Source organism: Hevea brasiliensis, chromosome 6, assembly GCF_030052815.1.
Source record: "Hevea brasiliensis isolate MT/VB/25A 57/8 chromosome 6, ASM3005281v1, whole genome shotgun sequence".
In the NCBI taxonomy this organism is placed as follows: domain Eukaryota; kingdom Viridiplantae; phylum Streptophyta; class Magnoliopsida; order Malpighiales; family Euphorbiaceae; genus Hevea; species Hevea brasiliensis.
In genome coordinates this window covers 359,702-640,280 of record NC_079498.1, presented here as the reverse complement: position 1 = coordinate 640,280, position 280,579 = coordinate 359,702, and the positions used below count along the sequence as shown (strand labels likewise).

General features: G+C 34.2%; 36 protein-coding genes, 3 long non-coding RNA genes and 2 pseudogenes across 67 annotated transcripts; 27 read left to right on the top strand and 14 right to left on the bottom strand.

Moving 5' to 3' along the window:
- The first annotated feature begins 26,048 nt into the window (after positions 1-26,048).
- LOC110637602 (uncharacterized) lies at positions 26,049-39,914 on the top strand. Of its 3 annotated transcripts, none has more exons than XM_058148122.1 (3): positions 26,049-35,840; positions 36,177-36,256; positions 39,719-39,914. In XM_058148122.1, the coding sequence occupies exon 1, from the start codon at positions 32,277-32,279 to the stop codon at positions 33,192-33,194; it is 918 nt and encodes a 305-aa protein (XP_058004105.1). In that variant the 5' UTR covers positions 26,049-32,276; the 3' UTR covers positions 33,195-35,840; positions 36,177-36,256; positions 39,719-39,914. The 3 variants fall into 3 exon arrangements, with proteins under 3 accessions (XP_058004105.1, XP_058004104.1, XP_058004103.1); XM_058148121.1 differs by having other exon boundaries at positions 37,256-39,914; XM_058148120.1 differs by having other exon boundaries at positions 36,177-39,914.
- A 3,617-nt stretch (positions 39,915-43,531) lies between these two features.
- Positions 43,532-45,006, bottom strand: LOC110637641 (CEN-like protein 2). The gene is made up of 4 exons (XM_021787868.2): positions 44,676-45,006; positions 44,489-44,550; positions 44,114-44,154; positions 43,532-44,010 (listed from the first exon to the last, which is right to left on the bottom strand). The coding sequence occupies exons 1-4, from the start codon at positions 44,874-44,876 to the stop codon at positions 43,793-43,795; spliced, it is 522 nt and encodes a 173-aa protein (XP_021643560.2). The 5' UTR covers positions 44,877-45,006; the 3' UTR covers positions 43,532-43,792.
- A 2,679-nt stretch (positions 45,007-47,685) lies between these two features.
- On the bottom strand, positions 47,686-57,642 carry LOC131180722 (uncharacterized). 2 transcript variants are annotated; one of them, XR_009149338.1, is made up of 3 exons: positions 57,330-57,504; positions 56,540-56,692; positions 47,686-47,941 (listed from the first exon to the last, which is right to left on the bottom strand). It is a non-coding gene; the product is annotated as an uncharacterized LOC131180722 (long non-coding RNA). The 2 variants fall into 2 exon arrangements; XR_009149337.1 differs by lacking the exon at positions 47,686-47,941 and having other exon boundaries at positions 56,425-56,692; positions 57,330-57,642.
- On the top strand, positions 52,728-55,224 carry LOC110637648 (uncharacterized). 4 transcript variants are annotated; one of them, XM_058148116.1, is made up of 5 exons: positions 52,728-53,057; positions 53,152-53,393; positions 53,950-54,161; positions 54,252-54,513; positions 54,767-55,224. In XM_058148116.1, exons 2-5 carry the CDS (start codon positions 53,154-53,156, stop codon positions 55,088-55,090), a joined length of 1,038 nt encoding a protein of 345 aa, XP_058004099.1. In that variant the 5' UTR covers positions 52,728-53,057; positions 53,152-53,153; the 3' UTR covers positions 55,091-55,224. The 4 variants fall into 4 exon arrangements, with proteins under 4 accessions (XP_058004099.1, XP_058004101.1, XP_021643573.1 ...); XM_058148118.1 differs by having other exon boundaries at positions 52,729-53,053; positions 53,211-53,393; XM_021787881.2 differs by having other exon boundaries at positions 52,729-53,053.
- A 280-nt stretch (positions 57,643-57,922) lies between the features above and the next one.
- Positions 57,923-60,415, top strand: LOC110637647 (ABSCISIC ACID-INSENSITIVE 5-like protein 1). Its single transcript, XM_021787880.2, has 5 exons — positions 57,923-58,060; positions 58,647-59,594; positions 59,806-59,877; positions 59,989-60,018; positions 60,117-60,415. The coding sequence occupies exons 2-5, from the start codon at positions 58,692-58,694 to the stop codon at positions 60,201-60,203; spliced, it is 1,092 nt and encodes a 363-aa protein (XP_021643572.1). The 5' UTR covers positions 57,923-58,060; positions 58,647-58,691; the 3' UTR covers positions 60,204-60,415.
- A 1,247-nt stretch (positions 60,416-61,662) lies between these two features.
- LOC110637593 (uncharacterized) lies at positions 61,663-72,023 on the top strand. 8 transcript variants are annotated; one of them, XM_058148114.1, is made up of 18 exons: positions 61,663-61,817; positions 62,385-62,495; positions 62,598-62,908; positions 63,457-63,694; positions 64,398-64,675; positions 65,436-65,603; positions 65,769-65,899; positions 65,978-66,506; positions 66,627-66,721; positions 67,240-67,302; positions 67,389-67,477; positions 67,575-67,640; positions 67,868-68,497; positions 68,600-68,671; positions 68,868-68,938; positions 69,025-69,082; positions 70,665-70,932; positions 71,166-72,023. In XM_058148114.1, exons 3-18 carry the CDS (start codon positions 62,634-62,636, stop codon positions 71,768-71,770), a joined length of 3,636 nt encoding a protein of 1,211 aa, XP_058004097.1. In that variant the 5' UTR covers positions 61,663-61,817; positions 62,385-62,495; positions 62,598-62,633; the 3' UTR covers positions 71,771-72,023. The 8 variants fall into 8 exon arrangements, with proteins under 8 accessions (XP_058004097.1, XP_058004096.1, XP_021643464.2 ...); XM_058148113.1 differs by lacking the exon at positions 62,385-62,495 and having other exon boundaries at positions 63,457-63,700; XM_021787772.2 differs by having other exon boundaries at positions 63,457-63,700; positions 65,769-66,506.
- A 2,524-nt stretch (positions 72,024-74,547) lies between these two features.
- Positions 74,548-81,373, bottom strand: LOC110637597 (transcription factor TGA9). 3 transcript variants are annotated; one of them, XM_021787786.2, is made up of 13 exons: positions 81,066-81,373; positions 80,582-80,739; positions 80,338-80,426; positions 79,907-79,980; positions 79,348-79,602; positions 78,443-78,481; positions 78,232-78,291; positions 78,017-78,094; positions 77,859-77,907; positions 76,843-77,114; positions 76,046-76,267; positions 75,042-75,184; positions 74,548-74,860 (listed from the first exon to the last, which is right to left on the bottom strand). In XM_021787786.2, the coding sequence occupies exons 2-13, from the start codon at positions 80,689-80,691 to the stop codon at positions 74,773-74,775; spliced, it is 1,479 nt and encodes a 492-aa protein (XP_021643478.2). In that variant the 5' UTR covers positions 80,692-80,739; positions 81,066-81,373; the 3' UTR covers positions 74,548-74,772. The 3 variants fall into 3 exon arrangements, with proteins under 3 accessions (XP_021643478.2, XP_021643477.2, XP_021643479.2); XM_021787785.2 differs by having other exon boundaries at positions 80,888-81,371; XM_021787787.2 differs by having other exon boundaries at positions 79,910-79,980; positions 80,888-81,364.
- A 3,496-nt stretch (positions 81,374-84,869) lies between these two features.
- Positions 84,870-87,376, bottom strand: LOC110637652 (F-box/LRR-repeat protein At1g67190). Its single transcript, XM_021787884.2, has 2 exons — positions 87,110-87,376; positions 84,870-86,754 (listed from the first exon to the last, which is right to left on the bottom strand). Exon 2 carries the CDS (start codon positions 86,325-86,327, stop codon positions 85,068-85,070), a length of 1,260 nt encoding a protein of 419 aa, XP_021643576.2. The 5' UTR covers positions 86,328-86,754; positions 87,110-87,376; the 3' UTR covers positions 84,870-85,067.
- A 12,016-nt stretch (positions 87,377-99,392) lies between these two features.
- On the top strand, positions 99,393-102,578 carry LOC110663165 (cell division protein FtsZ homolog 2-2, chloroplastic-like). Its single transcript, XM_058149236.1, has 7 exons — positions 99,393-99,513; positions 99,818-99,870; positions 99,957-100,047; positions 101,093-101,232; positions 101,842-101,910; positions 101,987-102,050; positions 102,568-102,578. Exons 1-7 carry the CDS (start codon positions 99,393-99,395, stop codon positions 102,576-102,578), a joined length of 549 nt encoding a protein of 182 aa, XP_058005219.1.
- LOC110663143 (60S ribosomal protein L10a-2) lies at positions 100,727-110,203 on the top strand. 3 transcript variants are annotated; one of them, XM_058148111.1, is made up of 6 exons: positions 100,727-100,739; positions 107,661-107,708; positions 108,196-108,415; positions 109,265-109,430; positions 109,572-109,777; positions 109,992-110,203. In XM_058148111.1, the coding sequence occupies exons 2-6, from the start codon at positions 107,704-107,706 to the stop codon at positions 110,043-110,045; spliced, it is 651 nt and encodes a 216-aa protein (XP_058004094.1). In that variant the 5' UTR covers positions 100,727-100,739; positions 107,661-107,703; the 3' UTR covers positions 110,046-110,203. The 3 variants fall into 3 exon arrangements, with proteins under 3 accessions (XP_058004094.1, XP_021678083.1, XP_058004093.1); XM_021822391.2 differs by lacking the exon at positions 100,727-100,739 and adding an exon at positions 107,450-107,566 and having other exon boundaries at positions 107,664-107,708; XM_058148110.1 differs by lacking the exon at positions 100,727-100,739 and having other exon boundaries at positions 107,562-107,708.
- Positions 102,847-103,604, top strand: LOC110663146 (uncharacterized). Its single transcript, XM_021822392.2, has one exon. The coding sequence runs from the start codon at positions 102,933-102,935 to the stop codon at positions 103,419-103,421; it is 489 nt and encodes a 162-aa protein (XP_021678084.2). The 5' UTR covers positions 102,847-102,932; the 3' UTR covers positions 103,422-103,604.
- A 9,237-nt stretch (positions 110,204-119,440) lies between the features above and the next one.
- Positions 119,441-122,538, top strand: LOC110663142 (ferredoxin, root R-B2). 2 transcript variants are annotated; one of them, XM_021822389.2, is made up of 2 exons: positions 119,441-119,646; positions 121,870-122,538. In XM_021822389.2, the coding sequence occupies exon 2, from the start codon at positions 121,878-121,880 to the stop codon at positions 122,328-122,330; it is 453 nt and encodes a 150-aa protein (XP_021678081.1). In that variant the 5' UTR covers positions 119,441-119,646; positions 121,870-121,877; the 3' UTR covers positions 122,331-122,538. The 2 variants fall into 2 exon arrangements, with proteins under 2 accessions (XP_021678081.1, XP_021678082.1); XM_021822390.2 differs by lacking the exon at positions 119,441-119,646 and adding an exon at positions 119,675-120,796.
- A 14,516-nt stretch (positions 122,539-137,054) lies between these two features.
- LOC110663139 (glucan endo-1,3-beta-glucosidase 14) lies at positions 137,055-141,156 on the top strand. 2 transcript variants are annotated; one of them, XR_009149336.1, is made up of 4 exons: positions 137,055-137,392; positions 137,853-138,880; positions 138,981-139,137; positions 140,866-141,156. XR_009149336.1 is itself a non-coding variant. In XM_058148109.1 (3 exons), the coding sequence occupies exons 1-3, from the start codon at positions 137,338-137,340 to the stop codon at positions 139,035-139,037; spliced, it is 1,140 nt and encodes a 379-aa protein (XP_058004092.1). In that variant the 5' UTR covers positions 137,068-137,337; the 3' UTR covers positions 139,038-139,258. The 2 variants fall into 2 exon arrangements, 1 of the variants encoding a protein (XP_058004092.1); XM_058148109.1 differs by lacking the exon at positions 140,866-141,156 and having other exon boundaries at positions 137,068-137,392; positions 138,981-139,258.
- A 719-nt stretch (positions 141,157-141,875) lies between these two features.
- On the top strand, positions 141,876-145,036 carry LOC110663141 (DNA polymerase II subunit B4). The gene is made up of 3 exons (XM_021822387.2): positions 141,876-142,334; positions 142,454-142,572; positions 144,445-145,036. The coding sequence occupies exons 1-3, from the start codon at positions 142,150-142,152 to the stop codon at positions 144,651-144,653; spliced, it is 513 nt and encodes a 170-aa protein (XP_021678079.1). The 5' UTR covers positions 141,876-142,149; the 3' UTR covers positions 144,654-145,036.
- A 146-nt stretch (positions 145,037-145,182) lies between these two features.
- Positions 145,183-157,829, top strand: LOC110663138 (receptor protein kinase CLAVATA1-like). Its single transcript, XM_058148108.1, has 2 exons — positions 145,183-147,800; positions 157,773-157,829. The coding sequence occupies exon 1, from the start codon at positions 145,594-145,596 to the stop codon at positions 147,553-147,555; it is 1,962 nt and encodes a 653-aa protein (XP_058004091.1). The 5' UTR covers positions 145,183-145,593; the 3' UTR covers positions 147,556-147,800; positions 157,773-157,829.
- A 350-nt stretch (positions 157,830-158,179) lies between these two features.
- LOC110663137 (protein transport protein SEC23 D) lies at positions 158,180-166,082 on the bottom strand. The gene is made up of 14 exons (XM_058148107.1): positions 165,516-166,082; positions 165,193-165,258; positions 164,247-164,300; positions 163,959-164,131; positions 163,530-163,716; positions 163,239-163,384; positions 163,006-163,160; positions 162,652-162,733; positions 162,460-162,575; positions 161,304-161,402; positions 160,974-161,097; positions 159,911-160,188; positions 159,097-159,311; positions 158,180-158,989 (listed from the first exon to the last, which is right to left on the bottom strand). Exons 1-14 carry the CDS (start codon positions 165,841-165,843, stop codon positions 158,778-158,780), a joined length of 2,235 nt encoding a protein of 744 aa, XP_058004090.1. The 5' UTR covers positions 165,844-166,082; the 3' UTR covers positions 158,180-158,777.
- Positions 166,083-167,346: 1,264 nt separating this feature from the next.
- On the bottom strand, positions 167,347-169,415 carry LOC110663136 (40S ribosomal protein S25-4). The gene is made up of 4 exons (XM_021822381.2): positions 169,267-169,415; positions 169,099-169,173; positions 168,858-168,992; positions 167,347-167,698 (listed from the first exon to the last, which is right to left on the bottom strand). Exons 1-4 carry the CDS (start codon positions 169,267-169,269, stop codon positions 167,585-167,587), a joined length of 327 nt encoding a protein of 108 aa, XP_021678073.1. The 5' UTR covers positions 169,270-169,415; the 3' UTR covers positions 167,347-167,584.
- Positions 169,416-172,257: 2,842 nt separating this feature from the next.
- LOC110663135 (rho GTPase-activating protein 1) lies at positions 172,258-178,004 on the top strand. Its single transcript, XM_021822380.2, has 5 exons — positions 172,258-173,292; positions 174,593-174,713; positions 174,909-175,028; positions 176,634-176,864; positions 177,121-178,004. The coding sequence occupies exons 1-5, from the start codon at positions 172,841-172,843 to the stop codon at positions 177,718-177,720; spliced, it is 1,524 nt and encodes a 507-aa protein (XP_021678072.2). The 5' UTR covers positions 172,258-172,840; the 3' UTR covers positions 177,721-178,004.
- Positions 178,005-179,489: 1,485 nt separating this feature from the next.
- On the top strand, positions 179,490-180,920 carry LOC110663134 (protein FANTASTIC FOUR 3). Its single transcript, XM_021822379.2, has 2 exons — positions 179,490-180,014; positions 180,108-180,920. Exons 1-2 carry the CDS (start codon positions 179,876-179,878, stop codon positions 180,716-180,718), a joined length of 750 nt encoding a protein of 249 aa, XP_021678071.2. The 5' UTR covers positions 179,490-179,875; the 3' UTR covers positions 180,719-180,920.
- Positions 180,921-182,854: 1,934 nt separating this feature from the next.
- Positions 182,855-192,496, bottom strand: LOC110663133 (N-carbamoylputrescine amidase). Its single transcript, XM_058148105.1, is given in 9 exon segments — positions 182,855-183,208; positions 183,307-183,403; positions 183,980-184,146; positions 184,387-184,420; positions 184,528-184,577; positions 184,651-184,799; positions 185,268-185,359; positions 191,865-191,913; positions 192,251-192,496. Coding segments are annotated over 9 exon segments (906 nt in total). The 5' UTR covers positions 192,343-192,496; the 3' UTR covers positions 182,855-183,032.
- A 909-nt stretch (positions 192,497-193,405) lies between these two features.
- On the top strand, positions 193,406-196,489 carry LOC110663131 (WD-40 repeat-containing protein MSI1). Of its 2 annotated transcripts, none has more exons than XM_021822368.2 (6): positions 193,406-193,947; positions 194,039-194,365; positions 194,537-194,689; positions 195,486-195,610; positions 195,774-195,869; positions 195,979-196,489. In XM_021822368.2, exons 1-6 carry the CDS (start codon positions 193,603-193,605, stop codon positions 196,205-196,207), a joined length of 1,275 nt encoding a protein of 424 aa, XP_021678060.1. In that variant the 5' UTR covers positions 193,406-193,602; the 3' UTR covers positions 196,208-196,489. The 2 variants fall into 2 exon arrangements, 1 of the variants encoding a protein (XP_021678060.1); XR_009149335.1 differs by having other exon boundaries at positions 193,443-193,947; positions 195,689-195,869; positions 195,979-196,124.
- Positions 196,490-196,802: 313 nt separating this feature from the next.
- LOC110663132 (uncharacterized) lies at positions 196,803-197,996 on the bottom strand. The gene has a single exon (XM_021822370.2). The coding sequence runs from the start codon at positions 197,665-197,667 to the stop codon at positions 196,984-196,986; it is 684 nt and encodes a 227-aa protein (XP_021678062.2). The 5' UTR covers positions 197,668-197,996; the 3' UTR covers positions 196,803-196,983.
- A 431-nt stretch (positions 197,997-198,427) lies between these two features.
- On the top strand, positions 198,428-201,358 carry LOC110663129 (probable calcium-binding protein CML48). 2 transcript variants are annotated; one of them, XM_021822366.2, is made up of 5 exons: positions 198,428-199,210; positions 199,640-199,686; positions 200,427-200,602; positions 200,697-200,715; positions 200,886-201,358. In XM_021822366.2, exons 1-5 carry the CDS (start codon positions 198,811-198,813, stop codon positions 200,994-200,996), a joined length of 753 nt encoding a protein of 250 aa, XP_021678058.2. In that variant the 5' UTR covers positions 198,428-198,810; the 3' UTR covers positions 200,997-201,358. The 2 variants fall into 2 exon arrangements, with proteins under 2 accessions (XP_021678058.2, XP_058004086.1); XM_058148103.1 differs by lacking the exon at positions 200,697-200,715 and having other exon boundaries at positions 198,433-199,210.
- Positions 201,359-201,741: 383 nt separating this feature from the next.
- LOC110663130 (uncharacterized) lies at positions 201,742-203,537 on the bottom strand. The gene is made up of 2 exons (XM_058148104.1): positions 203,306-203,537; positions 201,742-202,223 (listed from the first exon to the last, which is right to left on the bottom strand). Exons 1-2 carry the CDS (start codon positions 203,412-203,414, stop codon positions 201,967-201,969), a joined length of 366 nt encoding a protein of 121 aa, XP_058004087.1. The 5' UTR covers positions 203,415-203,537; the 3' UTR covers positions 201,742-201,966.
- A 1,071-nt stretch (positions 203,538-204,608) lies between these two features.
- On the bottom strand, positions 204,609-206,965 carry LOC110663089 (uncharacterized). The gene is made up of 2 exons (XM_021822301.2): positions 206,661-206,965; positions 204,609-205,689 (listed from the first exon to the last, which is right to left on the bottom strand). The coding sequence occupies exons 1-2, from the start codon at positions 206,746-206,748 to the stop codon at positions 205,424-205,426; spliced, it is 354 nt and encodes a 117-aa protein (XP_021677993.2). The 5' UTR covers positions 206,749-206,965; the 3' UTR covers positions 204,609-205,423.
- Positions 206,966-213,758: 6,793 nt separating this feature from the next.
- On the top strand, positions 213,759-215,029 carry LOC131180941 (peroxidase 60-like). The gene is made up of 4 exons (XM_058149260.1): positions 213,759-213,974; positions 214,088-214,267; positions 214,363-214,522; positions 214,602-215,029. The coding sequence occupies exons 1-4, from the start codon at positions 213,759-213,761 to the stop codon at positions 215,027-215,029; spliced, it is 984 nt and encodes a 327-aa protein (XP_058005243.1).
- A 381-nt stretch (positions 215,030-215,410) lies between these two features.
- LOC110663127 (putative germin-like protein 9-2) lies at positions 215,411-216,462 on the bottom strand (annotated as a pseudogene).
- Positions 216,463-216,467: 5 nt separating this feature from the next.
- On the top strand, positions 216,468-217,417 carry LOC110663126 (germin-like protein 9-3). The gene has a single exon (XM_021822364.2). It carries the CDS (start codon positions 216,528-216,530, stop codon positions 217,230-217,232), a length of 705 nt encoding a protein of 234 aa, XP_021678056.2. The 5' UTR covers positions 216,468-216,527; the 3' UTR covers positions 217,233-217,417.
- A 225-nt stretch (positions 217,418-217,642) lies between these two features.
- LOC110663128 (40S ribosomal protein S14B-like) lies at positions 217,643-220,703 on the bottom strand (annotated as a pseudogene).
- A 1,276-nt stretch (positions 220,704-221,979) lies between these two features.
- On the top strand, positions 221,980-225,179 carry LOC110663125 (protein S40-7). The gene is made up of 2 exons (XM_021822363.2): positions 221,980-222,782; positions 224,990-225,179. Exons 1-2 carry the CDS (start codon positions 222,084-222,086, stop codon positions 225,017-225,019), a joined length of 729 nt encoding a protein of 242 aa, XP_021678055.2. The 5' UTR covers positions 221,980-222,083; the 3' UTR covers positions 225,020-225,179.
- Positions 225,180-228,578: 3,399 nt separating this feature from the next.
- LOC110663124 (uncharacterized) lies at positions 228,579-230,075 on the top strand. Its single transcript, XM_021822362.2, has 2 exons — positions 228,579-229,096; positions 229,607-230,075. The coding sequence occupies exons 1-2, from the start codon at positions 228,967-228,969 to the stop codon at positions 229,987-229,989; spliced, it is 513 nt and encodes a 170-aa protein (XP_021678054.2). The 5' UTR covers positions 228,579-228,966; the 3' UTR covers positions 229,990-230,075.
- Positions 230,076-233,847: 3,772 nt separating this feature from the next.
- Positions 233,848-239,022, bottom strand: LOC110663123 (uncharacterized). 4 transcript variants are annotated; one of them, XR_009149334.1, is made up of 5 exons: positions 238,898-239,022; positions 235,963-236,461; positions 235,793-235,881; positions 235,066-235,486; positions 233,848-234,874 (listed from the first exon to the last, which is right to left on the bottom strand). It is a non-coding gene; the product is annotated as an uncharacterized LOC110663123 (long non-coding RNA). The 4 variants fall into 4 exon arrangements; XR_009149332.1 differs by having other exon boundaries at positions 235,250-235,486; XR_009149333.1 differs by lacking the exon at positions 235,066-235,486 and having other exon boundaries at positions 233,848-233,958; positions 234,054-234,874; positions 238,898-239,017.
- On the top strand, positions 234,367-235,702 carry LOC110663122 (NAC domain-containing protein 90). The gene is made up of 3 exons (XM_021822361.2): positions 234,367-234,544; positions 234,668-234,960; positions 235,072-235,702. Exons 1-3 carry the CDS (start codon positions 234,367-234,369, stop codon positions 235,372-235,374), a joined length of 774 nt encoding a protein of 257 aa, XP_021678053.1. The 3' UTR covers positions 235,375-235,702.
- Positions 239,023-241,582: 2,560 nt separating the features above from the next.
- On the top strand, positions 241,583-243,335 carry LOC110663121 (transcription factor SRM1). Its single transcript, XM_021822359.2, has 2 exons — positions 241,583-242,017; positions 242,782-243,335. Exons 1-2 carry the CDS (start codon positions 241,662-241,664, stop codon positions 243,059-243,061), a joined length of 636 nt encoding a protein of 211 aa, XP_021678051.2. The 5' UTR covers positions 241,583-241,661; the 3' UTR covers positions 243,062-243,335.
- Positions 243,336-244,151: 816 nt separating this feature from the next.
- LOC110663120 (vesicle-associated membrane protein 714) lies at positions 244,152-253,070 on the top strand. Of its 2 annotated transcripts, XR_009149330.1 has the most exons (5): positions 244,152-244,693; positions 248,962-249,152; positions 249,909-250,072; positions 252,547-252,771; positions 252,823-253,070. XR_009149330.1 is itself a non-coding variant. In XM_021822358.2 (4 exons), exons 1-4 carry the CDS (start codon positions 244,477-244,479, stop codon positions 252,635-252,637), a joined length of 663 nt encoding a protein of 220 aa, XP_021678050.2. In that variant the 5' UTR covers positions 244,152-244,476; the 3' UTR covers positions 252,638-253,070. The 2 variants fall into 2 exon arrangements, 1 of the variants encoding a protein (XP_021678050.2); XM_021822358.2 differs by having other exon boundaries at positions 252,547-253,070.
- Positions 253,071-253,782: 712 nt separating this feature from the next.
- LOC110663117 (capsanthin/capsorubin synthase, chromoplastic) lies at positions 253,783-255,824 on the top strand. Its single transcript, XM_021822355.2, has one exon. It carries the CDS (start codon positions 254,247-254,249, stop codon positions 255,741-255,743), a length of 1,497 nt encoding a protein of 498 aa, XP_021678047.2. The 5' UTR covers positions 253,783-254,246; the 3' UTR covers positions 255,744-255,824.
- Positions 255,825-256,609: 785 nt separating this feature from the next.
- Positions 256,610-261,210, top strand: LOC110663118 (mitochondrial fission protein ELM1). The gene is made up of 10 exons (XM_021822356.2): positions 256,610-256,857; positions 256,934-257,172; positions 258,248-258,344; positions 258,802-258,951; positions 259,060-259,186; positions 259,472-259,584; positions 259,672-259,735; positions 259,821-259,914; positions 260,017-260,125; positions 260,715-261,210. The coding sequence occupies exons 1-10, from the start codon at positions 256,675-256,677 to the stop codon at positions 260,814-260,816; spliced, it is 1,278 nt and encodes a 425-aa protein (XP_021678048.2). The 5' UTR covers positions 256,610-256,674; the 3' UTR covers positions 260,817-261,210.
- A 56-nt stretch (positions 261,211-261,266) lies between these two features.
- LOC110663119 (casparian strip membrane protein 3) lies at positions 261,267-262,792 on the top strand. The gene is made up of 3 exons (XM_021822357.2): positions 261,267-262,174; positions 262,254-262,377; positions 262,455-262,792. The coding sequence occupies exons 1-3, from the start codon at positions 261,885-261,887 to the stop codon at positions 262,665-262,667; spliced, it is 627 nt and encodes a 208-aa protein (XP_021678049.2). The 5' UTR covers positions 261,267-261,884; the 3' UTR covers positions 262,668-262,792.
- A 373-nt stretch (positions 262,793-263,165) lies between these two features.
- LOC131180720 (uncharacterized) lies at positions 263,166-264,429 on the bottom strand. 2 transcript variants are annotated; one of them, XR_009149328.1, is made up of 2 exons: positions 264,410-264,429; positions 263,166-263,347 (listed from the first exon to the last, which is right to left on the bottom strand). It is a non-coding gene; the product is annotated as an uncharacterized LOC131180720 (long non-coding RNA). The 2 variants fall into 2 exon arrangements; XR_009149329.1 differs by lacking the exon at positions 264,410-264,429 and adding an exon at positions 263,917-263,928.
- Positions 264,430-266,341: 1,912 nt separating this feature from the next.
- Positions 266,342-272,066, top strand: LOC110663116 (OVARIAN TUMOR DOMAIN-containing deubiquitinating enzyme 6). Of its 3 annotated transcripts, XM_021822353.2 has the most exons (10): positions 266,342-266,554; positions 267,201-267,241; positions 267,326-268,207; positions 268,691-268,852; positions 269,690-269,767; positions 270,325-270,403; positions 270,497-270,642; positions 271,156-271,221; positions 271,324-271,498; positions 271,681-272,066. In XM_021822353.2, the coding sequence occupies exons 3-10, from the start codon at positions 267,530-267,532 to the stop codon at positions 271,884-271,886; spliced, it is 1,590 nt and encodes a 529-aa protein (XP_021678045.2). In that variant the 5' UTR covers positions 266,342-266,554; positions 267,201-267,241; positions 267,326-267,529; the 3' UTR covers positions 271,887-272,066. The 3 variants fall into 3 exon arrangements, with proteins under 3 accessions (XP_021678045.2, XP_021678046.2, XP_021678044.2); XM_021822354.2 differs by lacking the exon at positions 267,201-267,241; XM_021822352.2 differs by having other exon boundaries at positions 267,201-268,207.
- An 810-nt stretch (positions 272,067-272,876) lies between these two features.
- Positions 272,877-278,303, top strand: LOC110663164 (mRNA-decapping enzyme-like protein; the record flags this gene model as incomplete). The annotated part of the gene is made up of 8 exons (XM_058149235.1): positions 272,877-273,044; positions 273,125-273,165; positions 273,263-273,312; positions 274,324-274,468; positions 275,553-275,607; positions 276,026-276,154; positions 276,889-277,362; positions 277,852-278,303. Coding segments are annotated over 8 exons (1,119 nt in total), but the record flags the coding sequence as incomplete, so codon positions are not given.
- Between the last annotated feature and the right edge of the window lie 2,276 nt (positions 278,304-280,579).

The window sequence follows — 280,579 nt, the reverse complement described above, 5'->3', positions numbered from 1 at the left end:
GTGCTAAGGCTAAATCTAGAGTTTTGCCACAAGATTTGTATACACTTTTACCTACCCCTAGTGATCCTTGGGTTCATTTGTCTATGGATTTTGTGTTAGGATTACCTAGGTCTAAACAAGGTCATGATTCAATTTTTGTTCCTGTTGATAGGTTTTCAAAAATGACACATTTTATTCCATGTCATAAAACTGATGATGCTACAAATGTTGTAAATTTATTCTTTAGAGATATTATTAGATTGTATGGCATATCTAAGAGTTTAGTTAGTGATAGGGATATTAAATTCCTTAGTCATTTTTGGAAGGTTTTATGGGGAAAATTGGACACCAAATTATCATTTTCCACCACTAGTCACCCACAAACCGATTGTCAAACTAAAGTAGTAAATATGACACTAACTACTCTTTTGTGTGCTGTGGTTAAGCAAAATTTGAAGTTATGGGAAGATTGCATTCCACTTGTTGAATTTGCAAACAACAGAAATATGCATTATTCTACTGGCTATTCTCCATTTGAAATTGTATGTGGTTTCAATCCTTTAACTCCTTTGGATCTTTTACCTTTGCCTGTGAACAAGCTTGCTAGTTTAGATGGAAAAAGAAAAGCAGAATTGGTGAAGAAAATCCATGAACAAGCCAAGCTTTAAATTGAAAAGAACAATGAAAAATATGCTAGTCAAGCCAATAAAGGAAGGAAGAAAGTTACATTTCAATCTGGAGATTGGGTATGGGTTCACTTGCACAAAGAGAGGTTTCCCTCTCAAAGGAAATCAAAATTACAACCAATATGTGATGGACCTTTCCAAGTGCTGACCAAAATTAATGATAATGCCTACAAAATAAACTTGCTTACTGAGCATAATGTCAGTGCCACCTTTAATGTTGTTGATTTATCTCCTTGTGTTGATGCAGGAACATATTCGAGGACAAATCCTTTTGAAGAGGAGGGGAATGATGAGAATCAAGCTACATCCACGCTAAAGGATTTCATCTAAGGTCCAATTACTAGAGCTAGAGCTAAATCACTTCAGAATTTAATTTGTGAAATCTTAAGGAGCAAGGATTATAAGCTGGAATGACATGAAGAAAATTATAAATGATTAAATTTAGTGAAAATTAAGCTTGAAAGTGACTAGGTGTCATGTGGAGCATTAAGTTATATGGAATAACCTGTGGACATGCATGTACCAGATCCAACTCATGTACATGCATCTGTTCCACGCACATGAAGAGTGAAATATGCTACTGGCACATTTTTTGAAGGAATATTCCTTACTGTTACAACCACCTCTCTTTTGGACTTAAATACCCTTATTGCTGCTGTATTAAATTTGCTTTTTGTTGGAAGTTTTTAGTCTTTTTGTAGATTAATTTTTATTTGGACTTAAAGCTCATTGCAGCTGTTACTAAAGTAGGGATATTTTTATCTTTAGATTTGGGGCCGAGAGGCTATAAATACAAGTGTAATGAGAGAGGTGGAGGACACACTTTGAATATTAATGAAAGATTGTTTCTGTTCCATTAGTGAGTAAATTGGCTATTGCCTTTATTCTTGTGAAGTTCATTAACTTGCTGAGATTTCTATCTTGCAAGGTTTAATGTGCATAATATTATTGGTTTATTCATTCTCCATATAAATTAGGTCAAGAATCTCATTTCTGATATTTTCTTTGAATTACACAGCAATCTAATTGTGCTGGTTTAAAGAATCAAATTCATATATCTTAATTTGGTGCTTTCTATATTGTTTCTTTAATTCTTGAATGTGGATTTTCAAGTTACCAATTACTTAAGAGTTCACATGAATTCATTTGTGTATGTGATATGTGGCTAAAGGTTGTGATTTGCTTTGATTAATCACATTGGCTTTTATTTAAAAGAATTACTTTTTAATTATCTCTTTTTCATTTAAACATTCTTGGCAAAAAATCATTGGGGACTACAAGGCTAGGTACCTGTTTATATGATGAACAGTCATGTCAAGAGAAGAGTGGATTGCCATGCATTTTCTGGGCCCATAGCAAGCATGGACACAGAGCATGATTAGCCACAACAGAAGATTTGGGAGAAGTGGAAGAAGAAGGACTAAAAGGTTTAGTTGGATTGCTTAATTTCAATATCACAAAGAAATAAAAGGACAGACCAAACTTTTACCTTAATTTCAAGATTATAAAGCCTAGAATTGATTTTTTTTTTTTTAATATGAGGGCCCTATTTATTCTTCAGAAGATATTTTTTAAAAAATATTTTTCATATTTTTTAACATTTGAAAATAAGAATTTATTTTTTATTTTATAAATTTTGATAATCTTGTAAAAATACTATAACATTGATATATAGACACACACATATCATTAATTTAATATTACAACTAAATAACAGAAAATATTCACAAAATAAATAAAGTGAAAAGAATTTAGCATTGCAATATCATTAACTTTTGGAATAGAGTTAGACACTATTCATTTGAAAATCTCGGCAAAACTTGCTGCAGTTTCACTGAATGTTTACACTGCCTCTATTTTGTAATGTATTGCAGACCGTCCAGATAATGCTGAACTGCCATCACTGCCCACTGACATATGCATGTCCTTCAAGCCCTACACTACCAACTATATGGAATCCTTTCAGTTTCAGAGACCTCTAAATAATTTAAGTCGGTACCTTAACCTATAATGGACAAAAATGCACAAGATGATCTTCTTGTTCATGTTTGTTATTTACATTAAAAATCCTTTAGAGAAAGAGCCCCACGAAAGTGTCAATGAAAGAAAATGCCTCAAATCTTTGAATAAACATGTAGAAAAGAAGACCCCACATTGCCAAAATTATGCTAAATCATTGTGGAAATTTACTTTGGAATTATAAGGTATGCCGACAATGGAGATATCTTAAGCGGATTTTCAGGGGATGAAACAAAGGGCATAGCTTGCCCTTTCTCTCTTTTTTAACCTTTTCTTTATGTACCTTATGCGCACTGTCTATGATTCTTTCTACCACCAAAGCCCATCCCTTTCCTTTATTTTTCCCTTTGATTTCCAACGTATCTATTTTTATACACTCTTTTTCCCCCTTTCATACATTAATCATGCATTGCAAAAGCTTGTTTCTTGGACCTTATATAGTCAAGCCATACATACACACGCCTATAGATATGTTTAATTCAATGGTCGCATGCATGCGGTCCATGGTTAGCAATCCAATATTAATAATTGACTGCTAATAGTTGAAGGATTAAAAGTATTACTTAAAAACTTTTGAGCGTCAATTTAGATGATAAGAGAAATTCATTCAGCTTAAAAGGTTTTAGATTTGAATTTCGTCAATAATCTCTTTATGTGATAGCATATTTATGTTCAATTAGTCTCATTCATGAAATTATCCTATGTTTTGACTCCAATAAGCTACGATGGGATATATACTTTCATATGTATGTAGGGATAAATAGCACAAAATTCCCTGTCGTAATCAGTATATCTATTTATCAAAAAAAAATTTTATTAATTAAAAATCATATTTTTATTAAGGGGATTTGTTTAGATCACAGACAGAATAGGACCATAGGAACTTATTAGGCAAGTGGCTTTTCCCTTTTCTAATTTTTGAAAAAAGAAAAGAATAAAAGGTACACAAAAAGCTAATCCTTAGAAACGCATCTACAAAATTTCTCATTCATCTCATCTAGATTCTGTTTGAAAATATTAACTGATTTAGTAGTTGTTAGTTATTTTAGTATTTATGGACTGTTTTATTAACCATTATTGTTTATATAGTGTTAAAATAAAAGTGTTCGATAAAAATAATTGTTGAACTAACTGTTAAATATAAAAATAATGATATAATCTTATTAACTTTAGTCAAAATGTACCCTCAACTTCTAAAAATTAAGAGGGTAGTTTTTCATGAATCACTCCCTCAATCTCTAAATATTAGTATAAAAACTATACTACTGAACAATATAAATAAGAGAGATAATATATCAAAATACTAAATACTACCTTAAAAACTGTTGCCGAATAAAATCTTAATAAAATTACATTTTAAAGAAAAAAATTCATCGATTTTAAAAAACTTACTAAATCTCATATTGATGAAAGTATGAGCTATTTTTTTTTTCCTAATAATAAGGAAGAATCCGTTTTTCAATAATAAATATGCTTTTTTTTATATTTTTCTCATTTTATATAATTTTTTTTGGAGTATATTTCCTTAGTGATTGTCTTATTTCCTTTTACTAATATTGTTTTTACTCTTATCAAACAAACTTGATTTTTCAAAAGATAACAATATATAAAATCTATTAAAAAAGAGAGAAAAAAATTTCTACGTAATGAAAAATTTTTGTCTAAATTTAATTTATTATAAATTTAAAATATAAATATATAAAATTTATATATTTAATATATAAACCTCATAATATATATATTATATTTTAAATAATAATAAATCAAACCTAAACAAAAATTTCCCGTAATCCCAAATCGGGGGAACCAACCAGATTAGCTAGTCGATCTGCAACTATACTAACTTTCTCTATAACAATGATGAATCCACAGCTGCCAAGATCTCTGCACAAGTTGCCAACATCAAGTAATTAGACCCCACAATTTGCAGAGACCATGTCCACAGGAATCTTATGTAATATATTAAGATTAGATTATAATTTTTCAATATCAAAATTATTATTAATTGAAAATGTAGTATGGTTATGGATTGAATGGTAGTTTCTTTTATTAAAATAAATAAATAAATAAATAAAAATAGTCAAAAGTGTCACCTATGTGCAATTACGCCTATCTAAATTAGGTTTTTTAACAATATAAATTAATAATGTCAATCTTTGCCTAAAACCCTTCTTTTTCAAAATAACATTAAAAATTATTGCCTGCATGCCTAGCCACAAAAAAGGTTTCCAAATTATGAATATTATTTCCCATCTTTTTATGTCCTCTTATAGCCCTACTTTTCTTTTTTTTTTTTTTCAAAAAATCAAATTTTCGATGAAAAGCTATGATCAAATTTTGAAATCAATCTGGCATTTTTTTTTAAAGAAATATATTAATCATGGTTTTGAAATTTAGTTTGATCCAGTCGGTTGGACCGTAAAATCTGTGAACTAGCCCTTTAAATGGTTCGATTCATCCTTAAAACCAGTGTAGCATCAAAACCAACAAAAATTCAACAACTCGACGAGATACTCGGCCATCCGTTTAACTCGTTGCAAATTTAACGGTTCGGACGAGTCTTTATTAATTTTTTATTCACTTAATTTGATAAAAATGATTTTATTTCAGAAAATTTTTGTTATTAAATTTTATATTTCTTGTAATGTATATCATTTAATTAATAATTTAATCATATGATAATCAAATAACAAAATATAATTAGAGGAAGAACTTTTAGCATATATATATACATAGAGAGAGAGAGAGATAGAGAGAGAGAATTCCTTACAATTGAAGTTACATGAATGAAAGTTTCAGTAAATTGAAATCCACAAATGAAAGAAAAAGTAGAAAGAAAAATGATTGGGACTTTGGGTGCATTGGAATGGGTTAATTTGTGCACTTTTGGGGTGATTTGGTAGCTAACACTAAGCACTAATCATCATCCTACAAGGCTAGGGAAAGATCTCTAATCTATTTTTGATCCATATAGGCTACAAAAGTTATATTGAAGCTTTTATTATTATTATTATTATTATTATTATTATTATTAAGATGCCCAATGACAAAGAGTAAAGAATAATAATAATTTCACAAGAAAGAAAAAAAAAATCCTTTCAATTTTTAAAAAATAATTTTATTGTTAAAAATTTTATATATTATATGATAATTATTAAATTAATTAATAAATTTTAATTTAATAATATTAAAATCATTTTAAGTATATTATAAATTTATTAATGTAAATCTCAAGTAAAATTTTTTTATTAGGGAATTGGGAATCCGAAAATGTCTATTAAATAAATAATATATTTTGAATCATTTGATAAATCAAGTTAAGTAATTAAAATTTAATTTAAAAAAAAATCTAGCGTGAGATTTGGATTTATTAGAGTGACCGTGATCATAAAATGGGTTGCATTCATGGGGCCGAAATTGTGGAAAATATGAATTTTTCTGCTCTATAATTTGACTTGACTTCATTTGTCCTCTTATTTTCAACTTAGAAATCATTGCTTTTTTCAAAAAAAAAAAATGGAGGACTTCCTATTATATTTGCTTATGGTCTTTATGCTGGATTTAATATAAAAAAAATAAAAAAAATTAAAAAAAAAGGAAATTTCTGGAATGAGTATGAGGTGAATGCAATGAGTTAGCTTGGTCATAGATGTTTAGCAATTAGTTCTATAATATCATCATTTCTTGATCTTAAAAGTCCTGAATTGGGTCTTATTATACCAAAATTGATCACAATTTTCCATTACTTGACAAGGGTCCCTTATCAGTAAGCTATTGAAAATAAAATATATCACTTTAAATATGTTAATTATTTTAATTATAAAAATTTTAAAACAAAATTAAAATTTTTTAATAAAATTTTAAATGATATCTAAAAAAATTAATATCATAATTTCAAACACTTGATATTATTGTTGGAGTTGCTGCTCGAAAAAATACCTTTTAAATATATTAATTAGAAAGTATAAAAAATATAATTTAAAATTAAATTTAATAAATTTTAGTTATCAAAATATTAAAATAACTTAACGGTTTTCTAAATTATCTTTTTAATAGTATTAAAATTTTTTTAATTATTTTTAATTTTTTAATTTCAATGCTAAACAAGTACTTGACTCTGTGTCAATCAAATAACTTAGACCCAATAATATTTACATGCTCAACTTTCTATATAGATCTAATTCCAAAGTTAGAGGGTCCAACACAAAGTTTGTAGAGGTCACAAATGTAGAATTTGAAAAATCAATTCTCATTTTCCATAAGAACTTGTCCAATTTTATGGCCTTCAGGGATGTTGCTTTGAAGCTTGCCTGCTTCAACAATGAATTGGATTGACCAAACCCACCCAATTTTTAGATTTGATTCATAATGTTTTATCATTTAAAATATTCCTTTTATATTTATAACAAAAGTATTTTTAAATTAATTTTCTCACATTAAAATTAAATTTAACCAAACAATTTAAGAACAAATTCCCTCATATCAATTTAATATATTCACAATAAATAATTTTAAAATGTAATATGATTTAATTTTTAGTTTGACCCTAATATACATTTCTCTTTATATATTTTTTATTTTTTATTTTCTCTTCATGACTTGATATTTTCACTTAAATTCAAGAATTGCATGATTCATATGGATGTAATGCTGACATCAAAATCAGAGAGCCATTTTTGTTTCAAAGGTGGAGAGTATACAAATTACTCACCATGTTTAAGTCCAATAGTCATGGGATCTTATGACACTCACTCTAGAAACTACATTAATTTTATGGTCAATCTGGTAGAAATTTTTACATTAATTAAATATAAATAAAATAGCTGCCTGCCCCAGTTGACTTGACTTAGGTCTCCCTCTCCCTCTTCCAAATTAATTGCAGTTTCTCAATGGAAGTGTGCCAAACTTGGAAGTGTGATTTCAACCTGGAGAATTAGACTGTTGAAAGAGTTTTGTTGTCTCACTTTGTGTCTTCACCTCACCATTTATTCTTTCATTTCAATCTAACAATTAATACCTAATTTTATTAAAAAAAATATTAAGAAAAAAAAAAAACTTAACATAATTCATCTAAGCTGAAACTCAATTTTCGGAACTCTCATTATACTCAATCCGAGATAAAATATACTAAAATGGAAGATTATATAAACATAAAAATTTATGTATTTTAAATTATTTTCAAGTGGGTATAAATTATTAATTTTTTTGAGATTATTTTGATCTTTAATTAATTCATATTCTTGATATGGAAATGGTAAAGTTTGGCAGGAGGATTCAACGTCTGCCAAGAATAGAGGGGTAAACCTCTAACACATGTTGCTTGGTCTGCAGTTTACACCTCTTTAAAGTCTAAATGGCATGGACTTTGAAATTAAATGTGTATAATCAAAATAGGAAAAAGATAGAAATATGTGATTTTCTTCAAAATCCCCATCATTACCTGTTTGATTATTGCTTAACTGCCAACTTGGAAATTAATAAACTGTCATCTCCTTATAAAATTGGGTATTGCTTAGAGCTTAGTTTGGTATTGTGATTATAACGTTAAAATTTTAGTATTGAAGATATATTACTCACGTGATAGATTTAAGTTTATATTTTATTTTTTTATTTTTTTATTAAAATATTTTTTTAAATTTTAATTATTTATTTATTTATACTTTAATTTTGGATTTAATTTTTTGAGAAAATGAAATAAAAATTAATATAATAATTAATTATCAGGCGTATGCGTTGGAAACGGGAGTGATGGTTAAAGACAAGAAAATATTAGGCTTAATGGATTGAGAAAGTAAGAAAATTAGAATTTATTGACTCTGTCGAGAAATAGATGATGTAAAGGTGACATACTAAAATATTAATTATTCATAATTTTTTATTTAATAATATTTACATCGTTTTTAAAATTATAAAATTTTAAATTAAATTTATAATAAAGTTAAACGAAAAAATTAACTTTTTTCTTAAAGATAATATGACAAATTTTATTGATTGGATCAATTCATTGAGTCACACAATTTAATGAAAATTAACTTTGTAGTATGATTTTTAACGAATCAATTTTTTGTTTGGGTTGATTATAAATTTAAACAAATTCAATATTTAGTTCACTCGCTAATTAAATTAATTACTTATTAAATTAACTTATTAGAAGTGCACATTATTTAACTATAGTTGAATTTTTTAATTAAATTTAATTTTCTTTCAATTTTAATTTAATATAATTAATCAAATACACACCCTTAAACCTGCCAGCTTTTTTTTTTTTTCCCTTTCCTCGTAAGAGCCGATGCCAATTTAGTTACACTTGACAGAAGATGGCCCATTGGGTCTTGTGTTATATGGGGCAAAAGGCCCAAATCTCCAGTGTGTTGTTGGAAATTTCTAAACCCAAAGTATAAACTCAAAACCTAGAGGCTTTCTACAGTCCAGTGACTCATTTTGAACTAATTTTAAAATATAATTATTATGTGTACAATAACTATATTATTATCATTTATTATGGTGAGTTTTATATAGGTCCTATTATAATTAATGATCAGAGTAAGTATATTCACTCGACATACAATGGTTGTACAGATTGATTTTTACGAATACTCGATCCGACCGAACCTAATAAGATGGATTTAGATATTATTCAATTGGGTTTGATACGGATTTAAGTTTGAAAAATAATATCCGTAACAGATTTGGGTTTTACATGTTAAATATCCGTTACCCAAAACTAGTTATATAAATACTTAATTAAATATAAAATATATATTTTTTATAATATTATTTATAAATTTTTATATATTTTATTTTATATAAAATGAAATTTAAATATTTTATGAAATTATTAAATTTTTAAAATATAAATTATCAATCAAAATAATTTTTTTATGCAAAATATTAATTAAATATATAAAATTAAATATGTTCAGATTTTTTTTGGTAATAATAATAGGATTTGTGATAGGTTCAAGTAATTGAAAATAAATTTTAATCGGGTTTTGTACGGGTTTAAGTTTTGATAATATTAATTGGGTTTGGATATGATGATTTTCGCGGCCACCCTACTCGTTACCATCCCTACTCACTCTGACGTCAAGTGTTAATAAAACGAGCATCCATTTCAAAAATTTATTTTTCTTTATTATTATTTTTATAATTCCTTACGTCAATTTCTTTTTTATTATTATCAAACAGTGTAATTAAATGTATAATGTAATCGCAATTACATTATAATTTTAGTTACACCTACTAAACATGGCGTAAATTCATTAGTAAACAAATTTAACTTTGATTAATTAATCTATATATATATATAAAGCAGAGTGGTATTCCCTGTCACATAAGATTATAAAATCATTATATTTACACCATGTGAAAATATTTAAAATAGTCAAAATTTCTCCTATACTAAGTGGCAATGCCAAATGACAATATTAAATTGAATTTATAGCTAGTAATTTTTTTCTTTACTTCATTTGTCAATTTTATTGATAGCAATTTTTTCTCATTATTTAATTTTTAAGTAATAATCCAAATTTAACTTTTTACTGCATAAATACACATAAAAAAAATATTAAATATGTCTAAATATACATATTTTCTCTTTTTTTATCAATATAAAAGTTCAATTTCTTGAGTACAAGAAATTAAGGGAATAATATTCTATTCTCTGTGATTCAAATTCTATCATTTGTGAATTGTAGTGATTCTTCAAACTTGAAGTGAGACAAAAAAGTCACTGCAGGCTATGTGTCTTCATTTGGAGGTTGTACCACAAACATATTATTAGATCAATAATACAATCTCAAATTAACAAATCAAATACTAGAAATATCCATTATAAGATTCACATCAACAAATAAAATATGTCTCCCATAGTATTAAAAATAAATAAATAAATAAATAAATACAGTTTTTATTTAACTAATATTAAAATAGAATGATCATGTTCTTGCAAAAAGATAAGCCCAAAAAAACAATCTTCTTAGTAAGGAAAGTTTTCCATATTCTTTGAAAATAAAGTTGAAATATTTTTCTTTTTAAATAAATTAAGTAGAAAATCAACAATCTCAAGAAGAAACAGAGCACAGAACCGAGTGTAACCACGTCAAATGAAAAAAAAAACATAGCAAAATTACCATAAAGAGTGGCAGAAGAAGTGGAAATCCAGAAAAAATTACAAGGGGGATTATCATTTTAAAGCAAAACACTAATAAAATGAAGGAGAAGAAGAAAAGAATGGTAATTACAAAAAAAATTATGCCTTGGAGACTTAATTTTTTCAGTATTTTTTTAAAGAGTTAAAATATATAATTATTATATAACTTTTAAATTTAAATATCTTTTTTTTAAATAAAAGATCAACATTAAATTTTATTTATATTTCCTAAATAGTTTTAATTAAATTTAATTTTCTTTAAAATATTTGTTCTAAATTAAAACCAAAATCAATGATATTTGAATATTTATGAGAAATTAATAATTGAATTTTTTTTAAAGATGTCTAATTATTCAAGGTTATTTTAAAAAAATATTAAAATTAAATTTTATCTATATTTTCTAGATAGTTGTAATATATAATTATTATATCTTCTAATTTTCTAAATATAATTCTTAATTAATATGATCTTCCAAATTAAAATAATGAAAAATTATTAATGACTATAATTAGGTTTAATTTTCTTTAAAATATCTGTTTAAAATTGAAACTAAGAATCATGAGATATTTGAATTTTTTTTAGAAATTAATGATAAAAATTTTCATTAGGTGTAATTTCCTTTAAAATATATGTTTTAAATTAAAATAAGGAATCATGGGATATTTGAATTCTTGTGAGAAATTAATGATTAAAATTTTAAAGGTAATTAATCTTCAATTTAAAAAAAAAAAGGTCAACATTAAATTTTATTTATATTTTCTAAATAATTTTAATTAAATTTAATTTTCTTTAAATTATTTACTCTAAATTATGACCAAGATTCTTGGCAATCAATATCTATATATACCCCATAATTAGGTTTAATTTTCTTTAAAATATATGTTTAAAATTAGAATTAAAAATAAGGAGATATTTAAAATTTTTTTATAAATTAATGATAAAAATTTTCATTAAATTTAATTTCCTTTAAAATATATACTCTAAATTAAAATCATGAACCAATGGATATATTTTTAATTATATATTAACTGATATATATATATATATATATAATGAATTATGAAAAAATGAAATGAAATAAAAATTTATTTTCATAGTTATGGCAAATAGAAAATTTATATCAATATTTAATTTTCATTTTTTTTATATTTTTTATAGTATATTAATAAATAATTAATATTATTACTTTGGTTAATATTAATTATGTTATATTATTTTATTATCATTTAGAAAAATTAATTAATGATATAATTTTTTTAAATTATGATTAAGTTATTAATTCTCTAATTATGTGTATATAAGTTACAAATTATTTACTTAGTTATTACTTTAATATTGTAATAAGTAGCTATTATTATTATTATTATTATTATTATTATTATTATTATTATTATTTAGAAACCTCAATTTAATTAGATATAGGAAAAACTCTTTATTTTATATATATATAGAGGTTATATTTAATAATTATATTAATTAATGTAATTAATTATTACCATTACCATTACTATTAATTATTTTTACTATTATCATTATTATCACAATTTTTATGGTTAACTAATTAAAAATATTAGAAATGTTTTAATAATTTTATAAATTTCTCATTTAATGATTCTTAAATTTTTAATTATTTCATTTAATTATAAAAATTTAATAATTATATATTTTAAAATTAATAAAATAATTTAAAATTATGCTATAAAAGTAGTCACATGGAGGTTGTTTAGATTTTATAAAACAAATTCAAGAAAAGATAGGATTTTAAATTTATCGTATTTATAGCAAGTAGCAATTTTTAATTAAATTTATTGATAATAATTCTTTTATAGTTCTTAAACAGTTGTAATATATAATTATTATATAATTTTATTTTTAAATACGATTCTTAATTATTTTAATATTCTAAATTTAAATAATAGAAAAATTATTCATTACTAAATATAATTGTCATTCGTTACAAATTTCTTGCATTTTAATTTAAAAAGTCAATGACAGTTATTTAAAGGAAAGTGAAATATTTTTGAATACATTTACTGTAATTAAATTTAATATTTAATTACTAATAATTTGACAACTCAAGACATTTAATTTTAAAATTCAACTAATATTATAATGATTATCAAATTATTACTACAACTAAAATTTTAATTTCCTTTAAAATATATGCTCTAAATTAGAATAAAGTATTTTTAAATTTTTGTGAGAAATTAATGATTAAATTTTTTTTAAACATGTCGAATTATTAAAGGTAATATGTCATGACCCAACCTATGCGCCGGATCGGCACTAGGACCTGGGCCAGCCTAAAGCCCCTGAGGTCCGTAGTAAGCCTAACTATTCACTTAACCCAACTCTAAGGCCCATTTGGGCCCAATTTGAAAATCAAACCATAAAATGGACCTTTCAGTTTTGACTCACTAAACACAATAAATACTCAATTGGGGAGCTCAGCTCACCCTCTACATACTCATCAGCATAAAAATAAATGGGAGCTCAAATGTAACACCCCGAAATTTTAATTTTTATGAGCATTTTGGTATTTTAATTTTATTTAAATTTTAGGAATTTTTTTGAGATTTTTCGGATTTTAAAAATCGAGTTCGATTTTCCGAAAATATAAACTTTGATGATTTTAAAAATTAATTTAAAGACCACGTGGCAAAACTAAAAATATATTTGGAGTCATTTTGAATTTTTGAATTTTTGGACCTCGTTTAAAATTCAAAATTTTATATTCGAATCTTTTCCTTCTTCCTTTTTCTTTCCCAGCGCGCGTCCCTCTCCTTTTCTCTCTCGTTTCTCTCTCCTCCGCCACCAATTGAGCCGAGGTTTTGGCTAGCCCCATTTTCAGCGCGCGCGCGCGTCGCGAGTCGGAATCGGCAAAGGTAAACAGAACCTTATTTTTCGTAATTTTCTAGTGCTTAAATAGGATTAAAAATCCATAAAATATTCGTGGTAGCTTAGAAAATTACGATTCTTTTGCAATAGCTTAGTAATATTGCTAAGGATCGCGGGCAAAGTTTTATAATTTTTAGAGCTTGTTTGGGCGTTTTGCAAAAATGATCAATAATAAGGACTAAATTGAAATTTTGCGTATTGTGATGGATGATTGATTTGATGGGCGGGAGGTGTGTGATATGATTGAGCTGATATATGGATTGTGAATATAGAAGTGCGTTTTTAGCCCTTTGGGGTTGGGTAGGTCCTAGGTATAGGGGACTGGATTTAATTACGACTTAGGGCGTAATTGGTCTTTTCTTTGTTTGTATTGAGTCAGTTGTATTAAATAAATGTAATATGATTGTCGTGAGGCCTTCTTCCTCCGCGCCCGCCACGGTAATTTGTCGTCAAGTTTGTGAGTAAAATATTAATTTTAATTGTAATTTCGATATTATTATATGTTCACATGTCCATGCATCACTTATATGCATATATTTATGTAGTTAAACTCTAGGCACGAATTATGTTGCATTCATAAGCGTTAATGTGCCATGAATGTTGTTGTGGTAATTTGGATGTCGTGCGTTGGCGTGCGTGTGATGTGGTGTGGACTATGGATACGGCTTGAGTAAGATCCTTCGAGGGTAGTCACGGCTTGAGTAATTGACTGGGACCCTCGATTTGGTTATTAAGTGGAAGTCAGAGCTTGAGTAATGGTTGGATTTAAGAGAATATGTTATGATTGATACGTGTGAGTGCTCCAAATTAACTTTTTGATGTTTTGATTTGAAAATGATGTTGATGTTGCTTGTCACTCTTCTGGGTGCATTAGTTCTAGATTGTTATAGAGTTTATGGTTAAAATTGATATTTTACTCTTCAATATTTTTGGAGGATTTTATTTTGGTTAACTGCTTTTCTCCTCGCAGTCAATTATTACTGTTTGTATAAACTTGTTAAATCTTAGAATTTCGCATGTGTTAGAAATGTTATTTGATTTGGGTCGTAAACTAAATTATTATTTTGGGACTGTAAACTTAATATGCTATGCATGTTTGATGGATTGGATGAGATTTATTATTATGTTGATGAGTATGTGGAGGGTGAGCTCCTCAATTGACTATATATTGTGTTTACAGTCGGGTGAGTCGAAAACTCCCGTTGGTAAGTCCATTTTATGGCGGACTCTATCCGTTTGTTTTCTTGATATTGGGCCCAAATGGGCCTTAGAGTTGGGTTAATGAGCAGTTTACACTACGGGCCCTCGGGGCTTTAGGCTAGCCTCCCATAGGTTGGGTCGTGACAAATGTTCTTAGGGAATGTTGTCTTAAGTGTTGGTAAAAGTCTAATTGGAGTATCATGCGGAAAAATAGGGTCCATATTCGTCTTGCATTGTCGTCTTTGCTTCTAGTTTCTTCACATATTGTGTGTAAATATGAGTCTATAAGTGTGCAATGTGCGATTTTGAATTTTATGGGCTAATCTTGCTGAATTTCGGAAAATGCGTCGCACAGATGGCGCTGCCAGGAGGCGGGGTAGGAGGGAGGCTGCTCAAGTAGAAGGTCCCATGGACCCCATGAGAACCATCGACATGATGGCGCAGATATGGTCCACCCTCCGATCATAAATTTTAAGAAGTTGGTGCACGGTACTTATGATGTGGGGACGATGCATATCGGTTTGGATTTTTCGCAGAGGCGAGGAATAGAATTCTGATTGGTGATAGAAGATTGATAAAGTGATGTCATGGGGCCCTAGACAATGGATGAATGACTACGTGTTACCCGGATGGAGGGATTGACATGTGGAACTTTTATCAATTGGTTTGTGAGAGATCGAAGCAGTGGGCCTTTGAGGCCCAAGACGAATATGCAGTGCAGTAGATGAATATGCTGAATTTACGGAATTGAGCATATATGCCCAAACTATGAAGGTGAAGAGGTTCCTAAAGCCATGATGTCGGATCAGTCTTTTGATGTGGTGGTTGATGAGGGCAGATGATTGAGATTAGCTATCATGTTTGGATGGGGAGAGGAAAGAAAAAGCGAGGCGAGAGGTTCCTCGGTGTCCCTTCCATGGGTACTCGCGGTGGTGGGGGGGGTAATTACAGAGGAAAGGGTAGGAGCAAGAGAAGTGGTTAGATCCTCCTTGGCACCTTGTGCAGTGTGGAAGAGGACATTCAGACCTTGTTTGATGGGATGGTCACTTGAATGCCCCATGTTTAGCGAGCCACAGGAGTCACAGGGTTACATTGCAAATGTTCGCATTTGTATCCGGTACTTCCAACATACAAGGGGCGTGGATTTGCGCCACTCGGGGGAGTCAAGCCTCGTTTTTTCTACGACCCACGGGATGCTCAAGCTTCAAATGCAGCGGTATTCTTTCTTATGAGGCTCGTGTTTTGATAGATCACTCATTTGTCTCCCTGTGTTTGCCATGAGGTTGGGTAGAAACCCTACAACCTTAGAATGCCCTTTGCGTAGCTACCCCACTTAGTGACAACATAGATGTAGATATGGTTTTCCGGGTAGCCGGGTAGTAGTGGATGGAAAGATCCTCACTTGGTTCCTCTACTGGATTTCGATGTAATCTTGGGGATGGATTGGTTGGCAACTCACTATGCGAACAAAAGGTGTATTTCCACATACGGTGTGGAAGAGTTTAGCTTTGATGGTGACGGAGCGTGGCTCAGTATAATTTAGTGTCGACAATTAGTGCTAGAAAAATGTTGAGGCGTGGATGCCAAGGGTATTTGGCATTGGTGAGAGATACATCATGGGAAATGTTCCCTGTATCGGAGAATTTATGGATGTCTTCCTGCAGGAGCTTTGCCACGGGAAGGAAATAGAGTTTTGTATTGATGTTGTGTGGTACAAACCCCATATCCATGCCACCTTACAGGATGGCACAGTAAGTGAAAGAGTGAAGGAGCAACTACAGGAGCTTTTGGACAAGGGTTTCATACGTCCGAGCACTTCACGGGTGCTCTGTTCTATTTGTGAGAAAGAAGGATGGGTCATTGAGGTTGTGCATTGACTAGGCAATTTGAACAAGGTGTGATGAAGAACAAGTATCCACTTCCTCGGATCGATGATCTGTTTGATGAGCTAGATTCTTTTCCAAGATAGACTGCGATTTGAGAATCGGGAATGAGGCGTGTCACAAGATATGGTCATTATGAGTTCTTGGTGATGTCTTTTGGACTCACTAATGCACCTTTATGGACTTGATGAGCCAGGTGTTCAAGCCATTTTGTCATCGTATTCATAGATGACATGTATACTCTCGGGCGAGGAAGAACACGTGTGGCACTTGAGGATGGTGTTGCAAGCGTTGAGGAGCACCGGCTATATGCTAAATTTTCAAAATGTGAATTTTGGCTAGAAAGCATCTCATTCTTGGGACACGTGGTTTCTAGTGGCGGCATTCAAGTGGATCCCAAGAAATTACTATAGGCGTTTTGTACAAGATTTCTCGGATAGCGGCTCCTAACTAAGTTGACCGGAAGAATGTTCCATTCATTTGATGACTATGAGGTGAGTTTCGAAGAGGGAGTGTCTAAACACCGCCCTGTGTTGACACTACTGTGAGTGGTGAAGGATACCGCCTCGAGTTGGCCTAGGGTGTGTTTTGATGCAGAATGAAAAAGTAGTGGCTTATGCTTCAAGTGAAGAGGCATGAACTACCCCACCCATGATTTGGAAATGGCGTAATCTTTGCACTTAAAATCTGGAGACACTACTGTATGGTGAAGTGTGCGAGATATACACCACAAAAGTTTGAAGTACATCTTCCACAGAGGATTTAAACTTGAGACAGAGGAGATGGATGGAGCTTTTGAAAGACTATGATTGCACCATGATGCCTTGCGAGGAAAATCTTCGCGGATTTGGCGCACATCAAGAGAGAAGAGACCATTGATTGTTGATGGATCAAGGTTTAATCCTAGATCTTGGATGAGGGTATTGTTGGCTCACTTTTGGTGAGGCCGGACTTGAGGGAGAGTTAGAGTTTCAGACCAACGAAGATTATAGAGGTGAAGGTGGTGAGTTTGGATTTGCCAATGATGGCGCCCTAGTACAAGGTTCTAGGATATGTGTGCCCGATGTAGACAACCTCGGGAATGAAATCATGCGAGAGGCACACTATATTCCACCAAGATGTACCATGATGTGAAGGATAGCTATTGGTGGAATGGCATGAAGAGAGACATATGGACTTTGTGTCCAAGTGAAGGTGAAGTTTGAACAGAATGGAAGTGGGAAATGATCACTATGGATTTTGTTAGGTTGCCTCTGCATCACGCGAGGATATGATTCGATATGGGTAATTGTCACTTCTTACGTAAAGACTACATAAGAAATAGTCGATTGCATGGAGTTCTTCCATAATATCGAGCAGAGCCCGATTCACTTCCGGTTTTGGAGAAAGTTGCGGAGGCACTTGGCACCTGATTGAACGGACAATCCAAACGGAAGACATGCTCGCATGAGTGTCTTGGATTTTGGAGGTCAATGGGATGAGCGGCTAGCTTTGGTGGAGTTTGCCTACAACATAGGGATGGCACATGAAGCATTATATGGAAGAAAGTGTAGGTCTCCTGTTGGGGCGAGAAATGGGAAGCGAAGGTGCATGATGTAGCACAGTGGTACACTTTGAGTAGTTCCTAAGAGTTATACGCAGACGGAGGATGTGGAGTTCTGCGAAGGCGACTATGTATTCTGAAGGTTTCTCCAATGAAGGGAGTCATGAGATTTGGAAAGAAGGGCAAGTTGGCACCTCGGTATATTGGACCTTTGAGGTTCTTGATAGAGTTGGAGCGATTGGAGCTACCACCCAACCTTTCTCACATTCATCCCGTGTTTCACATCTCCATGCTCGGAAATACATTCCGATCCTTCTCATGGATGTGATAGAGATAAAGAGAACTTGACATTTGAGGAGCAACTTTGTAGCCATAGTGGACTACCAAGTAAGGCGGCTAAGATCAATATGGTTAAGGTTTTGTGGAGTCGATCGGTGGAAGAGTGCAATATCATTCAATGTATAATCATGTGTTTTATTTGTGTAAAAATTCAGGGCGAATTTTACGTAAGGAAGAATGTAACACGAAATTTTAATTTTTATGAGCATTTTGGTATTTTAATTTTATTTAAATTTTAGGAATTTTTGAGATTTTCAGATTTTAAAAATCGGGTTCGATTTAGAAAATATAAACTTTGATGATTTTTAAAAATTAATTTAAAGACCACGTGGCAAAACTAAAAATATATTTGGAGTCTACGTATTTTTGAGTTTTTTGAAATTTTTGAATTTTGGACCTCGTTTTCGAGACGATAGAGAGTAAAATTCAAAATTTTATATTTCGAATCGATCGGCCGGAGCCGGGGACGGATCGGGGTCGAATCGGACCGGCCCCTTTCCTTCTTCCTTTTGAACCTTGTTTTCGTAATTTTTAGTGCTTAAATAGGATTAAAAATCCATAAAATATTCGTGGTAGCTTAGAAAATTACGATTCTTTTGCAATAGCTTAGTAATATTGCTAAGGATCAAAGTTTTATAATTTTTAGAGCTTGTTGTAAAAATGATCAATAATAAGGACTAAATTGAAATTTTGCGTATTGTGATGGATGATTGATTTGATGTGATATGATTTGATATATGGATTGTGAATATAGAAGTGCGTTTTGGTCTTTTCTTTGTTTGTATTGAGTGATTGTATTAAATAAATGTAATATGATTGTCGTGACCTTCTTAATTTGTCGTCAAGTTTGTGAGTAAAATATTAATTTTAATTGTAATTTCGATATTATTATATATTCATGCCCATGCATCACTTATATGCATATATTTATGTAGTTAAACTCTGGGCACGAATTATGTTGCATTCATAATGTTAATGTGCCATGAATGTTGTTGTGGTAATTTGGAGAGTGTCGCGCGCGTTGGCGTGCGTGTGATGTGGTGTGGACTATGGATGGGACCCTCGATTTGGTTATTAAGTGGAAGTCGGCAATTCGGGTTGAATTTAAGAGAGGTATATAGGGATCGCTCCCATATGTTATGATTGATACTACGGGTGTGTGAGTGCTCCAAATTACCTTTTTGATGTTATGATGTGAAAATGTTGTTGATGTTGCATTTCACTCCATTAGTTCTAGATAGTTATAGAGATTATGGTTAAAATTGATATTTTACTCCGAGTGAGACGCTCACTCTGTTTAATATTTTTAGGATTTTATTTTGGTTAACTGCTTTTCTCAGTCAATTATTCTGTTTGTATAAACTTGTTAAATCTTAGAATTTCATGTGTTAGAAATGTTATTTGATTTGGAAACTAAATTATTATTTTGGGAAAACTTAATATGCTATGCATGTTTGATGGATTGGATGAGGCCGAGCTCCCATTTATTATTATGTTGATGAGTATGTGGAAGGTGGTGAGCTCCCAATTGACTATATATTGTGTTTCAGTGGGTGAGTCGAAAACTCCCGTTGGTAAGTCCATTTATGGCGGACTCTGTCCGTTTGTTTTCTTGATTTTGGGCCCTATTGGGCCTTAGAGTTGGGTTTATGTAGAGTTAGGCTTACTACGGGCCTCGGGGCTTTGTGACAAGCTCCTCATCACATCCATCAAACATGCATAGAATTTTAAGTTTACAGGTCCAAAATAATAATTTAGTTTACAGACCCAAATAAAATAAACATTTCTAACACATGCGGAAATTCTAAGATTTAACAAGTTTATACAACCATTAATAATCGACCTGCGAGGGAGAAAGCAGATTAACCTCAAAAATATCCTCCTGTGGAAAAATATTGAGAATAAAATATCAATTTTAACCATAATCTCTATAACTATCTAAAACTAATAAGTGAAATGCAACATCAACAATTTCACATTATAACAGCAAAAGATAATTTGGAGCACTCACACACCCAATAATATCAATCATAATATATGGTCTCTTAAATCAAGAACTCAATAAACCAAATCGGTGAAGAACTCAAGCCGTGACTACCGACCAGGTCCCAGCGAAGATCTCAAGCGTGTTTACCCGCCTATCCATAGTCCACACCACATCACACTGCTCCAAATTACCACAACAACATCAATGGCACTTTAACAGATATGAATGCAACATAAATCGTGCCTAAATTTTAACTACATAGACATATACATATAAGTGATGCATGGGCATGCTTGAACATATAATAATATTGAAATTACAATTAAAATTAATATTTTACTCACAGACTTGACAACGGGAAGAAGGAATTACATTACAATTATTTAATATAATTGACTCAATACAAATCAAGAAAAGACCAAATCTCTATACCTAGGACCTACCACACTTCTATATTCACAACCCATATATCCACAACTCAATCTCATCACACAGCCCCTCCTGGGCCCATCAAATCAATCATCCATCACAATATGTAAAATTTCAATTTAGTCCTTATAATTAATCATTTTTACAAAAACTACCCAAACAAGCTCTAAAAATTCTAAAACTTTTCCCCACGGTCCTTAGCAATATTACTAGGCTATTGCAAAAAGAATCATAATTTTCTAAACTACTACGAATATTTTATGGATTTTTAATCCTATTCAAGCACTAGAAAATTACAAAAAAGCAAGGTTCAAGTTTACCTTTCCGATTCGCCGACTTCGACAATGGGGGTAGCCAAAACCTCGATCAGACCTTGAAATTCACGAATTTTCGCGAATTGAGGATACCTACATGAAGCCCACAACACGGGGGTTAGTACATAAATTTTTCAGAATTTTCTAAGCTCATTTAATGCTCGGAAAAACACTGCGAAGTTTCGTGGGACCCACTGAAAAATGATGTCGGAAAATTTTGAAATTTATATCTTTGCGAAGCTCTCGACGAGTGGAGCGCTCTGGTACTCTCGGTTTTCTCGTGGGATTCACGGTTTACGAGAAATCTAGCCCGAAAGTCAAAATGGGCTAAAACTTCCCGGGCAAAATTGGACAAACCGCTCAATGGATTTCGGTGTTCTTGGTGTCTATGGAAAGCTCTCGATGAGTAAATAAGTTTAGATATAAGACTTGGTCCGATTGGTGGCCGGATCGGCCGAATTTTGGCTGGGAAGTCAAATGTTCATGTGGGGAAGGGGTGGGGGTGAGGTGGCGGGAGGTGGGGAGGTGAGAGAAAACGGGAGAAAGAGAGAAGGAGGAGGAGACGCGCGCGGGAGAAAAAGAAGAAGGAGAGGGAGCCGGTCCGATTTGACCGGTTCGATCCGGTCCTGTTCGATTTGGCCGGTTTGATTCGGAATACAAAATTTTAAATTTTTTACTCTGCCTCGGAATAAAAAACGAGGTCAAAAAATTTCGAAAAAATTTCAGAAAACTCAGAAAAATTCGTAGACTCCAAATATATTTTTAGTTTTGCCACGTGGTCTTTAAATAAATTTTTAAAAATCATCAAAGTTTATATTTTCGGAAAATCGAACCCGATTTTTAAAATCCGAAAAATCTCAAATAATTTCTTAAAATTTAATAAAATTAAAATATCAATAATACTCATAAAATAATAAAATTTAAAATTTTGGGGTGTTACATAATACCTATCCATTAATTTTTAATTTTTAAAAGAGAAAAGTCCATATTAAGTATTTTCTGTATTTTTTAAATATATGTAATATAATTACTAAATATAATTATCACATGTTATTATGTTCATAATTTTTAATTTAAAAAGTCAATTACAGTAAAATCAAGACTCATATTTACTTTGAAGAAAAATTAATATTTAAAAGTTTTTTCTCTTCCTTTTATGCATTTAATAAATTTTAATTTACTTTATTTTTATTATTTTAAAATATTTTATTATTATTATATATGAAGAATAATTTATGACCATTAAAAAAAATTTATGGCTATTAAATTCATTGATTTAAGAGCAATTATTAATTTATTTAATTAAAATTTATTACTAATATTTTAGAATTTTAATATTTTAAATAGTAATATTAAAATTTTTTTAATTAAAAAATAATATATATATATATATATATTACCGTACATGTCTCTAGTATAATATAATTATTGGCTATATTCAAATGTATTGTCCATCCAACTTTTAAAGAAACCTAATTATTATAAATATTATAAACTTTATCACAATTTCTCGATTTTTATTTTTTGTAAAAATTAGCTAAAGGTTGTATCATTTCTTTTAATATAATAATCTTAATTATGCTTTTTTTTATTTCTAATATAATTAAATTGGTATGATTTGTAATTTAAATTTAATATTTCTTATTGTTATTTTGTTTTAAATTTATTTTTATCTATTTTATAATTAAACTATATTTTATTTGTATTCCCATCTAATAACAAATAATTATTAAATTTATTAATATTTTAAAAATAATTGATAAATTAAAAAAAATTATATTCAACATAAAAAATTGTGTAAAGCCACACGTATGCACATGTAACACATATGCTTATAAAACCATTTTATTAAAAATTAAAACTCATAATATTAAATTATTTTTAAAAATAATAAAATTTTAATTTTAATACATATTAAATATATATATTAAAAAATAAATTAATTATTATTTAAAAATTAAAATTTCAATTACTTTTAACTTAATAATATTATGATTATCTCAAAATTTTAAAATTTAATCTTAAGAATTTTTGTAATTAAACCCTTAAGAAAATATTACCAAATAATTATGTCTTTCTCAAACACTTTAATTATCAAATTGAGTGACAAATATTAAAATTAATAATTATTTTATATATAATAGAAATTTTAGTTTAAAAAAATTATCACAAATTATATAAACTTTTAGATTTTAAACATTTAATTATTGAGCTATTAACTTAAATATCAACACGAAAATGGAGTATTTAGATCAATATATTGTTTTGAAAAAAAAAAAATAAACACAAAAAAAAAATGTTTACATGCACGTGAGTCACGTGCCAAAGATAAACGATATGAAATGCGCGGCAGGTGAGTATTCCCATAACTGCCACCGTTTCCACTTTCTCTTACAGTGCTTCCATACTTGCAGGAGTGATGGAGGTAACCGCCACCCTCAACACCTCAGGCTTCCCTCGACCTTCTAGCACTGCCGTAACGGCCCTCTTCTCTGGTGTTTCCCTCGTCTCTACTCTCAACAAATCTCCATTAGTTGCTCGCGCAGTTGAAAGATACGATACGGTTTTCTGCTATATCCTTATTATTTCCTGAAAGTGAAAAAAGCGAGAAAATTTTTGCTTAAAAAGGAAGCAATGTAATGTAATAATCTGTGTTTACTGGGACATTTCGATGAAGTAAAAACTACGATGCAATCAATTTAGCGAATGGAACGAATTTCACAAGAACACTGTTAGATCTTGCTGCATCCAATCAACTTCCTTCCTCTAGGTAAAGAGATATAGTTTTTTAGTTCTTCATTAGTATTCTGCAAATTTGTTGATACCTATGTTTCTTCTTTTTTTTTTTTTTTTTTCCCCCTGTATAATTGTTACCATTCTAATTTTGTAAATTTAAATTTATGCAGAGCTAATTAGTGCTGTGGCTTTAGGAATGGCATGTCCAAATCTTGGCTGTCTTGCCCGCGATTATTCTTTATCAAAATTTAGTAAATCTGGAATTTTCTTTATTTCATGTGAGATTTTATTTGTGTGTTACCATGGATGATTTTGTTTTATTTTAGTTGTTTAAGATTTTCTTTGTTTCTTTCATAAATTTGTAGGGTTAAAGTTGCAGGTTAAAGAAATTGGAGAAATCACAGAAGCTCGAGTTGAGTGCTACATTGCTAGATGTTAGGTGTAGAGGGGTGTGTTAACTGTTAAGCCATGCAACTTAACTCAACTAAGTCTTTATCCTATAAATTCAGGGTCGGTTATATGGATTCGCTTTCTACACTCTAAACGATTTTAGGTTAAATCACGATTTTGGGTTAAATCCTCAGAAATGACTTCTAGGTCACTAGGTCATGTTGTACTACTCTCCTCTAAGTCAATTTAGGTCTATTCTTTTTTTTCTTTCTATCCTTTAACCTAATGTGCTCTCCTTGTCTAACTGGAGTCTTCGTATTTCTACGCTTCACATGACCAAACCACCTCAATCTCCCTTCTCTCAACTTATCTTCAATTGGCACCACTACTACCTTTTCTCTAATACTCTCATTACGGACTTTATCTAGTCTAGTATGGCCACTCATCCATCTTAACATTCTCATCTCTGCAACTCTTATCTTAGACGCACACGACTCTTTTAGTGCCCAACACTCACTACCATAAAACATAGCCGGTCGTATGGCTGTACGGTAAAATTTTCCTTTCAACTTATTGGGAATCTTACGATCACATAAAACTCCAGTGGCACGTCTCCACTTCAACCATCCGGCTTTAATCCTATGACTAACATCCTCCTCACATCCCCCATCTACTTGAAGGACTGAGCCTAGATATTTAAAGTGATTACTTTGGGACAGTACCACTCCATTCAAACTAACTCCTTCCCTATCACCAGTTTGGCCTTCACTGAACTTACAATGCATGTATTCTGTATTCGTTCTACTTAACTTAAAACTCTTTGACTCTAAAGCACTTCTCCAAAGCTCTAGCTTTCTATTGACTCATTCTCGTGTCTCATCTATCAGAACAATATCATCCGCAAACATCATGCACCAAGGAATACTCTCTTGTATATGTTTCGTCAATTCATCTAAAACTAATATAAAAAGGTAAGGGCTTATGGCTGATCCTTGGTGTAATCCAATTGAGATCGGAAAATCTCTTGTGTCCCCTCCCATCGTGCGCACAATAGTAGTTGCTCCTTCATACATATCTTTCAACACTTGTATGTACCTAATCTCTAAGTGCCTTTTGGGGTGAGTTAGGCCAATCAATTTGATCAACAGCTTGGCCCGTGACAATATTTGGGCTAGTATGAACCCAATTTCTTTATCTTCCTAGTCCCTTTCTCAGGTTTCCATCTTGCCAATTTTGTGCAAGTAGTGAGGTTGTATTAATTTATTCTCTTCCTAGGAAGTTGCTCTTTTTCTCCTGACTTACCATAATACACACTTGTTTAATTGGAAATTCTCTTTTGTAGCTTTTCACAGCCTCCTTTCATACAGATACACCTCACTATTTCTGGATTAGATATAAATACTGCCTTCTATCATTCATATATATATATATATATATATATATATATACTCCTCTGTTTCATATTTTTCTATTCCTTACAATAGTATGCTAATGGTGGCTTGATGCCATATGTTCCTTTTAGGATCTCAAGGCTTTTAGCTGATGGTCTTGGTGTATCCATTCCAACTGGATAGCTATTTTGGAGTCTAATTTCACTCTTCTTGTTCCTTTGGTTTTGGGAAAGGTTCCTTCCTCATCTTTGCTCATATTAACAATCCTCATTTTGTACACATTCTTAATAATACTGACTTATATACTAGGGATGAAATAGTTCTACTGACGGGTTTTTAGTGGATTATGAGTCTATTCTTGTTGATGATTAACAATAAATGTACCCTTAAGTTTTGGGAATAACAACTCAGCCTCTATCTCTCTCTCTCTACTAAATTGCATAAGATGATATGTATTAAGGTTTTTTTCTTCCCTTTTCTTTAATTATTTACATTACTTACCCTAGTGGTTAGAACATCATATTTATTTAGTTAAGTTCTTGTATCTACATTAGAATGACAACATGATTCTAGCTCACCCTGTTTAAGTTAATTTATTCTAACAAAAATATATTTTTTTTTGACCTTTTACTTCATCTCTTTGAAGCATTTTCATTTGTAATTTTGGTATTATTAAGTTTTTGTCAAGAAAATTAGAAATTTGTCAAACAGAGGCATGAAAGTTTAGACGAATGATATTTTATTAAACTTTTTCTGAAGGTTTAAGTTCCAAAACTGTTTAGGTTTTCCAGACTGTTAAGAGTTCCATTATCCCACATCTAAAGTATAGAACAAGTTCAATGGGCTTATAAGGGTCAAAGCTAACTAGACTAATTGGTTAGGTCTAAACTTTTAGCAATGGTCAGTCCAAGCCTAAGTATGCCCATTTCACATTTTATGACTCTTGTCTAGGTCCATTCATTCACCTCTGAGTTCTAATATCCCACATCTAAAGTATACAACAAGTTCAATGGGCTTATAAGGGTCAAGTCTAATTAAGCTGATTGGTTAGGTCTAACCTTTTAGCAATGGTTGGTCTAAGCCCAAGTAAGCCCATCTCACGCTTCATCGACTTTAGCTTCTGGCCTACTTATTCATTTTTTGCCTGTTCATTCTCAATTCAGTAATTCAGACTCCTAAAAAGTGGTTCAATAGGGGCATTAGTGTTTATTTGATTATTTTTATCAAACTACACTCAATTTGACTTCAAAACTCATAAGCAATGTATTCAGAAGTAACTAATATTGTTGAAACTTCTAAAGGAGATGGAGATGGAAGTATTTTGACCAACGTATTGATATTACTTACATACATGATTCCAAGCATTCTGTAACAACCAAGCTATTACTGTAGCTATGGTATAAACTGGATCTTCTCTTCTGTGATTGGCTGAGATAAGCATTATAGCTAAAAGGCCCTTAATTTTCCGTTATTTTAAGACAAATTGTCATAAAAAATTGACTAGACAATACATGCAGGGGAACCCTGCAGAAAGCAATTAAGAAATAAGGTACATTTCCCAATTTTTAATTGTTCTTCCTTTTGTTTTTCTTTTTTAAATATTTTTTGGATTATAGTTGTCGCAAGGGGTTTTGCGGTCGCCTGGACGAAAGCTCTTCACTGAAGTGGGAAAAGTGAGGAGTCGCCACTTTAATTTTGAGGGGAATTAAAGGAAACCATTTGTGAAAATAAATTAAAAGAAACCACTTCGAAAACAGAGATTCTAGGTTCGGGGTCCATATACGGGAGGGGAAGGTGTTAGGCACCCCGCCTCGTTCCTCAATGAGGGTAAACAGATTTAATGTTATGCTCTTCTATAAATTAAAAGGGTAATTAGGGGATTGGGATAATGATGATGTTAATCCTTTGTGCAAGATGAAGGAATGTTTGATATTTCACTTATTTTGGGCTGCCCAGGAACACAAGTTCGTGAGATGGCCCTTTGGTGAATAAGTGTTTGAGGGAGGTTGTCTTGTGTATTGTGGTCATGTCATTTAGTTTGAATTTTATTAAGAGAGCTCGGGCAGGGAACTTCTCCCAATCTCTAGATATATTTTATTAAGAGTTTTGAGTGGGAAATTTCGGATAAGAACTCTACTCCGATTTTCCCGTTTTAATTTAGGTGAGAATTAGGTAAGATTTCTTCCCCGATCTCTTAGGTTGTACGGTTTAAAATTTGATGGAGGATCTCGGATAAGAACTCTCCTCCGATCTCCGCTTTTATTTGACTGAGGATCAGGTAAGAACTCTCTCCCGACCTCTTTAGTTCAAAAATTTAAATGAAGGATCTCGGATAAGAACTCTCCTCCGATCTCCGTGTTTTTTATTTGAATGAGGATTGGGTAAGAGCTCTCCCCCGACCTCTTAAAGTATTCGGTTTGAAATTTTTAATGAAGGATCTCGGATAAGAACTCTCCTCCGATCTCCGTTTTTGTTCGAATGAGGATCGGGTAAGAACTCTCCCCTGACCTCTTAAAGTATTCAGTTTGAAATTTGAATGAAGGATTTCGGATAAAAACTCTCCTCCGATCTCCGTTTTTATTCGAATGAGGATCGGGTAAGAACTCTCCCCCGACCTCTTAAAGTATTCGGTTTGAAATTTTAATGAAGGATCTCGGATAAAAACTCTCCTCCGATCTCCATTTTGTTCGAATGAGGATCGGGTAAGAACTCTCCCCCTACCTCTTAAAGTATTCGGTTTAAGACCGAGCTTTTCACCGATCTCGTATACGACTCTCTTGTCCGAACTCTTTGGCTGGCTACATCTGATTTCTTTCGGTTACTAGTCTGGGATCCTACCTCAGTTCTCGCTTTATTATGTTATTCCCTAGACTCGCTTAGTAACCCGACCTCATGACTTTTCCCCTAATTTCCTATTCATTTTTCGATTATTTTATTTATTTCAAAAGACACTATCACATTAGGATATTGCTACCAACTCTTTGCTAAATTACCTAGAAGTTACTCGCAACCAGCACATCTATATTCGAAGGAAACAAAAACTAAGAACAAATAAATAACGTGAACTGGAGAATAGAAAAAGTAAACTCAAGAGAGTAATTATCGGCCTAAAGGATTCGCATGGAGATTTTTGGTATAACTGAACTTAATGAGAATTTTGAGAATAAAGGCAGAGAACGTAAAATGAGAGCATTCGGAAAGGTGACAGTCTAGATACTTACCTGTATGAGGTTGAGGTTATCAAACTGACTTTGAAGATCACAAATATTGCTATGTTGACGGCTGGTGGTTCCGGGACCAATGCTTACTTTGAGATTGCGAGAACCGGGTTGAAATGCAGTTAAGTTGAAGCTACAGCTACCTAGTCAGAATGAAGTCAAGCTGAGAGAAGAACGAGTAGATGATGGGGCGATGAAGACTGAACGGAAATGGTATGGCAGAGTGACGAACAAACTGAAAATGAAGGATTTCAGGGTTCGGAAACTCTATCAATGGAGACACTCTAGAAAACTAGTTTCTGAAGTTTCTCAATTTTTATGCAAGCTTAGAATGGCAAAGCAGCAAGACTGAATTAAATTTCAGAGCCTTTCCACTATAATCACCCCCTTTTTTGTCCGTCCCCTCTACAGTATTGCATGCAGGTATTTATAGGGAACGGGTGCTACTAATGAAGGGTCAGGATCTCCCCTTGGGGAGACGGAAGGTTTGGATTTAAAAGGACATAATCCGATGTCTGAGAATTAAAGAGAATCAAAATGGATGGCTAGGATCCCATCCAGAATATCCGTCCTTTTTCTTCCTAATCCAACGGTTCAGGATCCTTCCTTACAAGATGGATCCGAGGGCTGGGAATAAAAGGCGCCGGACCTGTCGTCTGTTTTTGATCCAAGGGCTCCGAGTTTGTCCTTGCAAGTATGATCAACGGTGAGGATTGTGATGTACAGAACTGTCATAACTGTTTTTGGCGTCTGTCAGCAATGTGGGCGATTCTGCAAATGAGGCGTGCGGTGAAGATTTGATCACGCCTGCAACGCTTTAACTACCTCGGCTCTGATTATATAGAGAGTTATTGGAAGTCGTCTCATTCTCTTCTTGCTTTCCGATCTCCTATTCCGTCCGATCTCTCTATTATAGCTCCTTTTCCGATCTCTCATATCGGGCCCCTCTCCCGATCTCTTCCATTCTAGAACCTTCCCTTCTGACTGATCTGTCTCAGTCAAAGCATTTAATTCTTTACCGATGCATCCGCTTCGGTTTCCGTAAGTAATAAATGCTCAGGCTCCCTATATATACGGCTCAGCAGGGAATCTCTCCCACATTACATTTCTCCTTTTTCCATTTCTCACTTCTCCTGTTCTAGTTTCCCGGCAATATTTTTGATCTTTTTCCGACTGTTCTCTTTGCTCTCCGACTGAAAATTTATGATCCCGGTGATCGGAGAATCATGAGAACCACATCTAATAACAATGAGAGAACCGGACTAATTTACTGATTAAGATCGAAAATGTCGATCGTACCGATCTCGAATCAGTCTACCGATATAATCGGTGAACTGATTTCGGGCGAGAGGACTACTAATTTCCCTTTTAAAATCGGTGACCGCCTCTTGAAGTTCATTTGGCTCCTCACCACATCGGGCGTCTCGACTGCAGCTCGGTTCTGGTCGATGACATCGACGATGACTCCGCTTACCATCATGAGAGTCATAGTCACTCCATCTGAGCTGCACATCTATCCGGTGCCTATGGCTGGCTTTCTGATCAAACACATCTTTTGATTCAGCCACAAGACTAGGCTTTGACATAGGTCCTTACTAGGTAGGATGTAGTGCCGATCTTTAGAGATCGCCCAAATGATGTAATCTGGCCTTTAAAGGTTCTTAATGATGTAATCCGATCTCTTGAGATCGCCCAAATGATGTAATTTTATTTGACCTTTTGGAAATGAAATGAAATTTTTTTTGACAGTTATCATTTAATTATTGCCTTGATTAATTTCCGATCTCTGATGTGCATATCCGATCTGGTTCCTAACTAAATCACCCTTAGCCGATCTGTAACTCTGAACATCCGCCTTAATCCGACGATCTTAGCCAGCCGATCTCCTTTTATTTTATTTATGGTGTTTCTGGAATCTTCCTGCGACGTGTCAGGAAAGCGGGTGGATTCCGCTAACCGATGCGTCGCTTGGGACACTGTGAGCATTGAATGCTCAGACGGGTATAAATAGGGGAAGGGTCAGTCAGTTGCTCCCTTATGTCATTTTCAGCACTTTGTGAGCGATTCCAAAATTCTCTCGTTTCTTCAAGTTTTTTCCAACGCCGATCACATTCCGGTAAGGGTTTTGATCTTTCTCTTAGTTAAACTTCTTTCATTTCTTTGAAAATGAGCGGCGCCGAGGGTCAGAGAGCGGCAAGCCCTCCTTCCGTCCATGTCTCGTGGTCATCGGATGAAGTCGAGGTGATTAGGTCGAGTGGGCGCCCTGAGCCTCCTACGACCTCTGTTTTAGCCGTGGTCAAGCGGCACAATCAAGACAAACATATTCCTCTGGGAGAGAAAATCTTCCCGTGGATGAGTTGCCGTCAATCTTCCAAGAAACCGATCTGCAGTCGATTAGTCAAGAGTACAACCTTCGGACCAACTCATACGAGCTTATCAGATGTCATGGCGATCTTCGAGCCGATCACTTCTTTGAAGAAAATGATGCGATCATGATATATGAAGAGCAATTAAAAGCCGGGCTCCGGTTTCCTCTTGACAACTTCTTCAAAGACGTTCTGAAGTTCCACCACGTATGTATAGTTCAAGTACATCCGAATTCATGGCGAATTCTGGTGGCTTTCAGAGGCTTATGCCGAGCCAAGAAGCTCGAGCTTACAGCAAAAGTTTTTGCCGAGCTGCATAGACTTACTCGTTCAAAGGACGACGAGTATTGGTTCTTCCAAGCCAAACCACACTGTGGGCTTTTTACCGATCTCCCCTCCTCACTGAAAAATTGAAAGAATCGCTTCTTTATATTAAGGAGCAAGATTCCGAACGGTTTTGAGGGTTTCCCACGCAGCTGGCAGCATCTGGGCCCATCAATTCCAAAGAGGATCGCCCTGAGCAGGGACGAGGGTGCCATGGTAATGGAATTAAAGGATCAGGCGGCCACTCAAAAGTATTCGTGCCTATATGCTGTTATGGCCGAACTGAGATGGTGGCTGATGCGGATGATCGCCAATGAAAACTATGAACTGCAGCTCTCTGACCTCGGACCCGGGACCGGTATAACCTAAATCTTTAGTCTCCCAGTTTAGGTAATCTCACTAACTGTTTTTCTGTGCAGAAATGGCTGGAGGCGAAGGCGCAAAGGAGAGCCGCAAGCGGAAAAGAGAAGTCTCCCGGAAGGTACGAGAAATGAAGATCGCCGCGGCATCACAGACGCCAAGGCGGGATTCGGGAGAAGTGCCGGGAGACTCGTCCCGACCTTCGAGGCAACCGGTCTCAGAAGTAGAAGTAGCTCCTTCTCCCCCTCGACAAGAAGAGCCACCACCTCCACCTGTTCCTTCTAGTGCGGAAGGTGGGCCTTCCCAACCTACTGTGAGGACCCTGTCTCGAGGTGCCCAGGTCCTTATTCATTCCTTAGAGAGGAACCGATCAGTTCGGGAGAATCCGGGCTTGGCCAAGGTTCTGGGAGCTTCCATCTGCCTCCAGGAGGATCGGAACAGGCTGATCCCGAGTAGCATTGACGATCTCCTGGCCCAGACGATGAGTTTAAGTGTAGAGAGCCTGGTGAACCAGCATATAATCAGGGAAAAGGCTCGTCTTCTGAGGCAAGAAATTCTAAAAGCGGTCCAGGACGCAGCTTCTGCCCAAGCCCAACTTTCATCTGCCCATGACTACATTGCTGAAATCGAAGGTCGGATGAAATCCTATGAGGATAAGTTGGCCGATCAGGCTCGTGAACTTGGGGAAGCTCGGGCGCTCCGAACTGCTGACGTTGCTCGCCTTACCGAAGAGATCAGAGCGAAAGAAGAAGAGGCTGTGACGAGGGAAGCTGGTGCCTATGTGAATGCCCACAGCGATCTTCTGGCTGAGCTTAAGAGGCGTTACCCCGGGGAAGACTTTTCGTGGATGGTGGATCTGGCTCCTCAAGACGAAGAGGAGAGCGAGGAGAAAACCGAGAGAGAGAGAGAGAGACTGAGCGAAATGTCAATGTACCTGGAGAACAGGCTGGGGGTGACCCTCCAGCCGAATGACTTGTAACCTTTATTTTGATATGAAATGAAATCCCTTTTGTTCAATTTCTTGATGAGATCGGAAAGTATCCAAATTGTATGAGTGCTTGATTGTTTGAACGTATTAGGACATCAAACTTAACAGCGATTATTAATCTAAGTATAAGAGGTTGGAAGAACATTGTAACCATGAGATCGGCCTAAGCCGAGACCAAACACCGGATAGAACTTTAGATTATTAAAATTGGAAACTTGATTTGAACACTTAAGATCGGAAACACCATTAAGTCGGACTGAAACCACAATATTTATAAAGGAGAGATCGGAAATAAGATTGGATGGCACAGAGACCTGACATTAGTTTGATCTCCATTGACGAGAGATCGGAAATGAAATTGGACGGCATGGAGACTTGATATTGGTGTGATCTCCTTTGTTGGGAGATCGGAAATCATTCGACTAGATGCGGGATCGGTTTATTTCCTAATCAAGTTACTTGTAACCGAAGAATGTCAGTTAGGCGTCGATTTTCAAATTTCATTGACTTCGGTGAACGGCCAAAATATGGTGTCGACAATAGTGATGTTGAAAAAGTTCCAGTAAGACACTGTTGGATATTACCATTTCATCATTGTTATTTGTGTCTTGTTTCTTTCACAGTTTGCAAGATTTTTATGTGCTTTTTCATTCACAGGTAGTCTGGAACTGCTTCAAGGGTAATGATTTCAGTAATCCATTTTCATTTGCTGTGGATAATTAGTTGGATTCTTTTCTTTGCTCCCTTATAAGTATGCATTTCATATTTAACTCAAGAACATATGCCATCTTCCTCGCTAGAAAAAAATAAAAATAAAAAGAACAAAAGATTTCCATATACTCTTTTAGATAATGAACTGAAGCTGCATCTGCTGCATTCGTCTTCTGAATTTTAAGTGAAAGTTTATTTTTTTGAAAGAATAATGAATTTTTGATATTTATTTGATGCGGCATGATCCTATATATATATATATATATATATATATATATATATATATATATATGTTCAGGAAAAAAATGAAATAATTATCATTCTTTAGGCACTTCAAATGTGTCTATTTGATTAAAACTGTCCTATAGGTTTGGCAACGTATGTTGATAAAAATCACGGACTTTACTAAGTATGTTATCCTTCCATGGTTCTTCACATACTAATAGTTGAAAGAAAATGCATTAGCTTTTTCATCATCTTTGTTTGGGTAATTTCAATTGCAGAATGTATATTACCCTATTAAATTTAATATGTTAGTTGAGATTAGATAACAATACATCAGACCTCATATTGTTTAGTCTTGGCAACTGTAAGTTAAGCTCATTGAATAGCTTGGATTATATATAATATGTGTTGCAGGTAGCTTGTACTTTTGGGACTCATATTGGTATTATAATTTAATTTATGTTAAAAAAATAGTACTGCATGTTTATGGTTGAATTTCTTGCTAGACTAAATTAAAGGATACTCTTAACTTCTTTATTTTTTTCAAATTTGTTCTGATAATTATTTGTTTTCTTCATTGTTCTGGACCCCATGGATGTAAGTAAATCTAGACCTTTGCTTTCAATGGTTAAGCCACATGTGTTCATTGAAGCTGATGGGATGGGAATGTAAGTCACACTATTACCATGTGAACTTTTGTTCTATGTAGTTTTTAATGTGCCTTGCTTTCACCAAAATTTCTCAATCAAATTTATTAAATTTTCTATAGTGTATGCAACTTCCATGGTTAGCCTTTGGGAAGATGGCATTTCACAATTCTGATCAGTTCCGTGTTCCACAATAATGTGCTTCTCTGCATTTATGCTTATACTGTACACTCTGATTTCATTAACCTTTGGCATAGCCTAAAACACTCTCCAACTAATGTTTGTTTTTGTTCAGAGACGTTTTAATGACATTATACTCTGGAGAAGGGAAAATAAAACTGTCTAGGTCCTTGCACTATAAGAATGGAAGTCTACTTGTCAGGCTAAATAAACAATCAGAGTGACAAATATCTTTTACCATTCAATTGAGTTGTATGCTTGTCATATCAGTAGGGTAAAGAGTGACTTAAGATGTGAGAATCATTGGGAATGTACCAGCAAAATAAAATCTTGAAGTTACAAAGTTGGTGCATTTAATTTAAGGACTCATCTCATGGAGTGGCAAAGTCCATAATGGAAAGAGACATGAAAATATATGCAAAAAATGGAGAAACACAGTGCTGCAATGACAATACTATTTATGCCAGATGTCAAATAGACTTCCTGTGCAAAGGATAGTATTTTTGAGTGAATTTATTACCTTGTACCAGTGTCCATACACTTTGCGGACACAACAATGTGCTTGGGAAGCTGATGCTTTTGCTGATTTTGTGGTTTTGCTAAGTTCTCTTCTTTGTCGTACCCATATTCTTTGTATTATTGCAGACAGAAAGGAACTATTTTCTATCAAGTTGCTTTCCATTGCCAAAAATTTCTCTACTAAGTCCATTCTTAAATATTGAATCTATCTTCTTTTATTTTCAGATTCATTCATCTCACTTTACTGGATTTTAACATCATTAATCTAAAAAACTTATCAACTATATTTGGTGGCAAAGAGTCAGTTTTTGCAAAGAATGAGAATGCCTGAACTCTTTCAATTGTTTGTAGTCAGGTTAGTGTTCCCTTCCACCTAGCAAAATGCATTTTTGTTTTTTTTAACTGGTGCTGAATTTTAGATGGTCTTATCATGTAAAGCATTTCATCATTAAAATAGTAATTTTCTTTTATCTGGTGCAAAATTTTTTTTCCAGTAATGTAATAAGGAAGAAATGGAAACACAGTGCATTATAATGTTTATAAAGTGGATCAGTTGTGCCATGCTATATTTTGCCTCTTCAAACCTGGACATCAGCATCTGCCACATTTATGTTAATGGCTGCATTCAACAAGAGTAACATTTTTGTTCGAATTTGTCTGGTTTTGCATAAAGTTTTGCACATTGTTGTAGCTGTAGCAGAACAACTGAGTGGTGCACTGTGTCAATCTGGACTCTCAGTTCTTCCTTGTGTTGCAGCACATGTTAACCAGGTTTCTCGTTCAATCCTTGTTTTCTTCATTTTTATTGTTGTTTTCCATTTTCAGTTTTGGTTTCTTAGTTTTCCACAATTACAGTATTAGCTTGCATTATGTTATTGGAGTATATCATCATTGACTCATTTCTAGTGAACTTTTGGGTTTGAAAGGACAAGTTACACAATCAAATTAAGAAATTTTGAAGAATGCCACTAATAGTTGAGAAACATCTTCTGTACTGAAAAAATATTCTTGTATAATTTACGGTTACTATAGCTTAGCCATGCAACTGTATTGAAGGATACATAACAAGTGATAACTGATGCCATCAATATGGTTAGTCATAATGGCCAATGGATATAGTAATTAGCAAAAATTGTCAATTTTGCTTCTTATCATTTAGATAGGAAGAAAAATACAATGATTGTAGAATTTAGCTTCAATGACTAGCAAAGTTCTGTTGCATAACAACAATAAAACAAGAAGAAATGCATCTAGCGTATTAAGTGACAATAACAAATGGAAAGGAATCAGAACTGCATCCGATAAGCTAAAATCAACCTATAAATTAAGGATATCATGCTTACCCAAATAGATACAGTTGATGGTTTCCTTGTAAATTATTGTCTGGTGGACCTAAATACTAGCCACTTAATTATGGATTATTGTGAGTACAACACATTATCCAAAAGTTGCACTTGCAAAAGTCAAGCTAATTAATACAGAAGCTCTTGAGAATTTTTCTTTGGGCTGAAATTCAGGGTATAGGACATCTCTCCCAACCCAAATAATGGGCTCTGTAGTTGATGCAGAATATATTCCTAAAGATTTTAGGTAGACCTAGGTTTTTCATTATTAGATAATTTTTGTTATGAAAAATTTATGAGATCAATAAAATTTTGAGAATTAGTTTTCTTTCCCAAGGATTGGTCCTTATTTTGTTCGTTATTCTTGTTTGTTCTACATCAGTAGTTCTTTATGGTGTCTACCTTAACCAGACTATCACTTAATTAGGTTATTTTGTTGAGATTAAGGCTCCTGGCTATTTGAAGAGAACTGCTGTAGATCAAAGCTGCATATAAAGAGAAGGCTTTCATGTGTGTAGTACAGAATATTCAACATCACCTCATGCCATTTGGAATGGTTTTTATTATGATCTATAAGTTTAAAGGAATATAACTAATGTTGGGAAATTTTATATGGTTAATATAATTAATGTGTCTAGGAGAATTTTGGAAAAAATTTATGCTTCTTTCCTGTGTTATTAAAGTTGACGAAAGGCAACCACCGAGCGTGGTTGCTTGGTGGTTAACCTAGTGAGACCGTCCTATCCCACCCCGGTTTTGACTTCCCGCACCAGCATTTGAAGACTAAATATTGTCTCTGCTTTGGAATGCACTAGGAGTCGGCAGCGGATTGTCCAGTGATTCATCTCACGGGGTGCCACCTCGAGTTCGGTGGTAGGTCCCTCCTTTGGGGAGGGTTAAATTGAGGACACAAACTGGTGACCCCGGGAAGGGCCTAAGGGGGCAATGACCGTTATATCCGAAGAGCCCTCATTTTTTGCTCTTAAAAAAAAAAAAAAAAAAAAAAAGTCGACGAAAGGCGTCGGACGAGGAGCCGGGCGAGGCGAGGTGAGTCCCTGGCAACTCGCCTGGCCGAGGCTACGCGGCTGAGAAGAGGCGATCAACCCCAGAGCTTAAAGGCGACAGGTGATAGGGCGTTGAGGCGCCACCCCAGACAAACTAACTGTAATTTTAGGTTTTGTTTTTAAAATTTTTTCTGAATGGCATAAAAAAGAAAACTTAAAGTATCAGTCTTACTGGCCCCAACAGAGAAAGATTGCAAGGAGAACATAGCAGTCACCAACCAGCACCGGGAATATCGTCCTCTCTCTCTCTCTCTCTCTCTCTCTCTCTTTGTCGCTCTCTCTCTCTCTCATCTTCACATTCTTTCCCCTCAGTCTCCTCTGCTATTCTTCTACTCTCTTCTCCTCTCACTCTCATGCTGCGCTGCAGCCTGAAAACTGGGATCCACTTTTTTTTTTTTTAATTTTTTCTTCTTTTGTCTGCTCCTTCCCTTATTTTGTTCTGTTCACGCCTTCATGGCATGGCTTCACACTGCTCTACCTAGCAGTCCAAGCGTCCAACACTTTTTTTTTTTAATTTTTTTGTTAAATTTATTTAATATTTAGTGTAATGTGTTTTTGTTATTAAATGGGTATTGTGTGATATGATTTTATTAAATGGGTATTGTGATTCTGATTATTTTTATTAAATGGGTATTGATGCTCTTGATTTGTAAATTGTAATCGAGCAAATTATTGAAAAAAATATGTTATTTAATAATTTGATTTTTTATTTGCTTGAACTGGGAATTTGAGGTAGCAATAATAATTGTTGCTTTAATTAATTAATTTGTAATTTTCTTCTGTATGTTGCATTATTGCTAGTATTGTAAATGATGGGTATTGATGCTCTTGATATGAAAATTGTAATTGAGCAAATTATTGAAAAAAATGTTGTTTAATACTTTAATTTCTTTTTCTTTTATATTAACATCTCTTATTATTATTTGTATTATTGTTTATGCTATGAATTTTAATTTTACAACCTTACTTTTATCTTTTATTTAAGCTAGAAAGATATGCATAATTTTCAATTTCTCTTATCTTACATATAGACATGAACTTAATGCAAATAATGTGTTTTTTTTTCTTTTTAATATGTATTTTTTTTACTTATCAAACTGGTTAAAAGTATGAATTTCTATATTACAAGTACATATATATATATATATATAATTTAGGCAATTTAGACTATAGCGCCTTGTTTTAAAAAGGTCTCGCCTCGCTTTTCGCCTCTTGCCTAAGGCCATAGGGTTCCCCGTCGCCTCTTGCCTTGATAACATTGCTTTCCTCATAGTTTTCAATCTTAGGAATCCTCTCAGCTTTATATGGTAGTCTTACCTGCTTTTTTATCATTTTTATTTTCTTTACTTCTTCCCTTTTCAGTGATAAAGGGTAGAGGTGTTTTTTTACCAGAAATAAGACTACAAGATACATCTTAATCATGTTAATTACAACTGATCGCTGGCCAAAGCCAAAATACATTTGCAAACGCAAAGTAAACAATGAAATTTAACAGTTCAGACTAACAATGGTGCGAGTTGAACTTGGGATCTCTTAATCGCAGGGCCTCAATCTTGTATAATTTTACTAATAGATCAAAGCCTCATTTGGCATAAGAATTTTACTAGGTGTAGTGACTCGCTACAATGAACTGTTGGAGTGAGTTAATTTTTATATGTTTCATTCACTTTTTACATTTTTGTTATTCCCTTTCTATATTTGTTACTTTAACAAAATTTTCATCTGTTTCATTCACATTCTTTATTTATCCATTTACTTTCTGTCATTACAACACTGTTCCCTTTAGTGACTCATTACACCAAGTATTTTTGCATGATATATTGAAGACCACATAGGATTGTACGATTCCAGTTGATGAGGAATAAAGAAGCCTGATGACTCAAGGAGGATAAGTTAAATGTTGATTAAAAACTTCAAGTTTAGTAGTGGAACATGTGTTAGCTATAATTATATTCCTTATATATAATCATGTTTGCTTCCTTTGTGGCACGAGGTTATAAAAAACTAGTCCTAGTTCTTCAAGATATAATTAATTCATCTCTTGAAAGTGGCCACAAAAATTGTGAGAGCATCTTTGACATCTGAAAGAAAGATGTGATAAAAAGTTGTAGAAATTTCGTAGAGTTTTGAAGGTGGGTCCAAATTCCAAAGACATCGAGTGAAGCAGCTGAGAATGGTCCCAAGTTCCAGCCAGTTATATGTTACTGACTGATTGTACTCTTTACCTATTTCTAGACACATGCATTATGCCTATTTTCCCAGGGCTGGAAGCATCGAGTCAAAAAGACTGTTGCAAAGGCAGGCATAAGTCTGTTAAAGGGATACATGTTGCAGCAAAATAAAGAAGGTAGGGTGCCCCCCTTAGAACATCCTAATATACACTTTCGATAGTTAGATGGTTGGGATTCAAAAGACCAATAATGTTTTGCTTGGAATGAGTTGCCTGCCTATACTAGGAAGTTGGATAGGCCACCAAGTTGAGGAACTGCGGTTGCTCACAGCTGGTCTTGATTCTTGCAGTGTTCAATATACACATGCACTATAAGGATTCAGGATGCTACTTGAATGCAGCACTAGATTTTGGAGGGATTCCAATCATCTCAATACGTTAGTGTCAAGTTGAATGGAACTTGTGCAGGTAACAAAAGGGTGGCACCAATCGTGGAGCTCTAGGGACTAGAGGGGGCCATTCCTCCATAGATTTTATGATGGCTCCTCCAGATTAATTTTATTTATGATTTTTTTTTAATTGTTCTAGAAATACTTTTGTTATATATATATATATATATATGATAATTTTTAACAAAAGGTGGTTACATTTATATGTATGCTATATGATTAATAATTTTTTTTATGTGTGTACACATATTGTTCTTTTAACTTTATTTTTGTATCTCTTAAAATTTAATATCTAACTCCATCACTGATAGGGTCGTAAATGAATCAAGTTGCGCATGAGCTGTTTAAGGCTCGACTCAATAAAAGTTCATTTTGGCTTGAGTATTTTTCAAGTGAGTCGAGCTCAAGCTTATTTTTTAAATTTGTTTAATAAATGAGTCAAACTTGAGTTTATTGATATTCGGCTTGTTAAAACTCACGAATTTGCTTATTAAATAGATTTGCGAACTAGCTCATGAACAAGCTCGTTTAATTAAAATTAAGCCTAATAAAAATACATAATTTTGATCTAATAATATTAAATTTAAAACTCATTACAACTATAAATGAGTCAAGCTGTTTATGAGTTGTTTGAGGTGTAACTTGATAAATGTTTGTGTGCGCTGTATTAAAAATTTAAGTTGTTAGCAGAACACTTCAAAGTGTAACAATCTAAGTGCTATGAATCAAAGGGATTTGAGTAAAATATTAGCCCACCAAATTATCTTACTCGGTGCGAAGCTCAAGCTCAAAAAAAAATTTACAAGCTAAAGTTAAGTTTTTTAAAGTCTAGTTTTAGTCAATTGGTCTACAATCTAATCACTGGTGACTTCGGTAGATACCTATTGGTTTGATAGGCATTATATATAGTTAATATTGAGATTATGGGCTTGTTCAACTATAAATGCATATTATTCTCTTTTTTAGGGCTGTTCCACCATCTGCCTTCTCATAATATTTTAGGAAAATATTTGGTTGGCTGTTTGGCAGCTTTAGAAACTTGTGGGCGGCTATCATTTTATGGGGAAAGTTAAGGGTACGACCCATATGGTGGTTTCTTCCGCTGAACTTGTATCTTGTGTTTGTTTGGATACAAATATCTTTTGCCTGTATATCCTTTGTACTTTCCCTTACCAAATAAACAAACTCACAAATTCTATCTATCGATTATTAATTGGTCAACTTAATTTGATTCAGTGATTAAAGGCATATCACCGAGATAAAGATATCAAGATGAAAAATTTATGTGTTATCATGTTTGATCACATTTGTTGCCACGTCTTACTAGAATCTAACAGATGTGATTAGTCCAATTATTTTGTTTCATGTTCTTCCATATCAATAATTTGATTGTGCTATGCGCTAATAGACCTATCATGTGTCAAGAGAATGTATTACAATTAAATATCCCACACTAATATAACATTTGGACTACACTTTCCATTAACTTAAAGCTTTTGACTTACACTCAATGTATATATATATATATATATATATATATATATATATATATATAAGCAAAAGGTTCAATTTCGTATTATAAGTTTAATTTAGTTCATTTTGAAATTTTTGTCCAAATTAATTTAAAATTTTTAATTTAAATTTAATTTAGCATAAAAATTAAATTTTATAGACTGAATTTATTAATTTAAATGAAAATAAAAATTTAATTTCTTAATTTTTGGACTAAGGATGTGTTTAATAAAAAATAAAAAAAATCAAAAGTAAATTTTATCCTTATAAGTTTTAATATTTAAAGAAGGTAATTATTAACTTAGACCTCCGAAGTTAACATTATCCTAAGAATGTATAAATATTAATGAAGTAAAAAGTTAATCTGTATTTAAATAATATTATGAGGGTTAAAAGTTACAAGGGTAGCAATTACTCCTTGTTAATATCGTACCAAACACTTCATAAGTTTCGTTATTTTTGGACTAAATTAAATTTAAATTAAAACTCATGAAGCTAATTTAAATAAAAAAGTTAAATTAATTAAATTTATTCTAAATTTCGATTGTATTTATTCTAAATTTCTAATTAACAAACTCAAAGAGTCCGGTATTGTTATTTATCGTCACTACCTCCTCCTGTCAGAATTGGATAATTTGTGTGCCTTTTGCCTTCATTGGATGTGGTAGCCTCAAGGTCCCTCTTCGAAATCGAACACTAGTTCTCTGTTACCTATCACCACCGTAGTAAGCCTCTATCCTACTATCGAAAGTTGATAGGGCAGAAATTTGAATGATGCATCACCGGCATGATGGTTGTGCCATCCGTTGAGTTATCATGAATCATTAAAGCAACGAGTAGAGCCTACGCAGACCTTTTATTTAATAAATGCATCCCTTCCAAAAGTCGGAGTTTGTTGCACATATTAATTCCAAAATTATTAAGGTTAGCCGAGTAGCAGATAATTAATATTTAAATATAAATTCAGATGATATGAATATTTTATTAACAAAATAAAACTTTTAAATATAATTATTTTAAATTAATGGTAATTTTGACAAAAAGACTATTCTATTAATGAAAATAAATATGAGAAATTAAATTATTTTATTTAAAAAGGAAAGAATACTAATAAGATTATCTCTAATTGATAATCACTGTCTTTTTATAATTAAATTTATTTTTAAAATAATTTTTATTAGAGAATTTCAATTTCACCCATAATTTAATTTAGGGTAAAATTTTTTACTTTTTGATACTTTAGGATAAGTTTGTTAATCAAATTGATACCATATGATTAGCACCATTAGTTAATGTATTAACACTGTTAATGATAAGTTGATGTGATAATTATGTGATTAAAAAAATAATTTAAAGCTACAGTAAACTATTTTCATCGAAATAAATAAACTTCATATTTTTATATTTTAAATAAAATATAATATTTTTGTTTAATTATTTTTTCATTATTTCTTCACTTATTTTATTGATATTTTGAGTTTTTAATACCCATTTTATTGAAATATACGAGGAAGAAGTCCATTGTTAGGACACTATAATTTTAGGATCAAAGGTACAAAACAAACATGGATATCCCAAACTTATTCTAGCTAAATTAACAACTTCTTCTCATTAAGATCCAAATACACTTGATAATTGATACCTACGTACACAATATAATAATAATAATAGATCAATTGGTGCGACTGATACGACAGACGTAGCTAGGGGCTCCATTATTGCAACCGTTTTTTATTTTCTTTCTTCTCTTTTCTGCGTACTTTTCCTGATCAGCGTCTCCTTGCAGCTGTTTCCCTCTGAGCATTAAAGAACACAGCTGCCACAGGCAGGCCTAGTCCATTTTCTTCTGCAAATTTTCTTGTGTTAAACTTATCCCTTGAGCTTGGTGTGGACACCGTTTGCCTTCTTTCCTGCTTGAACAGAAGGAACACAAACCTATGGATTCCTATGTTTGGCCTTGGCATCTCGTAGCTCACCATTTCTCTTCCTGTATAATTTATTTTAATTTTCATTTTCAGATAAAACCCCGTTAACAGATTAGAAGAAAAGTTCATATATTTTTTATCAATTCTCTTTCTCGGGGGGCTTACCAAATGTGGCATCTGTGGTGCCCGGGATGTCTGTCACTATCCTGTAACGAGGTCAAATCAAGTTTAAACCATGAGTACATATACATATTATTGCTAACTATGTATGTGCATAGATGTTTTTTTTTTCCCTATGCTTGTACTTCGAGTTTTGTGAAAATCCGGAAATGATTAAATCAGTTCTTTTTGCTATATTTGTACTATATTCTTCTTCTTCTTCTTCTTCCTTTTTTTTTTTTTTTTCTCCATACCAAAATCCAAAATTATCAAATACCCTTTTCAAATAGGATACAAGAACTGAGGTTGGTTTATTAAATCTTTCATTTCTCTCTTCTGCTCTGAACTGTAAATGAAGGATTTTGTAGAATTATACTATACCAGTGCAAGTGCTCCCTCAGGTATGGATCACTGGGACCAGGTGCATCTGGGTCTGTCATGACCTGCAATTAATAATATTGATGAAAGTGATAAAGTAAAGTTTCATGTGTGTGTAAAGAAGAGAAAACTTAGCTTACATGGCTATGTATAGAAGAAGAAGAAGAAGAAGAAGAAGAAGAAGAAATACCAGAGTGAAAAAGGATCTCATATCACCTCCCTGGACCTCAACCTTAGGTTTCTGAGTTACAGCAGAAGGGAAAAGCTCATGGCCATTATAAACCTGCTTGTTACAGTTATAAGTCACTGTCATTTTCACAGTTGGGCTGAAATAATCAATTACATCTCCAATAACCCCCCCAACCACCAGAGGGTCTGAAGTCTTGGCCATGAGAGATTAGAAAAATATTATAGAGAGAGAGAGAGTAGATGTAGATAAGCTAAATTTGCTTGTGTTTTTGGCTCTTGTGGACAATCTTTCTTGTAAGGCAATGAGGGTGGAAGCAGACCCCCATATTTATACTGTTGGTTTGGCCAGTATAGGATCCATGGAAGCTCAGGAATGGTGGGGTTACCTATATAATTAATTACTGGTGTTTTTTTTTTTTTTTTGAAGTCTCTTGTTGTTTAAAGTAAGGTTTAGTGAAAATTCCAGCATGAGAATATTCTTTACTTTGCTGTGACCTTGTGAGGTGTTTTCTTTTATAACATTTCACCATTTTGTGAAATGAAAAATATGTTTTCTTTGCAGTTTGCACATTATTTATTGTCATTCATCTTCTTCCTCTCATATTCCTCTTAATTTTGTTTTATTTTATAATAATAATAATAATAATAATAATAATAATAATAATAATAATAATAATAATAATAATAATAATAATAATAATAATAAATTGGGTTGTATCTCTAATGTCTTTATATGTCGAGAAGAAGATAATGTAGAATCGTTTGGTGTGATTTTTCCGGGGAGCCATCAAGTAGAAATAGACTCTTTTTTTGTTGAAATGTCAACCATATATATATGTTCTTTAAATACTTCCATTGTAAATTTCTGACATCTTTTCAATTTCTTTTTCATTATTTTGTTTGCTTCTATTTGTTATTCAAATATGGAAAGGATCTCTCTCTCTCATTTTTAATCTCTTGAGTTCTATTTTTATCCATAATACATTGTTCATAAATTAAAGTTAATGAGCATTTATGATTAAGGTTTTGTTTGACAATAACTTTTAGTGTTTAATTTTTCAACCCTAGTTAAAAAACTAATTATCTTATTTATATTACTTAATGACATAATATTTACACTAGTGTTTAAAAATTGGATGAACGCTTTTATTAGGGTCAACAAGATGATACCTAACTAATCTAATAGTTATTTTCATCAAACATTTCTGTTTTAAATTATTATATGAAAACTAATCACTAACAGTTAATATCTAACCGTTAACAACAGCTAACAGCTGCTAAAACCTTTTCTGACGACAACTACTAAAACCTTGTCTAATAATAACTTTTAAGATAGTATTTACTATTTTGATTATGGTCAAAATACTAACTCTTGTTCATATTATTCGGTGGCATAGTATTTATACTAGTATTAAGGTTGAAAAAGTGGTTCATAAAAATTTTTCCCTCCTAATTTTTAGAAGTTGAGAGAGTATTTTAATTAGAGTTAATAAGATTATATTACTACTTTTATATTTGACAGCTAATTTAACAACTATTTAATCAATCTTCCACTTTAACAGCTATATAAATAATTAATCACTAACAGTCAATAACTAACAATTAATAGTTAGTAATAATATAGCTAAAAAATATCTAAAATAGCTAATAACTATTAGAGTAGCTAATATTACCGAATAGAGTCTAAGAGAAAATAAAAAAATTAAGCAAGTATTAATGTGCACATTTGCAAGTTTGAATATACTTTGATTATTGGGTTCTAGTATTAATTCTCAATGCCAAAAAATAAAGATTGACCGAAATCAGATTCATTTTGCACAATATCAAGAGACATGATATGATTTAGGTTAAAAAAAATCTATAATAAGAAATAATTGGTTAAAATTTTTTTATATGGTGAAAATTTAAATTTATTTAAAAAAAATGAGATATATGCAACCTATAATAATAATAATAATAATAATAATAATAATAATAATAATAATCAGAAATAATGCAAATTAACCTGATGATAGGGTTGAACTGCTTGACCTAACCATTTGTCAGGTCAAGTTAAATGGGAATAAAGCAAAATGAATGGAAGTGCTCCATGATTTGACAATGTGGCTACGTGTATGTGCATGACAATTAAATCACTAAACCAATAAGCCAAAAGAGTGAATTGTACTAATGTTGGAACATAAATAAATTAAAACCTAAATAAAAAAAAAATAGTGAATACCCACATCAAGAGAATGTCTGTTTGGGTTAATTTCAGATTAACATTAATAAATTATATTATATTACTAGTAAACTTTAATTTAATAGTATTAAAATTATGATAAAATTATGAGATTTTCAACTCAAAATTAATTATATTAAAAAAATTGATTATATTACATAGATATCAATTTAATCAGCCAAAGATATATAAATAATAGTAAATCTTGCAAAATTATAACTATTTATTTTTACTTTTTTTATTTTTAAAATAATAAAAAAAAATAAGAAGAAATTCTTGAGAAGGATGTTGTTAGAACCTTTCCAAATATTGCAATTCACTTAGGAACATACTTCATTTGGAAATATATAAATATATATGTTCACTTTCTTTTAAAAGGGATTTTGGGGTATAAAGCAGACTCCACCATAAATCCCACAATGAAAGAATGCTTGTGCTTTGTGTCATTTCATGTAAAAAGAGATTCAATTTGAGTCATGACTTGTATTCTAAAATTGGCAAATCAAAAAACAGGGTTGCTATAACTGGAAGTTCAGGAATTCCTTTCTTTTTCTTCTTCTTCTTCTTCTTCTTCTTCAATTCTTCCACTCTGAATTCCCTCTTCTTGAACAGCAAATATATGCATCTCTTTCTCTTTTTTCAAATTTTTTTTTAACAAAGATTAGTGGGAGCTTTTCCCATAGCTCCACCTGTGTGTTGGAGATATGAGTATAATTCATTCATTATTAATCTTTGAGGAATAATAAGCTTAATTATTGTTATTACTACTACAAGATGCCAAGACTTATCATTTTGGAATAAACGGAAAACAAATTTAGATTTAATAAAGACTCATAATTTGCATTAAAAAATGTAATTAATTAAACATGGAAATGATGTAATTAATGTATTGAAAGAAGAAATTAAATCGTCAGCGATTATTGAACGGTGAGAGAAAGCCATGGCTTTGGGCTTTCAGGGAATATTTTAAAATTGTACACATGAAAGCTTTTCTTATTCCTTCCTGTGCAATAGTACTTTGAAGCTCATGCATTGCTTTCTGCGCCCTGCAAGAACAAGAAACTTCTATATTTATCACTTTAATTAATTGCATGCCATGAAAAACCAGGTCAACCAAACCTTTCTTTTATATTGTACTTTTAAAGTAAATTTTGAGTTGATTCTTAAAAAAGATATTATTGAGAAGTACAATCATAAATTATGAAAAAATTAATTTTATATAAACTGTAAGACAGACGTAAAGTGATACTTAGTCACAAAGATCGAATTCTTTTATATATATTCATCTCATTTTGTGTTTATACATTAAACTCTCCATTGAGAAACAAATTTTTTCATGATAAATCTCACAATAAATAATTCAAATTCTAAAAGCATAACCATTGTTTTGCGCTTAGAAGCAAATTGAAAACCTCCCCTATGACTTGCTTTCTTGGTTCCAGGCTATGGTTAAGGGTTGAAGGCTTTTAGAATTTTTCATTACTCTAATAGTCTCTGTAGAATCGAGCACTTACCATAATGTCAAAAATTTGAATTGTTAGTAAAGATGCAACTCCAATTCAGTAGTTCAACTACTATGAACTGAAGTGATCTAAATATGATACTGATCTACTGATTTATCTCTGGCCAATGCCAACAGTCTCATTTATGTTTTCAGATCCATCAACACAAAAAATAGATATTATTAACAAGTAGAACCTCTATGACCATGGGATTCGTTATTTATTTTTCTATTGAGAATTCCAATAAACAAACATCTACTTCCATTGAAAATTTTCTCTTATTGGTGGCCCAATTTGGCCTAGGTTATATTTAGGTCCATTATAGTTGCTGCCCAGTTCACATTGTTGGGTCTAGTGGCATCTGCACACTTGTGATTCAACCGCTGAATTATGGGCTAATTACAATAACTCAATCTCACACTAGACGCTAGATGATCATAAGATAATTAGAAATGACAAGGTTTTGTTTGTAATTACAGAACAAGGTAAGGCAGTAAGGAGTCCATGAATTCACTTCATAGTTATATGATTGTGCATTTTGGGAAATGGGAATTTGATCCGATGGAGCTAAAGAATCCACTTCTTGACAATGAGGCTTGTGTTTGCCCGTGGGAAGGTCATGAAGACAAGCTGGTGCCATTTGAATTGGAGAGGTATGTTACTGATGGTGGTCATTTGATGATTCATGAGAAGGGCTTTTGTGAGTTTATATTCTGGGAACTTTGCTTGGAGAGGATGTTGATTCATAACTTTCACATCAGTTCCAAAAAAAACCTGAATTTTGCATAGAGATAAGGATTTTTTTTTTTTACAATTTTTATGTTATTACAATAAAATGATATTGTAATATACTTTTATATATTAAATTAAATTCATAATTTTTTATATATAGGCAAAATAAATAACATATTTTTTAGAGCCTTTATTAGGTGTGCCTGACCCAACCATGCCTAAGAAATTGCTCCTTTTTATGTGAAAGATTATTAAGTACACTTAAGTATACATGCATCATTTTTCACAATTACGTGAGACTCACTTTTTATATTATAAGAGAGAAAGAGAAATCATTACTTTGTGTGCACTGTAAATATTCTATAATCTTCCTTTTTATGTCTTTCTTGAGGTCACTAATTAGAAGACATCATTAAAAAAAAATAATATTTAAAAAGAAAAAATTATTTTTTATTTTCTAAACTTTATAATCTTATGAAAATATAAAAATACTTATATATATATATATATATATATATATATATATATATATATATATATATATATATATATATGAAATAAACATATACCATTAATTTTATATTATAATTAAATAATAAAAAATATTTTTTATAAAAAATATTTTTCATATATAAATTATTTTCAGTGAAACAAATGGAGTCTTAATATATATCCTTATTTTATCTACCCTTGAAAATACATTTAGAATAATATATAGTATAATATATGTGCTCAAATTAATTTGATAAAATTTAATATTTAAAAAAAATCTTAATAAAAAACCATGCCATAAAATGAAAGACTTTAAATTAAATCATAAGAATCGTTTCGATTCAATTTAATTAAGTTTTAATTTCAATTCAATTCGAATTATATCGAATTTAAGATTAAGGGGGAAGAGAGATTGAAATTCATTATTCTCCAAGACGATTTCGATTTGATTTAGACCCATGAACAGTTGACAAACTTCAATCTCATATTTAATAAAATCTTATATTTTGATTTGATTCCAAGCCAGGCTTACATAAACGCTAAGCACGCTCACACTCGAGAATAGGGCAGAGTGAAGCACGTGAAATAGAGGGAGAGAAGAAAGATTGTCGCGAGGACAACGAGGCTGACAAGGTCATGTGGACATGTCTTCTTAAACTCTTCTCCTACATCCTCTAATTGCAATCAAGTTGACGTATAACAAACTTCGCTAAAATCCTTTTTTATCTGTACTTCATTTATTTTATAAAAAATAATTTATATATAAAAAATATATTTTTATTATTTAATTATAATATTAAATTAATAATATTTATTTATATTTTATATATATAAACAATTCATATTTTAATAAAATTATCAAAATTTAACAAATAATTTCACTTTTTCATTTTTTTTAAAAATGATTTAACTTTTTCATTTATTAGAGTGTCTAAATACTGAAAAATATAAAAAATATTTTATGCAAAATATAAAAATGAATATTTAGAGTTGTGTGAGTATTAAGTATTGACACATAAACAATGATAAAAATTAAAAGTTGTTTTATGATATAAAAATAGCCAAACACATAAATTATTATATATTTATTTTAGTTTAATTAAAAAGTCTACTTGCACTGGCAGCCTTTGTTTTAACATTTTAAACACCTTTTTTCCAAAAAATAAAAAACATATTAAATACCTCGATTTTTTATTTTTAATATTTATTAAATATAAATTTATCTAAAAGTAATGAGGGCAAGGGCGGAATTACACAAGGCTTGGCCCCAAAATTTTCAATAAAAAACTTAAATTCTAATGTATTTTTTTTCAAATTACTGTTTACTTCTAATATTTTTAATATTTTTTCTTTGGTCTCTGCACTTTTTATATACGTTTGTTCATATTTTTTATATTATTTGATTTTAACGTCTTAATATTTTATAATTTTATTTTAATTTATATATTTTTATCAAGATTTTATTTAATTTTTATTTTTGACTTTCAAAGACAAGTGTTATTATTTCCACTCCGAAAGAGGAAATAACATGATGAAAAAAAAAAGATATAATTATTTTATATTATAATAATAAAATATTAAATATTTAATTATGAATTCCAATTTTATTTTTTAATAATATTTAAAATAATATTTTTTAAAAGTCAATATTACCCACCAACATAAAAAGAGTTGAAACATATTTTTACATGATTCTATATACAGTAATTCAGTAAAAGGTATAATTTATATAATTGCTTATGGCACATATATTTCCATGATAAGTTATGTGAATGGTAAAAAATCTTTCAGTTTCATTTTCTAAAATTAAAAGATTTCAGAAAAAATAAATTATTTTTTCTAAATATATCTATTATATACTGAATATTTATTTCTTAATTGTGTTATCAATTTCATGAAAAACTCTCAAAATTTTGAGAATTTAAAATGAATTTTAATTCCTTAAATCTGCCCACCCTCAAGATAGCAATTAGCCCATGCCCAGTTGCACACAATTGCCAAGAATAGTCCTGGCATCATAATTAATAATTCACATTTATGTCCTATTAGGTAATAATTTTTAAAATAATATTTAATATTTTAATTATAGTTAAAATATTTTTTTTTTATTTTGTGATATAAAGTTTATATATTTTGTGATATAAAGTTTATAGTATTATTTAAAGGTTGAAGGTTTATGAAAAGCTAATATAACAATTATTTTTATTAAACACTTTTGCTTTAAATCATTATAAATTTATTTAGCATTGTTGTTGAAATTACTGTTAAAAAAATTATTTTTTTAAATTTATTAATTAGAGAGTATTAAAAAATAATTTAAAATTAAATTTAATAAATTTTAGTTATAAGAACACTAAAATAATAAAATAATTTTTAAATAATAAACTAAACCGAGTTAATTCGATTTAATCGGTTTAGTTTTAAAATTCAATCGATTCGATTCGATTTATAAATTTTGATAATTTCATTTAATCGGTTCGGTTCGATTATTTTCATAAAAAATAAAAAAAAATCCAACGGAACCGAAATTACTAATATACATATGTTGAAAATATAAAATTTTACAAAATTCAATTTGATCGATTTAAAATCGAACCGATATTTATCGGTTTGGTTCGATTTAATTTTCTCTTAATAATTGATTTAGTTCAGTTTTTAAAATTTTTTATTTTCATTTTCGATTTTATCGGTTCGAAACAAAACTGACTATTTGCACACCCCTAAAATAAATACTATATAAACAATTAACCACAACATTAACAACTAATAAATAATGAAATAGTTGATAACTATTAAACTAATATTGCCAATCTTCTATATATAAATATAATAAATTCACAAGACTTATTTCTTATATCAAGCAATTAATTCAGTAATAAACATAATAAATTTACAATCATTAGATAGCCTTTAATAATTTACTTTTCAGAATGTATTTGCCTGAACTGTCTAACCAGCGAAGCAAGCTGGTACTCGTTGGCCACCTATGACCATTTGACCAAGATGCTATTAACTTTTTCTTTTTTTATTTCATTTTTTTTTATTTTTACTATTACAAATACTGTTTTAATATGTTAATTAAATATTAAAATTAAATTTAATATATTTTAATTATAATACTATCTTGAAATACTTATGCATTGAAGGAAAATCCAATTTGAAGCATAGGCATATCTCTCATCCTCACAATTCACCAGCAATAGAAAGCTATGGTCAGTAAGGGGCCAAATTAAGGGGAAAAAAGGGAGTCCTCATGTGGGGTATGCAAGCTAGATACAGACTCATAGTTCGAAGAGATCAAAATTGCTGCTTTTGGCTCTCTGCTGATATCTCAGCCTCTAAGGGTCAAAACACATCAGAAAACGGAAATCAAACATCACCTGAACCACTGGATTCCTCTAACTCAGTATAACATTCTTAAGGGTCAGTCAGGTGGGTGAGTTCAAACTCTTCCATTCCCTTCTTTTTGGGATATTCATGTTACTACAGAATAGATCTCTCTATCTATCTATCTATCTATCTTTCTTTAGGGATGGTTTCAAGAACGGCAGTTGTCTTGATGATTGGTCTTCTGGGAATGGTTTATCAGGCCACACAGCTTCGTCCTCCTCAGAGGGATAGTCCTCCTGGGAATTCACCAAGAGTCAGACTCAGTGATGGAAGATATCTGGCTTACAGGGAGAAAGGAGTCCCCAAGAACAAATCTAAGTACAAGATCATTATTGTTCATGGCTTTGGAAGCTCAAAAGAAATGAACTTTCTGGCACCTCAAGTACAAACATTAATCTCCCTTCTCTAGCTATCCTTCCTCACATTGATCTGAAATTTTAGGCATTTTCATCTGTGATTGCATCTAACTAAAGCATGGGGGACCAAGAAAACGTGACCTGGGAAAGAGATATTGCTCAAAAAAAAAAAAAATTTTATGAAAAGGCTATTTGAATTGATAGACATTGCTCGACGACTCTGCATACACAATTCCATATTTACCGAACTATATACTAACTCAATACAACAAGAGTCATTTCAATTTTCAACACAATATAGTTTTTTTTTCTTTGTTGGGTGATAAAAAATTTGTTTATTGGATTTCTAGAGATGCTTTTAGTGAAATAGATGTGTAGCAAAAGCTAGGGAATTTATTTTAATCACTCACATGGGCACAGATTGGATTCTATTATATCAAATATCTTCTAAAAATCCTACTCTGATATGAATGTTCTTTTACCAGAAAATTTTGGTACTCCTTCCAGTTCATGAAGAATTAACTACTGGTTTGAAATTGTAAATGTATAAATAAAATGAATTTCACAGTACTTTGTTGTCAGGAACTGGTAGAGGAGCTGGGAATATATTTTCTGCTGTTTGATCGAGCTGGGTATGGAGAAAGTGATCCAAACCCAAGGCGAACTGTAAAAAGTGAAGCACTTGACATTGAAGAACTTGCTGAGCAGCTGCAGATAGGATCCAAGTTTTACGTGATAGGAGTCTCAATGGGATCATACCCCATCTGGAGTTGCCTCAAATACATACCACACAGGCAAATCAGTAAAAGAATTCTAGCTGCATACCTTTTGCACTTGAATTTTGTCATAAGATTTTGGTACTTACCTCAAAAGTATTTGTGCAGGTTAGCAGGTGCAACACTGATAGTTCCAGTAGTCAATTATAGGTGGCCTTCTCTTCCTCAAAATTTGATAAGAGAAGACTATAGAAGGAAACTTGTCCAGTTGGCACTGTGGTTTTCAAACTATGCCCCTGTTCTACTACACTGGTGGGTTACTCAGCAATGGATCCCTTCAACTTCTGTCCTAGAAAAGAACCCACTATTCTTTAGCCCTCAAGATATAGAAATCTTGAAGAAGATACCAGGATTCCCAATGTTAAGCAAGGTAACTACATGCTTCATATGCATGAAAAGAAGGAAAAGGTGGGTTTGGGGGATGGGGGGGGGGGGGGGGGGGGAGAAAGGGTTTGGGGTGCGGTGGGTGGTGGTGGGTGTGGTGGGGTGGTGTAAGGGGAGGAGAGGGAGAGAAGGAAGGGCTATTTGGTACTACTAAAATTAATAAGTAAAATGATGAAGTTTATTCTACTCAGTTATAGTTTTACATGTCAAAGTATGATAGTTTTTGTTTCCACAAACAGGATAGATTACGGCAACAAGATGTCTTTGATACTCTCCGTCGTGATTTTATAACGGGTTTTGGAGATTGGGACTTTGATCCAATTCAGCTAAGAAATCCATTTCCTCAAAATGAAAGCTCTGTTCACATCTGGCAAGGTTATGAAGATAAGGTAGTGCCATTTCAACTTCAAAGATATATTTCGGGGAAGCTACCATGGATTCAATATCATGAAGTTCCTCATGGTGGACATCTAATTGTGCATTATAGCGGTTTGTGTGAGGCTGTTTTGAGAGCACTTTTGCTTGGAGAAGAACCTCTTAAATTAGAACAAGTGCGTCCATAATTGCTTCTTAATTTGTCAAACATTTCATTATTCAAAAAGTTTTTCATGTAAGTAGATTGAATTTTAGAGACTATAAACACATGTCACATTACATTTATCATTTGAAAGGCTGAAGTGGATATAATTCTTTCTTTTTTGTGTGTGCATAGATACAGAAATTTTTACCTTTAACCACCTGTATGCATAAATCTGGTTTTTGTATGTGGGGTGGGGAGTAGGGACACATAAACAATGCGGATGGAAGAATTTAAACCAGTAGCTTACTTTCCTTTTCTCTGTAATGAGTTTGAACTAATAAGTAGGAATTTTGCAAGACTAGGTGGAAGCTACATCTTGCAACTTATAAGTTGAAGGGCAGAAATTAACAGGTTCATATAATATAGGCTTTGCTTTAAGATGCATCTGAAATTGACCGATCGTTCAAGTAACAGCTAATCGGTGTACTAACTATCAAGGAAACATGAGAAGGTAGAAATTGCAGAAAAATGATGAAGTATAAAAGGAAATTGTCAGAGCAGCACATTGCATTCTATGCGCAACACTAAATCTACATTGCACTTTATGTGCAACACAGGAAGGAGGGGGGCAGCAGCTACTTGGTTTTGAAACCTCCTAACCTACAATTCAATTAACTTAAATAAGAGTAGTTCTATCTCTTCATGTATGACAAGTTTCTTCCCCTAATCTGACACCAAACTCTCCATCTTAACAGTTGGGATATAGGAAGTCAGGCACACTGCCAATATTCATCACATAGTTTCAGAATTAGATTTATTATGTTAATCCAATAAGCATATGTTAACTAACAAAGATTTAAAAAAAAAAAAAAGTTTTCCGCAGTACTAGTAACAATATTAGGTATACCAATCAGAAAAGTTTCATAGATGCTAATGTTAGCGCATAGAAATATTATAAGGAAATGACTTTTCAGTATCATATACACAATAATCTTTCTAAATCCTGTTCCAATAGCAATGAGCCACCAAAAAAGAAAAAAAATTGTGAAGCAAAAGTTAAAGACAAGGCAAAATGCTTATGGAGCATAGATGGACCAATCGTGGCATTGTTCAATTTAGCTCTCATTGGGCTCACAGTTTTTGTCCCTTAAGAAAAGGCCCTTGAAGAATGGGGAGGGGATGGCGGCGATTTTGTTGGGTGGGTGTGTGTGTGGAGGGGGTTGGGTGTCGTGGTGGGGTGTGGGTGGTGGTGTTATGTGGTAACGGATCTAATTGATATGAGAATCTGAGGTCACAAGTACATAATATATTCATATATCGATGTATCAATGATAATGAAGCAAAATTGCGTTCTCGTCTAGGTAACAACACTACACATGAATTTTAATCTTCACCACTTCATTACGGCGACCATACAATAGCAAGCAAATGAATATCTCCGAGCAAACATGTTCTAAAATAACAATTTAATAATGCTTGGTTTTGTAGGTACCTGATTTAAAGTTGAGACATGCCCGCAAAAGTTCAGAACTAATGGTTGTTGCTTCTCATATGCAGAATTTTGATGAACTGAGCCAATTGTGACTTCTTGGAAGAAGGGTTAATCCACTCTGTTGACCTATCAATAACATAGAAGTCTCGGAAGCTTCAAGAAAAAAGAAGAAACAGAAAAAGAAAAAAAAATGTCATATACATTGGTGTTCACAAGAATGACACCAGTTAAGATGGTTTGCTGGCTTTAGCCAAGGATTGGTAGGGTTCACGTTTAAGCACCAAAGTGAATGCAATGTGATTTCACCAGCAGGGCAGCATCCATTTTCTCAATGTCAATTTTTCAAATTCACCAAGAGCAAGTTTAACAAGGACCTCTAGGATAGGTAGCCTTGAACCTTGTCACCCTAGAATCATGACAGCATACTTTAAAAGACAAAAAACATATGCTATCCTAACTGGGTATAACCACCTAGGCACCTGGGCTACCACTCGGGATATTGTCTAGCAAACCCACAACTTTTGTCTAGGCAATTTGTCAATTACCTTGCAGACCAAAGACAAGTTTGACAAGGATATCAAACATCAAACAATTTCACAGTATACAATGAAACATGCAGACATAATATCATAGAAATATAAATGTCCTTTTCCGAAGGGACCAAGTGGATTAAACACCACCTAATTACAATATAATATGCATATAATCTGTGTTTGCAAAACAAGCCAAATATATAAAATACGAAAGGATAGAACAGTGATAGCAAATATAAGATTATTGTTAATCTTACCCAGCAGATAGGCAAAGCCAGTAGATTTCTATAATCTCACTCAGAAGTTTACCTGTAAACTAGTCTAGCAAGCTTTATGCTAGTGTGCAATTGGGACAATAAATAAAAAGTTTTCTATAATGTCTGTCCAAAAAAGAAATATAATGTCCATTTGGCAAGTGAAAGAGGTGGCAGTTACTGAAATAAGTGCATGCTTGCAAGGTGTCAAATCCTTATCAATAACTGTAGGCTCCATAAGAAATCTTACTATATGTAATTAAATACATCACATCTTCTTTTGCACACGAGTGCAATTACTAATATATAATATATTAGATTTTTAGCTTATCAGATTTCTAAATGTAAAAAAAAAAAATATATGGGTTAATTATGAATAATAACAAGGAAAAATGGGTATGAGATTGACCATTGCAAAATTGAAAATTGAGTGAAAAAAATTGAAGAAATTGAGAACTTAGAAGAAGCCTGCAAATGCAAAGAAAAAGATGGTATTTTTTCAAGGCAGAAAAAGGGAGGCAAGTGGCAGAAACGTGTCAAAAGAACTGAACAGAAAGGTAGGGACCACATTTGCCATGTATTAAGGGTGTGGCCATGGCAGTTACAGACTCCTACAAATTTATACTCTATTTTTCATTCTTTTCATTGCTTTAATTTGCTTTGCTCTGTTTTTGCTTCCTTTTTATCCATCCCATCTCTCTCTCTGCTCTAACACTCTTCTTCACTTCCATCAGGTGATTTCTCTCCAAATGTTCTCTTTCAATTCCATTTTTCTTCTTTCTTCTCTTTCTTTATTTTTGAGTGTGTTTAGTTTCAGTGATCATAGATGCATGCAAGTTCTTGAATAGTTAAAACACCCCTTTTTTTCTTTAATTTTAATTTTTGGCAGCAATTAATCTCTCTAGTACATTCCCATGTTTCAATTTTTTTTTTTTTAATTTTTGTTGTTGAAGTTTTGGAGATTTTTCGTTTCTATATAATAAAGCCAATAATGGTGGACCTTGTTTGGATTGGATCCTCTGACCATATGCTCTGTAGGCCCCAACACCATTTTGTTTTCAAAATTATTTATTTTGAAGTTGGCCATTGGCTTTAAAAAAAATTATTATATGCATGTGACTGTTTGGAAATAAATTTGCAGAATTTTTTTTATAATTTTTTAATATGTCTTTGAGACTTTTGATGAGTTCATATAGAAGTGTGAAAGATTTCAGCTGTTTGTCTGGGTAGGCTGACAAATTGGGTTAAATGGGTTTGGCCTAGGAGAAAAAGAATCCGAAATGTGACTGATAAGGCTTCAATTTTTGCTGTTGATTTCAGGGATTAACTGACAAAGCCATCTGTTACTGTACTCATCACACAAGAATGGTACTTTCTGAATCAGATAGAATTGCTTATGGTAGTGATGGTGCCAAATCAGATTCACCACATCCTCCTCAAATACAAGATCAAGATTCATTGAAGGAAACCTCATCATTTTCTCCATTAGCAGCAGCAGGACAGAATTCTCTCCTGTCACTTACTCTCAATGAAATTCAACACAAGAGTGGCAAGAGTTTTGGTTCCATGAACATGGATGAATTTCTTGCTAACTTATGGAGTGTTGATGAAAATCAAGATTCTTCACAACCAAACCAACACCAACCCACCAAAGATAATTCTAATGGCACAAAAAACCAACACTCATTGGTTCGACAAGGCTCCTTCTCTATTCCTGCTCCTTTCTGCAATAAAACTGTGGATGAGGTATGGTTTGAGATCCAAAAAGATCGTCCCCAGAATCAAAAACCTACCAATATTGGTCCCCATGAACCCCCTCAACGACAACAAACCCTTGGAGAAATGACCCTTGAAGATTTCTTGATAAAAGCTGGGATAGTTCAAGAAGCACCAGGGTCAGGGTCGAGGTCGACCTCCCAGCAAAAAATGCCAACACCACCTAGTATTCAAAACATAAGCTCAAGTTTGGACGCAAGTTTCGGAATGGGGCAAGTGATCGGAATAGGATTTTCCGCACACCAAGCTATTGGAAACAATTTCTCTGCTGCAAATAGTTTCTCACCATACCAAATGTTTCCACAAACCAAAGGGTATAGCATGGCAGAAGTTCCAAATAGTGCTAAAAATGAGCAAGGCCATTTCGACTTGAGTGCGCAGCAAAACAAGAAAAGGATAATTGATGGTCCACCGGAGGTGGTAGTCGAGCGGAGGCAACGCAGGATGATAAAGAACAGAGAGTCTGCAGCACGATCTCGGGCTAGGAAGCAGGTTCTCCACATATATATAATGCAGCATTTTTATGTATAAATCGATGGCTAAAATGCATCTTATAAGAAAAATAAAATGAGGACGAACTAGCACAGCTTAGTTTTAACTGATAGGTCCTAGGTTGGAGGATTTTCTTGGTGTGTGCATAAGCTGACTCAGTATTCTCTTGAAAATATATGGTTTGAATACTATGAAATCTCTTGTGATGCAGGCATATACGGTGGAGTTGGAGCTAGAGTTGAATCAACTTAAAGAAGAGAATGCTAAGCTAAAGCAACTCGTGGTAAAAACTTATTTTCAATCTTGTCTTCATTTGCTCTCAAGTTATATGGATATGGGCAATGATAATATATAAATATTGTTTTTTTTTTCTTTCAAATTTAACATGAAACAGGAGGAAATTGAGCAGAATCGAAAGGAAGAGGTAACTCATAATAATCACTACTTAAAATTTGTGTGTCTAATATATTCTATATTCTCCAAGTTGATTATATGATGATATTTTCTTTGTGACAATGGCAGGTTATGAGAAGGAAACCGGCAATAATGCCACAAAAGAAGGGTGAGAAATTGAGGAGCATAAGGAGGACTGTTAGCCTTACTTGGTGAATGAGAAGAGGAGATAAAAATGATGATAATTGTAGCTTGGCAACGGCATGTGAATATTTACATTGTCATATATATATATATATATATATATATATATATATATATATATATATTATAATTAAGTAAGGATACAATAAGTGAATTATGAGTATATGTAAACTTTTCTTTTAATTTTAGAAAATAAAGTACTATTATAAAGTGTTTAATCTTTATGGATTTGTTGGCATTTATGTTGGTTAAAAATAATTAAAAATTTTGTGGAAAAAAATGAGCCAGGCATTTTTGAGATTTGAGATTTCACATCGATTATGAAATGTATATAAATATGAATTATATAAAAAACAAAATAGTGTGTTATTTTATTTTCAATAAAAGTATTATTCAAAATTAATTTAAAATGATATTTAGTATATATATATATATATATATATATATATATATATATATATATATATATATTTATATTTTAACTTTTCAACATCAACTTCAAACAAGAGGTTTTAATATTGTATTCTATCCTAATAATATGCAATATAAGTAAAGTTTGGAATATTTATCAAAGAAATTCTACATATTTATATATAAACCTATTCATTTTATGATAAAGAAATAATATAATAAAATTGTAAATAAATGAAAATAATTAACCTAAAATAGCTGTGATATTTAATTATAGTCTTAATAAGAGCTGATTTTATCAATTTCTTTTTTTTATTCTATCAATTTTTTTAATTTTTTATCAATTGATAATTGATTTCAATTTATTTTTATTTAGATTATATTATTTTTTAATATTTATTTATATATTTTGAATTTTTTAAAAAATTATGAATTATAATTTTTTTTTGTTTTTAAATTAATTTTTTAATCTATAAATTATTTATAATTAATTATAAAAAATAGTAGATAAATATATAAAATTATAAGAAAATTAAATTAATTATAAAATTCATGATAAAAAAATGTATATATAATAAAAATAATTATATTTTAAAAAAAAATTATTTTAAATTTTTATATATTATATAATAAATTAATAATTATACATTTATTTTAATAATAAATAATACAATATATAATTTTATTAAGAGTACGACCACTGTATATTAATACGAGTTTATATAAAAATAAGTTTATAATGATTAAATTAAATATTTATATTTTAATTTATACACTTTATATATTTTTTAATTAATTATGTGATAAAAATATTTAATTTATTAATTATTAAATTTATTATGATATAAGCTCAAATTTTAAATTTTATTAATCATTTTATAAATTTAACATCAATGCTAACTATGAGTTAGGATTGCATGGCTAGAAAGACCAGTATAAGTCAAAATTAATTAAAAATAATGTATAGGCCAATGGGAAGTAAAACGCAAAAGATGATGGCGTTTTGAGTATATACGTAGAGAATCTATGCATATACAGATAGATTACACACATGCTTGCACAACACCGAATCCCTCTCTCCCGCTTTTTACATTGCACCATAATTTACATTTATATTTCCTTCTCATATGATCTCTCTCTGAAAAAAAAATAAAAATAAAAATAGTTTCGTAGGCAGGTAAGGTTTGATCTGCTCTTGGTCTCGTTGAATCTGAGGTAATTTTCGTTTCCTCTCTATCGATTTCGTCTTTTAGGGTTCAATTTGACTTCAATTTCACCTTATTCAAGCTAAATTAGCTAAGGTTCTCGATTTCCCCTAGGGTTTTCTAGTTTTTTTGGAGCTTGTCCTATTTTTTTTTTTGAAAATTTTCGTGTTATTATCTTCTCTTACTCCCTGCTAGGCTCAAATCAATGGAAGTTTTAATTTTTTATTTTTATTATTAATTTTTTTTTTGGCGTCGAGGCAATTAAAGGGAGGGGAAAATTTTTTGTGTTAAGGTGGAATTGGAAAATAAGAAGTTACATTTGTTTCATTGAGATTATTGTTTATGATAAAGTAGTTATAGCTGTTGGATTATTCATATTTTGAAGCTGAATGTCTAATGGTAGAATTTTCCTGTTTGGTTTCCGAGGAAATAGGATACAAGAAGGGGAATATATTGAGCATAGTTTACTTTTGTTATTAATGTTGTCTAAGAAAAAGTTAAACTAACTTGAGCCAAGCCAAATGGTTGTTTTCTAGGCTCCTTTGGTATCTGCTAAGGTAATTTTCTGTTTCCCCAGAAAGATATGGAAGAACAATGGGAGAGGAATGAAAGTTGTTAATGTTTCTGGAGTGAATCAAACAAGTTGACCAACTCTTTTTTTCCTCCTTTGGGACCTTGATTATCTAGAGTATTTCTTCCAAATTTCTACAGTCTGTATGAGGGGGCATAGCCCCTTTTTTTTTTTCAAGAGGCATTGCTAATTTTAGTGGTCTTGGGGTGCTTGTAGCAGGTTTTGGCTACATGAAAAAAGGAGACTGAGAGCATAATGTTAAGTTCAGGGAATAATTTAAGCCGGGGAAGTGCTACAATGTCATCAGATGTTCCACCCTTGACACATTGCTTGACTTTGGAGCCAATTGCATTAGGCAATCAGAAATATACTCGTTCTGGAGAGGTTAGGAGGGTCTTGGGTGTCCCTCTTGGAAGTGCATCAGAGGACCATTCCTTTGGAGTTGCTTATCCCAAGCCTCCACCTCCAGTGGCAACAGAAGAACTAAAACATTTCAAAGAAAGTGTACAAGATGCTTCTAAAAAGGCCAGGTAATTTTCATCATGTTGCAACAACCTCCCTTCCTCTTGTATTGGTAGTCCATTCCATTTCTATTTCTGATTCAGGCATGCTTCTCTTTAGGATTGAATTATAATAACTCGGAAATTTTATTAAGTTTGAATTCCACTAGGGGATTGGATTTTTCCCCCAAGAGAAAGAGCTACCCCTGTTTTGTTGTCATCCAATTGAACAAAAAATGTGCAATGGCTGTGCATCACATATGAGATTGATTGTCACAGGATAATAATGATTACTTAGGATTTTATTGCCTGTGTTTCATGAATAAATGAAATGGTGTAAAGCTTTCTTGTTCTTCTACACATGTTCTCTCTACGCTGAAATTTCTGCATTTCTAATTTAAAGAACCTTCATAATCACCTGCAGGCCATTGCAATTTTGTTGTTGTCTTTGTGTGAATTGTCCATGTTTTGCTTCTGATTTTGGAGCTAAATTCATAGTTGTAATACCCATTTGCTGTTGCACTCACAAAATTTTTGTCTAGTTGTATGTTGATGAAGCTGTCATGTATTTCTATCAGGGATAGAGCGAAAATGTTGCGTGATTCCTTATTCAAATTGGATAAGTATAGGGAAGCCTTAAGCTCAAAGAAGCGACAGAGGAGTGAACTTTCATTAAATGAGAGGTCAAATGGAGCAAATGCAGTAAAGATGGGGAGTCAGATTCATAGAAATTCTCATGACATTATGACTCAGAGATTGGAAGACAGGGCCAAGAACGTTGGGCTGAATAAGCGTGTTCGTACATCAGTGGCTGATGTGCGGGTTTGTACTTTTAAGTATTAATTGATATCTGATGTGTGTGTGTGTGTGTGTGTGTGTGTGTGTGTGTTTGTGTGTATAATTTTGCTGCTCTGAATCTGATAGTCTGATCTTGTGTTTCTAAAGATACTTTATGGGCTGACATTATATGCAAAGTGGAGTCTATTTCTTATTTTCCTGGTTTGCTAATCTTCTCTAATAGCTATAGATTTACAAGGAGAAAACTTTCTTTTAATTTTATTATTACCCACTTTAAAGTTGAGTAGGTATAATATCTTTAGTTATTGGTATCAAAGAAGCGGTTTCTTCTTATTATTATAAATGATTATTTGTGTAGTCCCCACGAGCATGCAAAACTAGGACATTTTATGTTTTGTGTCTTGTTGATTTCAGACTAGAAAGTTGATTACAGAACCAAAAGTTAGTTTCAAGTGTAGATACTTCATGGATTGACCTACTGCACTCCTGCTCCAAGTGAGAGAAGGGACTATTTATGGTCTTTATGCTGCATTGCTTGCTTTGTTCCATTTCTTTCCTTTTTCTTTCTCCTTCGTTTTCTTGACGGGGAAACAAGGCCTTTGAACCCTGACTATTGTACTGTGGGATAATCCATGGCCTGCTTTTATCTCTATTAATCATACATATTTTATCTTCAACTTTTTAATTGTCATTATTGTTTTGTATCCTTTGATGCAACCAGTCAGATGGTAGGTCCAGCACTCCCTCAAGGCAGCAGATGATCATGGAAAAGGGTGGAGATATGCTCCAGGATGCCAGTGGGGTTACTGTTAAGTTTGAAGAAAAGATCCAAAGATTACCTGCTGGAGGTGAAGGATGGGATACAAAAAATAAAAAGAAGCGTTCTGTTGGATTGGTAGGTAGTAGAGTTATAAATGGTGACCGAGATCTAAAACGATCTATGCATCCAAAGATTAGTGCGGACTCTAAGTTGCGATCTTGTGATGCTCAGAGTTTCAGGTTAGTAAATGTCATATGATTTATACATTGCTGAGTACTTACATGCCCAATTTCAGTATTTTGACTACTTTCAGTTTATTCTGTTGAAGTATTGGGGACAAAACCATTCTTACTTGCATAATCTACATTTTTTTAATGTATGATGAATGTGAAACTGACATAAGCTGTGAATGCTGATAAGTGCGGTCAAGCTTATTTAAGCAAGCAACTTTCTCTCAAAAGCTGGGCCTTGCTGCTCTTTCATTTGCATGGTGGAAGTGTGATGCAATATGTTTAACCACTTTTATGTTACCTGATACTATTTATTGTTTTTGGGGGAGGGTAATATTAAGCAGCAGATCACTGAGATCTTAGCTTGTTTTCTAAGAAAGTATTGGTAGTACTTGATGTCCTCTCTTCTTAGTTTTAAATTAGTTTCAGAAAAATATTATTAATCATACATTCTGAGACTAAGTTACTGACCTTTTGATCACTCTGAGAGAAAGTTTGGTTCTTTGGTTGTGAATTATATAGACTGTTTTAATTTGTTCTTAATTAACTAGGAGGAAAAACCTTATTTGTGCATCCTTAGCTGTGATTTATCAGTTTGTCATTGCCATTTATTCTCTCCTTCATTATGTTCAGTCTGATATCCAGCTTCAGTCATTTTTAATTGTTCAGCTATTGGTTGAAATTGTTCAGTTGTTTCCCATAATTATGCCAAAAAAAAAAAAAAGAGGTATGAATTTTCTTATGTTAATGGAACTCTTGGGCATATCAGATCAAAATCTTCACCGGGTGTTGGTGGAATCAACAAGTTGGATACTACTTTAGAGCCTAGTGGTTCAGACACCAGTACAGTAATCAGGAATGAAATGGATACTGGAACTCTTTCAAGAGATCGTTTGGCCCTTTTAGAGCAGAAAGTTGTGACAAAAGGAAGCAATAAGTATGTATTTTCATCTTGAAACTGTAATTTATCCTCTGTAGTAGAGATGCATAACCATGACATCATGAAAAAGCTGTGAAGTTTTGATCTTGTTTCATCAGTGCATTGTGTTCTCTTTTGGGTGGTTATAATTTTGTTTTTTGGGTGTGTGGTGCTGTTTATCAGGCCAAATATTCATGAAGATAATTTAGCAAGCGGTCCTAATACAATGATAAAAGCAAAGGTTTCTAGGGGACCACGTACCATGGTGTTAGACTCATCACTCAAAGTTCATTCCTCTTCAACATCTCTTCAAGGTGCGGAACAGCCTACAAGTTCAAATAAAGTTGCAGTGCCCGGTTTGGTAAATAATCATAAGCGTCAAATGTCTGCAGGCTCATCTTCCATGGCTCAGTGGGTTGGTCAGAGGCCACATAAAAACTCACGTACGAGGAGGGCAAATGTAGTTGCTCCTGTTTCAAACCATGTTGAGATTCAGATATCATCTCAGGCCAATGATTTTACTGCCAGAACTTCCATTGGAATCAATGGATCAATAGTTGCTAGCAGCATAGACAATAGTACTCCCAAGTTTAAAAGGGAAATTGACAGTGTTCCATCTCCATTTGGGTTTTCTGAAAGTGAAGAATCAGGTGCTGGGGAGAATAAAACAAAAGATAAAGGAATAGATAATGGTGAGGTTGCTCTGACTGCACCTCATAAAGTTGGTGCTTTTCTGTTGCCTGCTCAGAAGAATAAATTACGTACTAGTGAGATTGGGGATGGTGTGAGGAGACAAGGAAGGAGCGGAAGAGGTTCATCATTAACAAGGCCTGCTGTTCATACTGTGAGAGACAAATTAGAGAATCTACCAACAACAAAGCCACTTCAGAGTGTGAAACTCACTTCTGATAAGAATAAAAGGTCTTTCCCATCAATACTCCCCTTCCTCTAATTGAAGAGTTGGTCATATTTTTATCCATACTTCTTTTAGTTGTGTTCCAATTCGAAATATTGAAGCATTTTCATTTTCCATGAAATCAGCAAAACTGGTCGTCCTCCTTCAAAAAAGTTGAAAGAGCGGAAGTCTTTAGCTCGTGTTGGGCCATTGGTTAATAGTGGATCTTTAGATTTCACAGGTAATATTAATTGTTCAATGAAATTGTAACATCAATTTGGAGTCTGCAGTTTTAACTTTATGGTATCATATAAACCTCCCCAGAATTTTGTTTTTGGAATGAGCATTGTAAATCTCAATGTTATATTGCAAGATAGACAGTATCAACAACTCTTCCCTGATGAACAAACTGTTTCTTGTTGGGATGAGATGACTACTTTTATTGTATGCATATATTACATGGCTGTCAGTGTTATTGTATCATCATTTTTTATTATTATTGCAGATTTTACTTTTATTCTGTTTCAGAGGTGCTTGGAGGTCTTCCAAATGTTAGAGAGGGGTAGTTGTATGCATATATTACATCACCATCAGTGTTATTGTATCATCATTTTTATTTTTATTTTTGCAGATATTATTTTGTAGCTCTGCATATATGCATTGAATTTGTATCATCTGAATAAAGTATAATACATGTACAGATTCTTGATTTAATCTTAGCAGCTAGATTTCCTGATTCACATAGGCATATTTTTACAGGAGAATCTGATGATGATCATGAAGAGCTATTTGTGGCTGCCAATTCTGCTCGGAACGCAAGCAGTATACATCTTGACCTTTTTTAACCTTATTCTCCTGATAAGTGAGCTTTATCTATTTCATAATTCAATACATGCTTGCTTTTGTAGACCGTGCGTGCTGTGGTCCATTTTGGAAGAAAATGGAATCTATTTTTGCTTCTGTCAGCTCAGAGGACATGTCCTACTTAAAGCAACAGGTGCTTTGGCTAGGCAGATAGATTTGAGGTTTATGAACTTTTATGTGTCATGGACTTACAATTTCTTCTTGTTTCTACTTCTTCGCTGTTAAATCAGCTAAGTTTTGCAGAGGAGCTTGATGAGAGTTTGTCTCAGATGCTTGGTGGTGAATATAATTTTTTGGTAATGGATTAATGTTCATTCTTTTTTTTTTTTAAAAAAAAAGAAAAAAAAGAAATTCCCCTAAGCCTTTTAAATTTGCTTTTTAGGGGTAAACATGGTTCAGACTCCAATTGATTCGAGTCTGCTGACCTTTTAGTACAGAAAATCAGTTTTCAATCTCATGTAAAGTTAAATGATATTTAACATTTTAAAGGGACATTGGTTAATTCTGAACTTCATTTTCTTAGGGTGTTGTTGTGCATAAAGGAATGTCTGATTATTCCGGTGAAAGACAAGGTAATGACTCTAACCAAGAATCAGTCAAGAAAGCTTCCTTATGTGGAGAGATTGGCACAGGAAGATTGGAAAAGGGTGCTCCACTATACCAGAGAGTTCTTTCTGCTTTGATTGAAGAAGATGAAAGTGAAGAATTTTACTTCCATAGTGAAGGGAAGAATATGCCACTTCACTATGCCAGTGACGATTCTCATTGTGGTTCATGTAATCTGATTGATATTGAACCCAAAGATAGGGACAGGATGGAATCTGAAGTCGAGTCAAAAGTGAATTTTCTGACCCAGAAGAATTGTTTCTTGGACAGAATTTCATGTGATAAGAGTGTTGCATCTAACGCAATTAGGAACCAAAGCATGCCAAATTCTTTGCATAACAATGAACAGTGGCCAGGAGATGATGACTTTTCACATTTGGATATTGTACATGCCAGTGAAACATGTTCAAATGATATGGGCCAATTGCAGACAAGGGAATTAAATACAACTGGCTTCTCTTCTTCTGATCTCAAATATCAGCTGATGTGTCTTGATGATAGGGTTCTGCTGGAGCTACAGAGTATTGGTATTTGTCCAGAGACATTGGTATGCTTCTATTTTGCACATCAGTTATGTTATCAAGTCATATTAATAGTTTATTCTGTCTTTAGTTTTGTTACATTTTTGTATGTTTCTTTGGCCTTTCAGCCTGATCTGGCAGAGGGAGAGGAAGTGATTAATCAAGATATAATGGGACTTGAGGAAGGGCTGTGCCAACAGGTTGTGTGCCACAAATGCTTCTTTTTGCTTGAGCTATTGAAGATTAAATTACAAGAGTTTTTGTAGATTTTCTTTATGAAATTCTTTTTGTAAATGTTTTGTTCTTTTATATCACTTTGAATTTTTTTTTTTTTTTTTCCTTTTCAAACTCCTTTTGATCTTTGGTAACATCTTTTATGACACCTTGGACTGACAGATTGGGAGAAAGAAAAGGAAATTAGGGAAAATTGATAAGGCTGTTCAGAAAGGGAAAGAAGTGGAAAAGAGGTTAGTTTCATCGTCATTGGGATTTGTTAATGATGTGAAATTAATGAAATGTTATGTGGACTAAAATAACATGGTTTTATTTGCAGGAACATGGAGCAGGTTGCAATGGACCAACTTATTGAGATGGCTTATAAAAAACGAGTGGTAGTTGTTTTATTCCCTCATTCAGTCATTGTTTATTTGAGTCAATTCCTAAGCAATTAAATGCGATAGTTTTCAGTGAATTTATAGCATGTAGAGTTGATGTCGCACCAGAAAGAACAAAGGCAATAAAAGGAACAAATCCTTAAGAAAAGGCTTTAAGTCTCAATTGAATTATGCTCAAATAATAATAATACTAGAAACCCTAGGTCCTATTTATAGAATTAGGAATCCCAATCACATTAGAATTTTAGAACCTAATTCAATTCTAATTAGTAATAAGATAAACTAGGAAATAATAGACTTAATAAGAATAAAATTCCTAAATAATGTAACTCTTAAATTTCCTAATTTTACAATGAAAATAATTCCTTAATTGTATAAGGATCTTCATCTTCTCATGCTGCATTGAGAGTTCAATTTTGTTCTTGATCACATTAGAAAACATTCAATTTGGATGGAAAATCAATATTTAGCCAACAAAAACATACATTTATGAACCGTCCTTCATTTCTAGGGAAAAGAAAAAAAATAAAACAATTTCTTATGCATACACACTTTCAAATGACTATTATTAGGGGTATAGTTGTGCAAGTTAGGTGTTCTATAGAATTAAATGTGCAACCTTTTTGTACCTCTTTTTTGCCCTTCCTGTGCACCTCCTATGTACTGAATTGAATGGTTTTTGTTCTTATCATTTTTTTCAGTTTATAAAAAACCCTTTGGGTCTACAAGAAAAATGAATTTTTTGGTAAAATTTAGGTTTATGGGCATGCATACCTCATGCACATGATGCACATGCTAACATATTTTCATGTTAGATGCCTAAATTATATGAGATTAATCTTTTCAGGATATAGCCATGCATGTAGGTTAAATTCTTAGGTGAATGTGATTCTTCATAACCATAGTCCTAAAATGAAAGAAATGTGTAATCCATCTGTACATCTTTGTCATTTTTGTATATCTTCAATGCAATAATTTGAGTTACTTTCCACTTTTTAGTGTATCTCATTCCACATCTGATTAAATGGAAGGATTTTGGCTCATCTATTTACTCAATTTATTTTAGTTATTAGAAAAGAAAAAAATGCTGTCTCAGTTACTTTTTGTTTTATTGGTAATTAGTTTGCATAAAATTACATCATGTGGAGATTGGTCTGAAAAGGCATAAAATATATGAACGTGCATGTGTGTTTCAGAGATAGCGTCCAATGTAAAGCACACGCCTCAATAGAAAGAGAGAAGAGAGTCTGAAATAGTTAGAAAATGTAGAAAGGACCAGAAATCAAATTATTGAATTATTTCATTACTACAGGCATTGGTGGTTCAAAAAGGTGTAAAACTTGGGTAGTGTGCATGCGTACATGTTTTTGTTTATGTGAGTGATTGATCAATGTAAATTTCATACCTCAATGGAAAGAGAGAAGAGTCTGACATAGTTAGAGAATTTAGAAAGGATCATAATACAAATGATTGTATTGTTTCCTTGCTATTACATTACTGTTTTAAAAGGTGTGGGTAGCTAGGTCTTCTATCATTAATTATATACCATTTTATTTTTCTATCATATGAAATTATATAGGCTTGCCGTGGGAATAATTCCTCAAAAAGTGCGGTCCGCAAAGTTTCAAGACAAGTTGCACTGGCTTTTATCAAGCGCACTCTTGCTAGATGTAGAAAATTTGAAGACACAGGCAGCGGTTGCTTTAGTGAGCCTGCATTACAGGAGGTCATTTTCGCTACACCACCAAGCAACAATGATGCAAAATCTGTTGATTGTGTTGGTTCAGGAACTGCAAGTAACACATGTAATGAAGTTTCTAACCATCATGCTGAAGCCCGAGGCTCAGGTACTAATTTACTAGTTTATCATTTTGATCTATGATACGGGCTCATTGTAGATGGTCTGAGCTCAAGGAGCATTATTCTTCTAATCAAATAGATATTTTTAGTATAATAAAATAAAATTTTACTGTATTGTGTAAATTTTATGCTAGTTTTATTTTTCCTCAAAGAAAAGAGATGCGGCATCTATGTGCTAACAACAGAATATGATTGGTTGTTTTCTCTTTTGTTGCCACAGGTGCTGTTTCTAGTGCTTTGGAGAGAGATGATTCACATGGTGATTACATTTATAGAGGTAGAAAGAGGGAAGTGCTTATTGATGATGTTATCGGCAGTGCTTCCTCAAGGGTTACGTCAACTCTTGATAGTGCTGGGCTTGGTGGAGTAAAGGGTAAGAGAAGTGACAGAGAGAGGGATCAAAACAAGGATAATATAAGAGGTAATTCTGTTTCTGGAACTAGTCGTGCATCATTGGATGGCTTCAAAAGTGAACGCAAAACAAAATCAAAGCCCAAGCAAAAGATTAATCATTTGTCAACATCTGGAAATGGACCTCGTGGATCTGGCCATTCAGTGGTTAATGCTAGCAATAAAATGGACACAGAAGTCGGGTCACTGTCTCGTGGTAACATCCCTCAGGATGCTTCTAAAGAAGCAGGTGGACCCGTCGATTTTGCAAACTTGCAGCTAAACGAATTAGATACAATTGGACTAGATGTATCCAATGACCTTGGTGGGCCACAAGATCTCTGTTCATGGTTGAATTTTGATGATGATGGCTTGCAAGACCATGATTCTATAGGTCTTGCAATACCAATGGATGACCTTAGAGAGGTGATATGATAATGTGGAGAAATTTGCTTTCTTCGTTTTTGGTTAAGCAAGGATTCAAGGATCATTGAGATCAGAGCTAGTCTAGCTACCCACCAAAGAATGAGAATGTAACGTTTGTTGATTTTTCTGTATATTATAAGTAGGTAATTGGCACTTGATTATTTGTACAAACTGAAGAACAGTGCTTCCAATATGTATGTTTTCATTTTCACTCACGAGAGGTGTAGGATGTTTAAATACATATATCTTTGCTCTCATTAAATTTGCTTGCTCAAGAATCATACTGCATGTTTCTGAAACAATTGATTTGAAAATATAATATTGAAAAACATTATCCTGCAGGAATATATGCCGGTAAGCATGTCTTGATCATTTTCATTTCATATTGAATTGCATACTTGATTTTAAAATTGCTGATACTGAACCCTAGTAATAATAAAGCAAGCATTGTTTAGCATTGCAAATTTATACCAGACCTCACCATGGGGTTTCTGCAGGACCAGTCAATTTGTGCCCAAAATAGATACTTGCGTATCTCAGAAGAGGTGTCGAAGGATAAATGACTAACAAGAGAAGAGGTGTCGAAGGATAAATGACTAACAAGAGAAGAGGTGTCGAAGGATAAATGACTAACAAGAGAAGCCGCTTGTTGCATTTATATGAACCAGCTTGGTTGGGTTCAGCTGCCTAACGATAAATAATGTGAAAGCATTACTAAATCTAATTGTCAACTTTCAATAACTTTTTCTGCCCTATTATTTGGAACTCTCTCTCTTCACCATTGCTTTTTTGGTTGGTAGTTATGATCAAATATATTTTCAAATCAGTTTTTTCACATTAAAATTATATTCTCAGCTCAATTTTCCATATCAATTTAATACCTTCAAAAATAAATAATTTTAAAGTATTTTTAACAAAGCCAAATCTTAGTTAATAAATAAAAAAAAAAAACTCTTATTTATACCAATTAAATTAATATTGTTGGATTCCCTTCATCACCAAAATCTCATTTGTTGCATTTATGCATTCTCACTATATATAAATAAAGAGTCGAAACTTTCATTAATTTATAGAGAGTTGAAATTCTCAATTTTTATATTATAAGATAAATATTTAATTACCTAGTTAATAAAATGAAATATATTAATTCATTTGAAATCTAGTGAGATTATATAAATTAATTAGAGGAGTGACTATGACTTGGTTAGGGCATATGATATAAAATGAGGTGTGATGATAAAAAGTAATGAAGAAAGTAGCATCAGTTATTATATAATTGAAAACCTAATCCAGAAATGAGACGTATGCATTAAAGGTAGATAATAAGGTCATGTTGTAGCCTACCTTTATATATAATCTAATTGGTTTTTAAATTAAAGCCACCCAGATAATGACTTTCTTTTTTTTTCAATTTTCCATCCTTTTATAAAGTTTTTGTGTAATTAATCCAAAAGCTATGATCATACATAAAAGATTAACCAATTCATTAACGAATCCAACACTGAAGTTTTAAGTAATTAATTTAGCTGCAGGACCACGATGGCTACTGCTCCATGTCCTTTAAATTCTTCTAATCAAACATATTATCTTTATGCAAAATAAAACTTAATTAATTCATATATATAATTCGTGTCCTTCTCCATTAAAATTTATGATTTTAAGAGTAATCTATTTTCGTCACTAATTAATATGTGTATGTGTTTTATTTTTAATTAAAAACAAAGGTAAAACGTGAAAGAAAAATTGGTGTGTACGAATCTGTGATAAAAAACCGAGGTAGATTCATTTATCAATGGGCGGATCTTTTAAGATCTCATATTGGTTGTGGTGGAGTGTATGTAAATGTGGATTATATGGAACAAGAATTTCGTTAGAATTCATTCTAGTTGTGTCCGTTATCACTACTGTCTGGTGTGTATATATTTTTTAAGTTTAATATATTACTAAAATATATTAATTAAAAAATATTAAAAATTAATTTATAGTTAAATTTTATTTATGTTAGTAACAAATATTTTTTAAAATTATTTTTAATAATATTTGAAAAAAATATATATTTTTATTTATTATCCTCGTCAACGGTAAGCTGTACATGTACACGTACACACAAGAACAAACCCAACGACATGCATGTTCTCTAACACATGTAACACGAATTGTCTTTAATGAAGACACGTGCAGTACGCGTGCTCTCTTCTGCCGCTTCAACACCACCAACTCACCCTTCTACTACGTCTTCTAATTTTTTGTTTTCAACCATGCAGACAAAATTAATCAAATAATATTGTCTAAACAATAATATATATTTAGGATTTATTTATTTTTAATTAAAAATGGATTTTTTTTCTTCATTTTTAATTAAAAATAAAGAAATTATAATTAAATTTAAATCTCCCCACGTCTTTATATATCCAGCATAGAATAATCGATGGATCTGCAAGTTGATCCTCCCATTATATATTGGCTTTGGCTTCTTCTTCTTCCTTCTCTGTATTGTTTAAATCATCCATGAGCTGCAACCAACTTTTCTCTCTCTTCTATCTCCTCTTTTATATATATATATATATATATATATATATATATATATATATATATATATATATATATATATATATATATATATACTCTTCAAGAGGAGAAATGGAGTGAGCTTTATATTATTATATATGAATATTAATATAAATATTTAGTTTTATTAATCTTGGCTTTTGCATCACTAAAGAGTCAATTATATGGCTCATTCTTTTTCAGTTGTCTTTCTTGCTTTAATGGAAGCTTCCTCCTCATGCACATATAAGGTTGATTTACATTTACAAGGATAACATAAGTAATCATGTTAAAGATAATAAAAAATAATAATAATAATAAATCCTATCTCTCCTCTAAAAGTAGCTCAAATTAATAAACCTATAACAACAGCACACCATTGATTTATCAGAAGAACACATGAATTTTTAAGCACTAAATATATCAGGCAGCTGTCATCTTCTTCTTCTTCTTCTTCTTCTTCTTCAAATGTTTGAGAAATGATTTTGTGGTGGTTGAACCATTTGTAGATCAGTCGTTGCTTGGCATGTATTCTCCTCCCCCATCAAAGACCTAACAAAACAAAATAAAATTTATGCACTCTCGCAACCGATGGATCATTATCATGGAATAAGTAACAGATGCTCACTTTACCTCACACTGATATTGCGAGCTTTTAAATAATTTTATGTTTCTAATAAATTTATTAAAAAATTTAAAAAAGTTATTGATTTTTTTGCTTCAAAAATCTTACTCTCGAGGAAGAGATGCCCAGAGGGAGCTTAATGCTCGTAACCGGCCATAATACTCTCCGATCACTAGAAAACACCGAGCAGCCTGCCTTACAGTCAATATCCGGCGCAATTGGTGAAGGGTTTGTTGTCTCAAATTATCAGCCTACATTCAAAATAAATAGATATAATTTATAAATTATGAATTTTACGAATGAAAATTAACTCATGATATCAGTTTTTTTTTTTTTTAAATAATGAATTTGTCTTATATATGTACAGAAATGGACAATTCCATTAATCTTACATGAAGAACAAAAAATTAAATACTTAATTTATTCTTAATTTATTTGACAATAGATTAAATAATGAATTGGGAGTTTCTTAATTTGAATTTAAAAATGTAGTTGAAAGGTGTAGCTAGGGTTTTTATTTCAACAAACATCATTTTCTAACCACCTTTTGATAGCAACCTTTTAGATGGAAAAACTACATCAAAACCCTAGCAACCAACATTGTAAAATAGACTTAGCAGCAGCAAATTAATTAACCATATATATATATATATATATATATATATATATATATATATGATCATTAGTGATCAGAATAAATGTTTATCTAAGGGGATCATCCACCGTACACGTGGCAAACATGTAGAGGAGATGATCAATCTCTCTCTCTCTCTATATATATATAGATGTCTGCAAGTTGACCAGAAAAATGAGATGGTGACTTCTTGAAATATAGAATTTGATTATCAAATGCAAGACTACAGATAATGTTGACAAGATCATAAAGCAGACACCTGCACCAATATATAGCTCTAGCTTAAAGCATGATATTTAGGACTTAATTAAGAAATTAATCAACGAGTTTAATTAGATAAGTCATAATTAATCATGAAATTTTAGTTTTCAATATATCATTTTCAGGGAGCACTAATCAAACTTGGCTGTTAAAACAATTCTCAACAACTGATTAAGTAAAATCAAACTTGGATGAGATGCAATGATGTATTAATTACCTGGCGAACGAAACCTTCAAGATTGGCAAGCTTCCCCAAAGCTACTGCCATTTGCTGCATGCCATCGATTACTGGACCAGTAGCAATGGTGTCAATTAGAGACTGTTGGAGCTGCTCCAAGCCCTGGGAGAGAGCCTCTTCTGCTTGCTGTGAGGAATGCTGGAGGCTGTAAATTCCCATTAGTTGCTGTTGTGTTAATGGGTCTAACTGAGATGTTAACATCTGCATAATGACAAGGGGTGGAAAAAAGAGTAAAGAAATGGGTTAAACTTAGAACTAAGATGGAAATTTAGTTGTTATTAGGGGTATTTTAGCCATTCTTGATTTGCATGTATGTTACACTTTTTGGGCCAACTTGAATCATTGCATATTATGATATAAGAAAAGTATATATACCTGAAATGGGCATTGCCATTTGCCACCATTTCTTTTTCCTTTTTTCCAATCCATCAAAAGGACTCGCCTTTAGGGCACATTTAATTGTCTAATGATCACTTTTAAATGGATAATGTCCCCTTTTAGAGGGAATATTTCATCTCCTAAGAGAAATTATGTCTTTTTACTGAGAGTTACCATGATGGCCCAACCCAGTTTCTCCATTTTGTTTCTTTAATTTCCAATTTTCTTATGAAAACCCACTAGGAAGATTAAATTTTCACAAAAAAAATACCATCTCCATAATTTTTAAATTTAAATTCATTCCAAATCTAATAATCAGGCTCCAATATATAAAATTTGAACCTGACATAAGTCTTAAAAATAATGTAATGTGAAGAAATGCATTAGGAAATCCAAACCTTGATGAGCTCTGATGGCCTAAAACCACCCATCCAGAGGAAGCAACGCTCAGCAGGAGTAGACCACATTCCGGTAATCAGGTGAAACACATCAGATTTAGCTGCCACTCCTTTCAACCGGAAAATTTCATCATAATGTGAAATGTATCTATCTACTATAACCCTTAGGTCACCATCTGATAAATGTGCTTGCAATCCTGTTCTAAGCTCTGACATGTGCCTGTGGTCATCCTCTAACCATCTTGCATACTCCATATCAAATATTGCAGCTCCTATAATAATAATAATGATAATTAACAGTTTCAATGGAAGATACCTTAAGGAAAAAAAAAATGGAAAGGAAACTAATTCCTGGTGAATAACATGGTGGACCAATCTGTGATTACAGTATTAAACATAAAGCAGTCTTTTAAAGGGTTAAAACCAAAGAGAAAAGCTTCATGTTTGGAAAAGGCCAAGCAATATTTCTTGGGATAATATTATATATATGCACTCTTCATCTTCTTTAAAGAACTGTTTGGATTAAAAAATTCCAGGAAGAGTTTGATCAAATTGAGAAAACCCTGCCAAATGGATCATTGAGATTGCAATATATTCTCAAATTTAGACTGGAAGAAAACCCGTTGATTTGAAAAACTTGTATTTACATGTGGGACAATACTCAGCTACCAATCAGCCAATTGAAAATTCAGAACAGAAGCATATTTTAGCGAAACAAAATTTCATAATTTCTTATGCAAAATTTTCTGGACAACTGAACTTTCAAAGAATATTTTTTTCTTGGTCTTATGTGACTATTTTAATCTAAAATTTTTTAAATTAGGATAATTAATATTTGGATTAAGCTAAATCCCCAAGACAATCAGTAGCTGCCAACCTTACTTCAGTATGAAATTTGCCAGAGGATTACCACTGAGGTAAAAGTTCAGGACTGTAAATTCTCACGTTTAAGTTTTAATTGGATCCAAATTAAAAAAAAAAAAAAAAAAAAAAAAAAAAAATCCCAGTGGACTCACCAGAGCTCATATTGCCACCAGCACCACCACAGCCACCTAAGAACAACCCCTGCAAAAGCAAACCAGAAAATTTTTTTCCTTACTTAAAAAATGTAATTACCAGATTTTGGAAATTATTAAAATTAGTTAACAATAAAATGTGTACATAATTTTAAAACCTGCTGGCGGGCTCTTTGGAGGTCTTGCTCTAATTGGGTGAGCTTTATTCTACTGGATTCTAGCTGTTGCACATAAGCCTGGTTTTGAAATATATAAAAAGACACATTAATGATGGGTTGTTGCATTAATTTCTAACACCTATAAATGTATATATAATTACATGCACATATAAACATTTAATTAGGCCTCCGAGTTGGTGGAAAATGACCCATACCTTCTTTCTAAGCCGGCTCTTCCTTGCAGCTTCTCTGTTTTGAGCTAAACGTCTCAATGTCTGAAACCAAAATGAAAAGAAAGAAACTTTGATCTCCAAACAATTAAAAATATACATATAAAATCAAGAATGAAGGAGAGAAACTGAGAAGTTTAACCAAGGGAGAGGAAGGTTGGGGTTGGGGGGGTGGGGGGATGTGTTTTAGTAGTACCTTTGCATCAAGCTGTTTCTCTGATGTTGAACCCTTCCTCTGCAACATTACAGAATCCAGTAAAATAAATGAGAAAAATAGAAGAGAAAGAATAAGAAAATGCAGTTGCAAGAGTAGGAAAGTCGGTCAACAAAATGAGAGAATCTCAGTTTAGTGGCTGTGAAACTTGAGAAGAAAATATTTGAAAAAATGTTAACTTAGCAATAACAACTAAAGACTAACGAGGGGAGGAAAAAGAAAGAACGAAAGAAACAAAATTCATTTCTTATAGTAATGTAGAGCTTAGAAAGCAGTATTTTTTTGGAGATACTAGGACTAACAACAAAACATAAGTATTTAATGGATCTCACAGAATTTGTGGGAAGCAATTCTGGTATCTGGTGCTGATGTGGGTTCTGTTCTTGGAAATGATAATCATCAACACGAAATGGGTTAGCAAACGCATCATTATCTGCCATTTGTTGTGATGTTGGGTTTTCCTAATTTCCAAAAACTGATTTTTTGAAGGCTATATAAACAACATGCTCAACTGCGAGTTATAGGGATTGTGTGAAGTGGGTCCTTGCTATTGTAAAAAAACAGTAGGTTACTACTGTGAAGATTCTCACTTTGGCCTTTTATACGTACTACACCTCCCCACCTCTAGCTCTCTGATTTCATGTCAGACATTGGACAGAAAATCCTTCAGGAATCAGAGAAACTCTGCCATCTTTGATTTTCTGGGGTTGTTGGGATCTGTGCTCTTGTATTTTGGAGAGATTCTAAGAGAGAGAAGAAAACAGTAATAATAACAAAAAAGAAACTAACTTTTTCCTCAGTTTTGGGATTTGGAGAGAGAAAGGGAGGGCGGGTGGGGGTGGAGAGTTAGGACACTAATTATAAGGAGAAACTGTAGTTAAAAGGACCTTTTCTTGAGGTGGTTTGGCAGGGGATGTATTCAGTTCTGAGGGTCCTCCTGTTCTTGAGGTATCACTTGCCATCTCTATTTGTTGCTGGTGCTGTTGAAGCTGTAGATGCTTCTGATCAAAAGACTGATGATCTGAAGAAGATGCCTTCTTGCTGATAGGAGATTCTGGGTCCAGCTGGGCCTCAGCCTTGCTTGAAAGAGTGTTCACTGCTGATCCTGAGTCGCTACTCTCACCTCCTGACTTTGAACTTCCCTGGTTTAATTAAGAAAACAGAAGCAAACCCCACCAGAAATATTCAAATGAGTACCAAGAAATGTTTCAAAAAGAATAATTAATCACAGTGGTAAACTAAGTTTGGCAAATGGGCACCCAAGAACCATAAGAAAAGTGACTTTCCAATCGAGGAAATAAAGAAATTTTTCATGAGAAAAAAAAATGAGTGGAAAGTGGAGAAGCTCTTGAGTTTTGAACTTTGAAGCTTTGTGTATCTATCCAGTACACGTATCAAAAGACAAAAGACATAGTCAAACATGGAGAAAGCAAGCCAAGAAACTACTACTCTTGGTGTTTGCTGGAATCTTATTGGCCATGGGGGGAACATTTCCAGAGTAGCTGCAGGTCTGAATAAAGCTGCAAGAATCATCAAAAGCAAAATCTCAGAGGATCACCACAAAAATAAAGAACTCTGTTAGACATTTTCAAAATTTGCCACCTAATCCCCTCTTTCTCTGCAGTTATATGGAGAGGGTCAGAAAATCATGCTAAGGAGGTCAGATTACTATGTTTGTAGCCTCACACCATTCAAGCCTCTTGCCCCAGAATGATTACTGTGTTGGAAATGGTAACCCCTCTACTGTACCCCTCAATAGACATATTCAAACCCCTAGCTCTCTCTCTCTCTCTCTCTCTCTCTCTCTGCTTGTTGAAGAGTTGGTTATACTTATCAAACGTCACAAAAGGAGAAATGAGAGAGAAAGAAAGGCATACGTGCTTTGGCTTCATCACTCCTAATCTTAACTCCTTGCAGAACTGCTTCTTCCAGCTCTCCAAAATCAAAAGAAGATCCTTCTTGATTACTGAGAGACAAAATTCATCAATAATCCCATGTAAGTCATCAACAAAACATTGTTTTTAGAAGAAAAAGAGCAATCAAAATTATAAACATATAAGATACTTTTAGTATCTTGAATTATGCACTTCTGGAACAAAATTAAGAAGTTGAGAAGCGTACAAGAAACTGGTAGATGGAGTGTTGATTCCATGAATAGCTGCATAAGGGAGATGGTGATTAGAAGGACCTGAGTCTGATAAACCAGTCTCTCCAACCCCGTGGCTCGCCATGCAAGACTCTCTTTTAGACCATTCCCATCTCTCTCTCCAACAGTGTAACTGAAACACAAAAGGGAGAGGTGGCGAAAATGAAGACAAGGAAAACCACAAATATAAGAGTCTATATTACTATTACTCCAGAAAGAAACAGAGGAAGTAGGCCATAAACTGTTTTCGATTTTAGTACCAAGAAATCACATATGTTTACCTCAGTTTGCTTTTCAATTCTAAAGGAACTATGGAAGCTGTACTAGGAGCAAAATCCAACTCAGAGAGAGAGAGAGAGAGAGAGAGAGAGAGAGAGAGAGGATCAAAGCTTTCTTGTCAAAGTATATCTAAGTTGCACAAGAGGAAGAAGTCTTTTTCTCAGATATATCTCTACTCACTTGGCAACTTCTGATCTTTCATGGGTGTCTCTATCTCTTGCTTTTCCTTTCCTTACCTCTCTCCTTCTGTGTGAAGAAAACCAACCTGATTTGATTTTAGGCTCTTTTTTCTCCTTTTTGTTTTTGGGTTTTGCTTTTTATTAACCTCTGTCTCTGATTCCAGTAAATATTTATCAGTTTTTGAAGTTCTTTCATCCCCTACAGTACGCACACCAAAATCTTGTCCTTGCAGGGCCTGTCTCATGCCCTCTGGGTTGTGTGGGGCTTTTCCAAAAATAAATAAATAAAATCAAAGTTAAATCCAAAAAAAAATTATAATAAGAAAAGAAAAGAAATAGAGGGTGGGGTCTTTGCAAGGAACCCGCTGGAATCACTGACTCCTACTCCTACTCCACTCTTCTCTCTCCTCTAACCGCCTGTTCTTTCCCATTGGTCCTTTTAATGGGGCTCCTCAGGGATTCAAGTACTTGCAGAAGGAAAAAGATAAAATTTTATTAAATACCCAATAAATTCAACATTGAATATTATAATATGAGACAAGGTTTTCTTTCGCATATGATGGTAAAAGCAGGAAAAAAAAAGAAAAGTTCCAGGGGGTGTTTTCTTGATCTTTTTATGCCTCTAAAAGCAAGAATTTAGTTTACTTTTGACACCTCAAAGGCCAGAAAGGGTGAGATAGAGAGAGATAGACAGAGGGTTTTTTTTTTTTCCTTTAAAAAAACCATTACTTTAAATTATTTTAGAGCTATGCATTACTTTAAATTATTTGAGAGTCATGCTATACCATTTCAACCAAAACAATAGAATAATGATCTCCCCTAGCAAAACCCACTTGTATATATTAATCCAGTGCAGTTTAAAAGGAATATATATATATATTAATCCAAGCTCTTGAGATGGATTTGTTTGGTATTATCCCTTTGTTGATGGGTCAACATCCATTCCCTGTCATCACCTAAAACCATGCCACATTAAGATTCTTTTCCTTTTCTAGAAATAGAAATTTGTTTCTCTAAGATGTTTGAGGCCACAGGATGATTGCAGAAGGGATTTTATTTTGTCATTAGGGTCTTAATCTCTACATTAGGTAAGGCTTTCTTGTTGTCAATGCCCCAAAACTATATATATGACCCATCCTTAAACTGCCCTTAAGTTATGAAAAGTCTAATCCGAAAAGAAGTCAAGAAATTTAAAATTCTTTGAATAGCTTTGAGCACCATTATTGATGATTATATAACTTGAGTATATGTATGAGAAGAAAGGGGGAGATATGGACCCATGATCTCTCTTTTTTCATTAAAAAAAGGTGGAAGAAAATATTTTATGTTATGCTCATCTACTTTGTAGGTAATATGCCCTTCTACTAATTATTCCTTAATTATACCAATGATTGGTCTAAAAAGGGAGGTTTAGCTCATAGAGAGAAGTAGCATTCATAGATTAGGTAAATATGCACTTCAATTTTAAAGCCTTAAAATTTAAATTCCTTTGTTCCCAATAAACCTTACAACATGTTCTTAATTCATAAGGAAGATTATAAGATGCTTATAGATTATAGATTCCATGGATCTTGCATTCTCTCAATCTGTACTTATTTATAAGTTTCTTTGCTTCTATGCTAGTAGAAAGGTGATTGGTCTAGATCAAATCCAAGTATTAATTATAACCTTTTGAAGATTTGGTATAACTAGATTGAGGAATTGCTTGTCAATTAAGCATATATGGAAGTATGACATAGACATTGTTAGTATTAGCTTAAATTATATCAACTTGCAATCTTATTCTAGTTTTATATCATTACTGCAGTTGCGTGAACTAACTTTGCAAGATTGCGCCCCCCCCACCCCCCCTCCCCACAGTTTCTCATTATTGACTCAATCCAAAAATTTAACAAAAATAAAAAAAGTTTTCTATGTATAAATGCGGTTTTGACCTTCCACTGACATGAAAAATCACACTTGCCAATGATTATTAATGGGACTCATAACACATGCACAACAGGAAAACCATGATTAATTATACTTCTATTAAGATAATCTCATTCAAGTTTCTTGTTTAAAACATGCTAAACAACAATACACTCAATAAATAATAATAAAATATTAAATCATTTATCAACCATACTCTCTGATTCCTGCATTATTTCTTACCAGAAGTATTATTGAACCCAAAATAAAAAAGATTTTGTTTGCATATATGGGATGTATTGGACATTTGCAGTCTAAACACCAAAAGAGCCTACAATGGTCCCCTCAAACTGTATGATAGAAATTGTAAATCCCAATACATAGCAGAAATTCCAATCACACCAATTAAAGCATCTTCTATAATTGTTAAAACAAATAGCTTCCATCACTCCAGGTTTACCCTCAACATCCCATTTTCAGGGCCTAATTCTTCCAAATCAATAACCAACAATCATCAGAAGCAGAATAGGTCCCAATCCCAAATGATAACTTAGCACGCATTTGGTAGTTAGAATTGGTAGAATATTTTTTCCAAGGCCAGCTATACAAGGGAGTAGGTGTTGGCCATTTTAATTGTTTGCACAAAATGTTCATGCACACAGTTAGATTTCTTTCATGGTCAGGTTTAAAAAGGTTGACTTTATTCATTCATGGAGAGTTCGGGGCACTTGTTTGACTATCTCCAAAGTGCACTCCTGTTCAAGTTCCAAGGTCTAATCAGGAACTTTTGTTTGTCAACTTTCTTTAGAACAGCATATGCAGTGAAAAGCCAGTACCTGAAGGGGTCTTCTCTTCCAGCTTTACAAACTAAACAATTATCCAAAACAGAACAATAATAGAAGTTAATAGCATATAGCAGTAGCCTCCAGAAAAAGGGAATAAATTATTAACCAGCAAATCCATATAGTTATAAGGGATGATCCTGTTTCTGTAACAACAGTTGATAAGAGTACTGCAACTTTAAAAATATCCTCATGCTATGGAAAGAAGCGACTAGCAAGCTAATTTCTGATATCCACAATAAATGTGATCTATGCAATCGAATAAAGATCGAACAAATGTGGATGTGCATGAATCTGGACAAGTTCCTGTGTAATTTTCTCTCCTAAAAGAAAATATTTTTGAAATTAAATTTAAACTACAAACATAAGCTTTGTAAAACAAATTCAGTAGTTCCTCCCATTAAAATTGCATCCAATGTCTGGGCTTCAGTCCTAACAACCCCCATGCATCTTCAGGCCATAACATTGAGTAGGAATTTCCAAAAATAAATAAATTATCCTAGACTGATCGAGAAATAAAAGTGTGTGCAGGATTAGGGGAATGACATAACCTGAGAACAACAATTCAGAAAGCAAAGAACTCAATGAATGCAAAGTAGATTGCATTATTTCGCTCCAATCAAAACAATTGTCGACTCTGCATCCTTGAGGAAGTCGACAATTGTTTTTATTTTCAAGAGTTGACTCTGCATCCTTTCAAAAAGGGTCGACTCTGCATCCATGTTGCAAGATTAAGAACTCTCTCAACTATTTTATTTTCTTCTTATAGTGGCATAAAACCAATGCATATGAAAAACAGTAACCAAATTCAGCAAGGACAACATAAAAGAAAATTTTTTTGACAACCGTCACATTCAAACATCTGGGAACACCAATGATAATCAAAGGCGTGGAATCCAAAAGGACAAGCAAAATCAGAGGTTAAAGAAAACCATTCTACAATGTCTGCATGTGCTTGCACATGCAAATGTGTGTGAATGAGAGAGAGAGAGAGAGAGAGCAAGATCTTTAATGGAGGAAAAAAGAAGCAGTTTGTCCACAGAAATTGAGCAGAATAACAATAAAGTTAACAGAGAATATGTTCCTTTTTCTGAAGTAATATTTCAATGACAAAAGAAGACTTCAAAGATCATTTACAGAGCATGGAAAATGATACTCAAGCTCTAAATGCTGTAAATGTTACCTGAATATGTGCTAATACAACTGATATTTGAACCAAAAATTGAACATTGACCAAATTAATCACAAAATTTCTATTCATACACAAACTGCACATCTACATTCATATATCTCCTCATCAGCTGAACTATGGATGAGGTGAAATTAGCCAACATCTGGCATTCTTCTTGACTTTTGGCCTCTGAAACAACTCCATGAATTACCAACTTCCTAAGATGTGGGCAACGTTTTAGGAGCCCCTCAACCCAATGCGAGAAGAGATCACTAATTACAGTCCATCCAAGCTCCAAGACAACCACATTCACCAAATTCGAAGATCCTTGCAAACTGTAGTGAAGCACCCCATCACTTAAGTCATAACTTAATGACAGATGGCTAAGTTGTGGAAAACAAACAGCAATAGTTTCCAAATCCACAATCCCATCCTCATCATCAAATACCACATCCCAAAGGCGAAGCCTCCTCAACTTTGATGATTTTGAGATCAGTTGGTAGAACTTTGGCCAGATAATAGTGAAGTTGCTGACATCTACAATCTCAAGATTTTCAATTGTTTCACCAATATCAAGATGTATAACACTAACATCATCGATCTTGAAATGCTTCAAAGTTCTCTTTCCAATGAGTTCAAATAGCTCAAGGGCACAATCCTTCAAATGCAAATGCTCGATGCTATCTGCCTCCAGAATAAACTTGTCCAAACTAATTGCTTCCACATAAACACTCTTTAGTGTAGGACTACTGAGTTCAACAGTCACCTGTGCATCAGACATTGCAATCTCTGGATTGATAAGTTCCAATATCTCAATCTTTGGGCAGGCAGAGAGCAAAAGACTGAGATCCAGTGCTGAGATGCTGACATAACTCAAAGAAAGGGATTTCAAACAAGGGAACCTCTGGAAATTTGGTTCAACCCCTGTTATGGAGTTATGGGACAGTTCCAACATTTCCAGCTTCTGCCTCCCACAAATCTCAAGAATATTAACATTTGGAGTAGTCCGAACATTATAGAACAACCGGCGTAAAGTTTCTCTCGTATACATGAGCCAAGCAATAACTGTTGAAGCCGAGAACTTATCAACATCATCCATCAAAATTGACAGGCCTTGCAACCCAGTGGTTTGAAAAATAGTTTGCGTTATCAATATTTCCAGCCGACTAGTTGCTAGATCGTGATAGACTGGCCAATCATGGGAATTGAATGAAAGAGTGTGAAGGTGTTTGCGGCAAGCTTCTCGCCACTTTTGACATGTTGCAGATGCTATCACCACATCTCGGGCACCTCCCAGCCGAGATAATATGTTACCAATGACTTCAACAGGAAGGTGCTCCATTGCCCCGAGAAAACCAATTCAGAGTACCAAATCCAGAATTATAGCTTCCCACCAAAATTATCAATAAATTGAAGATGCTCAATTTCTAAAATATACACCATCAAATCCTTTAATGATTTTTTTAATATCTACATTCACCACATGCAGCTTCTTACCCAGCAAACACAAAAGTTTGTTCCAATCTGTGAACACTAGAGCTACTCAACACAGAGAAATAGCCCACTGGCAGTTTCGCACCAGCTAAAAATTTAAGAAATGTCAAGCAACAAAAACACAAGAGAGGGGGATGATGGCTGAAATTTCAATATGTTTAAATTTTAGTACAGTGGCATCATAACAGATAGAGAATTCGATCCCTTGAAGAAGATTGTGCCTCCAAGAACGAAGAGAAATTTACTTCAGTGTACTCTGAGAAGCCACAGTGCATCTACAAATATGATAGACGACAAACTCAAATTTCAATATGAATGAATCAACCGATTGCCTTTATTTTAACCAGAACAGCAAATCCATTTACAAAATCTTAAGAAAAAACAAGCAAGAATATGCATAAAGATTCGAATTTTAACAATCTAACAATACTGCATACAAGTAAGAAATCTATCAACAAAACCCATAAAAAAAAAAAAAAAAAAACTCTCATTCTAGCATCTACAATCTCGTGACAACTCAAGTCTCAATTTACATTACATTGTGAAAATCAAATAAATAACTACACGATGAGATTCAATCAATTGCAGCCGACAACAAAAAAACAACAACAAAGGCGTCAAAGATCTTACCAATCAAAAGGAAACGGGAGATTTTTATTTAAGAATAATGAGTCAAGAAGAGCCCTTGTTCCAAGAAACAGAGATATACAGAGAGATCAGCGACCCAAGAGAGAGAGGGGGGTGATTACTACGAAGAAGAAGAACCCATAAGACAAATGAAAATGGATGTTATGCTATTGGGGAAACAGTGATCATTTTAACATTTTCCGATGCGTTTGAACGAATTCAATTGGATAGTCTGGTTTTGGTATAACATACCCAACCAATAGTAGTATTCATATCCTCCTTCGCTTTTATTGTATAATATTACAATTAAAAATTAAATCATATATTTATTTCTAATTATATTATTGTAATATTAAAATTTTTTTATGAAACATAATAAGAAATACCAATAACTGAAATCATTTTTAAATATGTGCAATTTTGAATTTAGTATCAATAAATATTTATTGAATAAAAATAATAAAAGTAATTTTTTATCAATGAAAAAAATATTATATTTTTGCAATTTTTATCGTATAAAATAAATATTAAAAATTATAATAATACTAATAATATATATTTTTTTTAAATTGATTAAAAATATACACATTAATAATTATAAATTATTAGATACTCTCGATGCATGTACACTATAACGACTCGAATTCTGAGTCAGACCAGTACTAGGATTTGAGTCAGCATAATGCCCTCGATCATCTGAGAAAAAATAGTTAAACATGAATGAGCATTTGACTCATAGAATAAAATATTAATTTTAATATAATTTTTATAACTATTTAAATCTAATACATTCTTATATATGAACTGTAATATATACACATTTTTAATCAATTCCAAATAATATTTGCATAAAAGATAGTTTGGAACACTCACACACCCGTGTATCACATCAAAGTATATATGAATATAGGAGCTGATTCATTATATAGCTCTCTTAATTTCAACACCTACCAGTGAGATCAACTTGAGCCAGACTTTCTCTTAATAATCCAAATACAGGGGTCAGCGAGATCAACTCAAAGCCATACTAACTCCGACTTATTCACATTTAAGGATCGGGTCCCAGTGAGTCAAGCTCCAGCTACAACTACTCATCCTTGCCATATTCATAATCACACCACACGCACGCTAACACACGCGTACAGTTCCAAATTATCCTAAGGTGACATCTACAATTATTTTATCAAATAAATATGCAATACAAGGCGTGCTCATGGGCAGGCCTTGAATATATAATAATATTAAAATTATAAATAAAATTATTATCTACTCATCGATCAATCAGAGATTACTGTGGTGGTTGGACGGAAAAGGAGGGCTAACTCTGATCATGTAAATAATTATATGCATAATTTTATTAGTATTAACACAAAATAAGAATTTTAAAGACTCAAGGATATCCTATTTTAAGTCAAAAATCCGATAGAGTTTTCCATGTACGTAGGACCTACCAAACCTGCAAAGCAACTCAAACAACACTTTTAAATCCAAAGGTCTTAGGCCCACATCACAACAACATCATACGACCCCTCCTGGGCCCGCAAAATCAGACAATTCTCAAGTAACTATACAATTTAGTTATAAGGCTTAAAACTAACATTTTGTAAAAAGCATCTAAGCCAACTTCAAAAATTCTATAAATTTGTCTCGCAGTCCTTAATAATGCTATAATACTATTGCAAAATGAATTACAATTTTCTAGCTATCTAGGAATATTTTATACTTTTTTATTCTAAATCCAGCATTAGGTAAAAAAAGTAATTTGGAGTTTGAGTTTACCTATGCTAATTCTGATACTTGGAATGAGTCAGGGGAGTCTGAAAATAATGGAAAGCATTGTAATATTGATACACTTCCGAAGTGGGTCTAGTAGCTCGTCTGTCTAACCCGAAAATACAGTACTAGTCGCCGATGGAATTTTTGCAAAATATGAATACCTACGTGAAGCCCACATCATTAAATAGACTTATTAAAGACCCAAAAAATCATTGCAAAGTTTGTGGGACCCACTAGATTTTCAGTGTCAGAAAAATTCGAAATTAGTGTCATTGCAAAGCTCTCGCTGAGTGGAGCATGCTGGTGGTCTCAGAATCTCTGTGAGGTTTACGATTTTGGAGAAATCTAGCCCAAAAGTCGAAATGGACTAAAAATTTCTTGGCTTGATTCACACAAACCGCTCAATGAAAATTGGTGAAATAGGTGCCTATGAAAAACTCTCGAAGAGTAGGACACAAAGGAAACAGGATCCGGTTTGGTTGATGGCCGGAATTGGCTTGGAAAGATAAAAAGTCACGTGAGAAAGGAAGAGAGTTTTGGGGCATTTTCTTGCTGACTAGAGGGGCGACGCTGGTGGGGATGGGTAGCCAAAGGTGTGCTGGTGTGTGGGGGAAGGCGGGGAATAGTCGGCCGGAGGTGGGGAAGGGAGGAGAGAGAAAAGAAGAAGAGAGAGGGTGGGGGAAGAGTGATGCGTGGGAGAAGGGAGGAGGGAGGAAAAAAAGATCGATCTGATTCGATCAGTCTGATTCGATCCGATTTGATTTGATCGAAAATTAATTTTTTACTCTACCTTAAGACCCAAAACGAATTCTAAAAATTTCAAAAAAAATTACAGAAAACTTAAAAAAATTTGTGGAGTCCAAATATATTTTTAAACTTGCCATGTAATTTTTAAATTAATATTTAAAATTTGATAAAATTAATTATCTCGAAAAATAAAAACTCAAATTTGAAAATCTAAAAAATTCAAATTAATTACTATAATATTTAATTTATTAAAATATTATAATTTACATATAAAATAATTATTTAAAAATTTAAAATATTATATACATATTCACTTATAGAATTATAAATTTCATACTCTTAAATTTAAAAAATAATTGATTTTTTATAAGTGACCAGTGCTACACATTTTCGTGTAGCTGAGTACCCCCTATAATTTGCCTATCAATGAGTGCCTAATCCAAAAGACCATGGAGTAAAACTATAATTTTATTTAATTATAATTTCAATTAGGATGGGATTATGATTTCATTTAACAGCTTGATGAGGGGATTTTAGAATGATTTGGTGCTTGCAATGCCAGTGTCATCATGTGAGTCACCTTCTCCAAGTGGATGAAGCATGCTGTAGATAAAAGGTTAAAAAAAAAAAAAAAAAGAGTAGGGTGGGGTTAAGAGCTTTAGTATTTAATAATTTTTTTTAAATTATCAACTAATTTAAATATTGTTTTTAAAATTTATATTTCCGATAAGGATGATAAAATATATTGTTTTGCTTTTAAAATAATTTTGGATTTTTATAAATAATTTACTGGATTTCTTTAGTTTTTATATAAATTAAATTTAAATTATATACACAAATTTCATTTATTTTTTTAAATATTAAATATAGAAAATGCTGCATGTCAAACGTTCATTAAATCAAATGACAGTCATCTGAGTTTTTAATTTTAATTTAATAAAAATATAATCAGTTGGGATACTAACTATCTCCTATTACTTAGAATTCTTTTTTTATACACGATGATAACTAAGGTTCCATAAAATAATTTATATATAAAAAATATTTTTTAAAAAAATATTTTCATTCATTGTTTGGCTATAATGCTAAATTAATAATATTTATTTATTTTATATATATGTATATAAGTGTATTTACATTTTAATAAAATTATCAAAATTTAAAAAATAAAAAATAAATTTCTTTTTTGAAAAATAAAAGTCATTTTTTTTAAAATGACTTAGTTTTTTCCTTAATTAAAAAAATATTTTTCATTGATAAATTTTCCTGAGTGCTCTATGTAACACCCCGAATTTTTTAATATAATTATTTTATATGTAAATATCAATATTTTATTTTATTAAATATTTTAGGAATTTATTTAAAATTTTCTGAATTTTTATAAATCATTTCAAAAAAATAAACTTTTTTGATTTTTAAAAATTAATTTAAAGACCACGTGGTAAAATTAGAAATGTATTTTGACTCCATAAATTTTTTTGAGTTTTTCAAAAATTTTTTGAAATTTTTGAGCCTCATTTTTTATCCCATGAAAGAGTAAAAATACAATTTTGGGTATTCTGAATTGAATCGGCCGATTCGAACTGAACTAAATCAGATCGATTGAATCAGACAGATCGAATCAGACCGGTCTTCTTTTTCTCCTTCCCCCTTCTCCCACGTCACGTGACCTATCTCCCTTTCCCTCTCATTTTCTCTCTCCTCTCTTCTCTCCTCGTCGGCTGGCCGTTGCCCCTCCCTCCCTATCTTGTCGATGCACCTCTAGCTCCCCTCCCTACCTCTGGCAATAGCTCCAGTGGCCAAAAAAACGTGCTTGAAACTCCCTCCACATGCAACGTGCCCATTCAGCTTCTCGGTCATTGTAACACCCCTATGTTCGGTAGTGCGTTATACTGTTCCGATGACAGTGTTTGTCTGGACAGCTAGGATGCTTGGAATTATATTTAAATATTAGTGTGGAGATATAAGATAGTGAAATATAATAGAGAAAAATACAAGAAAAAAAATAAAGAAAAAAAAATGAAAAAGAGAAAATGGAACTAAGCTAAACGGACAAAACCGTACCAATGGGTGACTGCACCGGGAAAGCTGTTGCCGACCCCAGGACCGCAGGGAACCCTCGGAATTAAATTTCAGGACATAAGTAAACAATAAACATAATTGACACTAAAAATATCAAAGAAAAAATAATCAATTAGTACAAAGAAAAATGAAAAATCGAGAAACAGATAAAAATCGGTGTTACCAAAAAATCGAGAATATAACCCCAAGTGGGGCATTTTGGTCATTTGACACTTAGAGTTGACTTTTGACCTCAATGTCCATTAAAAATAAGTGGTATTACACTTTGAAAATGTCATGAAAAATAAAAATGTGGTACATTATTTAAATAGTGAAAGAAATGAGGTAAATGTGCAAATTATAGAACTTTAACTAATTAAATCATTAATTTATGGTTAGTGCTCCACTAAGTAGGATTAGTGGACATATAAAACCAAGTGAATAGCATGCAAATTCACTTTCTTCCTCATTTTTTTCACTTTGCCGAATTGCTTTCTCAAGTTCTTCCATGGCCAAATGTTCTTCCAAGCTTCCTCCATGGCCATTCATGCATAAGTTCAAATCTACCATGATTCAAGCCATATTTCTTCAACTCCCTTCATTAAAAGTGGTCTTCACACCATGGGCAGTATGTGGGCAGCAAAAAAGAGAGGAAATTCCATGGATTTGTGAAGCTCAAGTTGAGGTTAGTGCTTAATCTTTCCATTTACCTTCACTAATCCTTGTGTTGACCTTTGGGTAAGTTGAATTGCTAAGAAAAATTGAGGAAATGATGTGTATTGTGAACCTTAGTTTTGGCAGCCATGAAAATGCATGGTTAGTGACTTATTCTTATATGTATTTGATGGGAATTAAGGTTGATTCACTCAAATAGAAGTGGTAGTAGGTTAATGTCCAAGTATATGCATGTTAGTGCTTGAATTAAGGGTTTGAAATGGGACCTTAATGCTTTGGAAAACTGCCATGTTTGGCAGCCTATAATATCATGAATTTGTGTGTGTGAATATGATGGTGTTGAATTGTGGGCAGTTTGTATAATTGCCATAGAAGTGTATGTGTAAAATAAGTGTTGATGTACATTGAATTTGGGTGGATGTGAATGTTGGACTTTAATGGTGAATTGTGTGCAATAAGCACTTGAGTGTTCTGCCCAATATATTTGCTGGAATTGTGTTTAGTATTTGTAGAAGTGCTATGAATAAATAATGAAGTCTTGAGGAGGAGGAAGAATGTCAAATTGGAAGTGTAATTATCTTGTGCAGGTTGTGTATATTGGCAGCACCTAAATTAGGTCATAAGTGCAAAACTGTGAACCCAATTGGTATGAGGCCAATGAGGGGGTGAAACTAGACACCAAATAGGTCAACTTTCGTGTAGAAATATTACCAAAATTCTACCTAGAACCTGACCTTAAAAATGATCAAATCCAGATTAGTGACTTGAAAGCCTGAAAATTGACCATTTGGGTAGCAGTTAGTGTTTTGACAATAACTTACTCAAAACAGGTCCAAATGACCTAAAATTTTTACCATGAATAGTTTAGACATAGATCTACAATTATTATGAAGACACCAAAGCCCAGAAATGGCCAGAACTAAGCCAAATAGTTTACACAAATTCAGGTACCAAAACTGGCCGAACCAAAAGTGACCTAAAAATGACCTAAACTTACCATTTTAGTGCATTATGTCCAGCATTGGTAAATTGACCATATCTTGGTCTACACAACTCAGAATGACTTGAAATTTTGCCTCGCGTGTAATAAGACATAGACCTACAAGTTTGTAGTTTGGATCGAAACCTGAAAACTGAGGGAACTAGGTCATCCAGCTAGGTCAAAATAGTATACAGAAATCCAATAAATTACAATAAAATGCAATACACTTGAAAATAAATTTGGTAATATATACCAACACTAAAGGGCTATAAAATGTGACATATTGGTAACATTGGAATTGACTCACTTAGAGTGCATCAAGGGTTAACATTATAAGTTGACTAATGAAATGAATTGAAGGGAATAGTACCAAGAAAATTTAAATATTGGATTTTATGGTTGGAAACAAATTCATTGAGTACTAAAACACTTTAAATTGTGTGTTTCAGTTGATAAGGATATTGAGAAGCATAAAAAACATTAAATCAAAGCCTAGGAGCGACTCAAATCAGGTTTGTGCAACTAGTTTTTAACTGATTTTGTTCTGAATATTTCATATGATTAAATGATATATTTTTCTTATGTGTTATGTTTAGCAAGCATTGGATTTAATTCAATGATTATTGAAATTGTTATAGTATGTATGAATTTAGCTTTGTGAAATGGTATTTTCACAAGTATTAAGCATTGTTGTGAATTGAATAAATTATGTTTTGAAAAATTGTGATAAAACATGTTTTGAATTGTGATGGGCAATTTGCATGGAAAAATGCAAATTTATGATTTGAATTGTGATGAGCATAAAAATTATTAGATATTAGAATTGACTTTGAATCGAATTATATTGTGATTTATGCTCACTAAAAGGATTGTGATATTGTTTTATATCTCACTATAAATGCTTGACTAGGTTATTACCCGTCTCTCTCATTTGTTAGAAGACAATGAAGTTAGTTGTGTTTTGATTACCATGGTATGTGCACAGGCTTAGATTCTCCTCTTATTAGAGGTTAGATCTAAGTTTTATGTTATGGCCCTTTCGGAAAATTCATTATTGTGATGCGTACTGTGCACGATTATTCGACCTCCCCGATCATAGGGAGTTAGAATCAGATTCGACCTCCCCGATCATAGGGAGTTAGAATCACCCCGAAGATGGCCCTTTTGGATTAGTCTTGTATAGTTAGTGAGATAAGGAATGGTTTTCGAGATAAAGAATGGTTTTCGAGATAAAGAATGGTTTTTGAATAGTAAAGAATTGTGATTTCATATGATTTATGTATAATTGGCTTTTGAGGAATTAATCTTTATTTCTAATAAATTGTTGGAATTACCTTAAATGGTTAGTTATGATTCGATAAATTGAATTTCGTGATTAAAATCATTTTATACAAATGATTTATATTATTGGCAATGAAAATATTTTGATTTTTGGAATTTGATGAGTATCCAGATTTCTAAATTATTTACTGTAACTTTTGTTAAGGTATATTGTACTATGTTTTAAATTATAGTTGTGCACCACTGAGTTCACCACTCAGCGATAGTTTTGTATGCTGTCGCAAGTGAAAAGAGTACAGAGCAATTGAGTAAGCTTCTTTAAAGAGACATTCAGATCAGCTCCAAGTATACCCATGTACATAGGTTTTGATGTATGTGTGTAATAATATGTATGTAAATTATTTGAGCAGTTATATAAAAACTCTTGTAAAATATTTTGGTATGTAATTAAATGTAAATTATTATAAATGTAAATTTGAGATTTCATTTACTTGAATAGTTTTGTAATATTAATTTTGAGTCTTGTAATCAATGAAAATTTTCTTTTATGATGAGATTGGTTTGAAAATGAATTGATTTGATTATTGAGACTTGAAGTGTAAGTTGAAATAAAGTTATTGGAGTTGTATTTGAGAAAACATATTGGGAGTGTCTTCCTTTTCAGGTTTGAAGAACTGTTTTCTCAAAATACAGCCGGCACTTTGCCGAAATTTTGAAAAAAAAAATTTTATAATACCAAATTTTAATCGATGATTCAAATTTCATGAAAATTATTTTAAAATCCATTGTAGTATATCTAATGGGTTATCGGTAGGTGAAGTACGGTAACTCATTAGGTGTACTACGGGATCATGTTACATCTTACGGGGGAGTAGGGTGTGACAGTCATAATCTGATCGATCCTGCCGCCAATTGAATTGGGTCTTGTCCCAAACACCTTCTACTCCCCGAGAGTTTTCCATAGACATCAAGAACACCAATTTTCATTAAGCGGTTTGTCTAATTTTTGCCCGAAAAGTTTTAACCTATTTCTATTTTTGGGCTAAATTTCTCCCAAACCGAGAACCTCACGAGAATTCTAAGAGTACCGGCATGCTCTACACGGCGAGAGATTTGTGGCAATATAAATTTCAAAATTTTTTGACACTAAAATTTTTATGAGTCCCATGAACTTCGTAGTGATTTTTCGATTTTTAAATGAGTTTAAATAATTTTGTAAATATTTTATTCTAACCCTTGGTGTTGTAGGCTTCACGTAGGTACTTTCGTTTCGTAGAAATTCGACCGTCACTTAGATCTACAATTTTGGACTAGACAGACAAGCTGCCAGAACTGTTTCAGAGCTGAATTGGAATTGTGGTCCTTCTCACAATTTGCAGACGCTCCGGATGCGTTCCAAGCGTCAATAAGCATCAGAATTGACATAGATAAACTCGAACTCCTATTTTTTCAATTTCATTGTGCCAGGTTTAGAATAAAAATCCATAAAATATTTGTGGATAGTTAAAAAATTATAATTCTTTTTGTATTAGCTTTGTAATATTGCTAAGGACTGTAGGGCAAAATTTTAAAAATTTTAGAGCTCGTTTGAATAATTTTTAATAAAATATTAGTTATAGGGATTAAAATATAATTTTCTAAATTTGTGAGTATTGACTATTTTGGAGGACTTAGGAGGGGCCATATGATATTAATGAGATGTGATTGTGGGAATTTGAGATTTAGAAGTGTTATTTAGATCTTTTTGCAGGTTTGGTAAGTTTTAGGTATATGCAAAACTCTGTTGAATTTTCGGCAAAACTTAGGATTGTCCCTTGATTTTTTAAAAATTTTGTTTTAAGTAAATATCGATAAAATTTTTTATATAAAGTTTAGGTGAGCCGGGTCAGCTTTCCTCTTCCGCCTAGCCGCCGCAGTAACCTTTGGTTAATTTGTGAGTAGATATTGATTTTATTTATAATTTCAATATTATTATATATATTCAAGGCATGCTCATGCATCACTTATACATATATATATGTAGTAAAAATTAGACAAGCCTTTTATTGCATTTGTTATTGATAATATTGCTGTAATTGTTATTTTATAGCGATCTAGAGCTGTGTGTGTGAGTTGGTGTGTATGTGGTGTGTATATAGATATGGGTAAGATGGGTAGACGCGGCTGGAGCTTGACTCGTTGAAACCTGATCCTTATTATGGTTAAGTAGGGGTAGGCACAGCTTTGTGTTAATCTCGCTGGCCTCTGCATTTTGATATTAAGAGAAAGTTCGGCTTTGAGTTGATCTCACTGGCAGAGGTTGAAACTAAGAGAGCTGTATAGGGGATCAGCTCCCATATATATGTAAGTATGGATGTGATACATGGGTGTGTAAGTGCTCCAAATTGCCTTTAATGTGATTATGACTTGATTTCTTGGAAATGTGTGAAGATGATGCATTTCACTCTTAGGATGTACTAGACTTAGATAGTTATTAAAATTGTAAGTAAAATTAATATCTTACTCTATAAGTTGAACACTTACTCCTGTTCACCCTATTTTTTTAGGTTACATGAGAGCTTATTCTTATGTTTAACCTGCTTTCTTCCTTGCAGGTCCATAAATTTTTATTCCCATATTTTGTATTATTCAATTTGAATTCTAGATCTTCACATGTGTAAAACCATTTTATTTAGCTTGGGACTGTAAGATTAATTATTTTAGGGTTATAAATTTATTAATCTATGTATGTGTAAATGTGTTGATGAATGACTTGTTGGATGAGGGAGTTGGACTCCCATTTGATTTTATATTGAATTGTAGATGATTATAAAGGTAAGCTGAGCTCCCCAAATGGTTTTATTTTGAGATTAGAGGTCAAATGTATTGAGAACTCCCCGTTGAATGGTCCATGTTATGGTCAGACTCTGTCTTGTTAATTTCTTGAAATTGGGTTCAAAATATGAGTTTCATGGATGGGTTAGAGATTAATTGGGTTTACTACGGGCTTTGAGAGTCTTATACTGACTCTAGTCCTAGTGCTGGTTTGGCCCATAATTTGGGTCGTGACACTCGAAACACCAAAAAATGGGGAAAATATTTTCTAAAAAAATATTGTTTATAAAATAAATGAAGCCTAAGTCTTAATATTAAATTATTTGATATCAATTACGTGAATTCTTTTTTATCATTCAACCATGTTTAAAATTAATTCTGTATATCTAAAAAAAAATAATTCTATATTAATATTCAAGAATTATAAATCTTCTATAATTAATTTCTTCTATGTCATTTTAGTCTATCATTTTCCTTTTTCTTTTTATTACTAATACTAATTTATTATATTTCCTTACAAAAGCATTTAATTCTTTATGTTAAACATAATCAAATCATCTTAAACAACACTATTTTATTTTATCTTTATAATTTTTCTTGTCTAAACTCGATCCACTATAAACCAAAGTATAGTTGGATCCACTTATTACATAAGGTTAGGTGTCTTCTATGGTTATTTGGTTCTATACAAAATATAATTATTTTGTTACAAAAAATAAGATAATTTCACATAAATTTATAACTTATCTCATGAGTTTTTTTGTAAAATAATTATTTTTTCCGTAAAGTAGTTAATTACTAAAATTTTATTAACATAACAAAAAAAAAGTTTTTTCATGTAAAAAAACACATATAATATTTTTTAAAAATCTAATAAACAATATTTAATAATTCTACACTTGTTCCTATAATTTTTTAATAAAAATTTGCCATACATAATTTATCTCTTAGATTTTTTTTAAATAATATTACATGTGCTTTTTTATTTGAAGAAACTTTATTTTTTTTATTAAGTTAATAAAATTTGTGCAATTAATTAATTTACGAAAAAAAAATCATTTTATGAAAAATCTAATAAGATGTTATAAATTTATGTGAAATTATCTTATTTTTTGTGCTAAAATAATTATACTTTATATCGAAGCAAGTACCCATAGAATTTACTTGAAGGTTAGTATAAAGAAAAAGATCAAATAAGCCCATGTAAGCTAAATACTTGGAAAAAGAGGCTAAATAAATCAAAATCAAGTTTTTGAGTAAATAAGCATTTGTACTTTCTAATTAAGACCAATTAAGTTCATACCTAATAAAATATTATTTTTTTAATAATAAAATATTATTTTTTGGTTTTGAACTAATAAATTATTAAAAATAATAATTTAATATTAAATAATTTTTGTTCACCATATTTTTCGATTTCTTTTTTTTAATTTTATTTTAGTTAAAATTAATGAATAATTATAATATTTAAAATTAGAAAAATAATATTTTATTATTAAAAAATAGTATTTTATCAAGTGTTGATTTATTTGTATAGGTTAATTAGTTTAAAATTTAATTTTAAACTTATTTGATTCAAAATACAAAAGTTTATTTAATCTTTTTTTGATTTATATAATCATTTATATATATTTATTATTCTAATATTAGATATTTATTTTAATATTTACATTTTTATCATGCTCAATCTCTTATAAATATGTTGTATTTTAGAGGTTCAACATTCTTTTACATGTATCAAAGCTGGTCTTCCGTAGAACTTACCTTGAATTTTAGGTCACACATCACCTACTGCACTCTTCATTCCTTTCATCTTATTTTGATGTTATGAGTTATATTACTTTATCATTTGGATGATAATATAACCCTAATTTGTGCATTTTGGTTTCTAAATCACTCTACTGCTGCTTAATTATAACCTGAAGAAATGGAACTTTGGCTCAAGGAAAGATGATATTTAAGGCTAATGTACCGGTGGGACTCCACTCCAGTGATTGCAGGGATTTCAAAGTCCTTGGGAATCTTGAATGTGGGTATCGTTACCACCCCCATTCTCTTCTGAGGGTCAAAGGCAAGTTTTTCAAGCTCAGGAAGGAATTGCAGCTATGTGAAACAATGTTGACACATTGATTGTTATCCCTAATAACAAGTGGCTGGCCGTGGTTTCACAACCCACCCCTGTAACAGAGGCATTTAACTTGGCTGATGATATACTTTGACTAGGTGTTTGTGGTATCTTTAGCATTATTATGGTATGAATTACTAATGTGATTTTCATTTTTTGATATTGACTAAAGGGAATTGTTAAGTTTTCTGTTGGATTCGCTCTTATGTTTATTTCATATTAGTTTTATTACTTGTATGCCTAATGTTAGTTCATAGTTGCATGCATCTTATTATCGTATTATGTATGGATACAAGCAAGCTTGTAACTGCTGCGCAAAGAGACAGTTGGAGATGTGATAACTTTTACCTTAAATCCAATTTTGAGCATGTACACATCAGAAATCATAGGTCCCGGGTCTGGTTAATGTTGATTTTGCTGATGTATTAGCTATCATGAAAAAAGCAAGCTCTTTTCTTATGGGAATAGGAACTGCAACTGGTAAGTTTGAAAATCTGAATGATGCAGCCGAAGAGAAAGAGCTTTGTCATTAATCTCACACGTAACGTATAGGTTTTGCAATTTAAGTTTCTTAATTCCTAGTGTAGCAACTGCTAAGAGTACTTTTATCTCTTAATTAGTAAAGGCTTTTTTAATAACTGATTTTATAAAGTAGTTAGAATTCTTAGTTTATTTGTGCAGTATTCTTTTTGGAATGGTAAATAACTTGCAGGAACCCGGGCATCTCTATCTTCTCTTTGTCCTCTATAATATTCTTCTTTTTCAACTCTTGTTATTCTTTCCTAGTATGACAGCTAGTCTGCTACTTCTTATTTTAAGTGTTTATTTCAACATCCTTGATTCTAAGGCCCTAATTCCACCAAAAGCTGATTGACTCTGAACAAATCTACAACAAAATTCCACCTTTCCTGTAATGTAGCTTATATATTTATATCAACAAGGTTTTCCCGCATGAGTTGGTACCAGAAATTAAGATCTGGGAAAGTTGACAGATAATTGTAAGAAAATGGTCTTTTCTAATTTACTTGATCTTAACGTACACATATCACCCACAATTTAAACTAGTTGAAAAACTAACCCAATGAATTCTTATGTTACATAAATCCTCTTCCAATCATTATTAAGGTTTCATTTGGTAAACTTCTTGTTTTGCTTTTGTTGCTTTATTTGCTTGTTGGTATTGTACTTTATAATGGAGAAAAGTAAAATAAGAAAGAAAAGCCAGAAAAAAGGAAACATAAAAAGAACCACTGGAGCCTAAGGAAATCAGTCCCTTATACAAACATAAGTCGTTATTTTTCTGAAATGACCTAAATATTCTCGTCCCTCATTGACATTGTCACAGTACTGATGTTATCCCAGTTTTGGAATTGCTCAGTCTGTCAAAAGTTTTCACAGCACTTGTTTCTTCGACAAAGCAATGTCTGATTTTCAGACCATTTCTGTCCATCTTTTGCTATTCGTCCAGACTGATTAATGCATGTTGTTGACATGTTTTAACTTTCTAATATGTTTTGATTGGAAGGGAAGAGCAAGGCAAGAGATGCAGCATTGAATGCCATCCAATCACTTTTGTTAGACATTGGCTTTGAACAAGCTACTGGGATTGTCTGGAAAATAACTGGTGGGAGCAGTTTAGCTTTGTTTGAGTTGAGCCTTCCAACTGTGGTATCACTGTCAAACCCAAACCCATTGGCATGTTATGTGTGCACAAATCTTATGCTGCACCATAGGTAGCAGTTAAGGTGAAAAAGGCCATGGGAATTCAGAACAATATTGCTTGAATCTTACATTCAAGTCCTTTAAGAGTGCAAGGGAGTTTAACTGTAAGTTTCTGGGTTCAACTAGTCCCTTAAACTCAACTGTTGAGAGGAAATATGTACCTAAAAGATATTATATATCTGATCCCACACCTTTAGCACATAGGTAGACAACTTTTCTATATAGTTTGTAAGTTCAGCTGAGTAATTGTTAATTGAGGAAGTATTACTGCAATTCTTTTGGCTATTCAGGATCCAAGTTCTGCTGAGGGACTCGGGTGAGTAGACTTTGTGACGGTAACACATGAAAATTGAATAAGTACTTGTAAAGCATGACATGCTCTTTGCTAAGCTAAACAAATTGAAGTTGTGTGTGTAAATTATAAGTACAACATTTGAAATTGCTGTATGAAGGAATTAAAATCTCTTTGCTAAGCTACAGTTTGGAATTTGATCATTTTACTTCTTACCCTTCTTCGTAGTAGCTTAATCACTTAGAAAATTAAAATTGTAGTCTCCCTTAAAGGTAAGCATAACTCTGATTGCTACTGGATTCAATTGCCAAGATGAAAGTGAAGGGAAGGTATGCAAACTTTCTCCATCCATTTCTTGATGTTTAATTATGTGTTCTTGTATCCTTTTGTTTTGGGAATATGCAGGGGGCTCAACATGGTCTTGGTGACGCTTCTGTTCGAATCAACAGAGACATCTCAAATGCTAATGGTAGTTTGAAAGTAGAGGGATCTCTTGTTATATACTTCATATCATATTACATTTATAACTCATTAGATCTCTCTAAATTTTTTTAAAAAAAAAAAAAAAAAAACAAATGAGGAAAAAAAAAAAATCTCCCAAGTACTGGTTAATTATGGTGATAAGAACCAAGAAGCAATAATTAAGAAACCAAAGCTTAAAAGAGTTGGGTGGTGGACAAGACAGAATTTAGAAAGAAAAAGACTCTTAAAATGTAAAGAAACTGTATGAAAAGCATGGCTTACAAAAATCTAGACGAAGAATTAAAGAAACTGGGCCACCATACGAGAAGGCTGATGGACTGGAAGGGAAATTCCAAATCTCTTTAAAAAAAAAAATTAAAGAAATTAATTTCTAAAGCCTTTTAATAAATTAATTTTTTTATTAATATTAAAAATATCGTAAAAAATCTCAATAACCCCTTTTGTTATAGTAATTGTTTTATTGTGAAATGTGGATTCTTATTTGATTTATTATATTCTTTTAGTTGAAGCATAGTTCAAATACTAAGGTAATTTAAAATATTCATTCTTGAATTGAGATCAAAATTAAATCAAATTAAAATTGAATTGAATCAAAATTAAAAAACTCTCAGTCTAATTTTAATTACTCTAAATCTATAAACCAAAATTGACTTGGACCGAACCGACGGCAAATACTATCCTAAAATCTGAGTTGATGAGAAATAAACCACACAATAACAAGCTTGAGACGTAGGAATGTCACAAACCATACAACCATCAACTCTTATGACGTGTATTATTACTTCCCCATTCATTCTCATGCTTTCTTTCCCCACACAATAATTCTTTCAAAAACCCTTTTTCTACCTTTCTTCGTTCTCATTCAAACATGGACAAAACCCATCTCTCATCTAACAATGATGAATCCACCACCTGCACAAGCAAAACCAAATCCAGCTGCCGGATTCTTGCATCTCCCGCGAAAATAAACGTGGGTTGTAGGCCTCATCATGAGAATTCACTCAGGTTACAAGAGTTGTTATCCAAGAATGAACCTGATGAATTGCAAGCTCAAACTTTGTCTCCACCTTGCTCATTTTCATCTCCTAGTCCTAGACAACATGTTATTGATACCAACGACAAGGAGAAGGATGGCGGGCGAGAAAGATTGAAGAGGCATCGAGAAGAGGTGGCTGGAAAGGTTATGATACCAGATGCATGGAATCAGGAGAATTTTCTTATGGATTGGATTGATTATTCTTCCTTTGATAAGTTGTTGGCTGCTAATGGAATTGCATCAGCTCGTGAAGCACTTATGGCTCAGGGACGTAGAGGTAGAGCCAGCTCTCAAAGACTCAGGATAGAAAGTAGGTGTTGAATTTAATAATTAGTTTCAATTTTCATCTTTCTTGTTTGAGATACAGTATTATGAAGAACAAGATCTCTAGCCTCATGTTTTCAGTCTTTAAATCATGCATGAAATCTTGAATTTCAGAGCTCATGGTTGCAGATAAATAAAAGTGGAAGCATGTGATAACCCAATAGCCTTTTCTTTTTGCTATATTGCTTATCCACAGGATTGAATTAATTTACTATATTATATCATGTATATATTAGAAAGGAATTAAAGAACTCATTCAAGCAAATACATTTTGCCCTGTAGCTGGATCTGAACTTTATTTGATTCATTAAAACTTTCAAAATAGCATCCCATTTGGTGAATTATGTATAGGCATCAAGAACATGATCACCATGGTGCTCAAACCCTCATATGCTTATCTGCAGTCTCTTCAGAATTCAGCCTTGATCCTCCTCCATATCTGCAAATATTCAAGAGTATATATGAATAAATCCTCTCAAAAACTTCACAAACATATATATCCTTTTATTTATCCTGAAAATTAAATTAATTATGTAAATTAGACATCTACTGGAATATATAATATGTTTCATAGTACATCCATATATATTATTTATTTCTTATCTTTAGTCCTTCAATTCATTAGGGAAAAGCGGAAAAGTTGATGATGCTACATATGAAAAAATTTGGAAATTTTGCAAGAGATATGATAGTTTCTATTTTTTAGTACCTATTTTTTTATTCCATAAAGAAATTAAGTGATGAATTATCAGTAATTTGACTAATCGCTTCATCTGGGTATCCTCTTCTGTCAATTCTTTCACTTTATGTTCCAGAAAATTTGTCCTCTCCTGCAAAGCCAAACAAAAAAAAGCAGGGATTTCTAAGGGAATTTAAGCTCCGTTCGGAATTGTTTGATTTTTTTCCTTTTTTTTTTTTAAAAAAAACTTTTAAATACTGTTGAAAAAGATTTAGAAATTTTTAAATTTTTTTTTTTATTTACAGCAGTTCAAGTAACAATGTTAAACAGGAATAACTTAATCTTGTTCTTCCATTAATATATATGTAATTTTCTATATCTGTAAATTGCACACAGAAAAGTACTAATATACCATTTTCTTCTCTGAGATGTAGCAGCAGATGCTTTACTTTTAATCTTTTGGCTCTCATTTCTTCTGTCATCTTCTTCAAAGCCTTCAGCAATTCTTTTTCTCCCTCCAAGACACTTGCATCTTTGCTGCCAAATATCAAGATCCTGTTGGGTTTGTTTTGACCAGCAAGATGATGAAGTGCTTGGGGAGAGATTTTATTTTGCAGACTATACCATATATAATTTGCATGATTAACCGTATTTAACAATGTGTCAACTCAAGCTTCTTCAAGATTAATTATACACCATGAGAATCATCTCCTCACTTCATATATGTTTATGTTAATATATAGGTAGTAATTTAATAATTAATTGTTTCTCTCTTCATATAAAATATAAAAAAATTAGTTCCATATATAACCAGAAACTCTTATCTTAACATAAGTTATTATACAATTAATGACTAATTTTAAACCTAAATGTGACCAATTGGCCCACATCTTTTGCCTGAAGAGAAATGAATTCCAGCTGAGCTCACACTTGTCCATGTCAGTCTCTTCCAATCCAATCTTCAACAACCCCACTCAAACCAAACTTAAAAATTAGAGGAAAAAAAAAAGAAAGTGAAAAATATATTATTTCAAAATCTGTCTTCATGAGAACTGAACCACACAAAATTGGCATCTTCATCAACCATGAGACGTAGAGATGTCCTATACCATACAATTCAATTCTTCTCATTCCCTTTACTTACCCCTTTTACCAATCCACTTCTAAGGGCAGGTTAGAATCATCACATTCAACCAACTTTGATATCACTTGTTAGAAATGTAAAAATCTCAAAATATCTTTTAAAATTTTTTTTAATAAGTTTTATAAAAGAACTTAATCTTAAAATTAGCATCACATTTAACTAATACTCAAAAAGTAATAGACTTTAGGTACATCTATTTCATAGAAAATAACTTAAATATGAAAAATGTTCTACATTTCATTGTTTGGCTATAATATAAAATTAATGATTTATGTTTATATTATGTATATATAAGTATTTTTATATTTTAATAAAATTATTAAATTTTAAAAAATAAAAAATAACTTAATTTTTCTTTTAATTAGAAAAATATTTTCTATTGACTTTTTTTTATGAGTGTCCAAATGCTAAAAAAGCTAAAAATATTTCCAAAAAAAAAAAAAATAGCCTTAAAGTGAAAACTTTTACACTTTGAATATCTGAGTTAAAGTTGTAATCTTTTTTCTGCACCATTAATGAAGCAGGAAGATGGAGAGTAAGATTTAACAAAGGGATGATATAAACCACAAAAGTTCTAGCGTATGGGATTCCCCCATCAGATTCCTGCATTTTCCTTAGAAACCAACAACTGATCAATAGTTATTTGGCTCCTATAGCGAACCAGTTAATGAAGCCAACGGTACTGAAACGACTGGTGGATTGTTTCATAATGATTCTGAACGTGAAAGATATTAAAGAAGCTTCGACAAGATTAAGGATTGGATTGATTGTTCTTTGTTGAACAAGGTATGAACCCCTGATGGAATTGCGTGATCAGCTTGTGAAGCACTTGCTGCTGAGGGACAAAAAAACAACTTCTCAACTTCTTCAATTATTCCATTTCAATATATAGCAGAAAGAACTTCCTGTTTCTATAAATTTTATTGTAGATACAGGAAAAGAAAAGGTGTTCTGAGTTATGATCATCTTGCAGTCAGTAAGATCACATGAACCACATTCAAAAGTGAGAGATATTTCAGCACCAGACTCTGAGCTATGTCAGTATTAGAACTGCTAGTGATGCTGCATTGCTGCTAGCTTCTTCTTCTTCTCCTTTTTTTTTTTCTTTTTTTTTTTTTTTTTTATATAAATTTGGCTCAACTTGATGGATTCGAATTAGGTTTCACACTATACTGAATATATTCTATTTTTTTAGAAAATAAAAATAGAACTCTCATCAAATAGAAATAAAATATAAAATTTAAATTAAAAATTTTCATATCACTATAATTTTATATAAAAAATTTAAGATAAATTATTTATCTAAAATATAATAATAATTATCTTAATTTAAAAAATTTAATTATATTAATAGAACATTTGATTTCTCTAGGGATGACAATTTTAGATACGACCTGTGAATACGATAAAAAAATATAGGGTTTGGATTAAGTTTATTCGTGTTCGTATTGAATTCGTGTCGACTCATTTATGACACGAGTATAATTGTGTCGTGTCACGGATTAACCTGCTAATTCGAATTGACACATTTATAACACAGTTTAATATTGTCAGGTGTTGATCCTATGAACTCTGTTAAATGGATTAAGTGTATCAAACCATATTAAATGGATTATTTCATATTAAATGAGCGTATCATATTGAAAACACCTAATATAATTCAATATTAATCATGTCGTGTCATGTAATCCATATAATAGAAGGGTCGTATCCGTATTTTAGTTTTTTACACGATTTATTAATCGTGTCATATCAATCTTAATCGTGTTCGTATCACATGTTGACACAACACGAATACGATCTATCAATTCGAATTGTCACCCCCAAATTTCTCGAACTTTATTTTTTAGCATCTTAATTTAAACTTTAAAATCGTCTGATGGATTCTAATTTTGAGTTTATTGTAGCAAATTTGGAGTTAACTCGAACCATAATCTAGTCTGACATAATTGATACAGGTGCATAGGTGGACACCATTATATTGTTAAAAAATTACTTTGGATATATACATCAAAGATTATTTATAAAAACGTTTCCTTTTATATAAAATAATAATAATAATAATAATAATAATAATAATAATAATAATAATTGTGGAGACAATTATAAAAATTTCAAAGGCTAAAATGAAGAAAAGCCCATGAAGAAGAAACCAGAAATGCAAATGGGTTCAAATTGTAATTGGGAATTGGCCCAACCCATCACAGATCGAGGTAGCTAGGGTTGATCAACAGCTTAACACACTAACACTTATCTTTGATAAATCCCTATCCTTAGCCGCATTCTTCCTTGTAGCTAGGGCTTTCTTCATTTGCTCAGGTTGGCACAGCCTCTCTTCTCATAATCTATGTCTCCTTGCTACCCTTAAATCTGTCTCTTTTTTATTCCTCACCGATTTGTTTGGTTTTGTTCACAGGAAAGAAACCTGTAGGATCCTTTCTTGAAAGCTTCCAATCATGAGGTAATGGGAAGATCTCAGCTCCTTTATTGCTTATCATCTCTTTTTTACTATGTTCGCAGTTTTAAGATTGCGTGTTTAGTATCTATCGCATCTTCATTGACACCTGAGGCGAAAAAATGGGGTGGCGTCTTTAATCTTCACTGCTAATGGAATGGATTTGTTCAGTGTAATGGGATCTATGATATTTTTATCATTTTATTGGAAACTTCAGTATTGATTATTCTACGTTTGTATCCAAATGGAAGTAGGGTGTTGCTATTTAGGCCAATTACTGATTAGCTGTCGTTTTCTAGATATTCAAACGCTCTCTGACGCAAATATTTGTTTGTGTGTGGAATGATTTATGGTATATGATGTGGTCTGTAGAAGCAAAATTGATGGTTTGCATTTGTTTGTGTTTTCTATTTGGAAGTTTATGGCTTGAGACTGCTATCGTGTTTGGTTCATGTTGTATTTTTTGCTCAATATTGGGATATTTCTCCTGCAGTAAGCTCCAGAGTGAGGCATTGAGAGAGGCCATTTCTACTATTATGACTGCATCCAAAGAGAAGAAGCGGAACTTCACTGAGACAATTGAGCTCCAAATTGGGCTCAAGAATTACGATCCCCAGAAGGATAAGCGTTTCAGTGGCTCGGTGAAGCTGCCACATATTCCCCGGCCCAAAATGAAAATTTGCATGCTTGGTGATGCTCAGCATGTTGAGGAGGTATTTTGCCATTACATTTCATTAATGTTTAAAGTTCTCATTGGCGTGGTTTTGGGTGTTGCAAGTCTTTAACAGATCATATGATCTTTTTAGTGTCAAATTTCTGCATCAGTGATATGCTATTGTTAACTGTTGGAAGGTAGTTTTATGCTATACAAATAGCATGGAAATTTAAATGTTGCTACTTTCTGGGAGTATTTAGCACAGTGCTTTTGTTGTTGGGATAATGTAACAGATGAATTCTTCTCGATACACCTAATGTTTTAAGCTGTTAATGGAAAAATTCTCTCTTTAATTCCTATCCCTGCTCACTCACTTCTGTATTGAACGCTTTGCCATTCATATTTGATTTTTTTTTTTACTTTTTTTTATTCTCTATCTAACATTAGATGTGTCAATTTTTTTTTGTGCAGCCCTACACGGTTGTTAATTTCTTTTGTTTTTCCTTTTTATCAATGATCAGTAATTGATATTAGATTGTCGTTCAATTTTTTTAGGTTACTGGGTGAATTTTCGGGCCAGAAGTTCTGTGATAATGTCCATCAATTGTTGTTATAGTCATTTCATAACCCTCTCTTTGTCATTTGTTGCATGTTTTTGTGAGATTTCATAACCCACTCTTTTGTCATTATGTATCCTAACTAGACATCTTGTGCGCAATGCTTATTTGGATTTGCTTGTTCTATACTCTTATTTTATGGATGTTTCTCTCTTTCTTTTTCTTTAGTCAAGTATGGGAGTGTTATGGGGATGGGAGTGTTATGGGGTTGTGAAAGTGGATGTGTTTTCTCAGTTGAGGTTATAGTGATATGCATTTTTTTTTAATAAGTAGAATTTTTTTTGGCGCAGGCAGAGGGAATAGGTTTGCAGTGGATGGATGTGGAAGCATTGAAGAAACTAAACAAGAACAAGAAATTGGTCAAGAAACTCGCCAAGCAGTACCATGCGTTTTTGGCTTCAGAATCTGTCATCAAGCAGATTCCTCGTCTTCTGGGCCCTGGTCTCAACAAGGCAGGCAAGTTTCTTGAGATTAGATCGTTTTTGTTCTTAACTGCTGGCCTTAATTGTGGATGTGTAGAAATGTTGATTGGCCATTTGGATTTGAAACATATGTTATATTTTCTTATATTTTGCTCTGATTTTTCTGTCATTGCAGGGAAGTTCCCTACCCTTGTCACCCACCAAGAGTCCCTAGAGTCTAAAGTGAATGAAACAAAAGCAACAGTGAAGTTCCAGTTGAAGAAAGTGCTTTGCATGGGAGTGGCTGTTGGGAACTGTGCTATGGAGGAGAAGCAGGTGTTCCAAAATGTGCAAATGAGTGTCAATTTCCTAGTTTCTTTGTTGAAGAAAAACTGGCAGAATGTGAGTGCTAATGACTCTTTTAGCTTTTTCTTTGCTTTGTTGGCTAAATACCAGTTGCATGATCTACATTGGTTATTTTTTTCTTCTCCCTTTTCAGTCCATTGTATTATCACAAAGTACAAACTTTTCTTGTCGTCAATAGTATAGGTTCTATCATGTGTTATATATATATTTTTTTGAGAAAAAAATATTAATTTTTTTTCTTGGATATCAGGTTAAGTGCCTACACCTCAAGACTACCATGGGGGCGCCACAACGCATCTTTTAAGGAGGTCTTTAGTTTTAATTTTGAAGATGTGTACCAGAGATCTAATTAAAGAAGTATTTTTGCTTGAATGGTCAATTTTTCATATTATATTTCTGTTTTGTTTTGTTTTATTGAAATTGCTAGTAATGATATAATTTTCAACTTGCTTAGAGCTTTTATTGGTAGGTTGTGAACTTCATTTCCTTTGATTGCATTAAAACATTCAATGGTAGCTGAAAAATGTTATTGGTCAATTAGTGATAGTCTCAACTGTGGTTGATGGCACATCATCAGTCTTAGAGGTCTTCAGTTCCTATAGCTGCAAAAGAAAAGGCATTATGGTTAGGGATCTTTAGTTTCCTCTAAGTGGATGTGGAAATTTTGTTTTGATGTGTTTTGTTTTCATACTTTAGCAACTTAGGTTCTCTTTCATGCAAAGGACCAAAAATAGGATTTCTAGGGTACCATATAAGCACTACTATATGATAAAATTGTTACTGTAAAGTCAAGAAAGGCTCAGTAGAAATCTAATTCACGACTTTGGTGGCCTGATGAAAGCCAGAGTAGATGTTTTTGAACCTCTTTTAGCTTGTTTAGATAATGTGTGTGTGCGCGTGGGTTTATAGGCTAAGGTTTCTTTCGGTTAGTAATTGCCTAGGTGTGAGTGTTGGTATAGTAAACTCCTATACTATAGTAACTCCTACACTCCCGTGTGTGCGTGTGTTTGTCTTTACTGCAATAAAAATAGATAACTAGCAAGATCAAATGATAATAATAGAAATTGTACTTTCCGAGCGGGTTGCACTTACTATGAAATCTCAATTGCTTGTATCTCACAATCAGCACTGCCAAAGCCAGCAATCGTAAGTGCTCAATTGTTGTGGAAAACATGGAGTTTACAGAAAAACAAAATATTCATGTTTCCTCCAGGCCTTGTCAAGGAGCCGTAAGAGCAACAAGTGATACGGTGGTTAATGGTGAACAACTAAAAAAAAAGTAGTATAGTAACTACGCCTGCAACTAAAATGAGAAAACGGGGGCAGAGTGAGTGGAATCAACCCACAGACGTTCTCGGATGCTTAGTTGTTGGAACTGCTTTTCCGTCTGAAAATTTCAAATCTCTTCACCGATAAACAGTCAGTTGACCCTTTTATTCGGTCTATGGATGAAAATACACGAGGGGCATTCCTTCGTGCTTAATCAACCTGCTCCATCTCTACTGTTCTTTTACAGCCTATGTACTTGTTTTTCACTCTATCCGTTTTTCTGATTCTAAGAATAATTCTTCCCAACAGCCCACCAGCTTAGCTGTTGATAAATTGTTTAGTGCCTGGTGGACTATCAAGGATTTTGCATAAGTAGGTACCAATCTAGCACATATCATAATACTTCATCCCATAAGCCTTCTCTTTATGTTTTTTCCAAGCTGCATGCATACGACCTTGCAACAAATCCTACATTAAACCTGTGGAAGAACTCAATTCTTGCCATGCCAGTACCACTACGGACTGCAATTGCATTGTCTGGTTGCCTTCCAATGGCCTCGGGAACAGAATTGTAAGCATGGCTTCAGCATTTCTATATGCTCTCCTCACTTATAGGGTCCTACTTGTCTATTATGGAATTGACATGGCTGATCTTTTCTGGGAGCCAATTGCTCTGAAATCAGAAATATATACGGTTATGGGTATCTGCTAAAGAGCTACAATGTGAACAGTTCAGCCATGTTGCAGCAGCCTGCTTTCTGCCTCTTTATCTAGCTCATGACTATGAGGATCATGAAAAGCTTTTTTACTTGGATCAAAATCAAGGTTTTTTCGGAGTGCCTTGGTTAATTCTGAAATCAGACCAGTATTCTGTCCCTTCTCTTTTCTCAATTCCAACTTTCAAGAAAGTGCTAAGTAGATTGTTCCCTAACAAAGAGACTATTTTCCACCACTTGGGCATGTAACACCCATAATTTTTAAATTTATTATTTTATGGGTAATTATTTATATTTTATTTTATTTAAATTTTAAAAAATTATTTGAAATTTTTCGGATTTTAGAAATCAGATTCGATTTTCCAAAAATATAAAACTTTGATGATTTTTAAAAATTAATTTAAAACCATATGGCAAAACTAAAAATATATTTGAATTATACGAATTTTTCTGAGTTTTCTAGAATTTTTTCGAAATTTTTGAGTCTCGTTTTCAGTTCCAAGATAGTAAAAATTTAAATTTTTATATCATGAATTGGACCGGCCGAATCAAATCGGACCGATCAAATCGATCGAATCGAACTGATCGGACCGGTCAAATCGGACCGGTCCACTTCCCTTTTCTTCTTCTCTTTCGCGCGTTCCCAACAGCCCCTCCTTCTCTCCTCGTTTTCTCTCTCTTCCCTCTGCCCCTCGCTAGCCAGCCGCCACCCAGCCCTCCCCCACGGCACACCTCCCCAGCCCCTCCCCACCGCCGGGCCCCAGTCTTTGGGGGTAGACACTGCTTGAGAGACACTCGCTGGCAGAGGTTAGATTAAGAGGGCTGTATAGGGGTTCAGCTCCCATATATGTATTGCTTGACAGTGTTGGGTGTGTGAGTGCTCCAAATTGCCTTTTTGCTGTTATGATATGAAAATTATGACGATATTACATTTCACTCCATAAGGTGCATTAGCTTTAGATAGTTATAGAGATTATGATTAAAATTAGTATTTTACTCTCTGAGTCAACGTTCACTCCTGTTCATCTATTTTTTCAGGCTGCAGAATGATTATTTGTTGTGGCTAATCTGCTCTTCTTCTTCGCAGGTCCATTAATAGTATTTAATATATTTTGTACAATTGAGTTAAATTTTAGACTCTGCATGTGTTAGAAACACTTATTTTTATTTTGGGCCTGTATTATAAAAGTTATGTTGGACTTGTAAAATTATTAACTATATGCATGATGGGATTGGATGAGGGAGCTGAGCTCCCATTTGAGTTATTCCATTTTGATTATGTGAAGGGTGAGCTGAGCTACCCAATTTATTATATATTGTGTTTACAAGTCGGGCGAGTCAAAAACTCCCTGTTGAATGGTCTATTTTATGGACAGACTCTATCTGGTTGAATTCTTGAAATTGGTCCCAAATGGGCCTTAGAGTTGGGTTGAGGAATAGTTAGACTTACTACAGGCCTCGGGGGCTTTAGGCAGGTCTAGGTCCTAGTGTCAATCCGGCCCATAGGTTGGGTCGTGACAAATGTGGTATCAGAGTTTAGGCTCTAGATTCATGGGAAATAATATACTTGGGAGTGTAAAAGGAGTATTGTTAGGATGTTACATGCGGAGTATAGGATTCTGTTTCGTCTTTTTCTGTAATTTTTTATTTCTAGATTCTGCGTTATACCCCGAGTAATATAAGAGTGCCTTAGTTGGTGTCTTGATTTTCGTGGAGTACATAGAAATGTGAAATAGAGTTAGCAGACATGTTGAGGTCTGCCATGATGATACGTACTCTAAGAAATGTTATGTTTTTGGTCAGTATGGGTTTAAGTGGTGTGCCTATCTAGTGCCAGACACGAGTACATAAAGGTGAGTTATAAAGGTGAGGGTACCATTGCTGGCAGTCGTTAGTGGATGACCAAGTCAGAGTAAATTTATGATAATAGTAGATTCGAGAGAGATAAGAAATTAGGAGACCAAACCTGCTAGACAGAGTCAGAGTTTCCTAGCACAGAGACCAGTAATTGATGAAGATCATAGGAAGAGTACAGCAGGGTGAAGGTGGTGAGTTTGGATTTGCCAATGATGGCACCCTTATTCAAGGTTCCAGGATATGTGTGCCCAACGTGGATAATATCAGAAATGAAATCATGCGAGAGGCACATTATACACTGTATAATGTTCACCCAGGCTTTACTAAGATGTACCATGATGTAAAAGATAGCTACTGGTATAATGGCATGAAGAGAGACATAGCAGACTTTGTGTCCAAGTGCTTGACTTGTCAAAAGGTAAAGTTTGAACACCAGAGGCCGTCAGGGAAGCTGCAAGAGCTGCCTATCCCAGAATGGAAGTGAGAAATGATCACTGTGGATTTTGTAACTGGGTTGCCTCGTACCACGCAGGGATATGATTCGATATGGGTAATTGTAGATCGCCTGACCAAATCAGCTCATTTCTTGCCTGTGAAAATTACATATTCTGTTGCACAGTACGCTAGGCTCTATGTTCGAGAAATAGTCAGATTGCATGGAGTTCCTGCTTCCATAATATCTGACAGAGGGCCTCAGGCACTTGGCACACAGTTAAACTTCAGTACTGCCTTCCACCCTCAGACAGACGAGTAGTCCAAAAGGACAATCCAAACACTGGAAGACATGCTTCACATGTGTGTTTTGAATTTTGGAGGTCAATGGGATGATCAGCTACCCTTGGTAGAGTTTGCCTATAACAACAGTTATCATTCCAGCATAGGGATGGCACCCTATGAGGCGCTATATGGCAGAAAGTGTAGGTCTCCTCTGTGTTGAACGGAAATGGGAAAAGCGAAGGTGCATGATGTAGACCTAGTGCAGTACACTTCAGAGGTTCCTTTAATCGGGGAACGATTAAAAACAGCTTTCAGTAGGCAGAAGAGTTATGCAGATCCCGGACGGAGGGATGTAAAGTTTGCAGTAGGTGATTACGTATTCCTGAAGGTTTCTCCAATGAAGGAAGTCATGAGATTTGAAAAGAAGGGCAAGTTGGCACCTCGATATATTGGACCTTTTGAGGTTACTGATAAAATTGGAGCAGTTGCCTATCAGTTGGAGTTTCCACCCAACCTTTCTCATGTTCATCATGTATTTCATATCTCCATGCTCAGGAAATACATACCTGATCCTTCTCATGTGCTACAGCCGGATATAGTAGAGCTGAAGGAAGACTTGACGTTTGAGGAGCAACCTGTAGCCATAGTGGACTACCAAGTAAGGCAGTTAAGATCAAAATAGATCCCTATGGTTAAGATTTTGTGGAGGAGCCAGTCAATGGAAGAGTACATCTGGGAATCAGAGCGGGGCGTGCATAGCAAGTACCCTTATTTATTTAATGTATAATTCTAATTTTTTATTCTGCCTTGTGTAAAATTCGATGATAAAATTTCTATAAGGGGAGAAGAATGTAACACCCCTAATTTTTAAATTTATTATTTTATGGGTAATTATTTATATTTTGTTTTATTTAAATTTTGAGAAATTATTTTAAATTTTTCAGATTTTAGAAATCAGGTTTGATTTTTCAAAAATATAAAACTTTGATGATTTTTAAAAATTAATTTAAAGACCACGTGGCAAAACTAAAAATATATTTGGACTTTACGAATTTTTTTGAGTTTTCTAGAATTTTTTTGAAATTTTTGGGCCCCGTTTTAGGTCACAAGACAGAGTAAAAATTTAAATTTTTGTATTCTGAATCAGATCGATCGAATCGAACCTGATCGGATCGGACCGATCGAATCAGACCGGCTCACTTCCCTTTTCTTCTTCTCTTCCGCGCGTTCCCGACAGCCCCTCCTTCTCTCCTCATTTTCTCTCTCTTCCCTCCGCCCCTCGCCACCCAGCCGCCACCCAGCCCTCCCCCACAGTCCAGCGCACCTCCCCCGCCCCTCCCTGCCGTTAGCCGACACGCTAGGCCGCAGGAAAAGTCACGCAAAACCTCCCCTTCGCGCAGCGCGCCATTTCACCTTCCCAGGCCTATTCTAGCCAATCTGGCCACTAATGGTCTTATGCGAAAATCCATTTACACCTCGAGAGCTTTCCATAGACATTAAGAATGCCAAAATCCATCGAGCGGTTTACCCAATTTTTGCCTGGAAAGTTTTAACCCATTTCGATTTTTGGACTAAATTTCTCTCAAACTGTGAACCCTACGAGAAAACCGAGAGTACCAGAGTGCTTCACTCATCAAGAGTTTAGCGGCAATACTAGTTTCAAAATTTCCCGACATCGTTTTTCGGTGGTTCCCGCGAAACTTCGTAGTGTTTTTTCGAGTACTAAATGAGTTTAGAAAATTTCATAAAAATTATGTACTAACCCCCGTGTTGTGAGCTTCGTGTAGGTACCTTCAGTTCGCTGAAATTTAACGGTTGCCCAGGTCTATAAATTTCAAGCTGGGCAGACAGGTGATCGAAAAAGTCTTAGAATTGGGCCAAGATTTAGGCTACCGCACCATTGTCAGATGTCCCGAACGTGTTCCCGGGGTTAGAATCGGCATAGGTAAACCCGAACCTTACTTTTTCTTAATTATCTAGTGCTTGAATTCGATTAAAAATCTATAAAATATTCGTGGTAGCTTAGAAAATTATAATTCCTTTTGCATTAGCTTAATAATATTGCTAAGGACCACGGGGCAAAGTTTTAGAATTTTTAGAGCTCATTTGGGTAGTTTTTGCAAAAGGGTTAATTATAAGGACTAAACTGTAATTTTTCATATTTTGATTTTTGACTGTTTGGATGGGCCCAGGAGGGGCTATATGGTGTGATTGAGTTGTGGATGTGTGATTTGTGGATATAGAAGTGCGTTTTGAGCACTTTTGCAGGTTGGGTACGTCCTACGTATAGGGGAAACTCTTCCGGATTTTCGGTACAACTTAGGATATCTTTGGTATTTTCTTAGTTTGTATTGAGTCAAATGTATTAAATAATTATAATAAAATTGTCAAGTGAGCTAGGACAGCTTTTCTCCTCTGCCCAGCCGCCACAGTGACATCAATTTAAGTTTTTAAGTAAAATATTAATTTTAATTATAATTTCGATATTATTATATGTTTAAGCATGCCCATGCATCACTTATAAGTATATATCTATATAGTTAAATACTAGGCATGAAGTATATTGCATTTTTAAACTGATGAAGTATTATAGATGTTGTTTACGGTAATTTAGAGTAGTGTGCGTGTGGTGTGTGGTGTGAGATATGGACAGGACGGGTAGACACAGCTTGAGAGACACTCGCTGAGACCCGGTCCTTCAAGATAGATACGACTCGAGAGACACTCGCTGGGACCTCGCATTTGGTTTATTAAGCGAAAGTCCGACTTGAGAGACACTCGCTGGCAGATGTTGAATTAAGAGGGCTGTATAAGAGATCAGCTCCCATATATGTATTGTTTGACAGTGTTGGGTGTGTGAGTGCTCCAAATTGCCTTTTTACTGTTATGATATGAATTGTATGAAAAATTTGTGAGGATGTTGCATATCACTCTATAAAGTGCATTAGCTTTAGATAGCTATAGAGATTATGATTGAAATTGGTATTTTATTCTCTGAGTCGAACGCTCACTCTTGTTCATTTATTTTTTCAGGCTACAGGAGGATTATTTATTGTGGCTAACCTGCTCTTCTTCCTTGTGGGTCCATTAATAGTATTTAATGTATTTTGTACAATTGAGTTAAATTTTAGACTCCGCATGTGTTAGAAGCACTTATTTTTGTTTTGGGTCTGTATTATAAAAGTTATGTTGAACCTGTAAAATTATTAACTATATGTATGATGGGATTGGATGAGGGAGCTGAGCTCCCATTTGAGTTATGACATTTTAATTATATGGAGGGTGAGCTGAGCTCCCCAATTTATTGTATAGGGCGAGTCAAAAACTCCTCATTGAATGGTCCATTTTATGGTCGGATTCTATCCGGTTGAATTCTTAAAATTGGGTCAAAATGGGCATTCGAGTTGGGTTGAAAAATAGTTAGACTTACTACGGAACTCGGAGGCTTTAGGCTACCTCAGGTCCTAGTGCCAGTCTAGTTCATAAGTTGGGTCGTAACATTTTTCACCCATAAAATCAAGCATGGGAACTTATCACTAGGTTCTAACAGGCCTATTTGGCCAAAGCAGATGAGAGAATTGGTCTGCAGATAAGACTATTTTATCCTGAATCAAGTCCAATTCACCTTGTTCTGAAGCAAATCCTATGCTGTACTCACAAGGAAAACCTACTACCCCAACTAGAAGAGACTCAATCAACAGCTTTGTAATGCAGACGTCAAAATCTCAACTAATTAAAGTGTTTAAATTGCTGGATTTTTCTTTCTTTAATCGGTTAGAATATCTAGTTTGCCAAACTTGGTTTCAGAATGAAGTTTGCCAGGAGTCAGGACCAACGGGCACAACTCCACCTAAGAATTCTTTGATGGGTTTAAGAAAGAGTTCTCCCCTGAGAATCAACAAAATGAATGTCTCAGATCATTGGCTTTGTCAAAGATAATCACCAAAAGCACCCAAAAGGTAACTTTCCTTTGGCTTCCAATTCTTTTACTCTTAAATATTGTTCACAGGCACATTTTCATATGCGTTTCTTCGTGGGTTCTTTCTGGTTTTTTGTGGTTGAGCTTCTATATGACTTACCATTCAGAAATTACCATGAATTATGTGCAACTCAGAGCATTACTGGGATTCTCCCCCCTTTCCCCTTTCCCCTTTCCTTTCTTTTAACTATTTTCTTTGTTTGTCTATAGAATGATCAGATACGTTACTATAATTGAGCAACATATATCATTATATATGAATGTGAAGATGAATATTCGCGTGTATCACACATGGAATGGTGGCGAAAGATCACATGAACAAGCAAATTGTAAAATATAAGTGGTCAAGGACGCCTGCTTTGAGGCTTACGCATTCTGACTTCGTTGGTGACCCTTAAGTCCATTTTGGGGTGCTTCACATTTCATATTTTATTGGATAAAATGAATACTTTTATCAAGAAAAAGATAAATTATTATTTAGTGATCTGATTACACTAAAATTAATAATTTGATTTTCATATTTTTAAAAAATATAAGTTTTAATTTTTAATATTTAATTTTATTAATTATTTGATCACATCATATATTTTTATTAATTTAACCATTAACTGATGAATTAAAAGATTATCGATGAAAAATAAAAATAATAATAATAAAAATTTAAAAACAAAAATATTTATTATAATAAAAATTTAAGCATGAAAGTATTTATTATTAATGATAAAAGCTGAGAAAAATAAATTGAGAGACGAATGTAAGATGCAAGTAATTAATTTTGTTATAATATAAATATTAAACAATAATTTTGAAAAAATATATTAATATATTATAGAATAATTCTTAAAATAAATATATAAAGCATTAGTTTATATTAGATATACCAAACTTTCTTTGTTGGTATTGGTCAAACATCACAACCTCCCTTCCAAGGGTCAAAGTCCAAATGCTAACAGTCACCTTCCATCCCATCTATGATGTCATATTTCAGCAATTTTTTTCTTTTATTAATATTTTAATATTATTAAATTAAATTTTATATTTTTTTCAATATTTTACTAAATAAAATTTAACTTCAAAAATAATTTTAATATTAATTATATTATTTTGCATAACAAATTTTATAAAGCTGAGACCTTAAATGAATAAAGAAATGGAGGTTTTTGGCCCTTAGCGTAGGGGCATCTTTCTGAGCCAGGCCGCCTCTGCCTTTTAAAAGATTCCAAAAGGCACCAGATCTTTCGCTCTCGATAGACTTCCCTTCTCTTCTTAGCTATAAATTCTTACCCACTTCCTTTTTTCCGCTTGCCAACTTTATAATCCTTACTGCCCCTCTCAACTTTTTCACCACTTTGATCCTCTCCTGTTCTGTAAGCTCTCCCCTCCCTATTTCTTCTCTTTAAGTATGTTTGTGTGTATTCATATCCGTTTATGTGTTTGGATTGATGGGTAGATGTGAGATCTCTTTTTCTTGATCAATTCTATGTTGGTTGCTTTCTAAGTTTTTTTGTTATATTTTGTAGTTTTGTTTGTTTATTTTATGTGTGAAAGTTCAAATTGTTTGTTTGTTGGTTGATGTTTATGTGAGGTGTTTTTCACGAGTGGGGCTTCAGACTTACCCATATCTTGTTTTGTCGACTGGAGACAAAAGATTGAATCATTTTGCAGTATATAGTTCATTTATTTATTTATTTATTTTTGAAAGCGGAAAATGTTCTCTTTTTTTTCCCCTTAAGTCTTATTTGAAGAAAAAAAAGGGTTTCTAATTCTCACTCATTGATTGGAACTCATAGTTGCATCAAGTCATTGATGCTAATGCTGAGCTACTATAGCTGTAGTTCAGTTCTTCATTTTCCTTTCTTCAAATTTTGGAAGGGCCTAATGACAAAGGGGGGAAATTTTCCTAATATTTGCATGGTTTTTTAATTTCCTTTTTTTTAAAACAATTTTGGCCAATTTAGTGAGGCAGAACGGAGATGTGTGCACAAAAACTACAGTAATCCCTCATCCTCCTCCCCCCCCACCTATCTTAAATGGCAAAAGAAGAATTATGAAAATCAAACTAATCCTGATATTAGTGGCTACTGAAGTCCACGTTGTTTTCATTTGCACAATCTTTTCTACATATAAATGCCATTGCCTAATTACATTCCCACCGAATTTAGGTGGAAGGGTGGAGAATTAATTAATTGTGTTTCATGCACACATTTTTAACATTGGTTGTGTCATGCGATGGAGAATAGTCAAAGGTGCAAGGTGACCATTTGTTTGTTTGGTTTGGCCCCATGTGAAATTTGCATTGACAAATGGTGTGAAGTGTTAACGTTTGTCGAGTAAATAAACTTTATTATCAATTGGAAATGTTGAGTTTCTTTTTCAGATTCACTCTCTTGAGCGCAAGATTTCGCATCTTGTTGTAATGTTGTGATGGGCAAGAGATAAGCTTTTGGTCGAATATGAGATCTTAATAGACAGACGAAGCATGAACGTCTGTCGAAAAAAAAGAAAAAAAGAACAGGGGTAAATGCCGAGTCCAAAATAAATATGTCATTTTTATTCAGGAACAGGCATGTGAGTTCAGTTGCTGCACATCTGTCAAGTTTATACTGCTTCCTCCTAACATAGCACTTGTTTACCAATTTTGCCCTTTTGTGGAGATATTTGGTGTTTTGATCCTATTATTCTACTTCTTTAAAGTTCTGCACAAGTTGCACACATATTTAAGTGGGGAATTTCCTGATTTCAGTCTACAGCATTCTATTAATATCCTTTCAGTTTGATTCTTATTCATCTAGGATTTTCTTATGCCAAATTTCGTCGGTAATAGATTGTCAAGAACTGTATATGAAGCCTGTTTCATTTAATAATTAAGAGTCATTGACATACATGTTTGTAATCTCTTCTACTTTCTTTGTCTTGGCAAGAATGCTAAACTTGAAGATTTCTTCCTTGCCATCCCTTTTTATGCTATGGAGCTTCAAGTGAAGAGCAGATATCCCTTAGCTTTGCCTCTTCTCACAATGCTTCAAACATGAATTGCTGTAATCTTGTACAAATGGAGCTCCATTTTGTTGTGAATGTTTGTAAGGCATACAATGTCACAACTTACATGTGACTTAAGAACTGTGCTTGAGGTTATTTTGGGAGTTGGAGGGAGCTACGGGCCAGTTTTTCACCTACTCTCTTAGAGCCCTTCTTCTCCTCCTCATTTTGCCGTGTCACTTATGTTGGAATGCTGATTATGATTTGTTTTTTTTTATGATTATGAGAGCTAATTCTGACTGTACAGATGGGATTGGTTGATTATTATTGATATTTTGATTTATTTAAAGTTAGTATGTACAAGTTCATGATCATTTGCGAGCTCGTCATAAGAGGGCTGTTGTTTCCTATGGAAGCTTGATATGGTGATGTTTCAGTTTATGTGAAAACAAATCCCTTAGCCAGCACTATTATTTTCTTTATTGCTTGATTTGACTTAAGATGTTAAATGTGTTGTACCTTTAAATGACTGGAAGCTGAAAAACCTATCAAATTCTTGCCTTGTGGCGAGCACCAATGGAACCAGCTGACATTTGCTTTTTTGGATTCAGGGGTAAAGATGGCAACTGTGACTGTTCCCTCTCAATGCATGGTCAAAATTGCACCCAAAAATCAGTTTGCTAGCACCATTATCAAGAGTCCATCTTCACTTGGATCAGTAAGGAGCATCTCCAAGTCATTTGGCTTGAAATGCTCCCAAAATTTCAAAGCATCAATGGCGGTGTACAAAATTAAGCTGATTGGGCCAGAAGGCGAAGAGAATGAATTTGAAGCCAGCGATGATACATACATCCTAGATGCGGCTGAGAGTGCTGGAGTTGAGCTACCCTATTCTTGCAGGGCTGGGGCTTGCTCTACTTGTGCCGGGAAGATGGTGTCAGGCTCAGTTGATCAATCTGATGGTTCCTTCCTGGATGAGAATCAAATGGAGGGGGGTTATCTGCTGACTTGTGTTTCATACCCAACTTCAGATTGTGTGATTCACACTCACAAGGAGAGTGAACTTTGCTGAGTACTGTTTGTCATAATTCAGTAGGCCATGACACTTATGTAAACCTGCTAAGGATTCATATGATGGTGAAGGTTCCTTTGGACCTTTGGTACTCTTTAAGTTCTTTTTTATAATCAGTCAGTTGGTGATGTTCACCCATCCAGTTTGTACTGGTAATTCTGTTGCCTAATTTTATTAACTTTCATGAAATGTGATCATTTTCAAACTATCAGACTAGTTCCTGGATTGATGAAGAAAAAATTCAAATATATGAAAATAGAGAAGCAATGACACAAATGCTATACATGAATAGTTACATTGGAATAAAGATCAATTTGCTGAAGTTGTTACTTATAAGCAGAGTTCAAGTACATTCAAATTTAAATTTTGAGTAAAAAACTTAACTACATTCAAATTGAAATTAATGCTTCAAGTTGAGTCATTACATATTTGAGAAGTTTTTCAGAATTATTAAACAATAAAATAATCAAACGCAGCCGACCTTTAATTATAAGAAATGGAAACAATATTCCTTTTTCTTTTTTACAAGAAAGTGCTTCTTCATATATGGTGGGACTTGCAGGTTTAAATTTGTAGCTTTCTTGAAAAGGCATAGGTGGACAATAATATTTTGAACAAGGAAGACGTCCATATTCCATAGGAAGATAAGAGTACTTCTTTTGGTTGTCCACTGAGAAGATCAAATGGGCAAAATATGAAAGAAAGTGCATTCTCTTGAAAGAAAGGACAGCTTTACGGGTCAATATCTGCCAAACCAAAAGGTCAAGCCAGAATAATAAACTTTGGAATAATATATTTGTGTGTATTCAGGGTTACCAACAAGTTTAAGCCTTACATTTTAGATTTTTTTTTTCAGCACATTGAGCTATTGTGCTTTTTTCCATTCTTGAAGCTCATTTCTCTCTTAAAAAAAAAAAAAACTAATTTACATCTATTTTTTCCATGCTAATTTGTTTTTAACCAAATTATGAAAATAAACTTAATACAATATGATAAAATTAGCTCACAACACCATATACTCAACTCAACTCAACTCAACTATGTCTTTATCCCAAAAAATTTGGGGTCAGTTATATGGATTCGCTTTCTCCATTCTAAACGATTTTGGGTTAAATCCTCAGAAATGTGTAATGCTTCTAGATCATGTTGTACTACTCTCCTCCAAGTCGATTTAGGTCTACCCATTTTTTTCTTTCTATCCTCTAACCTAATGTGCTCTACTTGTCTAACTAGAGCCTCCGTATATCTACTTTTCACATGACCAAACAATCTCAATCTCCCTTCTCTCAACTTATCTTCAATTGGCACCACTCCTGCCTTTTCTCTAATACTCTCATTACGGACTTTATCTAGTCTAGTATGGCCACTCATCTACCTTAATATTCTCATCTTTGCAACTCTTATCTTAGACGCATACGACTCTTGCAGTGCCCAACACTCACTACCATATAACATAGCTAGTCGTATGGCTGTACGGTAAAATTTTCCTTTCAACTTATTGGGAATCTTGCGATCACATAAAACTCCCATAGCATGTCTTCACTTCAACCATCCGGCTTTAATCCTATGACTAACATCCTCCTCACATCCTGTAACACCCCAAAATTTTAAATTTTATGAGCATTTTTTGTATTTTAATTTTATTTAAATTTTAGGAATTTTTTTGAGATTTTTCGGATTTTAAAAATCGGGTTCGATTTTTCGAAAATATAAACTTTGATGATTTTTAAAAATTAATTTAAAGACCACGTGGTAAAACTAAAAATATATTTGGAGTCTACGTATTTTTCTGAGTTTTCTGGAATTTTTTTCGAAATTTTTGGACCTCGTTTTCGGTCCCGAGGCAGAGTAAAAATTCAAAATTTTGTATTTTGAATCGAACCGACAGAATCGAACCGGACCGGATCGGACCGGTCGAATCGGACCTGTCTTCTTCTCTTTTTCTTCCTCCCGCGCGCGACGTTCCCTCTCCCTTTTCTCTCTCTTTTCTCTCTCCTCCCGTCACGGCCACCTCCTCCCACCCCACCCAGGCCACGCCACCACCACCCCACCCGGCCGCCCGAATACGGAAACCACGTGCGAATCCCCTCCCTCACGCGCGCGGCGTTTCGGATTCTCCGGCCAAAATCCGGCCGATCCGGCCACCAATTGGACCGGGTCTTGTGTCTAAAATCATCTACTCGACGAGAGCTTTCCATAGACACCAAGAACGCCGAAATCCATCGAGCGGTTTGTCCGATTTTTGCTCGGGAAGATTTTAGCCCATTTCGACTTTTGGGCTAGATTTCTCAAAAATCGTGAATCCCACGAGAAAACCGAGGGTACCAGCACTCTCCACTCGTCGAGAGCTTCGCGGCGACATAAATTTTAAATTTTTCCAACACCGTTTTTCGGTGGGTCCCACGGAACTTCGTAGTGTTTTTCCGAGCATTTAATGAGCTTAGAAAATTCTGAAAAATTTATGTACTAACTCCCGTGTTATGGGCTTCGTGTAGGTATCCTCGATTCGCGGAAATTCGACAGTTGACTGGGTCTGTGAAATTCCTACGCATGCACTGCTACGAAAAGTCTCGAATTGGACCGAGGTTTTGGCTAGCCCCATTGTCGACGACGTCGAGCGCGTCCCCGAAGTCGGAATCGGCAAAGGTAAACCCGAACCTTGCTTTTTCGTAATTTTCTAGTGCTTAAATAGGATTAAAAATCCATAAAATATTCGTGATAGCTTAGAAAATTATGATTCTTTTTGCAATAGCCTAGTAATATTGCTAAGGACCGCGGGGCAAAGTTTTAGAATTTTTAGAACTTGTTTGGGCAGTTTTTGCAAAAATGATCAATTATAAGGACTAAATTGAAATTTTACATATTGTGATGGATAATTGATTTGATGGGCCCAGGAGGGGCTGTGTGATGTGATTGAGTTGTGGATATATGGATTATGAGTATAGAAGTGTATTTTGAGCCCTTTTGCAGGTTGGGTAGGTCCTAGGTATAGGGGAGACTCTGCCAGATTTTCGGCACGACTTAGGACGTATTGGTCTTTTTCTTTGTTTGTATTGAGTCAGATTGTATTAAATAATTGTAATATAATTGTCAGGTGAGCCGGGACAGCCTTCTTCCTTCGCCCAGCCGCCACAGTGATTGTCGTCAAGTCTGTGAGTAAAATATTAATTTTAATTGTAATTTCGATATTATTATATGTTCAGCATGCCCATGCATCACTTATATGCATATATATTTATGTAGTTAAACTCTAGGCACGATTTATGTTGCATTCATAACTGTTAAAGTGCCATGAATGTTGTTGCGGTAATTTGGAGCAGTGTGCGTGCGTTGGCATGCGTGTGATGTGGTATGGACTATGGATAGGACGGGTAGTCACGGCTTGAGTTCTTCGCTGGGACCCGATCCTTCGAGGGGTAGTCACGGCTTGAGTTCTTCGCTGGGACCCTCGATTTGGTTATTAAGTGGAAGTCCGAGCTGAGTTCTTCGCACTGAGTTGGATTTAAGAGAGCTGTATAGGGGATCAGCTCCCATATATTATGATTGATGTTACAGGGTGCGTGAGTGCTCCAAATTACCTTTTTGATGTTATGATGTGAAAATGTTGTTGCTGTTGCATTTCACTCCACAGGTTGCATTAGTACTAGATAGTTATAGAGATTATGGTTAAAATTGATATTTTACTCTCTGAGTCGAACGCTCACTCCTGTTCAAAAATTTTTACAGGCCACAGGAGGATATTTTTGAGGTTAACCTGCTTTCTCCCTCGCAGGTCAATTACTAATGTTTGTATAAACTGGTTAAATCTTAGAATTTCCGCATGTGTTAGAAATGTTTATTTGATTTGGGACCTGTAAACTTAATATGCTATGCATGTTTGATGGATTGGATGAGGGAGCTGAGCTCCCATTTATTTTTATGTTGATGAGTATGTGGAGGGTGAGCTGAGCTCCCCAATTGAATATATATTGTGTTTACAGGTCGGGTGAGTCGAAAACTCCCCGTTGGAAAGTCCATTTTATGGCCGGACTCTGTCCATTTGTTTTCTTGAATTTGGGCCCAAATGGGCCTTAGAGTTGGGTTAATGAACAGTTAGGCTTACTACGGGCCTCGGGGGCTTTAGGCTGGCCCAGGTCCTAGTGCCGGTCCGGCCCATAGGTTGGGTCGTGACAAATGTGGTATCAGAGCTTAGGCTCCAGATTCTTAGGGAATGTTTGTCTAAAGTATTGGGAAGAGTTTACTAGGAGTCACATGCGGAAAATAGGATCCACATTCGTCTTGCATTGTCTTCTTTGCTTCTAGTCTCTGCTTCATATATTGTGTGTAAATATGAGTCTATAGAGCTGTGTAATGTGCAATTTTGAATTTTGTGGGCTAATGCTGCTGAATTTCAGGAAAATACCTAGAAGCAGGAGAGCTGCCATTGCACCAGAACCAGATGTGCCTGACGAGGTGTCGGCACAGGATGAGGCGCCTGCCCCGAGGAGGCAGGGTAGGAGGCCTAGAGTTGCTCAAGTAGAAGAGCACCGCCACGATTCGAGATCGATCTTTTGGCACAGGTCCCATGGACCCCATGGCGACTACTCTAGCTGGTTGCAGAGAACCATCGATATGATGGCGCAAAGATATGGTCCACCCTCCACAAAGCGAGCCCACCGCACCAAGAGGTGAACCTTACAAACAAATCATAAATTTCACGACGTTGGTGCCTGGTACTTATTATGTGTCAGACTATGCATATCGATTTTTGGATTTCTGCAGACAGCGAGCAGTGCGATTGGTGATAGAAGACTAATAGAGTGTATACAGCATGTCATGGGGCCTATGCCTAGACAATGGATGAATGACTACGTGTTACCTCGGATGGAGGGTTTGTCGTGGGCTCAGTTTGTGGAACTGTTCATTAATCGGTTTGTGCCAGAAAGCTTCAGAGATCAGAAACAGTGGGCCTTTGAGGCCTTAAGACAGAATGGCAGGTCTGTAGATGAATATGCTACAGAATTTCTGGAATTGAGCAGATATACCCCTACAGCAGTAGCTACAGAAACTATGAAAGTGAAGAGGTTCCTAAAGGGGCTTGACAGGAGGTATGCAAACCTGGCCATGATGTCTGATCAGTCTTTTAACGTGGTAGTTGATCGAGCCAGACAGATAGAGATTAGCTATGCTGTGGATGACAGCGGAAGAGCAAAGAAAAACAGAGCAGAGGGTTCTACCGGTGTTCCCCAAATGGGTACTCCGGATAGTGGTGGCCAGAGTAATTACAGAGGAAAGAGTAGGAACAAGAGAAGTGGTTTTAGACACAAACCACAAGGATTCAGACTAGGGTACGGATCCAGCAGTGGTCACAGTTCAGGGTACAGCAGTTCTGGGTCTGGTTCAGGATCCTCCTTGGCACCTTGTGCACAGTGTGGAAGAGGACATTCAGGACCTTGTTTGATGGGTTCAGGAGTATGCTTCAGGTGTGGCCAACCAGGTCACTTTGCTAGGGAATGCCCCGTGTTCAGCGAGCCAGAGATGGGGTCACAGGGTTCTGTTGCAAATGTTCCTCGCCAGTTGTATCCGGGTACTTCCAACATGGCAGGCAGTCAATTCAGTGGCCAACAGGGCCGAGGACAAGGGGGACGTGGATTTGGAGGCAGATCAGGAGGTAGAAGTCGATCGTGGTTACGCCACTCGGGGTAGAAGTCGCTCGGGTTTTCACCGACCCACCGGGATGCTCAAGCTTCAAATGCGCGGTGGCGGTATTCTTCCAGTCCTGTTCTTATGAGGCTCGTGTTTTGATAGATCCGGGTGCTACGCACTCATTTGTCTCCCCTGTGTTTGCCATGAGGTTGGGTAGAAACCCTACAACTTTAGAGTGCCCTTTGTCAGTAGCTACCCCACTTAGCGACAACATAGATGTAGATATGATTTTTCTGGGTAGCCCAGTAGTAGTGGATGGAAAGATCCTCCCAGCAGACTTGGTTCCTTTACCAGTAATGGATTTCGATGTAATCTTGGGGATGGATTGGTTGGCAACTCACTATGCCACCTTAGACTGCAGGAACAAAAAGGTGTATTTCCACATACCTGGTGTAGAAGAGTTTAGCTTTAATGGTGACAGGAGCGTGGCTCCATATAATTTGGTGTCAGCAATTAATGCCAGAAAAATGTTGAGACGTGGATGCCAAGGGTATTTGGTATTGGTGAGAGATACATCTGTAGAAGGTGTCAGCATGGAAAATGTTCTTGTTGTCAGAGAATTCATGGATGTCTTCCCTGAAGAGCTTCCAGGGTTGCCACCAGAAAGGGGAATAGAGTTCTGCATTGATGTTGTTCCGGGTATAAACCCCATATCAATGCCACCTTACAGGATGGCACCAGCAGAATTGAAAGAGCTAAATGAGCAACTACAGGAGCTTTTGGACAAGGGTTTTGTACGTCCGAGCACTTCACCTTGGGGCGCTCCTGTTCTATTTGTGAGAAATAAGGATGGGTCATTGAGGTTGTGTATCGACTACAGACAGCTGAACAAGGTGACTGTGAAAAACAAGTATCCACTTCCTCGGATCGACGATCTGTTTGATCAGCTCCAAGGGGCTAGATTCTTTTCCAAAATAGACCTGCGATCAGGCTACCATCAGTTGAGAATCAGGAATGAGGACGTGTCCAAAACGGCATTCAGGACAAGATATGGTCATTATGAGTTCTTGGTGATGTCTTTTGGACTCACTAATGCACCAGCAGCCTTCATGGACTTGATGAACAGGGTGTTCAAGCCGTTTTTGGACTGTTTTGTCATCGTATTCATAGATGACATTTTGGTATACTCTCGAACCAAGGAAGAACACGTGTGGCACTTGAGGATGGTGTTGCAGACGTTGAGGGAGCACCAGCTATATGCCAAATTTTCAAAATGTGAATTTTGGCTAGAAAGCATCTCATTCTTGGGACACGTGGTTTCTAGTGACGGCATTCAAGTGGATCCCAAGAAAATTGAAGCTGTAACTGATTGGCTTAGGCCTACAACAGTCACTGAGGTGCGAAGTTTTCTGGGTTTAGCTGGCTACTATAGGCGTTTTGTATAAAATTTCTCCAGGATAGCGGCTCCCCTAACTAAGTTGACCAGGAAGAATGTTCCATTCATTTGGACAGATGACTGTGAGGTGAGTTTCCAGAAGCTCAAGGAGTGTCTAACCACTGCCCCTGTGTTGACACTACCTGTGAGTGGTGAAGGATACACCGTGTATTGTAACGCCTCAAGAGTTGGCCTAGGGTGTGTTTTGATGCAGAATGGAAAGGTAGTGGCTTATGCTTCAAGGCAGCTGAAGAGGCATGAGCAGAACTACCCCACCCATGATTTGGAAATGGCGGCTGTAGTCTTTGCACTTAAAATCTGGATACACTACCTGTATGGTGAAGTGTGCGAGATATACACCGACCACAAGAGTTTAAAGTACATCTTCCAACAAAGGGATTTAAACTTGAGACAGAGGAGATGGATGGAGCTTCTGAAAGACTATGATTGCACCATCCAGTACCACCCTGGGAAGGCCAATGTTGTAGCAGATGCTTTGAGCATAAAATCTTCTGGCAGTTTGGCGCACATTTCAGTAGAGAAGAGACCATTGATTCAGGAGGTACATGAGTTGATGGATCAAGGTTTAATCCTAGATCTTTCAGATGAGGGGGTATTGTTGGCTCACTTTTGGTGAGGCGGACTTGAGGGACAGAGTTAGAGTTTCCCAAAGATAGAGACCAACAATTGATGAAGATCATAGAAAGAGTACAGCAAGGTGAAGGTGGTGAGTTTGGATTTGCCAATGATGGCGCCCTAGTGCAAGGTTCTAGGATATGTGTGCCCGATGTGGACAACCTCAGGAATGAAATCATGCAAGAGGCACACTATACACTGTACAGTGTCCACCCAGGCTCCACCAAGATGTACCATGATGTGAAAGGTAGCTATTGGTGGAATGGCATGAAGAGAGACATAGCAGACTTTGTGTCCAAGTGCTTGACTTGTCAGAAGGTGAAGTTTGAACACCAGAGACCATCAGGGAAGCTGCAAGAGCTCCCTATCCCATAATGGAAGTGAGAAATGATCACTATGGATTTTGTGACTGGGTTACCTCGTACCACGCGAGGATATGATTCGATATGGGTAATTGTAGACCGCTTGACCAAATCAGCTCACTTCTTACATGTGAAGACTACATATTCGTGGGCACGATGCCCGCTCTACATTCGAGAAATAGTCGATTGCATGGAGTTCCGCCCATAATATCCGACAGAGGGCCCCGATTCACTTCTCGATTTTGGAGAAAGTTGCAGAGGCACTTGGCACACGCTTGAACTTCGATGCGGCTTTCCACCCTCGCATGCAGACGACGGTCAGAAAGGACAATCCAAACATCGAAGACATGCTTCGCATGAGTGTCTTGGATTTTGGAGGTCAATGGGATGAGCGGCTAGCTTTGGTGGAGTTTGCCTACAACAACGATTTACCATTCCAAAGATAGGGATGGCACCCTATGAGGCACTATATGGAAGAAAGTGTAGGTCTCCTCTGTGTTGGACAGAAATAGGGAAGCGAAGGTGCATGATGTAGACCTAGTGCAAGACACTTGAGGTAGTTCCTTTAATCGTGGAACGGCGAGGCGGCTTTCGATGAAGAGAGTAAGAGTTATGCAGACCCAGACGGAGGATGTGGAGTTTGCGATGGCGACTATGTATTCTGAAGGTTTCTCCAATGAAGGGAGTCATGAGATTTGGAAAGAAGGGCAAGTTGGCACCTCGGTATATTGGACCTTTTGAGGTTCTTGATAAAGTTGGAGCGATTGCCTCTGGTTGGAGCTACCACCCAACCTTTCTCACGTTCATCCGTGTTTCACATCTCCATGCTCAGAAATACATTCCAGATCCTTCTCATGTACTACAAATGGATGTGATAGAGCTAAAGAGAACTTGACATTTGAGGAGCACTGTAGCCATAGTGGACTACCAAGTGAGACAGTGAGATCCAAGCAGATCCCTATGGTTAAGGTTTTATGGAGGAGTCAATCGGTGGAAGAGTGCACTGGAGTCGAACGGGACATGCGTAGCAAGTACCCTTATCCATTCAACGTGTAATCCTGCTATTACGCCTTGTGTAAAATTCGAGGACGAATTTTTACGTAGGGGAAGAATGTAACACCCCAAAATTTTAAATTTTATGAGCATTTTTGGTATTTTAATTTTATTTAAATTTTAGGAATTTTTTTGAGATTTTTCGAATTTTAAAAATCGGGTTCGATTTTCCGAAAATATAAACTTTGATGATTTTTAAAAATTAATTTAAAGACCACGTGGCAAAACTAAAAATATATTTGGAGTCTACGTATTTTTCTGAGTTTTCTGGAATTTTTTTCAGAATTTTTGGACCTCGTTTTCGGTCCCGAGACAGAGTAAAAATTCAAAATTTTGTATTCTGAATCGAACCGGCCGAATCGAACCAGACCGGATCGGACCGGTCGAATCGGACCTGTCTTCTTCTCTTTTTCTTCCTCCCGCGCGCGACGTTCCCTCTCCCTTTTCTCTCTCTTTTCTCTCTCCTCCCTCCCGGCCGCCGACCACCTCCCCACACCCAGTAGGCCGCGCGCCACCCTGCCACCCAGCCACCGGCCGCCCGAGCAGCCGGAAACGCTGAATCCCCTCCCTCACCCGCGCGGTGTTTCGGCTTCTCAGGCCAAAATTCGGCCGATCCGGCCACCAATTGGACCGGGTCTTGTGTCTAAAATCATCTACTCGACGAGAGCTTTCCATAGACACCAAGAACGCTGAAATCCATCGAGTGGTTTGTCCGATTTTTGATCAGGAAGGTTTTATCCCATTTCGACTTTTGGGCTAGATTTCTCGAAAACTGTGAATCCCACGAGAAAACCGAGGGTACCAGCACGCTCCACTTGTCGAGAGCTTCGCGGCGACATAAATTTCAAATTTTTTCGACACCGTTTTTCGGTGGGTCCCACGGAACTTCGTAGTGTTTTTTCGAGCATTTAATGAGCTTAGAAAATTCTGAAAAATTTATGTACTAACCCCCGTGTTATGGGCTTCGTGTAGGTATCCTCGATTCGCGGAAATTCAACGATTGGACCTGTCGTGAAATTCAGGCGCATGCACTACATCGAAAAGTCTCCGAATTGGACTGAGGTTTTGGCTAGCCCCCCATTGTCAGACGTCCCGAGCGCGTCCCTGAAGTCGGAATCGGCAAAGGTAAACCCGAACCTTGCTTTTTCGTAATTTTCTAGTGCTTAAATAGGATTAAAAATCCATAAAATATTCGTGATAGCTTAGAAAATTATGATACTTTTTGCAATAGCCTAGTAATATTGCTAAGGACCGCGGGGCAAAGTTTTAGAATTTTTAGAACTTGTTTGGGCAGTTTTTGCAAAAATAATCAATTATAAGGACTAAATTGAAATTTTACATATTGTGATGGATGATTGATTTGATGGGCCCAGGAGGGGCTGTGTGATGTGATTGAGTTGTGGATATATGGATTGTGAGTATAGAAGTGTATTTTGAGCCCTTTTGCAGGTTGGGTAGGTCCTAGGTATAGGGGAGACTCTGCCGGATTTTCGGCACGACTTAGGACGTATTGGTCTTTTTCTTTGTTTGTATTGAGTCAGATTGTATTAAATAATTATAATATAATTGTCAGGTGAGCCGGGACAACCTTCTTCCTCCGCCCAGCCGCCACAGTGATTGTTGTCAAGTCTGTGAGTAAAATATTAATTTTAATTGTAATTTCGATATTATTATATGTTCAGCATGCCCATGCATCACTTATATGCATATATATTTATGTAGTTAAACTCTAGACACGATTTATGTTGCATTCATAACTGTTAAAGTGCCATGAATGTTGTTGCGGTAATTTGGAGCAGTGTGCGTGCGTTGGCGTGCGTGTGATGTGGTATGGACTATGGATAGGACGGGTAGTCACGGCTTGAGTTCTTCGCTGGGACCCGATCCTTCGAGGGGTAGTCACGGCTTGAGTTCTTCGCTGGGACCCTCGATTTGGTTATTAAGTGGAAGTCCGAGCTGAGTTCTTCGCTGGCACCAGGTTGGATTTAAGAGAGCTGTATAGGGGATCAGCTCCCATATATTATGATTGATGTTACAGGGTGCGTGAGTGCTCCAAATTACCTTTTTGATGTTATGATGTGAAAATATTGTTGCTGTTGCATTTCACTCCACAGGTTGCATTAGTACTAGATAGTTATAGAGATTATGGTTAAAATTGATATTTTACTCTCTGAGTCGAACGCTCACTCCTGTTCAAAAATTTTTACAGGCCACAGGAGGATATTTTTGAGGTTAACCTGCTTTCTCCCTCACAGGTCAATTACTAATGTTTGTATAAGCTGGTTAAATCTTAGAATTTCTGCATGTGTTAGAAATGTTTATTTGATTTGGGACCTGTAAACTTAATATGCTATGCATGTTTGATGGATTGGATGAGGGAGCTAAGCTCCCATTTATTTTTATGTTGATGAGTATGTGGAGGGTGAGCTGAGCTCCCCAATTGAATATATATTGTGTTTACAGGTCGGGTGAGTCGAAAACTCCCCGTTGGAAAGTCCATTTTATGGCCGGACTCTGTCCGTTTGTTTTCTTGAATTTGGGCTCAAATGGGCCTTAGAGTTGGGTTAATGAACAGTTAGGCTTACTACGGGCCTCGGGGGCTTTAGGCTGGCCCAGGTCCTAGTGCCGGTCCGGCCCATAGGTTGGGTCGTGACACATCCCCACTATGCGCACAATAGTAGTTGCTCCTTCTTACATATCTTTCAACACTTGTATGTACCTAATAGATACCCTCTTTTGTTCTAACACATTCCATAAGACATCTCTTGGAACACTATCATAAGCCTTCTCCAAATCAATAAAAATCATGTGTAGGTCTTTCTTCACATCTCTATATTTCTCTATCAAGTTTCTAATGAGAAAGATCGCTTCCATAGTTGAACGACTGTGTATGAAACCAAATTGATTGAGAGAGATAGAAGTATCATGACGTAGTCGATACTCCACAACTTCATAGTATGGCTCATGAGTTTAATTCCCTTATAGTTTGAGCAACTCTGTATGTCTCCCTTATTTTTAAAAATAGGTACTAAAATACTCTTCCTCTATTCATCAGGCATTTTCTTTGAATTTAAAATTTTATTAAATAATTTAGTTAACCATGCCACTCTCATATCTCTCAAATACTTCTACACTTCAATTGGTCACAATACCATATAATCATATTATAAAGTCATTTAATGGAAAAATTAAATAAATTCTCATAAGGGCATGATGTAGTTAGGGATCACACTTGATAGATAAGCAAAAGTAAAGCAAGAATTTCCTACTTTCTCAAAAACTTGTATCACAAACAAAGCTATGATTCATAAGCCATGATCTCATGAATCATGATTGACCTTTGCAAGAAAAAAAAAAGAATAAGAAGAGGAAGATCATAGTGCTTTCACAAAGCTTGGTCTAAAAATCATCAATTGATGCTTGACCTTTTGAGGAAATCAAAGTGACTTTCATTAGAATCCAATGTCAATTGACTCATCTTTCTTTCATATACACATATTCCTTGCTTTTCATTTACTTTTCCATGCAGCTTCTCCTACCCCAAACGGGCATTGCCCCTTTCTAGTGGGTCATGCTTGCTTGGGTTATTGGGTGACTAGGTAGCTCACCTTTTCTCTACATAATTCTTCATCTCATTGGTCCTTTACTCTTTTCTTTTTTCTTGGATATTATGTTCTACAATTGTGTACAGAAAAGGTAGCCTTTATTTGGTTTTAATGAGAAAATGAGAAAGATATAAGCTTTGCCCTCTAGGGATCATGTTGGAGATTGAGATTTATTTCTTGTTTTCAACTTTTTTTCCTCTCTCTAATGTTTTTCAAATATAGAATTTTATAAGAATTCAATTTCATTGATTTGCTTTTTAATTAATTATTATATTTAAAATAAAGAGAATTTAATTATTTTTAATTTAAAAACTTTTCAATTAAAAAAAAATAAAATTTATGCATAATTATAAGTGAATTCTTTTCGATTCTTTTCTTATTAATAATTTATTCTAAATTTACCTTTTATCTTTTCATTAATTGTTTATCACTTTCCAAATTTTAGCTTTTTCATTTTTTATTAATTTTCTATCATTATATTCGATATTTAATACATGTTAGAGGGACAACACGATTTCTTAAGAGATTAAATTTTTTGTGAACTATAAAACAGATATAAAATGAATAATAAAAAAAACAAACATCTAAATTTTATTTAATTTTATTTATTAAAAACTCAAACTCAGGAATAAATATAGCCATGCGATTCAAATTTGAAATTAAATTAAAATTAATTTAAATCGAAGAGAATGTTGATTTCATTCAGCCCAATTAAGTGATAAGATCAAAATTTTTTTTTTTTGAAAAAAAATATTATTTAATTAAATTAAATTGGAGGCTGAAAATATCCTAAATCTCTTAAACCTTAAAATGAAAACTGACATAGACGAAATCAGCAACCAAACCTTTTTCCAGAATGGAAATCATATTTGCCCGACAAGGACAAAATATTAAAGGGGGTGGAAGTCGCAACTCAGAAGCAAGCATGCTGTCTAAGGTCATCAATGATGTCTTAAAATTTCGGATTTAGGTTCTCGTTATAGGGGTGTGCAAACAATCGGTTTGATTTCGAACTGAATCGAATCGATAAAATTAAAAATTAAAAATAAAAAATTTTAAAAATTAAATCAAACCGATTAATAAGAAAAAATTAAATCAAATCAAATCGATAAATATCGATTCGATTCAATTTTAAACTGATCAAACCAAATTTTATAAAATTATATATTTTCAAAATTAAATTTAAATAATAAAAACATAAAAAAAATTAAAAATCAAAACTCAAAAATCTTAGAGTTCGATTCGATTTTCTTTGATTTTTCTTGATATATATATATATATAATTTCGGTTTAGTTCGATTTTTTTTATTTTTTGTAAAAATAATATAATCGAATCGATTAATTAAAATTCTTAAAAATTATAAATCGAATCAAACTGATTAAATTTTAAAATCAAATCGATTAAATCGAATTAACTCAATTCGATTTGATTTTTCAGATTAAACAGATTCAATACTTTCATTGCATGTATAATTATTTTTTATAAATTTATTTAATATTATATTAAAATTATATATATATATATATATAACGAATTACATTGGAAGATTTTCTTTGATTTTGATTTTATTTAAATTTGATTTTGATTTTAATTAATTAATTAACACTAACCGGTTCTAGTGGGAGAGCTTTGAAAATAGAAAATACTTGGAAAACGAAAGGGGAGAGCCGACTCATTTTTCATGCGGGCAGGCGAGGAAGCCGCCTGGTGGACGGTGGCGGACACGTGCAGTCTTCTGCGTTCCAGACTCTATCATTCCCCCTCAAGATTCAGATTCAACGATATCGCCGACTCCGTGTTGGACTTGGAAGTTGGAAACCAATAGCTTTGGTTCAATTTTAATTTCAATTAAATTTAATTATTGAAAATTTTAAAATTTTTTATTTTTTTAAGAAGAATAAACTCTAATATTCAAAAACAAAAAAATCCGATATGACGGTGCATACAAAAGAAAGAGACGGGTACACACTAGACCAAATCCCAAACGTGCAAGCAAACGAGTGGAGACAAAAAAAAAAAAGAAATCTGATAAAAATTCAACTACTTCAGCAAGAGAAAGATCAGAGTGCACAGTGGATCCTCGTCAGCAATAAAAATGAGTTCTCATACAGGGAAGCAAAGCTGCCCCTTCGAGTTTGAGACAACATTATATATAAATACAAGAACTAGGTGTGCATTAGTTAGTTGGCAAGAGGTGCGTTTGGTTGGGATTCAGCTCGTGGGGCGGTTCGTGGTGGAGGCAAGGTAAGGCAAGGTGGTGGTCTTGGTTTAACCAAAGATCAGATCAGTCATGGCCAACTGCTTTGTCCTTTTTAGACTGCTTTTCTTGCTTCTCTCTCTCTCAGGTTCGTTCTTGTTTAACTTCCATTACTGGGGTTTGCTACTTTGGTTAAAATGGAAATACTGGGATAGAAACTGAAAGGAACTTGAAGCTTAGTCTCTTTTCAGTTGCATAGGATTGGGACCTGCTACCTACTTGAGCATAATTCTTTGGCTTAAACTTTATACAACTGAATATTTTATCTTCTGAAATTTTCTCGGGAGAAAAGAACAGAACTATAGTTTTTGGTTTGGATTAATGGTTTTGATGAGAGTAGATATGAATTCAATTAATGAGATAGAGGGAGTCTAATTTTACGCTTTGTTCTGAGTTTGTCTAGATTTGAATTTGAAAAAATATAAAATTCTTTTTCTTGGAATTTGTAGTATTTTCTTCGAATTTGTAGATCTTCTTGGGTGGAGTTGCGTTAGGTATGATCAGATATTGAAGTCCTTTTTTTTTTTTTTTTTTTCTTTCACATTCAGTTGTTCAAATACACAGCCTTGGCGTTGGGATCAACTATGGCCAGATTGCTAACAATCTTCCATCTCCATCTCGAGTTTCGCTTCTCCTTCAATCCTTGAACATTACAAGGGTAAAACTCTATGATGCTGATCCAAATGTCCTACTTGCCTTCTCCAATTCAAATGTTGATTTCATTATTGGACTTGGAAATGAGTACCTTCAGAACATGACAGACCCCATCAAAGCTCAAAATTGGGTTCAACAGCACCTTCAACCCCACCTCCCTCAGACCAAAATCACTTGCATTACTGTAGGAAATGAGGTCTTCATTAGCAATGATACTCAGTTAATGTCTTATCTACTCCCAGCAATGCAAACAGTATATCATGCTCTTGTTAATCTTGGACTAGATAAGCAAGTGACCGTCACAAGCGCGCATTCCCTCAACATCTTGGCCAACTCCTACCCTCCTTCTTCTGGGAGTTTTAGACCAGATCTTGCTGAATTTATTCAACCCCTTTTGAATTTTCATTCTCAAATTAATTCTCCTTTCCTTATCAATGCATATCCTTATTTTGCATACAAGTATAACCCGAGTCAGGTGCCTTTAGATTATGTCCTTTTCCAGCCTAACCAAGGGTTGACAGATCCAAATACGAATTTGAATTATGATAATATGTTGTATGCTCAAATTGATGCTGTGTATTCGGCAATTAAAGCAATGGGGCATACAGATATTGAAGTAAGGATTTCGGAGACAGGTTGGCCATCTAAAGGGGATACAGATGAAGCAGGAGCTACACCTGAAAATGCAGGCCTATATAATGGTAATCTATTGCAGAGAATACAGGAGAAGCAAGGTACACCTGCAAAACCATCAGTTCCGATTGATGTATACGTTTTCGCACTTTTCAATGAGGACTTAAAGCCTGGTCCGACATCAGAAAGGAACTATGGGCTATTCTACCCTGATGGTACCCCAGTTTATAACATTGGATTACAGGGTTATCTTCCAGAGTTAACTTATTCTTCAGCATCCACGAAAAATGTAAGTGTCTCCAGAAACTGGAAATTTCAACATGTACTTCTCTTGGATGAATAAAACCATGCATCTAATGCCATGTACTGAATCTTTCTTTGTTCTGCAGGTTTTATCTGTATTCAGTGCAGTGATCTATGTTATGATAAACTTAATCTGTGCTTAGGAGCACCTGATTCACTGGTAGAGGGAGGGAGAGACTAACACAATCAAATTCTTAGAGATCGTATAACTGCAAGAGGAGTTTTTTTTTTTTTTCTGAAAAGGTGAGGTTCAATTTCTTTTACCATTTGGAGCAAAAACCATTATGAGTTAGTCCTCCATCTATGGAGCCTGTCATATTAGTTTTTCAAATATCATTTCTATACCAAACAATCATTGCATATCTGTAAGAAGTGAAGAAAATGCCCTTTTATTCCCCTCCCTTTTTTTTTATCTAACTTGTCGGAACTGGCTGCTCTGCTAGAATTAGCTGATCATATGATAAGGATCAGCTGGCTAAAGATACCGTTGAACATTAGAGTAATCTGAAAATCATGTGGTTAAGATTTCTGAATCATTTTCAGAACATTTTATGCCCCCCGGACTTCAGTATCTTTACAGTAGAATCAGTGTAATGTTGCCTACTCAATGCATGCACCAAGTGGACGCTTGATGTATGCCGGCTTCTGTAGTGAAGTCCAATTTTAAGGGTGGTTTATAATTATTATTCTTTGTTAGAAAGATATAGTAATGGATCTCCACCTTCCTTTATCTCCACCTTCAATCATGCATGTGAATCTTTCTTTTATCAAAATTCTTGTTATCTTCAACTAGACAAAAGTCCAAACTTGCTTCTATCAGGAAAAGACATTACAGACCCTCTTTCGGTGCCCCATTTCACACAAATCATTCTATTTCTCTCTACTTCCATTTTATCATTTTTGTCTTTTGGTTTTGAGCCCTACCTCCAAAGACGGTTTCTTCTTTGTCTATATACCTTTCATCTTCATCCCAAAATAGAATTTATAGCATCATCCACACCTATTTCAAGGTCACATCAGTAGGCAAAATATTGCTGTCAGATGAGCTTTTCTCAGTTTACATGAATAGCAGAAGGGTCTTGGATCAAATTACAATTATAATCAATTGGCTAATAAAATATCTTCTAAATATGTCATTATCATTTCCTAGTTTTTCTATTCAAGCCCTGGCTGTATTTCTTGAACATAAGTTTCTTAAAGGTATTTTGATGGTACTTTTTGATTCTTCTGCATAGGTTTGGTGGCTTGAAATCAATGATCTACCTAAAGAATTATTACTTTATATTATGTTAGAGCGGAAATTAAGCTTCATATTCAAAATGTGTAACATCAAATGATACTTGAGCATAAAATGGGGTGGTGTATATCAACATCATGGACACCCTGCATTCGCATAAGATGCTGTCTTGCATCAGCAATGTTCCTGTAGGGGATAAGATTGACAGATAGACGATTCCACTTGATGGTCCGTTCGACCAAAAACAACCTGTGTAGCTACCATAATATTTCATTTAATCCCCATTTGCTGCATAATCAAAAATTTTTCATGTGCTGCTGCTAAGGGTCCCCAATACTACTGGACTGGCATACTAAAGTAGGTTTATTAGATTCTGAATGATTAATACATGGGGGGCTGAGGCTGACCTTATGCATACTCAGAGAACATTTAATCTTTGAGGAATGACAAGGCTAGCTGTACTGTAGCTGTATTAAGTAGTTGGCTTGAAGAAGCTAACCAAGAAATAAATTTATAAACGATAAAGCTCTTGCCACTTCACTGTTTGAATGGTGGCCGGTAGTGGTAGGCCAATCACTTGAAAAGGTGCCAACCAATTTTGTTGCTGGAGATTGAATTCTTCAAATGACAGCAAAATTAATTATAATTTTTATTCCTTTTGATGTGCTCTGGATATAATGATTTATTATTGTTTATACAAGTGATTAACATGCCTTGTTGAAATCAATATGCAGGTAAAAAATGTCAGCAGCCAGCAGGATAATATTATTCCATCAGTGGACAAAGCATCTCTTTGCAAGTTTCTTTCTGTAAAACAATAAAATATATGAGATTATTAATCACTAACAAATCAGAAGGTTCCATCCTCGATTGGTCATTCATCTATAGGTTAAATTTAATAGAGTCTTTTACAGGGAATATGGTGAAACTGAGGTAGGCTGAGAGCTATTTCATGGAAATACCAATTCTTTTGACAGACGTCTAATAAAGTATTTTATGAGAAATAGATTGTTTGAACTGGTTTATCATTATTGTTATTATTATTTAACATTATTGTTTGGAATTACTGTTAAAAAAATTATATCCTTAATATTAATAAGGTGTTAAAAATTAATTTAAAATTAAATTTACTATATTTAAATCATAAAAAGCCCATAACAATTAAATATATATTTTTTAAGAACATCTAATGTAATATTTTTTTTTCAGCAAGCTTTTTTTTTTTTTTTTTTAACCTTCCAATTCTAACCTTACTTGCAAAAGTTAAGATGCATTAACTTGTTGCTTGTAACAATGGCAATTGGGTGCAAATAGTCAAGGAAAAAAAAATTATCTAAATCCCAGTTGAATATTTACATATATATATATTTTGTAATTTTATTGATTATAAATTGGAAGAGTATATAATCACAAGATTTAATTTGATATTATATGGTACATTAAGAGTTTGACAATTTCAATCTTTCTATTTACTTTATTATTAGTCAATCGTTATATTATATTAGAGTAAAAATTATGCTTATTTTCACGAGAAAAATTCTTTTTGAGAAGAGATAAAATAAAGTTTTCTTTAAGGCTCCGATTATCTGTAAAAAAACGTTTATTTTCATTACTCTATTAAAATTAAATAATTTATATTATTAAATATTTATTAAAAATAATAAATTTTATTTTTTTAAGTAGAAATATATTAGTAAATAAATAAATAAAGTGTTATTTAAAAAAATAACTTATAATTTGGGACATATTAAAAAATAAATTTATCTCTGCGAGATGGAGAGAATATATATAATGCAATAAAACCATAAAGGGCTAGAAATGGGCCTAAAATTTGAAAGCCCAAAACAGCAAAAAAGCCCGATTCACCAATGCCGCCAAATGGCGGGAAACATAACCTCCAAAATCACAAAACCAGTGAGCCCTAAAATTGACTTTGAAATGTTTGTACAAATGAGAAAATCACTTCTGCTTTAGGCTTTTCTAGAGAGAGAGAGAGAGAGAGAGAGAGAGAGAGAGAGATGGAGTCGGAGAAAGTGGAAAAAGTGGTACCGGAGGTGGAGGAGCTGCCTAAGGCTATTGTGCGTAGGGTGGTCAAGGATAAGCTCTCCCATTGCTCCACGGACGGCGACCTTAACGTCCACAAAGATGCTCTCCTTGCTTTCTCCGAAAGCGCAAGAATCTTCATTCATTATCTTTCGGCTACGTAAGGAAGAAATTCTCGCAAATTTTCATTTTTATTGTTCTTTCCCATTTTCACTCGTATTTTAGGGTTTTTTCATTTTTTTTTAATTAATTTCTTATTCTTTGGTTAATTACGTGCAGGGCTAATGATATATGTAAGGAATCAAAGAGGCAAACTATCAATGCAAATGATGTGTTAAAGGCGCTTGAAGAAATTGAATTTCCTGAGTTTGTTGGCCCTCTCAAAGCCTCCCTTGATGGTAACTGAATTTTGAGTTTTATTGTTGATATAAAAGTTCTCCTAATCCTAGGATTTAGATTCTATGCATGTGCTTTTCTTTTTGGCTGCTAAATTAGTGATCTGTAAGGGATCTCATGGTGTCTAATGATCTAATTTTAGTGTACAATATTCAATTGGATGCTCTTATTTGGTAAACAAAATCGCTTTTTAGCCCCAATAGTCGAGCAAGGTATTACGTACAAGTTCGATAAAAAAAAAGGTACTTATGTATAAGATGGTAACTTTGAACAATTATGTTCTTTTATAGTTGCAATTTTTTACCTTTTTATATCGAATGGTCTTTTTGCATTTTTGCATTAGTGGTTTCCAAAAGTTGTATTAGTTTTTGCATCCATGTTTACAGGTTCAATGGTTATAGGAAGCATTACTGTAAAATTTGAAAGCTATATTGCAATCACCTTTGATGTCTTTTTCTTTTAGTATATTGTTAGAGGTGGTAAATGGTTCACCCAATCAAATAGAAAGAAAAAAAAGGGTCATGCACCTGTCTACCCATCTAGCATTGCTTGGAGAAACCAATCTAAAGCTGTCAACTCTTAGTCAAGTATTTCCTTTATGGCTTGTCTTACGGCATGCTAGAAGATACCACTTCACTTTTTTTTTTGGGACTTTAATGCATTTGCATATTCCAAGTCATTCTATATCAAATAGCATGATGCATTTGCATTTTGAACTCGGTTCTGGCGGGTCCTCTTTGTAGTGCATGCTCAGGCTATGTTGGTAGTTAGCTTCTGTTTTATATTGTAGCATGTTGGTCTTCATTTTTAGAAACTAGATTTATAATTCTTTATCTCAGTTTCATAAATAATTGACTGGAATTCAATTCTATGTGCACATCTATGGTAGTTGATACTTGTAGAATTCACATATATATAATATTGGGAGATTCTATGTTGAATTTGTTTTTAACACTGTAAATACTGTTTTGTCAATAACCACCATAGTGAATGGAATAAAATTGCATCCCATGGCTAAGAGTACAAAGTAAAAATAAAGTACAATAAAAACAAAGTTAACGGTAGGAAGCACCTACAATATTTCATGCCTCAAAATCATCGCTAGACATACTTCTTCAGAAATTTATGATAACAGCCTTAGTTTTTCTACTGTAATTTTATGGAAGAAAACATGGATAATAATATATTATTTCACTTTTTGAGTTGCTAGGTTGAATGATTTGGTGCAATGCTTTATCAGTATGATACCGCTTTCTCTCTTGAATGTGAGCAGTTTGTAACTGATGCATGAGCTGCAAGTCTAAGATGAGGAGTCATCTGTTTTCTTAGGTTTCAGTCAATTTTAAAAGAGGGGAAGAGATGTAATGTTGATTGTGTAGGAAGTTGTTATTTGTACTCTAATTGTATTAGTTGCCTCCAAGGAGGCAGGCTTTCCAGCACTTTTAAATAATATGTGTCACTTTTTGGTCTCGATGCCTTCTATTTTATCTTGAGGAATCAATCTCAATTTCTCCTATTGTTGTATAACTTGTATGGTACAGGGGTTTTCTTATGTAGTGTTTAAGAAATATTTATTCTAACAATTAATAACATGCTTTCACTCAGGGTAGCATAGTATGCCTTTTCTGAATTCATGATTACCTTAACTGGTTAACTAAAGTTTTTGTTTTAACTTGAGGTCCATAATCCAACATATGAATCTTTCAACATTCAGTAGTTTCTGTGAATCTTTGGTTAATCTCTTAGACATCTTACTGTTTTATTCGCTTATATGGTATGATATGGGATCTTTTATCATAAAAAAAATGTGGAATGCCAACATAAGATATAATCTTTACTGATGCAAAATTCATGGGTTTTTGGTTTCCTTCTAGAGTTTAAGCAGAAAAATGTTGGAAAAAAGGCAGGAGCATCAGAGACAGGAAAGAAGGCGGCAGCATCAGACATGGGAAAGAAGGCAGGAGCATCAGAGACGGGAAAAAATACAGGAGAATCGGAGACCAAAGAAGTAAAAAAGAAGAGGAAAGTAGAAGAGCCTTCAAAGAAAATTGGAGGTAAAAGCAAACAGAAAAAAGAGGACTGATATAGAGGAGAACGATGGCTGCAATAATCTGTCAGGAACAATACTGTTGTTTACGAGGCTAGGGGGACAAAAATGGAGCAGCACACTAGTTTGAACTTCTCTTGTTAGGTAGATAGAAAGCTAGCTGTTTTATTTATGCCATTATGTTAGCTGTAGAACTGTGCTTCGCCCAGTTAGGTTTATGAACCTGAAACCCATATTTGTATTAATTATGAAAAAGAGAGTCTTAGCTTTTCTAGTGGTTTTTCTTTTTCTTCTTGATGTTCAAGAAATTGAGAAGGAATTTGTTCTACAGAACGGGCTCCGTGAAACATTATACGTGGCCATTGCAGCTGTGAAAATACTCCAGAGCATCTATGAAAGGTTCAAGTAGGTTTTATTTATTCTGGTTGGATTCATGTAACTGTGAGTTCCGCTGTGCTGCTTTTTATTTGCAGAATAATAGAATGAGAACCAGGTTCTCCAACCACTTGCTGCAATAGAATTAAACATAAAGCACATGCTTCTCTTGTTATCACAGCTTAAGTGTCAAAACTTGAGAATGTTTATTACTGAGTCTAAATATTCTTTCATTAAGATTAACTATTTCTGTTCTAAGCGGGGCACAATCTTAGTTGCTATGACGGAGACAGTTATTCTACAGTCGCTTTTGTTAAAGATATTCCATGGCAAAATTGCTGAGTTGCGAGCGTCAAGAGCTAATGCCACGTGTTTATCATGTTTTCCCTTGATGACCATGTTAGAAGTAAATTAAGAATGCACCAACGAAATTCCTATTGAAAAGGTGAAAGAAAAGGTCTTGCTTTTGATGCTCGCCCTTTTTTTTTTTTAAATTGGTTTGATTCTATGGATAACTGCTTCAATTATTACGAGTTGAAAGCCATATTTTCTTGATAAAAAAAAAAAAAATAGAAGTAACGCCATTGAGTGAGAACAAGAAATGAGAATTTCGCTGCAGCTTCTTCTGGTTCTTCTTGTATTTGCAATCAGCTCTGCTTACACTAGCGATCTTGAAGTTCTGCTCAAGCTGAAATCCTCCATGACAAGTACATGGGACTCCGGGCTTAAGGACTGGGATCCTTCAGGGGAATCAACCTCTCCTCATTGCTTTTTCTCTGGAGTTGCATGCGATGAGGATAAGAGAGTGGTGTCTCTCAATATGTCTTTTCACAATCTCTCTGGTTCAGTTCCACCTGAGATTGGGCTCTTGAACAAGGTAGAGAATCTCATATTGGCCGCTAATAATCTCACCGGAAGAATTCCTGCGGAGATGGCCAATCTCACGTCTCTAAAGATTCTCAACATTTCTAATAATATGTTTATGGGCAACTTCCCTGGAGAGATAACTCTCGGCATGACTCAACTTGAGGTCCTTGACATCTACAACAACAACTTCTCAGGTCTACTGCCAACTGGCCTCGTGAACCTCAAGAATCTCAAGCATCTTCATCTGGGTGGGAACTTCTTTTTTGGGAGAATACCTGAATCCTACTCCAAGATTCAGAGCTTGGAGTATTTTGCTTGCGGTGGTAATGAACTCTCTGGCAAGATTCCAGCAAGCTTGGCATATTTGAAGCGCCTGAAATATATGTACCTTGGCTATTTCAACTCTTATGAAGGAGGTATTCCACCTGAGTTTGGATCATTGACTTCCCTTGAAGTTCTTGATATAGCAAGCTGTAACCTCTCTGGTGAAATTCCCGCGAGTTTAGGCCACTTAAAGCATTTACGGCGGCTGTATCTCCAAATGAATTCCCTTTTGGGGGCTATCCCACATGAGCTTTCTGGTCTAGCTAGCTTGGAGCATCTTGATCTCTCAGTGAACCAACTCAGCGGAGAGATACCGGGGAGCTTCTCCAAGTTAGAGAATGTCACGTTAATCCATTTGTTCAAAAACAATCTGTCTGGTCCAATACCTCAGTTCATTGGCGATCTGCCAAATCTCCAGGTGCTTCATATATGGGGAAACAACTTCACATCTGAGCTCCCTGCGAATCTCGGCAGAAATGAGAAGGTTACACATCTCGATGCTTCTTCCAATTGCCTCACAGGATCGATTCCTCAGGATTTGTGCAAAGGAGGGAAGCTTTCTGAATTTATTCTCATGAATAATTTCTTCTCTGGACCAATTCCTGAGGAGCTAGGTTACTGCAAGTCCTTGACCAAAATCCGGTTAATGAATAACACACTCAACGGAACAATCCCTGCTGGAATCTTCAACATGCCTGCATTAACCATTATCGAGTTGACTAATAACAATTTCTCCGGTGAGCTTCCATCAAATATGTCCGGCAATGCACTTGAACGACTAGATCTGTCTAGAAATGGAATTACAGGAAGAATCCCTCCAGCCTTTGATAACTTTCTGAACTTGAAGAACTTACTGCTTGACGGGAACAGATTTTATGGTAAAATTTCTGAAGAAATATTTCGTCTCAAGTTCCTTTCAGGAATCAATCTTAGCACCAACAATCTCAGTGGTGCAATTCCAACTTCCATTTCAAGTTGTACTTCTCTAACATCTATTGATTTTAGTCGAAACAGCCTCGATGGGGAGATTCCTAGCGGGATTGCTTCGCTGAAGAATCTCGGAATGCTCGATGTTTCTCAAAATCACTTTAGTGGCCAAGTACCAAGTGAAATTCAATACATGTCAAGCCTGGTAGAGCTTGATGTCTCCAATAATAATCTATCAGGAAAAATTCCAGCCAGTGGGCAGCTTCTAGCATTTGATGACAGTTCATTTTCTGGGAATCCTAATCTCTGTCCTCCCCACAACATGTCTTGCCAGTCTCTAGTAAACTCAGCTCAAGCTTCCAGCAGTCATGGCTACAAGTGCTGGCATAGCATTCGAAAGCTTCTAGTCAGCATAATTACACTATGTCTCCTGTCCATATATTGATAGTCATCGTGTATGCTGTCCGCCAACCTATATCAGTATAATTCAACACAAATAAAGGATCTCAACCTTTGTTAATATTTGGCAACAAGCTCCAACCTGCTTGAACAAGTACGTACAGGAAGAGAACATTGTTTCCCCAAGCCCAGCGGCAACTATTTGCTGCACAAAATGCCTTCCGAGATCGCTTCCAAATTGCAAGCATAGGCTTTTAAATGGCGTTGCGATTGGGTTTCTTTGAAATTGAGGTTTGTCACGACCCAACCTATGGGCCGGACCGGCACTAAGACCTGGGCTAGCCTAAAGCCCCCGAGGCCCGTAGTAAGCCTTAACTATTCATTTACCCAACTCTAAGGCCCATTTGGGCCCAATTTCAATAAACCAACCGGACAGAGTCCGGCCATAAAATGGACCTACCAACGAGGAATTTTTGACTCACCCGACCTGTAAACACAATAAACAATCCATTGGAGAGCTCAGCTCACCCTCCACATACTCATATCATCATAATGATAAATGGGAGCTCAGCTCCCTCATCCAGTCCATCAAACATGCATATAATAATTTTACAGTTCCACAATAATAATTTAGTTTACAGACCCAACTCAAATAAACATTTCTAACACATGCGGAAATTCTAAGAGTAAATAAAATTACACAAATGTTGATAAACAACCTGCGAGGAAAGGAAGCAGGTTAACCTCAAAAATATCCTCCTGTGGCCTGGAAAAATATTGAACAGGAGTGAGCGTTCGACTCAGAGAGTAAAATATCAATTTTAACCATAATCTCTATAACTATCTAAAACTAATGCACCCTGTAGAGTGAAATGCAACATCAACAACATTTTCACATCATAACATCAAAAAGGTAAATTTGGAGCACTCACGCACCCTGTAACCTCAATCATAATATATGGGAGCTGATCCCCTATACAGCTCTCTTAAATCCAACCTGGTGCCAGCGAAGAACTCAGCTCGGACTTCCACTTAATAACCAAATCGGGGTCCCAGCGAAGAACTCAAGCCGTGTCTACCCCGAAGGACCGGGTCCCAGCGAAGATCTCAAGCCGTGTCTACCCGTCCTATCCATAGCTCACACCACATCACACGCACGCCAACGCACGCACACTGCTCCAATTTACCACAACAACATCCATGGCACGCTAACAGTTATGACTGCAACATAAATCGTGCCTAGAGTTTAACTACATAAATATATGCATATAAGTGATGCATGTGCATGCTTGAACATATAATAATATCGAAATTACAATTAAAATTAATATTTTACTCACAGACTTGACGATGGTCACTGAGGTGGTCAGCGGAGGAAGAAGGTCGGCTCACTGACAATTTTATTACAATCATTTAATAAATTTGACTCAATACAAACAAAGAAAAGACCAATACGTCCTAAGTCGTGCGAAAATTCAGCAGTCTCCCTATACCTAGGACCTACCCAACCTGCAAAATGGCTCAAAACACACTTCTATATTTACAATCCATATATCCACAGCTTAATCATATCACACAGCCCCTCCTGGGCCCATCAAATCAATCATCCATCACAGTATGTAATATTTCAATTTAATCCTTATAATTGACCATTTTTGAAAAAATTGCCCAAATAAGCTCTAAAAATTTTAAAACTTTGCCCCGCGGTCCTTAGCAATATTACTAAGCTATTGCAAAAAGAATCATAATTTTCTAAGCTACCACGAATATTTTATGAATTTTTATCCTATTTAAGCACTAGAAAATTACGAAAAAGTAAGGTTCGGGTTTACCTTTGCCAATTCCGACTTCGGGAACGCCCGTGGGACCCACCGAAAAACGGTATCAGAAAAATTTGAAATTTATGTCGCCGCGAAGCTCTCGACGAGTGGAGCGTGCTGGTACCCTCGGTTTTCTCGTGGGATTCACGATTTTCGAGAAATCTAGCCCAAAAGTCGAATTGGGCTAAAAACTTCCCGAGCAAAAATTGGACAAACCGCTCGATGGATTTCAGAGTTCTTGGTGTCTATGGAAAGCTCTCGCCGAGTAGATGATTTTAGACACAAGACCCGGTCCAATTGGTGGCCGGATCGACCGGATTTTTGCCGGGGAAGCCGAAACGCCGCGCGCGCGAGGGAGGGAATTCGCGCGCGGTTTCTGGCCGTTTAGGGCGGCGGCCGGGAGGTCGGGTGGAGCGCCGGTCGGGGTGGCAGGGGAGGTGGGCGGCAGTGGCGAGGAGAGAGAAAAGAGAGAGAGAAGGGGAGGAGGTCGACGCGCGCGGGGAAGGAAAGAAGAAGAAGGAAAAGGCCGGTCCGATTCGACCGGTCCGATCCGGTCCGGTTCGATTTGGTCGATCTGATTCAAGATACAAAATTTTGAATTTTTACTCTGCCTTGGGACCGAAAACAAGGTCCAAAAATTTCGAAAAAAAATTCCAGAAAACTCAGAAAAATACGTAGACTCCAAATATATTTTTAGTTTTGCCACGTGGTCTTTAAATTAATTTTTAAAAATCATCAAAGTTTATATTTTCGGAAAATCGAACCCGATTTTTAAAATCCGAAAAATCTCAAAAAAATACCTAAAATTTAAATAAAATTAAAATACAAAAAATGCTCATAAATTTAAAATTTTTGGGGTGTTACATTCTTCCCCCCTTACAGAAAATTCGTCCTCGAATTTTACACAAGGCAGAATAAAGCACATGATTATACATTGAACAAATAAGGGTACTTGCTACGCATGTCCCGTTCTGACTCCCAGGTGTACTCTTCCACTGACTGACTCCTCCACAAAACCTTAACCATAGGGATCTATTTGGATCTCAGCTGCCTCACTTGGTAGTCCACTATGGCTACAGGCTGCTCCTCAAATGTCAAGTTCTCTTTTAGCTCTATCACATCCGGCTGTAGTACATGAGAAGGATCTGGAATGTATTTCCTGAGTATGGAGATGTGAAACACGGGATGAACGTGAGAAAGGTTGGGTGGTAGCTCCAACCGGTAGGCAACTGCTCCAACTCTATCAGTAACCTCAAAAGGTCCGATATACCGAGGTGTCAACTTGCTCTTCTTTCCAAATCTCATGACTCCCTTCATTGGAGAAACCTTCAGGAATACATAGTCGCCCACTGCAAACTCCACATCCCTCCGTCTGGGGTCTGCATAACTCTTACGCCTCGAAAAGTCTTGATCGTTCACGATTAAAGGAACTACCTCTGAAGTATACTGCACTAGGTCTACATCATGCACCTTCGCTTCCCCCATTTCTGTCCAACACAGAGGAGACCTACACTTTCTTCCATATAATGCCTCATAGGGTGCCATCCCTATCTTTGGAGTGGTAATCGTTGTTGTAGGCAAACTCCACCAAAGCTAGCTCATCCCATTGACCTCCAAAATCCAAGACACTCATGCGAAGCATGTCTTCGATGTTTGGATTGTCTTTCTATTGTCCGTCTGCGAGGGTGGAAGGCCGCATCAAGTTCAACTGTGTGCCAAGTGCCTCCTGCAACTTTCTCCAAAACCGAGAAGTGAACTGGGGCCCTCTGTCAGATATTATGGAAGCCGGAACTCCATGCAATCTGACTATTTCTCGAATGTAGAGCCGGCGTCTTGTCGCGAATATGTAGTCTTCACAGGTAAGAAGTGAGCTGATTTGGTCAAGCGGTCTACAATTACCCATATCGAATCATATCCTCGCATGGTACGAGGCAACCCAGTCACAAAATCCATAGTGATCTTTTCTCACTTCCATTCTGGGATAGGGAGCTCTTGCAGTTTCCCTGATGGTCTTTGATGTTCAAACTTCATCTTCTGACAAGTCAAGCACTTGGATACAAAGTCTGCTATATCTCTCTTCATGCCATTCCACCAATAGCTATCTTTCACATCATGGTACATCTTGGTGGAACACAGGTGGACATCTGCATGTGTAGTGTGCCTCTCGCATGATTTCATTCCTGAGGTTGTCCACATCGGGCACACATATCCTAGAACCTTGCACTAGGGCGCCATCATTGGCAAATCCAAACTCACCACCTTCACCTTGCTGTACTCTTTCTATAATCTTCATCAATTGTTAGTCTCTGTGCTGGGAAACTCTAACTCCCCTCAAGTCCGGCCTCACCGAAAAGTGAGCCAACAATACCCCCTCATCTGAAAGATCTAGGATTAAACCTTGATCCATCAACTCATGTACCTCCTGAATCAATTGTCTCTTCTCTACTGAAATGTGCGCCAAACTGCCAGAAGATTTTCTACTCAAGGCATCTGCCACAACATTGACCTTTCCAGGGTGGTACTGGATGGTGCAATCATAGTCTTTCAGAAGCTCCATCCATCTCCTCTGTCTCAAGTTTAAATCCCTCTGTTGGAAGATGTACTTCAAGCTCTTGTGGTCGGTGTATATCTCGCACACTTCACCATACAGATAGTGTCTCCAGATCTTTAGTGCAAAGATTACAGCCGCCATTTCCAAATCATGGGTGGGGTAGTTCTGCTCATGCCTCTTCAGCTGCCTTGAAGCATAAGCCACTACCTTTCCATTCTGCATCAAAACACACCCTAGGCCAACTCTGGAGGCGTCTCAATATACGGTGTATCCTTCACCACTCACAGGTAGTGTCAACACAGGGGCAGTGGTTAGACACTCCTTAAGCTTCTGGAAACTCACCTCACAGTCATCTGTCCAAATGAATGGAACATTCTTCCTGGTCAACTTAGTTAGGGGAGCCACTATCCTGGAGAAATCTTATACAAAACGCCTATAGTAGCTAGCTAAACCCAGAAAACTTCGCACCTCAGTGACTGTTGTAGGCTTAAGCCAATCAGTTACAGCTTCAATTTTCTTGGGATCTACTTGAATACCGTCACTAGAAACCACATGTCCCAAGAATGAGATGCTTTCTAGCCAAAATTCACATTTTGAAAATTTGGCATATAGCTGGTGCTCCCTCAACGTCTGCAACACCATCCTCAAGTGCCACACGTGTTCTTCCTCGGTCTGAGAGTATACCAGAATGTCATCTATGAATACGATGACAAAACGGTCCAAAAATGGCTTGAACACCCTGTTCATCAAGTCCATGAAGGCTGCTGGTGCATTAGTGAGTCCAAAAGACATCACTAAGAACTCATAATGACCATATCTTGTCCTGAAAGCCGTTTTGGACACGTCCTCATTCCTGATTCTCAATTGATGGTAGCCTGATCGCAGGTCTATTTTGGAAAAGAATCTAGCTCCTTGGAGCTGATCAAACAGATCATCGATCCGAGGAAGTGGATACTTGTTCTTCACAGTCACCTTGTTCAGCTGTCTATAGTCAATGCACAACCTCAATGACCCATCCTTCTTTCTAACAAATAGAATAGGAGCACCCCAGGGTGAAGTGCTCGGACGTATGAAACCCTTGTCCAAAAGCTCCTGTAGTTGCTCTTTCAGCTCTTTCAATTCTGCTGGTGCCATCCTGTAAGGTGGCATGGATATGGGGTTTGTACCCGGCACAACATCAATACAAAACTCTATTTCCCTTCCTGGTGGCAACCACCGAAGCTCCTGCAGGAAGACATCCATAAATTCTCTGACAACAGGAACATTTTCCATGCTGACACCTTCTACAGATGTATCTCTCACCAATGCCAAATACCCTTGGCATCCACGCCTCAACATTTTTCTAGCACTAATTGCTGACACCAAATTATATGGAGCCACGCTCCTGTCACCATCAAAGCTAAACTCTTCCACACCAGGTATGTGGAAATACACCTTTTTGTTCCTGCAGTCTAAAGTGGCATAGTGAGTTGACAACCAATCCATCCCCAGGATTACATCAAAATCCATTACTGGTAGAGGAACCAAGTCTGCTGGGAGGATCTTTCCATCCACTACCACTGGGCTACCCGGAAAAACCATATCTACATCTATGTTGTCGCTAAGTGGGGTAGCTACTGACAAAGGGCATTCTAAAGTTGTAGGGTTTCTACCCAACCTCATGGCAAACACAGGGGAGACAAATGAGTGCGTAGCACCCGGATCTATCAAAACACGAGCCTCATAAGAACAGACCAGAAGAATACCAACAATCGCATTTGAAGCTTGAGCATCCCGGTGGGTCGGGGTGAAAACCGAGCTTGACCCTACCCGAGTGGCGAGAACCACGATCTAACTTCTACCTCGACCGCCTCCAAATCCACGTCCCCCTTGTCCTCGGCCACTGGCCCATCGCCGCCATGTTGGAAGTACCGAATACAATCGCGAGGAACATTTGCAATGAGAACCGTGACCCCATCGTGGCTCATCAAAACGGGCATTCTCTAGCAAAGTGACCTGGTTGGCCACACCTGAAGCATACTCCTGATCCCATCAAACAAGGTCCTGAATGTCCTCTTCCACACTGTGCACAAAGTGCCAAGGAGGATCCTGAACCAGACCCAGAACTGCTGTACCCTGAACTGTGACCACTGCTGGATCCATACCCTGGTCTGAATCCTCGAGATTTGTGTCTAAAACCACTCCTCTTATTCCTGCTTCTTCCTTTGTAAGTAGTTTGGCCACCACTATCCGTAATACCCATGTGGGGAACACCTGAAGAACCCTCTGCTCTGTTTTTCTTTGCTCTTCCGCCGTCATCCACAGCATAGCTAATCTCAATCTGTCTGGCTCGATCAACCACCACATCAAAAGACTGATCAGACATCATGGCCAGGTTCGCATACCTCCTGTCAAGCCCCTTTAGGAATCTTTTCACCTTCATAGTTTCGTAGCTCTTTGTAGGGGCATACACTCGATTCTAGAAATTGCAGAGCATACTCATCTGGACACGCCATTCTGTCTTAAGGCCTCAAAGGCCCACTGCTTTTGATCCCTGAAGCTTTCTGGCACAAACCGATTGATAAAAAGTTCCACAAACTGAGCCCATGTCAAACCCTCCATCCGGGGTAACACATAGTCATTCATCCATTGTCTAGGCATAGGCCCCATGACATGCTGCATACACTCTATTAGTCTTCTATCAGTCAACTGTAATTCTATTCCTGCCTGCCTGCAGGAATCCAAAAATCGATATGCATCGTCTGACACATCATAAGTACCAGGCACCAACTTCTTGAAATTGATTATCTGTTTGTAAGGTTCTCCTCTTGGTGCGGTGGACTGCTGCTGCTGTGGAGGGTGGACCATATATTGTGCCATCATATCGATGGTTCTCTGTAACCCAGCGAGAGTAGCTGCCATGGGGTCCATGGGACCCTATGTCATAAAGGACTGATCCTGTACTGGGGGTGGCTGCTCCTCTACTTGAGCAGCTTTAGGCCTCCTACCCCGCCTCCTCGGGGCAGGTGCCTCATCCTGTGCCGACACCTCGTCAGGCACATCTGGTTCTGGTGCAGTGGCAGCTCTCCTGCTTCTACGCATTTTCTTGAAATTCAGCAGCATTAGCCCACAAAATTCAAAACTGCACATTACATAGCTTTATAGACTCATGTTTACACACAATATATAAAGCAGAAACTAGAAGCAAAGATGACAATGCAAGACGAATATGGACCCTATTTTTCCGCATGTGACTCCTAGTAGACTCTTCTCAACACTTAGACAATTTTTCCCTAAGAATCTGGAGCCTAAGCTCTGATACCACATTTGTCACGACCCAACCTATGGGCCGGACCGGCACTAGGACCTGGGCCAGCCTAAAGCCCCCGAGGCCCGTAGTAAGCCTTAACTATTCATTTACCCAACTCTAAGGCCCATTTGGGCCCAATTTCAATAAACCAACCGGACAGAGTCCGGCCATAAAATGGACCTACCAACGGGGAGTTTTTGACTCACCCGACCTGTAAACACAATAAACAATCCATTGGGGAGCTCAGCTCACCCTCCACATACTCATATCATCATAATGATAAATGGGAGCTCAGCTCCCTCATCCAGTCCATTAAACATGCATATAATAATTTTACAGGTCCACAATAATAATTTAGTTTACTGACCCAACTCAAATAAACATTTCTAACACATGCGGAAATTCTAGGAGTAAATAAAATTACACAAATGTTGATAAACAACCTGCGAGGAAAGGAAGCAGGTTAACCTCAAAAATATCCTCCTGTGGCCTGGAAAAATATTGAACAGGAGTGAGCGTTCGACTCAGAGAGTAAAATATCAATTTTAACCATAATCTCTATAACTATCTAAAACTAATGCACCCTGTAGAGTAAAATGCAACATCAACAACATTTTCACATCATAACATCAAAAAGGTAAATTTGGAGCACTCACGCACCCTGTAACCTCAATCATAATATATGGGAGCTGATCCCTATCTGACTCTCTTAAATCCAACTCGGTGCCAAGAACTCAGCTCGGACTTCCACTTAATAACCAAATCGGGGTCCCAGCGAAGAACTCAAGCCGTGTCTACCCCGAAGGACCGGGTCCCAGCGAAGATCTCAAGCCGTGTCTACCCGTCCTATCCATAGTCCATACCACATCACACGCACGCCAACGCACGCACACTGCTCCAATTTACCACAACAACATCAATGGCACGCTAACAGTTATGAATGCAACATAAATCGTGCCTAGAGTTTAACTACATAAATATATACATATAAGTGATGCATGGGCATGCTTGAACATATAATAATATCGAAATTACAATTAAAATTAATATTTTACTCACAGACTTGACGATGGTCACTGAGGCGGCTGGGCGGAGGAAAAAGGCTGTCCCGGCTCACCTGACAATTTTATTACAATCATTTAATAAATTTGACTCAATACAAACAAAGAAAAAGACCAATACGTCCTAAGTCGTACCGAAAATTCGGCAGAGTCTCCCCTATACTTAGAACCTACCCAACCTGCAAAATGGCTCAAAACACACTTCTATATTTACAATCCATATATCCACAGCTCAATCATATCACACAGCCCCTCCTGGGCCCATCAAATCAATCATCCATCACAGTATGTAATATTTTAATTTAATCCTTATAATTGACAATTTTTGCAAAAACTGCCCAAATAAGCTCTAAAAATTCTAAAACTTTGCCCCGCGGTCCTTAGCAATATTACTAAACTATTGCAAAAAGAATCATAATTTTCTAAGCTATCACGAATATTTTATGGATTTTTAATCCTATTTAAGCACTAGAAAATTACGAAAAAGTAAGGTTCGGGTTTACCTTTGCCAATTCCGACTTCAGGAACGCGCTCGGGACGTCTGACAATGGGGGGCTAGCCAAAACTTCGGTGCAATTCGGAGACTTTTCCGCAGTGCATTCGCCGAATTTCGCAGAACCGGTCAATCCGAATTTCCGCGAATCGAGGATACCTACACGAAGCCCATAACATGGGGGTTAGTACATAAATTTTTCAGAATTTTCTAAGCTCATTAAATGCTCGGAAAAATACTGCGAAGTTCTGTGGGACCCACCAAAAAACGGTGTCGAAAAAATTTGAAATTTATGTCGCCGCGAAGCTCTCGACGAGTGGAGCGTGCTAGTACCCTCGGTTTTCTCGTGGAATTCACGATTTTCGAGAAATCTAGCCCAAAATTCGAATTGGGCTAAAAACTTCCCGAGCAAAAATTGGACAAACCGCTCGATGGATTTCGGCGTTCTTGGTGTCTATGGAAAGCTCTCGCCGAGTAGATGATTTTAGACATAAGACCCAGTCCAATTGGTGGCCGGATCGGCCGGATTTTTGCCGGGAAAGCCGAAACGCTTGCGAGAGGGAATTGCGCGCTTCCGGCCGTTTAGGGCGGCGCTCGGGAGGTGGGGTGGCGGCCGATCGGTGGGTGGCGGCAGGAGGAGAGAGAAAAGAGAGAGAGAAGGGGAGGAGGTCGACGCGCGCGGGGAAGGAAAGAAGAAGAAGGAAAAGGCCGGTCCGATTCGACCGGTCCGATCCAATCCGGTTCGATTCGGCCGGTCCGATTCAAGATACAAAATTTTGAATTTTTACTCTGTCTCGATACCGAAAACGAGGTCCAAAAATTCCAAAAAAAAATTTCAGAAAACTCAGAAAAATACGTAGACTCCAAATCTATTTTTAGTTTTGCCACGTGGTCTTTAAATTAATTTTTAAAAATCATCAAAGTTTATATTTTCGAAAAATCGAACCCGATTTTTAAAATCTGAAAAATCTCAAAAAAATTCCTAAAATTTAAATAAAATTAAAATACCAAAAATGCTCATAAATTTAAAATTTTTGGGGTGTTACAAGGTTCATATCTCTTTTTTAAAACAATCACCATTATTTAATAAAAAAAAATTCAAATAATGATTTAACTTCTTTTTTTTTTTCAAGTTTTTATGATGAAATCATATTAAATTTTATATATACAAGTATTTTTCACATTTTAATAGATTTGTTAAATGTTATAAATGATTTTATCTTTTAAAAGGAGAAAGTTATTTTTCTTAATTTTTTCTTCACTCAGGAAAATGTTTTCTGTTCACTAAACTCAACTATTGATCTCAAAAGTCAAGATGAGTTCCATCTCATATTAGCATTAATTTATATATCTAAAATAAAATAGTAAATATTAAAATAAGATATTATAATACACTACTACCAATCAACGAGCAACAAATAAAAATTTGTAACAATTCCAAGGAAAAGAAAAAAAATAAAAAGGGGAAACGCTTATTCACCTGTCAAAATAACAAATACACTCGCAACAAAGAAGATGTTACTGGAGTCATCTCCAACATATTCGTCAAAACAGTTCCACATCACACATTTCTCAAGAGATTCAATTGCCAATTGTAAAATTTAAGTCAAAAAAGGAACATCTACTGCCTCTAAATGTATTTGACTAAGTAGATTCCCTGTAACAGCTAAAAACTGTAACCCCTAGAAGAACAGCTCTTAGCACCATTTGATTCACCCGTATAGTTGTTGCAACCAAAAGCACAGGCAAATTTCCAGTGCCTGCAACCTTGATATACAATGACTAATCTATGTTCCTAAATATGATCTGTATATGATTTGTGAAGGAAGTGAATTTCCGAGTGATTAGAGAAGGTACACCTGTTTTGATAACCCCCACTTGGATCCAATGGTACAAAACTTTCAAATCTTAATTGGCCAAACATAGTTTTGAACCACACATGCTGTACTCCATATCAATATTTGGCTCATTTCTTATCAATTTCAGCACCTCCAACGAATGTGTGAGCTCAGGATTTTCTGTACTGAGTATGATTAGCTTATGCTATTGGTCTTTTATTTCATGTATTCCAACACACTTTGGGTGATGTCTTCAAGGAAAGAAACAAAACCCATGACACTTGTGAAGCCATTGCCATCTACATCCTGTTCCTCAATGAGGTAATTCTCAAAAGCAGAGGCATCATCTTGCCCTCCCCGAATAAAAATCAGTCTTGGAGTTATACTTCTGTCTTGCTTCAATTTGTTAATTGTAGTTCTCAAAAAACCTGGGTAGAAGACATTTGTTTTAGAAGGCAAGGCAAATCAAAGCACATTCTTTCCAAGAATACATTTCTTCTTCTGAAAGCAGCAACAAATGATAAAAACAACTTACAATCCTGGGGTGGAGGAAAAGGAAGTGCAGGATCTGCTGTAGATGAGTAGAATACAATTAGAGTTGTAAATGCATCAAGGAAAAATATTGGACTACCACTGGTAATTAAAGCAGCACGGCTCAAAGAGTGGCGAGGATATGCTTGTTTATCTGGTGTAGAATATGACATTAGTACCGGATATACAGCACGATGAAGGGAACTTGGTTCAAGTGCACTGCACCAAAAATTTAATAGGAGCGATTTCCACAATTAATTTGTTAATAAAGTAAATCAGAATTAATTCTCAAGACTATAGCATTACTGTGCAAGAAAAACTTAAATAACATATACATAAAGGTCGACAACAAATTCATAAAACTTCAACATATCTATGACAATAACCTTCAAAAATAAAAGAAAAGAGAAATAAAACTAATCACACAAATTAACTTCAAAATAACATTTGCAAGAAATCTTCATAGAAACAGGCATATACAGGCCAAAAATTTTATCTGCTCCAGCATGGAAAATAAGTATATATATATATATATATATATATATATATATATATATATATATATATATATATATATATCTTTTGCATATGATTGAATGACAATAATTATCAATAAGATATTAGGATCATAATTTCAGCAATAAATATTTCAATGCTCCGCCAGAGTAGGTGAGTGGGAGAGAAGGTTATCTAATGACAACTTGTCCTTGGTCTCAATTCTCTTAAAAAATTGTTAATCATTGTCATTTCCAGTTCCAAGATTGCCAAATGATTCCCTCTCAGTTTAAAAAGTGATCAAATATAAAAATCATACATACCTGAAAAGACACTGTAGGTAGATCCGGTAGTCAGGGTGGACACCTTCTTCGTGGAAGCGCAGAAGAGGATTTCGAAGCAAAGCAAAAACTAGACGAGATAAGGGCTGCAGTTGTGGGCATTGTGAGAATGCAACATCAATCTGACCAGTTACTGAACTCCCGTTCTTAAACTGAACCAGTTTACAAGCATCATTATATTGAGCTGTGAGGATTACAAGCCAATCATGAAGCAGCATCCTGCCCTCCCGAACCCCTTGCTCCAGAGATGCTAATATAACCTATGAAGTGAAAAAGTTATAACCGATGTACAATGAGTTTCAATTATGTTTGATAATTAGGAACAATTCTTTGCATTTTCCTTAATTACCATTAGAGTCAACAAACAGCAAACAAATATTTTAAGAAGCAAACCACATATGAAAAAACTATACCCTAACTTAGGTTAATGTGATGATTTTTGGCTTGACAATCTTTTTTTTTTTTTAATTGGTTTCGCACTTGCTCAAGGGGACTAAACTGATTCTTGTTTTGGACATGGCATGTGTGAGAAAGCCAAGCAAATATGTACCATTCTAATCAACAATACCCATCACTACAAGAATGCAAAAAGAATTAGGAACATTTAGCACTTGAACAAGAATTAGTCAGACAAATATTGATATAATACATTTTAAGTGTCATTTCCAAACAGGATTGAGATTCTTTACATCCACATCAGTTGGTTCTCACATGCCATTAGTGGGAGAACAGCATATTCTACAAGTAAAATGCATATACCTGCCTCTCACTTTACAAGGAGCAAGTTCATTCAAAATTAGAAAGAGTTGTAAGGAGGAAAGCAATGTCCCAAAATAACTAAACTTTAAAAAACACATTCCAATTGTATACTATAGCATTTAATTATTAAAGTTTACATTGTTCAAAAAGTTCTTTATTTTATTAGCAGCCAGAATTGGGCTATATTTCTTAATGAATATGCCACTGGATCACTAATACTGTCAAACCTTGCCGCTTTTACTTTTAACGAATTATATTATTATTCAATGGAGAGAGGAGATGACACCTTGTGAACAAGAACTGATAGAACAGCTTCAGAATCAACACTGTCATAGAGTTCGTGAACATTTCGAGCAGCACCAAATTGCAAAGTTCGGATCCTCAATCGCCGTTTAAGGGCATGCTTCCCTCTGCATAAATATACAGCAATTAAAGATGAGCTTAGAACAGATGAAGGGCGATCAAATGTCAGTAAGAAAATGTAAGTTGCATGAACAATCTACAAGCTTAACCTCTTCAACACACCTAACCAACATATGATATATCTAATTTGCATGCCATTCAAAATCATTTATATCAAACAAGGTGACCAGTTCACATTTCAATTTATTCATACCCACTTGCAGAAACCAATCCTGAACTTGAAAGCTCTTCAGGAGGCACAACAACCGTGTACTGAAATGCAATCTGAAGCACGGGTTGTTCTGATGCATGTCTGCAAAAGAATGAAAACACAACCTCTCATCTTCCTGTTTGAAACTTGTGTTCAAAAGAAGTTTAAATAAAGTCAATATATCGTGGAAAGCAATTATTAACTGTGTCTGACAGAAGAAAAGGTAATGTGAGGGGAGGGAGAGAGAGAGAGAGAGAGAGATCATATAAAAACACAACCCATTTCAATGCAGCTAAAAGATCATCACAATGAAAGGTTGAGAAGATAACACATTATTGCAAAAAATTAGCCATTCATAAAGGAATTATACCTGCAATCTATCATTTATATCCATGTATTTAAATTAATTGAAAATAAGTGGAACTTTCCATTCCAAATTACAGCAAAAAAAAAAAGAGATACATCTATCATTTCCCCACATTTACCGACTGGAAAAACGTGTGCATAAATGTGCATATTATTTTTCCCCTCATAGTCACACATTCAGAAATTCTTTGCTGTTTCCTAAGAAACAAGTGGCTCTACATTCATTTATGGAGTTTTTGTTGGCCAAAGAAATGGCAAGAGAACCAAGTCAGAGAATGCATACAGCGATGCAATATGCATTTGACAGTTAATTTGTGAGCCTATCAACAGAAAGGGCAATACAATTTGCATCATAATTATGACAGATAAAACAAAATAAATTATTAACTTCCAAATATACATGCCAAATGAAATTCAAATTTGCTGCCAGTAATATTTGTTGTATGCTTCAATCCATTTCATTTGTTACTGACAAGGATGCATAGCTTATAACTACAGGTAATATGTCACCATTGCATATTTGACATTTGATAAATAAAGGGGAAAAACAAAGTTGTCTTAGATTGTACATTAAAAAGATGTCCGTGACTCACAGCAAGAATCTGCAAGATTCTTGCAATAAAACCAAAGGAAATACAGTAACATTGAGTTTAAGTTTCACATGCATTACCTACTTGAAACCATGTGATAAAAACATTTTCTTCACATGCTTAATGTGAACTTCATCAAATGCCAAATAACATTTAGCTTACTAAGGATCATAGAATCTTGGGTATTAGAGAAGTATATATACCTTGAAAAGCCATCTGTACTCGCAAAATCAAAGTCATAGACATATGTAGCATAAGAATCACAACAAATAATGTGCTGAACATTTTCGTATTGTGGATCTGGGAAGAAATGACCATACTGCAATAAACAGTCTAAGCATGTCACAAATTTGGTGAAACTCATTGACTTATTAAAGAAAATGAAAGCCACTTACAGAATGACCAGGCTTAAATTCAGAAGATGTCCTCAATCGAAGTATACAACCAAAAGCATATGGTCGACTTAACATCCGATAACTACAAAAGTACAAGCACAAAACTATACCTGAACAACAGACCCACTAAAAATGATCATAATATCACTTTTTCAAGTGAACTCATATTTACATTATATAGAACATCTATAAGGTTTTATTCGTAATACATGCATACTGTATGCCTTACAGATGATAAACATAATGCTTTCATTAAAATTATTTGAAAAATATAAATTATAAATGTTATTTTCATTAATGTGATAAAATATAAATGACATGTTGAGCACTGATTACTAGTACATAGATACTCACATGTCCTGAGGAAGTGTTGAGTCATCAGTATTTGAATACAGAAACAATGAGCCTCCACTTTCAATGCTAAGAAACTTAAGGGATGCTAAATCTGTGTACTCATTTGTAACAGCAAAGATGTCCACGCAAACACCAGCTTGAACAGCGACAGCAGCCTGTGAAATACATGTTATTGCACACATTTCCCAGAACTTAATACTCAAAATTAATAAACAAAAGTTAAGCCAGAATACCAGATCTCTGTAGAATGGTGTCTGCTCTGGCAGCAAAGCCCTGTCTGCATCCTCACCCTTACTAGCATATTGTTCACCATACCTCCTTGTGTCTAACTGCCCGGCTCCATAATCAGGAGGACCAGATATAAAGGCAAAGACTCTAGCTGCAATCATTTTCAATCAAGCAGCAACATGATTCACATCTTCAAATACATAAACTTTCTAAACCAATGAGAAAACAATTGGTCATTCATTATTGTAATTCTAAGCAACTAAAATGGAACATGAGCTTTAAACAGCAACACAGACCTAAAGCAAATATGTTTCCGTACTCTGATCCAAGGTACTTAAATAGGGCTTCCATTGCAACACCGAAACCCCGTCCACCCATCAAAACACCATCTAGCCCTTGACCTGCACCTGTGGTTCTTTCCCATGCAGTTGTTGGCCTAAGTGTGTCAAGTGCAACTGTAATACGGTCTTTACAAGTATCCACCTGCAACAAAAGCACTCAATTTACAATGGTTCCATATTTAATGACAAAGCATATGTGATTTTCAAGTACTGAACAAGAATAGACAACCTTCCAACAGAACAATGACAGCAGAAGAAAAAGATCACAACCCAACTCAGGTATGAGTACCAGTGGACATCAATTAGGTGATATTTTCTAATTAGCTTTATCAAAAGCAATCAAATAAAAAGAATACACCCAAAAAAACCACATGACCAACATACTGGGGCCAAGAATTGTAGTAAAGGCATGGCATCTTCAAGCTCAATTGGCAGGGTGCCCTCAGTATCAGGAGGAATAAACACATTCTTTACTACTGAAATAGGCCCCTGAACATCATACAACCCTATTTTGTGGCTGAAGGTTGCAAGCCCAAACAAAGCACCAGGTGCAAGAGCTGCAATAGAAGTGAAAAGAAAAGTTCCCGTCAGAGGTCATATAGATCCAGTCCTGCCAAAGAGGACAAAGAACTGTTTTGATCTAGAAATATTAAAATAAAGGAGATTCTTGACCTTCTAAAGCTGCTTGCAGCGCACTTTTAGTAAGCTCCAAAAATTCTTCTGAAGCTGCAGATAAATCCAAGAAGAGTTCATAAAATATTGATCTCTTCGGAAAAGAATACAAAAAATATATAATAGGCTATGAGGCTTACAAATAACAAGAAAACATAAAAACCACAAGAACTGAAGTTAATTTTAAATAAGAGAGAGCATAATGTTACTTCTAGACATGCCAACTTGTCTTACATGCTCAAATCAAAATATAAAAAGTTATACCTCAATTCTTAAACTAATTTATAAACAACAACAACTAACCGTTAATCCCAAATTGGTTGGGGTAAACTATATTGATCCTTTTTTGCCATTCAACTCTATTTAAGACTAATTCTACATCAATATGCAAGGATTGTATACCTTTTGAAAGTACTTCCCTCCACATCATTTTAGGTCTCCCCCTTTTCCTCACTCCTTCCACCACTAATTTATCATATTTTCACATAGGAGCATTTGATTCTCTACGTTGGACATGGCCAAACTATCTTAATCGGCACTCTCTCATTTTATCTCCAACATGTGCAACGTGCACTTTTTGGCAGATATGATCAATTCCTATTTTTAATCTTACACATTATTGTAATACCAAACATATATTTTAAACCAATTTATAAAGCATACACATATATATATATATATATATATAATTCCAGTTGCCAAGATTATGTTAAATTGAGAATAATTGCATTACTTCGTTAATGGTCATTTAAATTATTAAAAAAAAAAAATCAGTTTGCTTTTAATTATTGTGGACTTCATAAAGTCTGATCAATTCCCATTATCATGGACAATTCTTCTGATTCATTCAAGTAACTTAACAAATTGCAAGAATAAGAATCTATAATTAAACTGAGCTATAAGTTAACACACTATAATTTAACTGAGCCAACCAAAGAAATCTTACACGACAAATCAACAGCTGCAACATAGACTGGACGAGCTTCCATCATTTCTTCCTCTGAGCCCTCAACTACAACAAAATAGCACAAACACAACATGAATCACATTAGGGTGAAAAACAATAAATGAACAGATAATCGTCTCTTTGGATGCTTAGAAAACATAAAGAGAAGCAAGGAAATCAAAATTCAGTGTCACTCAGTAACTGAGAAAACAATCCATTAATGCAATACAACATGGAACACTGCACAATAATTCCCTTATTTTCTATCAAGATTTTTCTAGCATCAGAACAAAATAACGAACACAAAGCTTCAAGTCACTTACTAGGCAACTCAAGATCGATAAAAGAGGACATCATCTCGGCACAAGACTGAGGATGCGAGTAACGCGTAATGGCACGTGAGGTGAGCCCATTGAGGGTTCCACAGAGAGCGCAGGTCCAGGCCCACTGGTCGAGTTCGCAGTAGGTGTTGAAGTAGGCGTAGCAATTCTCGCATCGAGGCAGTAAATGACCGTCCGATCCATAAGTTGGCGGCTGGCCGTTCTCGTCCTTGGTAGCGAATGGGGTCACAGTGACTCCCCAAGGTAGGCCTGAAGATTCCTGCGCGTCTTGGTCCATTGGGAATCGGGAAACGGTGGCACGAACCGCCATGGTGATTTCGATACCTTTCTTTCCCCTTTGTTTTTCTTTGTCTTTTGGTTTCGCGAGAAACAAACGGAGATGTAAGAAATGGGGGACTATTGAATCCGTAGGGCGGCTTGGAAAGAGCTGGAGGATCTACGTGGGAAGGACCAGCGGATTTATGCCACATCTGATAGATTCAGCGAACGTGGCATAAGGGTTCTTGCTGGCTTTTTTAAGGATTGCCAGAAAATGAAACCAATAACAGGCTTCAAAAGCCAATGGCATTTTTAAAATTTTTTTGAAATAAAAAATAAAAAAATGGCATTTTATTTTCAAAGATTATAATTAAATAATTAATTCATTTTATAAGTGTTAAAGAATTATAAAATTTCAATTTCAATTTCTTTTCTGTATTTGATATAATCCAACAATCAAAATTTCCAAAATAGTGGTTCTAATATATATTTTTTTTAGGATAAATAGTGATTCTAATATGAATCTCATTGAAATTGACTTTAAGAAAGGCAAACACTATTGGTCCATCCCGATTCCAATTTTAAACAGTTCAATCCCGATTTTAAAAAGGTACCCCTTTTTTTTATATCTGAAACAAAATATTTCATTAAGTTTGAGGGGAATACAAGAAGTGGGCAACCATAAGCCCAAAGCTATTGGCCCAACCTGAAATGTGCTTCAGAAACATCCAAAGACTTAATTAGGTATCACCACCACGCGCGCCAAGCAGGCAAGGAGAAATTAGAGCAAGGGGCATTCAAGCCCTAGCCAAAACCAAATACAAAGAAAGCTCAAAGACTCGGAGGAAGTAAAGACGGGCATTCTAATACCTAAGTCTTCAACTCCTCCGCAGCCTAAGGGGATGAGAAGCCTAACCAGAAATCGAGCATACAGGCTAAGCCCTCCCAAAAGCCACCAAATGAGGAGTACATAAAACCGATCTCCTTAAGGGGGGGCATTGGAAGCTACCACTATACAGTATTTTTAACCACAAGTCGGGCGTTACCTCAAAAACAACCCAGACTTCCAACTCCCTACATTTTTTAAAGCCACCTCCACACACACCACAGTACAAATAACCCATTATTAAATTCTCGCCATAAAGCTTATGGATCTACAACAAACAATACAAAAAGGTAAAATACAACCCAATCCAGAGGTGAGGAGGGAGCTAAACACACTCCAAGTCTAGGAATAGCCAAGGAAAGCAAGCTCAACGACAGAGAGAGTCAGAGAGAGAGAAAGAGGCTCAAGAAAGACTAGGAACGAGAGAGTGAAGCTAAAGACTTGGAACGAGAGAGTGAAGCTTTTCTTGTTGGATTTCCTAGTTTTTTTCAATAGGAGTGTTGCCAACGATGTCCTAGTTGGAAATATCAAATTGCACACATTTACTAACATACTATCAGATTGCATAGGTATAGATTAATGTTAAGACCAGTTTAAATTCAGTTGATTATCTAGTAATCAATCAACTCATTATTCGCATCTACTGCAGTAAAGGAAGGAACCGAGTCAGAAGTGAAAAGAGTAATGCTCTCATGGTATAGAGTTCAATTGGTAGCCAAAAAATCACAGAGCATTCACCATAAACAACCTTTACAAGGTACAAGTAATAAAAATATCAGAGCAAACATTCAGTCAACATCTCATCTATCTTCCGATTAAAAAAAAAAAAAAAACATGCAGTCAACCTCTTGCAACAAGAGTAACATCATACGGGTTAATATCAAAATGCTGACTAAATCATTTCCTCCTAGGTATTTGTAGCTCTGGTGTAAATCTGCTGGCTAGCATGAGCAGATATCATCCTGATACCACCTTTTGCCATCAGATCCTTGATTGCCCGACGTGCCAGAGATCCATTGATCTGTGGAAAATGGAAACAACTCCTCAATCAGCAAATAGTCTTCATATCGCAAAAAAAAAAGAAAAAAAAATGTCAATATACATGGCCACCAATGTAGCCACTCATAGAATATCATCAAACTTGAAATGAGGCCAGAAAGTGGCAACGAATCGCAAGTGCCATAATTTATTTCTCCGCGTGTATGCATGGCACCTATGCTCCTATTTTGGAAATATTGCTCCCGTCTTAATTTCATCTACGATTTTTAAATTTAAATTAGTTACTGAACTTCAAATTTGTATTCAAGTATATGATATATTTCAATGACCACTGTTGATGGTAAACCTATAGTTCCCCGACAATTAACATTTCTCAGTATTACAAGATCATACTAGCTCATAAACGTAAGGAACAATCAAGAACTGATCACTTGTGTTCTCTGCACTTGTGCCATGTAACCATTAAATATTCTACAACCCAATTTCAAGACAGTTAAATGCTAAATAATCATAATACAACTGCAATGTTCATAAGCATCAAACAAAAAAAAAAAAGACAAAATTACATTCGAAAGAAAAATGAGTCACAACTAGAATAAAATTATGATCATGTTACCCACAAAAGGAATAATATGGAAAAGTTAACTTCATCATAGACAAATCCATCACATGTTTTATCCTTTCTCTATTGTTCTTGGAGAACATATATACTATGTCTCTGTTCTGTTGGGTGTGTTTAAATCATGTTACATGCAGTAAAACAGGACTTCACATTTAGCTTAATTTAAAACAGAATTTCCGATCAAGATCACCCATGATTAAAAGCATCTCAATAAATGACAAACAAAATAACTAAAAAGATAAGAAAACATTATAAATTTATAACTTCTAGACAGCATGAGAACACCAAAACATCCCACAAATTCTAATCAGCCATCATACAATGCTTGTGAAAAGTTAACAAAATTTTAGACTCTACAATATTATTCTGAGATAGAAATCAAATTTAAGGCCATGCCAAACTTACAATCCAACTTATTAACTATTAATTGGGCATGCAGTACCAGCCTGTGCATTGAACACTAAACTAAAATGGATGTCAAAGATTCCATACTTGTAGCTTCACCGTGAATGAAAAACCTTAAACGCAATTACTAGAAGATTGGAAGTTGAGATCATACCCTCAGTCTGTCAGACAAGATTGAAGAAGTGACAAGCTTGTACTTAGGAACCTCCGAAAGGAGTTTATCATAGGTGGCTTGGTCGAACAAAACCATGTTGTTCACCTTCTCCTTTTGCTTACCCTTGCTCCATTTCTACGCACCAAACCAAACAAAACTAATTCTCGAGTTTCACAAACTAATATAACCTTCATCTATGAACCCAAAAAAAAAAAAAAAGATACATATTAGACATAATTACCTTCTTCTTTTGCTTCCCTCCACCAGATTTGACGGGCTTAGAGGACGGAGGTGGAGCCTTATCCTTCTTGGGTGCCTGCCAGAAGTAGAACAACACTTATAATCTTTTCTGTTTTCGCGGAAACCAATCGGAGAAGGAAAATTGAAAAAGAAGAAGCTGTTAACTTACCATTTGCTCGAAGGAATCGCAGACGTTTCACTGTGAAAATAGAACTGCGGCCGCGGCAAAGGCAGAAGGAGAAAAGTGGGTTTAGGGTTTGAAAAAGACAAAAGGAGATACACGAAGCGAGCAGGGTAGGGTTTTATCGGTGAGAATTGGGCTTCTTTATTGGGCTTGCAAGCCCATAAGTCAAGGAAGGCTTAGCAATTCCTTATTAGTTATTCCTTTCCTCAGTTTACCTTGGTTTAGGGTATGCAGAAATTGCACCCTAACTCTGAAATAAGTTTTTTTTTTGGTCTAAAGTTGATACACGCATACATCGGAATACAAAATTTACTATATCAACACTCACTCCTAGGTAATTGCTGATTGAGAGGAGCATTTGCAATGCATATGAGCCCATACACACCCATCCATAATCGATGTGGGAGCCTGAAGGCTCAGTCCCAATTGGCACGCCCACGTTCATGTAGACCTCAATCACAGAGCCACATCAGGACTTTTTTGCCTTACGCTCTCAGAGGGTTTGCTTTTTCCTATCTAAGATTGGCACGTGCATACACGAGAACACAAGACTTACTATACTAATACTCGTTCTCAGGCAATTACTGACTGAGAGGAGTTTTGGTAACGCTTATGAACCCACGCACACACCCATCCAATGTGGGAGCTCAGAGACTCGAAATAAGTTATTTACTTACATGTTTTTCACCCTTTCCTGTGGCAAAGTGAATTTATTAAGTGTAAGGTTTATTTCTGAAAATGTCATGTAATTTAGGCTTTGTTCGTTTTATGAAAAATATTTTTTACATTTTTTAGTGTTTGAGCACTCAAGAAAATTAGTTAATAAAAAATATTTTACTAGTCAAAGGAAAACTTCAGTCATATTTAAGGAAAACAACTTTCATTTTTTAAAAGAGAAAATTATTTTTCATTTTTTAGATTTTGATAATCTTACACTTATATATACATAAAATAAACACATATCATTAATTTAATATTACAATCAAATAATAAAAAATATTTTTATGTTCATCAAAAATATTTTTTCAGAAAACATCTTCTATGGAAAATATTTTTCATATAAAATTTATTTCTGTAAAACAAAAAGAGTATTAATCTAACTCAGTTACCAGACAATATTGTTGTTTTTCCTGTCACTGAAATATTGAATAACTCCTTGTATTAGATTTCTAGCCGTCCTAGATTGATTTAAAATATAGAGTTCCTGTTCACATGTTTATTTCCTTTTAATTATTCTTATAAAATATTATATTATATTAATAATTTTTAAAAATAATAATATTATCCTAATTTTAATAACTGTAACACTTAATTATACATACTTTTTAATAATTTGAATAAATTAAATTATTTTTAAGCATTTTTTGACTAAATACTTAAAGTGTTTAAAAGTTATTTTAAAGTAATTTTATTAAATAATTAATTATTTATTTTTAATTTAATTTATAACTTAAAAAATATATTTTAAGTAAAAAATTAAAAGTAAGTAACCAAACCAAATACTCTTATAATCGTGTTTTAATTAAATTTCACGATTAAAATTTTTTTAAAAAGAAAGAAAATCTAGTTTTGAAATTAAATTCAATTTAAAGTCAATTTAAATCAGACCTAATTTGATTGGATACTAAATTCAGACTAGATAATGGATGGGCAAATATCGAGGGTGAGTATTTAGTTCAAATCGAACTGAATTAAATTAAATTATGAAAATTGAATTATATATTTTAGAAATCGAACTGAATCGAAATAGATGAAAAATAGAATCGAACCGAATCATTCTATTTCGATTCGGTTCTGTTCAAACTGATTGGTTTTGATTATTGATTATTTTTTATTGTAGACTTGATTTTCAAGTTATTTGATATAATTTTAACTTTGATTTGAACCTAATAACCATTAATCAATGAAATTAAACAACATATATAATTAAATATAATTTATAAATTCCTCATAAAAATAAATCAATTCAAAAATCGATTTAATTCGATTTGAATATATAAAATTACTATTTAGTTTGGTTTAGTTTTATCAATTTTTTTCTTCAAAATTAAATCGAATCAAAATAATTGAAATTTTATAATATAAAATCGAATCGAATCGAATCGAAATTAAATAACTGAAATTTTTATAATATAAAATCAAACCGAATATATTAAATTTTAAAACTAAACCAATTAAATCGAATTAATTCGATTCGATTTAATTTTTCAATTTGAACCAAAATCTATTCATCCTTACAAATATCATCATTTTTTTTTTATCGATTGGTGCATGAGGGAGAGGAAATCGAACCAGGAATGTGACCCAGGTTCATTGTGCCCTTGCCCCGGACCAAAGCTGGCGGGCATCATCAGTCTTAGCTAATCTTGTGATGCCATGAAGGTCACAATTGATTTAAAAACAATAAAATTACTTTAGTTGTGGCATTAAAGCAAAAGAAAGAGAGAATAAATATGATTATGATTTATGCACAAATTACGAGTGTTATAATCATATAGATTAAGAATTTTAGCTTTCTCTACTTTTTGTCTCATGCGTCAATGTTAAATGATTTTTGTGCCAAACACGCCATTCATTACATGATTTCGTTCTGCCTATATCATAGAAGAGAATTTTTCCTTTGATAATAATTAATGTACTACACAGTAAATTAGACTGCTCCTTGCTTGCTTGATAATATAGAAATGAAATTAAATGGATAATAAGCAAAAGTGTGCATAAATAAATAAATAAATAGAACTATCAACTTAAGAATTTTTCGATCCAAAATTTTCCATAGAGTAATATGAACTAGATTAACCTAAAGCTAAATGAATAAATGAAGAAGATTACAATTAAAAATTTATAACAGATATTCATCTTTCAAACAATAAATACATATAAAAGAGAGAGAGAGAGAGAGAGAGAGATAGGGATAGTGAAGTTTGATATTGTATTTAATGGTGAAAACCATACCAGATATTAGTTACATCCATGGCAGGCGTGTCCCTACACCACACTAATGGCTAATAGGCTAATTTTTATCTTCTCAGAAACCCCAATAAAAGCATAAGCTTAGCTGCTGGAGATTTCTCAGTCTTTGGTTGAAAGTGAAAGAGGAAACAGATTTTAATAACCCATATAACAAACACTTGTACATGAAGCTGAAGCTCTCCACTATTATCATTAATTGCTCCTAACAACACCTAATCACCCTTTTGGCCTCTTCTTCTAACTTCTAATCCACTGGTGTTCTATATTATGATATTTGCCCCTCCATTTATTTCCCACCAAATCCTCTTTCTTTCTCTCTCCTTCAACTTCAAGCCTTAGAAAAAAGAGAGAAAATAATTAAAGAAACAATGGGAATCAGTCAGGGACTTAATGATTCTCACGTCCCACAAAACCCATTTCTTGAATCCAACTCTACCTTTTCAAATCTCTCAACGACTGCAGCAACAGCAAATCTTGTTTTGTTTTCTTGAAGCAAAAATACCCATAAAATAAAGAAAAGAAATCATTTTTTTTCTTGGGTTTTTGTTTTTAATATTGCAAGAAAACGCCCTTTTCATTGCCAGCCATGACCGAGGTCCTTCACTCCCCTTCCCATTTCCCTTCTTCGCCAAGCACCACTCTTGTTTCTAATTCTTGTTCTTGCGCCCCTGACGCAAGTTCCTTATCCTGCGCATCCCCCAGGCAATTTCCCTCAATACAAAGTAATGGTGGTGGTGGTGGTGATGCTCAGGAGGAGGAGGGTTCTCCCGTGACTTTGTGTGACCCAGATGAGGACTTTGTGAAGGCCAGAGAGAAGAAACAGAGGGAGCAGCTTTCTTTGTTGGCTCTGGTCGTCACCCTTTTTAGGAAATCTTTGGTGGCTTGCAAGAGTGATAGAAGGGAGCTTTGTGCCATGGAGATCGGTTGGCCAACCAATGTTCGCCATGTGGCTCATGTTACCTTCGACAGGTTCAATGGTTTCCTGGGCTTGCCAGTGGAGTTCGAGCCTGAAGTGCCTAGGAGGGCTCCCAGTGCTAGGTACAATATGCCTTTTTTTTTTAATATATATATTATGAAATGTGAATGTTGTTGCTCTTCCCCTCCCTAAGGTTTTTACACTTGTTTGCACTGTTAATTTGCCTATTTTTATTCGTCAATTATTAGATGGGATGTTCAATCCGCTTATGCAAATGCAATTCTTGAAATCATATTGTGAACTTAATCTCTTTGCTTGAATTTTACATTATTTGAAAGATATTAGTTGTTTTCTATATATATTGATGCTATTTCTCAATCTCTTGTCTGTTCCAATTTGAGAAAATAAGGTAGATCTTGACAGAGGAACTGCACAGTGTGGGTCTAATATTAAAGATGGCAATGTTAAGTAATCATGGTTTGAACCAGTTTTTTTATCGACTGTTTTGGAGTATACAGCCATATTCAAAACATAACGATGAAGCAATTTATGAGGGAAAAAGAAGGTATAGAAGTTCATGGATCTGTTTGATACGGTCTGTAAGGGGCTTTGGAACTGATTTCTATATGTATAATAATTTGGAATTCAGATTTGGGTACTTGGTGAGACTTTGCAAATGGTTTTCACATTTTAACTTAAATGTTTCATAGCCCATTTGGATAGAAGGACACGACTCCAACTCCAATGAATGCACAATTTTACAAAACTTGCTTTTGTCTAACTATAATTGAAACATTTTTTATGTTAATAGAAGATGCAATTGCAGCTAAAAGACAAAATGATAAAGCCACCAGATCACAGAACATTAATTTATAAATTTTAAATCCCTATGGAGTCTTCTTTGGATTATATTTGTTGAAACTATCTGAACTTATTTTGTTTATAAATTTAGTTTCTTTTTAATTTAGTTTTAGTGCTAGAAGGTTGCCAATTAACAAGAAATAAAAAGATGTTGGTTATTCACGATTTGGTTCTTCGAATAACCTCTCTCTATTTTTCTTTGTTGTATGCACTGGTTTCTTAAGTGTGGTGATGGTATGTCTTCTTTCAAATCCCTTGTTTTATAGGTTTATAGCACATGCATGTTACTTTTTAATATTTGGACTCCTTGGAAATGAAGAATGTGAATAATTCCAAATATGGTCAGCATCATGACATCACTTCATAGAATTTGTTAAGCATATCTATGTCAAAAAATACCAATGGCACTTGCAAACAGCTTCTTACAACATTTAACTCGTTCTATGTGCTTCTGAAAGCTTCTAGTATTGGTTTCTACACGTTTCTTTTTACAGCACCTTACATTATGACAAACCATCATTCTTGCCACTTGCTTCATAACATAAACCTTTCATTATGCAGTGCAACTGTCTTTGGAGTTTCGACAGAATCCATGCAGTTGTCTTTTGACTCCAGAGGGAACAGTGTACCAATGATACTCTTGTTAATGCAAAGACACTTGTATGCTCAGGGAGGCTTGCAGGTGCATTTCCTTGATATTTTCTCTGTTAGCATCAATGGGCTTGCCACAAAGAGTAGGGAATTGTGGAAAAAGAAAAGGAAAAGCTTTTGGCAAAAATTGTGTGATTTATGTGAAGATGCTTGCTTTATTTATAGTTGGAGTTTAGTTTGATTTGATTTGGGTGTTCATACTCAAATTGTTAATTACTGCATTCAGGCTGAAGGTATTTTCAGAATTAATGCAGAAAATAGTCAGGAGGAGTATGTGAGGGATCAATTGAATAGAGGAGTTGTACCGGAAGGCATTGATGTACACTGTTTGGCAGGACTTATCAAGGTATCCGCAGCACAATTTAATTTAATTTCATTTCTCTTTTAAATGCATTCTGCTTTTGACATATTTGGTCTTTGCGTGGAGCTGCTCATTCATCCAATATGAGTTGAAATGGTTGCTGAGTGGTGATAGAACTAGAAGTTACATCAAGCCAGGGAATGTATCACTTGTAATTGTAATGGTTAATCAATCAGGGAAGGATTGTTAAGAGTGGGAAAGGAGGAACATGGGGAGTATTGAAAGAAAGACCACCATATTGATCACCCATGTGATGCACCTGTCGAGCTATATGCTTGTTAGAATTGAACTAATCCAAATGAAAATTTATGTTAAAAAAGTGGGGTGAGGAGTTTGGAAATCTGAATGCATGGAAGAAGATTTTTTTCTTATTAGTGTTTATGTTATAAAATCAACCTAATTTTTATTATGAACTTCATAATCATGTAAAACTGTAATGTTTTGATGACTATATTGATAATATGTTGGTTGCTGGATACAACTCATGCCTCTGAGAGGAAAACATGGCCAAGATTATCAGTAATAACTAATGTGTGTGGTATCAATCAGGCTGAATCAGGTTATGCAATTCTGCACACAACACCATAAAATTATCGATTGTTATGGGTTATAATTTCTGTTTTAACCTGGCTTAGGTACATTTTAACTGGGACATTATTGTTTTTGCTGCCTTATTAAGCAAGACGTTAAAAAAGATGTGTCATTGTTAAAAGCTTTGTGTTCGTCTTACAAAATTATTCTCTGTTGAACCATTTCAATAAGATTAGATCTGTGCTTCATTATTAAGTGTTGCAATGTAGATTCATTACAAGTACAACTCTGGCTTTTGCGGTTGATCTCTATTGTTCCTCCATCACCATGATTAACTTTTTGCCACCACAACTGCAGTAGCCATACATCCCTTCGCTATTTTTCTTGTGCATTACCAACCTCATTCCTACTAACGGTGCCATGCCATCACTATCACTCAAGGCTGCAAACTTTGAGCCTGCCATTTTTCAATATCCTTGTCCTCTCATCTGACAGCCTCTTCAACACTGCCCTCACATAGCCGCAATACCTCCACTAAACCAATCCTATTATTGCATCATTTCCTTAATGCCACAACTAGACGAATACAGTCAATATCACCAATAATTATGAATGGTCTGGCCATAATATTGAGACCTTACAGTAGAAATTAAAATGGTAACTTGTTTATTTAGTTTGCATAACAGGACTGTTCTACTCTGAATTTTTGGCCCCGTGTTACTTTTTCTCATTTGGACTAACTGGAAAACGAGTATTAAGCATGCCATATATAAAATGATAATACTACTCTCTTAAGTGGCATTTTTCTTGAATTACATTATTACATGTGTTAATTTTTCTAGCTTTGATTTTATAGTTAATCTTGTTTGATGTGATATTTTGATATCATCGTTTTGTTTTCAAAATTTCATCTTTCTTTTCATGGTTTTAGTATTATCGTATGTGCATTTGGGTGGGTACCGTCAAAGAGTGGGTGCTTATTTTGTCACAACATTGATTCCTTCACATTATTTTGTGTCGAATATTCATTTATTACCTGTAGTATGATTATTTCTCTAGGCTTGGTTTAGAGAGCTCCCAACTGGAGTTCTGGATTCTCTATCGCCTGAGCAAGTCATGCAATGCCAAACAGAAGAAGATTGTGCTGAGCTTGCAAGGCATCTGCCCCCTACAGAAGCTGCCCTACTGGATTGGGCTGTCAATCTGATGGCCGATGTTGTCCAGCAAGAACATGTAAACAAGATGAATGCACGCAACATAGCCATGGTTTTTGCACCAAACATGACTCAGGTGAGTCTCTAGCTCTCTATGGTTGGTTTCCATGCTTTTCTTAAGATTGGGGCTTTATGTGGTACTTTTGGACTATGTGCTAAAATGCCATGTACAAAAGCAAGACTGACCCATGAGAATTTAACTGAAAATGATTTTTTTCTTCTTCTTTATTATGATATATATATTCTAGATCACTGGAATTTTATTATGGCTATAGAAGTTGCAGATCTGGTGAGTGGTCAGTGCTGACAGAAAAGTCTTGATATTGTTTCAGATGGCAGATCCTTTGACTGCCCTAATGTATGCGGTTCAAGTGATGAACTTTCTTAAAACACTTATCTTAAGGACACTGCGAGAAAGAGAAGATTCTGTGGTGGAGCCAACTCCTATTTCACGTCTTGAGCCATTTGATGAGAATGGTCATCAGAGCTCTTCACAGTCCTGTGTGGAAGCTACTACAAAAGACAATGAAAAGACAGCACAAACCTTCACTGCTGACGAACCTGTTGTGGAAAGTTCCTGCAACTACAGTCAAAAGGATGTCATAACTGATGGAGAAAATTGCAGTTGTACTATCTCTTCTGAGAAGTTAATTGCCAAAGGATATCAATCTTGCGATGCTGCTGGTCAGGTCAATACATTTATCAATGAATCTGATGCTGGCATTGTCAATGGTCTAAAGGTTTGTATTCATGCGAGACCTGGGAAAAGCAAGGTTGGTCAATCAAGCAGTTCAAATCTCAGAAAGATTCCTGGTAAGATAAATAGGCAGCATTCTATACTTCGTGTGACAATGCCTGTTGAGAAGACGGCGGGACTTGGCAACTTAAGCTGTTTAGATTCGAGGATGGAACTTATTGAAGCTTGGCGATGAAAAGGATCGCAGTTGTTGGACCCCAACTGATCCTACAAAAGGTGGCTGTCCGATTTGGAAGTTGTGAGTGTTCGTGAATTGTTCATGTATGTTTTCTGGGTGTTGACTGGTCCATAGTATTCAGCTAACATCTACGACTTGAAAATTATAACTACTTTGATTAACAATGAAATCAATGTTCTGGAGCTATGGAAATTCGTTTGTTAACTAGTCATCAACGCTTATCATTGTCATGTAGAGTTGCTTGATGGGTTTCTTTTTATATAGATGAGAATCAAACCGCAGTCCTAACTCTTCTATATCAATGCTACAGCAAGAGCCAATATGTTACAATGGCATTCATGTCTATTGGTTGATAACAGATTTTAATTTTTGGGCGGTGCTTGTCGTGATGAACCCTGACCTATTGCTTGTAGGGATGGCAAGGGTCAGGTATTTTCGATTACTCAATCGAATTAAATTATATTGAGATGGATTTGAATGGTATACGATTAGATTTTAGATAGGTTTATATTTAAAAAACAATACTCTTAGATTTTATATATTGGATATCAATTATCTACACTTGATTATATAAATAATTAATTAAGTATAATATATATATATATATTTATAATAGTATTTATAAGTTTTATATATTATATTTTAAATAACTAAAATATAAATGCTTTATAGAAATATTAGTTTTTTAAAATATAAATTATTAATAAAAATATATATTTTATGTAAATTATTAATTAAAATATATAAAATTAAACAGACTTGGATGTTATTCTAGTAAGGAATTGGGTATTGAAAATAATAATAGAGTTGGGATGAGGTGATTTTGGAGTTGCATGGGACCAGCATATATAGATTTTAGATGCTGTAGTGCTGCCCAAAGCCAGTAAAATGTTGTGGCAAAAGAAAGTCACACGACTTTGGCTTTCTATGGTTAGAAGAACAGGAGCTACTTTCTTTCATCATTTGCTGTTAGATAAGTTATCTGAAAATGGAGGACATCAGCCAATCATTTTCTGAGAAAGCAGTGGACATTTGAAGAATATTCCAAGATATAATCTATCTATTTAATCTGATCCAAATATCCAATTTATCATATAACACCAGTTTAGTGATTTAGTGATGCCAAGACGAAGTGACCAACACTTGAAATCTTGTGGTGAAGGACAACATAACGTATTCTCCTAGAAATGATTGGAGGTGGAAGTTAGCCTCATGATACTACCAAGGCAAAGCCATTCCCTAGAGGTGTTTATGGTCTGATTTGAAATTGAAATCAAATCAATTCAGTTTGGAATTAAAATCGATTAAATTTGGATTTATCAAAATCAAACTTGAATAGGATTAGATTTTTCCCTTCTAACTGTTAGATTTAGTTAAAACTGAATTGAATTGAACCAAAACCGCATCAAGATCAACTTCAATATCCTTGAACTTTGAAACAGAAACCAGCCCTTGACCACTTCTAACAAATCCTGCCTTCCCTAGTCCCTAGCTTGCATTAGCAACCCTGATTACATCTAAGCAATAATATCCAGGGAGCACAAATTATGTTTTAATAATCATAGGTTGTTTGTTGGATAAATTTGCTCTTGGAATTAGTTGGAAACAAGGTGCTTAGAAAGTGATTAAGATGCTAGGCGTTTGCAGGTTCAATTAGTCTAAGCAATCACATCAGCCTAATCTGGACAGCAGAATAGCACTATCAGATAACAACATACTGTGATGGGAATTTGCTAAAAATTGCTTTGTTTAATAAACATAACAAAAGACACTGGTCCCTCTTATCCCAATCTACTCCTCCAGGCTTCATCTTACCATTGGTGGTATAGCATCACAACCATCGAATACGCTTAAAGATGAAGAAAGCTCAATACAGTTGCAAGTTTTTTATTGTTTGATGCAGCTTTTGCCACCTAATCCAATAATGTTCTATGCAACTCAGGCCACCACAGCCTACCATCGCAAGAGGAAAGAGAATAGGGGGGAAAAATCCACCAAACTAGTTCCCCCAGTTAATAGCATCATCTATTGATTTTTTCTACTCATGCCAATCTCGTGCTTATTTCTCTCCCTTTATCAGCCAAACCTCTATCTTTATTTCTTTTTCTTTTCTGTAAAGCCTCTTGAAGGAAGGATACTGAAGAACTAAGCCATGGCTACCTGTGGAAGCCTTCAGCACATCTTCGAAAATCCATTACAAGAAACACCTACAATTCTTGAATCCCTTCCTTCTTGGAAGCAAATCAAGCCTGTAAAACCCATCGAGCAATCGTCGTTCAATGACATATTCGGTAAGGTTCATTTCAAAGAAAATTCTGATTCATCTTCATTATCACCTTCTTTTCCTGTATCGTCCTTCTCTTCTCCTTCCTCATCTTTTATAGATTTAATCCCACACGCACCAACTTTGAACCTCGACAAGAATGATAGTTTAGGCAATGAATATGAGAGCAAGAAGAGCTCGTCACTGGACTACTTTTCAAACACACCAACGAATCACCTATACACAGGTGGTCACAAGAATGGTGACAGCTTTTCACCAAGGAACTATGAGAGCTTGCAACTATGCACAGAGGGGCTTGGTTTTGAAAGCTTTGATGACGTTGAGTACTTGAAGAATGATATAAACGAAGATTGGCAATACCATGAGGAGAAAGCAAGCATTACAAGGCATTCAACACCGGAGAATCTAAGTGGAGAAATACGGCGGTCCAAGCAGAGTGGCAGAGCATTCCCTCCGCCGATTTCATGTATAGGCAAGAGTGGAAAACCTTGGGTTTCCTTTAAGTCTTATAGGCATGATGGCAGGTTTGTGCTTAAGCAAGTAAGGATTCCCAGCCAAGAGGTTTTACATGCATATAGAGAAGATGGCCGATTAAAGCTGCAGTTTGTTCAGCAAAGTGACGAAATTCTTGAAGATGATGATGAGGTAGGGGGAGAAGAAAACTACACAGAAAATGACGAGCAAGAAGAAAATGAAGAAACAGGCAAATGATGAGGACGATGACGGGTTAAAAGAACAGTGTGTGCAGCAGACATAAAGTCAAGGACAATTGTCATAGATAGGTAGGAATATTTTTCGCTCGACTACTAGAAAGATCTCCCTTCTCTTTTTCTTCCACAGTTGCAAATAAGTTAAGAGGAAAAAATGAAAATATCTTTGACTATCTAAACATAATTTCTTATCCTTTTCTTTTTCTTTCTTTTTCTCTCTTTTTCTCTCACCCCCTCTTTCCTTTCTTCTTCCTTTCTTTATGTTTTGCATCTGAGCATCAAGCATCTGTTCGAAAGAAGGAACGAGCACAATAATTGGATTTGACAATTAAGATTGCAAAGCATCACTGAGTATATTCTACAGCTGGATTTCATATATATAATGATTTATATACACTAAATCAATTCAGATGCTGCATGCTGTAAATTTTAACTTTGCCTAAAATTCGAATGAAAAAAAGGAGGAAAAAAAAAAAAACTAGGTTTATGGGTATCTACATCTGCATCAATCATTATATCAACTACTTTTATAGGGGGACAACGTCATGTACTGTCCAATCCCAATGTAAAATTCTAGTTAATTAGGTCAATCACACTTGTACCATATCGTTGGGTGACCAGTATTTTAAAATAAACAGTAACTTGCTGTACATAATGGTCCCATAATGCAGAAACAGAAGCACTTGATATTCGTATGAAGAAGGAAGGAAATGCAATGAAATGGTCTAGATAAAGAAACAACTGGAACCTCCAAATTACCTATACATCACAATGCACTAAAGACATTATGGAAGTAGAAAAAGCATTCAACAATGACATTCACTTTAAGGACTTCCAGATACCTTCTACGGGTAGCTGGAATGAAACAGATTAGGACCCAAGATCACCCTTAAGGATTCTGATAATGGTATGACAAACCAAAACTACACCTTTTACTTGAGGCATGTGATACTACCGTGTGCGGGAGCACATGTGCACACACTTGTTTTCATTTTAATTTATCTTTTAATGGACGTGATCAATACATCCTGAATATGGAAGCAGGCTTTGAGAATGAAAATTGTGGATTTTATTCAGTGAAACTCCTGGAACCCTCACATGAATACACGCTTGAGCTAACACATAAATCAGGGTGTAAAATGGCTTGTTAAAGTTGGGTAATAATTGCCCTGGACAAAGGGAAAAATAAAGCACATCAAATAGGGCAATCTTAAATCCCAAACATTTCGGGCCCTAGATACAATTAATTCTGATCCAGAATAGATTCTTGTAGTAATCTTTTTCAACATGAATGACCTTGAAAGAGAACAAAGTATCCTAGAAACCTGTAAGACTGCAGTTATTCCATGGACAATAAACAGAAAGATCCCTTCCCCTGGACACATGGCAAGACATAGATCCCAAATCTAAAAATAGCTTAAAATTTGTTTCTATCTGGCCCAAAAGCTATATGGACTGTACAGAAACATGCATGTCACAAATAAAGCAAATCTAAATCAATGGCTCTGATACTTCAGAATGGCTCTACCAATCCTTGAGCAAGACTGCCAGGAAGGGGGTATTTATCTTCCAGCAGGTATACATCACTAAAGCTTCTCCAGTGCACTATCTACAATTATGCATGCAATCTTTACATCCTAACACGTGGTTGCAGGCTATCAGTATACTGTTATTTGTGAGGCAAATGGAACAGAACCATTGATAACAAGCAGCAAACATGACCTATGAGATTATGTATGCACCCATCCCCAAGTAAATCTTGGTAGCCCCCTTCCTCTTTAGAATTCAAAAAGTATCCAAAAAAAAAAAAGAGCAAGGAAATCCACAAAACAAACCAATATAAATGTCCTACGCTTGCAAACATATTTCTGGGATGCCAATTTAATGAAATTAATATGATGAAGAGGACAAAAAGTAAGGATGCCAAACTTTTGGGACCACATGTTATCACTTAGCATTACCATCCAAAATTATGCAATGTATTGACATAGGCAATCTTGCAAGTTTGAATCCTCCAATAGATAGTGGTGGACCAAAGTATTACAGTACGCGACAGTTATGGCATTACTTTTTAAATTGAGAATTAAGGCCAAAAAATAAAGCCAGTGAATATATGGGGAAAAAGGGAAAAGAAAAAGGCTAGGAACTGTGCTTCATAAACCATAAAACTGGCCTGAGGTTCAAATTTATTGTGCCCAAATAAATGTTCTTTGATCATCCTTCAAACATATCATGGTTGGAAAAGTGTTTTATGAAGTTAACTGGTTACCTCTACAACAAAGTATTATTGTGAGTTCGTAATAAGCAGCATAAAATCACAGTGAGGGTTTACTGCCATCTAATGTCAAAAGAACCTTATACAAATCTGGACGTCGATCTCGGAATAGCCCCCAACTATGTCTCTTGGATTTGATTTTGTCTAGATCAAACTTAGCAACAAGAACAGCTTCCTCTTTGTCATTAGCAACTGCAACAATTTCCCCAGTTGGTCCTGTACATCAAATTATTTAAGTTCAATATATTCATCACCTTTACATGTCCATTTACTCAGTAACAGCAGAATTTTTATTTTTAGTTTTTTAAAGATACCTGCTATGAATGAGTTCCCATAAAATGTGATCTTGCTATCTCCATGCTCTGTCTGGATTATTTCCTTTCCAATGCGGTTTGAAGCTACTAGAGGTACCTGAATTTGTGAAGGCATACATTAATCCCCATTCCATGGAAATCCACGACAAGACATTAGACATCAAAATGGAAATGTTGCATTGCATACAGAAGACATTCACAATTGATGACATGCCTGTTTACCACTACAAACACACTTCATCATCACTATGGGAACTTTCTTCATTTAAAAGCGAATATTGTTCATGAACATCATTCATACATATATCACCAGTTTAAGTTTACTTTTCCTATTAAGATCCCTCTTCCTTTAACGGGATGGAAAGCAAGGAAGAGTTAACATCAACAATTTTTAAATTGTAACTAACAGTAATAATCTTTTTACTTGACTTTCTACTACAAAGAAAGGATATACTAGACAAAAAATTTTGTTTTGAGGCACAGCAGACCTGTCCAAGTACTGTTTAACGACCAGACAGGATTTTGTTGAATAAGGTGGACTATGAAACATTAAAAACAAGCTCTTAAAAGGCAAGAAAAAAATGATAATCAGGATAGAAAAACTAAGTTGGGAGCAATGTGATCAACACCAAAATTAAAACAGAATCACCAATCTAACAGTATGCTTTCTTACAACATTAGCCCTAGCATGCCCCTGCATCACTAGCTTCCAGTGATCACAAGAATCAAGTCCTTCATCTTGAGGTTCTGAACCAATAGCAGTAGGGTAAAATAAAATTTCTGCACCTTGCAGAACCATAGCTCTGGCTGCCTCTGGAAACCACTAATCCCAGCATATCGCTGACATAAAGTCAGGGAAAAAAAGGTGCTGCATCAGTTACCAGCATATTCAAGACTAACTTGTTTTAAGTAAATGATAAAAATAGCATCATCCTCTGGATACAGTAAATTATGTGATATTGACTACAGTAAAAGCACGGCCAACAAATTAAATGATTAGACACTATCACACTAACATAGCTAAAAGCAGAAGAAAAAGAGGCCCCTTAAGGGGGGGGAGGGTATGAGCAATCTTCTTACCAACTCCAATTTTTGCAAACTTAGTTTGGAAAACCTGTTTTCAAAATGGCATCTGTAAAAAACCTTTTTGATATAAATCAACTCCAAATAAAATAGGATTCAGAAACTACAAATTTTATATTGAGACATCTACAAACCAACCTTGAAGCCAGTGTCACCGGGATTAAAGTAGAACTTTTCCTGGTAACCTGAAGTCAAAGGAAAATTGCTGTAAAGAAACTGCTATTCTTCAGGTTCTGAAACATTCACCTTACTACATTCCTGGTCCATCTGGAATATGAGACTTCCTATAGAGCCCAAGGTCAGTCCCATCAGCATCAATTATGGCTATGGAATTGTAATGGGCGTTATTTGCCTCTTCAAAGAAGCTGACTGGTATAACCACACCCAATTCTTTTGCAAGTTTTTGCATCCTGCGCGTTAGACGCATAAGAATAGATAGAGGTGAAGGCTTAAGCTTCTGTACTTTTAATAGGATAATCAGCCTGGAATTAATAGTAAAACAAAAAAGAAAGCTTGCAAGAAAATCCAGAAGCTGGAGATGGAAGTTGGGTCGTGTGGGTTAGGTTATAGGCTGCTTTGAGTTTGGCTTATTCTTGGTCAAACCTTAACCAATTGCTTTCAGGTCTGTCTCAAGGGTCATTTAACAAGTCAATAATTGGGAATTTATTTTGGACAATTTGGGTTATTTTCCATTTTATTTTGTCATTTTTTTCATTTTTTTCCAGTTATTTTTCAATTTTCTTAGAATTAAATTATTTCAGGCCATATATGTTACTTGGGTCAATACTCACTCGACTCTAAAATTTTCAGACCAAGCCTGAGTCACTTCAGATTTTATGTTAAGGTAGCAGAATCTAATGAAGCTCTGCTACTTTTACCTGAAAATTGTAGGATGGCCCTCGTAAGGCTTAGCTCGCTGAAAGAAATCCTCTCTTTGTGCTTGACAGAAGTAATATCCCTCAAATAGTTCCTGAACATGAAATTCACAAGGTTGAAAGCTAACACAGAATAAAAATTGCATATTTCAGAAATACATTTGACAGAAAGGTAGTGCCAAATGCCAATCACACCCTCACATTACCTCTAGTTTTATGATTATCAGTAAGACAATACAATCACACAATGGCATGCTCAAGGAAGGAAAAGGATGTCCTCCCTTTCCCTCTCCTTTCAGGTTGGATGGAGCTACTTCATTGTCAATTTCAATTTTCAAATTGGTTTTCAAAAATGGAACATTAAGAGTGTTTTCTGTCATGTTATTAAATGGCAGCAGCATTTGCAGAAATCTCTTTATATCTAGAGAAGCAATATAAAGCTGGGCACTCAAGTCATCGAGTCAGTATATTTTAGCATAACATGCATTTTTACCACTATCAGTAAGATTATATCATGTATCAGTGTACATCTAAGGGAGCCAAGTGGTCTTGCGCCTCTCCGTTTATCTTTTCTTTCATGTACTAGGTAGCGGTGGAGATCTTTTGCCTCCACCATGTCTGAGCTACATGCAGTAGTAAGAGTCTGGATCGTGTCTCAGTTCCAGAGTAGCTGATCATCCTCTTGGGCCAACTACTATCATCTCTATGGTTAGCTATTTCCTAGCCAAGCCCTACTTTTGCAGATTCCTTCTTTGCTCCACAGTTTATAGTGTGACAACACACTTGCAAATGAATGGATATTCAAACCTCGATTCCTTCCCCCTAGAATACAGCAAACGTCCTCAAATTTGTCAAGTAGGTTCTTTCCATGTTTTTATTCACACGACAAGTAATCATCTTCCTTCTGGCCCAATCAATGCACTGCCACAGAGACTGGTTTTTCTTCCTGTAGTTGCAACCTATGAAGCACGAAAACGGCACTGAGTCACGTTTCCCAGTGTCGGAAACGTTTCCAACGAGGAAACGAACTGACACGGCTGGGAAACGTTTCCGGGCCGTTTCCGAAAATATTAGAAATCGGAAAAGCGTTTCCGTTTCCGTTGCCGGAAACGCGTTTCTTTAAAGAAAATTAAAAAAAAAAAAAGAAAGAAAAATGGATAGGTTAAAATCGATTACTTCACAACATTCACCAACAGAAAAGGAAGAAGAAGAAAAAGAAAAAGAAAAAGAAAGGGAGTACCTTCAACGGCAGTCGGCAGCGTCGCAGATCGCAGTTCGCAGCGCGGGTAAGAATCGCAACACCTTTCTCTTCTTTTCTCTCTGATCTGCCATATTCACTCTTTGATATGCTCTCTCCATCCTTATCAACAGAAGAAGAAGAAGAAGAAGAAGCAGCCGAAGGGAGAACGTCGACAGGTAAGTGGCCTTTCCTATTTTCTTTTTCTTCCCGATTGTGAATGAGAATAATTAGGTTTATATTGGGGTTTTATTAATTTATTATTATTTAATTTATTATTTTCCTTATTATTAATTTATTATTTTCCTTTTCTAATTTCTTTGTGAAATAATTTTATTAAGCAACTTTTATTAATTAATTATAATTTTATTCTATTAATTAATCATAAATTTATCATATTTAATATCAAATTTTTTTCTCTAAATGTATATTCCATAATTAGATTTTTCTCAAACTAAATTTGAGGAGTTATCATAAATATTTTTTTTTTAAAAAAGATAAAAAAAATTTTTCCCAAATTCATTAAAAATTTTCAAGATTTGCCATATTTTTACAATCAACATTTTGAAGGAAATTAAGGACAAATGTAAATATATTTTTAAAGTTATTTTTAAAATTATAAAATTTCAAGTTTAAATTCTAATTAATGATAAATAAAAAAAATTCCAACATTCAAAATTTGTATTTTATATTAATATATTTTATATTTTTGTAATAATTTATATATAATGTGTTTAATATAATTTGTTTTAATGTATCGTTATATTATATATTAAAATTTTTCATAATATAGTCAATTTATTCAATTCTATTATTTAATTCTTTAATCTTTTAATATATAATTTGCATTGTGCTTTAATCTTTAGTATATAATTTGTTTAAATAATTTGTAAATTGTATAAAATTGCATTTTCTTTTTGTCATTTTGATAGGACAATATTTGAATGGATTCTTCGAACTCAAATTCTACCCAAGCAAATAGCACTAGTGCCACTTCTTCAAAAACTAGGGAGGAAGAATTTAATCCTTTGTGGAGATATGTAACTAAACTAGAGAAAACTGGAGAAGGAGGGGGTAATTGTAAATGGATATGCAATTTTTGTGGACAAGAAAAGCAAGGGACTTATACTAGAGTGAGTGCTCATTTATTGAAAATCACTGGAAAAGGGATTGGTGTGTGTAAAAAAGTGATGAATGATAGTATTTCTAAAATGAGAAAACAGGAGGATGAGGCAACAAACAAAATTACCAATTCACAATCTAGGCGAGTTTCTTTGCCTATTAGTATAACTTCTATTCCTTCATTAAATATAACTGAACCAAGTATTTTAGCAGCTTTGAAGAAAAGAAGAGTTAATGATTCTCCTCTTGGTAGAGCTTTTGACTTGCAAATTAGAGCTCAATTAGATGCAGAGATTGCTAGAATGTTCTACACTGGGGGTCTACCTTTTAATTTTGCTAGAAATCCTTATTATGTGAGTTCTTATTCTTTTGCTGCTAATCATGTTTTGGGTGGTTATGTGCCGCCTGGTTATAACAAATTGAGAACCACATTACTTCAGCAAGAAAAAGCAAATGTAGAGAGGTTGCTTGAACCAATTAAAAGCACTTGGTTAGAAAAGGGTGTTAGTATTGTAAGTGATGGATGGAGTGATCCCCAGAGGAGGCCTTTGATTAATTTTATAGTTGTTTCTGAGTCTAGCCCCATGTTTATCAAATCTGTAGATTGTTCTGGTGAAGTGAAAGATAAGCAATTTATTGCTAATTTGCTAAAAGAAGTAATTGATGAGGTGGGTCATCAAAAAGTGGTACAAGTCATTACTGATAATGCTTCAAATTGTAAAGGTGCTGGAGAAATCATTGAAGGAATGTTTCCACATATTTATTGGACTTTTGTGTTGTGCACACTCTTAATCTTGCTTTGAAGAATATATGTGCAGCAAAAAATTTGGAAACTAATCAAGAAACTTATAATGTATGTCACTGGATCACTGAAATCCATGGGGATGCTTTGCAAATCAAGAATTTTATAATGAATCATTCCATGAGGCTTGCAATTTATAATCGGTTTAGCCCTTTGAAATTGCTTTGATTCTCGACACTCGTTTTGCTTCTATTGTTGTGATGCTTAAAAGATTTAAACTTATTAGGCGTGCTTTAGAAGCAATGGTTATGAGTGATCAATGGGCACAATACCGAGAAGATGACCAAGGCAAAGCTAGATTTGTTCGTGATAAAGTGGTAGATGAGGATTGGTGGGAAAAGGTTGATTACATCATTGCTTTTACTGGGCCCATTTATGACATGATCAGAGTTTGTGACACAGACAAACCATGCCTTCATTTGGTTTATGAGTTGTGGGATTCTATGATTGAAAAGGTGAAGCAAGTTATTTTTTATCATGAAGGAAAGCAAGCAGATGGGTTTTCTCCTTTTTATTATGTGGTTCATCGAATTCTTGTTGATCGTTGGGCAAAGAGCAACACTCCCCTTCATTGTTTAGCCCATTCATTAAATCCAAGGTAAATTTCTAACTTACATACTCATCTTCTTGTTATAATTTTTTTTATTATTTTCTGAATTTATTTTCTTATTTTTGAAGATTTTATAGTGAAAAATGGCTTCAAGAGGGAAAAGGTAGAGTGCCTCCTCATATGGATGGAGAAGTATCAACTGAGAGAATTAAATGCTTTAGGAGGATTTTTTCTAATGAAAATGAGCGAATTAGAGCAAATGATGAATTTGCAAATTTTTCTTTGAAAAGTGGACCTTTTGCTGATCCTGATTCTATTGGAAGTATGTATGTTACAGATCCTAGGAAATAGTGGGCATGTTTTGGTTCTAATGCACCTTTACTTCAAATGTTGGCTTTTAAAGTGCTTGGCCAACCTACTTCCTCCTCTTGTTGTGAAAGAAATTGGAGTATTTATTCTTTCATTCATTCATGCAGAAGGAATAAATTAACTCCAAAACGTGTAGAGGATTTGATTTTTATCCATAATAATCTTCGTCTTCTGTCGAGAAACTCCTCCCAGTATTATGGTGAGAAGACAAAATTGTGGGATGTTGGTGGTAATCAATTTGGGAGTATGGAAGATGTGGTAGTTCTTGAATTTGCCAACCTTTCATTGGATGAACCAGAGTTAGAGTCTGTTTTGTTTGATGAAAATGCAACTACAAGCATGGAGAAGGAGAAGGAGAATGAGAAAGACAGTGAAGTTGAGGAAATGTCATAAATTTCATTATCTTTTCTTTTTTAACATTTGAATGTGTTGTAGTTAATATTTATTTCTTATAAGTATGAAATTTCTAAATATGTATTTTTATGGTTGAATTTAAATGTTGATTTGAACTTTATTTATTATTGAACATCTTTCATGATATATATATATATATATATATATATTTATTTATTTATTTATTTATAAATATACCCCTATATTTTTTATATTTAAACGTTTCCCCCACGTTTCCGTTTCCTATGTTTTTTAAAATGCCATTTCCCCGTGTCCGTTTCCGTGTTTCCCCGTGTCCGCGTTTCTGTTTCCGTGCTACATAGGTTGCAACAACTACTCCATACCCTAATCAATCATTGATAATAAGTTTATTTGATACATTTTTCAAAGTTCAAACCCATATTTAGCATAAAATGCTAACATGATTCCTCACCCAAATCAAAGCGCAAACCCCCCCCCCCCCCCCCCCTCACATGTAAACCTCAAAGTGCATATTGCATGCTGTGACTTCAAATTTGATTTGCAATTTCCAAATATAAAATGAGGAAAGCATGTTTCATTTAGCACAAAGCACACTAGAATCACAACAAAAGCATCCATTACAGTACAACTCATAATTTTCATAAATCCTCCCCCAAGAAATTTTCTATTTGGAATGTCTATTATAGATTGCCACTATTTCTCAACTCACAACACTGAACACTTGTGGCACATACACTAACTTACAGCATAAAACTTTACCAATCCCCAAGGACTTTCTATGTGGAATATTCATCACAACACACATAACAAATTTTTTTGTGGAATGTAAATTTTGATAAGTCTTCAAAATAAACATGTGTCTCATCCTTTGGCTATAAATCATAAGTGAGCTTTTAGCTTAGAGTATTCTATTACCAGATTTGCAAGTTACTAGCATTTACACAATGGAATTTAATATCTTGAATATCCGCACATCATTCTAGGATGGCATTCCGCATATATATAATTCTTAATTGATTGCTAAGAATCCATCCCTTTCAAAATACTTCCACTTTTTAGTGGAGTAGGAGTTCCATATTCTTGTTTCCATTTTGAGCCATATAGATCTGCTCCAGGCAACACTGAATTAGCTCAAACTATTTGAACAAAATGCATCATTATTACACAAACAGCTGCAGATCATTTATTCTCTAAAAAATGGTCACCAAGAAGTGAGACTTCCATATCTCACCTCACATCACCATCCTACTCCGCCACCGACCCCCACCCCCTCTCTCCCAAGCCAAAAGAACCAAAAAGTCTCATGTATATGTTTAATGCACACAAGATCAAAAGAGGGACAGGAAATATTCATGAAGAAAATTCAAGTAATTAATCTAGTGATACTAGCTCAGCAGTATACACATAAAACTGACCAACTTAACATTAGCAATAAGCCTATAGGTAACTGTTAGAGAAATGGGGAGAAAACCTTGAAAAAAGAATTATTTGATTAAAAGATATATTTCTACTATATATGAACTCTAATTCATATAAGATCTCACCATTCATTTATTTTTATCCCTAAACTTATAAATATTAATACAGCACTATAATAAAACAAAACTTTTACATACAAAATAGTTGCAGATGACATTATTTTTCAAAAAGTCTTATTACTTATCAGAGTTCCACCACCATAATGACAAATCATAATTGCCACAGAAAACAACTTAAGTTTTGAGGAGGGAAAAAAGGCCATGTGCTTACCAATATAAATATCAAGTAACCAAGGCCAAAACTGTTGCAGTTTGGCATATGAATTCAAAAATATGAGGTTACAAATCTATGTGTCTTCAATGAAGGATGAACAATTCGAAGAGCTTTACTTTTCTTATTCATTGATACCAAGATAATAATGTCAGAAAGATTGCTTCTGCATCTATTATAATGAAGGAATCTAGAATTTTGTAAAAGGAATGAAGTATTCTGAAATTAGAGATAGCACGAATCTTCAAACATTGAACTTTAAAAAAAAAAAAAAAGTAAAAATAAACAAGGATATTGAAATCATTGTGTATTAGCATTCAGCATGAGCAACCAAATTAAATTGTTTCATACACAAAACTTTTATGAGTTGTGCCCATAGCTTTAATAAGCACATACCTGAATGAGAATAATGTTTGCACCTTTCCTATGAGCAGTTCTAACCAGCCTGCAGAGTAGTGGCTGGTTAGGATTACAAAGTTCAATAACACCAACGAAATAAAAAAGTCATGAGACCTATAAAAGGGTTTACACTACAATGAAAACAATTTCCTCTGGCCTACAAAAACTAAACAAGAGAACCCTCTAAAATGGAATCATAGCAAATGATAAAAGTTAAAGAAAAACGTAATCTTTCCAAGAACTCAGTGATTAACTGTTGCAATCAATCAAAAAAATGGAGGGCACATCATAAGGAGAAAAGCCAAAGCCAATCCACAAATTTATCATACACAGAACATAGCCATAAGATCACTGAAAGAAAACATGGGAAATGAAAAGTTTACCTTTCAGCAGTAGCGACATTAGTGGAGACATCATCTGTGCAAGCGAACTGCAGAGCTGAGACCACTACCTCCCTTGTTTTTCCCTTCTCCATTTGATGATTGATTACTTGAACACGCAGCTTTCTCTTCGGTTTCTTTTCCCTTTATCTTATTTCACAACCCGGTGGCGGTGGTTGAGTAAGCAAGGTAAGCAGCTAAAGCCCAGAGAAAAAAAAAAGGAAGGAAACGATCTGCCTTAAATGCCTAATTCCTACCTGCGTTAACTGTAAAAGCATATATATATATCTGAGCATTCAATTTAAATCATTGGAATTAAATTATTAGAATCTAATTATCATATGTTAAAAATTAAATTGAATAAAAATAAATATAAAATTAAATTGAATTAAATTGAATTGTTTTATCTCAATTGAGTTCCGTCCGAATCGATAATTTTAAGTTTTAATAAATTTTTTAATTTAAATTTAATTTTTAAGTTATTTAGTATGATTTTAACTTTAATTTAAATTTAATAATCATCGATCAATAAAATTAAATAATTTATATATATATATATATAATTACATTTAATTCATAAATTTTCTTTAAAAATAAATCAATTTAAAAATTAATAAAATAATTTTGTTCGATTTAATTTAATTAATTTTTTTTCTCTCTACAATCAAATTGAATAAAAACAACTAAAATTTTTAAAATATAAAATTAAATAAAATTAAAGTTATTCAGTTTGATTTATTCGATTCAAATCGAATAGTGCTTACTCTTAATGTTATAGCAAGTGAACTGAGACAGAACGTGTAAAATATTTCATTAATATATATATATATATATATATATATTCTAAACTTACCACTACATTCAACCCAATCTTTATTGATAAAAAAAATTGAAATTATTATATCTTCTATAAAGTTGACTTAGGCTTTACTGTTTGTATGGTTAGGGAAGATTAAAATAGGATTGATTGGCCACCGTCACAGTTTTAGTTGGCTTTTATTCGTAATCATTTATTTAAAAAAAAATAGTATGAATCAAATTGAAACTTATGATTCGAACCATTGATTTCGATTTAGGACCTCTAGAGAGGAGCGCCTTATAATCCAGTTCAGAATTGATCTGATTTATCAAACCATTGGCCCAAATCAATCTTAAATTTAATTCAAACCGATATCAGTCCCGTTCACGGCCGAACCGGCGCTGACCAGGCCTACCTAGCTGTAGTTGAGAAACATTGTAGTTTTGGCGGGAATAACTTAATCCCCAATTCTCACGGGAAACGAAACCCTAGCTAGCACTCTGTATAGAGAGAAAGAAGAGTTGAAGAGAGAGAGAGAACCAATCGAGGAAGGGCAATGGGAAAAGACGATGAGGAAATGAGGGGAGAGATAGAGGAGAGGCTCATAAACGAAGAATACAAAATATGGAAAAAGAACACTCCTTTTCTTTACGATCTGGTCATCACCCATGCCCTCGAGTGGCCCTCCCTTACCGTCGAGTGGTTACCAGACCGCGAGGAGCCTCCTGGTAAGGATTACTCCGTACAGAAGATGATTCTTGGCACCCACACCTCCGAGAACGAGCCCAACTACCTCATGCTTGCCCAGGTCCAGCTTCCCCTCGATGATGCCGAAAACGATGCCCGTCAATACGATGACGACCGCTCTGATTTTGGTGGCTTCGGAGCTGCCAACGGCAAGGTTTCTTTTTTTTTTTAATTTCAGTTTTTGAGAATTATTTAAGGTTATAAAAAATGAAAAGTGAAAGCTATAAAATTATTGTCTTTTGCAGGTCCAAATAATTCAGCAAATCAATCACGATGGAGAGGTTAACAGGGCTCGTTATATGCCTCAAAACCCTTTTATTATTGCCACCAAAACTGTTAGTGCTGAAGTTTATGTCTTTGACTACAGCAAACACCCATCTAAGCCCCCTCTTGATGGTGCTTGTACTCCTGATTTGAGATTGAGAGGCCACAGCACTGAAGGTTATGGTTTATCTTGGAGCAACTTTAAACAAGGTCACTTGCTTAGTGGTTCTGATGATGCTCAAATTTGCTTGTGGGACATCAATTGCACTCCTAAGAGCAAGTCCCTCGATGCTATGCAGATTTTTAAGGTACCCTTATTTTTCCACTTTCACTAGATTTTCTATGCAATGCTTCTTATTCACAATTGTGACAATAATAGGATAAAAAGCCATCTAATTTAATTGCTCATATTAACATGACTGTTTTGTTTTCATGCATGGTTTATAAATCATGATGAGGTTCAATTTATGCTAAACTAGGTTCATGAAGGTGTTGTAGAAGATGTTGCATGGCATCTGAGACATGAATACTTATTTGGCTCTGTTGGGGATGATCAATACCTGCTTATTTGGGATCTCCGAACTCCAGCAAACACAAAGCCTGTCCAATCAGTAGTTGCTCACCAGAGTGAGGTAAGCATCCAACAATTTTATGATTCTGTCATAAACTAATATACACAAAGGGTGAACAATTATTTCATGAATCTTGTTGTCTATTGTTGTGATAAGTTATCCACGTTTTATCCTTTCGATTTTCATCAAGTTCTGTGCTGTCAATCCTCCATTTGGATCAAATTCTATCTCCTTTTTGCTATTTTCCACAGAATGTGCGGTTCAGACGATGTGGTGAATCCATTTACTTGTTTATAAGTACCAGGACACTGGTCTTTTACACCCTTTGCATGTTTGTTACCTCAGCTGTTCTGTTACCTTTAATGATAAAACCAAGGAGAGCCTTGGTCCATACCTTTATTTTTTCATGCCCACCTGACCAGAAGGCTTATTGCAGTTTTCTCTCTCTGAACTATAATTATGTTAATTTGATTTTCCTGTATAGGTGTCTACTGCTTGGGCCACTTCTTCTCAAGAATACTAACATTTGATTGTCTGTTGGCTGGTGTGTTTCATGCAAAGTGATACACATAATCATGATTTCTTTTCATTTTCTCATCTTCTTATACCAGAAGACTGCATAGATATTGTACATGGCATGTTAAATATTAACGTGTATTTTTTGTATTCCTAGTTTCTTTGTAACCATAAGCTTTTGATACTTAGATTGCTGATAAGTAAATAATGTTATTTTAAATGTTATATTCTGTGCTATCTTTGATACATCAAGAGCATTAGATTCTTAAGTTGTACAATTATGTGTTGTTATTATTATTATCATTATTATTACTATTTATAATTCCTGATTTTGTCTTAGGTTAACTGCTTAGCTTTTAATCCTTTCAATGAATGGGTTGTTGCAACGGGATCCACTGACAAAACTGTCAAGTTATTTGATATACGGAAAATCAACACAGCGCTTCACACATTTGACTGTCACAAGTAAGTAATCTCTCTATACGGTGCATTTCTTCATTACTCTAGTCTTGTGGACTTCTCTAATCACAACATTGCATGCAGATGCATGTGTGCCAATAAGCATGTGAACAGAGTCCATATTTCAACTCAAAACTTGCAATTTTATATGATTTCTTATGTGCATCAGGGAGGAGGTTTTCCAAGTTGGTTGGAATCCAAAGAATGAAACTATCTTAGCTTCTTGTTGCCTTGGTAGAAGGCTTATGGTGTGGGATCTTAGCAGGTTTGTCCTTGAATAAACTTGTGAATAGTGTAGCTGAGCTTTGTAATTGAATGGTTAACCATCCCACCCCTCTTTTGTTTGTAAGTAATATTTGTCTTTTCTTTTGCAGGATTGATGAAGAACAGACACCAGAGGATGCTGAAGATGGCCCTCCAGAGTTGCTTTTTATTCATGGTGGCCACACAAGTAAAATATCAGATTTTTCATGGAATCCTTGTGAAGACTGGGTCATTGCAAGTGTGGCTGAAGATAACATCCTTCAGATATGGCAAATGGCAGAGAATATATACCATGACGAAGATGACATACCAGGAGATGAATCCACCAAAGGATGCTAGTGTATTTTCCAATTCTTTGGGAGCCTGGGGTGGTGGATAAATGTCAATTATAAAACAGGCACCTTGGGAATATTTTTTTTTTTAAACCCCTGTTTTTGAATCTGACATCCAATATTTTTGTTGGCTCCCTGGTTAGCGCATTGAAAGCCTATGTTTGAGCTGGAAGCATGGTGACCTATAGTATTTTTATATGTCGGACTTGGTTTTCTATTTGCATTCACATCCTGGAATTAATGGTATGCATTTACTATTTAGTGAAAACACGAGCATCTGTTATGATTATGATTTTAAACTTGTGAGAGTTGCTGCCGGAGACTTTGCCACTGGATTACATGATGGAGTTAAAGTTTCAAAAGTAGAAAGCATTGTTTAAAGTAAAATTTGTTCTGCTTTAGCAGAGAAATTTGATATAGCAGCAAACTTTAATGCTGCAACAAGTTTACAGACAGATCTCTTCATCTGAGCTGATGATTGTTTCATTTCATGATAGCATACAGACATAAAAACTGAAGCTTTATCATGGTATTGCCACATTTGTAAGACTAGTTTAAGCTATGTTGAAATTGAAATGTGGTAATACTGAAAATAAGGTTGGTTTATTTTTGAAGTTATGTATTTGAGTCCTATAATTTAAATTTACATCTTTAAATCATAAAATTGCTATCAAAATGTTGAAGTTAATTCCAATAATTTCAATTTGCAGCTGCCACATACAGAACACCTTTATTTAGGAGTAGAGACTTGTTCATTCCAATTCAAAGCTACAAGCATCCATCTCAAGCAAAAAGGAGATCCAGCTGGGACTTGTTTTCTTGATCAATCACATCAAGGAACAGGGGATCAACGGTCACATGACTGTCCACGTGAACCTTAAACTTGTGCTCCCACAGCACTACCTTAGCCGCTCCCTCAACATCCACCTTAGCATCCAGCACCATCTCTCGCTTAGCTACGTCACTGAAAAACTTGGAGGCATGGTGGGCCAGCTGGAGCCCATCGAGCCGAGCCTGGAGCCGGAGCAACTTACAAGACCTGGAAGGCTGAGAGCCGGCCTCCACCTGAGCAGATCCGAGGAGAGATCCGTCGTAGAAGATTGACATGGTGGTGGAGGAGTAATGAACTGGGGTGATGTTGGGGTTGGTGACGTGTACTGTGAGGAGTAGCTCGGCGTCGAGGACGGGGAGGTTAAGCTTGAAGGAAGTGAAGTCGATTGAGAACAAATGGAAGGTTGGATCTTTGGGCTTGGCGCTAAGGAGGGCTGTTACCGCCGTAGCCGATGCTGCTCCGATGAAAGCGGAAGTCCAGCTCCATTTGACCTTTTTGCCCATGAATTTAATTAGCAGGCATGCATGTATGTTCCTTCTTTGTAGTAGTGAAATTGTTATTTCCAGAGTTGCGGAGAAAAAGGTACCTTTGGCCTGATGAGTTGAAATGACGGAAATGAGGTCGCTGTGGAACATGGTCTACCAGTTAATTGGAGGAGATTTTGGTATTTTGACAAAACATAATTTTGGCACGTTTGATGGAAACCCCGCGTCACGTGGAGCGCTTGTCTGAAATCACGAAGGCCCATTTGGCGTAAAGGTTCTGGGCCAAAATAATTAAATTAATTTTTAATATTTTATAATTCATATATTAAAATTAACCTGGGTGTTCATTTGATGGACGCAGATCTTTTGCTTGATTCCTAAGGGTTGCCTGAAATCCCTGAAAATAATATGGGGAAAGTTGTCAAGACCGTGTGCCATCAGATTTCCTAGTTCCTACAGTGATATCTCTTTTTTTTTTTTTTTTTAAAGACTATATATGCTAATTGAATTGTTGAATTTGATGATGCCGTGCAGCAATATGATAGTTAATCATGTGATCTGATGCTAAATGTTTAGTTTGATGATGACTTTAACGACCCAAGTTCTCACATTGTGAATTCATCGTGATTAGTGTTGTCATCATGGTAATATCTCTGATCCTTCTTTCTAGATCACAATGTAGAAATATGAATCAAAGCACCCTGATTGAAGATATTCATTTGAATATCGAAGTTTCCAACATTCTAATTCTAAAATTAGGGGAAAGCAAAGGAATATGGTACTCTGATATAGAAATATGAATCTAAGCACCCTGATTGCAGATATTCATTTGAATATTGAAGTTTCCAACATTCTAATTCTAAAACTGGAGGAAAACCACTTACGCGTGTTTTTCCTTACGCGAGAGACCAGACCAGACCAATTGTGAAGTTGACGCTTCGACGCGAAGTAATTTCTGTATCTTATCCTTATCATCACGTGGATAAGAGAAGAAAGAAGTTGCAGGCGGATGAAGCAATCAGGCAACCTCCAAGAATGTACCGTCAGCTTACGCACTGCATTGACCACTTCTCCATGCTGTTTGTCCTTCAACTGTGGAAAAAAAAAAAAAATCAAACATTCTCATTCACACTACCTATATCAAATCCTCACCGTCCATTTGAACAGAAAAAAATATAAAATTCAAAACCATCTACCTGAAAACAAGCATGCCCCGTATGCAAAACTAAACAAGCCCCAATTCTTGATTCACTCTATTACTTATCACCTCCATTGCGTGCTCCTTCTTCTTCAATGTCTTCCTATACCAGATCGTACTCATCTCAGCAGTCCTATGCCCCTTCTGCACCGTCCCTGCCCGACTCTTTTGACCAGCAGGACCACTCATATTATAGTTCTCCTCCTCCTCATCCAAGTGACTATATTCGGCAGCAGCAGCAGCAGCATCAACCGCCACCTTCTTATGCGGCAGGATATGGGCAGAGTGAGTACTCTTATGGGTACTCTGGTTTTGCACAGGGGACACATCCAGATGTGATTAGGAGCTTTCAGATGGTGGATAGTGACAGGAGCGGATATATAGATGAGAACGAGTTGCAACTAGCTCTCTCTTCTGGGTACCAACGGTTCAATATTAGGACTATTAGGCTGCTGATATTTCTCTTCAAGAATCCAAATGATCCTCTGCGAATTGGTGAGTTTTAAAATGATTGATCACGGGACAAACTAAAGCTTACTAGTATTCTGGATTAGATAATATCTTGTTATTAATTAGGAAATTTTGATTTTTGAGACTGGGTTTTCTGGTGCTTCTCATCTATCATCATTGAATTTTATTTTTTGCTTGAAATTGGAGAAATATATCTAGATTTTACATGGGTACTTTCCATTTTTGTAAGAATATGTTTTTGGGATATGCTTGTGTTTCTTTATGTATTTCACATTTTTGACTTTTAGTTAAAATTAGCTTTAATCTTTTTAACAAAGAAAAGAGAGAAATAAAAGGTTTTGAGCTTTCTCTTTGAAGTTCATTCATTTGTTCAAATTGGATGGCTTTTACTTTCACATCGTTGGGAAGGTATAATTACATAATAATGTTGTCGGCTTTACTTTTTTAATGCAGGGCCTAAAGAGTTTGCTGCTTTGTGGAGTTGTCTTGATCAATGGCGAGTGAGTACTGAGTAGTCTCTCACATTGATAGTCATTCCTGCATTACCATTTCTTTTTTGGATCTGCTTTGCCAATGCTATATAGCAGTTCAATTAGCTGCATTTGGAACCATTTTCGTTCTCTTAATTATTTTAACTATCAATAATTGAGGGACAATAGTCTACAGTAGAAGTATTTATAGGGAAATGAATATTAAATATGCCTTGTTTAGCTTCAATAATTAATTCACTGTCTATGATTCTACTGATTCTTACTGGCAAAAAAAATATGTGCACCTCTTAACTAGCTTTATGAATGAAACTTTTTGCTTGAGATATTGCAACTACACTAAAATGTTAAGCCTTTGTTATTATTGCTTCTTTGAACTAATCTGTCATGAATATGGAGGAAAGGAAAAAAAGCCAAGCTTATTTCATTAATCAAATCTAAACATATTTAAAATGACATTATGGGTGTTCTTTTTTCTTTTACATATGACAAACTATTTGGGGAGGAATAGAGTTGTTTAGGTACTTATTCAGTGAGCTTATTTGCATCATTACCATTCTTTATAGTGGAAGAACACCTTGTTTGTCCATGTAACTAACTGTATATAGGATCACATAAACATCATTATGCAGCTACGATGTTGTCAAATGAGCTTTTCATATTGTGAGGTTTGTACTTTGAAGATGCCATTGTCTTATGTCTCTGGCATGGGTGTAGCTGTTAAAAGATGAGCTCCTAAATTTCACTTGCAGGTAATATTTGAGAGATATGATAAAGACAGGAGTGGGAAAATTGATTTATTTGAACTGAGGGATGCCCTTTATGGCATTGGTTATGCAATGCCACCGTCTGTTCTCAAAGTTCTGATTTCCAAGTATGATGATGAAAGTGGCAGAAAGATTGAACTCAATTTTGACAATTTTGTTGAGTAAGTTTTTTTAATTTCAAATTTTTTTTTCTGAAATGCATTTATTTTAATGGGATTTTAAATCTGATTATATTTCTGTTGTTTTGAGTTGCAGATGTGGTACGATTCTTAAGGTGAGACCACCATAACTTTGAACTCTTGTTATATTCTTCAGCTTATTTCACTAGTTCAATTTTGTCCCTATGTAGAAATAGTGCCATAAGAAGTATGCAAATGCACCTTTGTAGAATGGTGAAGGCTGTTGTCCGTGATCTTGATATTCATTTTTATCTGTGGTTTTCAGGGTTTGACTGAGAAATTTAAGCAGAAGGATTCACGTTATACTGGTACAGCAACCATCAATTATGATGAATTCATGTCCATGCTCATTCCTTTTCTTGTATCATATGATTGATTCTGAAACTTCTCATGTTATCATCTTTGTTTAGTCTTCTCCCCCTTCCCACTCTCTCTTAATTTATATTCAATTATTTGATTTTTTTTTTTTTTTTTGGGATGAACTTTTCCATCATGTTAAGCTTCATTTTTGAGAGAAACGGAATTCATGTCCATAGTCATTCCTTTTCTTGTATCATATGATTGATTCTGAAACTTCTCATGTTATCATCTTTGTTTAGTCTTCTCCCCCTTCCCACTATCTCTTAATTTATATTCAATTATTTGATTTTTTTTTTTTTTTTGTTGGGATGAACTTTTCCATCATGTTAAGCTTCATTTTTGAGAGAAACGTGAATAGAGACTCTGTTCATCGGCCAATGCTACTTTTTCTGAATTTTGCTGATAACAGCCATAGACTCACAACAGTAAATCTCCAAACTAGTTAGAAAAATAATTTGCATAAAATAAAGGTAAATAGCAATGTTAAACACAAGTTTTGGAACTCTACCTTAGCGTTTGAATCCTACCTAATATGATTCAATATTCCCTGACGAGAGTAATAGATTATCTGTCTGTCTGTCTCTCACTTCTGTATGCTAAAAATTATGAAATATAATCAAGTTCTCAAGCCAATTGGAAATGTTTCATATATTTTGTTCAGAAATCAGCAGAAGGGGGAAAACACACAAGATTACGCATCAAAATCTGGTCGTAATTGTAGTATTTTTGACAATATAAATGTAAGAGCCGAGTCTTGCATATGGATGAAGCAATAATGTTTTCCCTATATTGATATGTTTTGATATAATTGTATTTATGGGTTACGAAGAGCTAGGTAGTTAAGCGTAATTAAAAGAAATTTACAACAGCATGATAAGGATAGAACAAACATGACAACCTCAACCTGTTAACAAGTGATTGTGATTATCTCTAGACAATAAATACCACTACTGTATAAACACCGTTACTGTAAGCTATGCACAATACTAAAGAATACCAACAACCAAAGCTGCAAGAACCAAATAAAGGGAACTAGTATATTTCGGGGAGCCTTCATTAGAACCATGGTGCTGGTGACGGTTCATAGCCCCAGCAGCATAAAGAGGGACTACAGTTGCACCATGTCCCTCATCACCATTACCTTTAGCCTCTCCACCATGCGCTTCGCTTCCAGTTGAATGGCCACCTCCATGGCCGCCACCTCCTCCACCCTTCCTGTTTACTAAGACCAGCCGCTGGAGCCCTGTTGCAATTTCAAACTTTCCTATCATCCCTTTTCAAAAGCATGCCATATATATAACTTATTAATTTCTTTTTGCCAAGTAAAACACTAAGCCAACTGAATGAAGAGAAATGAAAATTGTTATCACCGTATATGCGAGTTTTTCCTTTGAAAAATGATTTAGTAGAACATGACATGAGTATGCTTTAGTCTTTTCACAAACGCTTCAGTTTTGTAAATTAGTATACCATCTATCAGAAATCAATTTCAAGCCTGTTCGTGAATGTGGAAGAGAAAAGTTTGCCATTCACTATAACAAAATTATAGGCAGGGACATGTTAAGACTCATAGATTGGGTTGCTTTGCTAAGGCCAATGTATGCTTTGCCGGACCCTACATGCCTCCCAACAGCATTTGCTTTTGGGAGTTGAGGTATTGAGTAATCGAAGAATCTTTAGCATTAAAGGTAAATCGAAGCGTCGTGGGCGTCCCTCCAAACGTGTGCAAGGTCGGAGAGTTGGATAACCCCCTTTTGCATACCATTTTTCATATAGAAGCAATTAAAAAAAAGGTAAAGCTTGCGGTAAAGCTAAAGGATAAAGGAATGCCCTTCTTTGCAAAGGGAGAGTAAAGGATATTCTAACTTCGAGTTTTAATCATAGCTAATTATACACGAAAATATATAAGTATATCTATATATATACTAAAAATTTAGCTTTTGAAGATAGTGCCCGCTGGCTCACTGTCCATTAATTTATTGATTTATGTTTGCATCATTACATCGTGAAATAGTACGTTGATGTATGTGCATCCTTCAATTGTTAATTCCATGAAGGGCTATGATTGTGCAGTGTTGATCTCAGCAACAAATAATCAAACAGTTGCAACTGTTCTTTTAATTCTCCAGAAATAGTTAAATTTGATTCAACCTAACACACACACATATATATTGAATAATAAATTTGCTTTATATGTTGAATCACTCTGCACTTAAAGAACTAGAGGCTATGAAAAGCTAACAAAATAATAAATCATCAAGTTCTATGATGAAAGATAGCAAAATTAAATGATAAATAAATATAAAACAAAGGATGGGAAAGTACCAGTAGTAGCAGTGGAGGAATTTAGCGAGGGTTGTGCATGCAGAGGACGAACATGAATCAGAAACAAGATTATCACGAAAAGGAACAAACCCAGTTTCTTGAAACCCATTCTGTTGTATCAGTAGTGATGAAGAAGATTGAAGTGGGTTTCCTTCGTTTTCAAATAAAAATGTTTTCACATTACGTAACAGGAGAGGGAAAGCGATTGGCTTTTATACGGATAAGGATTCAGAGAACGAGATAGGATTTATAGCAAGATTAAGATTTTAATATGTTAATTATTATTTATTATCAATTAAAAAATTATACAAATTATTTAATTCGTTTATAAATTATCAAATTTATATTTTTATATTTATTAAATATTATTATTAAAAAATGAACATAAGACTATTAACAAGTTTGGTTAATAATTAAATGATTTTTTTTATAACATATTATAACTAATTAAAAAATTGAAATGTTTATAAAAAATATATATATGATAAATATATTGAGGAAAATTTAAATAAAATAATTTCAAAATACAATTTTACAGCTATATATTATAAAGTATTTTATTTATATTTTTTTTAATTATATTTTATTATTATTTTTTAATAACTAATATGTATATGTTAAATAAATTTTATTGGTCTTACTTAATTTATGATTATATTATTATCACTAATCACTTACATTTCAATTTCCTAATTTTTAACACAAAATTAATATAAATTTATATGTATATAAATAATATAAAATTGAGTTATGATAAGGTAACAAACATATAAAATTATAACATAAGAAGAAAATAGGTTAATAATATGTAAAATTTTTTTAAAAAATTATTAATAACAGTGTCATATAAAAAACCACAATTACAAGTATATAATTATGAATGAATACTAATTAAAATTACTATTAAAAAAATAATAATTCTACTAAATTTTAAAAGAAAAAAATATGTAAAAATTTTAAATCATTATAAACCTTAATCATCTGAAAGTTAATTATAGTAAAAATAGTAAGGGGAGAGGGTGAATAATAGTGTATGTTCTTAAAAATTAAGATTTTTTTTCTTTACATTTTTAATATTTTTCTAAATTTAGATATTATATATTTATTATTTATTTTATTAAAAAGTTTATGAAGTTGAAATTATCTACGTAACGTGCAGGTAAGTAGAGAGAAAAAAAGTAAAATAAAGGTAAATAGCAATGTTAAAAAACAAGCTTTGAAACTCTATCCTAGAGTTTGAATCCTACTTAGTGTAACTCAGTATTCCCGGATGAGAGTAATAGATTATCTATCTGTCTCTCTCTCTCTCTCTATCTCTCTCTTCAGTATGCCAAAAATTATGAAATATCATCAAGTTCTTGAGCCAATCGGAAGTGATTAATATATTTTGTTCAGAAGTCAGCCGTAGGGGGAAAAACACACAAGATTACACATCAAAATCTGGTCGTGATTGTAGTATTTTTGACAATATAAATGTAAAAGCAGAGTCTTGTATATGGATGAAGCGATGACGTTTTCTCTATGTTTTGATATAATTGTATTTATGGGTTACAAATTAAGAGCTTGGCATAGAAGACTAATTAAAAGAGATTTACAACAGCATGATAAGGATAGAACAAACAAGTGATCGTACAAAGAGTAGAAGACTAACAAGTAATCGTGATCATCTCTAGACAATAAACACCACTTCTGCAAGCTGTGCGCAATACGTTTGTTTGGATGAGGGTGGAGGGGGTAAATAAGGGTAAGGAGGGATAATTAAATTTTGTCTCCCTATTTGAAAATGGATGAATTAATGAAGAGCAATGATAAACAGAGTAAATCTTGCTCTCTCATATCTCTCAAATCTCAATTTTTCTTACACCTCAAATTAAATTAAAGCTTAAGGAAGAGTTAAAAGGAGAGGTAAAAATTATAATTATTTTTATTTCTATAGCCTTTAAGTTTAGCTTCATTCACTTCTTTCTAAACATAAAAAAAAAATATACATTACTCTCTCTTTTTACCATTTCCTTAATTCACCTCCCCCCAAATATGAAAATTTTTTTCATTCTTGTACCCTTTATCTTTCTTTCTCCTACCTTACCCTTTCTTACCCTTTCTTATCCTTCCCATGTCCTAGCCCCTTCCAAACAGACCCCGGAGAAGACAAACAACCAAGGCTGCTAGAACCAAATAACTGGAACCAGCATATTTCCGGGAGCCTTCATTAGAACCATGATTCTGGTGATGGTACATAGCCCCAGCAGCGTACAAAGGGACTACAGTTGTACCATGTCCCTCATCACCATTACCTCTAGCCTCTCCACCATGCGCTTCGCTTCCGGCTCCATGGCCACCACCGCCTCCACCCTTCCTCTTTACCGAGACCAGCGGCTGGAGCCCTGTTGCAATTTCAAACTTTCCTATCATTCCTTTTGAAAAGCATGCCATATATATAACTTATTAATTTCGTTTTGTCAGGTAAAACACTAAGCCATCTGAATGAAGAGAAGTGAAAATTGTTATCAACATATATGCGAGTTTTTCCTTTGAGAAATGATTAAATAGAACATGACATGAGTATGCTTAGTCTTTTTACAAACGCTTCAGTTTTGTAAATTAGTATATTATCTATCAGAAATCAATTTCAAGCCCGTCAGTGAATGTGGAAGAGAAAAGCTTGCCATTCACTATAACCAAATTATGGGCAGGACAATGTTAAGACTCATGGATTGGGTTGGTTTGCTAAGGCCAGCATATGCTTTGCCACTTGCTTTTGGAAGTTGAGGTATTGAGTTATCGAAGAATCCTTAGCATTAAAGGTAAATCTAATAGTCGTGGGAGTCTCTCTAAACGTGTGCAAGTTGGACGGTTAGATAACCCCCCATTTGCCTACCAAAGGTAAAGCTTCTTGTGAGCTAAAGGATAAAGGAACGTCCTTTTCTTGAAGTTTTGGTGGAATAAATCTTCTTTACAAAAGTAGAGTAAAGAAGGTTCTGTCCTGATTCTAAAAATCTTACGAAGATAATACCGCTGGCTTTGTTTTCATCAACTGTATTGATTTTTTACTTGTTTTTTTTTTTTAACGTTTGGAACAGAAAATAGATATTTTCATAGTCAAATAGAAAATTTAATATTTTTAAAGAAAGCAACTTTCACTTTTTTTATAATACAAATACTTATATATGTATACATAAACACTTTTGAGGAGTGTTCTTTTAATTCTCTAGAAACTAAATGAATCTAATACTTAAAACTGCGCTAAAAGAACTAGAGGCCATATATATAAAGCTAACAAAATAATTAGTTAATCATCAAAATCTATGTTGAAAGAGTGCAAGATTGAATAATAAATATAGAAAGAGTGGGATACCAGTAGCAGCAGTGTAGGTATTTAGCAGGGGATGAATCGGAAACAAGATTATCACGAAAAGGAACAAACCCAGTTTCTTGAACCCCATTATTTTATTTCCTTCTGAAATCCCACAAGAAATAAGATCCTTGCCCCGTCTTTATCCTTTTATTCTGCTGTCTCAGTGATGAAGATCGATGTGAGTTTCCTTTGTTTTGAACTAATGCTTTTCACAATATGTGGGTTTCCTTCGTTTTGAACTAATGCTTTTCACATTATGTGGGCTTCCAAGAAAGAGAGGAAAGTGCTTGGCTTGCATGAGAAAACTGGAAAAGCTCAAATTTTAGAATACGGGAATTTCCTTGATCCTTGAACGATTCCCCAGAATACTTCCTTTTTTAAATTTACTGATATGGGTATTTTTATTATTTTTTATATATTTTTTAATATATATATATATATATATATATATATATATATATATATATTTGCTAGGGGAATAAAGTACGTTGTTATGCGACTTGGATAAATCAAGAGCTGTTGAGCGTTATCTCCTTTTAAATTTCAGGAGGTGTTTAGTTTACTTGTTGGGTGTAGCTATAGCTGATAGACGTAAATTATAGTGTTTAATAGGCTTAAAAAAATAGAGCTGATAGCTGATAGGCAACTGATATGATACCCATCAGCTGCAGTTTGTATCAGCTCTATTTTTAGAGGTGTTTCTCATCAGCTTTTTAGAGGTGTTTCTCATCAGCTGATAGCTGATTTAGTTTTATTTTTTATTTTGACAATATTATTCTTTTTTATTTAACTTGAAAATTAATATTATTAATGTTTTTATTTTTTATTTGTAATTTTAACATTTTAATTAACGTATTTTAACTTTATTAAAATATTTTTTATTAATAACATAAAATATAAAATATTTATTTATATCTAAAAATTTAAAATTAATTATAAATTTTTCTATTAACAATAATAATTATTTTTTTATTTTATCTATATTTTTAAAATTATTTAATTGTCTTAAAAAATAATTATTTTCTTATTTCTATAATAAAATAAATGATATAATATAATATATTAATTTAATAATTATATATTTAATTTAATAATAAAATAAATAATACAATGTAATAAATTTATAATTTTATATTTATTTAAAAATTAAATAAATTATATGATATATACCCTTATTAGTCATTTCACATATCAACAGTAACAGCTAAATATAATTTTACCAAACATTTAACATAAAACAGCTATCATCAGCTAACAGTAACAGCTATCAGCTAACAGTAACATCTAACAATAACAGCTATCAGCTAACAGCTATCAGTTGTATTCAACAATTAAACCAAAAAGGCCCTGATATGCAAGAATTTAGTAAATTAATAATATTTGCAGTATATTAATTCTGTTAGAAAGCATCTTAAGATTATTTATCCTATCTTGAATATACTAGGCATATATGAGAGAATGTGCCTTGTGATCATTCAAAAGAAAAAAAAAATTAGCTTTAATATGTAAAAGTTAATTCAAGAATAAACATAACCGTAAATATTAAAAAAATATATTCTAAATATATTCTTTTATATTAAATAGAATTTTCAATGTATATCTATATATTTTATAGAATATAGTGGAAGAAACATTAGAATTTTCCATAACATCTTCATTATTTTTATTATTTATAATTATATTATTTTTTATTATATAATTAATTTTAAAATTTATATAAATTTAAAATTTTTAGTCCTATTTATATTTAAATTCTACTTAATTAATTTTTTTATAATTCAAAATAATTATTTATAATTATAAAATTAAATATTCCATATAATATATAAAAGTAGGAAGGTTGGAATTTTAAAAAAATATCTTTCATTATTTTTATTACTTATAAAAATATCAAAAACATATCTTTTAACAATAAAGAATTTGTCAAATCCTTATCACTTTATCACTAATTCTTTTAACAACACAAATTCCATTGTAATACTTTCTCACTATCTTTTAGTGACGACTAATATTCTTATGAATAATGTCATATAGAATCATTGCTAATAATGTTTAGCAACAAAATGTTCACTGTCAAGTCCTTAAAAATTTCAATTTTTAATATTATAATAGTTAATATAAATTAAATTTTTAATATTATTTTAATAATAATTATAGTTAATGATAATATATTAGAATTATTTCAATAAGAATTAAAATTCACATATTATAAAGATAATTGATTATAAATATTTTTTTACATCTTTATTAATTTCTTTTTTTTTCTATGAACACTAACTTTAAAATATAGTAAACAATATTATTACTTTAATTAATTTTAGTAATATTTCTTAAGTATTTTTTAAACTTATTTTTTTATTATAGACATACTACTTTAAAACAATAAATGATTTGAATTGATATATTATTATTTCTTTATAGACAATTGTTGACATTATTTAAAACTACAAAATATATATTGTTAATATTAGAGAATAATATTTATAAAGCTTTTCACAATAGTGTATTAAATATTTAAATAAAAAATTTTAAACATTATAATATAATATAAATAACTTTATCATATTATAAAAGAAATTTTTACAAATTTTTTATTTTTCATATTCTTAAATAAAAAAATTCAAAAATTAACACGTTAAAAATTTTTTATTGAAAATAAACATATTATAATAATATTATAATATACAAAAATTATGTATAAAAAATTAAATCATAAATATATAATAAATATAAATAACGTGTAACACATATTAAAAAAAATTAATATATTATGAATACTACTTCTCTCATACAATAATAATAACAATGAATATTAAACTCGTTGAGGTTGATTATATGGATTATTTTTTATATAATTTTTATAATTATGTAAAATTTATAAATTAAAGTCACAAACTTTTTTTCTTTTGGGGGAATTGAAAATTTAATAATAATAATCTTTTTATACACCACAAAAAAACAGTTATTTCAGAGACGGAATTTGTGACGGAAATAAATCCGTCAGAAAGAATTTCTTTTAGCAACAGACTTTCAACTGATTAATGACGGGTATCAATTTAAGGGAATAGTGACGAATATTAAACTAATTAGCGACGGGTTATTAACGAAATTTGTGACGGACAATAGTTCCGTCAGAAATCCGTCAGAAAGTTTAGATTTTAAGACTTAAAACCCTAATGTTGACAGCCGCATTTTTATCCCCTCTCTTTCAAAACAGCTCTTCTTCTTTTCTCTCTTTCTTGACAGTGAGGAGTTGCTCCCTCTTTCCGTTTGTGGCAATGCACCACCGTAAGTAATTTGGTTAGTTTTTCTCTTTCAATTAGGATCTGAAGTTTATTTTTTAACTGTGGTTGTCTGGATTCTGTTTGTATTCTTTTTTGTTCCATGTGCTTCGATTTTATGCTATGCAATTGGTTTCCATTTTTGTTGTTTAAATAAATAAAAAAAATTCTCTAGATTGGTACTGTAGATCTATGTTTTTGCTATTTTTTTTTATTTTTCTGTTAATTAGCTATATATTTGTTTGCAATAATTCAGGATTTTATATTGTTCGATGTGCTGCGTTTAAAATTTTGTGCATTTAGAAAAAAATTTTAATAATTTTTTTTTTGTTGATTTGTCGCATGTGATAGGTTAGAAAGTGTATTGTGTATTGCAAGTATTGACTGCCGTATATGCCTTAGCATTACCATACATGTATGAGGAGACTTGTAGTGACATTGTTGTGTTATTGTTTTGTGATAGGTTGTGATAGGTTGTTGAAGTTTCCACCTCCAAGACTGGAAAGCACGGTCATGCTAAGTGCCATTTCATTGGAATAGACATCTTCAATGCCAAAAAGCTTTAAGATATTGTCCCCTCCTCCCATAACTGTGATGTATGTTATTTATGCTTTCTGTCTTTCCAACTGTAGCTCTTTTGAAAACTTAACTAGATGTTGTATGATGTTGATATGAATAATTCCCTGGCTTTTGAAGGTTCCCCATGTCACTCGTACCAACTAACAGCTAATTGATATTTCTGAGGATAGATTTATAAGTTCAGTTTTTTGCACTCATCCTTGCTTATCTTGTTTTTGTTCACCAGTTAATAGTTATGGTTTCTGACTAAATTAAACTTAAATTTTTTCAAATTTCAGGTGAGTTTACTGACTGAAAATGGGAACACTAAGGATGACCTGAGGTTTCCAACTGATGAGAATCTTTTGTCTCAGATATACTAATTCTTGATTTTTTATCAGGGAGCTAATTTGCTTGCCATTCTAGATAGTGTTTGGAGTGGGCTAATATTATAGGCTGTAATTAGGAAAACAATCTATAAGTATTTTTTAAGAAAACAGGGGTTGTTCTATGCAGTGCTTTTATCTTATGTTTAATTTAGATTATGTGAGGTTTTGTCTCTGATCTGTTTTATAAGTTCACAGTGTATGTGTATTTTTGCCTTGTTTTTCTTGGGTTGATGTAATATGTTATCATTGATAACTCCCTCAAAAGGGATGTAGTAACGGCAGGATTTCTATTCCTTTTTCTCCCTACTTTTCAAGTATGAAATTGGAAACAAAAAGAAAAATGGAAATTTTTAAAAACAAAATAAGATTTAGTTTTTCCTTTAAAATATAACTGGCTAATTATTATTTCTTTGTATATAAAAAGGTATGAATTAAGTTTATTTTAGTACCCACATGCCTATATAACCCTGTTCACCTTTCCTTACAATAACATGCAAGCTCCTTTGTAGCATGAAGCTAGGATGAGACTTCCACCATCTCTCATAAGGCAGTTTTTTTTCTTCTGAAGTTAGACAATCTTATTAAGACATTCATTTTTTTTTTCCGAAGACATTCAATTTGATGGCGAAAGAAGTCACAATCTGCTAAGATTAATAGAATGACAGTAAAAGATGGGTCAATTACAAAACATGCTGGTGGTTCAATCAAAATTGAGATTCATGAGGATTGATTGGTATAATTTTTTAATTTAAGTTATTTTTTATTTATAGTTATGCATTTTATTGGTTGTAAAATTATTTAGTGTGTATTTTGTTGATTACACAATATGATAATTTTTATTTTGTAGACAAAGATATTAGGTAGGCCACCAAATAAGATTGAAGTTATTCTAGCAACTCACACCAAAAAGGGTGCTGATGGTGTGTTCATTGATGGCAAATCATAACAGGTCGATGTAAGTTTCTTTGAAAATATTAATTTTACCATAATATCTTTCCAATTTAATTTCATTGTCGTTAAGTTGTATTAGATTATAATGTAAGGTTATGTGTGTTGGCTATTCATTTAATAAGATATTACTGTATTTCATTTGTTTAGGAAGATTATGCAAGTGCAATTGTGGAGAAATATGGCTCTAATTCTGAATCCCCGCTAATATTTGATATGGATAAGTGGATAGAAGCATCTGGAGGCTTTAATTAAGGAAGGGTGTATGGTTTTGGGTCTTCTGCAAAATCTCAAACAAGTGGATCATCTACCTCTCAATTATGCACATTTGCTTATCCTAGGTCATCTTCTCAGCCTGCGATGACACAAGAGGAAATTCAACAACTTATAGATGATCAGGTGCGAAAGGAGTTAAAGACCACAGGTGGTACTCAGTTTGCAACATCTTTACATCCAACCACTTCAGACTCCACAAATCCATAGGATAATCTAGATAATTGACTATGCTATTTATGTTTCCGTTTAAAGATATTACTATGTACAGAATATTAATAGTACTTTTTTTGAACATGATTGTATTTTAACTTACATTTTTTTTAATATTAGCTACTTTGTATGGATTATTTTACAACTTTATGAATATATGCATTTTAATTATGCTGATTAGGAAAATCAAAATTAATATATTGTATTTATTTATGGATTTTTTTATTAATTTATTCTATAGGAATAACAAAATAATTAAAAAATAATAAATTTAATAATAAATAATATTACTTTTTTGACAGATTTGTGATGAATTAGCGACGAAATTTTAAAATTATTTATGCATTATCGACAGACCATATAACTTTAACGACAGATTTAGTGATAAAATTAGACACAGATTTGTGATGGATTAGCGACGGCATTTTTCTGATGATACTAGTAACTGAAAATTAATTCGGTTTCATTTATATTAGTGACAGCATATTTCGTCGCTAATTATTTAGCGACGGATAGAATTTTGGTTACAAAATTTTCTGACGAGTGTTTTAGCGACGAAAATATATCCGTCGTAAATCAGTCGTTAAAATCTTTTGCTACAAAAACTAGCCAATCTGTGACGGATTTTTCCGTCGCAGATGGTCTGTTTTTTTGTGGTGATATAAATACAAAGTTAAAAAATGAATTTGATTCTCTTTCATGTACTTGCATCTAAACCTCATTAGACAATTCATTGCAATTAACCCTTCATTAATTTTGTGAAAAATATTATGTAAAACATTTTTTATATTTTTTTTTTTAGCGTTTGAAGCATTTCGAAAATTTATTAAGAGAATTTTTTTTATTAAAAGGAAAAATATGTTATTTTTAAGAAAAAAATAAAAAGAAAAAATTATTTTTTAAACTTTGATAATTTTATTAAAATAAATGTAAAAATGTTTATAATACATATATATTTACATGACATAATATATACTATTAATTTAATATTACAACTAAATAATGAAAAATATCTGTATGAAAAACATTTTGTGAAAAATTAATTTTCATAAAAAATATTTTTCATATTTATTTCGCATGGTCGGTTGTTTAAAAAAAAAAAACTGCTCAGTTTAATTAATCTTATTCATGGAACTGCATATGCAACTAAAACTCAAGTCTACTCTTTTGACTTAATAATACACTATTATACCAAGAAATTCCCTGTCATATAACATCAATACACACTTCTAAACTCTCATATCCTTACAGGAGGGCACGTTTTATAACTGCCCCAATGTTATATGACACAGAAATCCCACCTACTGGGAGATTGTCGGGCACACCATTCTAATTCTTTATCTTCTGTTACTTCCCTATAAATGCAAAGGAAAAATGAGCTTTCTTCCATGTCCAGGCAGTTGAGTTGCTCCATAGCAAAACATATGAAGGTGATGATGAGAAGAGTAGCTGCATTGGCACTAGCCCTTGCCCTCATATCTGTGCACTTGACAGGCCAATGCCATGGTCAGTTGCAATTTGGGTTCTATAAGGGCAAGTGTAAGTTTGATGTTGAGTCTATCGTACGTGGTGTAGTCCAGGCAAAATTCATCAGTGACAAAACAATTGTCGCTGCCCTTGTTCGCTTGCACTTCCATGACTGTTTTGTTCATGTAAGCTTTTAGTTTTGTTCTTGTTTACTGCTATTTAATAAGCCTCAAGTTTGGACAAATCAGTTCTTGAATCCATCAGCTGAAAAATATACATTCGTGCGTGATGTGAAAAGGGATGCGATGCATCTATACTGCTAGATGGAAGCAAAAGCGAGAAAACTGCGCCGCCCAATCTAAGCGTAAGGGGTTATGATATCATTGATGCTGCCAAGGCTGCTGTCGAACTTTTCTGTCCAGGACTCGTCTCTTGTGCTGATATTATAGCAATGGCTGCCAGAGATTCTGTTCTCTTTGTAAGTTACATTGTGTTTCATTCCTCCGCTTTACAAATCATGAAAGCAGGGTTGAATTGTGCAAACAAATCTTGACCATTTTTTTTTTCTTGCAGGCTAAAGGAGGATGGTACAATGTGCAAACAGGAAGAAGAGATGGTTTTGTATCTTCTGCTCAAGATGTGAATCTGCCATCGCCAAGTTTTACTATTCCTCAAGCAGTTGCAGCATTTGCTTCGAAAGGACTTGATCCTACGGATATGGTTTATCTTCTGGGTACTTCAAATTCTCCCATAAACGTTCTTGCTTCCTTTCTTTTAATCGTTTCTGCTCTCTGAATCTTGTTGATGCATAGGTGGTCACACCGTTGGGGTAGCACATTGTTCACTCTTCCAAGATCGTCTTTATAATTTCCAAAATACTGGCAACCCTGACCCGACCATGGATACAACATTACTCAGCATGCTAAGACAAAGGTGTCCTCAAAATTCAGATGGAACCAACTCAACTTTTCTTGATCAGAACCCTTCCAGTTCTTTTACTGTAGACAACTCTTTCTACCAGCAAATACTACTGCATAAAGGGATTCTCCAAGTTGACCAAGAACTGGCATTGGACCCCATAACCCAATCCACGGTGGCAGCAATAGCTGATAGTACGGATTTTTCCTACAACTTTGGTCAAGCCATGGTTAAGTTGGGAGCTGTCCAAGTCCTCACTGGAAATCAAGGGGAGATCAGGAGATCTTGTCGATCAGTTAACAATCCATCTAACAGCAATTAATTCTAATTCCAAAGTTGAAGAATAAGCACGATTATTTTAATTCTACTTGCAGTTTTGTTTCTCTTTCCTTTTGATGATTTCTTTCTTGTATCTGTTTTATTCTACGTTTCTTTTCGGATTCCTTTCAGTACATGAGAGATTGAGGTTTCTTATTTATTATTTGTTGTCGAATTGATACATTTTGTAGAATAATAATTATCAATTATATGTTCTAATCCAAGATGATATAAAGAAAGTCTCTCAGTTTTCTACACTATGAGGTTGATAATATGATTGGAAAAGCACTTCTTCCTTATTGGTAAAAACCAATATGAAACAAAATATTGTGCTTCAGCACATGTTATCCAATTTGAAAAATAAAATATTGCAGCCATTGAATCTTATTCCTTCAGTAAGAATTAAAAGAAAGAAGGTGAACTAAAAGAATGATTTCATGAAGGGTGAACTGAGGCTTCAATCTAAGCCTTAGTTGCAAGACCTGCCTTGATCTTCTGAATGGTAGCGACGTCTGTTTTGAAAGACTTGGCAAGGATTGCATCATCAATCCCAGTAGCAAAGACAGTAGCAGGAACTGAAACAGTTCCAGCATTTGCACTGCCAAAAGCAGAGATAGCAATTGCAGGATCCTTAGGATCTGCATTGTACTGATAGTGAACAAGTCCCTTTGGAAACACGAAAATGTCACCTAGCTGTAGAGTTTGGGCGTATAGTTTGTTGGTGGTGTCAACAAATCCAACCTCAAGGCTTCCATAAACAACAAAAAAAAGCTCAGCAGAGCGGGGGTGGGTATGAGGTGGGTTAACACCACCTGCAGGATATTGCAGAACAGCATAGGATACGCTCTGGCCATTCAGAGCAGGAAAATCTGCGATGCTAACTTTCGTTACCTTGAAGTTAGTAGGGTCAGGACCATAAAAAATTCCACGCAGTCCAGTGAAGGTGAAAAAGTTTCCATCAAAAGTTGTGGAGTTTTGTGGGACGATAAAGTCTGTTAAGATATCTGGATCGCTTGCTGTACCAGCCAACAGGTGGCAAATACAGCCAAAAGGAAGAAGAAGAGATGTTTGAGGAAGACTGAGGCCATTGTTGATAGTACTTGTGGTTTTCCTGGATTCAAGATAAGATTTGTAAGACATGATAAGGTTTCTTATGCTTACTGGAATCATATAGAGCATGAACTAAGCTTTGTTCCGAATCTTCCAGCCGGCTGGACGTATTAAATGTGTTGTTCACAAATCACAAAGCTTATACTTTCATCTATTCCTCATTTGGCTACAGATTCAAATGCCTTGACTTTTACTTTCTTTTTGTATTTTTATTTACCTATTGTGGCTTGTCTGACAAAGAATATCCGAAACCTCGCAACAATTATAACAAAATGACATTGTAATTGCCATCTATAGACTAAAACTATAGTTTTCATCGAAGATGCCTGCAGAAAGAGTATAATATTAATTACCTTTCTGTTTCCGTTACTTTCCACTCTTTATAAATATGTATGAGAACTAAACATATCATCACAGATCAAACATTTTCCAACTACCATATCAAACTGTATCATCTTCACCTCACCATGGCCTCAGTAACTTCCATCCTTAAATTCTTCTCACTACTAGCCGCCTCATTTGCCATTGTTCAAATGGCAATGGCAGGAGACCCAGACATAGTTTCTGATTTCTTAGTCCCATCAAATACGACCGGAGTTGATGGTGCATTCTTCACATTCACTGGCATGCGTTCCCTTATTGGTGCTGAACCACCTACTGCTTTCAAGGTCTTGAAAGCGAGCATGGCAGAATTCCCTGCTCTCAATGGACAGAGTGTTTCTTATGCTGTCCTTCAGTACCCTGCCGGTGCTCCAAACCCACCTCACACTCATCCTCGCTCAGCTGAGCTACTTTTCCTCGTCTATGGATCTCTCCAAGTAGGATTCATCGACACCACTAACAAGCTCTTCGCTCAGACACTGCAAACTGGTGATTTGTTTGTATTTCCTAAGGGACTTGTTCACTTCCAATACAATGCAGATGCACAGAAACCTGCTTTTGCAATTTCAGCTTTCGGAAGTGCAAATGCAGGGACTATATCACTTCCCAACACCATATTCACCACTGGCATTGACGATAACATCCTGGCTAAATCCTTCAAGACTGATGTTGCCACCATTCAGGCTATCAAGGCTGGTCTTGCACCCAAGTCCTGAGTGTAGGCATCCTCATCATTACTTTCTTTCATACCATTCGTTTGTTGTCATGTTATTTCAGCTACTATTATTCCTCTTTTGTTCAGTATCCTTGATTGAGTGTTGAATAACCTGCCTAAGAACTCACAAGGATAGAAATTGTTCAATTGTACTAGCTTAATGTAACTTTGTTACACAGTTAATAACTTTCTCTACTCATTTTTTTTTCAACTATTCTACTCTTTTTGTTTGGATTTTCACCACCTTACATCCTAAATTAGAATTAATTTTACTTTAAATAAAGCAATTTTCCATTATGAAAGTTATACCTCAATTATCGTTTGAATTTTAAAATTAATTATTAATATATATTATAATTAAAATTACATCAAATTATTACATTAAACCCTCAAAATCTATGCACACCTCTCTACATACAAGCATCGATACTCGATGATTAAAATTCATAATGATATGAATTCAAAACATAATAACCTCCTCGACAAAATTCATACTAACACGTATCACCATGTTTCAACAAAGCTTGTATATCAATTCGGATCAACAAAACCAAGAACAAAAACTTTAAAAAAAAAATTAAATAAAAAATGCCCCTACTTCAAAGACCTTGTTCCAGTTAACCTAGATGTAGTGAACATAACCAATTAATAAAAGCACCACCACCACCGCCACCAAACTGGAAAAACTTTACAGTCTTCTTCCCCTTCTACCACCCTTTCTACGCGTGCTGTCAGTTGGAATCGGTGTCACATCCTCTGAAAAAAACAAAACATCATCAAAATCAGTGATATGATATTCACTGCCAGGCAAATGCTTCACTTTTCAACGGATTAATGCAAATAAGATGCATGCACAACACACATTTTAAGTTACTCAAATTTCAAATTGTGGATTAAGAACTCTAACGCTAATTAAAGCCTTACCAATGCAACCAATTTTCATTCCTGAACGAGCAAGTGCCCATAGGGCAGACTGGGCACCTGGACCAGGCGTCTTGCTTTTGTTTCCTCCCTTAGCACGCAGCTTGATATGAAGAGCAGTAATGACAAGTTCCTGTAGATTTCAAAGGCAGAATTAGTCAAAGGTGAACATTCAGGTTGAAGAAAAAACTATAATAATAAAAAAAAAAAACCTTAATCAAATACTAAAAAGAGTAATATTTTCTTAAAAATTTAGACTCAACTCAACTCAGGTCAACTAAGCCTTTATCCCAAAAATTTGGGGTCGGCTATATGGATTCGCTTTTTCCACTCTGAACGATTTTGTGTTAAATCCTCAGAAATGTGTAATGCTTCTAAGTCATGTTGTACTACTCTCCTCCAAGTCAATTTAGGTCTACCCCTTTTTTTCTTTCTATCCTCTAACCTAATGTGATCTACTTGTCTAACTGGAGACTCCGTATGTCTACGCTTCACATGACCAAACCACCTTAATCTCACTTCTCTCAACTTATCTTCAATTGGCACCACTCCTAAATTTAGACTATCAAACATAAAACAGCATAAGGACCTTGCATCGCCGAGAAACATCCTGTGCTGCAAGCATAGCAGCATATGGTCAAGATTCATCCCTGTCAGCTTTAACTTTCATCCCACCTGTGCTTATGAAATACATTGAGACTACACTCAGAAACTATACATTTAAATAAAGCAACGAAGGCATTAATGCCTTTATAAAAGCAGCAATGCAATAAGTTGAGCGCACATCCAAAATAGAGATTCCCCACTTTGCTAAATGCTCATAAAGTTCCCAAAATATAAAATAGTAAATCTCTGGTATCCTTTATATTAAAGTTCCTTTCTGAGAAATTACTCCAAACACGCATATACTCCAATTACTCCAGATGCATATATACTCCAAATACAATCTTATAAGATAGTAACATGCCTTATCCACTCTAAAATGCCATTCAAATATCTAACGGTGAAAATTTGTAGCTATTCTAGTTTTACAAAAAAAAAAGTGTGGCACAGGTTTGGACATGCAAACACAGAGTCAATGAACATATTTTTCTTAAAAGCATCATTCTGATCCTAAAAGAAGCATCTAATAAAAAAAATATGACATTATATGAAACATACCTGTAACACGAGCCATAGTTTCTCTCCCAGACAAATCAGTGACATGCTGCAACTGTAAACCGGAAAATCACTAACACAGTTAGACCTAACTGCCAAAAGCTAATATTCAATCAATAATCATCAAATATTTAAGTGAAAACTTACAAGGAATGTGTCATTAAACTATACATTTAAATAAAGCAACGAAGGCATTAATGCCTTTATAAAAGCAGCAATGCAATAAGTTGAGCACACATCCAAAATAGAGATTCCCCACTTTGCTAAATGCTCATAAAGTTCCCACAATATAAAATAGTCAATCTCTGGTATCCATTACATTAAAATTCCTTTCTGAGAAATTACTCCAAACACGCATATCCTCCAATTACTCCAGATGCGTATATACTCCAAATACAATCTTATAAGATGGTAACATGCCTTATCCACTCTAAAATGCCATTCAAATATCTAACGGAGAAAATTTGCAGCTATTCTAGTTTTACAATAAAAACAAAATGTGGCACAGGTTTGGACATGCAAATACACAGTCAATGAACATATTTTTCTTAAAAGCATTATTCTGATCCTAAAAGGAGCATCTAATAAAAAAAATTATGACATTATATGAAACATACCTGTAACACGAACCATAGTTTCTCTCCCAGACAAATCAGTGACATGCAGCAATTGTAAACCAGAAAATCACTAACACATTTAGACCTAACTGCCAAAAGCTAATATTCAATCAATAACCATCATATATTTAAGTGAATACTTACAAGGAATGTGTCATTAAAAGAAGCGAAAATGCGCACAACCCCAAAAACATGTTCTCCTTCTCTTAGCAGGCCCAAGGATGAAGGGTGACATTCTCTTCCTTTGGTTCTTTTGTCTTCTTCTTAGACTATTAAATCATCAACAATGAACCAAACTATATCAAATTTATAAAAAAAAAAAAAAATTGTAAAAAGAAGGCACAGCTCTAGAAAGATATAAATCTCACATTTTAAACTGAATAAAAAATGTTATAAAAACTCTAACGCCAATACAAATGGCTAATACCACAGGTGTGGACACTCCATGGAGGAATTATAAATAAAAAATAAAACACCAGGGCAAATGGCCAATACCAAAGGTGTAGATGCTCCATGGAAGAGTCATGTATCGTATGATAAAAGTTGTTTAGCTGGAATCCAACATTAAGCATCAAACAAAAGGCAACCTGTGCAATGATCCAACACCATGCGCTTCCTTGGGAGTTCCACTTGTGTAAACTTGTGCGCCAAAACACGCGATATTGGAGAAAGGAAATTGGTCAAAAACAGACACTCTCACACTCACACTGTTGTTCCACAAAGAAAGCATCAAAAAAGAAAATGGGCCAATCTTATAACCACAATTCCTAACCCCACCACCCAAAAAAAAAAAAAAAAAAAAAAAAAAAACACACACACACACACTTTTAATGATGAACTTAATTACACTATCTCAAAAGTGCTCTATTTGAACGACGGGATAAAAAAAAAAAAAAAGTATACTCGTTCCTGAAGAATTAGATTAAAAAAAAAAAAAAAAGCCCCACTTTGATTCCCAAACCAAAGATACACACAGGCGCGCACACGGCACACACAATTAAATACGGTATTTTGCTTTCCCAAGTTATCTCTACATTCAGACAGATACAGATTACAAACAGTAAAACTTGATAATTTCACCTAAAATAAAACTGAATTTATCTACATTTTGTTCCCCTGTTTTTCTAAGAAACCAAAAAGATAAAAGGCATTTTTAATCTCAGCCGTTTGCTATAGCATATATAATAAGGTAAATGAATAATATAATGCACAGAATGGATAGACGATTTAGATTTAATTAGGATTTCGCATAACATGGGCTGCTTAGATTAGAAAAGAAACTGAAAGAAGTTAGTGGAAGTGGATCACCAGTGGCAGTGGCTAGCAAATTGCAGGGGAAGCTTGAGTGACTAAAAGCGTTCATGTTGAATTTATAGATAAGGAGAGAGCTACGCTTGAGGGTGGGAAGGCAAGCTTGTTTCAACCTAATTGGCACTCTCTCCGATCATAAAGTTTTGGTTTTAAATTAAAATATTTGGTCCACAAAATATTTGTACAAATTAAAAAAAAAAATTAATTAAATTTATTTATTATTTTTTAGTAAATTTTATATTTATACTACTCATTAAAAATTAAATAATTCAATTATAAATTTTAGTTAAGTTTTAAATTTATTTAAAAAAATAAAAATTTTAATTATTATATTAATTAAAATCAAAATCAAAATTAAAATTAAATTAGACCAAAGCAAAGACTACACGTCTACATCAGCCAAATTAATCTGATTGAAATTGATGTTTTAAAAAAATGTTAAAAAAAATATCAACCACTAAATTGAAAAAAATAAATAAATAAATTGAGGGCCCCACCTTTCCTCGAATGAAACCGACTCATTAGCTGTCCCACGTTTATGTCATTCCATCCCTCTTCTCCTTATCCCTTGTAAATAAATATCTTCTACACGCAATTCTAGAAAAACATCGTCCAATCTAACCGTTCACCCTCCTTAAATTCAGGCTGGACCTCATATATCCAACGGTTTTGATCTATTTTGTATCAACACGTCACACCATGTAATCATATCTTAATCTTTCTGCCACGTCACTCAATCTTTACCTTCCTATCTCTCTCCTCGAGAAAGTGATGCACATTCTCTCTCATGAAAGGCACAAATACCGCGAAATCATAGCAATTTCGCGACCCGCCCCGACTCCGATATGGACATAAACGGTTCCTCCCTATTCCGTCACCGGAAAACGGCGTCCACTGACCGATTCCTCAGCGCCTACCCCCGTGCACCGCGACAGAACACCGGGACCACCACCTACGAAAGCGAAGAAAACGAGCTCAATGAGGACGATATATTCTCCACTGGCGACTTTTCCGAAGCTTCCAACCACCACCATCACCCCAACTCTCACAATAGTCCTCCCTCCTCCAACTCCTCTCTGCGCCACCACCAGCTCCATTCCCATAGCCATAAAGCCTTTCCCCAGCCAGAATCTTTCGGCATCCTGGCGGCACTTCGGGAGCATAAAACCAACTCCCACCACCATTTGTACCAGAAAACAGCGCTTTCTTCGCCCTCCTCATCTACCTCGTCCTCGTCAATGACCTCTTCTTCTCGTTTCATTCCTTCTATCCCTAAGCCACCGCAGGAGAGAGTGCCCATTTCTGCTTCTTTTTCTTCTTCCAAGTTCCACCAGCCCCAGTCTGCGCCGGTCAACGTGCCGGTTTTGTCGATGGCAATGAGGAGGAGGCATAGCGAATTCGACGAGATTGACAAGGACGAGGAGAAAGGGGATGGGGAGATGCTTCCGCCTCACGAGATTGTGGCGAGGTCGCAGTCGCCGATGGTGGCGTGCTCGGTTTTGGAAGGGGTTGGGAGGACGCTCAAAGGGAGGGATCTTAGACAGGTAAGAAATGCGGTGTGGCGGCGAACTGGTTTTCTTGATTGACTGATTATTGAGGGTTCTTCCTTGCTCTCTTTTTTAGTTTTCTTATTGTTTTTTTTTATTGCTATTTGTGGAAGATTGAACTGATTCAATTGGGTATTGAGGTTTTGTCGGACGGAAAATTGTGCATATGTTAACTTCCAGTGAAGATTAATTTCATTCCGTTCTGTGACTCTTGCTTTTGTTTCTTTGATTGAAACCTGAAAGGATGTGAGATTGGCGCAACCATTGAAACTAAGGATACCTTCCCAACCAATTTTTTGGATTGAAAAAGTGATGAAACCTTACCTTACTTCCTTTGAAAAACCTTCAACCCATAACAAGTATGTTATTTTAAAAACCCATCTTTACCTTCAAAAACTTCCTCCCAAACAAGCTGCAAGGGTGTATTCTTTGGTCAATTTTTTTTAAGAGGCTCAAAACTTTATAATTTTATTGATGGAGGGTCTGCTAAGCAAATCGTAGCTCACTTGTGCGTATATGTAGTTTCTAAACAAAACTTTAATCATTTATATAAGAAATTTGTATCAGTATTGCCATTTGATTATGTTTGTGAGTTGTGTGGGTGGGAATGTACTGCAATGACAAGGGAATGGAGACGCTATCCAAGGTAATTGGGACCCTAAAAACATGGTAATTGTGGTGATACTCTTATTGGAGAGTGCTGGATTATGGGTATTCACTTCGGAAGTGTTCATAACACCTGGGATTTTTAAGATTTTATTCTTATTGAAGAAGCCAGAAATGCTATATTGTACTCCAGTGTAACTGAAACCATTCTTAAGGGGTTCTGTAGAAATGAGAGAATCTGTTCATTGGATTGCTTTGAAGGATTAAGTGCCAAACTAACTTTGGTTAGACTAGAATGACAAAAAATTAATCTTTATATTAGGTGGAGGTGCGAAAAGGATATCTAAGTTTCCATGTATTAAACGGGAAAGTATAAAAGAACTTTTTAATGAGTGATGATGGATAACGGATTTTATACCAGTTTTGAGAGGAAAACTCCCCATTAAAAATGTGAAACATGCAAAGGCTTCATTAGTTCGTTAGTATTTTAAGCACGAGCCCTTCAATTTTTGACTGTGCTTATGTTCATTAAAGGCTAGTTCATTGTTGGTTAGATTATTAACGAACATATGGCAGAAGATTAGAGTCTGTTAATGTCCTTGAATGAGCAGGTAGAAGGTTAGTTTTTATCATACTCAAATGGCATAAAAGAACAATGGAACAAGTTTATTTGGCCATCTTCTCTCTTCTTGTAATTGCAAGGAGAATGAAATTGGCTGTTTTATCTTCAGAAGTCTCCATGCATAACTTGCTACGTTTTTCGCCATAATTATTGCCTTAACCCTTTAGATGAAAAAGATTGTGGCAGACCAACCTTTAAGGTTTTAGTAGGACCCCTGTAATTCAGCCTCAGTGATGATGCAATGGAGTTGAAGGTCTGTTGATTTGTATTTGAAGGTACACTAGTACCTTGACTAAGTTCATTGAGTTAGAAAATTTGTTTTAGCTCAAACTTTCTCAATTTTAAACCATCTTTGACACCTTGTTCAAAATTTTTTTCTTTCCTTCCTTGAGCATCTCCATCACATTGCTCGTAAAAAACTTAAAATTTTGCTTTGGCCGACAGGATTTTTCTTGTTTTCTTCTGTTCCTCTCTGGTATTGTTAATGAAAATGTAAGGCCTCCTTGTTGATGCAGATTAAGATACCACCTCTTTTGTGTAGTGGGGGGGAAAAAGATGAAGAATTGCATATTCTTAAATGTTGTGGCTGGAAAACATGTCCTGTATTGTAAGCATCATTTGCAATACATGATAGTACACTTTTGTTTTACGTTTATCTCATAAAATTAAAAAAAAAATTTTTTGAGAAATATAAATTATTTTTAATTAATTAATTGCCTCTACTATGTGCTGTTGAGCCTTTAACTCACTATTTGAACTGGTGGTTCCTCAACTGGGGCGGTGTCTCTGGGCTAGGTTCCATAACACTGATCCTAACTTGAGATGGAAATGGAGTAGACAAACATTTGCTTAATGTTTGCATAGTTGATATTTGTAAAAGCATAGTCGTTATAACTTGCCTTAGAATTATGATGTGGTTATTCATTATGTTTCTTTGGCCTCTAATGAAATTGCTGATCTTTTCTTCTCAAAAAAGGGGAAAACAATTGATTACTTTGTGACTTGAAGCTGATGCAAGCCACCGTCAGCCTGCACTATGAGACTTGAACACGAGCACTGTCTTCTGTATATTTTTTTCACTTGATTTCATCATCAATTTCCATAGTTGGAGATATGTTTGGCAACTTGCTCTAATATGACAAATGAATTGGAACTCCATCACCTAATTCTGCTGCTTTTTATTTTATTTTATTTTATTATTGGTATTGCTTAATGCTTATCACTAGAACTGGCCAGGGTTTGATTCAAATCCAAAATTAGATCAGAACCAAATCGGTCTAATCTGGACAATAGCTCTACGGTTCGAATGAGAATCAATCCATTTTTTTTCTCCTCTTGAAATGGACTGTAATTCACTGATTCGGTCTAGTTTGAACTAGCATTTTTTTTCTTTAAAAATTAAAAAAAAAAACAATAATTTGATGGACTCAGATATGATAGAGCTGGAATCGGATAGACTGTAATAAACTCGGCCAAAGGTTGGTTTGGCCCTGAGCCAACCGTATCAGCTGGGGTCAACAATCTCAGTCGTTAAACAAGCTCTGAACCAGGGCTAGGGGGTTGGTTCAGGCCCCCTTCAACGAGCCCATGCCAGCCGGTTCGAATTGGTAGTTTGAAACAGGAACTATGTCGAAATCATTTTGAATAGAAATTGTTTCGAACAAACAGGCCTGTGTTGTAATGGTTTCAGAAGTCTGGTTCCAGTTGAATTTAAGGCTCTTAGTTTCAGAAATCGGAACCGGACTGATGGCTACTTAAACAAAATGCTATGTATTTCATGAGCAAGTCCAGGTTAGATTTGATTTAAGTGGGAAGCAATTTATTCATACAAGTTATTGCAGTCTCTTCCCATGTACATGCATTACTCAATACATCAATAACAATCTAATGAGCTATTGGATGCTTGCCATCATCATGAAGAATGATTATGATATCTCAGAATTTTATTTCTTCGTGTTAAAAAAGGGGGAAAAAATGATAAGAAGAACAAGAGATGGGAATTGAATATGAAAGAACGTATAACGACCTAAGCCTAAGAATTTGGATGAAGGCCGAAGGTGCTTGCTATTATGAGCTCGCACTATCTGTCATCTACTGCCCTCTCTAGTTGTTCATACGTTTTTGATATGGTTATTACATGAATTTTTCTTGTTTTTAGTATGATTTATCATGAATTTAAGTTATAAATTATATGGTAAAATTTATTCATTAAATACATAAGACAATATTTTTTACATTTTGAATCATAATAAATTGAGTGACAAAAATTTCTTATTCGTAAACAAGTGATGATTTTTTAGCAAAACACAGAATATATTGTCAAATATTTAATATGATTCCACAAGTTTAGAATAAGAAAAAGTGAGATGATACAGAATTTTTGCATTTATACAATAATTTTAATTCTGAATTTAGTGTGATATATCCAATTAAAAGAATTGAATTTAGAGTCTACTTAACATTATTGTTAGATACCATTAAAAAAGTACTTTTTTTTAAATATATCAATTAAAAAATATTAAATTTTCATTAAAAATTAAATTTAATATGTTTTAGTTATCAGAATACAAAAAATAATAAATTTTTATTTTTAAATTACTTTTTTTAACAATATTTTATTTTTTCTAAAAATTGTTTTCTTGACTTTGAAATTAGATAAATTTCAAGAGTCATCCCTAAAATTTAGGAGTTGTAACGGAATCATTTTTAAATTTAAAAATATAATATAAAACCCTCTTAAACTCACAGTAAAACTCTTCTAATTCTCAATAGCCAATTTATGTAATCCAGAATAACAGTAATATGAATAATTTTTTCTCTTCTATGTGATAGTAACAAAATCAACTATAATTTTCTTCACCTATTAACCATAAAAGAATTTTAACTATATAAAATAATAAAGCACTTAGATGTATAATAGCTTATTAAAAGGACTCTATATTAAAAAAATAGTAGCAATCATTTGCATTATTTTTATTTTGAATTATCCACATTTGTGTATTATTTATAAACCGGTTATAGAGAGTTAAAAAGATTTTAATGCATAAAATTTCAAAATTTAAAAAATTTTATTCTATATTTTTAATTACTACTCATAAAATTTAAGTACCGCTATTAAAATTTATCCCTTTATATATATATGAAACACAATGTAACATTGGTGATAAAGAAAAGTGAACTCTATTATAAGTTTTGGAATTCATTTAAAATAAATTCTATCATTTAGACTCCGTTTGTTTCATGAAAAGTAATTTGTCTATGGAAAATATTTTTTTTGAAAAATATTTTCTATTGTTTGGTTATTTCATATATGTATAAGTGTGTTCATATTTTAATAAGATTATCAAAATTTAAAAAATCAAAAATGACTTTTTCTTTTAAAAAATAAAAGTCATTTTCTTTAAAAATGACTTAGTTTTTCCTTTGATCAGGAAAATATTTTTCGTTGACTAATTTTCTTGACTACCCTAAACTCAAGAAAATGTAAAAAATATTTTTCATAAAATAAATAGAGCCTTAATATAACATAATTTAAAATGTAATATTAAATTGAATTTCATATAATTAAATTCATTTATTCTTATTTTCTAAATTACATTTAAGAGAAAAATAAAAAAAATTATAATTTTTTACAGCATTAAAAAAAAAATCTTATATGTAATAAGTTTATAGTAGTTAACAAATATATAAAGCAATAATATAGTCATGTCTCATAATATAAGAGATTTACATAACGATATAAATAATGTCATTATTAGACATTAAAAAGTTAAGACAAATACAAAATACTTTATATAATTGTCAATACATATTATGGATAGAAAACTAATTTGTGGTTTCCATTTTCTTTTTAGTAATAGTATTTGGTTATTTTTCTTTGGAGATTCAAATTATTTTTCTATTAATCACAAAAGTGATCAAAATTTTAAAGTAAATAATTTAAACATGTAAGTATATAAAAAGATAAATTATCGAAAGCAAATTTTTTGATAAGGGCACTTTAGTATGAAAAATTTTATTATATAAGTTTTTATGAAATTAATTTCAAATTCTATCAAACTTAATAGAAATTGATTTTAATTATAATAAATTCTTAGAATTGAATTTTTTTTTATATATATAAATTAAATACATAAAAGCATGAAATTCAGTTAAATTCCACCAAATTTTGTGGAATGGAATTGTAGCAATTTCAAATAAGTGGTAGCAAGGGAAGGGATTGAGGAGGCAGACACAATCATAAACGGAGGTGGTGACTTTTGATATGCTTTAAAAGCTGCCCTACAAAAACCAGTAGAGCAAGTGTGGATAGAAATTGTGGTTGCAAGCTTAGCCAACTGGATCTTTAGCTGTCCACACATTCTAACTGTCAATCACAGTCTTCTTACAATACATTGTAGGCTAGAATTAATTATGCACTTGTCAATTATGATATGATGGTGTGAAAAATTTCCCACTTTCTTTAATGTTTTTGTCATTTGTGCTGCAAAACTGAACCATCACCTACCACTGTACTAACATATTAAATGCAATGTGCTTACTTCAAAAGATGCTGCTAATATGATTTCAATTTTATATGGGAACAGCTTTTCAATCACATATTGTTTGTGTTGAGATACATGTAGAATCAATTAAGATCATTTTAATAGTACATTACTTCAAACATAAGTGAAGTGATCACTGTGTCCTTGGATAGCTTCATTTGTCAAAAGTGATAACTATCCTTGACTATAATGTGATGAAAGTAAAAGAAAAATCTATCTGCTTGTTGAGGTGAGTTCACAAGATTTAAGGAAGTAAAATTAATGGCAACCTACTGGCATTAAAATTGGGGTCCATATTTATTATGTTTGTTGTCTGAGGATGCTTTCTCTTCTTATTTATATGCTATAATACTTGCCATTCATTCTCCAATCTTCACACTAAATTCCTTCAGCTTTTGGCTTCCAATCCATGGCGCTTCGTCCTGTTGCAGTGCTGCTTTTTGCTGTGGTTCTTTCAGGGATTTTTCAGCTGTCGAGATGCCAAGTCCTCAAAGGGAACCTCACTTGCCTTGATTGCAGTAGCCATTATGACTTCTCAGGTTTGTTTCATGACCTCCTAATCTTGATGCCATTAATTTCATGTAATAGTGATGGTTTTTAAGTTGTCGCTTTGTTTTTTAAAATAATAAAAAAATTCGTTAATTTGACTTTAATTGGGATTTCAGTTAAGACTTCACAGTCAGGAAAATGATTGAACTAAAACTCATTAGTAGTTATTGTCTTATTTTATTATACCAAAGTATTCATCTAGCTGAGCTTAGTTAGTGTATAAAAAGGAGTCAAATTCTAATTGAAGTCACATCCTCATATGCTCAAGTTTAATTAATATTTGAAAGCTCCATATGCTTAAGTTTAATTAATAAAAGAGACATGTTCCCTCACATGAAAATGGTTCAAAAATTAACAAGTAAACAAGAGGGGACAATCATGATTATTTGAATTCTAACATACCCATTAAAGGAGAGTCCATTAGGCTTAAAGTGACATCTTTAACGTGTATCCTCTCATCCAAAAGTTTAGAAATTTCTTATGTCCACCCTATGTTTCAGGCATCAAGGTTTTAGTGAAGTGTGCTAATGTGAAAAGGTTAGCTGCAAGTACAACAAAAAGTCAGGGCTCCTTTGAGGTTGAGCTTCCTTCAGGTAGTAGCTCAAGAACTTCAACTACTCCATTGAATTGCCTAGCCAAGCTTATTGGTGGTTCAAGCCAGATCTATGCGTCAAGGAAGAACATGGTGTCCAAGATTGTGAAAATCCAAGATTCTAGCTCATACACTATCTCCACTCCTCTTGTCTTTTCCACTACCTCCCCTGTTGGGAAGCTAAAAAACATAGGTTCCTCCAAGACAATTGATCTGCCTGTCCCAAGGGAGTGGGGCTTAGCACCTTCTAGCTTTTATACTCCCTTCTTTCCTATAATTGGAATCCCTTGACTAATTACTGTTTGATAAATGTAATGCCACCAAATTTAATGGCTTAACTATGCAGTTGTTATAAAATATATGTGTGGCTTAGCGTATGGGAGGGTTTAGTAACTAGCTTTTTTATATGCTTTACTCAAGTGAATTCATATTAAGAGTTTAAGCTTTGTAAGAGAATATTTGGCTTAACACATTTGATAAAAAACTTTTCACAAAAATATTTTCTTAAATACTTAATTAAAAGGTATTAAAAATTTTAAAGTTAAAATTAACATAATTTAATTGTTTAAATAATTAAATTATTTTTTAATAGTATTTTAAAAATATATATATTTTTAATCTCTCAATTAGAGTCTAATTAATAATTATAACTGTAATTAAGAATTGGTTTGAAAGAATGAGTAATGAGTTATGATTAGATTTTGATAATGATCAAAATGTAATATGAGTATTGTTGGGTGAGTTAATGTCATTGCTTACTCTAAATGACTTCATCTTGAGCAAAATTAGTTAGATGATAATTACTATTAGACTTTTGGTAACATTTTTTTTTTTTCTAAAGTTTAATTGAGCCATGCAATGACTATATGTATGTCAAAACAATACCAAAAGGTCAACCCTATTCGCAATATATACTTAGCCATAGACTTGACCTTGTTATATATTCTCATCTACTTCTACTCACATCTTGTGATGTCAAAACACTATAATATAATAATAAGTATAATGGTTACAGCGATTAGTAATTACCTGATAGTGGTAGTCTTAGTAATGATCATGTACTGATAAAGATAACAGTGGCTAAGTGATAATAACGATAGTCAAGTCGTGGTGGTGATAGCGATAGTGGTAACATGATGGTGATAGTTGTAATCAAGTAATGGTGATAGTATTAATAATAAATGAAAAAAAGTTAAAATTAATAATTATAATTACATATATTTTTGTATGTAATAATCATTATTTTAATTATGTAATTATCATTTCATTATATCAGAATTTTTTTATTATCAAATAATATAATTAAATATACAATATAATTACGATTGTATTATAATTTTGATTACGTTATACCAAATATGAAAAAAGTGCTTTATTTGTTTCAATAATTAAAATGATTTAATTTATTCACTTATTTGATTTCTAAAATTTCAGATGCATTCATTGATCTTCTTTGTATATTTAAATTAATTTTTTTTTTATTTAGGCTAAACGATTGATTAAAAAAAATTCAATGGTTTGTAAGCTTTTTCAATTTTAGTTAAACTTTTTAAATTATTAAGTTAATTCTTAAACTTTCGTATTAGTTTCCGTTTTAATAATTAACTTAATTGGATAATTTAATTAATAAAAATAATTTAAATATTTTTTTATATTATTAATATTAATCAATCCTTTTAATTATTTTTAATAATTATTTCCAAATTGATAAAAATATCATTTTACTAAATCATAAAATGACAAAAACAATGTGAATTAGAAGTATATATATAGAGGGAGACAAAAATTTTAAAAATTAAGATAACAATAATATTAGATCAATTAATAAATTTTTTTTTTCTAGAAATTTGATAAAATAAATAAAAACATTTAAAATTATTAAAAACAATTAATAGAATTAAAAGAATTGACTAAAAATATTTGATTTGTGTTGCACATGCCTTCATTATACATCGGTTTTGGGAAGTTATTTATAATTCAATTTTCATATATACTCATAAATTTGGTTACCATGCAAATACGTTGTATCTAATAATTAATGCCACCCAATTAACTTTCACGCCGGTCCATATTATATATTCCCTCCGTACATACATTCATAAACAATAACTATATTTAATATAAAATTTTTATAATAATTAAAAAAATATTAAATAATCTTAATTTTTATAAAAAAATATTAATAATTTATTCAATTATTTTTTAAAAAAATATTTAGAAAAATAAATAATAATGTAATAAATAACTGATTTAATCAAGAAAGCGGTGATAATATTAATTTTAAAAAATTATATAAATATTTATTATATTTTATAGAGATAAAGAATAAAATTAAAAAAATAATTAATTCTTTTTAATTTTTTAAATACAACAGATAATTTTAAATAAAATAAAAAAATTAAATATAATTATTATTTATTAATAGAGGAAATATATTTTTAATTAATTATATATTTTATTAAATATAATTAAAATTGAAATTAAATCAAAAAATCGATTCAAAGGGAAAGATGGAGAGCAGCCACTCCTAATGGAAAGGTCTAAAATGGTTCAAGTTTAGGGTCATAAGATGTCAAAGGCATGCGCAAGAAAATTCTAAGAGATTGAAAAGGTAAAACTTTCAGGCACAAGTCCGCGTTTACTCATTTTTTAAGAATATATATATATATTTATGCTTAACAGAATCAAAAGGGTTGCTTCAAAATCAATTTCATGTTCTTCACCATATCACCCATAACCCAAGACTTGGTCTAGACAATGACTATCATTTTTATTTTATATATATATATATATATTTGCAGATTAGAAGTAGAAAAAGGGCCACTTGACAACTTCATAATTAATTTCCCCTCTTTTTTTTTTTTTAATAAAATATATTTTATTTTTCTTTCCATGTCATTTTCAATTGATTCCCTTCAGCATCAAATATCTGTTAATTACCCTTTTCTGAGGGTAAGAACAGTCCTCATCAACAACATCATCCATGCATGCCAGGACTTCTTCAAAGTTAATTTATTTAATTTTTATTCATATTTAAAATCAAAATCTTATAGTTTTGTGACTCTAGTTTTACATATTAAAATAAGCTTTAACCTCTTACTCTCCGTTTGAATTGAGTACAATATGATTTATATCAATATATTATATTATATAGTATTACATGGCATAGTATGATTTTTATTATTAATAAATTTAAAAAAAAATATTTGTTATATAATTAATTTAATGAATTTTTTTATTTATTTAAATCGTACGATATGATAAAATAAATATAAATATTATTAAAATATTTATTATTATTATTTTAAATATATAAATAGCTTAAATATATTTATTTAATTAAATTATTAATTTATAAATAATATTATTATAATAATAAATAGAGATACATTTTATTTTTTTAATTAATTATTAAATATACATTATAAATATATATTATTTCCATCAACTCAAAATTATTAATTTTTAAGAATAATTTTTTTAGACATATAAAGTAATCATACTATACAATATGAAATCATCACAAATCACGATCTACATAGTTTTATAGTTAACCACGATCTCTCTAATCAGCATAAGCTGGTGGCGCCTTAACTGCAGGCAACAATTAATGCAAACCTTCCAATTAAACGTATAATTTCTTATTCTGTGCCCTATTGCACGTGCGTTGAAAATCGGATGCTCTATGCACAACAGGCAATTTTACGATTTGAGCTCACAATATGAAAACAAATGATTAAACTTAAATATCAAAATTGTCATCCGCTCATTCATGACACACGTCAATAATTATATTGTATCATGATTTGATCTGCGTATTATATATTACACGCTAACTTATGATTCGCTAACTCATTTTTATACATTAACTTGTAATTTATTATTTCAAAATTTATTATACTATTATAATTGATTGTATTTTCTTTATTAAATTTATTTAATTTTTTATTTAAATTTAATTTGTTATTTTATGCAACCAGTTAAGATTATATTATTTCATAAATTATTTAATTTATACATAATTAAAATTAATATATTAAAACATATCTAATTATATTAAATGAATAATATTATATTAAATTAATTCAATACAATTTAATATTAATTATATTATATAATTTAATTTATATAATAAAAAAATTATGTATATATTTAAATTTTTAATACAATTTATTAATCTTAATCGTGTTCATAGCCACCAACCTAAATTGGCAGCCCTTGATATAACATCACAGCCACAAATAAAAAAGCCTTGTCCGCCTGGCACGTACAAACCCCACAGTCAGCCCATCGTCTCTAAAAGGGTTCGATAATGAATTGTCTATTAATAAATAATATAACATTAAAACACTTACCCATAAAACAATTTATGGTTGAAATCATCTGATCCAAAAGGGTGCAGCTACTAAGTCCCGGACAAGTACCACACTGGAGAAAAGGGTGGCTGACTCTTTCAAGATGAGCTTTCATTGGATGAAGAATTGTATTTGGACCAGTGGAGAAGTATCATAGGACAAAACCCAGTATCTTCTTTTTACAACCGCGTGGAAGTTTCCTCCAATCACAAGCCACTGCCATTTTTTTCTCATTTCACTCGGCATCTCCCATCTCTCCCTATATATAAATATATAGTTCATGGCGGATATATTTAGACCATAACGAAACACAATGGCAACAACAATAAGAACAAGGATGGAGGAACTTCCAACAGGGTTTCGCTTCTACCCAACAGAGGAAGAGCTAGTTTCCTTCTATCTGCATAACAAGCTGGAAGGGAAGAGACAGGAAATACACCGTGTTATCCCAGTAATCGACATTTACAACATAGAGCCATGCAATCTCCCAAGTACGGAATTCTTCTCAATCAAACTTGTTTGTTTTATGTTCATGAAGTTAATGGTGTGTTGAAAAATGCACCACGTAGAAGCTGAATAGCACTTTAAAGTTTGTTTCTTGCAATGTGATGCAGTGCTTGCAGGAGAACGGTGTCAAGGAGACACTGAGCAATGGTTCTTCTTCGCACCAAGACAAGAAAGAGAAGCTAGAGGAGGGAGACCCAGCCGCACTACAGCATCTGGGTACTGGAAGGCCACTGGCTCCCCTGGCTATGTTTACTCGTCCGATAACCGAGTGATTGGACTGAAGAAAACCATGGTCTTCTATAAGGGGAAAGCTCCTACAGGAAGAAAAACCAAATGGAAAATGAATGAGTATAGAGCCATAGAAGGAGTGGCAGACTCATCCAGCACAGCTGTTCCTAAGGTATACACACAGTTATATAAAACATTTTAACAGAAAAAGAGCTAGTCATGCAGTTTTCTATTATTTTCCAATTCTAATCATCATTTGTTTTCCACCATTTCTTACGTGTAGTTGAGACATGAATTCAGTTTGTGCCGAGTCTATGTAATATCAGGGAGTTTTCGAGCATTTGACAGACGTCCACTAGAAGCTACAGCAAGAGACGCTACAGCAAGAGACACTCAGCTTCTAGGTGATGCTGCTACAGCAGCTGCTCAAGACACTAGAATGGTGGACAACACAAGCTCACCTGAGACTTCATACTCAAGAGGAGATCATGCTGATGCCCCAGGGACAGAAGGAAGTGCCAACTGGGATACGGTTAATGGTTTTGTACAACCACTATGGGATTGGGAACAACTGAATTGGCCCTGATCAAGGGCACAAGAAGATATGCAGCCCCGCTGCACAGTCGTAGGGAGCTTTTCTATGCTAGAACAGGCAAGCATGAGCGCAGCTTAACTTCACAAGTAGTGAATTCTTTTTCCTTCATTGTAAAGTGAGGAAAGTCAAAATAATTATTAAAAAAGTATAAATTATTTCATCCCAAGTAAATTTGATTTTTTTTTTTTTTTGGTTAAGATATTGAAGTTGAAAAGTATACACGTTCAAAGCAATTGAGAGAAGCCATGGGTGTATAAGAGGGCAATGCAATGAAGATGTTTTCATCTTATTTCAGTTTAATTCAACATGTATTGTGAAATGACCAAAAGAGAGAGAGAGAGAGAGAGAGAAATGAAAAGAAACACTATATTAGTGCTATACTTGAAAAACCAAAGTTCCAAGAACTAACAAGTTATATGCCTTCAAGTCGACTATCTTTAAGTCACAGTTGATGGCATTATGTTTTTGAACAGTGTAACACAGGTTCTATTTCTCTTCCTGCAAGAGGATGAGTGTCAAAGTTAAAAGAAATTGACTAAAGGAAACCACCTTCAAAAACGAACTAGATGCTGTTCTCACCTTAAGCATATTGAAAGCCTGTAAGCAGATGCATGATAAAATTAGTTTAACTTTTGGATAACTTTTGAAGATAAATGATTCCTCGAACATCCCTTGATCAATGCACAAAATATAATTGGAAATTAGCCCTTTCCTGCCCCTCAAACAGATGACCCACTTCTGGAGCATAACCCTAGCTGTTCAGCATGTTGAGGATTGGAGGGAAGGAATATGCGGTTACTACAGTGTTTCATTCAAGGTCACAAAATAAGCAACCAAAGGAGAGAAAAAAAAGTTACAACTTGAAATCGCTTGGTTGAATCAGCGATAATAGCATAGAGAATAGGAAATGGACAACTGGTTCTGAATCATCTTGTTTGAGAAGTGTGCAACTTGTGTACAATTTGATAACTGCAGGTTATTAAGTTCCTACAGCATTCCGACTCATGGACCAGGTAACAATTCACTACTGATGTCTCAGCAGGTTCCAAATGAAGTCTCTAATTGGGGAGAAATTACACTTCAACCCAAAAAAAAAAAAAAAAAAAAAAAAAACCTGCTTATAAGAAAGTTGAATTTACTAGTCCAGGAATTTTGATCACTCAAAAAGTGGAGAAAAGGCAAAAATAATCGGTAAGCTATTCACACACACTGGATACAACAACTTCAGTTGGCCAATCAAGATCCATATAGCATTTCATAATGCTGGACAGATGCTTAAACTGATGGACGCTTGATTGACAAATTGGTCAAAAAATCATAAAAGAAGATAAAGAATAATTATGAAGCATCATAAAAACAAGAATTTTGCTCGTATTGTGCAGAGAGCAGTACAACATTATTTTCACAGAATATGGCCAAACAGAACATCTTTACTACATGAGAAGGATTCTGAATTCTTAAGGTATTGCCTATGATGAAAAGCTACAAGCCTAGGGTCGTCAAGATAAATCTAACAATTTGCAGGAAGGGATTATTTATTCCAGTCAAATTTATAGTGTACAAATGGAGAAAATGAATTCTGCCCAGAACGTGCTTAATTTGTAAATAATAGTAATTTCATTGTTACCACACCAATTTGATGTTCCTCACCAAAATACCATGAGATTCAACTGCAGTTGCTGGTTTGTCAATTCCCAGCAGATCTTATTCAAGGAAGAACTATCCTTGTGCAAAGTGTACACTGGACCTTACTTCAACATGGAAAAGTTCTATATTTGAATGCCTTCTCAGTGACACAAATATTTATTAACATAGCAAGTCTGGATATATAGTTTAGTTCTCAGTTGCTTTTTGCACTGTATGTGTCTTATTATCAACAAAATATGCTCTTGATATTTGTTTGCAGCAACTAAACAAACCAAAGCTTATAACCTACCTTTCTGCTTTGGTTGCCAAATGGTGACTGATAGTTTTGGAAGCTTGTGTTATGATATCTTCAAAGCCAACTACAAGCACTTTATTTAAGCACCATAATGATACAGCAAAGCACTAATGCACCATAAATTATGTTATGCTTTGTCAACTCAAGAACTTGCATGATTCAGAATTAGATACTTTCACTTCATGTTCTATAATTTAACACTCTAAGCATCTCAAACCCTGCATACAAGAATTTGACACACCAACTTTACAGTGGCATGCATTCTTGAATCAACATATCATCATTTCAAAGTCTAAATCTCTAAGGATATTGTTAACAAAATGTTTGGTTAAAAGGGAAATATTTACAGTGACATTTGATCTGATATGCTATCCTCCAACAGATCACTGATCAGCACACACTTGCAGAAATCAAAAGAAAGAGGGAACTGCATAGTCTCACAAATTTTGTCATTATGACAGATCTTAAGCAATTATATTGGGCACTCATTGTTGCTTATGGTCCAATTTATACTACTGCACACGCATATATACACACACGCAACATATCTTAATATACATTCCTTGGCCAAATACCTCAAATTTTTTAGCACATCCGTAGTATGAAACCTCTACTTACTGATCAGTGATATGAATGTCTATTTTAAAATTAATAATAATAATAATAATAATAATAATAATAATAATAATAATAATAAGCCCTAAGGGAATTCAATTCATGATCTTATTGACCTAAGATCTGTCTGTACAATATTACAGGTAAGTTAAACCGCCACACATCCTTTCTTTAACTGATTCTTCTAAACAAAATATCAAGTTTCAGATGGATATAGAGTACCATTACTTAACCTACATTAATTAGCTAGTCATCATTCGACAAAATACTTGCATGTATCCTCACCTTCACTTTATTCAACATTGTTGACAAATACGCCGCCCATGTACCATCTATATGTTTTTTAATATTAAAAAAAATCACAAAAGAAAATTTTAAGGTGTTCATAAAAAGTCAAGTTGCATTCAACTACAAGCATCACCAAATGCTCATCGTGACCTCAGCCAGTTCATTTTCAATCACTTATCTTTGTTCACACACCGTCTTCAAGTACAGGAACAAGACCACCTACTATCTGAATTACAAGAACATTATGAATCATCATTCAATATCAAAACAATATCCAACTCAAAAAAAGTCTGAAATTGGCTTACTCTGTCTCTTTTGAGGAGAAAAAGACTTCCCAAAAAGAGTATTGCAAATAAACCCAAAAAGCTACACACGAAAAAATAAATATATAAAGGGGGAAAAGGCCACTTGTGAGCATATTTTCTACAAGAGTTAAGCAATACTAAAGCTCTAAAATCCCAAGAAGCAAACAGAAAGTTTAGCAAGCAGACACAAGGGAACAACGCATCTTAATTGAAGAAGCAGACAGAAAGGAACGCTAAAACAAAGGTATTTTTGTCAAACTCTAACATGCATTTTATTGTCAGAATCAAGAATGAAATTGAATTGGAGAGTAAAACGAGGAGATTGAGAAGTAAAGATAGAAAAGATGAAAGGGAAAAGAGGCACCTTGTGTGTGGAACTGAGAGAGAAGTTGTTAGTGCTGCCTGGCTGCTGTGAAAACAACAGCAGAGGAGACTACAATTGACTAAAAGAAAGGAGGGAGCCAACTTGAAAAACTAAGCGCCCTCTCTGCGCACTCACGGGTTTTGAGTTTTGACGATTCTAAATTTTTAAAATAAAAAATTAACTGATTAAAATTTTAAATTAATATAAAACTGATTTCAATTAACTCAATTTAAACCAATTTTAATTTCAATTTTAAACTGAAATAGCGATGATTAATAATGTTTAATAGCGAACAAAATTTTATTTAAATAAAAAAAATTTAATTGAATTGATTAATTTTGAAAATTTAATTTAGTTTTATTAATTAATTCAGTCTGTAGAAAACAATTTTTTTTTAAAAAATCAATAAAATGTACATGAGTAAAAAAAAAGTTTAAAAATATGTACTAAATTGATTAATTAATTTAATTTAACTTAATTTTTTCTCTAATTCAATTAAATTAATTTATAATAAATTTCAGTTTATTCAATTGTTTTTGTTTTTAAACTAAATCAACCGATGAAGAAAAAAAAAATCATTGGATGACCTAAAAATGTCCAGTGGGAGATAAATAATATTCACTGCACGATTTGCGGCTGCAACGACATCCATAGGTGGCAATCAAAATGTCGTTTAGTGGAACAAGTTGGCAATTTAGATTGGCTATGCTTTTTTTTTTTTTTATTAGAACATAAAAATTAGAGCAAGAGACATATATCATTATAATATTACATAATAAAAATTAAAATAAATCACTTACATTAAATATAATATATTAAATTATTTATATAAAATATAATAATTATTATTTAAATTTAAAAAATTTAAATATATTAATAAATTATTTAATTTGACCCATTTTATAATTATTCTATGAGTTTGATTTTGAAACTATTAAATTTTAATATTCTTATTAAACAGAATTTTATATTTTTTATTATTATACTCTTATTAAATAAAAAAGTAAAATAATTAATAATTTCATGATTAAAAAAAAAAAAAAAGTGGTGCTCAGGGTGACAAGTTGGCAATTTGGAAAGGAAGGCTAAAGCTAGTTGAGTTGGTTTGTCATATAATGGGAATTATTATTAGATTATAAGGAATATATATATATATGATTTTTGTCATTTAATTATGAACATGAAAAAGGTTAAAATAATTATTTCCTTCTTAATCAATTTTTTATTTGGAGGATATTTGAACCTTTTTAAGGATAATTTGATTCTTAAGATAAGATCTTTGAATATTCTCATCCATTTCTACAGTTGTTAATTAATTATTACCAATGAAGATTTAAATTAAATGAGTGTGAGAATAGAAAAAGATCTGAATCTTATCCAAACTCTACTCTAAAAGTGGAGTTATTTTAAGCTTTGTGGCAGCCGGCCAAGACTTGAAAAAGAGGGATTTTGGACTGGGATCTTCAAAAGAGAAGAAAGAAAAGATAAATTCAACAATTAAGTGGATAATTTTAAGCCACCTATAACTAATTAATTAATTCATTAATTAATGCATTTGTTACTAACTTTCCATGCTGATGAAGACTATGCTAATTAATTGTGCATTATCTTAAATATGTGCTAGATACATTATATGATTAATGTGGTTATTCGTAATTATATTATTAAATATTTATTTTTGAGTAAATTATTCTTTAAATACTTGATATTCACTCTCATAAAACACAGCTATTATAAAACTTTATCTTTCACTTTATTATGGATCTTAATGTCACGTAATACACTCATTCCATTTCTCCATTTCATCTATTGATCATATAGATTACATTTTTATTTTAACTCCGTTCTTATATATGATAGAACATAAATATTTGAATTGATTGCATTATTTAGACACCAAAACTCCATCTAAATGAACCTCATTTCCATTCTTTTATGTGGACTTAAATTGAATTTAATTAAAATTGAACTAAATTTAAATAAAATAAATTTAGAACCTAAATTAAATTTGAAATTAAGATAGACCATTTTATTTCTGTTCTGATTTCCAGGACTCTAAAATAAAAATCATTAATCTAATACCCAAAATTAGATTGTGACAAGGCTTAGCTTAAGATTAGTTTGGCTCTTAATCGGATTGGGACATTAAAACCAACTAAAATCAGATTAATTTACTTTTTCTATAAATTTGAATTATTAATTTTATTTTAAAGATTTTTTTAATTTAAATTTTATTTATTATAAATTTAAAATATAAAAAATATAATAATATAATAAAATTAATATATTAAATATATAAATTTTATATATTTATATTTTAAATTAATAATGAATCGAATTTAATTTTTTTTTTTCTCATTTGAAAACCAACCCGAGCTAGACGGATTGACAGGCGTAAACCTAACCGTGACCGACTCTACGAGGATTATTCAACTAAAGCTAATTCTTAATTTTTGTTTATTAAAAAAATGATGGAATAAAAAAGTGAATTTTAGCCGACATTTTGGTACACGTGGATAACGCACTAAATTGCAAGGGGAAGCTACTCTGCTCTGGACTACAGAATATTTGAAAACGTGTTTTCAATGGACGCCGTCACCAAATCGCCATGTCCTACTCATTCACAGCCGAAAGCTAAATTGTTAATCTACAACTAAACGACAAAAACCTCTTCTTCTCCGTCTGCTCATATATAAACTCGCTACACGCTCACCTTCAAATTTATCCTCAAACACAACGCCATATATAGCTCTGTTTTCTAAAAATGATCGGGAATTCCTCGTCTTGGTCCCGGCTGGAAGACAAGGCCTTTGAACGAGCACTCGTTGTCTTTCCCGAGGAAACTCCTTACAGATGGGAAAAGATTGCCAGCCAAATTCCAGGAAAGACATGGATTGATGTGAAGAAACATTACGAGGATTTGGTTCATGATGTTGGGGAGATTGACTCTGGTCGAGTCGAGTTGCCGAATTATGAGGATGAGTTGGGGCTGGACTCTGCCGGTGGTTGGGGTTCTGCTACGGAGTCAGGGACGAGTCAGGTGTGGTTTGGGTCTACAGGGAAGGGGAAGGAGACGACCGAGAGGAGGAAGGGGATCCCCTGGACAGAAGAAGAGCACAGGTTTTTAATTTTTTTTTTCTATTTTTGGTTTTAATATAAAAAAAGAGTCTTGGCAGAAATCGTCTTAATTAAGCTGAATTAAAAATCATTATTTTTCATGATTAGATTAGTATAACAAGCTTATATATATATATATATTTTTTTAATTGCAAGCTTATATATATATATATTACACACACTGAATTATCAATTTCTATTCAAATTTTACGAAGATTAAAAGCTATCCTTTAATTGTAATCAGTTTTATTAACTAAGTCTATTCAAATCATAGGATTAATTAGCCTAAATCCATTAAAGAATATTCTTAATTAAGAAAAATTTAGAATATAATCATTAGAACAGTGATTTTATTTTAATTATTAAACATAATAGATTTTTTTTTCTGAATTTTATTATAATAAATGACGATTACTTAATTGGCAGTTCTAAGATGACTATGATTTTTATTTTTTTTATTTTTTAATTTAAACACACTGTTTTCATTTATAAATTATTATTATTATTGTTATTAAATATTGTGGTAGGACACAATAAACTTTTTCTTTAACAATGCAAAGAAAGTAGTACATAGTTTGCAAATTCCAGCAGCCAGCAAGCAGCTGGAATTGGAACCAAATGCTTTCCAGTCCTAATCAAAACTGGACATTTAGTAGCCTCCTTTTTCTCAGAACTTTACAGTTTCTAGTCCTTCTTTTCACTGGCCAATGGGGTCCTCAGGTTCTGGAACTGGGCCTGACTAGCCTTTTAATCATTTGGTGTTGCAGGTTGTTTCTAATAGGACTACAGAGATATGGGAAAGGAGACTGGAGAAGCATCTCAAGAAATGCAGTAGTATCAAGAACACCAACTCAAGTGGCCAGCCATGCCCAGAAGTATTTTCTTCGCATCAACTCAATAAAGAAGGATAAGAAGAGGCCTAGCATTCATGACGTTACCACTAATGCCACCAATCATCCTATTTCTGCTCATGACTTGATGGATCCAAACCCCTTCTCTCATCCTGATAGCCCATCTGCCTATCATGGCTTTGGATTCCCCATGTAATTAATTAAGTTGTAAAAATATCAAAAAGAAATATATATATATATATATATATATATATATATATATATATATATATACACACGCGCACACATTAAGCTCTATGGGTGCGTTTACTGTGGAGTGAATAGCATAAAGGTTGACAATTATAAGAGTAATAATTAATTGTGTAATAGCTAATTGTGTTAAGTGCAATAATTAACGTCCATGTATTATTTTGTAATTAATATTAAGATTGTTACATTAAAAAAAATTAAAAAATTTTAAGCCTAAATTTGATTATACCTTTTCGTCCTGTTTTTGTTTTTTTCTGTTTTTTTAATTTTATTGTTAATAAAGAATAGAAATGTTTTAATTATTATTTTGTATAAATTTAACGAATTATAATAATTATAACACTTTCATCTCTTATAAACTATCTTTTAAATAATTGACAAACGGACAAATTAATAAAAATGAATAAAATAATTTATAGCAAAAACAAAATTTAAGCATATTTTAATTTATTTTTCAAGAATATAAAATTTAATTATTAATTATTATTATTTAATCAACTCTGATTGAGATTTAATTTCGATATTCTAAAACTTTGAAAAAGACTCTTTAGTATTTATGTATTAATTATAATAATAAAAAGATAAAAATGTAATAAATAACAAAATAAAATAGAATTTGTGAAATTTATAAATTTTTAGTATCACTGAAAGTATTTTCATTTAAAACGTGATTGTATCAAATTTGATGAACAGTTAGTAAAATGTTATCCATACGTAACATGTGCGTATATATATAATACAAATTAAAAAAAAATTATCATAATTAAGGTAAAAGAGTGATAAATCTATACATTTATTTTTTAATAGGATTTATTATAACATTAAAGTAATAAATATTAAAATTATTATTTTAAATTTATAAAAAAAATTTTAATATTAAATGAACTATTTTAATGAATATGTAAATTTAAATGTAAATATTTAATATAATATTTATTAAACTCATTTTTATATAATATTGAATTTATAATAATTACATTTTTAATATATATTTAATTACAAGAATTATTGCATAATATATATTGTAAAGTTATTAAAAATTTAAATGATATATAAATCGTGTGCGCCTCCCGACGACGGTTATCGGAAGCTACGAAGTGTGGAATCGTGCGACGACGGAAAGGGGGTAGCGCAAGAGGTATATGCCCTACGCTTCGTCATACCAAATTCAACGAACCTAAAACAGCCGTGCGTGGACTAGCCGGTGGCATCGCTGGTCGGCTCCACCCAGCCTCTCAACTTCCTTGCTTGACTCTTATACTATCCGAAATCCCCAATAAAATATTCAGAAAGGAAACCTTTCTTTAATTTCACCATCAAGGTAAACATATACGCATACAGAGACACGCAATTTAGATAGAGATGGCGATCCTCTACGCGGTGGTGGCGCGGGGGATGGTGGTGCTGGCGGAGTTCAGCGCGGTGACAGGGAACACAGGGGCTGTGGTTAGGCGGATCATCGAGAAGCTTCCATCTGAGGCCGATTCTAGGCTGTGCTTTTCTCAAGATCGCTACATATTTCACATACTCAGATCCGATGGCCTCACTTTTCTCTGCATGGCTAATGACACCTTCGGCAGTGCGTAACTTTTCCCTTTCTTTTCATCTTGATCTCTTTCTGCTTGAATTGACTGAATTGGTGGTGTTATTTAAGTTAAGAGTGGTGAAGATTAATGAAGTTTGTTTTTTTCAGTTTATTCTGATTTTCAATTTTAGCGATTGTAGAATGTAGGATTTTAAGTATGGAATTATTGATTTCAATTGAAAATTAGCTTAAGGTATTGCATTTGGATCTCCATTTCCTCAAATTGAAGTTTTGCTGCATCTTCGTTTTGTGTTTTAATCCCATTTGAAAGGCTGAGGTTGCAACCGAAAAAATCTCTGCTAAGAACGTCCTGCTGATGATATGAAGTCAGTATGAGCTGCAAATTAGATATTAAAGCTTTGTCCTTGCACATTGAAATCTGAATTCGATCCTCATATTTGTTCTTCAGTCAATTGGTGCGCTATTAGTATTTTCTATTGTTGTATGGCTGTGGCAGTTTCGCTAAAGAATTGCCAATGTAGTTTCTCTGGTATTATTACTCTTTTCTTTTGTTTGGTTTTTTAATGATTAGGACTCCTATGGTAAAGGGCCATTTTCTTACTTTTGGCCCATTAATTAGATGTTGTTCCATTGATGTTCATGGGGCGTCATGGTGTGGCAGTGAATGGCAGTAGCTGCATTTGTATGTTGTATTTTTTAATGCATATGCTTATGTTTTAATACACTACCTGATAGATAAGTCATAACAAACACAGAAAAATGTTCCAAACTGTTTACAGCATCGCAAGGAAGGGATTGGAAGTGAATTTGTTAATTTTCATGACAATTCAACTCAACTCAACTCAACTAAGCCTTTATCCCAAAAATTTGGGGTCGGCTATATGGATTCGCTTTTTCCACTCTGAACGATTTTGGGTTAAATCTTCAGAAATGTGTAATGCTTCTAAGTCATGCTGTACTGCTCTCCTCCAAGTCAATTTAGGTATACCCCTTTTTTTCTTTCTATCCTCTAGCCTAATGTGCTCTACTTGTCTAACTGGGGCTTTCGTATGTCTACGCTTCACATGACCAAACCACCTCAATCTCCCTTCTCTCAACTTATCTTCAATTGGCACCACTCCTACCTTTTCTCTAATACTTTCATTACGGACTTTATCTAGTCTAGTATGGCCACTCATCCACCTTAACATTCTCATCTCTGCAACTCTTATCTTAGATGCGTAGGACTCTTTCAGTGCCCAACACTCACTACCATATAGCATAGGCCGTATGGTCAGATGCGGTAAAATTTTCCTTTTAATTTATTGGGAATCTTACGATCACATAAAACTCCCGTGGCACGTCTCCACTTCAACCATCCGGCTTTAATCCTATGACTAACATCCTCCTCACATCCCCCATCTACTTGAAGGACTGAGCCTAGATATTTAAAGTGATTACTTTGGGACAGTGCCACTCCATTCAAACTAACTCCTTCCCTATCACCAGTTTGGCCTTCACTGAACTTGCAATGCATGTATTCTGTCTTCGTTCTACTTAACTTAAAACCCTTTGACTCTAGAGTACTTCTCCAAAGTTCTAGCTTCCTATTGACTCCTTCTCGTGTCTCATCTATCAGAACAATATCATCCGCAAACATCATGCACTAAGGAATACTCTCTTGTATATGTTTCGTCAGTTCATCTAAAACTAATGTAAAAAGGTAAGGGCTTATGGCTGATCCTTGGTGTAATCCAATTGAGATCGGAAAATCTCTTGTGTCCCCTCCCACTGTGCGCACAATAGTAGTTGCTCCTTCATACATATCTTTCAATACTTGTATATACCTAATAGATACCCTCTTTTGTTCTAACGCATTCCATAAGACCTCTCTTGGAACACTATCATAAGCCTTCTCCAAATCAATAAAAACCATGTGTAGATCTTTCTTCCCATCTCTATATTTCTCCATCAAGCTTCTAATGAGAAAGATCGCTTCCATAGTTGAACGACTGGGCATGAAACCAAATTGATTGAGAGAGATAGAAGTATCATGACGTAGTCGATGCTCCACAACTCTCTCCCACTACTTCATAGTATGGCTCATGAGTTTAATTCCCCTATTGTTTGAGCAACTCTGTATGTCTCCATTATTTTTAAAAATAGGTACTAAAATACTCTTCCTCCATTCATCAGGCATTTTCTTTGAGTTTAGAATCTTATTAAATAATTTAGTTAACCATGCCACTCCCATATCTCCCAAATACTTCCACACTTCAATTGGTATTTCATCGGGTCCACAGGCTTTACATACTTTCATTCTCTTAAGTGCTTCCTTTACTTCTAAAGATCTAATCCTTCTAGTATAATTTACATTCTTTTCTATTGTTCTATAATCTATATTCACGCTATTTCCATTTTGACTATTATTAAAGAGATCATTAAAATAATTTCTCCATCTTTCTTTAATGTCCTCATCTTTCACCAACACTTTTCCTTCTTTATCCTTAATGCACCTAACTTGATTGAGATCTTGACATTTCCTTTCTCTACTCCTTGCTAATCTATAAATATCTTTCTCCCCTTCTTTAGTTCCAAGTTTCTCATATAACTTTTCAAAGGCACTGCTCTTGCTTGGCTAACTGCCTTTTTTGCCTCTTTCTTTGCTATCTTGTACTGTTCATATGCCTCATTATTATCACATTTAGGTAATTTCTTATACCATTCCCTTTTTCTCTTCACTGCCTTTTGTACTTCCTCATTCCACCACCATCTCTCTTTTGAGGGTGGTCCATGTCCTTTAGACTCCCCAAGTACTTTTCTAGCTACTTCTCTAATCTTTGATGCCATCTATCTGTATCCACATATCATTGGCCTCCATATCTAGCTTCCATACTTCGGACTCAAGAAGCTCATTTTTGAACTTCACTTGCTTTACTCCTTTGAACTCCCATCACTTTGTTCGAGCTACACTATTTCTTCTGACCTTACTTGAATTGTTCCTAAACTTGACATCCAAGACCACCAACCTATGTTGACTTGTTAAAGCTTCTCCTGGAATGACCTTGCAATCCTTGCATAGAGCTCTATTTGTCTTCCTGGTTAAGAGGAAGTCGATTTGGCTTCTATGTTGCCCACTTTTGAAAGTCACTAAATGTGACTCTCTTTTTATAAAGTAGGTATTTGCTAGTATTAGGACGTATGCCATAGCAAAATCCATGATGCTTTTTCCCTCCTCATTTCGACTGCCAAAACCAAAACCTCCATGCACATTCTCATAACCTTGCCTATCACTTCCTACATGTCCATTCAAATCTCCACCAATGAAAACATTCTCTTCATTCGGTATGCTTTGCATTAAATCATCCATATCTTCCCAAAACCTTTGTTTACTCTCACTATCTAGTCCTATTTGTGGGGCATAAGCACTAACTATATTTATTGTTTCTCCGTCTAGTACTAGCTTTACTAGTATAATTCTATCTCCTACTCTTTTCACAGCTACTACTGCGTCTTTCAATGTCCTGTCTATGATTATACCCACTCCGTTCTTGTTTCTCTCCTTTCCGGTAAACCACAATTTGTACCCTGAATTACCCACTTCCTTACTTTTCTCTCCTACCCATTTAGTCTCCTGAATGAAAGCAATATTCACCCTTCTCCTTTCCAAGGTATCCACAAGCTCCATTAATTTTCCTGTAAGTGATCCAACATTCCAAGTACCAACCCTGATCCTCCTCCTATCCTGCTCCTTCCTAATTGGTCTCCTTCTATGATATCTTCTATTATTTTCTATGTCTATCTTGTGTTCTGTTCCACTATTTGTTCTATTATCTGTCTTATGGACTAACTTCTTTACCCACACCCGTCCATGATGTGGGAACCCTTGCTCACTTAACACCACACCGGTAGCCGGCATGGCGTCGCTTTCGGTGAACGCCCTACACCCTTGCATATTTATCACTACACCCGGGCTCCGATGTAGCGCGTCGTTAGTAGAGGACGCCCCAACGTTTATATCATTTGAATCCATATCATAGGGTGTGACGAAATTTTTACGCTGGTTGTCACCTACCGCAACCCTCCTCCTTTATCCGGGCTTGGGACCGGCTAAGCGCAAACTACTTAGGCGGAGTTTAATTTTCATGACAATTGATGTTTAAATTTATATTCTACTTACAGAGTGCAATATATAGTAAATTTTTCTTATTCTTTAGTAGCCATCGCTAAATTGTGAATTTCTGAAGTCTAAATGGATGAATTTCACCATTTTTCCTTGTTCTTCTGTGACATATAATTTGTTATTTTGTGCCTTGATTTAGGGAGAATTCCATTTTCATACTTGGAGGACATTCATATGAGGTTCATGAAAAACTATGGTAGAGTGGCCCACTATGCACCTGCTTATGCAATGAATGATGAGTTTTCGAGGGTATTGCATCAGCAAATGGAATTTTTCTCTAGTAACCCAAGTGCTGATACTCTCAATCGTGTAAGGGGTGAAGTTGGCGAGGCAAGTACCTTTGAGTGTTCTTAGAAATTTACTTTCTTGTTCACTGGTCGTTTATTTTTCATCTTATATTGCATATGGATCAATGCTTGAGATTGTCATTTTCCCTGATTCATGGAGTGTTGGCTTTTCGAAAATGCAACAAGAAAAAAGAGTGTCTTGTTTTATTTTTTGCTCAAGCACCTTGTTCACATGGTGCCTGTTGCTGAGTGGCATGTATTTGTGGTTTGATTTTAGACTTTTGGATTTGTTTACTATATGATTTTTACTTCTAAGAAGCAACAGTTTGAACATGTGTGTGTGAGAGAGATAGAGAGAACATCTTCACACGTTGTGGCAATAAAATATCACATTCATTTTGTTGTGTCAATTTATCACATAGCTGAGATTGTGGAAGTGTGTATTGTTATCAATATCGTACTATTTGTTGCTAGTCAAGTCATGCTATTTTCACGTCTTCTGGGAATGTGATGTATATCAAAGGCACATCAGCTGTCTAGAAGGAAGTCTAGGATTCTTCAAATAGGGCTCAAACCAGAGAACTTCAAGCAAGAGTATTTATCACATGTTCTAGTTAGCTTCTAATCAACTTCCAAATCATCTTGGTTTATGGTCAAACCTTTCCAATTGTCAGTTTCAATCTTCCAAATCACCTCTGTAATTTTTTTTTTGCCATTCTTTATCTATCAATGATTTATAGTTGTTTTGTGATTGACTTTTTTTTCTTACGCTTACTAGCAATAGAAAGTCTTTTTGCAGATCCGTACGATCATGGTAGAGAACATTGAGAAGATACTAGAGAGAGGTGATCGGATTGAGCTTCTTGTTGACAAAACTGCAACAATGCAAGACAGTGCATTTCACTTCAGGAAACAATCTAAGCGCCTGAGAAGAGCACTTTGGATGAAAAATGCCAAGCTCTTGTAAGTGCTTATCCTTTCCTAGGACTGCTTTCAATTTCTTTTTTCTATGGATGCTAAGACACTAGACCATCAAAACACCCTGCGCACCCCTTCTTTTTCTCCTAGTCCCTTTTTTTGGTGGGTTTCTGATTGTAGATGCTGGAGACTCTTTGAAAACTGTAAGCTATGTTCCTTGACTCCAGCACAGTATGGAGGTCCAACAACTAGATATTAGGCTAAAAATGAATATTCAGAGTGACAAATTCTCTAAATATGGGTCCTTTAGCAGCAGTTAAAAAAAAAAGTAGAAAAAGGAAAAACGAAACAATCAGAAGTGCTAGAGGTAGACCCATAGAGAAGGGAAGGAAAAGGTAAAGAGACCTTTTATGGGGAAATTTCATTTCAATCACCCATTTAGGCCTTAATTGAACTGTCAAAGTTGGCCTCTTTTCCTGAGCAAATGTACTCTGAAAAACAATGGAGAGGAAAACATTCTTAATAAATGAGTAAGCAAGAAAAATGAGGGTGCACATGAATTATGTTCTCCTTTAATTTCCAACTTGTCTACCTGTGACAGATTCAGATTACGTGAAATATAGAAGGCATTTGATATAGATCTCTCAATGTTTCTTAACTGTTAATTGTTGGAGCATCAAAAGTCAAACTTCAGATTTTTTGTTATTATTGTCAACTTCTAAAAAGGTCTAGAGTCAATAGGAAACTAGAACTTTGGAGAAGTACTCTAGAGTCAAAGGGTTTTAAGTTAAGTAGAACGAAGACAGAATACATGCATTGCAAGTTCAGTGAATGCCAAACTGGTGATAGGGAAGGAGTTAGTTTGAATGGAGTGGTACTGTCCCAAAGTAATCACTTTAAATACCTAGGCTCAGTCCTTCAAGTAGATGGGGGATGTGAGGATGATGTTAGTCATAGGATTAAAGCCGGATGGTTAAAGTGGAGACGTGCTATGGGAGTTTTATGTGATCGTAAGATTCCCAATAAATTAAAAGGAAAATTTTACCGTACAGCCATACGACCGGCTATGTTATATGATAGTGAGTGTTGGGCACTGAAAGAGTCGTATGCATCTAAGATAAGAGTTGCAGAGATGAGAATGTTAAGGTGGATGAGTGGCCATACTAGACTAGATAAAGTCCGTAATGAAAGTATTAGAGAAAAGGTAGGAGTGGTGCCAATTGAAGATAAGTTGAGAGAAGGGAGATTAAGGTGGTTTGGTCATGTGAAGCGTAGACATACGGAGGCTCCAGTTAGACAAGTAGAGCACATTAGGTTAGAGGATAGAAAGAAAAAAAGGGGTAGACCTAAATTGACTTGGAGGAGAGTAGTACAACATGACTTAGAAGCATTACACATTTCTGAGGATTTAACCCAAAATCGTTCAGAGTGGAAAAAGCGAATCCATATAGCCGACCCCAAATTTTTGGGATAAAGGCTTAGTTGAGTTGTAGTTTGAGTTTATTGTCAACTTCTAAAAAAGTATTGGTATATGCAATCGTTTCACACGCTCCGCTGGACTTAATTGCACCTTTCTGGTTGATTCATAAAGATGGACACCAAAATAGATGTTGCTTGCAAAACGATTGGAAAAGATGGTTTCTCATGTGTCAGGGGTTAGCCTTATTCCATCCCATATACCCACCACCACTTCAGGTATTTGAATTTCATGCCTCCAAATTGGAATTTCCTAGATTTAACCCCTAGGCTGTTCCAATGGACAATGACATTCATTGCTGCCACCCCTAGCTTCTAGTGGTTCCACCTGTTCTCTGTCTTTCTGCTCTTGCACAGAGTATGTTTGGAAATCTAATATAAAATCTAATATGCCATCTGGTCGATTCTCATATTTGGGAAAATAATATAAGTTCTAGAATCAATTCTTAAAAAATAAGTCATTTTGGAAGATATAGAAATAATGCCAAATGTAGCATAATTTTGCAAAAATTCAGTTCATTTATTTGGATATATTATTAAAATCCCAACTCACCCTTATTTAAATCAAGTGTATATCTTTATGAGTAAGGATAAAATAAGAAACTGATGACATTCAATTTACTTTTCAATTATTTTCAAACGATAGAATTCAAGTTAATTTAATCACTTTAAAATTTATTTTAAACACATGAATTCTACCATAAAATCATTTGAATTGAATTTTACCTTTAGAAGTGAATTGAATTGAATTCTAGTAGAATAATTATTCCAAATGGAGTGTTAGCTAATTCAGGTGTTACAACAGAGAATCCAAAGCCTTCTGATGCAGTATTGGAATCAACTTAGGATACTTAGGAATTATATTCATTGTAAAATTAGAGAATTTAGATTATTATTAATTAGGAAGTTTAGAGTTTTATTATTTAGGAATTTTATTACCTTCACAGACCAATTATAGCAGCACAGTTCAACTGGTTTAAAATTGTTAGCTTAATAGCTTGATGACATTTTAAGTGAGTGTAAAATCTATATTTACTTGACAGGGCCTTGTTGACATGCGTGATTGTACTATTGCTGTACATAATAATTGCTGCTTGTTGTGGAGGCATCACTCTACCTTCATGCAGATCTTGACAGGTGTTTTACTAGATTGAACGTTCTGAGGTATGCTATAATGAATTATGAAATTCATTTGTGGACTGTGTTAAGACAAAGCTGCAGTGAGCTATGAAATTTTGAGGCTTATGAGGAATCTATACTTCTACAAGGTGCCAGAAATAATATTGTAGTCGCTTATGAGGAATCTATACTTCTACAAGGTGCCAGAAATAATATTGTAGTTTGTCGAGCTGCTGTTGCATACGGTACAAAGTAACGTATACTTTGTTTGTTGTCATGGATCGTCTGTGTATACTGTAAATGCCTGGATGAAACATGCATTATTTATATGTTTTTTAACATCGTCGTCTTGTGTTCAATTATATGGTGTTATCTTTCTGTCTCTGTAAATTATGACTCGATATGCTCCACTTTTAACATTATTAAATGAATTTTATCTTTGCAGTCACATGTGCAAAGCTCACAATGGTTTTCTTTATGAAGTAGCTTGCTTGCTTTCTTTCTTTGTTGTGACTTAATTTTCTTCACTTGTTAAACTTGTCTAATTTTAAGTTACAATATCTACTTTGGTTTGACAATTTCATTGTTGACCGTGGATGCTGCGAGTGATGATCAATGGTGGCTCATTAATAGTAGTTCCCATGGTAATGGATGGGCTTATTAATAATATTGTTTAAAATCGAAGCAAAATGCTATTGAAAATTTTACTTCCAACAATTTTAAGAAAGTTGGGTTTCAAATATGTAAATGTAATTTAATATTAGTCTTGGAATAGATATTTATTTTTATTTAAATATAAAAAATTTGGAATCTTCAAACAAGAAAAATGAACTTATCTATAAATTGCATTTCATTTTCTTTTACAGAGAGAACTAAATTTTCTTCGCATCGGTTGTGTGACAATTACGATATGGTATTGTGAAGACTCAATATTTAGGTAAGTACTATAGAAACAGCTCTTGCATGATATGTATCGTCAATAGAAAGATAAGAGACGACAAATGAGTTGGCTAAGTGTCGTGGTCAGATTCTTCTTGCATAGGTTTGCACGTGGCTGCCTTCACTAAATTGAGCAAGTGTGACGGCTTAAAAACATATAATGAAATGAAGAGCAAAATGCTGCCCAACTCACGATTGAAATATTCACAACTTACACTGCATGAAACCACTTCTTTGAAACGCCAAGTAAGCAAATTCTGTAGATTGGGCACTGGTGATGGTGGGGACAGGCACAGCCCCTGTCACGCCTCACGAGCACTTTCGGCAGATGGTTCATTTGGATCACAAACTGACAAATTCTCCAATGCGGAATTTCACGACAGTGCCTTCTTCCGATAACTATTAGCAGGACACGTTTAACACTCTCTTCTTCTTTTACTGTTGGAGATTGCTGTTGCAAGCTGACTTGTGTTGTCCATTATAAAATTAATGCAGTGGGTGTCCTTCCTTTTATTTATTTATTTTTTTTATATTTTAACTTTGGCCAAATTCGGCTGGGGAGCATCCTTTCTTAGCTCCACGCTGTGATTCCACCCTGTCCATATCTCCCACCTCATTTTTTTGTTTAAACCCAAAATTTCCACTTCCATTCGACACTGCTCAGACCTTCTCATCTTTCTCTTTAATGGAGACTCTTCTCAGGCTATTTTCACCTCCTCCTCCAACTAAAGCTTCTCAAATAAGCCATATAACAAACCCCGTCCCTGTTTTCTCTTCTCCAAGACCCACTATCACACCTTCAAGAAACTCCAACTGCAGAATCCACAGCAGCAAGTCTGGAAGCTTTCTTGACTTGAAACCCGAATCAAAACCAGACTTCTTAGATTTTGATCTCTCCTGGTTTGATCCGGCTGCTAGATCCCGCTTTGATGTCATCATTATTGGTACTGGACCGGCTGGCCTCCGCCTCGCTGAGCAAGTATCCCTCTATGGAATTAAGGTATGCTGTGTTGATCCTTCACCACTTTCGTTGTGGCCTAATAATTACGGTGTTTGGGTTGATGAGTTTGAAAGCTTGGGTCTTCTAGATTGTCTGGACAAAACATGGCCTATGACTTGTGTCTTCATAGATGATCACAAGACCAAGTACTTAGACCGTCCCTATGGTCGCGTTAGTAGGAAGAAGTTGCAGACAAAATTAATGGAGAAGTGCGTCTCAAATGGTGTTAAATTTCATAAGGCTAAGGTTTGGAAAGTAGAGCATGAAGAGTTTGAGTCTTCAGTTATTTGTGATGATGGGAATGATCTTAAAGCAAGCTTAGTTGTGGATGCAAGTGGTTTTGCTAGTACTTTTATCGAGTATGATAAGCCAAGAAACCATGGGTATCAGATTGCTCATGGCATATTAGCAGAAGTGGATTGTCACCCATTTGACTTGGATAAGATGATTCTTATGGATTGGAGAGATTCCCATATGGGAAATGAGCCTTACTTGCGTGCTAGCAATTCAAGATTTCCAACCTTCTTGTATGCCATGCCATTTGATTCCAATTTGATATTTTTAGAAGAGACATCTCTGGTGAGTCGGCCTGCGTTATCCTACATGGAGGTGAAGAGAAGGATGGTAGCGAGGTTGAGACATTTAGGAATCAGAGTGAAGACGGTAATAGAGGATGAGAAATGTTTGATTCCTATGGGAGGACCTCTTCCTCTAGTCCCTCAAAGTGTGATGGCTATCGGTGGTACTTCAGGGGTAGTCCACCCTTCAACTGGGTACATGGTGGCTCGAACAATGGCCATAGCCCCAATTGTGGCTGATGCCATTGCAGAGTGCCTTGGCTCAACCAGAATGATAAGAGGAAGGCCACTTTATCATAAAGTGTGGAATGGATTGTGGCCATTGGACAAGAAGTGTGAGAGAGAATTTTACTCATTTGGGATGGAGACCCTTTTGAAACTTGACTTGAAAGGAAGCAGGAGTTTCTTTGATGCTTTCTTTGATTTGGAACCTTATTATTGGCAAGGATTCCTCTCCTCAAAGTTGTCTTTAGGGGAGCTTGCCTTGTTGAGCTTATCTTTATTTGGTAATGCCTCAAATTCGTCTAGGTTTGATATTGTTACAAAATGTCCTGCACCCTTGGTTAGATTGATGGGTAATTTAGCACTTGAAACCATCATATGATAATATTGTGTTACCGTATAAGAACCATTCTTAAATCATTTTCATTTCCCTTGTTGTATAATTTGGTAAATTTCCTATTAAGCCATGTAACTCCTTTTGTATAGACAAATAATTGGATAATAATAGCGTTTGTGTCAACCAGAAAACAGTAAACTTGTGATGATTTGCTTTTCCTGATGTTCAATAGCTGGCGTCTTTACTTCTCCAATTTCCTGTTAACAAAAAAAATTTATGATAATTTCAATTGTAATATTGTCTATCATCATAACTGAAGTAAATTAATGTTGAATTGAACATGAAATACCATATTTTGGAAGCGTGCAATTGCAACTAAGGCCGATTTGATTTTAAATTGGAACTTGGAATTGAATCAGAATCAATATTCTTTATTTCAAGTTCAGGGGATCAGAAATCAGATCAAAGGGTTTCTTAATTTCAAATCAATCCCAATTTTGGTTTTTGTTTTGATTGGGTCTAATTTTGATTGAATTTAATGATTGATTTTCTTATATATTTAATCCAATGATTTAGATTATTTCAAATCTTATTATTTTGAAGACAATGTTAATTTCATTCAACTTAAATTTTAATTAAATTTATGAAGAACAAAAGATTATTGAAGTCATTTTTAAAATTATAACTCTTAAATTCTAAGTTTCAATCCAACTCAAATCAATAAAATATATATATATATATATATATATATATATATATATATATATAAAATTTAATTTGTTTCCGTGACGCTGTCATTGATTTGCAGGCCTGAGCTACCGCTAGTTGGGCCATGTAAGTTTTAAAAATGGGCTTCAAAAGCTAGAGGATTGTTCTGCAGTTTTGGCCCAAGAACAGAGGGAAAAACAAAGAAAAGTAAAAGGCCGCTTCTTCCTCTGACCAGCTGCTGTTGTATTGTACCACCCAAAACCAATCCATGAGGCCGATCAGGCTTCCGGAACCTCCCAGCCCCACCATGGGCGTGCCGGAGATCTTCGAGAGTGGCGCCAATAGCGTCATAAGGCGCGCCGTCGTTATTGGCAACGGCTTTCCTGGTTCTGAGAACCAGAGCATCGGCTTGATTCGCGCTCTCGGCCTCTCTGATAACCTCTCCTTTTACGTGAGTCCATGTCAATCCCAAATTTTTATAATTACTTGTGTTCTCTATTTTTACTTTATTTTGTTTATTAATTCAGCGAGTTACGAGACCAAGAGGTGGAATCAATGAGTGGCTCCACTGGCTTCCGGTTTCTCTTCACAAGAAGTTAGATTATGTTCTGAGGCAATTATATAATTACTGGCGGCTTCTCGTAGCTGCTCGAGGGAAGAAATTAGCTGCTTTACCTTCGGAAAATGGTGTTAGTGTGGGTTTATCAACGATTTTAGAAGCTGATGTGAAGCAGATAGTGAACATGGCTCGTGAGACTTATGAAAAGTAAGTCTTTTTCTTTTCTTTCTACCCCTTTGTTTCTTTGTAATTGAAATTGAAACACTTTATCTTCATCGCAAATAAAAAGTATAGTGAAGATTAAAAACCCAACACCATTGAAGAGAGATGGGAAAAGTAAAATTAAGGACATGAAATTGGTATATGAATTCATGATCAAATTAACTGTCCTCCACCTCTTTATATTAAGAGCATGCTTGGCATTAAGGTTGAAATCTGGTTTTTGAAAAAGCAACTTTTTATATGTTCTGGAAAAAAATAATATTAAGCTGTTCAGTTGTTTTAGATTTTTTATGGCTAAAACATGTTAAATTTAATATAAAAATATTTTTTAATAGCTTTTAGTTAACATAACAGTTTAAACAATAATGCCAAACAAATCCTAAATTTTGTGACCAATACTAAATCATGTACACTTAATTGATCAATGGTCACCCTCCTATTAAAGGGATAACCTTTAAGTGATATGGATACGATGCTCAAACATTTAACTTTGAGTTTTAAAGAGAGGAAAATGGAAACTTCTGATTTCATCACTTGAACGCGACCTAGAAATGAATAATTGATGTATGGTTGGGCTTCTAGGACTTTATTATTTGTAGAATTAGAATTTTCTTGCCATCCTTTGTTCCTGATATTTGGAAGAAAGGAAAGTCGTATCATTTCTGTAAAACTATAGCATGGGGTGGTCCCCTTCTCATTTCTTTTCATTCTTAATTCTGTTTATTCAGCAAGCCAAATTCATTAAGTTAGTAATATTGATAGCAGATTTGCATTTAAAATCATATAGTAGGATTGAATGTCTGCCATGGTATATCCATTCAAAAGCTTTGTCTTTTGGGCCAATTGTATGACAATCTATGCTTGTGATGATAATGGTACTCTCTTTTTGGTTTTTTTTTTTTTTTTTGCTTTTTCCCTTCTTTTGGTCATGTTTGTAAGATGTTTGAACCAAAACTAACTTATTTGTGCAAAATATCTTTGTTCTTGTGGCTAAAGAGGTGCTAAATTTCCCTTATTTTTTCTGGCTACATATAAAACTAATACCATTCAACTTTTTCAGGGATGGCCCTTTGTTGGTCGTTGCATCTGGCAGAGATACTATTTCCATTGCAAGCTCTGTAAAACGTTTAGCATCTGAAAATGTTTTTGTTGTTCAGGTATGTTGTGGAGGTCTGCACCTTGTATTGAATTGTAGTTGATTAATTTATGTGGTAAATCACACAACCAGGTTAAAAATAATGCAGGATACTGAAATTGTGCGTTATAACCTCCTAAATATATATTTTTTTTTTGTGGTACGGATTTGGGTCCATGTTTTATCACTACTATACTATTTAATGATAATTTTATGCTCTTTAGTTCCATGTTGATAATAACTGACCAAAATATGCAGTGGGTTGGAGGATTGCTCTATCACATACGTAAGTTCATATTCATGTATAAAACTGTTACATGAACATGTTTTCATGCCATAAAATCAGGAAGTCCATAGTATTCCACAGTAGCAGCTACAGCTTCCAAAGGCTTAGATGCACTATTACCTGCTCCACTTTTTCATGCTACATTTAAATTCTGAGCTTCCTTTTTTTTTTTTTTTGTACTCTTGTTTTTCAGATACAACATCCAAGGTCAAATTTGAATAGGTTTGACCTGGTGATCACTCCACGTCATGATTATTATCCTTTGACTCCTCAAGCACAAGAGCAGGTTCCTCGGTTTCTCCGGAAGTGGATAACGCCATGTGAACCTCCTGATGGGCATGTGGTACGTAGCATTATGTTATATTGCTTTACTCAAACTCCTACCCTGATTATATATTTGCCTCTTTCAAAATTTGGAATTTGTAATCTATGTTGTGCTATTCAAATTCAGGTTTTGACCATGGGAGCTTTGCATCAAATTGATTTTGGTGCGCTTCGTGTTGCAGCTAGCATGTGGCATGATGAGTTTGCGCCTCTGCCAAAGCCTTTACTGGTGGTTAATATCGGGGGACCTACAAGTAATTATTCGTTATACTTTGAATCAATAATACTTTTGCCTAGGTTGATGATTTTTGGTTTTTAAAAAATTTTCATTATATGCTCATTGTCTTTTATCCTAAATATTGAACTAGAAGTGAACAGGTATCTTTTCTTTTTCTTCATTTATTTGTGTCTTCCATAACTTTTTTTTAATCATGTAGGGAACTTGACGTAAGTTGTATCTTCGTGTTGTTATTTCTGTTTGCCATTGATCTAGTGCATAAGATTTAAAGGTTGATGTACTTCCCATAATTTTCTTATAGGCTGCTGTCGCTATGGGACTGACCTTGCAAAGCAGTTAACTTCCAATCTGCTTAGTGTGCTCGATAGCTGTGGGAGTGTCAGAATATCTTTCTCAAATAGGACACCTGCAAAGGTATTACCACATATTTCTCATCATTTTTTATAGTGCCTGGACTCACTCCACATATATTTGGTTTTCCTCTTGTAACTCCACCTGCAGGTTTCAAACATAGTAATCAAAAAGATTGGAAATAATCCAAAAGTTTACATCTGGAATGGTGAAGGTATCTTCCATTTAGTTTAAAACTTTTGTTAAGTTTAAATAATCCAGGACACCTTTTTATAAGTTTTGAATGACCTTATCTTTAGAACCAAATCCGCATGTGGGACATTTAGCTTGGGCAGATGCATTTGTCATTACAGCAGATTCAGTCAGTATGATAAGTGAGGCATGCAGCACTGGGTATGCATGAGAAAGTTTTATCTGGCATTTGATGATTTAGAATGTATTTGGATTTGTGCTTTTGAGATGGTATCCTTGGTGAATCCAATATTATTTGTGCAGGAAACCTGTCTATATCATGGGATCTGAGCGTTGTACATGGAAGCTGTCTGACTTTCATAAATCTTTGAGGGAGCAGGGTGTGGTTCGGCCATTTGCAGGTTCTGAGGATGTAAGTAAACGATTTAGTATCTTCTTCTTCTTCTTCTTCTCTCTCACTTTTTTTTTTTTTTGGGTTATATGAACGAAGAAAGTTTTAAAGAGAAAAGGAAATATGAATACCATAACCCTACTCAACTCTCCTGTCTTGTATTCTCAACTAATTCTTCTTCATTTTAAGAGGTACAATTTCCTTTCTTTTCATGCTAAATTTTTCATGGGATTATGTCACTTCCTTTAGCTTCTGCCCAATCTGTAATTTTTTGTTAAGTTGTTTTAAATAGAAATGGTATACTTACATGCTTTTAACTTTCTTAAACTAGGGCAATTAAAATGGTCTTGCCATTGAGTTTGGGGTTTGGACCTGATTTTTGTCCATTTTTACCTTTTTTTCTTTTTGCCCCTTTGGTCAAAGTGTCTTCTACTCTCTCGGAATGGTTATGGCTGTCTGAATTGGTCACCTCTACTTTCTGCAAATGTTCATCCCTTTTATCTTCTCCCCTTCCTTCCTCCATAAGTTAATAGGTTATGTTTATTGGAGTCCCTTACCCACTTAATCAATTAGAGTTGTTTTTTTTTTTTTTCTTTTTTTTATCTTTCAGATTTCAGAGAGCTGGAGCTACCCTCCCCTTAATGACACTGCAGAAGCTGCTCGTCGGGTGCACAAGGCACTTGCTGAACGTGGATTAAGACTGCGGCCATAGACTATGTTTATAGTTGTCGTAAGCATATTCTTGTATTGTGCTTCAAAGGGGAACCACCCCCGTTAGGTTTGTTCGATAGCACACACAGGGAGCAACAGCAAGCTTCATAGATTTTAAAGTAATTCTTTCCCCTATAGACGTTTTGGCCAAATGAAATATGTAAAAAATAAAGGGTAGCTCTAATAGTGCGGCTTGTATTATAAGAAGAGTAGCAGGCCTTTTTTTTTTTTTTTTGAACAACCTCCAGTCTACTGAAAAGTCTTTCTAATGGGCACACATTTTCTGTTCTGAAAATAAGTTTTTGTAATTAAACTGGTATACTTGATTGTGATTGATTTACACACAAGGAAAGAAAGTGCAATGAAATGAAAATTTAATTGTGATTTGATGCTAAGCTTTTATTTGTTTCTTTGGTTCTGTTTACAAGTTGCTTCTGCTTTCTAATGTCAAATCTCCTTGCGTTTTGCCAAAGATAATGAGCAGTGGATATTCTGCTGGCCTATTTGGTAAATTACTATTGCTGGTCGTGAATGGATCAAGTTTTCATTCAAGGTGCATGTATAATTCTTTAGCTGAGCCAAGTGAGATCCACAATCCCTGCTAAAGAGAATTCTGGTAGAAAAGGACTTGAATTTGTCTCCTTTGCACTTTCTTGGCAAACATATGTTTATAAAGTTCCTGCGGCTCGGGTTCATGACTTCTACCCAAATCTTCACCACTCAAACTACGTAAGGGTGCCTCGATCCCCAAACTGCAGATTCATGTTTCCTAAGTATCAAATTTCTTAACATAATTGAGCCTACCAAATCACCAATAACATTCTAGATTTTAGATTTCATTGGTATAAGTGGAGTAAGTTAGCTGCTTGGCAACCACTCCTCTCTGACGGTGTACAAGCACCTGAACTGGTTCCTATAGCTAACCCATTAACCAGATCTCTTCTTTTCTTTCGTATCTATACATATATAACTCCCATTCCCCCAGGGATTCTCGTACCAAGCTCCTAGTTTTATCCAAGAAAAATAATTAACCTCTCTCTCTTTCTCCACTTACACTAATTAATTTCCCATGGAATTAGACAAGAGTGATGACGCAACAATCAGCATCCAACAGCCAAAGACCGACTCTAAAGGGAAAGGCATTGCTGGTGCTCCTGCCACTTTTGCTAAAGCAACCCAACAGCAGCCACGAGGAGGATGGAAAAAGGGTGTAGCCATTTTCGACTTCGTTCTGAGGCTGTGTGCCATCGCAACAGGCTTAGCTGCTACTGGTATTATGGGCACTACTGAGCAGACTCTTCCATTCTTCACTCAGTTCTTCCAGTTCCATGCTGAGTATAATGATCTTCCAACTTTCATGTATGAATTATGATCTCGTCAACAATACATATAAATCAACAATATACCCCCATCTTTCTTACAACTTGTTTATATGCAGGTTTTTCGTGTTTGCAAATGGCATAGCTAGTGGATACCTTGTACTTTCCTTGCCTTTCTCTATAGTATGCATCGTCCGACCTCATGCAGTAGGACCAAGGCTTCTCCTTATTATCTTCGACACGGTACGAGAAATCAGGAACTGCTTTTACTAACATGATCTTTTCATTCTGCAAGAATATTAATCAATATATTTTTGCAGGTGGTGATGGCTCTGACGATAGCAGCTGCTTCTGCTGCTGCGGCCATGGTTTACTTAGCTCATAATGGGAATTCAAATGCAAATTGGAACGCAATTTGTCAACAGTTTACTGATTTCTGCCAGCAGACCAGTACTGCTGTAGTGGCTTCCTTCATAACTTCAGCCATGTTCCTGTTTCTCATTGTGTTGTCTGCGTTTGCTCTCAGAAATTAATTAATTAATTATCATCATAATGCTCTTTCTTCCATTTCCCATAGGCTTCTGCATGCCTTGCTTTTGTGTAATCCTTGTTTGCTGTACTCTCTAAATTTGGTGTGTTCATATATAAATCTTATTTCTTGCTTATTAATTTTTTTTTTAATTACTTATATGCAATATGATGTATAATTCAACATGGGAATAGGGAACATTATCCAAACTGTCACGACCCAACCTATGGGCCGGACCGGCACTAGGACCTGGGCCAGCCTAAAGCCCCCGAGGCCCGTAGTAAGCCTTAACTGTTCATTTACCCAATTCTGAGGCCCATTGGGCCCAAATTCAAGAAACCAAACGGACAGAGTCCGGCCATAAAATGGACTTTCCAACGGGGAGTTTTTGACTCACCCGACCTGTAAACACAATAAATACTCAATTGGGGAGCTCAGCTCACCCTCCACATACTCATCAACATAAAATAAAGGGGAGCTCAGCTCCCTCATCCAATCCATCAAACATACATAACATATTTAAGTTTACAGGTCCAACATGATAAAAATATTACAGACCAAATTCAAATAAATACTGCTAACACATGCGGAAATTCTAGGAGTAATTAAAATTACACAAACATGGATAAACAACCTGCGAAGGATAAAAGCAGGTTAACCCAGAACAAAATATCCTCCTGTGGCCTGTAAAAATTTTTGAACAGGAGTGAGCGTTCGACTCAGAGAGTAAAATATCAATCTTAACTATAATCTCTATAACTATCTGAAACTAATGCAACCTGTAGAGTGAAATGCAACATTAACATCATATTCACATCATAGCATCAAAAAGGTAATTTGGAGCACTCACACACCCTGTAACATCATTCATAGTATATGGGAGCTGATCCCCTATACAGCTCTCTTAAATCCAATCTGGTGCCGTGAAGAACTCACTGACTTCCACTTAAATACCAAATCGGGTCCCAAATGAAGAACTCAAGCCGTGTCTACCCGAAGGACCGGTCCATGAAGAACTCAAGCCGTGTCTACCCGTCCTATCCATAGTCCACACCACATCACACGCACGCCAACGCACGCACACCGCCCTCCAAATTACCACAACAACACTCATGGCACATTAACGCTTATCAATGCAACATAATTCGTGCCTAGAGTTTAACTACATAAATATATGCATATAAGTGATGCATGGGCATGCTTGAACATATAATAATATCGAAATTACAGCTTAAAATTAATATTTTACTCACAAACTTGACGAATTACCGTGGACAATTTGGCGGAGGAAGAAGGTCATTCCGCTCACCGACAATTATATTACAATTATTTAATACATCGACTCAATACAAACAAAGAAAAAGATCAAGCACGCCCTAAGTCGCAGAAAATCCAGCAGTCTCCCTATACCTAGGACCTACCCAACCCGAAAAAGGGCTAAAAACGCACTTCTATATTCACAATCCATATATCAACGCTCAATCATATCACACAGCCCTCCCGGGCCCATCAAATCAATCATCCATCACAATACGAAAAATTTCAATTTAGTCCTTATTATTGATCATTTTTGCAAAACTGCCCAAACAAGCTCTAAAAATTATAAAACTTTGCCCCACGGTCCTTAGCAATATTACTAAGCTATTGCAAAAGAATCGTAATTTTCTAAGCTACTACGAATATTTTATGGATTTTTAATCCTATTTAAGCACTAGAAAATTACGTAAAAGCAAGGTTCGGGTTTACCTTTGCCGATTCCGACTTCGAACGCGCCGACGTCTGACAATGGGGGCTAGCCAAAACCTCGGTCCAATTCGGAGACTTTTCCGGTAACGGGTCTGTCTGGCCCGAAATTTGCAGACCCGGTCAACTGTCGAATTTCCGCGAATCGAGGATACCTACACGAAGCCCATAACACGGGGGTTAGTACATAAATTTTTCAGAATTTTCTAAGCTCATTTAATGCTCGAAATTACACTGCGAAGTTCCGTGGGACCCACCGAAAAACGTTGTCGGAAAATTTTGAAATTAATATCCCGCGAAGCTCTCGTCGAGTGGAGCGTGCTGGTAGCCTCGGTTTTCTCGTGGGATTCACGGTTTTTGAGAAATCTAGCCCAAAAGTCGAAATGGGCGAAAATCTTCCCGAGCAAAAATCGGACAATCCGCTCGATGGATTTCGGCGTTCTTGGTGTCTATGGAAAGCTCTCGCCGAGTAGATGATTTTAGACACAAGACCCGGTCCAATCGGTGGCCGGATCGGCCGGATTTGGCCGGAGAAACTGGAGCGACGCGCGCGCAGGGGAGAGGAGGAGAGAGAAAAGAAAGAGGAAAGAGAGAGACGCGCGCGGGAGAAGAAAAAGGAAAGGGAGCCGGTTCGATTCGACCGGTCCGATCCGGTCCGGTTCGATTCGGCCGGTTCGATTCGAAATATAAAATTTTGAATTTTTACTCTGCCTCGGGACCGAAAACGAGGTCCAAAAATTCCGAAAAAATTCCAGAAAATTCAGAAAAATACGCAGACTCCAAATATATTTTTAGTTTTGCCACGTGGTCTTTAAATTAATTTTTAAAAATCATCAAAGTTTATATTTTCGGAAAATCGAACCCGATTTTTAAAATCCGAAAAATCTCAAAAAAATTCCTAAAATTTAAATAAAATTTAAATATCAAAAATACTCATAATTAATAAAATTTTGGGGTGTTACACAAACACCAAAACATTGGACTTTGCTGCTATTTCTGTTACTTGGGTGTTTGTGCATCCAAGCCTTCTAATTTCTATGGCTAAATTCATACTTAAATTTAATTTATCATTTATTAAAAATATAAATATATGATATGAATATTATGATAATACTGTATGATAGAAATAGAGTAATTATAATATGCGATTACTCAATTTAACTTTAATTTTATAAGTGTTTTATAAAAGTCATTGGACTTAATTTTATTTATAAAATAATTAAAAAGTTAATAAATTAATTTAAAAAATTTTAATTTTAGAGCATATTAGATTAAAGGATAGAAAGAAAAAAAAATGAGTTGACCTAAATTGACTTGGAGGAGAGTACAAAATGATGCTGACTCTAAATTTTTAATAAATACTTAATTGAATTGAGGTGAGTTGAATTGAATTACAATAAATTTTACAATATTAAATTAAAATTTAGTAAGCTTACTAAAGAAATTAAAACTAATAAATTTTATGAAAATACACATAAAATAAATTAACTGTAACTAATATTTACCTGATAGAAATAAGATTATATATATTAATCTTCAAAATTTTTTAAAGTCACAAATATTTAAAATTCATCTAAAATTTACTATATATATATATATATATATCTTACATTGTGTGTCAAAATAATAAAATTTAGATAAAAAAATGTATGATTCTTATTTTTAAAATAATAATTGCAAATATATAAATATATTAAACGAACTTTTAAGAGGATTATTTTAATATCATCTAATTCTAAATATGAAAAAAAAATTGCATAAAAAACGAAAGGAACTGCACACGTACAAGTGCTAAGACACGTGCGAAGCACAATGAAGGTGCAGCCACATGTAAGCACATCGTTTTCCGGCCGTCTGCTATGGTAGAGTCCACGTCATCTTTCCGCTCTCTAGCGTCTACACACCCATCGTTAAAAGGCAGCCTCCCATTTCTCTCTGTCTCTGTCTCTCTCTCTCTCTCTAGAAAAAAAAAAAAAAAGAAAATACTCTTCTTCTCCACCAAGTTATCAGCTTTTTATCATCCTTTTTCGTTCCTTTCAATCAAAACCCTAATCTCCCCCTTCCTCTCTCTTATTGCCTCTCAGTTTTTGCAGATCTTGCCACCTCTGTCTCGAATTAGCCTTTTTAATCTAATCTCTTCTCTCCCAGGTGAGTCTTTGTTTCAACTCCTGCTGAGTCAACTCTAGGGTTTGCTTTCTGGGAATACATGTCTCTGATTTCTTTTTAATTTCTGTGCTTTTACTTTCTCTTGATCTTCTTGATTGCCCTTTCTAGTATTATTATTATTTTTCAAAAAAGTTCGGGTTGTGGATTTGGTATATGTCGTTGGCCTAGCTGAGAATCGGTGTGAAAAGAGAAGAGAAGAAAAGCAAAAGAAGTTCTAAACTCTTTTGTTTTTTTTTTTTAAAGGTTTGGGGGTGGGTGTTGGGGGGAGGGGTGTTCTTTCAAATGAAGTATTTGAGCTTTGGCTTCACTATTCACCTATTTCTATTTCATCTTTCTCTGAATTAAACGGTCTATATGAAGGATTATCTATTATTATGTTTTATAGAGTTAACGAGCGAGATTAGGCCATTCAAGTGAAAGTGTATTTTCCTCCCTAAATTGATGATGAACAAATAGTTTGATAAAATTTACTTAATTTTCCTATCTTTTCTTTGAAAATGATTCTTGTTTTCATTTAAAAATTATTTGAATTGTTTCACTGTGAAATTGTGAAGAAAGAAAGCTCTTCTTCTTTCTTTCCTTTTTTTTTATGTTGATTTTCGTGGAAATTGGATCATGTTGATTGCAGCTTGAGCTTTTGAAGGTGAATTTTGAGATTTCTTTTTCCGGGTAAAATTCGAGTACTTAAGAGAAGGTTATTATTGTTTAAAAGTTGGAGGTCTGGCTCTCATGAGAATTGTTAGGGGAATGCAGAGATTGTTTCGTGGTGACGAGGAGCTGAACGCACTGGGCTGGAAGAATTCCTTCAGCCAAGGGATTGGCATCACTGCGCCCAAAGCAAGAACGCGTGACAAACCTTTGAGTACTAGGGTCTTGTTTTGTCTCTAATTTTGGGTCTTTTCGGGACGAGAATTGGTGTTTGATTTCAGTATTTGAGAACAATAAACATTGAAACCAATGACTCGGATTTTGGTTCAACGAGGCAGCGGTTCTTCTTCTTCAAACCAGAGCCGAGCAGGGTCCTCTTCGGCTGCTCGACCAGAGACACAGGTTACCGCTACTACTCAGGTCGTTTCAGCTCTAAAAGATGAGGAAATTGGCGATGAGCCACAGGAACGCCTTGCTGTTGATGAGCTTTTGGAGTATTGCGGGAGTAGTGACAATAAGGCATTAAAAAGTGATGATATTTTGATGGAAGGTTTACATGGTGGTAGGAATGAGAGTTTGAGTGATGAAATTGTGGATAATGATAAAATGGTTATTGCTGAGTTTGTTGGATCGGGGGACCTGGTAGGTGGGTTGAGGATATTGGAGAGACCTGCAGCTGAGAGTGAAGGTCCGAGCGGTGTTTCTCCAGAAGTTAGCAGTGGATGTGCACAACCACCACCCCCTCCTGTGCCACCTCCAAAACCTTTGGCAACAAATTCAAATTCAAACTCGAGGAGATTTGTATCGGGTAGTTCAAATTCTGTGCGAATTGGATCATCTAGAAGAGCAGTTGCTTGGCCTGTTGTTTCTACAAGGGCTTCACCATCTGGGTCACGGCCTTCCTCTCCTAGATCTCATGGTGATAGTGAGGGGTATAATAGTGCTGATGAGCAGAACCCTTGCTTTGCTTCCTCCTATGATGATTTGGTGAGTTTCTGCTACTAAATTTTTAATGGTTTATTTCATTATATGGATCATGTAATATTTTGTTGTCTTTGAAAGAGTAGCATACAAGCAACAAACAATAGTTTTGTTTATCGTTATAACATATGTTATTTCTCTTGTTCCAATACCATTATTTTAATAAATGATCTTTTTAGGAGCGGTTGGGGGTTATTTTTGATCAAATATCATTTCACCAATATGGTTACTTCATTAGCATCATGCATTTTCAATTTTCTTTTGGGACATGGAATTTGCCCAGTTACCATGGTGAAAATCTTGATTATATCTCCATTAATGGGCTTCAATGTTTTAATAAAAATTGTTGCGAGTGTATGAGTTGTTTATCTTGTGTTCTTGTGATGTTTAGCACATGGCCATGTATTTGTTTTTGAGGTTTGATGATACAATACAACATCTTTAGATTCTGTGGTCTTAAAGTGAATGGGCATGTTTTATCTATTTCAGGAAAGAGAACGTCAATTTGAGATTGACATCAGGCGGTCTAAAGGATTAGAAGTCAAAAGAATGTTGGAGGATGGGAATTGTCTATTCCGTGCTGTGGCAGATCAAGTGTATGGAGATTCTGAAGTGTATGATTTAATTAGACAAATGTGCATAGATTATATGGTAATTTGTTTAATTTCTTTTATTTAAATACTCTCATGAATGCATTGATTAAGTTCAACAATACTCATGGTGAAGCCTATTGAAAGGGCATTTCATTTATTAGCCTTTGTTCATTAATAATGTATTGTTTTGGTTTTAATGGGCCTTATTGAACGTTAATGGTGAATTATAGCTGATGGGTTGATTGAGTTTCACATTTTCCCTTTTATTAGTCCTCCTGATATTCCAATTTGCTGTTTGTGATTTGCAATTGATTGAGTTTCACATTTTGCCTTTTATTAGTCCTTTTAGTTCAATTTGCTGTTTGTGATCTGCGATATCGCTACAGTTGATTCATATGCGATATTGCTACAATTCATTACCTTACATTTTACATTTGAAGAGAATAGTAAACAATTTAATTTAAATGTAAAGGAAATCGAGAGTGAAATATGGTATTATGTGTTGACCTTCTCATTGAATCTTTATTTATTTGCAAGGCACTTCTCATTGAAATTTTCCCTCTTTTTTTAGGTTGCTATATTTGTTATTTATTGGAAACCAACTTTCATGCTATCTGCTGTGTTCTTGTCAATTGTCTGAATAATTGCATGAGATAATTGGATTTCTTTATGAAATTTGCATAATTCCTGGGAGTTTTTGATATTGATGATCTGGTTTCCATAATGTTTGGTAAAGGCTAATTTTATGCTGTATTTTGATGCTCTTTAATATTCTCCAACATAATCTATTACATTAGCGGCATAAAATGGCATTTATGGGATTTCTTATCTCCATGCATGAATGGATATTGTTGGTGAGGTGTTGGATTATTCTGATCTGTTTTTTATCATTCAGGAACGAGAGAGGGACCATTTTTCTCAGTTCATAACAGAAGGTTTTACATCTTACTGTAAGAGGAAGAGAAGAGATAAGGTATGAATCCAGTATCCAGGTTGACTTTTCACTCATTCCTTCCTTCAGTATCCAGTGCTGTATAAATGTACTGCACCTTAATTTTTTTTTTTTCCAATCATATATTATCTTCAGAACTAACATATATGATTCCTAATTTGTTAAAGCCATATATGTATGCATTAGGATAAGGATGGTGGTTTGCAGAATTCTGGTAGGCCATCTATATCTGAGGTTATTAGTTTAGCTCTGCCTAAAAAGGGAAAATTGGAAGGGCAAGCAATTGTTTTCCAGAATGCATTTTAGTTGCAGCAAATTATTTGTCTATTGTCTTGCTGTTTCCTTTACAGGTTAACGACAATTAACTTGTGGAATTTTTTGGTCGTGCCGTCTCTTTCATTATTCCTTATAGCATTCAATGCTTGAGCACGTTTTCCCCCCTATGGATTGCTTGAACCCTTTCATTTATATTATTCTATTGATAAGCTGATCAGTCCATTGACCTTGACATGTTTTGAGGCTCATTACCTTGATAATGTGGGTTTGAATATCCATAACTTATTCATCTCAATTGGCAGGTCTATGGGAACAATATGGAGATCCAAGCTTTATCAGAAATGTATAACCGGCCAATACATATTTACTCCTACAGCACAGGTAGTGGTTTGTTTTGTAGAAATGCAGGTTTTTATTTGTCAAATCAACTGCCATTTGCTACGCCTGTCTCACTGATTAAAATAATTTTTATAGAACCTATCAACATATTTCATGGGAGCTACAACACTGACACACCACCCTTAAGGCTAAGCTATCATCATGGTAATCATTATAACTCTCTTGTTGACCCACGTCGGCTGGCAATTGGTGCAGGCCTTGGTTTCAGCTGTCTTCAAGGGGTGCGTTTCTGTTCTTTTTGCTGCTTTTCCCTTGGTTTATCGACAATGATGGCGGTTTTTTTTTTATTATTAAAATTAAGACGACTTAATTAGCCTTGTTAGTTTTACCTTGTGAGTTAATGATTGGTTGGATATTTGACCTTTCTGCCTGCATGTAAAATGTGATAGATTAGGCAGGGTAAAGGTTTAAATGATCATAAATGTATGAAAATCTCATTTGTAATTGTTACATAATATGAAATAATCACATTTCTTTCCATGCTATTAAGCTGGAGCTACTCCATCCTTTCAGTTTTTGTTTTTTAAGGGGAGGGTTTATTTTTTAGTGATAAGCAAAGGAGAGACTAATTTTCATTGTAAGAGTGAAACATGCCAATGACTGGAAAATTTACTTTAGATGGGATTTATGGTTTTTCAGAACTAACCCCATCTTTTTTTTTTTTGATAGTAGGCTGGTACATTTAAAAAAGATATATGTTGCTAACACTCAAAACAATTGTATTTACTCTGCAGACGAGTGTGGACAAGGATCAGGTCAAAGCTGCAATCAAAGCTCAACAGGATCAGCAGATTGATAATGCAAGTATTTTTATTGTTGTTATACAGTTTATATCACGCATATAATCTGAGATTGCTGGGTTTCTAACATGATCTTGGGTTCTTCCTGATACTCATTGACAGGCACTTTTAGCAGAGGGGCGGTTTTACTCGGATCTTGAGCTTACTGAGAAGGAGATTGAACGAATGGTGATGGAAGCTTCTCGTGCAGAGTATCTTGCCAATGACAAGTTGAAGCTGCAGCTTGGTCACAAAGAATCTTCTACTTCTGGTGCTGAACCATCATCTTCTGGAACTAGTAAGTACATAGATATATCATATGGGATAATAATTCAATCAAATCAATCCGAAAACAATGAAACTGTGAAACTGTTAGCAAATAATAAGTTAAAATCTATGAATTCTGCATAATCTTCATTATTAACTTGTAACATACTTGGGGAGAACTAAATTTACATACTGTGTCATTTGGAAAAATAGGATCATCGGGCGGTGAAACGAAGGTGAGGGCACAGAGTTTGCAGGATAATGTTCTCAGCAGTAGTATGCAGATGGTTCTGTCGATGGGATTCAGCTATCTGCAAGTGATGGAGGCTTACAGCATATTCGGTGATGATGTGGATTCAATGGTTTGTTACCTCTTGGAAACTGGCAGTAGCAGGCGCAAAGGCAAAGCAACTGAATGAACAAGCCACTGCCATGTCAGAAGCAGAACGTGAACCTGTCGTAGGATTAAATTGCCTTTCCGTTGCTGACATTGTAACTTGAGAATGACCTGGTCGAATTCAAACCGAAACTGTTGCTGAAACTTAAAAATATGTTATTTTGAAGTTCAATCAATAAATGGACTACTAGTTTATGTTAAAGTGTTCTCATAGCTCAATGCTTGAAATATACTTTATGAACTATGATATTGTGATTCTACCCAACCTGTTAATCCACTCCCAACAGACAGCTGATTCTCACGTACATTCATAGAGAATTGCTTGATGTTTGTAGTTGTACTAGTTTTGAATCAGCTTATAATTTTCTAATTAATATTAAAAAGCAGATCTTTTTAAAAAATTTACAATTATATCTAATTTTTTATTAGTAAATTTGTTTAATGGTTAAAATTGAAATCAAGAATTTTTATGTAATAAAATATATATTTTTTTAATTATGAAATTTACTTTTACAAATTTACAATTTAAAAAAAAAAAACTATTTTTTTAAAAACATTATTATGAATTTAAAATTTAAAAAATAATATTTATATTTATTATTTTAATTAACTTTACATAAATTTCAATATAAATATTAAATATAAAAGTTTGAATTTATAAATTTAATTCAATAATTTTACTATCAACAGTTATGTATAATTTATTAAGATATTTATAATTAAAATAATAAATATATTGTTTAAAAAATATAAATAGATAATATAAATGTTTATTTAAATATTATAAGACTCTTTTTTATATAAAATTAAAATTATTATATAAATGAAAAATGCTATTTTGCTAAATATTTATTGTGTACTCATTAATTGAAGTACAATTTGTTATTTGTAAGGGTCATTTCAGTAAATTCGAGAAAAATCTTCGCAAAGAAGCTGAGCCGTGCGCTCGCATAATCGTGTCATTTCATCCTCATGAACTTCTAGGGATTGCGTTTGGGAGATTCAAAATTGAAATAAAAAAGTGTCTCAAAACGGCAAATTGATGCCCAATCTAGACCAACACAGCACAAAGCTCCTTAACTTAACAGTTCTTCAACGAATTGACCCTTTTGTCGAGGAAATTCTCATCACTGCTGCTCACGTCACCTTCTATCAGTTCAATATCGAACTCAGCCAATGGGTTCGACGCTCTCTCTATAAATACACATTTACATATGTTATTACTGGCTCCAGTTCTCGCCCTCATTTGTTTTTGGGCAGAGTCGCAAAGACGTGGAAGGATCTCTCTTTGTCATCAAGAGGTGAGCTTTTCTATGCACTTGTTGAAAATTTTTTTTCCCTTTCTGTGAGTGGAAATTAGTGATGGATTTTGTTTTGCTGCACTTGTATCCATTTCAGGAATACACAGCCTCGTTTTCAGTTCATCGTGATGAACCGGCGGAATAGAGGTTTGTGCATGTTTATATACTTCATTCTCTTTTGTTGTATGAATTATTGGATTGGTCTATTTTTTATAGTAATGAGAAAAAAGTATGGAGTTCAGTTTAGTTAATGTGATTATTGGGAATGCTACTAACGTGATTTGATATCCTTTTTTGTCTTGTCTACTGATTGACCACTGAGATGTGGTGCAAGATGAATATTCTTATCTTTGTTCACTTGATTTTTAAGTATTTCATCTTCTAATTTCCATTTGTGTACCCATCTTACAGCGTAAAAAAAAATGAAATACTTAGGTCTATCTTCAAAATCTAAGTGAAAGGCCTTGTCAATTGTCATTAACTTGTTGCAAATAATGGGATTCAAGTTTTATCAGGATAGACGGATACAAGACGATATGTCAATAGATTTTTCAAGTACTGAGAATCAGATGTGTCTCGTTGAAAGCCTGATATTTAGCTTTATTTTCAAAGATACATACAAATAGAGATCTAGTTGCATTTTACTTGTTAATAGATTAAAAGTCATAATCTTTAATGATGGGAAGGTGATATCGGCTTAGGTGATGATGTAAAAGACTTAAACACATCAAACAAAAGGTTATAAATGGACAGTCAACATTTTGTTTGAGAAGTTTCTCATTGTGATTAATTTTAATACGATATCAATGAAGGGGGTACTATCTTGTTTTCAGTTTGAAATTTTTGTTCTTTAGCATATTTTTTCACTTGTTGGACAGCATTTTGTTCATTGTATTAAATAGATCATTTAATAACACTGCTACTTGGTCTTTCTGTAAAATTTATAGGATAGCTTTTGTACTCTATACAAATTGATCATTTGGTATCATCAGTGAACTTTTTTGTGCAGTTCTTAGATCTTAAATAGGATTTTATTTCACATCACTGGTTTGTAATTTTTTGCGAATTTTAAATGATTCCGATACCTTCAAATTACCTGATTACGATCATGAATTAGTTTGTTTGCTTGAATGAGCTTCATTATGTTGGTGCAACCAGATAATTTGTTTGAAATTCTTTTGGGGGACTTTGAGTATGAGGTCCAGGTTCCATATCTCTTATATCGAAATGCTGCCCAAGAAATGAATGGCATTTGGTTCTACAATGCAAGTGAATGTGAAGAAGTTGCAAATCTTTGTAGCAGGTAAAATTGCCATCTTTGATGAAGGCTGTTTATTGAGATTTCATATTGCCTTAGTTATATGGATGCTTGTGATTGGCATCGTTGATTGAAGTATCATCCTGGCATGGGCTTTTTGATTTGTAATTGGTTGCCTGTTGACCACTTTTTTGGTGATCTGCATCTTGTAAAACCTTTTTGTTACTTTTCTTCTCTGTAATTTGGCTATGCTTTCACAATTATTCACTGACCAAAATGGAGTTGTTTAGGATCTATATAATGCTTAGTCAAGTCGTTATGTCAGGAAAAAAAGGAGCTATTTTTCTGGCACAGTGGTAAAATCCTCAAGCAGCCCAATTCAAAGTTGCAAACACATGCTTCGAGTCATGAGAGCGGTATCTTCATGCAAAATAGCTAAAGTTAGGGCTATGTCCAAGTCATCCATTGTAGTACCCTGTTGGATGAGGACCTAGGGCAATGAGCATTTGATATATATGAAGAATGGTGGATTGACTTACTGAGAAGGTGCAGTTTACATTTGATTCATTCTGTTTATTAAAACTACTATAAACCCATTAATGAGCTTGATTGCAAATTTTCAAGAACGTCTGGCTCTGACAATTAGAGTGGCCTTGTTAGTATGTTGAATATGTTTTTTTACTAACAAGTCTGTATGGAGTTGAAAATAGATAAATCTCATAGTAGGAAATCACAGTGTCTATTGTCATACAATTGGGACCAAAGAATTCAATGTTGTTGCATGTTGACATACGTCCGCAGCACAAGTAATATATTTTCATAGCTCTAGCATAGCATAATATAATCTCATAATCAATATTGTTTTTTGTATTCTTGTCATTGTGGATCAGTACATCTATTGTTTTATATTCCTAGATAAGTAAGACAAATCCTCTGACATTTACTTATTTGGTGATATACTCTGTTATAGGTCCTTTTAGGTTGGTTTTTTGGATATTCTTTATTGATTCCTATGTGGATGCTGTATGCATATCAATTTGAATGTTAAGCCGCCATGGAACGTATGTGTTAATCTTAATTCTTAGCAACATGCAAGTCAATCTATCATCTATGTTTTTGGCATGCCCAGCATACTTGGTGCCTACTTCAAAGTTCCTCAGAAGTCAAAGGTATCACCAACTAAAAGGAAATCATATATTCTTTTAAATTTAAAATGATGTTCCTTTTCTTAACAAGTTGTTGAAATATATAAATCATCTTGTTTTGCTTTTCTTTATATTAAATAACAAAAATTTTCTCATTGAATGGCTGGCATTCTTCTTAATCTTGCATGATAACAGTCCTTAGACTTCTGGCGTAGGTTAACACAAGGACACACACACACATGTATTTATTATTATCAATGGCATAAAAATGTGATGGTCTGGGAACTGGCAAAGTTTGGCTTTGATGTGAAGGTCAAAAACTATTGATGGCTTTAACCTCGCCCATTTATAACACATGTAGAGATTCAACCTTAAAGACGATCTTATCAGGTTGAATGACCATGTGCTAGAATCCTTTCATTTTCCTGGTTTTAAAGTTAACAAAATGTCTAATCACAGTGATTTTGAGGAACTGGAAGCTGTACCAACTATGGCTGTTATGGATGGTCCTCTGGAGCCACCAGCATCAACTGCTTCCAATGTCACTGATCTGCCAGATGATCCGGCCTTTGTGAACTTCTTTAGTGTAAGTACATTCCTATTTTATTTTTGTGGATCTAGTACTTATCTATGGCATTCTATATGAGCTACAACACTTTTTGTTAAGATGTTTTAACTTACATATGACATGATGCCATTTTGTGGAAGTTTTCAAATTTTTCGGAAGAAATATAAAATTTTCCTGTATTCCTAGAATTTCAGGAGTTCTATTGAGATGAAAATTGTAATCAATGCTATGTAAATCTTTTTGTTGTTAATGATCTAAATTTTTCTTCTGACTGTTTATGTAATCACTTGTGGCTCATGTCATGAGATGCTCTTAATAATTAGAATTAGATTGCACTTGTTATGACCCTTAGTTTGGATGCCAAAGCAATCTCTAGAGGTTTGTTTGCTAAGCATTATGCACTTCATGCTGTGTTAAAGCACCATATTATAATTGGTTGTCAGTCATTACTAGGATGTTTTTCTTCACTTCTATCTAGACCTTAATTCACATTGATATAACATTAAAAACTCTTTATTGCAAAATTTACAGTACTAATTGTTAATTTTGTTGTACTTATTAAGAGCACTAAATGCTTATGCTTTTTCTTTCTTGTTTTATTAGTAGTGTATCAGCTTCTTGTTTAAAATGCTTTCTGCATAATATTGCTTAATGATGAATTGATAAATGACCTATTATCCACTTTCAAAGTTCATCTTCTGTAACCTCATCTTATGTGGTGAGGACTAAAGACTTGCCTGGCATGATCACAGACAGCAACGACTTTTGGGAATGCTTCAAATGTGACAGCTGTTGGGCAACCTCGCCGATCTTCAACTCTGGTCCCTTTACCTTCCCATCCAGCTAGTGTACCCACTGCCACTGTGCCAAGCTTGCAAATACCATCTCCTTCCTTGTCACCATCTACTCCTTTAATGGCAATCCTCGATGTCCCTCATGCCAAAAGCACCGGCAACCAAACCACTAATCTTGTAAAGCCTTCTTCATTTTTTGTTCCTCCACCGTTATCTTCTGCACGGATGATGCCGCCTGTCTCTTCATCCATTCCTACTGCTCCACTTAATCCTACTGTGAGTCTACGATGCCCGTATGGAGCTCCATTGCTTCAACCATTTCCACCACCCAATCCTCCACCATCTCTCACTCCTGCCTCTGTTCCTACTGCAAATTATGGACCAGTTATTAGCAAAGATAAAGTTCGAGATGCACTTCTGGTGCTTGTTCAGGTTAGTTTCTCTAGCAGTGAATATGATAAATTGATTGAAGTCAGAGTTGAAACTGAATCATGCTTATGTTGGTTAAGGTTCACAAAGAAAGGAAAATAAAAAAGTGACCAAGCCCACTCCCTCCCCCATGACTGATAATCTTTGATTCACTACATGCTTAAAGCATAATGGAGAATTGACTGTCCATAGATCTGAAGCTACGTAATATAATCATGCAGCAAAAATGTAAGCCAAACAATGTTGGTCACTCCTGCCAGTAGGCCTAGCAAAATATTAACAGTTGTCATTTGCTCATTGTCTGTTTAAGCACTTCTTCTCTGTCCCCTCCTTTGTAGATGTCATAGGCTGTTATGGAGTCTGGTTTTTTTCGTCATAGCTCAAATGATGATGTTGTTCTCTTAATATCAGTGCAACACATCTGCTCTGATTCTCAATCTTGTTATTGCTGTATTTCCTTGCACATCTAACAAGCTTTCTTTCCTATGTTAGGACAATCAATTTATTGACAAAGTGTATCGAGCACTGCTGAATGCACACCATTCTTGATCAATTGGAATGGGTCATCACCATCCAATCGTAGGAGTTTTTGTTCTGTGTAGCACTTTTTTCCCACCAAGTGGAGAGCATATCAGTATAGCATTTTGCTCAGTTTGATGACCAAACTCATCTTAATATATATCATTTGTCTTTTTATTTTTTCTGATGCTGATTAATACATTCCAATATTTGGTCATTCCACACTTGTGTTCATAGGAATCGTTGTAGTTGCTAACCTTAGCAAGCCACTGATGCCTAGTGAGCTTGGCTATTGATTTTCTTTGTGGTGATCTCAGGGCTGTATCTATTTCCTTTAGTTGTTTGCACTGTATATTTTATTGTGCATTTCCAAACAAAAGAATGTGAATGGGAATAAATAATAAAATATATTCTTTTGCTAGTAAGCGAAATGCATGATGCCAAATCTTTTCTCTAGTTTGCACTTCATCATATCCCATGGAAATTTTGCGTGCACCCTCTACCTCTAACTCAAGTCTGCGGGGAAATTATCAGTGGGTTTCCTCCTGGTGAGCACCCCCAATTAGCAAATCATTCCTGAAGTATTTATTGTCTCTATAGAAAAAATAAAACGAAAAAAAGAAAAATCCCTTTCTTTTTCATGCAAGCAATACAATATGCATTGTAAAAGCTTAGCAAGTGGAGTTTGGAAGGGATTACCTGATGCAATGTGCCCAAAATTTTGTAATGTAGTCACATGTGCACCCCATATCTTCATCTCGAATTGAAGGACATGATTGGGTTTTGGTTCGATCGGTGTACAATGGCTCCGGTTTACCCCGATGAATATATTTCTAAAGTTAGCGCAACAGCTACCATTATGCTCACTCTTGGAATCAGATTCAAGAAATAAATTACAAAACAACCGATTTTCAAGGCTTCTATGGGGCATGCTACAAAAAAAACACTTTGAACTGGTGAACATTAGAGCATGAAGTTATTACCCTAACAAGATTTCTATGTCCAATCCCCAGGGAGAAACTTGCACTCTTCATCAAAGCTTCTAAATTCACCCTCTTGCCATAAATTTTGCACATCAAAGAATCATCTTCACTCAAGTATGGCAAACAAGTCTTTTGCATTCTTACTGGGACCCTAATGTGGTGCGTTGCTATGGAGATCAATAAATAATCAACATGGTTAACGGCGGGAACTGGGAAGTTTTTATCATTTTAAAACTACTTGTTTCTTTTGTCAGTTATCTTCGCTTGGAATCCAAGAAAATAAAGGAAAATGAATGAGCCGTTGGCAGATGAAGGTGATCCAGTAACCAATATTAAAAGTATCCAGCTTCATTTACATTAAGAAATTCATTTCACTGGGCAAGGAAATCGTAAATCAGATGAGCATACCAATAGCATAATGCATAGAGCCAATCCAAGTAGATATAATTAATCACAAGAAAAAGCACATTGAGGCAACGACAGAACATCAAAACACTCTTAGAAAGCATTTAGACTTTCTCCATCAAGTTCCCATGGAGAAAGAACCTTTCAATTCAGTGGACTCTAAGAGCAGCACTTCTAATAAAATAGCGAAACCAAGAATAGACGTGGTATCTGAGGCATGGTGCACCTGAACTTCATTAATATAACGAATTGCATGCTGAGAAAATCCGCAATCTGAATGATTCTTTGCTGGTTTTCCAGTATCATCTCAACCAAATACAACCAAGCGCCTATATCCAGAGTCTGCAAGCTTTGCCACAAAGTTAAGCTCTTTCTCCACTACTACCAAGTACAAGCAAGATGTTATAGGGCTTGATATCACAATGGACATAACCAAAACTAAATACACATACAAAACCATTCTTGTGGCTTTTAGGACTTCGTAGTGCTTCTATGGGAACAGTATATTAAAACTCCGATGGTGTGAGAGAACCACCACTCCGAGTGTTGAGTCTCATGAGATGGGACTGGCTCTGATACTAATTGATATGAACCGTTGAGCATCACAGTTGCTATAGTTGAACCACAAGAGGAATAGGCCACCTTGATATGAACTGTTGAACACCACAAGCCGCTAAGGTTAAACCACATGAGGAATAGGCCACCTAGGTAAAATTCATCCTTGAAATAGGCTTGCAAAGAGAGGGTGCCCAGGGACTTATTATTCTCCCACCAAGCTTGTCCCGTAGCATTGTGGGATCATAACACTTATCCTTTAATGTTTAGAATGAGAAACCATTTGCGACACATTCACTTCTAGACACCTTAAATTTTGTGATTAATTGAAGTTAAAACTTTTCTGATTCCAAGAAAGATAAAATCAGAAGAATTGAAAAGGAGGAAGATAAAAGTAGAGGAGGTTTACTCTTTTCCTTAACATATATACACACGCACACATTGATGGATTCCATGTGTGTATTTGAATGTGTGGATGTAGTAACTTAAATATATATTTACTCTGTGAGGTTATCCCACTAGGTTTTACCCTCTGTATAGTTGTAGCGCTCTTTGATTTGTTTCACAAGTATACTGTTTTTAGACCAGCCTTAGTTGATGAACATTTAATATATTATTCTTTGAAATATCATTTAATATATTCGTTTGAATAATAAGGTAGAAGAAAACAATATGGCAAGAAGTTGAGTTGATTCATTTAATCATGACTTCTTATGGGTTCTCCATATGCTAAGTGGAAACAAGTATCTGCATTCTGC

What these genes read in the sequence shown, in the direction of transcription:
- LOC110637602 (XM_058148122.1), top strand. Translation starts at nt 32,277, where the DNA reads ATGGCTGGAGGCGAAGGCGCAAAGGAGAGCCGCAAGCGGAAAAGAGAA.
- LOC110637641 (XM_021787868.2), bottom strand. Translation starts at nt 44,876, where the DNA reads ATGGCCAAGACTTCAGACCCTCTGGTGGTTGGGGGGGTTATTGGAGAT. An exon ending in TGAGATCCTTTTTCACTCTG is followed by an intron (nt 44,551 to 44,675) that starts GTATTTCTTCTT and finishes TATTAATTGCAG; the next exon opens with GTCATGACAGACCCAGATGC. An exon ending in CTGAGGGAGCACTTGCACTG is followed by an intron (nt 44,155 to 44,488) that starts GTATAGTATAAT and finishes ACCTCGTTACAG; the next exon opens with GATAGTGACAGACATCCCGG.
- LOC110637648 (XM_058148116.1), top strand. Translation starts at nt 53,154, where the DNA reads ATGGTTTCAAGAACGGCAGTTGTCTTGATGATTGGTCTTCTGGGAATG. An exon ending in TGAACTTTCTGGCACCTCAA is followed by an intron (nt 53,394 to 53,949) that starts GTACAAACATTA and finishes CTTTGTTGTCAG; the next exon opens with GAACTGGTAGAGGAGCTGGG. An exon ending in GATTCCCAATGTTAAGCAAG is followed by an intron (nt 54,514 to 54,766) that starts GTAACTACATGC and finishes TTCCACAAACAG; the next exon opens with GATAGATTACGGCAACAAGA.
- LOC110637647 (XM_021787880.2), top strand. Translation starts at nt 58,692, where the DNA reads ATGGTACTTTCTGAATCAGATAGAATTGCTTATGGTAGTGATGGTGCC. An exon ending in GATCTCGGGCTAGGAAGCAG is followed by an intron (nt 59,595 to 59,805) that starts GTTCTCCACATA and finishes CTTGTGATGCAG; the next exon opens with GCATATACGGTGGAGTTGGA. An exon ending in CTAAGCTAAAGCAACTCGTG is followed by an intron (nt 59,878 to 59,988) that starts GTAAAAACTTAT and finishes AACATGAAACAG; the next exon opens with GAGGAAATTGAGCAGAATCG.
- LOC110637593 (XM_021787773.2), top strand. Translation starts at nt 62,634, where the DNA reads ATGTTAAGTTCAGGGAATAATTTAAGCCGGGGAAGTGCTACAATGTCA. An exon ending in GTGGTGAATATAATTTTTTG is followed by an intron (nt 67,641 to 67,867) that starts GTAATGGATTAA and finishes TCATTTTCTTAG; the next exon opens with GGTGTTGTTGTGCATAAAGG. An exon ending in AGGAAGGGCTGTGCCAACAG is followed by an intron (nt 68,672 to 68,867) that starts GTTGTGTGCCAC and finishes TTGGACTGACAG; the next exon opens with ATTGGGAGAAAGAAAAGGAA.
- LOC110637597 (XM_021787786.2), bottom strand. Translation starts at nt 80,691, where the DNA reads ATGGCGAGCCACGGGGTTGGAGAGACTGGTTTATCAGACTCAGGTCCT. An exon ending in TCCAGCAAACACCAAGAGTA is followed by an intron (nt 79,603 to 79,906) that starts GTAGTTTCTTGG and finishes TAATTAAACCAG; the next exon opens with GGAAGTTCAAAGTCAGGAGG. An exon ending in TGGGCATCTCTTCCTCGAGA is followed by an intron (nt 74,861 to 75,041) that starts GTAAGATTTTTG and finishes TTGTTTTGTTAG; the next exon opens with GTCTTTGATGGGGGAGGAGA.
- LOC110637652 (XM_021787884.2), bottom strand. Translation starts at nt 86,327, where the DNA reads ATGGAGCACCTTCCTGTTGAAGTCATTGGTAACATATTATCTCGGCTG.
- LOC110663165 (XM_058149236.1), top strand. Translation starts at nt 99,393, where the DNA reads ATGATATTTAAGGCTAATGTACCGGTGGGACTCCACTCCAGTGATTGC. An exon ending in GTATGGATACAAGCAAGCTT is followed by an intron (nt 99,871 to 99,956) that starts GTAACTGCTGCG and finishes CAGAAATCATAG; the next exon opens with GTCCCGGGTCTGGTTAATGT. An exon ending in AAGATGAAAGTGAAGGGAAG is followed by an intron (nt 101,911 to 101,986) that starts GTATGCAAACTT and finishes GGGAATATGCAG; the next exon opens with GGGGCTCAACATGGTCTTGG.
- LOC110663146 (XM_021822392.2), top strand. Translation starts at nt 102,933, where the DNA reads ATGGACAAAACCCATCTCTCATCTAACAATGATGAATCCACCACCTGC.
- LOC110663143 (XM_058148111.1), top strand. An exon ending in CCCTGGTCTCAACAAGGCAG is followed by an intron (nt 109,431 to 109,571) that starts GCAAGTTTCTTG and finishes CTGTCATTGCAG; the next exon opens with GGAAGTTCCCTACCCTTGTC. An exon ending in TGAAGAAAAACTGGCAGAAT is followed by an intron (nt 109,778 to 109,991) that starts GTGAGTGCTAAT and finishes CTTGGATATCAG; the next exon opens with GTTAAGTGCCTACACCTCAA.
- LOC110663142 (XM_021822389.2), top strand. Translation starts at nt 121,878, where the DNA reads ATGGCAACTGTGACTGTTCCCTCTCAATGCATGGTCAAAATTGCACCC.
- LOC110663139 (XM_058148109.1), top strand. Translation starts at nt 137,338, where the DNA reads ATGGCCAACTGCTTTGTCCTTTTTAGACTGCTTTTCTTGCTTCTCTCT. An exon ending in CTTGCTTCTCTCTCTCTCAG is followed by an intron (nt 137,393 to 137,852) that starts GTTCGTTCTTGT and finishes TTTCACATTCAG; the next exon opens with TTGTTCAAATACACAGCCTT. An exon ending in CTTCAGCATCCACGAAAAAT is followed by an intron (nt 138,881 to 138,980) that starts GTAAGTGTCTCC and finishes TTTGTTCTGCAG; the next exon opens with GTTTTATCTGTATTCAGTGC.
- LOC110663141 (XM_021822387.2), top strand. Translation starts at nt 142,150, where the DNA reads ATGGAGTCGGAGAAAGTGGAAAAAGTGGTACCGGAGGTGGAGGAGCTG. An exon ending in ATTCATTATCTTTCGGCTAC is followed by an intron (nt 142,335 to 142,453) that starts GTAAGGAAGAAA and finishes AATTACGTGCAG; the next exon opens with GGCTAATGATATATGTAAGG. An exon ending in TCTCAAAGCCTCCCTTGATG is followed by an intron (nt 142,573 to 144,444) that starts GTAACTGAATTT and finishes GTTTCCTTCTAG; the next exon opens with AGTTTAAGCAGAAAAATGTT.
- LOC110663138 (XM_058148108.1), top strand. Translation starts at nt 145,594, where the DNA reads ATGAGAATTTCGCTGCAGCTTCTTCTGGTTCTTCTTGTATTTGCAATC.
- LOC110663137 (XM_058148107.1), bottom strand. Translation starts at nt 165,843, where the DNA reads ATGGCGGTTCGTGCCACCGTTTCCCGATTCCCAATGGACCAAGACGCG. An exon ending in AGTACAGATGGCTTTTCAAG is followed by an intron (nt 161,403 to 162,459) that starts GTATATATACTT and finishes ATTCTTTTGCAG; the next exon opens with ACATGCATCAGAACAACCCG. An exon ending in TACCTACAGTGTCTTTTCAG is followed by an intron (nt 159,312 to 159,910) that starts GTATGTATGATT and finishes TTTTTGGTGCAG; the next exon opens with TGCACTTGAACCAAGTTCCC.
- LOC110663136 (XM_021822381.2), bottom strand. An exon ending in GAGGGAAGCAAAAGAAGAAG is followed by an intron (nt 168,993 to 169,098) that starts GTAATTATGTCT and finishes TTTGGTGCGTAG; the next exon opens with AAATGGAGCAAGGGTAAGCA. An exon ending in TCTTGTCTGACAGACTGAGG is followed by an intron (nt 167,699 to 168,857) that starts GTATGATCTCAA and finishes CATTTTCCACAG; the next exon opens with ATCAATGGATCTCTGGCACG.
- LOC110663135 (XM_021822380.2), top strand. Translation starts at nt 172,841, where the DNA reads ATGACCGAGGTCCTTCACTCCCCTTCCCATTTCCCTTCTTCGCCAAGC. An exon ending in ATGCTCAGGGAGGCTTGCAG is followed by an intron (nt 174,714 to 174,908) that starts GTGCATTTCCTT and finishes TACTGCATTCAG; the next exon opens with GCTGAAGGTATTTTCAGAAT. An exon ending in GTTTGGCAGGACTTATCAAG is followed by an intron (nt 175,029 to 176,633) that starts GTATCCGCAGCA and finishes TTATTTCTCTAG; the next exon opens with GCTTGGTTTAGAGAGCTCCC.
- LOC110663134 (XM_021822379.2), top strand. Translation starts at nt 179,876, where the DNA reads ATGGCTACCTGTGGAAGCCTTCAGCACATCTTCGAAAATCCATTACAA. An exon ending in GTCGTTCAATGACATATTCG is followed by an intron (nt 180,015 to 180,107) that starts GTAAGGTTCATT and finishes CATCTTTTATAG; the next exon opens with ATTTAATCCCACACGCACCA.
- LOC110663131 (XM_021822368.2), top strand. Translation starts at nt 193,603, where the DNA reads ATGGGAAAAGACGATGAGGAAATGAGGGGAGAGATAGAGGAGAGGCTC. An exon ending in TCGGAGCTGCCAACGGCAAG is followed by an intron (nt 193,948 to 194,038) that starts GTTTCTTTTTTT and finishes TGTCTTTTGCAG; the next exon opens with GTCCAAATAATTCAGCAAAT. An exon ending in TAGTTGCTCACCAGAGTGAG is followed by an intron (nt 194,690 to 195,485) that starts GTAAGCATCCAA and finishes ATTTTGTCTTAG; the next exon opens with GTTAACTGCTTAGCTTTTAA.
- LOC110663132 (XM_021822370.2), bottom strand. Translation starts at nt 197,667, where the DNA reads ATGTTCCACAGCGACCTCATTTCCGTCATTTCAACTCATCAGGCCAAA.
- LOC110663129 (XM_021822366.2), top strand. Translation starts at nt 198,811, where the DNA reads ATGTCTTCCTATACCAGATCGTACTCATCTCAGCAGTCCTATGCCCCT. An exon ending in AAATGATCCTCTGCGAATTG is followed by an intron (nt 199,211 to 199,639) that starts GTGAGTTTTAAA and finishes TTTTTAATGCAG; the next exon opens with GGCCTAAAGAGTTTGCTGCT. An exon ending in GTTGTCTTGATCAATGGCGA is followed by an intron (nt 199,687 to 200,426) that starts GTGAGTACTGAG and finishes TTTCACTTGCAG; the next exon opens with GTAATATTTGAGAGATATGA.
- LOC110663130 (XM_058148104.1), bottom strand. Translation starts at nt 203,414, where the DNA reads ATGGGTTTCAAGAAACTGGGTTTGTTCCTTTTCGTGATAATCTTGTTT. An exon ending in TTCCTCCACTGCTACTACTG is followed by an intron (nt 202,224 to 203,305) that starts GTACTTTCCCAT and finishes AAATTGCAACAG; the next exon opens with GGCTCCAGCGGCTGGTCTTA.
- LOC110663089 (XM_021822301.2), bottom strand. Translation starts at nt 206,748, where the DNA reads ATGGGGTTCAAGAAACTGGGTTTGTTCCTTTTCGTGATAATCTTGTTT. An exon ending in TACCTACACTGCTGCTACTG is followed by an intron (nt 205,690 to 206,660) that starts GTATCCCACTCT and finishes AAATTGCAACAG; the next exon opens with GGCTCCAGCCGCTGGTCTCG.
- LOC131180941 (XM_058149260.1), top strand. Translation starts at nt 213,759, where the DNA reads ATGAGAAGAGTAGCTGCATTGGCACTAGCCCTTGCCCTCATATCTGTG. An exon ending in CCAGAGATTCTGTTCTCTTT is followed by an intron (nt 214,268 to 214,362) that starts GTAAGTTACATT and finishes TTTTTCTTGCAG; the next exon opens with GCTAAAGGAGGATGGTACAA. An exon ending in GGATATGGTTTATCTTCTGG is followed by an intron (nt 214,523 to 214,601) that starts GTACTTCAAATT and finishes GTTGATGCATAG; the next exon opens with GTGGTCACACCGTTGGGGTA.
- LOC110663126 (XM_021822364.2), top strand. Translation starts at nt 216,528, where the DNA reads ATGAGAACTAAACATATCATCACAGATCAAACATTTTCCAACTACCAT.
- LOC110663125 (XM_021822363.2), top strand. Translation starts at nt 222,084, where the DNA reads ATGGACATAAACGGTTCCTCCCTATTCCGTCACCGGAAAACGGCGTCC. An exon ending in AAGGGAGGGATCTTAGACAG is followed by an intron (nt 222,783 to 224,989) that starts GTAAGAAATGCG and finishes TTCTCAAAAAAG; the next exon opens with GGGAAAACAATTGATTACTT.
- LOC110663124 (XM_021822362.2), top strand. Translation starts at nt 228,967, where the DNA reads ATGGCGCTTCGTCCTGTTGCAGTGCTGCTTTTTGCTGTGGTTCTTTCA. An exon ending in TAGCCATTATGACTTCTCAG is followed by an intron (nt 229,097 to 229,606) that starts GTTTGTTTCATG and finishes CCTATGTTTCAG; the next exon opens with GCATCAAGGTTTTAGTGAAG.
- LOC110663122 (XM_021822361.2), top strand. Translation starts at nt 234,367, where the DNA reads ATGGCAACAACAATAAGAACAAGGATGGAGGAACTTCCAACAGGGTTT. An exon ending in AGAGCCATGCAATCTCCCAA is followed by an intron (nt 234,545 to 234,667) that starts GTACGGAATTCT and finishes AATGTGATGCAG; the next exon opens with TGCTTGCAGGAGAACGGTGT. An exon ending in CCAGCACAGCTGTTCCTAAG is followed by an intron (nt 234,961 to 235,071) that starts GTATACACACAG and finishes TCTTACGTGTAG; the next exon opens with TTGAGACATGAATTCAGTTT.
- LOC110663121 (XM_021822359.2), top strand. Translation starts at nt 241,662, where the DNA reads ATGATCGGGAATTCCTCGTCTTGGTCCCGGCTGGAAGACAAGGCCTTT. An exon ending in TGGACAGAAGAAGAGCACAG is followed by an intron (nt 242,018 to 242,781) that starts GTTTTTAATTTT and finishes TTGGTGTTGCAG; the next exon opens with GTTGTTTCTAATAGGACTAC.
- LOC110663120 (XM_021822358.2), top strand. Translation starts at nt 244,477, where the DNA reads ATGGCGATCCTCTACGCGGTGGTGGCGCGGGGGATGGTGGTGCTGGCG. An exon ending in GGCTAATGACACCTTCGGCA is followed by an intron (nt 244,694 to 248,961) that starts GTGCGTAACTTT and finishes GCCTTGATTTAG; the next exon opens with GGAGAATTCCATTTTCATAC. An exon ending in ATGAAAAATGCCAAGCTCTT is followed by an intron (nt 250,073 to 252,546) that starts GTAAGTGCTTAT and finishes TTTACTTGACAG; the next exon opens with GGCCTTGTTGACATGCGTGA.
- LOC110663117 (XM_021822355.2), top strand. Translation starts at nt 254,247, where the DNA reads ATGGAGACTCTTCTCAGGCTATTTTCACCTCCTCCTCCAACTAAAGCT.
- LOC110663118 (XM_021822356.2), top strand. Translation starts at nt 256,675, where the DNA reads ATGAGGCCGATCAGGCTTCCGGAACCTCCCAGCCCCACCATGGGCGTG. An exon ending in GCTCGTGAGACTTATGAAAA is followed by an intron (nt 257,173 to 258,247) that starts GTAAGTCTTTTT and finishes CAACTTTTTCAG; the next exon opens with GGATGGCCCTTTGTTGGTCG. An exon ending in AAAATGTTTTTGTTGTTCAG is followed by an intron (nt 258,345 to 258,801) that starts GTATGTTGTGGA and finishes CTTGTTTTTCAG; the next exon opens with ATACAACATCCAAGGTCAAA.
- LOC110663119 (XM_021822357.2), top strand. Translation starts at nt 261,885, where the DNA reads ATGGAATTAGACAAGAGTGATGACGCAACAATCAGCATCCAACAGCCA. An exon ending in AATGATCTTCCAACTTTCAT is followed by an intron (nt 262,175 to 262,253) that starts GTATGAATTATG and finishes GTTTATATGCAG; the next exon opens with GTTTTTCGTGTTTGCAAATG. An exon ending in TCCTTATTATCTTCGACACG is followed by an intron (nt 262,378 to 262,454) that starts GTACGAGAAATC and finishes ATATTTTTGCAG; the next exon opens with GTGGTGATGGCTCTGACGAT.
- LOC110663116 (XM_021822354.2), top strand. Translation starts at nt 267,530, where the DNA reads ATGACTCGGATTTTGGTTCAACGAGGCAGCGGTTCTTCTTCTTCAAAC. An exon ending in GTTTCAGCTGTCTTCAAGGG is followed by an intron (nt 270,643 to 271,155) that starts GTGCGTTTCTGT and finishes TTTACTCTGCAG; the next exon opens with ACGAGTGTGGACAAGGATCA. An exon ending in ACCATCATCTTCTGGAACTA is followed by an intron (nt 271,499 to 271,680) that starts GTAAGTACATAG and finishes TTGGAAAAATAG; the next exon opens with GATCATCGGGCGGTGAAACG.